The 243,793-nt window shown below is 47.2% G+C and overlaps 4 protein-coding genes across 7 annotated transcripts; 2 read left to right on the forward strand and 2 right to left on the reverse strand.

Moving 5' to 3' along the window:
- The first annotated feature begins 47,454 nt into the window (after positions 1-47,454).
- Positions 47,455-53,830, forward strand: LOC134358682 (inositol 1,4,5-trisphosphate receptor-interacting protein). The gene is made up of 2 exons (XM_063071140.1): positions 47,455-47,769; positions 51,415-53,830. The coding sequence occupies exon 2, from the start codon at positions 51,427-51,429 to the stop codon at positions 52,993-52,995; it is 1,569 nt and encodes a 522-aa protein (XP_062927210.1). The 5' UTR covers positions 47,455-47,769; positions 51,415-51,426; the 3' UTR covers positions 52,996-53,830.
- Positions 53,831-57,919: 4,089 nt separating this feature from the next.
- On the reverse strand, positions 57,920-79,169 carry LOC134358861 (glutathione S-transferase omega-1-like). Its single transcript, XM_063071431.1, has 6 exons — positions 78,836-79,169; positions 73,601-73,709; positions 72,159-72,381; positions 71,948-72,049; positions 60,787-60,893; positions 57,920-58,731 (listed from the first exon to the last, which is right to left on the reverse strand). The coding sequence occupies exons 1-6, from the start codon at positions 78,876-78,878 to the stop codon at positions 58,578-58,580; spliced, it is 738 nt and encodes a 245-aa protein (XP_062927501.1). The 5' UTR covers positions 78,879-79,169; the 3' UTR covers positions 57,920-58,577.
- An 11,244-nt stretch (positions 79,170-90,413) lies between these two features.
- cfap43 (cilia and flagella associated protein 43) lies at positions 90,414-220,020 on the forward strand. The gene is made up of 38 exons (XM_063071432.1): positions 90,414-90,757; positions 93,496-93,749; positions 96,808-96,904; positions 100,410-100,577; positions 110,672-110,822; positions 119,692-119,854; positions 124,070-124,191; positions 126,060-126,191; positions 127,371-127,487; positions 135,319-135,399; positions 136,743-136,891; positions 138,550-138,653; positions 140,744-140,896; positions 141,525-141,691; positions 143,034-143,186; positions 146,446-146,576; positions 152,713-152,842; positions 158,445-158,588; positions 160,597-160,674; positions 163,932-164,057; positions 164,731-164,835; positions 167,936-168,052; positions 172,970-173,173; positions 175,118-175,324; positions 176,687-176,776; positions 177,901-177,981; positions 185,616-185,741; positions 187,039-187,158; positions 187,858-187,965; positions 188,861-188,947; positions 189,328-189,416; positions 190,224-190,422; positions 200,146-200,258; positions 204,643-204,802; positions 206,733-206,897; positions 207,171-207,251; positions 216,740-216,893; positions 219,709-220,020. The coding sequence occupies exons 1-38, from the start codon at positions 90,729-90,731 to the stop codon at positions 219,885-219,887; spliced, it is 5,034 nt and encodes a 1,677-aa protein (XP_062927502.1). The 5' UTR covers positions 90,414-90,728; the 3' UTR covers positions 219,888-220,020.
- On the reverse strand, positions 164,121-235,716 carry sfr1 (SWI5-dependent homologous recombination repair protein 1). Of its 4 annotated transcripts, XM_063071433.1 has the most exons (5): positions 235,135-235,149; positions 233,674-234,273; positions 227,255-227,373; positions 225,840-226,280; positions 223,593-224,519 (listed from the first exon to the last, which is right to left on the reverse strand). In XM_063071433.1, the coding sequence occupies exons 2-5, from the start codon at positions 233,732-233,734 to the stop codon at positions 224,331-224,333; spliced, it is 810 nt and encodes a 269-aa protein (XP_062927503.1). In that variant the 5' UTR covers positions 233,735-234,273; positions 235,135-235,149; the 3' UTR covers positions 223,593-224,330. The 4 variants fall into 4 exon arrangements, with proteins under 4 accessions (XP_062927506.1, XP_062927503.1, XP_062927505.1 ...); XM_063071436.1 differs by lacking the exons at positions 223,593-224,519; positions 235,135-235,149 and adding an exon at positions 164,121-164,212 and having other exon boundaries at positions 233,674-234,772; XM_063071435.1 differs by lacking the exons at positions 233,674-234,273; positions 235,135-235,149 and adding an exon at positions 235,371-235,644 and having other exon boundaries at positions 223,942-224,519.
- Between the last annotated feature and the right edge of the window lie 8,077 nt (positions 235,717-243,793).

Below are 243,793 nucleotides of genomic sequence, written 5' to 3' on the forward strand. Positions count from 1 at the left end.
TGGAACGGGGAGGGGGGGGCGGATCTGGAAGTGGAGATGCATGCCTTCACTGAAGGTAGACAATTAGCATGCTGGCCTTCATCAGTCAGGGAACTAAGTTTAGGAATATTGTCAATCTGGAGAGGGTGGAGAAGAGATTTATGAGGATGCTGTCTGGACTGAGTTGTAGAGCGAGGTTGGCCACACTCCTCTGAGTGTAGGAGAATGAGGGGTGACCTCATTCATGAGGGGTATGGATAAGGTGGACAGCTATAGTCTTCTCCCCAGGGCTGGGGAGTCCTAAACTAGAAGGTAAGAGGGGAGAGACTGAAGAGACCTGAAAGGTAATTTCTTTACATAGAGGGCAGTGAGTACCTGGAATGAGCTGCCAGAGGAAGTGGTCGAGGTGGGTACAATTGCGCCACTAAAGAGCCATTTGGACAGGTACATGGAGGGGAGAGGTTTGGGGGATTATGAGCTGAATGCGAGTACTAGGACTAGCAGGGAGGATGCTGGGGTCAGCATGGACCAGTTGGGCTGAAGGGCCTGTTTCGCTGCTGTACGAATCCAAGAAACTGCAGAGGGTTGTGGATACATGTAAACCAGCTTCCCCTCCATGGACTCTGTCTACCCTTCTCGCTGCCTCAGTAAAGCAACAAGCACAATCAAAGACCCCTCCCATCCTGGACATTCCCTCTTCTCCCCTCTCCCAGAAGGTATAAAAGCCTGAAAGCATGTACCGCCAGGCTCAAGGACAGCTTCTGCTCTGTTGTTATGACTAGTGAATGGTTCCCTAGTATAAGACGGAAGCTTGACCTCTCAATCTACTCCTTCTGGCTCTGCACCTTATTGTTTGCCCACACTGCACCTGCTTGTTTCTGAATTCTGTTTTACCTCAGTGTTTTTCACTGTATCTTAGTACATGAGACAATAATAACCCAATAAACCAACTAAGTTCATGGTGAGAAGCTGGGAAATGTGGACCAAATTCCACATGGGATATCCCTTCAGTGAAAGAAGGCCAGCACCACCTTTGCTACGTCATCACAGTCTTTGGTTGGTGGAGGGAAAGGGTCAAGATCTCAGATATGGCACAGAACTTATGGTCCAGCACTCAACGTAAGCCCCATCGTTCTCCACGCTTCAGAGGTCTGGAATAACCACAGCAACATCTCTACCCTGGGGAGATACCACAAGGTCATGTCTGCAAAATATGGTAGAACATATGTTCTGATGTCAGTGTCCTCTCCAACACTGAAACCTTAGATACCTTCGATCGTCTCCTCACTGCTATGCCTACAATACCTGGTGGCCACCACAAGCTCTTGATGAGAAGAGATCACTGGGCAAAGGAAAAGAGTCAATGGGTATTGAGGCTCTGATTAAGAAGAAAGAGGAAATGCATAGCAGCTATGAGCAGCCAGAAACAAATGAGGTGCTTAATAAGTAAAGTAAGAAAACTCCTAAAAAGGAAATCAGGAGGGTGAGAGGTTGCTGTGGCAGACAAGGTGAAGGAGAATCCCAAGGGCTTCTACAGATATATTGAGAGCAAAAGGCTTGCAAGGGACAAAATTCATCCATTTGAAGATCAGGGTGGTCATCTATGCATGGGGCTGAAAGAGAAGGGAGAGATCTCAAATAGATTTTTTTTTTGCATCTGTACTTACACAGGAGATGGGTACAGAGTCTATAGAATTGAGGCAAAAGGGCAGTGAGGTCAAGGACCATACTTGGAACACAGAAGAAGTGATGCTTGCTGTCTTGAGACAAGTTAGTGTGGATAAATCCCCAGGGCTCGATAAGATGTCTGCTCGGTTTTTGTGGGAGGCTAGTGCAGAAATTGCATGGGTCCTGGCAGAGGTACTTAACATATCCTCAGCCTGGTGTGAGGTGCCCGAGGACTGGTGGATAGCTAACAAGTCATTGAGAATAAACTCGGAAAATGTAGGCTGGAGAGCTTGAGGTCAGTAGAGGGTAAGTAACTGGAAGGCACCGGATACATGAGTATTTGGATAGATGTGAATTGATTAGGGATAGTCAGCATGGCTTTGTGCATGGTAGGTAATGTCTAACCCATCTTATAGAGTTTTTTTTGAAGAAGTTAGCGGGAAAATTGATGAAAGAAATGCAGAGGATGCTATCTACATAGACTTTAGCAAGGGCTCTGACTAAGTCTCATATGGGAAGCTGAGCAGAAGATTCAGTCACTCGGCATTCAGGATGAGGTAGTAAATTGGATTTAACATTGGCTTAGTGGCAGAAGCCAGAGAGTGGTAGTTGGTGGTTGTCTCTCTCTGGCTGGGAGAGGACCCGGCCTGCCCTCTGTTCGCAGTTCCGGCATCTCTCCAGCACATCGTGGTTAGTTGCAAGACCAGCCTAACACAAGGCAGATACACCTGGCAACACAACCAAGTGCTGAGGTGTTTGGCAGCTGAACTTGAGTGTAAGAGAGTAACCACCAACTCCAGGCCTCTCAATGCCCAGACAATGATCCCACAACTACCATCCTTCATCCGGGGGCTAACCCCCTGCCTCACGACTCGTGCCCACTGAGTGCAGCCAGGGACCGGGAAATGCGTGTTGATTTAGGCCAGAAACTTACCTTCCCATCTGAAATTGCAACGACCAACCTGCGGCCTGGCCTGGTCCTTTGGTACAACTCCTGTCCGTACGTCTTTATGACTGAGCTGACGGTCCCCTGGGAGGATGCTGTGGATGAGGCTTACGAACGGAAAAGGCTGCGATATGCCAACCTTGCAGCTGAAGCAGAGGACCGAGGCTGGAATGTAAAAGTGCGCCCAGTTGAGGTTGTGTGCAGGGGATTTGTAGCCAGTTCCACCGTACGGCTGCTGAGGGAAGTAGGAGTCAGAGGGCAGGCCCATGGGAAGGCAATCAAAGCACTTGCTAATGCCGCCGAAATGAGCAGTCACTGACTGTGGTTGAAAAGAAGGGATGCTGTCTGGGCTGCCGAGTGACCATCTAGAGACTAACCATGTGACACACACCCAGGGCTGATCAGCCTGTGGTGGGCCTGCCTCAGCTGAGGGTGTCTTGTGATAAAAGGCTGAAACACCCAGCGATGTCGAGGTACACGACTGAAGATGTGTCGTAATGGTAGTAACATCATCTAGTGATCATCTTTGAGAACTACTTCCACTCAAGTCAAGTGCAGGGCAGAAACTTCAGGAATTGTAACATCCAGTCCTATTAATCAAACTGACTGGAGGCCTGTGATTTTTGGGTCTGTTCTTGTTTGTCATCTATATCAACGATCTGGATGATAATACGGTTAACTGGATCAACAAATTGACACCAAGATTGGGGGTGTAGTGGACAGCGAGGGAGACTATTAAAGCTTTCAGCAGTATCTGGACCAGCTGGAATAATAGGCGGAGAAATAGATGATGGAATTTAGTGCAGACAAGTTTTACACGTTGCACTTTGGTAGGACCAACCAGGGTTGGAATTACACAGTGAATGGGACAGCGCTGAGGAACGCGGTAGAACAGAAGGATCTGGGACTACAGATCTATAGTTCCTTGAATGCAGCATCACAGGCAGACAGGATCGTAAAGAGGGTTTTTGGCACATTGACCTTCATAAATTAAAGTATTTAATGCAGGAGTTAGGATGTTATGTTGAAGTTGTTTAAGATATTGGTGAGGGCTAACTTGGAGTGTTGGAAGCATTTCTGCTCACTTACCTACCAATAAGATTGAAAGAATAGAGAAAATTTACAATATGTTGCTGGGACTTGAGGACATGAGTTGTAGGAAAAGGTTGAATAGCTTCAAGTGCTATTCCCGGGATCCGAGGAGAATGGTGAGAGGTTTGATAGAGGTGTGCAAAATTGTGAGGGGTATAGATAGAGTAACTGCAAGCAGGCTTTTTCTGCTGTTGGGTGAGACTAGAACTAGACATCATAGGTTAAGAGTTAAAGGAAAAAAGTAGTTAGTGGGAACCTGAGAAGAATTTCTTCACTCAGACGATGGTGCAAGTGTGAAATGACCTGCCAACGGAAGTTCAGTTGCAACATTTAAGAGAAGTTTGGATAAGTATATGGAGGGGAGGGGTATGGAAAGTTATGGTCTGCGTGTGGCTAAATGGGACTATGTAGAATTACATGTCAGCATGGTGTAGATGGGCTGAAGGATCTGGTTTTGTTCTGTAATGCTCCCTGATTCCACAGCATACTGAAAGGCTTCATGCAGAAATGCATCTCAGGGAAATCTCTCATTCATGACCATCCAGTCTGGAGGAGGAGCATTTGAGCTGGTATTGAGAACCCGGGAGCCAAGGAGAGCAGAGGGACCACAGGGAACCGCTCATATACAATTATACAGAGCACATACAGTGAGCAGCACAAACAGACCATTCCCACGGTCATCATGGGATTGCACAAACCCTGAGATGGGAAGTGGGAGGATGTGGAACGAGTCGTCAGAGAACGAAATGTCAAAACAGAGTTTCCCAACATACTCAATACCATGCAACACAAGTAATTAACCCATAACAAGCAGGTTCATCTGCACAGCACTCCAACCTCACTGTGGTAAATGGCCCGAGACACAGCAGGGCACGGGTCCCACTCACACTGACCCTCACTGGGACACGGGTCTCACTCACACTGACCCTCACTGGGGGACAGGTCCCACAGACACACTGACCCTCACTGGGACACGGGTCCCACTCACACTGACCCTCACTTGGGGACGGGTCTCACTCACACTGACCCTCACTGGGCATGGGTCTCACTCGCACTGACCCTCACTGGGACACGGGTCCCACTCACACTGACCATCACAGGGAGCTGGGTCTCACTCACACTGACCCTCACTGGGCACAGGTCTCACTCACACTGACCATCACAGGGAGATGGGTCTCACTCACACTGACCCGCACTGGGCACAGGTCTTACTCACACTGACCCTCACTGGGCACGGGTCTCACTCACACTGACCCTCACTGGGGGACAGGTCCCACAGACACACTGACCCTCACTAGGACACGGGTCCCACTCACACTGACCATCACAGGGAGATGGGTCTCACTCACACTGACCATCACAGGCAGATGGGTCTCACTCACACTGACCCTCACTGGGCACAGGTCTCACTCACAATGACCCTCACTGGGCATGGGTCTCACTCACACAGACCCTCACTGTGACACGGTCCCACTCACACTGACCCTCACTGGGGGACGGGTCTCACTCACACTGACCCTTTCTGGGGGACAGGTCCCACAAACACACTGACACTCACTGGGACACGGGTCCCACTGACACTGACCATCACAGGGAGATGGGTCTCACTCACACTGACCCTCACTGGGGGACGGGTCCCACTCACACTGACGCTCACTGGGGGACGGGTCTCACTCACACTGACCATCACAGGGAGATGGGTCCCACAGACACACTGACCCTCACTGGGCACGGGTCTCAGTCACACTGACCCTCACTGGGCACGGATCTCACTCACACTGACCCTCACTGGGAGATGGGTCTCACTCACACTGACCCTCACTGGGGGACGGGTCCCACTCACACTGACCCTCACTGGGGGACAGGTCTCACTAACACTGACCCTCACTGGGCACAGGTCTCACTCACACTGACCATCACAGGGAGATGGGTCCCACTCACACTGACCCTCACTGGGACACGGGTCCCACTCACACTGACCATCACAGGGAGATGGGTCCCACAGACACACTGACCCTCACTGGGAACGGGTCTCACTCACACTGACCCTCACTGGGCAGGGATCTCACTCACACTGACCCTCAATGGGGCATGGGTCCCACACACTGACCCTCACTGGGGGATGGGTCCCACACACTGACCCTCACTGGGGGAACGGGTCTCACTCACACTGACCCTCACTGGGGGACGGGTCTCACTCACACTGACCCTCACTGGGAGATGGGTCTCACTCACACTGACCCTCACTGGGGGACGGGTCCCACTCACACTGACCCTCACTGGAGGACAGGTCTAACTCACACTGACCCTCACTGGGCATGGGTCTCACTCACACTGACCCTCACTGGGACACGGGTCCCACTCACACTGACCATCACAGGGAGATGGGTCTCACTCACACTGACCCTCACTGGACACAGGTCTCACTCACACTGACCATCACAGGGAGATGGGTCCCACTCACACTGACCCTCACTGGGACACGGGTCCCACTCACACTGACCATCACAGGGAGATGGGTCCCACAGACACATTGACCCTCACTGGGAACGGGTCTCACTCACACTGACCCTCACTGGGCACGGATCTCACTCACACTGACCCTCAATGGGGCATGGGTCCCACACACTGACCCTCACTGGGGGATGGGTCCCACACACTGACCCTCACTGGGGGAACGGGTCTCACTCACACTGACCCTCACTGGGGGACGGGTCTCACTCACACTGACCCTCACTGGGAGATGGGTCTCACTCACACTGACCCTCACTGGGCACAGGTCTCACTCACACTGACCCTCAAAGGGAGATGGGTCTCACTCACACTGACCCACACTGGGCACGGGTCCCACTCACAGTGACCCTCACTGGGGGACAGGTTCCACAGACACACTGACCCTCACTGGGCACGGGTCCCACTCACACTGACCCTCACTGGCCACAGGTCCCACAGACACACTGACCCTCACTGGGAGATGGGTCCCATTCACACTGACCCTCACTGGGCACGGGTCTCACTCACACTCACCCTCACTGAGGGACGGTCCCACTCACACTGGCTCTCACTGGGGGACGGGTCTCACACACTGACCCTCACTGGGAGATGTTCCACTCACACGGACACTCACTGGGAAACGGGGCCCACTCACACTGACCATCACTGGGCACGGGTCCCACAGACACACTGACCCTCACTGGGAGATGGGCCTCACTCACACTGACCCTCACTGGTCACAGGTCCCACTCACACTGACCCTCACAGGGACACGGGTCCCACTAACACTGACCATCACAGGGAGATGGGTCTCACTCACACTGACCCTCACTGGGCACAGGTCTCACTCACACTGACCCTCATTGGGCACGGATCTCACTCACACAGACCCTCACTGGGGGACGGGTCCCACTCACACTGACCCTCACTGGCCACAGGTCCCACAGACACACTGACCCTCACTGGGCACGGGTCTCACTCACACTGACCATCACAGGGAGATGGGTCTCACTTAGACTGAACCTCACTGGGCACAGGTCTCACTCACACTGACCATCACAGGGAGATGGGTCCCACTCACACTGACCCTCACTGGACACGGATCTCACTCACACTGACCCTCAATAGGGCATGTGTCCCACACACTGACCCTCACTGGGGGACGGGTCTCACTCACACTGACCCTCACTGGGGGAGGGGTCTCACTCACACTTACCCTCACTGGCAGATGGGTCTCACTCACACTGACCCGCACTGGGCACAGGTCTCACTCACACTGACCCTCACTGGGCATGGGTCTCACTCACACTAACCCACACTGGGACACGGGTCCCACTCACACTGACCCTCACTGGGACACGGGTCCCACTGACACTGACCATCACAGGGAGATGGGTCCCACAGACAAACTGACCCTCACTGGGCACGGATCTCACTCACACTGACCCTCAATGGGGCACGTGTCCCACACACTGACCCTCACTGGGGGACGGGTCTCACTCACACTGACCCTCACTGGGGGACGGGTCTCACGCACACTGACCCTCACTGGGAGATGGGTCTCACTCACACTGACCCTCACTGGGCACAGGTCTCACTCACACTGGCCCTCACTGGGAATGGGTCTCACTCACACTGACCCTCACTGGGCATGGGTCCCACTCACAGTGACCCTCACTGGGGGACAGGTCCCAGAGACACACTGACCCTCACTGGGCACAGGTCCCACTCACACTGACCTTCACTGGCCACAGGTCCCACAGACACAATGAACCTCACTGGGAGATGGGTCCCATTCACACTGACCCTCACTGGGCACGGGTCTCACTCACACTGACCCTCACTGGGGGATGGTCCCACTCACACTGTCTCTCACTGGGGGACGGGTCTCACACACTGACCCTCACTGGGAGATGTTCCACTCACAAGGACCCTCACTGGGCATGGGTCCTACAGACACACCGACCCTCACTGGGAGATGGGTCTCACTCACACTGACCCTCACTGGTCACAGGTCCCACTCACACTGAACATCACAGGGAGATGGGTCTCACTCACACTGACCCTCACTGGGCACTGATCTCACTCACACTGACCCTCACTGGGGGACGGGTCTCACTCACACTGACCCTCACTGGGCATGGGTCTCACTCACACTGACCCTCACTGGGACACGGGTCCCACTCGCACTGACCATCACAGGGAGATGGGTCTCACTCACACTGACCCTCCCTGGGCACAGGTCTCACTCACACTGACCATCACAGGGAGATGGGTCTCACTCACACTGGCCATTACTGGGAGATGGGTCCCACAGACACACTGACCCTCACTGGGGGATGGGTCCCACACACTGACCCTCACTGGGCACGGATCTCACTCACACTGACTCTCAATTGGGGATGGGTCCCACACACTGACCCTCACTGGGGGACGGGTCTCACTCACACTGACCCTCACTGGGCACGGGTCCCACTCACAGTGACCCTCACTGGGGGACAGGTCCCACAGACACACTGACCCTCACTGGGCACGGGTCCCACTCACACTGACCCTCACTGGCCACAGGTCCCACAGACACACTGACCCTCACTGGGAGATGGGTCCAATTCACACTGACCCTCACTGGGGGACGGTCCCAATCACACTGGCTCTCACTGGAGGACGGGTCTCACACACTGACCCTCACTGGGAGATGTTCCACTCCCACGGACCCTCACTGGGAAACGGGTCCCACTCACACTGACCCTCACTGGGACACGGGTCCCACTCACACTGACCATCACAGGGAGATGGGTCCCACAGACACACTGACCCTCACTGGGAACGGGTCTCACTCACACTGACCCTCACTGGGCAAGGATCTCACTCACACTGACCCTCAATGGGGCATGGGTCCCACACACTGACCCTCACTGGGGGATGGGTCCCACACACTGACCCTCACTGGGGGAACGGGTCTCACTCACACTGACCCTCACTGGGGGACGGGTCTCACTCACACTGACCCTCACTGGGAGATGGGTCTCACTCACACTGACCCTCACTGGGCACAGGTCTCACTCACACTGACCCTCAAAGGGAGATGGGTCTCACTCACACTGACCCACACTGGGCACGGGTCCCACTCACAGTGACCCTCACTGGGGGACAGGTCCCACAGACACACTGACCCTCACTGGGCACGGGTCCCACTCACACTGACCCTCACTGGCCACAGGTCCCACAGACACACTGACCCTCACTGGGGGATGGGTCCCACACACTGGCTCTCACTGGGGGACGGGTCTCACACAGTGACCCTCACTGGGAGATGTTCCACTCACACGGACACTCACTGGGAAACAGGTCCCACTCACACTGACCCTCACTGGGCACGGGTCCCACAGACACACTGACCCTCACTGGGAGATGGGCCTCACTCACACTGACCCTCACTGGTCACGGGTCCCACTCACACTGACCCTCACTGGGACACGGGTTCCACTCAGACTGACCATCACAGGGAGATGAGTCTCACTCACACTGACCCTCACTGGGGGACGGGTCTCACTCACACTGACCCTCACTGAGGGAGGGGTCTCACTCACACTTACCCTCACTGGCAGATGGGTCTCACTCACACTGACCCGCACTGGGCATGGGTCTCACTCACACTGACCCACACTGGGACACGGGTCCCACTCACACTGACCCTCACTGGGACACGGGTCCCACTGACACTGACCATCACAGGGAGATGGGTCCCACAGACAAACTGACCCTCACTGGGCACGGATCTCACTCACACTGACCCTCAATGGGGCACGTGTCCCACACACTGACCCTCACTGGGGGACGGGTCTCACTCACACTGACCCTCACTGGGGGACGGGTCTCACGCACACTGACCCTCACTGGGAGATGGGTCTCACTCACACTGACCCTCACTGGGCACAGGTCTCACTCACACTGGCCCTCACTGGGAGATGGGTCTCACTCACACTGACCCTCACTGGGTATGGGTCCCACTCACAGTGACCCTCACTGGGGGACAGGTCCCAGAGACACACTGACCCTCACTGGGCACGGGTCCCACTCACACTGACCTTCACTGGCCACAGGTCCCACAGACACAATGAACCTCACTGGCAGATGGGTCCCATTCACACTGACCCTCACTGGGCACGGGTCTCACTCACACTGACCCTCACTGGGGGATGGTCCCACTCACACTGTCTCTCACTGGGGGACGGGTCTCACACACTGACCCTCACTGGGAGATGTTCCACTCACAAGGACCCTCACTGGGCACGGGTCCTACAGACACACCGACCCTCACTGGGAGATGGGTCTCACTCACACTGACCCTCACTGGTCACAGGTCCCACTCACACTGAACATCACAGGGAGATGGGTCTCACTCACACTGACCCTCACTGGGCACTGATCTCACTCACACTGGCCCTCACTGGGGGACGGGTCTCACTCACACTGACCCTCACTGGGCATGGGTCTCACTCACACTGACCCTCACTGGGACACGGGTCCCACTCGCACTGACCATCACAGGGAGATGGGTCTCACTCACACTGACCCTCCCTGGGCACAGGTCTCACTCACACTGACCATCACAGGGAGATGGGTCTCACTCACACTGGCCATCACTGGGAGATGGGTCCCACAGACACACTGACCCTCACTGGGGGATGGGTCCCACACACTGACCCTCACTGGGCACGGATCTCACTCACACTGACTCTCAATTGGGGATGGGTCCCACACACTGACCCTCACTGGGGGACGGGTCTCACTCACACTGACCCTCACTGGGCACGGGTCCCACTCACAGTGACCCTCACTGGGGGACAGGTCCCACAGACACACTGACCCTCACTGGGCACGGGTCCCACTCACACTGACCCTCACTGGCCACAGGTCCCACAGACACACTGACCCTCACTGGGAGATGGGTCCAATTCACACTGACCCTCACTGGGGGACGGTCCCAATCACACTGGCTCTCACTGGAGGACGGGTCTCACACACTGACCCTCACTGGGAGATGTTCCACTCCCACGGACCCTCACTGGGAAACGGGTCCCACTCACACTGACCCTCACTGGGACACGGGTCCCACTCACACTGACCATCACAGGGAGATGGGTCCCACAGACACACTGACCCTCACTGGGAACGGGTCTCACTCACACTGACCCTCACTGGGCAAAGATCTCACTCACACTGACCCTCAATGGGGCATGGGTCCCACACACTGACCCTCACTGGGGGAACGGGTCTCACTCACACTGACCCTCACTGGGGGACGGGTCCCACTCACACTGACCTTCACTGGGAGATGGGTCTCACTCACACTGACCCTCACTGGGCACAGGTCTCACTCACACTGACCCTCAAAGGGAGATGGGTCTCACTCACACTGACCCACACTGGGCACGGGTCCCACTCACAGTGACCCTCACTGGGGGACAGGTCCCACAGACACACTGACCCTCACTGGGCACGGGTCCCACTCACACTGACCCTCACTGGGGGATGGGTCCCACACACTGGCTCTCACTGGGGGACGGGTCTCACACAGTGACCCTCACTGTGAGATGTTCCACTCACACAGACACTCACTGGGAAACAGGTCCCACTCACACTGACCCTCACTGGGCACGGGTCCCACAGACACACTGACCCTCACTGGGAGATGGGCCTCACTCACACTGACCCTCACTGGTCACGGGTCCCACTCACACTGACCCTCACTGGGACACGGGTTCCACTAATACTGACCATCACAGGGAGATGAGTCTCACTCACACTGACCCTCACTGGGCACAGGTCTCACTCACACTGACCCTCACTGGGCACGGACCTCAATCACACAGACCCTCACTGGGGGACGCGTCCCACTCACACTGACCCTCACTGGCCACAGGTCCCACAGAAACACTGACCCTCACTGGGCACGGGTCTCACTCACAAGGACCATCACAGGGAGATGGGTCTCACTCACACTGACCCTCACTGGGCACAGATCTCACTCACACTGACCCTCAATAGGGCATGTGTCCCACACACTGACCCTCACTGGGGGACGGGTCTCACTCACACTGACCCTCACTGAGGGAGGGGTCTCACTCACACTTACCCTCACTGGCAGATGGGTCTCACTCACACTGACCCTCACTGGGCACAGGTCTCACTCACACTGACCATCACAGGGAGATGGGTCCCACTCACACTGACCCTCACTGGGACACGGGTCCCACTGACACTGACCATCACAGCGAGATGGGTCCCACAGACAAACTGACCCTCACTGGGCACGGATCTCACTCACACTGACCCTCAATGGGGTACGTGTCCCACACACTGACCCTCACTGGGGGACGTGTCTCACTCACACTGACCCTCACTGGGGGACGTGTCTCACTCACACTGACCCTCACTGGGGGACGGGTCTCACTCACACTGATCCTCACTGGGAGATGGGTCTCACTCACACTGACCCTCACTGGGCATGGGTCCCACTCACAGTGACCCTCAGTGGTGGACAGGTCCCACAGACACACTGACCCTCACTGGGCACGGGTCCCACTCACACTGACCCTCACTGGCCACAGGTCCCACAGACACAATGAACCTCACTGGGAGATGGGTCCCATTCACACTGACCCTCACTGGGCACGGGTCTCACTCACACTGACACTCACTGGGGGATGGTCCCACTCACACTGTCTATCACTGGGGGACGGGTCTCACACACTGACCCTCACTGGGACACGGGTCCCACTCACACTGAACATCACAGGGAGATGGGTCTCACTCACACTGACCCTCACTGGGCACTGATCTCACTCACACTGACCCTCACTGGCGGACGGGTCTCACTCACACTGACCCTCACTGGGCATGGGTCTCACTCACACTGACCCTCACTGGGACACGGGTCCCACTCGCACTGACCATCACAGGGAGATGGGTCTCACTCACACTGACCCTCCCTGGGCACAGGTCTCACTCACACTGACCATCACAGGGGGAGGGTTCTCACTCACACTGGCCATCACAGGGAGATGGGTCCCACAGACACACTGACCCTCACTGGGGGATGGGTCCCACACACTGACCCTCACTGGGCATGGATCTCACTCAGACTGACCCTCAATGGGGGATGGGTCCCACACACTGACCCTAACTGGGGGACGGGTCTCACTCACACTGACCCTCTCTGGGCACGGGTCCCACTCACAGTGACCCTCACTGGGGGACAGGTCCGACAGACACACTGACCCTCACTGGGCACGGGTCCCACTCACACTGACCCTCACTGGGCACAGGTCCCACAGACACACTGACCCTCACTGGGAGATGGGTCCAATTCACACTGACCCTCACTGGGGGACGGTCCCAATCACACTGGCTGTCACTGGGGGACGGGTCTCACACACTGACCCTCACTGGGAGATGTTCCACTCCCACGGTCCCTCACTGGGAAACGGGTCCCACTCACACTGACCCTCACTGGGCACAGGTCTCACTCACACTGACCCTCACTGGGAGATGGGTCTCACTCACACTGACCCTCACTGGACACAGGTCTCACTCAAACTGACCCTCACTGGGCACGGGTCCCACTCACAGTGACCCCCACTGGGGAACAGGTCCCACAGACACACTGACCCTCACTGGGCACGGGTCCCACTCACAATGACTCTCACTGGCCACAGGTCCCACAGACACACTGACCCTCACTGGGCACGGGTCCCACTCACACTGGCCCTCACTGCGAGATGGGTCTCACTCACTGACCCTCACTGGGACACGGGTCCCACTCACACTGACCATCACAGGGAGATGGGTCTCACTCACACTGACCCTCACTGGGCACAGGTCTCACTCACACTGACCCTCACTGGGCACAGATCTCACTCACACTGACCCTCACTGGGGGACGGGTCTCACTCACACTGACCCTCACTGGGCACGGGTCTCACTCACACTGACCCTCACAGGGAGATGGGTCTCACTCACACTGACCCTCACTGGGCACAGGTCTCACTCACACTGACCCTCACTGGGCACGGACCTCACTCACACAGACCCTCACTGGGGGACGGGTCCCACTCACACTGACCCTCACTGGCCACAGGTCCCACAGACACACTGACCCTCACTGGGCACGGGTCTCACTCACAAGGACCATCACAGGGAGATGGGTCTCACTCACACTGACCCTCACTGGGCACAGGTCTCACTCACACTGACCATCACAGGGAGATGGGTCCCACTCACACTGACCCTCACTGGGCACAGATCTCACTCACACTGACCCTCAATAGGGCATGTGTCCCACACACTGACCCTCACTGGGGGACGGGTCTCACTCACACTGACCCTCACTGGGGGAGGGGTCTCACTCACACTTACCCTCACTGGCAGATGGGTCTCACTCACACTGACCCTCACTGGGCACAGGTCTCACTCACACTGACCCTCACTGGGCATGGGTCTCACTCACACTGACCCTCACTGGGACACGGGTCCCACTCACACTGACCATCACAGGGAGATGGGTCTCACTCACACTGACCCTCACTGGGCACAGGTCTCACTCACACTGACCATCACAGGGAGATGGGTCCCCTCACACTGACCCTCACTGGGACACGGGTCCCACTGACACTGACCATCACAGCGAGATGGGTCCCACAGACAAACTGACCCTCACTGGGCACGGATCTCACTCACACTGACCCTGAATGGGGCACGTGTCCCACACACTGACCCTCACTGGGGGACGGGTCTCACTCACACTGACCCTCACTGGGGGACGGGTCTCACTCACACTGATCCTCACTGGGAGATGGGTCTCACTCACACTGACCCTTACTGGGCACAGGTCTCACTCACACTGGCCCTCACTGGGAGATGGGTCTCACTCACACTGACCCTCACTGGGCATGGGTCCCACTCACAGTGACCCTCAGTGGTGGACAGGTCCCACAGACACACTGACCCTCACTGGGCACGGGTCCCACTCACACTGACCCTCACTGGCCACAGGTCCCACAGACACAATGAACCTCACTGGGAGATGGGTCCCATTCACACTGACCCTCACTGGGCACGGGTCTCACTCACACTGACACTCACTGGGGGATGGTCCCACTCACACTGTCTCTCACTGGGGGACGGGTCTCACACACTGACCCTCACTGGGACACGGGTCCCACTCACACTGAACATCACTGGGAGATGGGTCTCACTCACACTGACCCTCACTGGGCACTGATCTCACTCACACTGACCCTCACTGGCGGACGGGTCTCACTCACACTGACCCTCACTGGGGGATGGTCCCACTCACACTGTCTCTCACTGGGGGACGGGTCTCACACACTGACCCTCACTGGGAGATGTTCCACTCACAAGGAACCTCACTGGGCACGGGTCCTACAGACACACCGACCCTCACTGGGAGATGGGTCTCACTCACACTGACCCTCACTGGTCACAGGTCCCACTCACACTGAACATCACAGGGAGATGGGTCTCACTCACACTGACCCTCACTGGGCACTGATCTCACTCACACTGGCCCTCACTGGGGGACGGGTCTCACTCACACTGACCCTCACTGGTCACGGGTCCCACTCACACTGACCCTCACTGGGACACGGGTCCCACTAACACTGACCATCACAGGGAGATGGGTCTCACTCACACTGACCCTCACTGGGCACAGGTCTCACTCACACTGACCCTCATTGGGCACGGATCTCACTCACACAGACCCTCACTGGGGGACGGGTCCCACTCACACTGACCCTCACTGGCCACAGGTCCCACAGACACACTGACCCTCACTGGGCACGGGTCTCACTCACACTGACCATCACAGGGAGATGGGTCTCACTTAGACTGAACCTCACTGGGCACAGGTCTCACTCACACTGACCATCACAGGGAGATGGGTCCCACTCACACTGACCCTCACTGGACACGGATCTCACTCACACTGACCCTCAATAGGGCATGTGTCCCACACACTGACCCTCACTGGGGGACGGGTCTCACTCACACTGACCCTCACTGGGGGAGGGGTCTCACTCACACTGACCCTCACTGGCAGATGGGTCTCACTCACACTGACCCTCACTGGGCACAGGTCTCACTCACACTGACCCTCACTGGGCATGGGTCTCACTCACACTGACCCACACTGGGACACGGGTCCCACTCACACTGACCCTCACTGGGACACGGGTCCCACTGACACTGACCATCACAGGGAGATGGGTCCCACAGACAAACTGACCCTCACTGGGCACGGATCTCACTCACACTGACCCTCAATGGGGCACGTGTCCCACACACTGACCCTCACTGGGGGACGGGTCTCACTCACACTGACCCTCACTGGGGGACGGGTCTCACGCACACTGACCCTCACTGGGAGATGGGTCTCACTCACACTGACCCTCACTGGGCACAGGTCTCACTCACACTGGCCCTCACTGGGAGATGGGTCTCACTCACACTGACCCTCACTGGGCACGGGTCCCACTCACAGTGACCCTCACTGGGGGACAGGTCCCACAGACACACTGACCCTCACTGGGCACGGGTCCCACTCACACTGACCCTCACTGGCCACAGGTCCCACAGACACACTGACCCTCACTGGGAGATGGGTCCCATTCACACTGACCCTCACTGGGCACGGGTCTCACTCACACTCACCCTCACTGAGGGACGGTCCCACTCACACTGGCTCTCACCTGGGGACGGGTCTCACACACTGACCCTCACTGGGAGATGTTCCACTCACACGGACACTCACTGGGAAACGGGGCCCACTCACACTGACCATCACTGGGCACGGGTCCCACAGACACACTGACCCTCACTGGGAGATGGGCCTCACTCACACTGACCCTCACTGGTCACAGGTCCCACTCACACTGACCCTCACAGGGACACGGGTCCCACTCACACTGACCATCACAGGGAGATGGGTCTCACTCACACTGACCCTCACTGGGCACAGGTCTCACTCACACTGACCCTCACTGGGCACGGATCTCACTCACACAGACCCTCACTGGGGGACGGGTCCCACTCACACTGACCCTCACTGGCCACAGGTCCCACAGACACACTGACCCTCACTGGGCACGGGTCTCACTCACACTGACCATCACAGGGAGATGGGTCTCACTTAGACTGAACCTCACTGGGCACAGGTCTCACTCACACTGACCATCACAGGGAGATGGGTCCCACTCACACTGACCCTCACTGGGGGACGGGTCTCACTCACACTGACCCTCACTGGGGGAGGGGTCTCACTCACACTTACCCTCACTGGCAGATGGGTCTCACTCACACTGACCCGCACTGGGCACAGGTCTCACTCACACTGACCCTCACTGGGCATGGGTCTCACTCACACTAACCCACACTGGGACACGGGTCCCACTCACACTGACCCTCACTGGGACACGGGTCCCACTGACACTGACCATCACAGGGAGATGGGTCCCACAGACAAACTGACCCTCACTGGGCACGGATCTCACTCACACTGACCCTCACTGGAGGACGGGTCTCACGCACACTGACCCTCACTGGGAGATGGGTCTCACTCACACTGACCCTCACTGGGCACAGGTCTCACTCACACTGGCCCTCACTGGGAATGGGTCTCACTCACACTGACCCTCACTGGGCATGGGTCCCACTCACAGTGACCCTCACTGGGGGACAGGTCCCAGAGACACACTGACCCTCACTGGGCACAGGTCCCACTCACACTGACCTTCACTGGCCACAGGTCCCACAGACACAATGAACCTCACTGGGAGATGGGTCCCATTCACACTGACCCTCACTGGGCACGGGTCTCACTCACACTGACCCTCACTGGGGGATGGTCCCACTCACACTGTCTCTCACTGGGGGACGGGTCTCACACACTGACCCTCACTGGGAGATGTTCCACTCACAAGGACCCTCACTGGGCATGGGTCCTACAGACACACCGACCCTCACTGGGAGATGGGTCTCACTCACACTGACCCTCACTGGTCACAGGTCCCACTCACACTGAACATCACAGGGAGATGGGTCTCACTCACACTGACCCTCACTGGGCACTGATCTCACTCACACTGACCCTCACTGGGGGACGGGTCTCACTCACACTGACCCTCACTGGGCATGGGTCTCACTCACACTGACCCTCACTGGGACACGGGTCCCACTCGCACTGACCATCACAGGGAGATGGGTCTCACTCACACTGACCCTCCCTGGGCACAGGTCTCACTCACACTGACCATCACAGGGAGATGGGTCTCACTCACACTGGCCATCACTGGGAGATGGGTCCCACAGACACACTGACCCTCACTGGGGGATGGGTCCCACACACTGACCCTCACTGGGCACGGATCTCACTCACACTGACTCTCAATTGGGGATGGGTCCCACACACTGACCCTCACTGGGGGACGGGTCTCACTCACACTGACCCTCACTGGGCACGGGTCCCACTCACAGTGACCCTCACTGGGGGACAGGTCCCACAGACACACTGACCCTCACTGGGCACGGGTCCCACTCACACTGACCCTCACTGGGCACGGGTCTCACTCACACTGACCCTCACTGGGAGATGGGTCTCACTCACACTGACCCTCACTGGGGGACGGGTCCCACTCACACTGACCCTCACTGGGGGACGGGTCTCACTCACACTGACCCTCACTGGGCATGGGTCTCACTCACACTGACCCTCACTGGGACACGGGTCCCACTCACACTGACCATCACAGGGAGATGGGTCTCACTCACACTGACCCTCACTGGACACAGGTCTCACTCACACTGACCATCACAGGGAGATGGGTCCCACTCACACTGACCCTCACTGGGACACGGGTCCCACTCACACTGACCATCACAGGGAGATGGGTCCCACAGACACACTGACCCTCACTGGGACACGGGTCCCACTCACACTGACCATCACTGTGCACAGATCTCACTCACACTGTCCCTCAATGGGGCATGGGTCCCACACACTGACCCTCACTGGGGGATGGGTCCCACACACTGACCCTCACTGGGGGACGGGTCTCACTCACACTGACCCTCACTGGGGGATGGGTCTCACTCACACTGACCCTCACTGGGAGATGGGTCTCACTCACACTGACCCTCACTGGGCACAGGTCTCACTCACACTGACCCTCAAAGGGAGATGGGTCTCACTCACACTGACCCACACTGGGCACGGGTCCCACTCACAGTGACCCTCACTGGGGGACAGGTCCCACAGACACACTGACCCTCACTGGGCACGGGTCCCACTCACACTGACCCTCACTGGCCACAGGTCCCACAGACACACTGACCCTCACTGGGAGATGGGTCCCATTCACACTGACCCTCACTGGGGACGGGTCTCACTCACACTGACCCTCACTGTGGGACGGTCCCACTCACACTGGCTGTCACTGGGGGACGGGTCTCACACACTGACCCTCACTGGGAGATGTTCCACTCACACGGACCCTCACTGGGAAACGGGTCCCACTCACACTGACCCTCACTGGGCACGGGTCCCACAGACACACTGACCCTCACTGGGAGATGGGCCTCACTCACACTGACCCTCACTGGTCACGGGTCCCACTCACACTGACCCTCACTGGGACACGGGTCCCACTAACACTGACCATCACAGGGAGATGGGTCTCACTCACACTGACCCTCACTGGGCACAGGTCTCACTCACACTGACCCTCACTGGGCACGGATCTCACTCACACAGACCCTCACTGGGGGACAGGTCCCACTCACACTGACCCTCACTGGCCACAGGTCCCACAGACACACTGACCCTCACTGGGCACGGGTCTCACTCACACTGACCATCACAGGGAGATGGGTCTCACTCACACTGACCCTCACTGGGCACAGGTCTCACTCACACTGACCATCACAGGGAGATGGGTCCCACTCACACTGACCCTCACTGGACACGGATCTCACTCACACTGACCCTCAATAGGGCATGTGTCCCACACACTGACCCTCACTGGGGGACGGGTCTCACTCACACTGACCCTCACTGGGGGAGGGGTCTCACTCACACTTACCCTCACTGGCAGATGGGTCTCACTCACACTGACCCGCACTGGGCACAGGTCTCACTCACACTGACCCTCACTGGGCATGGGTCTCACTCACACTAACCCACACTGGGACACGGGTCCCACTCACACTGACCCTCACTGGGACACGGGTCCCACTGACACTGACCATCACAGGGAGATGGGTCCCACAGACAAACTGACCCTCACTGGGCACGGATCTCACTCACACTGACCCTCAATGGGGCACGTGTCCCACACACTGACCCTCACTGGGGGACGGGTCTCACTCACACTGACCCTCACTGGGGGACGGGTCTCACGCACACTGACCCTCACTGGGAGATGGGTCTCACTCACACTGACCCTCACTGGGCACAGGTCTCACTCACACTGGCCCTCACTGGGAATGGGTCTCACTCACACTGACCCTCACTGGGCATGGGTCCCACTCACAGTGACCCTCACTGGGGGACAGGTCCCAGAGACACACTGACCCTCACTGGGCACAGGTCCCACTCACACTGACCTTCACTGGCCACAGGTCCCACAGACACAATGAACCTCACTGGGAGATGGGTCCCATTCACACTGACCCTCACTGGGCACGGGTCTCACTCACACTGACCCTCACTGGGGGATGGTCCCACTCACACTGTCTCTCACTGGGGGACGGGTCTCACACACTGACCCTCACTGGGAGATGTTCCACTCACAAGGACCCTCACTGGGCATGGGTCCTACAGACACACCGACCCTCACTGGGAGATGGGTCTCACTCACACTGACCCTCACTGGTCACAGGTCCCACTCACACTGAACATCACAGGGAGATGGGTCTCACTCACACTGACCCTCACTGGGCACTGATCTCACTCACACTGACCCTCACTGGGGGACGGGTCTCACTCACACTGACCCTCACTGGGCATGGGTCTCACTCACACTGACCCTCACTGGGACACGGGTCCCACTCGCACTGACCATCACAGGGAGATGGGTCTCACTCACACTGACCCTCCCTGGGCACAGGTCTCACTCACACTGACCATCACAGGGAGATGGGTCTCACTCACACTGGCCATTACTGGGAGATGGGTCCCACAGACACACTGACCCTCACTGGGGGATGGGTCCCACACACTGACCCTCACTGGGCACGGATCTCACTCACACTGACTCTCAATTGGGGATGGGTCCCACACACTGACCCTCACTGGGGGACGGGTCTCACTCACACTGACCCTCACTGGGCACGGGTCCCACTCACAGTGACCCTCACTGGGGGACAGGTCCCACAGACACACTGACCCTCACTGGGCACGGGTCCCACTCACACTGACCCTCACTGGCCACAGGTCCCACAGACACACTGACCCTCACTGGGAGATGGGTCCAATTCACACTGACCCTCACTGGGGGACGGTCCCAATCACACTGGCTCTCACTGGAGGACGGGTCTCACACACTGACCCTCACTGGGAGATGTTCCACTCCCACGGACCCTCACTGGGAAACGGGTCCCACTCACACTGACCCTCACTGGGACACGGGTCCCACTCACACTGACCATCACAGGGAGATGGGTCCCACAGACACACTGACCCTCACTGGGAACGGGTCTCACTCACACTGACCCTCACTGGGCAAGGATCTCACTCACACTGACCCTCAATGGGGCATAGGTCCCACACACTGACCCTCACTGGGGGATGGGTCCCACACACTGACCCTCACTGGGGGAACGGGTCTCACTCACACTGACCCTCACTGGGGGACGGGTCTCACTCACACTGACCCTCACTGGGAGATGGGTCTCACTCACACTGACCCTCACTGGGCACAGGTCTCACTCACACTGACCCTCAAAGGGAGATGGGTCTCACTCACACTGACCCACACTGGGCACGGGTCCCACTCACAGTGACCCTCACTGGGGGACAGGTCCCACAGACACACTGACCCTCACTGGGCACGGGTCCCACTCACACTGACCCTCACTGGCCACAGGTCCCACAGACACACTGACCCTCACTGGGGGATGGGTCCCACACACTGGCTCTCACTGGGGGACGGGTCTCACACAGTGACCCTCACTGTGAGAAGTTCCACTCACACGGACACTCACTGGGAAACAGGTCCCACTCACACTGACCCTCACTGGGCACGGGTCCCACAGACACACTGACCCTCACTGGGAGATGGGCCTCACTCACACTGACCCTCACTGGTCACGGGTCCCACTCACACTGACCCTCACTGGGACACGGGTTCCACTAATACTGACCATCACAGGGAGATGAGTCTCACTCACACTGACCCTCACTGGGGGACGGGTCTCACTCACACTGACCCTCACTGAGGGAGGGGTCTCACTCACACTTACCCTCACTGGCAGATGGGTCTCACTCACACTGACCCGCACTGGGCATGGGTCTCACTCACACTGACCCACACTGGGACACGGGTCCCACTCACACTGACCCTCACTGGGACACGGGTCCCACTGACACTGACCATCACAGGGAGATGGGTCCCACAGACAAACTGACCCTCACTGGGCACGGATCTCACTCACACTGACCCTCAATGGGGCACGTGTCCCACACACTGACCCTCACTGGGGGACGGGTCTCACTCACACTGACCCTCACTGGGGGACGGGTCTCACTCACACTGACCCTCACTGGGAGATGGGTCTCACTCACACTGACCCTCACTGGGCACAGGTCTCACTCACACTGGCCCTCACTGGGAGATGGGTCTCACTCACACTGACCCTCACTGGGCATGGGTCCCACTCACAGTGACCCTCACTGGGGGACAGGTCCCAGAGACACACTGACCCTCACTGGGCACGGGTCCCACTCACACTGACCTTCACTGGCCACAGGTCCCACAGACACAATGAACCTCACTGGGAGATGGGTCCCATTCACACTGACCCTCACTGGGCACGGGTCTCACTCACACTGACCCTCACTGGGGGATGGTCCCACTCACACTGTCTCTCACTGGGGGACGGGTCTCACACACTGACCCTCACTGGGAGATGTTCCACTCACAAGGACCCTCACTGGGCACGGGTCCTACAGACACACCGACCCTCACTGGGAGATGGGTCTCACTCACACTGACCCTCACTGGTCACAGGTCCCACTCACACTGAACATCACAGGGAGATGGGTCTCACTCACACTGACCCTCACTGGGCACTGATCTCACTCACACTGGCCCTCACTGGGGGACGGGTCTCACTCACACTGACCCTCACTGGGCATGGGTCTCACTCACACTGACCCTCCCTGGGCACAGGTCTCACTCACACTGACCATCACAGGGAGATGGGTCTCACTCACACTGACCCTCCCTGGGCACAGGTCTCACTCACACTGACCATCACAGGGAGATGGGTCTCACTCACACTGGCCATCACTGGGAGATGGGTCCCACAGACACACTGACCCTCACTGGGGGATGGGTCCCACACACTGACCCTCACTGGGCACGGATCTCACTCACACTGACTCTCAATTGGGGATGGGTCCCACACACTGACCCTCACTGGGGGACGGGTCTCACTCACACTGACCCTCACTGGGCACGGGTCCCACTCACAGTGACCCTCACTGGGGGACAGGTCCCACAGACACACTGACCCTCACTGGGCACGGGTCCCACTCACACTGACCCTCACTGGCCACAGGTCCCACAGACACACTGACCCTCACTGGGAGATGGGTCCAATTCACACTGACCCTCACTGGGGGACGGTCCCAATCACACTGGCTGTCACTGGGGGACGGGTCTCACACACTGACCCTCACTGGGAGATGTTCCACTCCCACGGTCCCTCACTGGGAAACGGGTCCCACTCACACTGACCCTCACTGGGACACGGGTCCCACTCACACTGACCATCACAGGGAGATGGGTCCCACAGACACACTGACCCTCACTGGGAACGGGTCTCACTCACACTGACCCTCACTGGGCAAAGATCTCACTCACACTGACCCTCAATGGGGCATGGGTCCCACACACTGACCCTCACTGGGGGATGGGTCCCACACACTGACCCTCACTGGGGGAACGGGTCTCACTCACACTGACCCTCACTGGGGGACGGGTCTCACTCACACTGACCCTCACTGGGAGATGGGTCTCACTCACACTGACCCTCACTGGGCACAGGTCTCACTCACACTGACCCTCAAAGGGAGATGGGTCTCACTCACACTGACCCACACTGGGCACGGGTCCCACTCACAGTGACCCTCACTGGGGGACAGGTCCCACAGACACACTGACCCTCACTGGGCACGGGTCCCACTCACACTGACCCTCACTGGGGGATGGGTCCCACACACTGGCTCTCACTGGGGGACGGGTCTCACACAGTGACCCTCACTGTGAGATGTTCCACTCACACGGACACTCACTGGGAAACAGGTCCCACTCACACTGACCCTCACTGGGCACGGGTCCCACAGACACACTGACCCTCACTGGGAGATGGGCCTCACTCACACTGACCCTCACTGGTCACGGGTCCCACTCACACTGACCCTCACTGGGACACGGGTTCCACTAATACTGACCATCACAGGGAGATGAGTCTCACTCACACTGACCCTCACTGGGCGCAGGTCTCACTCACACTGACCCTCACTGGGCACGGACCTCAATCACACAGACCCTCACTGGGGGACGCGTCCCACTCACACTGACCCTCACTGGCCACAGGTCCCACAGACACACTGACCCTCACTGGGCACGGGTCTCACTCACAAGGACCATCACAGGGAGATGGGTCTCACTCACACTGACCCTCACTGGGCACAGGTCTCACTCACACTGACCCTCAATAGGGCATGTGTCCCACACACTGACCCTCACTGGGGGACGGGTCTCACTCACACTGACCCTCACTGAGGGAGGGGTCTCACTCACACTTACCCTCACTGGCAGATGGGTCTCACTCACACTGACCCTCACTGGGCACAGGTCTCACTCACACTGACCATCACAGGGAGATGGGTCCCACTCACACTGACCCTCACTGGGACACGGGTCCCACTGACACTGACCATCACAGCGAGATGGGTCCCACAGACAAACTGACCCTCACTGGGCACGGATCTCACTCACACTGACCCTCAATGGGGTACGTGTCCCACACACTGACCCTCACTGGGGGACGTGTCTCACTCACACTGACCCTCACTGGGGGACGGGTCTCACTCACACTGATCCTCACTGGGAGATGGGTCTCACTCACACTGACCCTTACTGGGCATGGGTCCCACTCACAGTGACCCTCAGTGGTGGACAGGTCCCACAGACACACTGACCCTCACTGGGCACGGGTCCCACTCACACTGACCCTCACTGGCCACAGGTCCCACAGACACAATGAACCTCACTGGGAGATGGGTCCCATTCACACTGACCCTCACTGGGCACGGGTCTCACTCACACTGACACTCACTGGGGGATGGTCCCACTCACACTGTCTATCACTGGGGGACGGGTCTCACACACTGACCCTCACTGGGACACGGGTCCCACTCACACTGAACATCACAGGGAGATGGGTCTCACTCACACTGACCCTCACTGGGCACTGATCTCACTCACACTGACCCTCACTGGCGGACGGGTCTCACTCACACTGACCCTCACTGGGCATGGGTCTCACTCACACTGACCCTCACTGGGACACGGGTCCCACTCGCACTGACCATCACAGGGAGATGGGTCTCACTCACACTGACCCTCCCTGGGCACAGGTCTCACTCACACTGACCATCACAGGGAGATGGGTCTCACTCACACTGGCCATCACAGGGAGATGGGTCCCACAGACACACTGACCCTCACTGGGGGATGGGTCCCACACACTGACCCTCACTGGGCATGGATCTCACTCACACTGACCCTCAATGGGGGATGGGTCCCACACACTGACCCTAACTGGGGGACGGGTCTCACTCACACTGACCCTCACTGGGCACGGGTCCCACTCACAGTGACCCTCACTGGGGGACAGGTCCGACAGACACACTGACCCTCACTGGGCACGGGTCCCACTCACACTGACCCTCACGGGCCACAGGTCCCACAGACACACTGACCGTCACTGGGAGATGGGTCCAATTCACACTGACCCTCACTGGGGGACGGTCCCAATCACACTGGCTCTCACTGGGGGACGGGTCTCACACACTGACCCTCACTGGGAGATGTTCCACTCCCACGGACCCTCACTGGGAAACAGGTCCCACTCACATTGACCCTCACTGGGCACAGGTCTCACTCACACTGACCCTCACTGGGAGATGGGTCTCACTCACACTGACCCTCACTGGACACAGGTCTCACTCAAACTGACCCTCACTGGGCACGGGTCCCACTCACAGTGACCCCTACTGGGGAACAGGTCCCACAGACACACTGACCCTCACTGGGCACGGGTCCCACTCACAATGACTCTCACTGGCCACAGGTCCCACAGACACACTGACCCTCACTGGGCACGGGTCCCACTCACACTGGCCCTCACTGGGAGATGGGTCTCACTCCCTGACCCTCACTGGGACACGGGTCCCACTCATACTGACCATCACAGGGAGATGGGTCTCACTCACACTGACCCTCACTGGGCACAGGTCTCACTCACACTGACCCTCACTGGGCACAGATCTCACTCACACTGACCCTCACTGGGGGAGGGGTCTCACTCACACTGACCCTCACTGGTCACGGGTCCCACTCACACTGACCCTCACAGGGAGATGGGTCTCACTTACACTGACCCTCACTGGGCACAGGTCTCACTCACACTGACCCTCACTGGGCACGGACCTCACTCACACAGACCCTCACTGGGGGACGGGTCCCACTCACACTGACCCTCACTGGCCACAGGTCCCACAGACACACTGACCCTCACTGGGCACGGGTCTCACTCACAAGGACCATCACAGGGAGATGGGTCTCACTCACACTGACCCTCACTGGGCACAGGTCTCACTCACACTGACCATCACAGGGAGATGGGTCCCACTCACACTGACCCTCACTGGGCACAGATCTCACTCACACTGACCCTCAATAGGGCATGTGTCCCACACACTGACCCTCACTGGGGGACGGGTCTCACTCACACTGACCCTCACTGGGGGAGGGGTCTCACTCACACTTACCCTCACTGGCAGATGGGTCTCACTCACACTGACCCTCACTGGGCACAGGTCTCACTCACACTGACCCTCACTGGGCATGGGTCTCACTCACACTGACCCACACTGGGACACGGGTGCCACTCACACTGACCATCACAGGGAGATGGGTCTCACTCACACTGACCCTCACTGGGCACAGGTCTCACTCACACTGACCATCACAGGGAGATGGGTCCCCTCACACTGACCCTCACTGGGACACGGGTCCCACTGACACTGACCATCACAGCGAGATGGGTCCCACAGACAAACTGACCCTCACTGGGCACGGATCTCACTCACACTGACCCTGAATGGGGCACGTGTCCCACACACTGACCCTCACTGGGGGACGGGTCTCACTCACACTGACCCTCACTGGGAGATGGGTCTCACTCACACTGACCCTTACTGGGCACAGGTCTCACACACACTGGCCCTCACTGGGAGATGGGTCTCACTCACACTGACCCTCACTGGGCATGGGTCCCACTCACAGTGACCCTCAGTGGTGGACAGGTCCCACAGACACACTGACCCTCACTGGGCACGGGTCCCACTCACACTGACCCTCACTGGCCACAGGTCCCACAGACACAATGAACCTCACTGGGAGATGGGTCCCATTCACACTGACCCTCACTGGGCACGGGTCTCACTCACACTGACCCTGACTGGGGGATGGTCCCACTCACACTGTCTCTCACTGGGGGACGGGTCTCACACACTGACCCTCACTGGGACACGGGTCCCACTCACACTGAACATCACAGGGAGATGGGTCTCACTCACACTGACCCTCACTGGGCACTGATCTCACTCACACTGACCCTCACTGGCGGACGGGTCTCACTCACACTGACCCTCACTGGGGGATGGTCCCACTCACACTGTCTCTCACTGGGGGACGGGTCTCACACACTGACCCTCACTGGGAGATGTTCCACTCACAAGGAACCTCACTGGGCACGGGTCCTACAGACACACCGACCCTCACTGGGAGATGGGTCTCACTCACACTGACCCTCACTGGTCACAGGTCCCACTCACACTGAACATCACAGGGAGATGGGTCTCACTCACACTGACCCTCACTGGGCACTGATCTCACTCACACTGGCCCTCACTGGGGGACGGGTCTCACTCACACTGACCCTCACTGGTCACGGGTCCCACTCACACTGACCCTCACTGGGACACGGGTCCCACTCACACTGACCATCACAGGGAGATGGGTCTCACTCACACTGACCCTCACTGGGCACAGCTCTCACTCACACTGACCCTCACTGGGCACGGATCTCACTCACACTGACCCTCACTGGGGGACGGGTCCCACTCACACTGACCCTCACTGGCCACAGGTCCCACAGACACACTGACCCTCACTGGGCACGGGTCTCACTCACACTGACCATCACAGGGAGATGGGTCTCACTCACACTGACCCTCACTGGGCACAGGTCTCACTCACACTGACCATCACAGGGAGATGGGTCCCACTCACACTGACCCTCACTGGACACGGATCTCACTCACACTGACCCTCAATAGGGCATGTGTCCCACACACTGACCCTCACTGGGGGACGGGTCTCACTCACACTGACCCTCACTGGGGGAGGGGTCTCACTCACACATACCCTCACTGGCAGATGGGTCTCACTCACACTGACCCGCACTGGGCACAGGTCTCACTCACACTGACCCTCACTGGGCATGGGTCTCACTCACACTGACCCACACTGGGACACGGGTCCCACTCACACTGACCCTCACTGGGACACGGGTCCCACTGACACTGACCATCACAGGGAGATGGGTCCCACAGACAAACTGACCCTCACTGGGCACGGATCTCACTCACACTGACCCTCAATGGGGCACGTGTCCCACACACTGACCCTCACTGGGGGACGGGTCTCACTCACACTGACCCTCACTGGGGGACGGGTCTCACGCACACTGACCCTCACTGGGAGATGGGTCTCACTCACACTGACCCTCACTGGGCACAGGTCTCACTCACACTGGCCCTCACTGGGAATGGGTCTCACTCACACTGACCCTCACTGGGCATGGGTCCCACTCACAGTGACCCTCACTGGGGGACAGGTCCCAGAGACACACTGACCCTCACTGGGCACGGGTCCCACTCACACTGACCCTCACTGGCCACAGGTCCCACAGACACACTGACCCTCACTGGGAGATGGGTCCCATTCACACTGACCCTCACTGGGCACGGGTCTCACTCACACTGACCCTCACTGGGGGACGGTCCCACTCACACTGGCTCTCACTGGGGGACGGGTCTCACACACTGACCCTCACTGGGAGATGTTCCACTCACACGGACACTCACTGGGAAACGGGGCCCACTCACACTGACCCTCACTGGGCACGGGTCCCACAGACACACTGACCCTCACTGGGAGATGGGCCTCACTCACACTGACCCTCACTGGTCACAGGTCCCACTCACACTGACCCTCACAGGGACACGGGTCCCACTAACACTGACCATCACAGGGAGATGGGTCTCACTCACACTGACCCTCACTGGGCACAGGTCTCACTCACACTGACCCTCACTGGGCACGGATCTCACTCACACTGACCCTCACTGGGGGACGGGTCCCACTCACACTGACCCTCACTGGCCACAGGTCCCACAGACACACTGACCCTCACTGGGCACGGGTCTCACTCACACTGACCATCACTGGGAGATGGGTCTCACTCACACTGACCCTCACTGGGCACAGGTCTCACTCACACTGACCATCACAGGGAGATGGGTCCCACTCACACTGACCCTCACTGGGCACGGATCTCACTCACACTGACCCTCAATAGGGCATGTGTCCCACACACTGACCCTCACTGGGGGACGGGTCTCACTCACACTGACCCTCACTGGGGGAGGGGTCTCACTCACACTTACCCTCACTGGCAGATGGGTCTCACTCACACTGACCCGCACTGGGCACAGGTCTCACTCACACTGACCCTCACTGGGCATGGGTCTCACTCACACTAACCCACACTGGGACACGGGTCCCACTCACACTGACCCTCACTGGGACACGGGTCCCACTCACACTGACCATCACAGGGAGATGGGTCCCACAGACAAACTGACCCTCACTGGGCACGGATCTCACTCACACTGACCCTCACTGGAGGACGGGTCTCACGCACACTGACCCTCACTGGGAGATGGGTCTCACTCACACTGACCCTCACTGGGCACTGATCTCACTCACACTGGCCCTCACTGGGGGACGGGTCTCACTCACACTGACCCTCACTGGGCACGGGTCCCACTCACACTGACCCTCACTGGGACACGGGTCCCACTCACACTGACCATCACAGGGAGATGGGTCTCACTCACACTGACCCTCACTGGGCACAGCTCTCACTCACACTGACCCTCACTGGGCACGGGTCCCACAGACACACTGACCCTCACTGGGGGACGGGTCCCACTCACACTGACCCTCACTGGCCACAGGTCCCACAGACACACTGACCCTCACTGGGCACGGGTCCCACTCACACTGACCATCACAGGGAGATGGGTCTCACTCACACTGACCCTCACTGGGCACAGGTCTCACTCACACTGACCATCACAGGGAGATGGGTCCCACTCACACTGACCCTCACTGGGCACGGATCTCACTCACACTGACCCTCAATGGGGCACGGGTCCCACACACTGACCCTCACTGGGGGACGGGTCTCACTCACACTGACCCTCACTGGGGGATGGATCTCACTCACACTGACCCTCACTGGCAGATGGGTCTCACTCACACTGACCCTCACTGGGCACAGGTCTCACTCACACTGACCCTCACTGGGCATGGGTCTCACTCACACTGACCCTCACTGGGACACGGGTCCCACTCACACTGACCCTCACTGGGACACGGGTCCCACTCACACTGACCATCACAGGGAGATGGGTCCCACAGACACACTGACCCTCACTGGGCACGGGTCTCACTCACACTGACCCTCACTGGGCATGGGTCCCACTCACACTGACCCTCACTGGGGGACGGGTCTCACTCACACTGACCCTCACTGGGGGACGGGTCTCACTCACACTGACCCTCACTGGGAGATGGGTCTCACTCACACTGACCCTCACTGGGCACAGGTCTCACTCACACTGACCCTCACTGGGAGATGGGTCTCACTCACACTGACCCTCACTGGGCACGGGTCCCACTCACAGTGACCCTCACTGGGGGACAGGTCCCACAGACACACTGACCCTCACTGGGCACGGGTCCCACTCACACTGACCCTCACTGGCCACAGGTCCCACAGACACACTGACCCTCACTGGGAGATGGGTCCCATTCACACTGACCCTCACTGGGCACGGGTCTCACTCACACTGACCCTCACTGGGGGACGGTCCCACTCACACTGGCTCTCACTGGGGGACGGGTCTCACACACTGACCCTCACTGGGAGATGTTCCACTCACACGGACCCTCACTGGGAAACGGGTCCCACTCACACTGACCCTCACTGGGGTATGGATCCCACTCACACTGACCCTCACTGGGAGATGGGTCTCACTCACACTGACCCTCACTGGGCACAGGTCTCACTCACACTGACCCTCACTGGGACACGGGTCCCACTCACACTGACCATCACAGGGAGATGGGTCTCACTCACACTGACCCTCACTGGGCACAGGTCTCACTCACACTGACCCTCACTGGGCACAGGTCCCACAGACACACTGACCCTCACTGGGCACGGGTCCCACTCACACTGACCCTCACTGGCCACAGGTCCCACAGACACACTGACCCTCACTGGGCACGGGACCCACTCACACTGACCCTCAATGGGAGGTGGGTCTCACTCACACTGACCTTCACTGGGCACTGGTCTCACTCACACTGACCATCACAGGGAGATGGGTCCCACTCACACTGACCCTCACTGGGGGACGGGTCTCACTCACACTGACCCTCACTGGGGGAGGGGTCTCACTCACACTGACCCTCACTGGGAGATGGGTCTCACTCACACTGACCCTCACTGGGCACAGGTCTCACTCACACTGACCCTCACTGGGCATGGGTCTCACTCACACTGACCCTCACTGGGACACGGGTCCCACTCACACTGACCCTCACTGGGACACGGGTCCCACTGACACTGACCATCACAGGGAGATGGGTCCCACAGACACACTGACCCTCACTGGGCACGGGTCTCACTCACACTGACCCTCACTGGGGGACGGGTCTCACTCACACTGACCCTCACTGGGAGATGGGTCTCACTCACACTGACCCTCACTGGGCACAGGTCTCACTCACACTGGCCCTCACTGGGAGATGGGTCTCACTCACACTGACCCTCACTGGGCATGGGTCCCACTCACAGTGACCCTCACTGGGGGACAGGTCCCACAGACACACTGACCCTCACTGGGCACGGGTCCCACTCACACTGACCCTCACTGGCCACAGGTCCCACAGACACACTGACCCTCACTGGGAGATGGGTCCCATTCACACTGACCCTCACTGGGCACGGGTCTCACTCACACTGACCCTCACTGGGGGATGGTCCCACTCACACTGTCTCTCACTGGGGGACGGGTCTCACACACTGACCCTCACTGGGAGATGTTCCACTCACAAGGACCCTCACTGGGCACGGGTCCTACAGACACACCGACCCTCACTGGGAGATGGGTCTCACTCACACTGACCCTCACTGGTCACAGGTCCCACTCACACTGAACATCACAGGGAGATGGGTCTCACTCACACTGACCCTCACTGGGCACTGGTCTCACTCACACTGACCCTCACTGGGGGACGGGTCTCACTCACACTGACCCTCACTGGGCATGGGTCTCACTCACACTGACCCTCACTGGGACACGGGTCCCACTCGCACTGACCATCACAGGGAGATGGGTCTCACTCACACTGACCCTCCCTGGGCACAGGTCTCACTCACACTGACCATCACAGGGAGATGGGTCTCACTCACACTGGCCATCACAGGGAGATGGGTCCCACAGACACACTGACCCTCACTGGGGGATGGGTCCCACACACTGACCCTCACTGGGCACGGATCTCACTCACACTGACCCTCAATGGGGGATGGGTCCCACACACTGACCCTCACTGGGGGACGGGTCTCACTCACACTGACCCTCACTGGGCACGGGTCCCACTCACAGTGACCCTCACTGGGGGACAGGTCCCACAGACACACTGACCCTCACTGGGCACGGGTCCCACTCACACTGACCCTCACTGGGCACAGGTCCCACAGACACACTGACCCTCACTGGGAGATGGGTCTCACTCACACTGACCCTCACTGGGGGACGGGTCCCACTCACACTGACCCTCACTGGGGGACGGGTCTCACTCACACTGACCCTCACTGGGCATGGGTCTCACTCACACTGACCCTCACTGGGACACGGGTCCCACTCACACTGACCATCACAGGGAGATGGGTCTCACTCACACTGACCCTCACTGGGCACAGGTCTCACTCACACTGACCCTCACTGGGAGATGGGTCTCACTCACACTGACCCTCACTGGGACACGGGTCCCACTCACACTGACCATCACAGGGAGATGGGTCCCACAGACACACTGACCCTCACTGGGACACGGGTCCCACTCACACTGACCCTCACTGGGCACGGATCTCACTCACACTGACCCTCAATGGGGCATGGGTCCCACACACTGACCCTCACTGGGGGATGGGTCCCACACACTGACCCTCACTGGGGGACGGGTCTCACTCACACTGACCCTCACTGGGGGACGGGTCTCACTCACACTGACCCTCACTGGGAGATGGGTCTCACTCACACTGACCCTCACTGGGCACAGGTCTCACTCACACTGACCCTCACTGGGAGATGGGTCTCACTCACACTGACCCTCACTGGGCACGGGTCCCACTCACAGTGACCCTCACTGGGGGACAGGTCCCACAGACACACTGACCCTCACTGGGCACGGGTCCCACTCACACTGACCCTCACTGGCCACAGGTCCCACAGACACACTGACCCTCACTGGGAGATGGGTCCAATTCACACTGACCCTCACTGGGCACGGGTCTCACTCACACTCACCCTCACTGAGGGACGGTCCCACTCACACTGGCTCTCACTGGGGGACGGGTCTCACACAGTGACCCTCACTGGGAGATGTTCCACTCACACGGACACTCACTGGGAAACAGGTCCCACTCACACTGACCCTCTCTGGGCACGGGTCCCACAGACACACTGACCCTCACTGGGAGATGGGCCTCACTCACACTGACCCTCACTGGTCACGGGTCCCACTCACACTGACCCTCACTGGGACACGGGTCCCACTCACACTGACCATCACAGGGAGATGGGTCTCACTCACACTGACCCTCACTGGGCACAGGTCTCACTCACACTGACCCTCACTGGGCACGGACCTCACTCACACAGACCCTCACTGGGGGACGGGTCCCACTCACACTGACCCTCACTGGCCACAGGTCCCACAGACACACTGACCCTCACTGGGCACGGGTCTCACTCACAAGGACCATCACAGGGAGATGGGTCTCACTCACACTGACCCTCACTGGGCACAGGTCTCACTCACACTGACCATCACAGGGAGATGGGTCCCACTCACACTGACCCTCACTGGGCACAGATCTCACTCACACTGACCCTCAATAGGGCATGTGTCCCACACACTGACCCTCACTGGGGGACGGGTCTCACTCACACTGACCCTCACTGGGGGAGGGGTCTCACTCACACTTACCCTCACTGGCAGATGGGTCTCACTCACACTGACCCTCACTGGGCACAGGTCTCACTCACACTGACCCTCACTGGGCATGGGTCTCACTCACACTGACCCTCACTGGGTCACGGGTCTCACTCACACTGACCCTCACTGGGACACGGGTCCCACTGACACTGACCATCACAGCGAGATGGGTCCCACAGACAAACTGACCCTCACTGGGCACGGATCTCACTCACACTGACCCTCACTGGCCACAGGTCCCACAGACACACTGACCCTCACTGGGGGACGGGTCTCACTCACACTGACCCTCACTGGGGGACGGGTCTCACTCACACTGACCCTCACTGGGAGATGGGTCTCACTCACACTGACCCTCACTGGGCACAGGTCTCACTCACACTGGCCCTCACTGGGAGATGGGTCTCACTCACACTGACCCTCACTGGGCATGGGTCCCACTCACAGTGACCCTCACTGGGGGACAGGTCCCACAGACACACTGACCCTCACTGGGCACAGGTCCCACTCACACTGACCCTCACTGGCCACAGGTCCCACAGACACAATGAACCTCACTGGGAGATGGGTCCCATTCACACTGACCCTCACTGGGCACGGGTCTCACTCACACTGACCCTCACTGGGGGATGGTCCCACTCACACTGTCTCTCACTGGGGGACGGGTCTCACACACTGACCCTCACTGGGAGATGTTCCACTCACAAGGACCCTCACTGGGCATGGGTCCTACAGACACACCGACCCTCACTGGGAGATGGGTCTCACTCACACTGACCCTCACTGGTCACAGGTCCCACTCACACTGAACATCACAGGGAGATGGGTCTCACTCACACTGACCCTCACTGGGCACAGATCTCACTCACACTGACCCTCACTGGGGGACGGGTCTCACTCACACTGACCCTCACTGGGCATGGGTCTCACTCACACTGACCCTCACTGGGACACGGGTCCCACTCGCACTGACCATCACAGGGAGATGGGTCTCACTCACACTGACCCTCCCTGGGCACAGGTCTCACTCACACTGACCATCACAGGGAGATGGGTCTCACTCACACTGGCCATCACTGGGAGATGGGTCCCACAGACACACTGACCCTCACTGGGGGATGGGTCCCACACACTGACCCTCACTGGGCACGGATCTCACTCACACTGACCCTCAATGGGGGATGGGTCCCACACACTGACCCTCACTGGGGGACGGGTCTCACTCACACTGACCCTCACTGGGCACGGGTCCCACTCACAGTGACCCTCACTGGGGGACAGGTCCCACAGACACACTGACCCTCACTGGGCACGGGTCCCACTCACACTGACCCTCACTGGCCACAGGTCCCACAGACACACTGACCCTCACTGGGAGATGGGTCCAATTCACACTGACCCTCACTGGGGGACGGTCCCAATCACACTGGCTGTCACTGGGGGACGGGTCTCACACACTGACCCTCACTGGGAGATGTTCCACTCCCACGGTCCCTCACTGGGAAACGGGTCCCACTCACACTGACCCTCACTGGGACACGGGTCCCACTCACACTGACCATCACAGGGAGATGGGTCCCACAGACACACTGACCCTCACTGGGAACGGGTCTCACTCACACTGACCCTCACTGGGCAAAGATCTCACTCACACTGACCCTCAATGGGGCATGGGTCCCACACACTGACCCTCACTGGGGGACGGGTCCCACTCACACTGACCCTCACTGGGGGAACGGGTCCCACTCACACTGACCCTCACTGGGCACAGGTCTCACTCACACTGACCCTCACTGGGAGATGGGTCTCACTCACACTGACCCTCACTGGACACAGGTCTCACTCACACTGACCTCACTGGGAGATGGGTCTCCCTCACTCTGACCCTCACTGGGCACGGGACCCACTCACAGTGACCCTCACTGGGGGACAGGTCCCACAGACACACTGACCCTCACTGGGCACGGGTCCCACTCACACTGACCCTCACTGGCCACAGGTCCCACAGACACACTGACCCTCACTGGGGGATGGGTCCCACACACTGGCTCTCACTGGGGGACGGGTCTCACACAGTGACCCTCACTGGGAGATGTTCCACTCACACGGACACTCACTGGGAAACAGGTCCCACTCACACTGACCCTCTCTGGGCACGGGTCCCACAGACACACTGACCCTCACTGGGAGATGGGTCTCACTCACACTGACCCTCACTGGGCACGGGTCCCACTCACACTGACCCTCACTGGGACACGGGTCCCACTCACACTGACCATCACAGGGAGATGGGTCTCACTCACACTGACCCTCACTGGCAGATGGGTCTCACTCACACTGACCCTCACTGGGGGAGGGGTCTCACTCACACTTACCCTCACTGGCAGATGGGTCTCACTCACACTGACCCTCACTGGGCACAGGTCTCACTCACACTGACCCACACTGGGACACGGGTGCCACTCACACTGACCATCACAGGGAGATGGGTCTCACTCACACTGACCCTCACTGGGCACAGGTCTCACTCACACTGACCATCACAGGGAGATGGGTCCCACTCACACTGACCCTCACTGGGACACGGGTCCCACTCACACTGACCATCACAGGGAGATGGGTCCCACAGACACACTGACCCTCACTGGGCACGGGTCTCACTCACACTGACCCTCACTGGGCACGAGTCTCACTCACACTGACCCTCACTGGGGGACGGGTCTCACTCACACTGACCCTCACTGGGGGACGGGTCTCACTCACACTGACCCTCACTGGGAGATGGGTCTCACTCACACTGACCCTCACTGGGCACAGGTCTCACTCACACTGACCCTCACTGGGAGATGGGTCTCACTCACACTGACCCTCACTGGGCATGGGTCCCACTCACAGTGACCCTCAGTGGTGGACAGGTCCCACAGACACACTGACCCTCACTGGGCACGGGTCCCACTCACACTGACCCTCACTGGCCACAGGTCCCACAGACACACTGACCCTCACTGGGAGATGGGTCCCATTCACACTGACCCTCACTGGGCACGGGTCTCACTCACACTGACCCTCACTGGGGGATGGTCCCACTCACACTGTCTCTCACTGGGGGACGGGTCTCACACACTGACCCTCACTGGGAGATGTTCCACTCACAAGGACCCTCACTGGGCACGGGTCCCACTCACACTGACCCTCACTGGGGGATGGGTCCCACAGACACACTGACCCTCACTGGGCACAGGTCCCACTCACACTGACCCTCACTGGGAGATGGGTCTCACTCACACTGACCCTCACTGGGGCACAGGTCTCACTCACCATGACCTTCACTGGGAGACAGGTCCCACAGACACACTGACCCTCACTGGGACATGGGTCTCACTCACACTGACCCTCACTGGGACACGGGTCCCACTCACACTGACCATCACTGGGAGATGGGTCTCACTCACACTGACCCTCACTGGAGCACAGGTCCCACACACTGACCCTCACTGGGGGACTGGTCTCACTCACACTGACCCTCACTGGGAGATGGGTCCCACACACTGATCCTCACTGGGGGATGGGTCCCACTCACACTGACCCTCACTGGGCACGGGTCTCACTCACACTGACCCTCACTGGGGGATGGGTCCCACTCACACTGACCCTCACTGGGGGATGGGTCTCACTCACACTGACCCTCACTGGGCACGGGTCTCACTCACACTGACCCTCACTGGGGGACTGGTCCCACAGACACACTGACCCTCACTGGGCACGGGTCCCACTCACACTGACCCTCACTGGGACACGGGTCCCACTCACACTGACCCTCACTGGGCACGGGTCTCACTCACACTGACCATCACTGGAGGACGGGTCTCACTCACACTGACCCACACTGGGAGATGGATTCCACACTTACTGACCCTCACTGAAGACGAGTCACAGACACATAATGACCCTCACTGGGGAGCAGGTCCCACACACACTGACCTTCACACCTACCTTTGTTGAGCGGCAGATCTCTCACACATACACACACACACACACACACACACACATACACACACACACACACACACACACACTCACTCACTGGAGACCAGGTCCCAAGGGACTTGCCTGTGTCAGGAACACTGAATCGAAATGCACTTTTAGTCGGCCACCCCTGAGGATCAGAGGGACACAAGGCCCAGAGTGGAGGGTATAATATAAACCATCCAATATTGATTCATGAGCGCTGGTACAAACACAAGAATGTCTGCAGATGCTGGAGATCCAAAGCAACACACACAAAATATTAGAGGAACCCAGCAGGCCAGGCAGCATCTATGGAAAAGAATAAACAGTTGATGTTTTCAACTGAAACCCTTTGTCGGGACTGGAAAGGAAGAGGAGGAGCCAGAGGAAGGAAGTGTGGGGAGGGGAGGAAGAAGTACAAGTGATCGGTGAAGCTGGGAGAGGGGGAGTGGCTGAAGTAAAGAGCTGGGAAGTTGATTGGTGAAAGAGAAGGGGGAATCTGATAAGAGAGGACAGAAAACCAAATGAGAAAGGGAGGGAAGAGGAGCACAGAGGGAGGTGATGGGCAGGTAAGGAGATAAGGAGAGAGAGGGAGATGGGAATGGGGAATGGTGAAGGAGGCGGGGGATGAAATTACTGAAAGTTTGAGAAATTGATGTTCCTGCCATTAGGTTGGAGGCTACCCAGACAGAATACAAGGTGTTGCTCCTCCAGCCTGAGTGTGGCCTCATTGTGGCGGTAAAAGAGGCCATGGACTGATATGTCAGAATGGGAATGAGAAGCAGAATTGAAATGGGTGGCCACTGGGAGATCCCACTTTTTCTAGCAGATAGAGTGGTCTCCCAATCCACATCATGTCTCGCTGATATACAGGAGGCACTGGATACAATAGATGACTCCAGCAGACTCACAGGTGAAGTGTCACCTCACCTGGAATGACTGTTTGGGGCCCTGAATGGTAATGAGGGAGGAGGTGCCATGGGCAAATGTGGAACTTGTTCCGCTTGCAAGGAGGGAGATCAGTGGGGAGGGAAGAGTGGACAAGGGAGTCACGTAGGGAGCAATCCCTGTGGGAAGTGGGATGGGGGGGCGGGGGAGATGTGTTTGGTTGTGGGAATCCTGTTGGAAATGGCAGGAAGGTACAGTGAATTATGTGCCGGTCATGGAGGCTAGTGGGGTGGTGGGTGAGGACAAGAGGAACCTTATCCCTAGTATGGCAGCGGGAGGATGGGGTGAGGGCAGACATGTATGAAATGGAAAGGATGTGGTTGAAGGCAGTGTTGATTGTGGAGAAGGGGAAGCCCCTTTATTTGAAAAGTGATATCTCAGCAGTTCTGGAATGAAATGCCTCATCCTGAGAGCAGATGCCAGCAGAGATGGAGGTACTGAGAGAAGGGGATGGCAGTTTTACAGTCAAGATAGCTGTGAGAGTTACTGGGTTTAGAAAAGATATCTGTAGAAGGACTATCTCCAGAGATAGAGACAGAGAAATTGAGAAAGTGGAGGTAGTTTTGGAAATGGATCAGGTAAAGTTGAGGGTAGGGTGGAAGTTGGAGGCAAAGTTGATCAAGCCAACAAGCTCAGCATGGGTGCAGAAAGCAGCACCAATGCAGCCTCCTGCACCTCCCTTGTCCACACCTTCTTGGTCCTCACTACTGGTGCTGCAAGAACCTATCACCTCAAATATACATGGTTGGGGGGTGGGAATCAAATTAAAGAGACTAGGAGAGAGGAGGTTAGTTCACAACAGGGGGATGGGAACCAGTGCAGAGAGACAGAGGGGTGTAAAATGAGGGTAGAAGCAAAAAGTAGTAAGATGAAAAGTAAAAGTGGCAGGCCGGCAAATCCAGGGCAAAAATCAAAAAGGGCCACTTTTCAACATAATTGTATAAGGGCTAAGAGTGTTGTAAAAGCAAGCCTGAAGGCTTTGTGTGTCAATGCAAGGAGCATTCATAACAAGGTGGATGAATTAAAGGTGTAGATGGTTATTAATGAATATGATATAGTTGGGATCACAGAGACATGGCTCCAGGGTGACCAAGGACGGGAGCTCAAAATTCAGGGATATTCAATATTCAGGAGGGATAGGCATGAAAGAAAAGGAGGTGGGGTAGCATTGCTGGTTAGAGAGGAGATTAACGCAATAGAAAGGAAGGACATTAGCCGGGAGGATGTGGAATCGATATGGGTAGAGCTGCATAACACTAAGGGGCAGAAAACGCTGGTGGGAGTTGTGTACAGGCCACCTAACAATAGTAGTGAGGTTGGGGATGGCATTAAACAGGAAATTAGAAATGCGTGCAATAAAGAAACAATAGTTATAATGGGTGACTTCAATCTACATATAGACTGGGTGAACCAAATTGGTAAGGGTGCTGAGGAAGAGGATTTCTTGGAATGTATGCGGGATGGTTTTTTGAACCAACATGTCGAGGAACCAACCAGAGAGCAGGCTATTCTAGACTGGGCAATGAGAAAGGGTTAATTAGCAATCTTGTCATGACAGGCCCCTTGGGTAAGAGTGACCATAATATGGTGGAATTCTTCATTAAGATGGAGAGTGACATAGTTAATTCAGAAACAAAGATTCTGAACTTAAAGAAGGGTAACTTTGAAGGTATGAGACGTGAATTAGCTGAGATAGACTGGCAAATGATACTTAAAGGGTTGACGGTGGATATGCAATGGCAAGCATTTAAAGATCGCATGGATGAACTACAAAAATTATTCATCCCAGTTTGGTAAAAGAATAAATCAGGGAAGGTATTGCACCCGTGGCTGACAAGGGAAATTAGGGATAGTATCAATTCCAAAGAAGAAGCATACAAATTAGCCAGAAAAAGTGGCTCACCTGAGGACTGGGAGAAATTCAGAGTCCAGCAGGGGAGGACAAAGGGCTTAATTAGGAAAGGGAAAAAAGATTATGAGAGAAAACTGGCAGGGAACATAAAAACTGACTGTAAAAGCTTTTATAGATATGTGAAAAGAAAAAGATTGGTTAAGGCAAATGCAGATCCCTTACAGACGGAAACAGGTGAATTGATTATGGGGAACAAGGACATGGCAGACCAATTGAATAACTACTTTGGTTCTGTCTTCACTAAGGAGGACATAAATAATCTTCCGGAAATAGTAGGGGACAGAGGGTCCAGTGAGATGGAGGAACTGAAGGAAATACATGTTAGTAGGGAAGTGGTGTTAGGTAAATTGAAGGGATTAAAGGCAGATAAATCCCCAGGGCCAGGTGGTCTGCATCCCAGAGTGCTTAAGGAAGTAGCCCAAGAAATAGTGGATGCATTAGTGATAATTTTTCAAAACTCTCTAGATTCTGGACTAGTTCCTGAGGATTGGAGGGTGGCTAATGTAATCCCGCTTTTTAAAAATGGAGGGAGAGAGAAACAGGGGAATTATAGACCGGTTAGCCTAACATCAGTGGTGGGGAAAATGCTAGAGTCAGTTATCAAAGATGTGATAACAGCACATTTGGAAAGCGGTGAAATCATCGGACAAAGTCAGCACGGATTTGTGAAAGGAAAATCATGTCTGATGAATCTCATAGAATTTTTTGAGGATGTAACTAGTAGAGTGGATAGGGGAGAACCAGTGGATGTGGTATATTTGAATTTTCAAAAGGCTTTTGACAAGGTCCCACACAGGAGATTAGTGAGCAAACTTAAAGCACATGGTATTGGGGGTAAGGTATTGATGTGGATAGAGAATTGGTTGGCAAACAGGAAGCAAAGAGTGGGAATAAACGGGATCTTTTCAGAATGGCAGGCAGTGACTAGTGGGGTACCGCAAGGCTCGGTGCTGGGACCTCAGTTGTTTACAATATATATTAATGACTTAGATGAGGGTATTAAATGCAGCATTTCCAAGTTTGTGGATGACACGAAGCTGGGCGGCAGTGTTTGCTGTGAGGACGATGCTAAGAGGATGCAGGGTGACTTGGATAGGTTAGGTGAGTGGGCAAATTCATGGCAGATGCAATTTAATGTGGATAAATGTGAGGTTATCCACTTTGGTGGCAAAAACAGGAAAACAGATTATTATCTGAATGGTGGCCGATTAGGAAAAGGGGAGGTGCAACGAGACCTGGGTGTCATTATACACCAGTCATTGAAAGTGGGCATGCAGGTACAGCAGGCGGTGAAAAAGGCGAATGGTATGCTGGCATTCATAGCAAGAGGATTCGAGTACAGGAGCAGGGAGGTACTACTGCATTTGTACAAGGCCTTGGTGAGACCACACCTGGAGTATTGTGTGCAGTTTTGGTCCCCTAATCTGAGGAAAGACATCCTTGCCATAGAGTGAGTACAGGGAAGGTTCACCAGATTGATTCCTGGGCTGGTAGGACTTTCATATGATGAAAGACTGGATGAACTAGACTTATACTCGTTGGAATTTAGAAGATTGAGGGGGGATCTTATTGAAACGTATAAAATCCTAAAGGGATTGGACAGGCTAGGTGCAGGAAGATTGTTCCCAATGTTGGGGAAGTCCAGAATGAGGGGTCACAGTTTGAGGATAAAGGGGAAGCTGTTTAGGACCGAGATTAGGAAAAACTTCTTCACACAGAGAATGGTGAATCTGTGGAATTCTCTGCCACAGGAAACAGTTAAGGCTAGTTCATTGGCTATATTTAAGAAGGAGTTAGATATGGCCCTTGTGGCTAAAGGGATCGGGGGTATGGTGAGAAGGCAGGTACAGGGTTCTGAGTTGGATGATCAGCCATGATCATACTGAATGGCGGTGCAGGCTCGAAGGGCCGAATGGCCTACTCCTGCACCTATTTTCTATGTTTCTATATTTCAATGGCCCCTTTTATTGCCCTGTCTCCTAATTTGTCGAAGACTACCCGCTTCCTCAATACTATCTGCCCCTCTCCCTACCTTGATATCATTCGCAAACCTGGCTGCAAACACATGAATTCTATCATCTAAATGATCGACAAAGAACGTGAGAAGAAGGGGTCCCACACCAACCCCTGTGGAGCACCTCTTGACCAGCAGCCAACCAGAAAAGGCCCCCTTTATTCCCACTCTATACTTTTTTAGATATTTACAAATAAGAAACTTTTTAAATACCACACTGCCTACCTTCCCAATTTCATACCCCACTGATATCATTGATAAAATTTTAGGTTTAAATCCCTTTCAGAAGGGATTAATAGCATCTTTTTATGATATAATTATGAAATTACAGCGAGGTAGATCTGATAAAATTAAAAATGAATGGGAAAGGGAACTTCAACTTTGCCTACCTATAGAGAAATGGGATAAGATTTTTCAATTAGTTAGTTCTTCCTCTATATGTGCCATACGCTAATACAATTTAAAGTAGTGCATATGTCTAAAGACAAATTAGCCCGTTTTTATTGCCATATAAACCCTATTTGTGACAGATGTCACTCTGAGGTGGCTTCCTTAACTCATATGTTTTGGTCCTGTCCTCTTTTGGAAAAATTTTGGATAGATATTTTTGATATTATCTCAACAGTTTTGTGTTTTGACTTACAACCCCATTGTATTACGGCAATTTTTGGTTTGCCAATGATAGAATATAGACTTTTATCCTCTTCAGCCGATTGGATGATCGCATTTGTTATTTTAATGGCCAGAAGATCCATTTTATTGAACTGGAAGGAGACCAACCCTCCTACCACATTTCAATGGTTTTCCCAAAGTATATCATGTTTAAATTTAGAAAAAATTAGAAGTGACATTTTTGATCCTTCAGTTAAATTTGAAGAGACTTGGAAAACCATTTATTCAACATTTTCATATGATGTAATTTGACCTTTTCCGAATCCTTCTTATTAACTTAAAATAGATGAATAGAGGAGCGGAGTTGACAACATTATTGAATGTATTCGATTTAAGATATTGGTCTAGCCTTGTTTTGTTCTGTTTGCTTTTTTGGGGGGTTAGTATTTAGTTTCTTTTTTTTGTTTTTTTTGGGGGGGGTTCTTTGTATTTTTTTCTTTTTATTTCATTTTTTCTCTATGATTAATTATATTAGGAGTTTGGAAGTCTATTACACCTGTATTATTTGAAATCTTGTTTGTACATGTTTATCAACAATAAGGTTATTCCAGTCTCTCTGTATCAATATTGTTATTCTGTTTATAATTTTGGAAAATTAATAAAAAGATTTGAAAAGGAGAAAGCACAGTACAGGCCTTTTGGCCCATGACGTTGGCCACCCCCTTTTTTCCACTCTGTTTATTGATTGATTGATTGAAATGCAGTGTAGAATAGGCTCCTCCAGCCCTTTGAGCTACACTGCCCAACAATCCCCTCTTTTAACGCTAGCCTAATCACAGGGCAATTTACAATGACCAATTAACCTACCAACTGGTACGTCTTTGGACTGTGGGAAGAAACTGGAGCATCCAGGGCAAACCCATGCAGTCACGGGCAGAAAGTACAAACTCCTTACAGGCAGCGGCAGTAATTGAACCCAGGTCGCCTGCACTGTAAATCGTTGTGCTAACCACTACGCTACCATGCAGCCTCTAAGATCAATCTACCCCTACCCTCCAACCTAGCCCCCCATTTTTCTATCATCCATGTGCCTATCTAAGAGTCTCTTAAACGTCCCTAATGTATCTGCCTCTACCACCATCCCTGGCTGGGCGTTCCACACACTCCCTACCTCTGACATCCCCCTGTACTTACCTCCAATCACCTTAAAATTGTGCCGTCTGGTGTAAGAGCTGGGAAAGAGAGAAAACAAGTTAGTTTTAAGTTGTAGGAAGGTTCGGGAGGGAAGATCTCAGATAGGGTGAGGACAAAGCTGCAGTGGGGATACATGGGGGGAGTTTCTTCAATTAAATAGGTTAAGGTGGGCAGTCACTGGGGGGCGGAGGGGGAAGTGAGGGGTATGTAGTGCTGGTGGACATGGAGGGCTTGGCCAGTTGGCCAGAGAAGTGATGAGTGATATTGCATCAAGAGAAGGGATTAGAGAGTTAAGGTGTGTTGGTAAACAGAGGCCTTGAAAGTAATTAAAGATAAATAGGGTTTAAAATGTACACAGAACAACTACCTCCATTAACTGAGACTCGGGACTTTTTCCCGGAAGCAGAAGTTACTGATAACGTTACTTCAGTGGAGACATGTCTTTTTCTACGTTCATTCCACCCATGGCACACATTCTCTGCAGGCCAGGCAGCATCTGTGGAGAGGAATAAAGAGTCGCTGTTTTGGGCCGAGACCCTTCATCAGAATACCGGCCCTGCTGAGTTCCTCCAGCATTTTGTGTGTGCTATTCTGGATTTCCAGCATCTATATAGAAACATAGAAACGTAGAAAACCTACAGCGCAATACAGGCCCTTCGGCCCACAAAGTTGTGCCGAACATTTCCCTACCTTAGAAATTACTAAGCTTACCTATAGCCCTCTATTTTACTAAGCTCCATGTACCTATCCAAATGTCTCTTAAAAGACCCGATCGCTTCCGCCTCCACCACCGCTGCCGGCAGCCCATTCCACGCACTAACCACTCTCTGAGTAAAAAATTTACCCCTGACATCTCCTCCGTACCTATTCCCCAGCACCTTAAACCTGTGTCCTCTTGTGGCAACCATTTCGGCCCTGGGAAAAAGCCTCTAACTATCCACACGATCAATGCCCCTCATCATCTCTTGTGTTCATTCTCCAACAATAATATGTGAACACCGCTCATGTTTTCTCCTTAGGCTTCCCTCCATGAAACTTTTTGGAGGCCATTACACAGGACCTGCCCCTTCGTGGAGGCACCGAATATCAGGGCGGGGAGGTTACGCTGGCACCGAACCCAGCTCTGCTGGGTGTGTGCAGGTCTGGTAAGCGGTGATGTACTGCAGAGGAGATTCACCCAGAGCAGAGAAATGTGGGGAATGTGTCTGTTTAACTTGGAACAGAAGAGGCAAGTTGTTCTCTTCTATATAACATAACATTCCAGGTTGGTTAGTTAGGAAGGGAGCGCTTCCCTTAACAGAGTTTACCCTGGGACGGGATACAGAGTTAAAGTAACGGGTGGAAGGGTTAGGATGGTGCCCGGTGTTAGTTCACCCAAGGCGCGCAGTTCTGGAACGACCCATCCACGGTTAAAACAGTCCTTGAAGAACTGGGCAGCCCTGCGTGGACCAGCGCCGACGCGATGGGCTGAATAAGTTCTGTCGGCGGAGATCAGCTCCGGCTCTGTGTCTTTAAGCAATGGTTCGCCGCCGAGGCTCCTCGGCTTATATGGGACGACAGGAAATGAGTAAGAGCCGAGGCAGAGGAAGGAACTTGCTGTTCGGCGGCGTCGGCCAGTTCCCCCGGAGCAGAGCGCGCCGGGACGCCCGGCAGCCCGACCAAGGTGAGTGGATTTGCAAGTCAGTCCCAGCCTGGATCCCGTCCCCTGTGGCACTCGGGCCACCGAGAGATCCCCCCACCACCACCCCCACCCCCGTTCGGAGCCCCGGGCACTCCGGATATCAGGAGGGGGGTCTTAGCAGAGCTGTGTCCAAGCAGCGACTGGAATAGGGCGCCAGTGGGAGAGGGAGAGGAACCGAGGGCGTGTCTGCGTGGACTGTGTTCATCAGTTTGCAAGTTAAAATGTCTGGCGATGTCCTACCACGCTGAAAGCGCTATGTAAATGTGGGGTCGGCTCTTTTTTTTCGCGATTTGGGATCTATTTATACTTCTGTTGTCCGAAAATAAACTTTTTCTTGGACTTCACCAACTACATCTCGTGCATACAGACCCGGGACCCGCTGCCGCTGCCCTGCCGAGCCTCCCCCGCGCTGGGGAGGCAGTGAAACCCTACCTGAGCGCTTCTACCCTGTGGATTCTGTTCCCCGACCATGTGCTCAGCCAGACGCACGTCTTTCCTGGGCGGTCTCCTCCACTTCCGCAGCCCTTTGTCACCCCCAGCAGTCATCTCCCAGCTTCCTACATAATTTCCACTCTTTACCCTCCCACCTCGCCTGCCCATCATAACCCCTCTCAGCTGGATCCACCAAACATCTCCCAGCGCTTGCTACCCACTCCAACCACCTTTTAGCACTGGCTCGTTCATTCCGGCCCTGACCAAGGGTCTCAAATCGGACTGTGCCCTGATCATCTCCCTCCATAGATGCTGCCTGACACGCCGAGTTCCTCCATGGTTTCCGCCTTGCTCAAGACCTGGGTCTTGTTCTGTGGGCGGTGAGCCAGCTCTCCTCTCACCTCCGGGTGGGCAGCGTGAGTCGTGACGAGGCGGAGGGGCGATTGTGTGTTGTCCCTACAGCAGTGGGAAGGTGCAGGATGCTGGTCACACTGTGGGGAACTGTGAACCCCAGCTGTTCGACGGGACCTGGGGACGAGTACAACAGTAACTGGCAGGCTGTGTTTGCAGTGGAATCCACACCGAAGCGAGTAGTCCCAGGTTCGAATCTAGCCGGCTCCTTGCATGCTTCCCATCCGTGCTGGGTTGATCGTCGGGCGAGCAACTCAGCCTCCAGGAAAAGCAGACAGAGGCTAAATAAACAGCAAGGTTGCCGCTCGATGCGCTCCAAGGCATAGAGAGGCACAACAATGTCAGTCTGTGTTGCCAAGGGAGCTTGGTTGCAGCTGTACAGGGTGCAGATGGGATCACACCAGAATCAGTGCTGGAGTCAGACTGTTCAAGGTGCTGATTCCTGGGCCTAAGGGGCTGCCTTGGGGAGGGGAGTGGGGGTGGGAAGATGAGGTTGGAATTAGAATTTATTATTATATGACGCAAGATACAGTGAAAAGCTTATCTTGCATAATGTTACACTGTGCACGGTAGTACAAGGTAAAACAATACCAGAATACAATTGTAGAGGAAGTGCAGACCTTCATAAGTCCTTAAGATATATGAGTTAAGTCATACAGATATGTACAAGCAAAAGGATTGCAAGGGACAAAATTGGCCCTCTGGAAGATCAGAATGGTAATTGAGGATGTAACTATGAAAATGGACAAGGGAGAGCCAGTGGATGTAGTGTACCTGGACTTTCAGAAAGCCTTTGATAAGGTCCCACATAGGAGGTTAGTGGGCAAAATTAGAGCACATGGTATTGGGGGTAGGGTACTGACATGGATAGAGAATTGGTTGGCAGACAGGAAACAAAGAGCAGGGATTAACGGGTCCTTTTCAGAATGGCAGGCAGTGACTAGTGGGGTACCGCAAGGCTCGGTGCTGGGACCGCAGCTATTTACAATATACATTAATAACTTAGATGAAGGGATTAAAAGTAACATTAGCAAATTTGCAGATGACGCAAAGCTGGGTGACAGAGTGAAATGTGAGGAGGATGTTATGAGAATGCAGGGTGACTTGGACAGGTTGGGTGAGTGGGCAGATGCAGTTTAATGTGGATAAAAGTGATGTTATCCACTTTGGTGGCAAGAACAGGAAGGCAGATTACTATCTGAATGGTGTCCAGTTAGGAAAAGGGGAAGTACAACGAGATCTGGGTGTCCTTGTTCATCAGTCACTGAAAGTAAACATACAGGTTCAGCAGGCAGTGAAGAAAGCTAATGGCATCTTGGCCTTCATAACAAGGGGAGTTGAGTATCGGAGCAGAGAGGTCCTTCTGCAGTTGTACAAGGCCCTGGTGAGACCCCACCTGGAGTATTGTGTGCAGTTTTGGTCTCCAAATTTGAGGAAGGACATTCTTGCTGTGGAGGGAATGCAGCATAGGTTCACTGGGTTAATTCCAGGGATGGCAGGAATGTCATATGTTGAAAGATTGGAGTGACTACTCGTCCCACTCGTCTTTGCTATGTTATACTTCTCTTTTATTTTTATACTGTCCATTACTTCCCTTGTCAGCCACGGCCTCCCCTTACACCCCTTAGGATCTTTCTTCCTCTTTGGAATGAACTGATTCTGCACCTTCCGCATTATTCCCAGAAACACTTGCCATTGCTGTTCCACTGTCATCCCCGCTAGGGTATTATTACATTGAACTTTGGCCAGCTCCTCCCTCATAGCACCATAGTTCCCTTTGTTCAACTGTAATACTGACACTTCCAAGTTTCCCTTCTCCCTCTCAAATTGTAGATTAAAACTTATCATATTATGGTCCTACAACCATCGCATTTTCTATTCTCCCTGCATTCTCATTAACCTTCCCAAATCCCACCTCTCAGCTGCACACCAGGGACAATCGACAACAGCGATTAACCGGCTGCCCTGGGATGTGGGAGGGAGGGATACTGAGTGCCGAGCTCACACAGTTACAGGGAGAATGTCTGTGTGGGGTTCGCACACAGGAGTAGAGCTGAGTCGCTGGAACTGTGAGGCGGGCGTTATATTTGTGCATCACCTGTTTACGGGTCGCGGGAGAAAAGGAATTCGGACTGGTAGTGAGAACATCGGCTGTGCATCAGGGGCACAACAGAGTTCCTGACCGAACTGCTGAAGGAATACAATTCCTCACAGACTACAGTTCCATCAGGTGCCTCCCGTGTGCCTGTGGATGAATCTGTGGTTCCCACATCAGCCTGCGTGGTCAGTACGGGCCAATACCCCCAGAATGAAAATAAGAGACCCTCGATCCTGAAGGGTGACTTAAGGAAGACTCGTGGTCCCTCCTGAACTTGCACTTGTCACAAAGTTCACCTCGGACATTTCCTCCCCATCCCCCACACCACTATACTTGCCTCCAGTCAGTTTAAAATTATGCATTTTTTTTGTATTGGCTGCTCCCACTCTGGATGGGGTTGGGGTTGGGGGGGTGGGGGGAAGTCGCTGGCTGTCTGCCCAATCTATATCTCTTATCATCTTGTCAAGTCACCTCATCCTTCCTTGTTCCAAAGAGAAAGTGCCCAGCTCAGTCCAACTATCCCCCATCTGGATTTTGACCCACGTCCTGATCTACTTGGTCTGCACAGAGGCCTATGTCCCAAGAATATCACCCAGTTACACCGTGCCTGTACCAGACACCCGGCCTTGTTTAGTCTCTCGCATTCTCTAGGCTGGCCCCTCACCTCCCTCTCCCTCTCTCCGCAGGTCTGGGCTGCCATGCCAGCCCCGATTATCACCGTGTGGCTGCTGGTGAGCGCCATCATGAGCAAACAGCCGCCGCCCCCGCGGGGGGAGGCCCTCAGCCGGATGGAGGAGCGGGCGGCGACGTTACAAGCTCAGAAGCTGCGGCTGGAGCAGGAGCTGGCTGAGGCGGAGGCGGCGGTTGCCGAGGAGCCGCAGGCCGAGAGTGACGACAGCTGGGGGTCGTGGGGAGCCTACCCCCTCGCCGGTTTACTCCTCCTCCTGCTGGCGCTGTGGGGCTGCGGGCTGGTCGGCTGCCCGCGTGCCCTGCGGCTGCTGGTGGGTGGGGAGGAGGACCCGGAGAGCGGGGAGCTGCCGCCTCTCGCCTCGCTGCCCGACCTTCAGGCCCTGGCCTGCTTCTATGAGCAGAGCGTGCGGCTGCCGGTGGACGAGGTGTCACGGACCAGGGAGATGGTGGAAGGTTTTGCCGACGACCTGCTGGAGGCCGTGCGGAGCGTGTGCGACCGCGAGCTTGACATGGAGCTGCAGGAGAGTGTCGGCGTCGGGAGTCTGTACGAGAACTGGCGTCTGGACAGGCCGCTAGCCTGTGACCTGCTGGTGCCCTTCAGCCCGCCTGAGCCCTACCGTTTCCAGGCCAAGTTGATGCTGGCGGCGGGGCCCGAGTTCCTGGCCCGTGGCGCCGTTCGCGTCTTGGGCCCGGAGCCCGGCGCCTGTCGCTGCGGTGACACCCAGCTGGCCCGCGACATGCTGTGCCTGGTGCATGGAGAGCAGGGCCCGGCCGCCAACCAAGAGCTGCTGTGGGCTCCCACTGCCCCCTATCTGTCCAGAGGCCCGGTGATGCGGTGGTTCCAGGCTGCCCTCACCAAGGCCTGGGCCAGGATCTCACACAAGTATGACTTTGAGCTGGGATTCCAGGAGCTGGAACGCCCCGGCTCCCTGCGGATCCGCTTCCGCTCTGGCAAAGTCGTGCTGTTCAACCTCTGCCCCGTGGTGCAGTACGACGGCTCCGACATGTACCTGACACTGGCCTGGGACCCACCCGGGGGGCAGGCAGGCCGCAGGCCCGACCGCGACACCGTCTGGGAGCTCAGCTCGGCCGTCTACGAGAAGAGGTTCCTGAACTGGGTGGCCAAGCGGCTGCCGCCCAGCCCCTGCCACCTGGCCTGCCTGCAGATCGCCGCCTTCCTGCACCAGAAGCAGATCCGGCTGAGCGGCCCAGGCGGCCTGTGCCGTTACCACCTGAAGACCGCTCTGCTCCACCTGCTGGCCCGCTTGCCACCCGCCGCCTGGCACCGCTCCTGCCTGCCCGCCCGGCTCCGGGACCTGCTGGAGCTGCTGCAGCAGGCACTGCGCCACGGCCGCCTCGACCACTTCATCCTGGGCAGCGGCTCCGCCCTGCCCGAGCTCAACATCCCAGCGGGCCTGCGCGCGGCCCAGCAGCCCAACCTGCTGGCCGGCCTGGTGGCACGGAGGCAGCTGCTGGCCCAGGCCAGGCACATGCTGGCCGAGATGCAGCGGAACGCCACAGTGCTGGTGCGGGAGTACGGCCCGCCCGAGCCACAGACCAGCCGCGCTTCCAGCTAGGCGGAGGGATGGTGAGCGGCTACCCCGAGGCCTCTGCCCAGCGCTGAGTCAGAGTGGCATCAGGCCCCGAGATGCTGGCCTCTCGGCCTCGTGTCCGGGCACCCTCCCACCTCTGCGGCGGGTGAACTCGGCAACTGAACCCCCAGACTTCCAGTGAGTGAAGACACTACTGGCCAAGGCTGCCCCCCTTGGGCATCACCATTCTCCAGCCCGCTTTGCCCTGCATGACAGGAGTGCCAAAGTTGGCATTGGTTAAGGGTCACTGCCACCGCTCCGTGCCCACTGCTCATCAGTGCAGCCGCTGACCAAGCCTTCCCCTTCTCCTGAGGGAGGCCAGCCCTGGCGGGAGCTGTAGCTACAGCAGATCCAATTGCTGAAACAGAATATACTTTGCAGTAAACACACACTTTATTATTCAGTGAGAATTAAAGGCACTACTGGAACAGGTTCAATGTTCGTGATGCAGAGCTCAATGGAACTGTGAGGGGCAATAGAGGGATTTTGATGGGGTGGGAAGGGGCAATGGACAAAGTGACTGAGTGGGCAACAGCGAGGACGATGGACAGCTCGTGGTGACCATAACCAGAAGGCAAAGACAAGTCTGTTTAACTGGGGAACTTAATTGTTGAAAGTGACTTTGTATGCACCTCACTGAAAACCAATCTAGTGATCAAGAAAGGCAAATATTGGTCATTATTACACAATATTTTAAGTACAAGAATAAAGACTATACATGGAGCATTTCTGTACTTTGGTGTATTTTTAAAATTTAAGGATGAGCACAATACAGGAGCAGGGATGTGATGTGGGGTCTCACTTGGAGTGTTGTGGGTGGTTTTGGCCCCCTTGTCTCGGGGGGAATGTGCTATCATTAGGGAGGGTTTGTCGGCGGGGGGTTGGTTTCATGAGAATTATTCTGGGATGAGGGAGGGGGTGCTTGATGACTCTTCACCTCTCTCCTCACTGGAACTCAGAGGAGTGAGGGGTGACCTCATTGAAATCTATTGAACCTTGAAAGGCCTTGACGATATTTCCTACGGTGGGAGTTCTGGGATGGGGGGGGGTTGTGTGGAGGGGCATCCTTTTCGGAACGCAGATGAGGAGAGATTTCTCTGGCTGGAGGTTGGTGGGTCCATGGAATTCGGTGCCACACGTGGCTGTGGGGGCCAGGTCATTGGGTGCACGAGGTAGAGGTTGATGGATTCTTAATTGGTCAGGGCATGGAGGGACATGGGGAGTGGGTGGGAGGGAGGGAGGATGAGATGCTGACTGGCCAAGTTCGTCTCCTGTATCTTATGGTCTAGTGACCCTTCCAGCCCAACAAGCCCACACCACCCAATTACACCAATATGACCAATTAACCTCCCAATCCATACATCTGTGGGAGGAAACCCACACGGCCACTGGGAGAGCGTACAAACTCCTTGGAGGCAGTGGCAGAAATTGAACCCCTGTTGCTGGTGTTGTAATAGAGTTATGCTAACCCCTGTGCATCCGTACAAGAGATTTACTCGAGTGAATATTTGAGTGAAAGAGTGAATATTCACCTGACTTAGTGTCTTGGATAATAGATTTTGCACTGGGAGCGATTGTGTAAGCTTGGCCTCCACATTTTTTTAGAAGAATGATTGGGGATCTCGCTGAAACAACCAACACTGACAGTAAATGTGGGGAGGATGCTTTTCCTGGCTGAGGCACCGAGATCCAGAAGGCACGGTCTCAAAGAAAGGAAGTGTGGAAATGTGATGTGTCTGTCCATGCTCTCCTCTGCTTCCTTGAAGGAGCAACATGTCATATTCTGTCTGGGTAGCCTCCAACCTGATCGTACAAATATCAATTTCTGAAACTTTTGATTGTTTCTCCCTACTCCCCCTTCTTCCTTTTTCTATTCTCCATTCTAGCTTCCCTCTTACCCCTTGGCTTCTCCTTATTTGCCCATCATCTCCTTTCAATGCCCCTCCTCCTTCCCTTTCTCCCATTGCCAGCTTTCCTCTCCTATCAGATTCCTTCTTTGTTAGTCCTTTAACCTTTTCCACCTACCACCTCCCAGCTTACTTCATCCCCCTCCCTCTCATCTATCACTTGCCACGTATTCCATTTCCTTCTGGTTTCCACCCCCTTCCTTTCCAGCCCTGATGAAGAGTCTCTGCCCACAACATTGGCTATTTATTCCTCTCCATAGCTGCTTCCTAACCTCCAGTGTTTTGTGTTTGTTGCCCCGGATTTCCAGCACCTTATGGTCCATATCCCTCTAATCACTGCCTGTTTATGGGCTGTTTAAATGCCTCTCAAATGTTCCTATCACATCTGCTTCCACCATGAACCCTGGCAAGCACATACCTGGCACCTACCATTCTGTGTAATTAAAAAAAACACTTGCTTCCCTCAAACTTTCCCTAAAGCCCTGCCCTCTAGTCAACCCTTTTCAGCCCTGAGCAACCTTGCTTTTTATTCTGAGAATATCCTCCATGTTCCTAACATCCTCAGCTGGGGAGCATCCATTGTCAAATCCTTTAAGAATTTTGTTAACTTTTGATAGATCTTTCATTTTCCTAAACTGGAGAATACAGGCCTCACTGAGGCTCAATTAAATTTTATTGATGATGATGATGATGTACATCAAGCCCTTTTGTGGCATGATTTACCTTCCTAATGAAGCTGCATGTTGGTTTTCAGGTACCTGTGTACAAGGACATCCACCTAGCCCTCTTTGAGTATGAATGTTACCCAATCTCTCTCTGTCTAAAGGTCCTTTCCCAGGACGACCTGGGATGTAGGCAGTCGGAACACCAGGGTCCCTGTTTGAAGCTGTGTGGATAACGGACGTACCAACAATCAATGAGAGTCCGTCCCTTTGGCCCACAATGTTGTACTGACCTTTTACTCTTAAGATCACTAACCCTTCCATCCCATATAGCCATTCATTTTTCTTACATCCATGCGCATATCTAAGAGTTTCTTAAATGCCCCTAGCACCACTCCAGGCAGTGCACCCACCATTCTCTGTTTTTAAAAGAAATCTATCCAAACTAAGGCATAGCATCACTTGAGAGAACCATTGTGACAAAGTGGGAGCTGATGTATCTTTTCACTTCAACAAAATGGCCCTCCTAGCTATCAATGTAACAAGTGCAATAACATGTCAGTCAGACACAGCAATACCATGAATATTCTGAGGAATTATTCCAAAAAGGACAGTTAATTTATTAGGTTGTAGATTAATTTTAAGTGCTTTAGAAACTTTTGAAAAAACCGACTTCCAGAACTGTTCCAATATAGAACAAGACCAAAACATATGTGTCAGTGTAGCTATCTCAGTTTTACATCTATCACAATGACTATCAACATTAGAAGTCAAACCTTTGAATCTTCATTTGATTTTGAGAAGAGATGGGGCTCATTTGCTCGTTATTATCATTTGAGCTAATTGATAGATTTCCTCCACGATCTAATTGTAAATTTTTTGGTATATTTTCTTTTCTTGCTGGCGGTTTGATGTTTATTTTTAGAAGCTTTTTGTATGACGCATGGCTCCGGGGTTGTACAACTAATGGGTTCTTTTTTTTCCCCCTCACTTTTCTGCTTAGTAGGTTTTTTTTGTTATCACAATTTTTTTTTCAATCTTTAAGATAATGTCTTTTTTGAGACATTGTAAGTGTTGTTACTTCAATGTACTCATGATATTTCTTTTGTATAACAATAAAAAGATTTGAAAAGAAAGAAATGTATCTTTGACATCCCTCCAAGGTAGGAGGAGATGAGTTACACCGCTCTCATTACATGCACGTGCAGTTCAACTCTTTGAGTGAAAATGCAGACAGTTTGAAGTTAATAACTCATCTCCTTCTACCTTAGACCACAAACCTAACAATCACCCCTGCTGTGGACCACTTTCTGGAGGTCCAAGACCCCGACTTCTACGAAGAAGGGATCCGTATGCTCCACGACTGCTGGACTAAGTGTGTAAATGTAGGAAAAATAAATGTGCTAGGTTTTCTAAAGTTGACTCCTTCTACCCTAGGCCACGAACTTATCAATCACCCCTCGTAGAGTGTGGGTGGCTCTGTTGAGGTGAGGACTAATTCCCTCCTCTGACGGCCACTGGCTGAGCCTCAGTGCCTGAGGTGAGGGCACTCCCGTCTGGGGATGGATGAGGAGTCGCAGCAACCCAGGAAGAATTCAACTTCATCGCTGTAGAGTCTAACCATCTGAATACTGCCACACAGCTCTGTGATCTATTTAGTGTCCAGCCCCTGGCATGCGTAGTGTCACAGATGGATCTCACCAGGGGATGGCCACAGGACATGGATAAATATTACAGCCAGTTTCAGCCCATTAGTCCAAATTATTTCATTGACCCTGAACTTTAAGTTCCCAGCCATTACAATGATTGCAGAACTCCCTGAAGCGAGTAAGTTTTTGGGTCTCACAAGTCTTGGAAGGGGACTGGAGGGCAAGCAAGGGGTTGTAGAGAAAATGGAAGGAAATTTTTACCTCAGCTAGATTCTGGCACTATGCTTTGGGAATGATGTTGAGGTGGAAGGGAAGACATATCAAAGACTTACTGGAGTAAGCCAAAGATAAAGGCTTCATTCAAGGAGGAAATGGAGTAGGGCTGGGCTCCTTTTCCGGACTATAGGAAAGGTTCAGAAGGAATTAAATAGAGGTTATGAAGAGTATGTTTCTACTCACATGACACTACAGGGGGCATTGGATAATTTGCAGAAGACCAGTAACATTTTTAGTTGAATTGACCAGGAACACATTGGTGGGAGTAGATCTGTGGAACTTTCAAGAGGTTTGGCTCAATATTTCTCAGAAGGAATAATTTAAAAGGTATTGTGGGGAAACTAGACAGGAATTGGACAGACTGGAGTGTTCTTTCAAAGAGCTGACACAGGGTCTATAGGTCTGTGTAGTGAGATCCTCTGAGTCTAATTAAAGGCTCCCGTTAATGGACTTAACCAGTTCAATGAAAGATTATTATGTTATAGTTTATAATCAGGATCATGGGTACAGACTTGACTCTCATTAGTTTTGGGGATGGGAGTGAGCACAGCGAACACCTGCCTTACAGAAAATCAATCAGTCACTGTGTTCCTAGTGTGTGGGACTCTGGTGACCAACACATATCGATTCAGTGGAGGACAGAAGTGTTGTTACATGAAGAGACAGAAATAAACACTGTGTAGCAGTGACAGAAGCAGCATGTAGTTATTTTCAAACACCAACAGGAAGGAGAGTAGATTAAACCCACCAAGGGACATGCTGAGTATATATATAAACCATATGATTATCAAATAGTGTTCAGGACCAGTATAACAGAGACAAAATAAATCCTTCAGAAATACAAATATACCTATCTAACAGCCTGGACAGAGAACTCTTTTTAAACTTAATGAGCTGAAATTCAATTATTCTTTACACAAATTTGCCTGAACAATTCCACCGCCAACCAGACACCAGAGCTTATCCACACAACCCAGTCAGTAGTTGCAGAAGTATGTCCCAAACAGTGTGATGACAGATGATATAACCACAGTGAGGATAAGCTACAGCAGCAACCCACAACTGTGTGCAGGTCAGGGAGTGTAATCACAAGCCTCCAGGCTCCGCTGGCTGTACAGCTTGTAGAAGCCTCTGTGGGCTGCAGCATCATTGGCTGTTGCCTTGACAGCAGGATCTTCCATCATGGCCTGTGTCCAGTTCCTGAGTGCTGGGGTGCGATCCAGAAACCTGTCCAATGGGAAGAGAGATTCAATGAAATTCCGTCACTAATGCTGGACCAGAACTAGGGCGGCTCACCCGAGACTGCAGGTGGATGAGGCCACACTCAGGTGAGGGAGCAATACCTGGCTGGGTAGCCTCCAGCCAGATGAAACAAATAACAATTTCTCCTTCTGGTTTAGATCAAATTCCCTCCCCTGTTCTTCTTCCTCCACTCCAGTCTCTTACTTCTTCTCATCTGCCTATCACCTCTCCCTGGGTTCCCTCCTCCTATGGTCCACTCTCCTCCCATATCAGATTCCTTCCTCTCCAGCCCTTAATCTTTTCTACCCACCTGGTTTCACCTATCACTTTCAAGCTAGCCTCCTTCCTTCTTTCTTCTCCCCCCCCCACCCCAACACAAACTTTTTAATCTAAGCATCTTTCCCCTTCCTTTGTAGTCTTGAAGAAGGGATTGGGCCAAAACACAAGACTGCTTATTTAATTCCATGGACCTGTAGAGTTCCTCCAGCATTTCTGTGTGTTGGTTTGGGTTTTCAGCATCTGCAGACTTCTGGGTTTTTGCGATGGAATCTGAAGCAACACACAAAGAAACTCTGCGGTCAGGCAGCATCTGTGGTGGGAAGATGATGGCTGGTGAAGGGACTCTGCCCATCAACAGAGGAACGGTTTTCTCTCCATCATCTGACAGCCAATAGGGAGGGTATTGCTTGTGTCTCAGCTGCCAATCAGTGAGTTAGAATTTCTCAAGTGATCACTTCCATGTGATTAGCACAACGTTTTACCGTATAGGCCACTATTGGGGGATTGCAGGCGGTGAGGCTCGAAGAGCCAGAAGGGCCTATTCTGTGCTGTATCTCAGTAAATAAATTAATTAATGACACACCAGCAAGACTGGCATTTAGATTAGACTGGCTTTATTTGTCACATGTACACAATGACTAGTTTCTTATTACGATACAACGTGGAGAATGTCCAGAAATCCCCCAATTTAATCCTAGCCTACTCACCAGACAATTTACAAAGACCAATTCACCTACCAACTGGTAGGTGTTTGGACCGTGGGAGGAAACCAGAGCACCTGGAGGAAACCCGCACAGTCACGGGGAGAATGTCAAAACTCCTTACAGACAGTGGCAGGAATTGAACCCGGGTCGCTGGTACTGTAAAGCGTTATGCTAACCACTAAGCTACCATGCTCCTGTACCTAATAAAGTGGCCACTGAGTGTATGTCTGCGGTCTTCTGCTGCTGTAACCCATCCACTTCAAGGTTCAACGTGTTGTGCATTCAGAGATGCTCCTCTGCACACCACTGTTGAAACGTGTGGTTATTTGATTTACTGTCACCTTCCTGTCAGCTTAAATTAGTCTGGCCATTCTCCCCTGACCCCTCTCATTAACAAGGCATCTTTTTCCCCCACAGAACTGCTGCTCAATGTATATTACTTTTCCGCTTTTTTACACCATTCTCTGTAAACTCTAGAGATGTGTGTGTGAAATTCCCAGGAGATCAATGGCTTCTTGAGATACTCAAAGCACCCCGTCCAGTGTCAATAATCACTCTATGGTCAAAGTCACTTAGATCATATTTCTTCCCCATTCTGATGATTGGTCTGAACAACTGAACTTCTAAACTTTGTCTGCATGCTTTTGAGTTGCTGCCACACGATTGGCTGATTACATATTTGCATGAATACGTAGGCCTATCTAATAAAAGTGGCCAATGACTGTATATCAAGACATCGAAACATACAGTGAAACCTCAAAGCATGAAGTGAAATGCAGCATTTACCAACCGTCCCAATTAACCTGTGGCTAGCAACTTGATGAGGCATTTCAGAAGTCAGATAAGAACCAACCACATCAATGGTTCTGGAGTTATATATAGGCCAATTCCCCTCCTGAAAGGGCATCAGTGAACCCACTGGATGTGACCAGAACCAACCCTTTTATGGGTACTGTCACAGACAGAGTTTTTCCCCAGATCTTTCTCAGCTGGTACAGATGATGAACCAAGTGGCCTCTTTGGGTATTGTACATTTTCTATGAGGCTAGATACTCACTCGCTCAAGGAGAAGGCTTCCAGTCGCTCGAACCAGGGCCACAGCATGTAGTCAACCATGGTCACATTGTCACCTCCAAAGAACAGGGTCTTCGACTCAGCCAAACGCTGTAAAGATCCAGAGATTAGCAGGGTATAAGGGACAGCATGCACATGAGCAACACCTGAGCAGGTACCGAGGGCCGCACACACGAGGAGAATGGAGAATGGAGCTCTCACACACCCCGACGCTCTAAGCCCCTGGCTCCTGACAGCAGCAAGGGAGAGTCACGGGCTGGGATCAGTAACAGAGGATTCAACAGGATGCAGACCAGTCGGAAATGGACAGTCGCCGAAGGGACCCAACCCAAAACGGCAGATGGAGTTTAATCCAGACAAGTGTTGCATGGTACACTTTGGGGGGTTATACAGATTACTTTATTTGTCACATGTATATTGAAACAGAAGACAGCGGAGCAGAATCAGGCCATTCGGCCCATTGAGTCTGTTCTGCCATTCCATCATGGCTGATTTGTTATCCCTCTCAACCCCATTCTCCTGCCTTCTCCCCATCTGAGGATGTGCTGGGGGCAGCCCGCAAGTGTTGCCATGCACCAACATAACATGCCCACAGTTTGCTAACCCTAACCTAGAAAGAAACCAGAGCACCCAGAAGGCACCCACAGAGTCACAGGGAGAACATAGAAACTCCTTATAGACCGCGGCAGGAAATGAACCCAGGACCTTTATTTCCTGCGGAGCATGAAGAAAGCTCACCTCTGTCCCAGAATACTGACGGACTTTTACCACTGTACCATTGAGAGCATACTCACCAACTGCATCTCAATGTGGTATGGCAATTGTCCCGTATTGGACCGCAAAGCACTCCAGCATGTGGTGAAAACTGCCCAGCAGATTATCGGCACCCAATTGCCCACCATTGACAACATCTACCATAAACGCTGCCTGGGCAGGGCGAAAAGCATTATCAAGGATGCATCTCACCCTAACCATGGACTTTTTACTCTCCTCCCATCCGGTAGGCGCTACAGGAGCCTCCGATCCCGCACCAGCAGGCACAGGAAGAGCTTCTTCCCTGAGGCTGTGACACTGCTGAACTTCTCATCACAGCGCTAAGCAGTATTGCATCTGTATTGTACTGTCTCAGTACTTTTATATTTGTGTGCTGTAGCACTTTTTTTATTCACAGTTATTTTGTAAATAACACTATTCTTTGCATTTCTGGTCAGATGCTACATGCTTTTCATTGGCTTTGTATCTGTACTCAGCACAATGACAATAAAGTTGAATCGAATCGAATAACTAACGCCATAAAGTGTTGTACTAACTGCTACATTACTGTGCCACAACAAGTACAACAAATGACTGGACCCTCAGCAGCAGTGATGTAGCAATGGATCCTGGGGTACAGCTCTCTGAAAGTGGTGGCAAAGGCGGGGTACAACATGCTTGCTTTCATTCACCAGGGTGCGGAGTGTCAAAAAAAGGAAGCTGTATTGCAGCTGTATAAAACTTTTGCAGTACTGCATACAGTTCTGGGCACCGCAATACAGGAAATTGTGGAGGCTTGGATTCAAGGTTTAAGGTACATTTATTTTTATCAAAATACGTATGCAGTATAAAACTCTGAGATTCTTCTTCTCCAGACAGCCATGAAATAAAGAAAACTATGCAAGTTGTTCAAAAGAAAAGCATCAACGCCACCTCGAACAACAAAAGAAACAAACTGCGCAACCAGCAACAACGACATCAAACCCCAGCCCGCATGTGCAAAAATACAAACAAATTGTGCAAACAAACAGGCACAAACACAATATAAAAACATAAAGGAAAATCAGCAGAAGCTGGAGATCCAAGCAACACACACAAAATGCTGGAGGACCTCAGCAGGCCTGGCAGCATCGATGGAAAAGAGCAAACAGTCAACATTTCGGGCCAAGATCCTTCATCAGGGCTGCACAGGGGCCAAAAACTGAAAGAGTCCAAGTGAACCACAGTCCAATCTATAAACTGCAGCCAGAACTTCAGTACCATCCTCCGACAATATTGAGGGAGAGAAAAGAGACCATTTCAAATGCCATGGCCTTCCCTCGGGAGCGGCGAGAGACAGTCAGACACAGAGAGATTCACCAGGCTGTTACTTGGTTTAGGGAATATTAACTACCGGAAGTTGGACAAACTTGAATTGTTTTCTCTGGAGCCGAGGGGCAGCCTGATGGAAGTATATAAAACTGGAGAGGAGCAGATAGGGTAGATAAAGTGTTTTTTATCAAGTGAAAATACCAAAGATTTTATGGGCATAGATTTAAGGTGAGAGAGGAATATTTAAAGGAGATTAGTGAGATAAGTTTGTTTTTTACTTAGAGAGTGGTAGATACCTGTAACGTGCTGTCAGGGTAGTATTGGAAGCACCTATGTAATATTTCAGGCATTTAGACAGACAAATGAACTGGCAATGCATTGAGGGATATAGACCACGTGCAGGGAAATAAGATTATTCTAAACATGCCATCATAGTTGGCTCGGAACACCTAGGCCAAAGAGCCTGTTCCCTGCACTTTGTTCAATTTTCTAATATTGATCCCTTCCACAACCACTGCGGACCCTGGGATCACCGCCCCCTCACGTTCTCCCGGAATTAAGCTCACTCTTCAGATGGCCTTACTCAATCTGGAAGCTGCTGTGGGAACCGAGACTGGAAACTAGTCTTAAAATTCACATGGGCTCGAGGGGTGGCAGGCACTGAGGGAGGGTCACACTATACCAGCTCTCTTTCCTGAGGTTGGAAAATTGCAGCAAAATCCTAAAAGAACAGGTTTCGAGACCGCCAGAAGGTTTTGGGAGAGTGGAGTGTCATCTTGACAGCGGACTAGAGCAGTTTCTCTTACAGAAAGGACTCTGCTTTATGAAGTTTTCAGTCCGTGTCTCTTAAACGCTGAGCAGTGGCTGCAGCCCACCAGTCGCAGACAGTACTCCAGGTGTGACCTCACCAGTACCCTGTATAATTGCAGCATGACCTCCCTGCTCTTGAATTCAATCCCTCTATCAATGAAGGCCAACATTCCGCTTGCCTTCTTAATAACCTGTTGTACCTGCCAGCCAACTTTTTGCGACTTATGCACAAGTACTCCCTCTGCACAACAGCATATTGCAATCTTTCACCATTTAGACAATAGACAATAGGTGCAGAAGTAGACCATTCAGCCCTTCGAGCCTGCACCGCCATTCTGAGATCATGGCTGATCACCTACTATCAATACCCGGTTCCTGCCTTGTCCCCATAACCCTTGATTCCCCTATCCATAAGATACCTATCTAGCTCCTTCTTGAAAGCATCCAGAGAATTGGCCTCCACTGACTTCTGAGGCAGCGCATTCCACACCTCCACAACTCTCTGGGAGAAGAAGTTCCTCCTCAACTCTGTCCTAAATGACCTACCCCTTATTCTTAAACCATGTCCTCTGATACTGGACTCTCCCAGCATCTGGAACATATATCCTACCTCTATCTTGTCCAATCCCTTAATAATCTTATATGTCTCAATCAGATCCCCCCTCAATCTCCTTAACTCCAGTGTGTACAAGCCCAGTCTCCCTAACCTCTCTGCGTAAGACAGTCCGAACATCCCAGGAATTAACCTAGTGAACCTACGCTGCACCTCCTCCACAGCCAGGATGTCCTTCCTTAACCCTGGAGACCAAAACTGTACACAATACTCCAGGTGTGGTCTCACCAGGGCCCTGTACAAATGCAAAAGGATTTCCTTGCTCTTGTACTCAATTCCCTTTGTAATAAAGGCCAATATTCCATTAGCCTTCTTCACTGCCTGCTGCACTTGCTCATTCACCTTCAGAGACTGATGAACAAGTACTCCTAGATCTCTTTGTATTTCTCCCTTACCTAACTCCACACCGTTCAGATAATAATCTGCCTTCCTGTTCTTGCTCCCAAAGTGAATAACCTCACACTTATTCACATTAAACACCATCTGCCAAGTTTCTGCCCACTCACCCAGCCTATCCAAGTCACCTTGAATTCTCCTAGCATCCTCATCACATGTCACACGGCCACCCAGCTTAGTATCATCAGCAAACTTGCTGATGTTATTCACAATGCCTTCCTCTAAATCATTGACATAAATCGTAAACAGCTGTGGTCCCAATACCGAGCCCTGTGGCACCCCACTAGTCACCACCTGCCATTCCGAGAAACACCCATTAACTGCTACCCTTTGCTTTCTACCTGCCAACCAGTTTTCTATCCATGTCAATATCCTCCCCCCAATGCCATGAGCTCTGATTTTACCCACCAATTTCCTATGTGGTACCTTATCAAATGCCTTCTGAAAGTCAAGGAACACCACATCCACTGGATCTCCCGCGTCTATCTTCCTGGTTACATCCTCAAAAAACTCCAATAGATTAGTCAAGCATGATTTGCCCTTGGTAAATCCATGCTGGCTCGGCCCAATCCTATCACTGCTATCAAGATATGCCGCTATTTCATCTTTAATAATGGACTCTAGCATCTTCCCCACTACTGATGTTAGGCTAACAGGGCAATAGTTCTCTGTTTTCTCCCTCCCTCCTTTCTTAAAAAGTGGGATAACATTAGCCATTCGCCAATCCTCAGGAACTGATCCTGAATCTAAGGAACATCGGAAAATGATCACCAATGCATCCGCAATTTCCAGAGCCACCTCCTTTAGTACCCTAGGATGCAGACCATCTGGACCTGGGGATTTTTTAGCCTTCAGCCCCATCAATCTACTCATCATCGTTTCCTTCCTAATGTCAATCTGTTTCAGTTCCTCTGTTACCCTATGTCCTTGGCCCATCCATACATCTGGGAGATTGCTTGTGTCTTCCCTAGTGAAGACAGATCCAAAGTACTTATTAAATTCGTCTGCCATTTCTCTGTTTCCCATAACAATTTCTCCCAATTCATTCTTCAAGGGCCCAACATTGTTCTTAACTATCTTCCTTCTCTTCACATACCTAAAAACTTTTGCTATCCTCCTTTGTATTCCTAGCTAGCTTGCATTCATACCTCATTTTTTCTCCCCGTATTGCCTTTTTAGTTAAGCTCTGTTGCTCCTTAAAAATTTCCCAATCATCCACCTTCCCACTCACCTTAGCTCTGTTATACTTCTTTTTTAATGCTATGCTAGCTCTGACTTACTTTGTCAACCACTGTGGCCACTTTCCCCCCTTTGATTCCTTCCTTCTCCGGGGGATGAACTGATTTTGCACCTTGTGCATTATTCCCAAGAATACCTGCCATTGCTGTTCCACTGTCTTTTCTGCTAGGATATCCGACCAGTCAACTTTGGCCAGCTCCTCCCTCATGGCTCCATAGTCTCCTTTGTTCAACTGCAATACTGACACTTCTGATCTGCCCTTATCCCTCTCAACTTGCAGATAAAAACTTACCATATTATGGTCACTACCTCCTAATGGCTCCTTTACTTCAAGATCACTTATCAAATCCTGTTCATTGCACAACACTAAATCCAGAATAGTTTTATCCCTGGTCGGCTCTCATACAAGCTGCTCCAAAAATGCATCCCGTAGGCACCCTACAAACTCCCTATCCTGGGGTCCAGTACCAACCTGATTTTCCCAGTTCACCTGCATATTGAAATCCCCCGTAACTACTGCGACATTTCCTTTGCCACATGTCATTGTTAACTCCCTATTCAATTTGCACCCAATATCCATGCTACTGTTTGGGGGCCTGTAGATAACACCTATTAGGGTCTTTTTGCCCTTACTGTTCCTCAGTTCTATCCACAGTGACTCTACTTCTGCTGATTCTATGTCCCCCCTTGCAAGGGACTGAATCTCACTCCTCACCAACAGGGCCACCCCACCCCCTCTGCCCACCTTTCTGTCCCTTCGATAGCATGTATACCCTTGTACATTCAATTCCCAGGTCTGATCCCCCTGCAGCCATGTCTCTGTTATCCCAACAACATCATAGTTACCCATTCGCACCTCAGCTTCAAGCTCATCCGCCTTATTTCTGACACTTCGTGCATTCAGATATAGAATTTTTAACCCATTTCTCCTCTCTCTGTTTAAATCGCTGCCTATTGTGCATAACCCAGCTCCCCGAACTCTCACTGGGCTATACGCCCTTTGTATTTTGTTGTCCTTCTTAAACTTACTTACTCTTTCTGCACATTTAACTCCATGCTCCGTCAGACCATCCCTCTGCACTCTTTTCACTCGTTCCACCTCACCTTTCTCTACTTCACACTTAATATTCCGGAACCGTGTAGTCTCCACCTGTCCTTTATACTTCATCTCGCTATCCTCTCTCACATTCTGGATCCCTGCCCCCTGCAAATTTAGTTTAAACCCCCCCAAGCAGCACTAGCAAACTTTCCTGCAAGAATGTTAGTACCCCTCCAGTTCAGGTGTAAACCCTCCCGTCGGAACAGATCCCACCTTCCCTGGAACAAAGCCCAATTATCTAAAAACCTGAAGCCCTCCCTCCTGCACCAACCTCTCAGCCACGTATTGATCTGTATAATCCTTCTGTTCCTCGCCTCACTCTCACATGGTGCAGGTAGCAATCTGCTCTTCTATTATTCCTTCCAAAGTGGCTGATATTGCATTTACCAACGCTGTATTCCATCTGCCAGACCTTGGCCCACTCACTTAACTGATCTGTATCCCTCTGCAGACTCTCCACATCCGCCGTACAACTTGCCCCCGGGGTAGGCAGTATGCTCAGATTATGTCTCCCCAAAGCTGGAGGACAGCCCCTCCGGGCTGCTGCCGCAGTATAGAGAAGACAGACTTGCCTTCGGTTAAGGCTGTGCACCCTGAGCACGTATCCTGTGGGAAGGTGGTGGGGGGGCGGGGGGAGTCCTGAAGAAGATTGTCTGTGGGTGTTGCTTCAGTTGAGGCCAAGTGCCCTTGCTGAGGAGCCTCTGACCCGGGAGCCCGAGGGAATCAGAGTACCCTCATATGGATTGTGTCATCCTTGAGGGCGTCTCAATTGCACCCTCGAGGAGAGGAAACGCTCTGGTCTCCACGGCAGTCAAGCATTGATGGGGAAGTTAAGGAAGCAGGTCGTGTCCTGTGGCTTGGCCGATGTCCGGCAGAGCCTTCACCCCGACTCTGTGCTTTCTCAAGGAGGTCTGGAGGGGGTGGAGGCTCGCCGATTGATCACCCGTGTATCTCCAGGGTGCACACCTCCCAAGTGTTGGCAGCCTTCATGCATCCGATTGCACGCTCGGACCAGCGCCTGGTGAGGGCAGAGCCCTGTGCGTTGCCTGCTAGGGTGGGGAGGGCATTCAACAACCGGCTGCTGGAGGATGGCCGTCTCTGGGATTCATTCTGTCACTTTGGAGGACCTGGCAGGAAGAACAGGCGAGCGTCACCTCCCTGAGACTCTGGTGGGACGTGGGCAATGTTCACGTCTGATTGCTTTGCCGGGAATGTGCACCTGGGTTGACCAAGGGGCGGACATCCGGGATCGATCGGCTTGAGCAGGGGCTCATCGACTTGGAGTCACGGCTGGGGCTGACGAATGGAGATCTGCTCCTCTGGGAGGAGTACCAGAGGAACAAGGAGGCAGGGAGGTACCTGCAGCTCAAGCGGTCCCCAGGTGCTTTTGTGAGGTTGCAGGACCAGATGCTACAGGATCAAGACTGTGACTAATCCTTCTTTTATTCCCTTGAGTAGGGGCTGGGTGTCTGCAGACAGCTTGTGGAGCTGGTTTGAGAACTGCCCTGACAGAGCTCCACTCCTTTAATGAGGCTGTATGCTTGCCAGACCTGTCTAGTGAGGATGCACACAGCACACAAGCGAGGGTTTACCAAGGGTTAGCCCTGAGCATGCTGAGCGGCTACACGCTCTCACCAGGAACTCTGCAGATGCTGGAAATTCAAGCAACACACATCAAAGTTGCTGGTGAACGCAGCAGGCCAGGCAGCATCTCTAGGAAGGGGTACAGTCGACGTTTCAGGCCGAGACCCTTCATCAGGACTAACTGAAGGAAGAGCTAGTAAGAGATTTGAAAGTGGGAGGGGGAAGGGAGGGGGAGATCCGAAATGATAGGAGAAGACAGGAGGGAGGGATGGAGCCAAGAGCTGGACAGTTGATTGGCAAAAGGGATATGAGAGGATCATGGGACAGGAGGTCCAGGGAGAAAGACAAGGGGGGGGAAGAACCCAGAGGGTGGGCAAGGGGTATAGTCAGAGGGTCAGAGGGAGAAAAAGGAGAGACAGAGAAAGAAAGTGTGTATAAAAATAAATAACAGAGGGGGTATGAGGGGAAGGTGGGGCATTAGTGGAACTTTGAGAAGTCAATGTTCATGCCATCAGGTTGGAGGCTACCCAGACGGAATATAAGGTGTTGTTCCTCCAACCTACCCAGATGGAACATAAGGTGTTGGTAGCAGGCTACATGCTCTGCTATCTTTGGAGCCCTCAACCAGCTACAGAGAGGCAAGCCTCAGGGGCCGTGATTATACCAGGGTACTGGGGAAATCCTGACAATAGGTGAGATGCTCCTCTCTAGACACAGTGCAGTTGTAGCCCTGCAGCCAAAAAAGGAGTACCTCCATTGTCTAAAGCATTGGCACCCAGTATCTCTCCTCATTGCCAAGTAGTACATTTGTAGATCTTTGACCATGCAATGGCCAATCGCTTGGGCTCCATGCTGGCTCAAGTCATCTGCCCTGATCAGTCCTACACGGTCCCAGGACGGTCCATCCAGGGCAAGACCAACTTTGTTCCAGATCTGATTCACCTGTCCTGTGAGACTGGTCTGTCAGTCGCCTTTCTCTCTCTTGACCAGGAGAAGGGATTTGACAGGGTGGACCACAAGTACCTATTTGGGACTCTGCACGCATTCAGGCTCGGGCCATATTTTGTTGTATCCTGCTGGGGAGTGCCTTGTTAAAGTCAATGGGACCTTGATAGCGCCCTTGTGCTTTGGGAAGTGGTTGTGTCAGGGGTGCCTCGTGTCAGGGCATCCATTAGTCTTGCAAGACCATGGATCTGCGCCTGGAAAGTCTTCACTCTCCAGGGCGCAGACCTGGACAAGGTTGTATGGAAGACCAGCAGTTGCCCATGCTGCAAGTCTCCCCTCTCCACGACACCAATGTTGTCCAAGGGAAGGGCATTAGGACCCATACAGCTTGGCACCAGTGTCGTCACAGAGCAATGTATGATTAAGTGCCTTGCTCAAGGACACAATACGTTCCCTCGGCTGGGGATCGAACTCATGACCTTCAGGTCGCTAGTCCAATGCCTTAACCACTTGGCCACGTGCCCACATGCCATGTCAGGGCAGTTGTACTCTATTTGCACAGAGCCATTCCTGTGCCTTCTCTGCAAGAGATTGATGGGTTTGGTTTTACAACTTTATAAGGAGGTCGTCCTTTCGACTGGCACCGATGTCGTTATCTTCCTCGTCACTGACCCTGTTGACTTGCAGAGGATGCGAAGACTGCCAGACCATCTTGGCAGCCTCCTCTTTAAGGGTCAACTGGGAAAAGTGTGCTGGCCTCTTGGTGAGCCAATGGCAGGTGGACTGCCCGCTGGAGGGGTTGAGTGGGGCAGCACGCACCTCCTCTACCTGAGCTCCAGTGAGGAGGCCCAGCTGGTGAACTGGTGGGACTTAAAGAGATAAAAGTCTCTGCCTGCCTGGGACACTAGTCAGGCTTACTTCGTGCACTAGTAATAAATCAGCTGTTTGCCTCCCAGATCTGGTACCGGTTGGTCGCTTTGGTCTTGCCCACTGCTTTTGCCTCCAGGACCCAGAGGAGGCAGGTGGACTTCTTCAGGGGCAACTGGAGACACTGGGTCTCTGCTGCGGTCCCGGGTCTTCCGATCGAGTAGGGCGGTCAGTCGCTGGTGCCCGTGCACACCCAGCTGGTGGCTCTCCACCTCAGCACTGTGCAGATCCTCGCGTACCAACGACCCTCCAAGAAAGCCTGCGTTGGCAACACACGTTCTCCGCCGGCGTCACTGCCTGCAGGAGGGCACGTGGCCCCCAGTGGCAAGCATCAGCCGCGTCGCTTTGCGGGAACTGCTCCAGTTTATCGAGAGCTGCTGCATGGATCAAACCCCGAGACACCTCCAGACAGGGTGTCCCAAGGCCAGCAGGGGGGTGGTGCTCTGGCTGTCAGAGGAACTAGTCCCCATCGCATGATGGTGGGTGTCGAGGAGGCTCGGGAGTGTGGAGCGGTCCCGGCTATGGTAACACCAGCTCATCAGAGCCAAGACCCGAGGTAAATCTCGGGAGAGGGTCTCACGTAACGTGAGCCGCATTGTGAATGGCCACCTCGCCTCTCTGTGACACACCACAGCAGTTCTTGTACAGGCTGTTCCCGCACACTTCCTTGCCTTCGTCTGCCAACCAGACTCACCCCGGCGGTCTGTTTTACCATCCGGTGATGGGGGAAGGTCCCCAGAGGAAATCCCTTTATGGAGGGGTCCTTTCCCTCTCCACTGTGAAGGGGGAATGGAAGGTGTTGCATAGGGTTGTACTGTGCCACAGGATTTTAAGCACCCTGCCCACCTGTCCGTTCTGTGACCGGGAGGAGTCAGTGTACCACGCATTTCTGGAGCGAGAGAGGTCGCAGCATCTAGTTGAATATCTGAAGGGACGGCCCCTCAGGTTTTGATTACACTTCAGCCCCGAGCTCCTTGTATATGGGCATCCATTGCCGAAGGGGGCAGGTCGCCCGGAGGATCTGCTGGTGGGCTTGCTCCCGGGCCTTCACGAATCCAGGCAGCGCACAGTCGAGGGCTTTGCCCAGGACAAGTGCCCGCCCCTTTTCTGGGGATATGTACGTGCCCAGGTGTTCTTGGAGAGGGCTTACGTAGTGACCATGGGTACAGTGGGGGATGTCCGTGAATGGTGGGCCTCCCAAGGGATTGGCTGTTTTATAGACAGTAATAATCACATCTTAATTTAAATCTATCCACTGTCTTGTAAATACAGTGTTTGTATTTTGTGCATTTTTGTGTGAATAAACGTCAGTAATTCTGTAGAGAGAAAGGGGAATGGGTACTATGAAAATCTGGCACCAATGAGAGATTAGGGAGGCAGGAGCCCCTGCCTCTCAGTGTCTAATATTTTTTCTCGTAATCAATATCCCACTTCCCACATTGCTGCGTGTTGTGTGATTGTCTTTACCTGTTCTAACTGGCTGAGTTGAGCCCGCAGTTCTTCCTCCAGTGCGGACGTATCTTCGGATTTTCCTTTAGCCGCAGTGATCTTGTAGATGCAACCTAGGAACTGGTCACAGAGTTTGAGAGAGGTATTAATGACCAGTGCCGCAGAGGATATCCACCCCTCTCTCTCTCGCCCCACCCGCCATCTATAAACGCGCCTCCCCGTGCAGTACCGTACGGAAGTGTTCCAACAGCATGCTCTGTTTGGCCTTCCCGTAGGGATCTGTGGGCAGCAGCTGTCTCCCGGGGTAACACTCATCCAGAAACACACAGGTGATTGCAGACTCGTAGATCAGCTGTTTCACATCGGTCTCCAACACTGGCACCAGGCCGAGAGGGTTCTTCTCGAAGAACCAGTCTGGCTTGTTCATCAGATTGATATTGATGGTTTCGTACCTTGAAGAAAATGGAGAAACAGCTGAGAGGCTGGATCGCATCAAGTGATGCACATGCAAAATACTGCAGACACCGGAAACCTAACTCAGAAATAGACAATGCCAGAAATACTCAGCAGGCCACCTGACTGAAGCTCTCTCCACAGGTACTGCTGAAACTGCTGAGGCGTTCCAGCACATTCCCTGCTATTATCCGCATCGTTTCAGATGCTAACATCCGCACAAGAAAAAAAGCAGAAAAATAACACAGTGCCAATGCCATCAATCAGCTTCAATTATTGTACATCGTTCCCCGATGTAAAATTATGAAGGAAAACTATGGCTAACAGAGGAAGTGTAAGGAAGGCTTGATGAGATTAGCTTTATTTATCACTTGTACATTGAAACGTACAGTGAACGCAAAAATGTGTCATAGTGTTTCCGCTGCCAACAGAGCATGCTCACAACCTGCAAATCCTAACCTGTAGCTCTTTGGAATGTGGGAGGAAACTGGGGCACCCAGCGGAAACCCATGTGGTCACGAAGAATACGTAAGGGCTCCTTACTGTGGCGGGAATTGATCCTCGATCTTTTGATCACTAGCGCTGTAAAGTCTAACAGTGACCACTGCGTAGCCCGTGCTGCTCATTTGATTGTCAGGCAAAGCAGCAAATCAGGAATGAGAACAGTTCAGATCACACCCAGTTGTCTACCCTGGGCAGGCCACGCCAACCCCTCAGCATTATGGTGCAGTGGCAGTCAAGCCTTTATGCCAAAGGTGCTGGGTGCAATGAGCTTTTAATCTGGAAGTTGAGGCCCGAGGGTCAAAGTCCTGTGATTGGCGAGTCCTAGGGTCATGGCCCAAAGGTCAAAGTCCCAAGATTAACGAGTCCCGGGGTCAAAGCCTGAAGGTCAAAGTCCTGTGATTGGTGAATCCTGGGGTAGTCAGAGGCTTGTTTTGCTGTTGTTATTCTGTTTTGGTGTTGTTGCTACCTCTGTTGTTTGGCCGAATGTGGCGTGAGCATGTCGCTGGAACGTGTGGCGACACTCGTGGGCTGCCTCCAGCACGGGAATTGGTGCTGGTCGTTAACAAAAATGACGCATTTCACAGTACGGATTCATGGACGTGTGATAAATAAATGTGATTCAGGGCCCCCTCCACCCCTGAGTCCTCCTCGCTGCATCCTGGCTGGGTCCTCCCCCAGGGGTTCAGGCGTGGCAGTGAGGCACATTCCACTTACTTGATTCCCTTGGCCTCCAGCACCAGGCGAGTGCGCTGTGAGAAAGGACAGTACTTCATGCTGTAGAGACGAATCATTCCCTCAGGCACAGGCCCAGGGGCGGGGGATCCTGCGATGGGGAGGTAAATAGTCAGCGTCATGAGAGCACGGACAGTGGTGCTATTTAAATATTCAGGGTTAGAGTGCAAACAAGTGGAAGCGATGGCGGGGGGGGGGGGACTTCAGAGCATTGGAATAACTTGCCTTTGATACAGAAGACCATCAGCCCATCAGGACATGGAGTTATAGAGCACTACCACACAGTAATAGGCCCTTTGGCCCATCTAGTCCATGCTGAACTGTTATTCTGCCTAGTCCCATTGACCTGCCATACAGCACCCATCCATATACCTATCCAACCTTCTCTTAAATGTCACCATTGAACTCGTATCCGCCATTTCCGCTGGCAGCTCGTTCTACACTCTCACCAGCCTCTGAGTGAAGAAGATCCCCCCATAAATATTTCACCGGTCACCCTAAATCTATGACCTCTAGTTCTAGTCATAATCGAGATCGATGCTGTCTCCCTACAGAGAAATCCCTCCGGTCCCATCACCCCTCTCCTTTTACTCCTCATCTTTGCAACAAATTCTCTCACACAAATACTCATCGACTGCCCAGTTGGCTACACTTAGTAAACCAGTAACGTGGTTTATTATTGTCTGATGTACAGTGAAAAACTTATTTAGCATGTTTTCCATACAGATCAGTTCATTACATCAGTGCATTGAGTGAGTACACAGGAAAACAGTAACAGAATGCAGCATAAGGTGTCACATTTACAGAGAAAGTGCAGGGCAGGTGCAGAATGAGGTAGACTGTGATTGGGAGCCCCACCCAGTCATACGAGAAGTAAATTACAGACAACACCCACCCAGCAAAACTGCCTTTTCCAAAAGCTCCTTTCAGGAAAGTGCTATCAGGCTATTTTAAAAAAATGCCATCTTAAAAGTTTCTTCCCCCAGGAAGAATCTGATCAATCATTCTAGTTAGCATTCCACCCCCGCCTTCTATCTATTCACTACACTACACTTTAAACCACATTGTAAGTACATGACATGTATTTATGCATATTTTATTCCATAACCGTACTTTAAACTTGAAGTTCATTTTTTAAAATCTAATTCCTTATATCTGCTGAATGTTGATTTTGTTGCATGACACATCCTTACCAACACACCACAGCAAATCCCTAACACACGTGAGTGTATATGGTGAATAAAGCTGCCCTTCGATCTACAGCAACCTCAGAGCACCCAGGGCAAACCCATGCAGGGTGTGGGCGAGCAACACACACAAAATGCTGGAGGAACTCGGCAAGAGAAGAGAAATGACCAGTCCACGTTTCGGCCTGCAGTGGATTGCAGAGCCAGTGATGATAGCTCGAGAGCCGATTTGTTAAAGGATGCTTATCCTAAAAGTGTAGAACAACAAAGTCCTTTGATGAAATGGGAGGGGTGGGGGCAGTGGTAGATGTGCATAGTGTGCTTATGGTTACTTACTTTGGACTTTCGGAAGGCATTGGACAAGCAATCTCATGATTGGCAAACAATGATTGGCCTGCACCTGGACCATACCTCTCCCAACCATGTACCAACCCAAATTTCCCCCTTAAATACTGCATCCACTGCCTCTGCTGGCAGCTCGTTCCACACTCTCACTACCCTCTAAGCAAAGAAGTTCCCCCTAAACACTTCATTTTTCATTCTTAACCTTTAGTCTCACTCAACCTCAGTGGGGGAAAAAACTGTTTGCATTTACCCTATCTATACCACTCGTAATTTTATTATATTGTGCATCTATCAAATCTCCTCTCATTCTCCTACGCTCCAGGGAATAAAGTTCTAATCTACTCCAACTTTCCCGATAACTCAGGTCCTCTAGTCCCAGCAGCATCTTTGTCAATTTTCTCTGTAGTCTTATACAACTTCAAAATAACATCGCAACTCCTGACAAAGGGTCTTGGCCCGAAACGTCATCTGTACCTTTTCCTATAGATGCTGCCTGGCCTGCTGCGTTCACCAGCAATTTTTATGTGTGTTGCTCCCAACTCCTGTACTCACTTACTTATGAAGGCCTATATGTCTAAAGCTCTCTTTACAACCCTATCCACCTGTGTTATCACCTTCAAGGAATTATGAATCTGTATTCCCAGATCCCTCTGTTCTACCACGCTCCTCAGTGCCCTTCCACTCACCGTGTGAGTCCTACCCTGTTTCATCCCCCCCAAAGTGCAACACCCCACACTTCTCTGCATTAAATTCCATCTTCCATTTTTCAACCCATTTTCCAGGTGGTCCCGTGGCAAACTTTAATGTCCTTCCTCGCTGTTCATTACGCCCCCAATTTTGGTGCCATCCGCAAATGAAATATGATGTTAATATAATTATGAAACACCTTGTAATTAATTATGTTAATGAATATAACATAACACTTTCTAAATAATAAACTTACCACATTCATGTTGAAACATTTCAGAGCTTCAACATTTTACATTGTCAATGTTTCAAGTTACAACACTGGTAACAAATTGTAACAATAAACATCTGTAAGGCTTGATGATACTGCTGATGGAAGTAACAAGGTAAAAGATTTGCTTGTATTTATGAGTTCTGACATTGACACAGGGTTCTGAAAGAGGTGGCTAAAGAGATTTTGGAGAATCATTAGATTCTGGAATGATTCCGAAAGACTGGAAAATTGCAAATGCCACTCCATGCTTCAAGAAGGGAGAAAGGAAACGACAGGCCAGTTAGTCCGACTTCAGTGATTGGGAAAATGTTGGAGTTGATTGTTAGGGATGAGATTTCTGGGTACTTGAAGGCAAGAGGCACATGATAAAACAGGTCATAGTCAGCATGGTTTCCTCAAAAGAAAATTCTGCCTGACAAGTCTTTTGGAATTCTGTGAAAAAATAAACAGAATAGACAAAGGAGAATCAGCTGACGTTCTGTTCTTGGATTTTCAGAAGGCCTTTGACAAGGTGCCGCACATGAGGCTGCTTAACAAGTTATGACCCTATGGTACGACAAGAAATATTCTAGAATGGATAAAGCAGTGGCTGATTGGCAGGAGACAAAGAGTGGGAATAAAGTGGGCCTTTTCTGGTTGGCTACCAATGACTAGTGGTGTTCCACAGGGGTCTGTGTTGGGACCAATTCTTTTTAGGTTGTATGTCAATGATTAGGATGACAGAATTGATGTCTTCGTGGCAAAGATTACAGACGATATGAAGATAGATGGAGGGGCAGGTACTTTTGAGGAAGTAGAGAGGCTCCAGGACTTAAGCCAATGAGGAGAATGGGCAAAAGTGGCAGATGGAATACAGTGTTGGAAATTGTATGGTCATGCATTTTGGTAAAAAGAAATTAAAGGGTAGACTTTTTCTAAATGGAGGGAAAATAGAAAAATCAGAGGCGCAAAGGGACTTTGGAATCCTTGTGCAGGATTCCCTGAAGGTCAATTTGCAGGTTGAGTCTGTGGTAAGGAAGGCAAATGCGATGTTAGCATTCATTTCAAGAGGACTAGAACATAAAAGGAAGGATGTAATATTGAGACTTTATAAAGTACTGGTGAGGCCTCACTTGGAGTATTGTGAGCAGTTTTGGGCCCCGTATCTTAGAAAGGCCATTTTGAAATTTAAGGGGGTTCAAAGGAGGTTCACAGAAATTATTCCAGAATTGAACAGCTTGTCATATGAAGAGCATTTGATGGCTCTGGGCCTGTATTCACTGGAATTCAGAAGAAAGAGCGGTGACCTCATTGAAACCCATTGAATGGTGAAAGGCCCTGATAGAGTGGATATGGAAAGGATGTTTCCTGTGGTGGGAGAGTCTAAGACCAGAGGACACAACCTCAGAATAGAGGGGCATCCTTTTAGAATGGAGATGAGGAGGAATTTCTTTAGACAGAGAGTGGTGGATCTGTGGAATTCACTGTCACAGGCAGCTGTGGAAGCCAAGACTTCATATATTTTTAAAGCAGAGGTTGATAACTTCTTGATTGGTCAGGGCATGAAAGGATTGGCGGGGGGGGGAGAGGAGGCAAGAGATTGGGACTGAGGGGGAAACGGATCAGACATAATGAAATGGCAAGCAGACTTGATGGGCCAAATGGCCTAATTCTGCTCCTAAATCTTATGGATACTGCACCTATTCCAATTCATGCAACATGCATATAATCACTTGGATAATAGATTTTCTGATTACGAGTTAAGAGAATGGCAAACTTTTCCTTTTGCAAATGAAACCAATTTTGAATTTGGAAAATAGAATGTCGTACCACTGCCAAAAAAACTCAGCTACTATTACTAACTACTTCAAAAGTGTACCTCAAAAATATAGCAATACTGTACTTTCAAATGTGTCACTTCCGAGAAAGTTAAGACTGGTTCAATTAAGACATTCACTGATATGTGGAACTACCTGCTTAGAAATGAAGAATTTTGAAGAATTGTCAATTCTTGTTGATTTCGTTGGAACGTTTCTATTCTATCTTCTAGTGCTAATTCCGAACATGGATTCAGTCTTATGAATTCAATCAATTGTAAATCCAGAAACAGACTAGAAGTGGAACATTTGGATGATCCAATGAGGATTCAGATGTACCTTTCATCTGGATGCGAGATTAATCTGGACAGTGTTTATAGACGCAAACGGGAGAAAATCTGCAGATGCTGGAGGAACACAGCAGGCCAGGCAGCATCTACAGGAAGAAGTACAGTCGACGTCTCGGCCCCAAACGTCGACTGTACTTCTTCCTATAGATGCTGCCTGGCCTGCTGCGTTCCCCCAGTGTTTATAGACAATAGATTCGTAAAAAAGACAGACGGGAACAAGTTTACGAAACGTGAAAGATTTGTTTTTTTTTGTTGTACTATGTTTTATTATACATTCAATTAGTAAATAAAATCAAAAGTATGTGATTTTTCAATTTTCAGTCTATTCATAGTATGCCTAGTACCAAAAAAAAGGCGCTGTGCAGTTTTCAGGCCGAGTAAAGTGTTTGCTGGTTGGTCCGCGCAGCTATCGAAAACAGGGAAGGTGAGTGAAGACCAGCAGGTCCGCTCATTACACCCTCGGACGGATTTCACTGCATTTTTATCCGTACATGCGACAAATAAAGCTAATTTTATCTTAAATCTCAATTCTAAAGCTACGACGGGGTTTTGAGGGAGATAGGCACCGAGACACTCACCTTTGGCCAGTGCTTTCGCGGACATGCTGCAGGCTGCTTTCATTCGGAGGGAGGGGAAGCGAGCGAGGGCACTTGGCTGTAGACGCAGCCAGCCAGGAATGTTGACTGTTCAGTCAGCTCCGACCCGCGGCCTCTCTCCGGAGCTGCGCCCGGACAGGCGGGGCCTGAAAAACTGCGCAAATATGCCCAGCAACGTGGCAAACTGACGGCCATTCTGCCCGTCGCCGCCCTGCACAGGCGCGAGGGGAGGTTCCAGGCGCTGGAACAGAGGGAGGGAACAAGCACCCAGTGGGCGGTGAGTGTCAGAAGCAAGGCGCCATCACACCCACGGAAGTCAGGAGGAGAGTTCAAAAGGTTGACATCTACCTCATTACAAGACTATTTAATAGTTCCGTACGACCATAAAATGAACTTTGATCTCAGGATCTACGTGCGCTGCGCTTTCTCTCTACCTGTATGAACCAAACTGCAAGACAGGTTTTTCCACTGTATACGTGCCAGTAATACACAAATCTAACAATCTACCAACTCTGTCCAAAGAATGCAAGCAAAACAAACACAGAAAATGCTGAACACCAGGAAATCTGCAGATGCTGGAAATTCAAGCAACACACATAAAAGTTGCTGGTGAACGCAGCAGGCCAGGCAGCATCTCTAGGAAGAGGTGCATTCAACGTTCCAGGCCGAGACTCTTCGTCAGGACTAATTGATCAATGCTGACATTGAGAAACAGAAACAGTGTTAGCGGAAGGCTCTATGGAAGAGTCATTGACTCTTTTCCCCCTCAGATACAGCCTGAAATTTAAAGTTTTTCTAACTTTTTTGAAGTTTTGTTTTATATTTCTGGCATGTATGCATTTTTAAAAAATTTCTTTCCAAGGATATTTCCAGTACAGTCACATCTGGCCTGGTAGTCTATCAGACCAGACCTGTGCTGTACCCAAGGGAAAACCCATTAGCCCTTCGGGATATTGTCACCTACAGTGACACTGGAGTGGTAGATACTTGTCTGATCAATTTGTCCAGCAGAAGGTCCTTTGACATGATATCACACACGTGCACCATGGATCTGCTCTCCAGAATGAGCGCTGGGGTGGGGATAGGGGACTGGATCTAAATTCTATGCAGAGACATCAGTCCATGTTAACCTGCTGGAAAGAGCACTCAATGCACATTAATTTTCTTGCAGATGTTCACAGTGGAACGAAGAATTACAATAGAGTCAAATGAAAAATTACACACAAAAACAGACTGGGAAATTGTGCAAATACAAAAAGAAAATGAATAATAAATAAACAAACAAATAAAAACCGGAGAACTTGGGGTCCTTGAAAGTGAGTCCAAAGTTTCTGTTCAGGTTGAGGCAAGTGAAGTTGAAAACTTCACTTTGTTGGAAGGTAATAACTGTTCCTGTTGGTGTGGGGACACAGGGCTCTGGTACCTCTTTCCTGGTGGCAGCAGCAAGAAGAGAGAGCCTGAATGGTGGGGGTCCTTGATGATGGATGCTTCTATCTTGTGGAAGCGCTCTTTGTAGATGTGCTCAATGGAGGTGAGTGCTTTCCCTATGATGAACTGGGCAGTATCCACCATCTGTTGGCATCCCACCTGTTCTTCATGGGAAAGTTCCTGCAGGAAAAAAAACACGTTTGACCAAACGTCCATCAGGCAGTGGTCTGCACGGAATATCCTGGAGGCCCAATGGAAGAAGGAATCAGTTGCTCCTGTGGGATGGTTCCACAAACGTCAAAGCCATTTGACAGAAAGCCTCATCATTAGAACTCCTTATCGAGCACCAGGATCTCTCTCAGTTTGGAGTGAGGAGGAATTCACTGTCAGATCCTTCATGCAGAGCTGGAACCTCAGTCCTACCACACCACCTTCAAGGTGTGTTTGCTGAAAAAAGGGCACTGAGGTCCTGGTTGAGGTTCACCTGCAGCAGCCGTAGGACAGGACTGTGTGCACTATGGAGCTGTTTCCAGGGACACACAATGAGACAAGAACAAACCCTCAACCCTCTTATCCCAGGAATTAGCCTAATGACTGCTTCCAATTCCAAGCAGGTGTGGCTTCAATAAAAGCCTGTACAATTGTAGCATTACTACTCTATTCGTAATCACCAACACTCCACAAATACCCATTGCCGCTGGAAGATCATCAACTCCGTGAAAGGTGTACTTTGATCCGACCAAAATGTTTAGGTTTTCCAGAGCAATGTGTTGCCTGTAACCGGGACATTCCAGGTTCCAGGAATACGTGCTGAGCATCATGTTGAAGTCCAATGCAAAGGCTCAGTGGGGCGTGGTTCTCTCCGCTACATACCACAGAAGGGCTGGCTCTCAAATTTATCACCAGTGCAATGTTCAGGAGGTGAACATCAATGATACATTGATATATTGTAAATTTTGTAATGAAATGTAAGGATATGCTTGGTACAGACCATCTTCAGGTTACAAACAACCAACGTATTCAATGTATGGACATCTCTTTATACAAAAAGGATCCTATAATACTAAATTCAAAAGTCCATCTCACATCCTTATGCTTGTTCCTAAGAGCAGCCAAACTAGGTTCCCCCCCACGCCTTGATAATTGTTCTTCCCTATCAGTCTTATGTACCCTTGAAACCATTTATCGCAATACCACAGAGGTACGATTACCATATTGAGTGATTTTTGTGTACATTTCAACTTATATACACAATGTCGTATTTAAACGTCAGCCCAGATAGCCTGGGAAGACATTGCTCGCTCTCCCGCAATGTTTACTCCTCTCTCTATGCCGATGAGGCGATGAAGACAGCCCTGGCTGCTGTGCTAATATGATAGACTGATACCAAGGCTTTGGGCCTGCTCCTGGCTGCTCCGGGGTTCGGATCTAAGGACTCATTTTGCTTCAGAGTGTTGTTGCTTCTGTTGTTTGCATGATTTGTGTTTTTTTCCTCTTTCTCTGCATGTCGGGTGTTGGGCCTTATTTTATTTTTTTAAATTGAGGTCTTTTGGGCTTCTTGCTTAGTGGCTGCCTGTGGACAAACAAATCTCAAGGTTGTATCATTTATAACTTATTTGATAGTAACTTTGAAACTTTGAATAAAGGAGCCCAGGGATTCCTCTGTAGTGCTAATAAAGATAATGTTCTGGTTCTGTAACTGTGTATTTTGTAAATTAAGTATTCTTTTGGAGGAAAGTTGCATTATAGAAGCACAGGCCAAGAAACTGGGTCCATTTTCAGGTGCTAAGTGGCTGTTTAAGTTCAATGGTATAAATAAGCTGGATACTAATACTCTTTACCCCAGGGTAGGCAAGTCCACAACTAGGGGTCATAGATTTCAGCTTTGAGGAAAAGATTTTAAAAGGACTTAGGGGTAACTTCTTCATACGGATGGTGGCAAGAATATGGAATGAGCTGCCAGAGGATGTGTGGTTGAGCCAGGTCCAATACTATCATTTCAGAAGCATTTGGATAAGTACATGGAGGGATGGGCCTTGGAGGGATATGGACTGAATACAGGATATTGGGACTAACTGGGGGGGGGCATGGACTCATTGGGCTGAAGACCTGGTGCTGTGTTGCTCTGTGACTCTATAATTAACATCTTTTTGCACTCTTGGTTTTCAAAACCATTCTTGACAGTGATCAAACTATCGGTGATGTGGATAATTAAAGTGTAAGAGCGGAGAAACGTCATTCTCTATGGAAACTGTATGAGTGATTAGTCAATCCAAAGTTTAACGGAAATCTATCAATGATCAACTAGTAAGCAGGCCACAACTTCAGTTTCAAAGGGAGATCGATGTGCAACTCTGTTTTCTAAGCAAGTTAATAGTTTATCATTGAAGAATTGCAATATATATTTTAACAGTTCAGGGACCCTTTGGCTGCTTCTAATTTTCCATCAAGTTTCCAAATTTATACAGCTTGTGAAAGACTTCAGAATACTTGAAGGGGTTGCCCCTAAAGTTTGAGCACATGGTGTAAGAACATTCATCATCAAAGATCCTGACCGTCTAGGTCATGCCATCTTTTCAGTTACCATCGGACAGGAGGTCCGACACCTCCAGATGCAAGAACAGCTAATTCCCTTCATCCATTGAGTTCCTGAACCAACTAGCAAAACCCTAATCACTACAGTGTAGGAATATTATGACCACTGTGATCACCTTGCACTAAAATTGACTATTTTTTGGTTCTAGTTACTGTATGTTTTCTTTCTTGGAAAGATGTTTATGTTTAATTTCTGTTTCGCTCATGAATTTTGCTTATCTGATGCTATGTCCCTGTGATGCTGCTGCAAATAAACTCTTCATTGCACGTGTGGACACATAAACTTGTGCAGATGAAAATAAACTCCACTTTGACTTTGACCTCCTGTTGGTCAGTTTCTGGGCTTGACCAAAATGGCCTTTTCTAATTTATTGTTGGGATCTGGACATTGTTGGCAAAGCCAGTGTTGATTGTTGCTAGGGTAGTAATCTCTGAATTGCTGCCTGTGCCATGTGTTAGTGAGGGAATGATTTGGCAAATGAATGCATGGTTGAGGAATTGTTGCAGAGGGTAGGATTTCAGATTTGTGGACCATTGGTATCTCCTACGGGTAAGGTCTGACCAACACGAAAAGAACAGGTTACACCTGAACCCGAAGGGGATTTGTGTGGGCAGGTTTGCTATGTTGTTGAGTGGGGTTTAGACTAGTCTGGCAGGGGGATGGGAACCAGGCATTTGGTATACAAGTAGATGCAGCGTGTAGTGAGCCTGAGGAAGATAGGACAGATGATAGGGCAACATTGCAGTAGGTGAGATGAGTTCATGGAGGCAAAACTGCAAGGGGTGATGAATACAGGACTAAAGGTGTTACATATGAATGTATGCAGTATAATGAATAAGGTAGATGATCTTGTAGTGCAGTTAGAGATTGGCAGGTATGATGTTGTGGGCATTACTGAGTCATGGCTGAAAGAAGATCATAGTTGGAGCTTAACATCCAAGGATACACCTTGTGTCAAAAGGACAAGCCGTTTGGCAGAGGAAGTGGGGTGGCTGTGTTGGTAAAAAAAAATGTAATCAAATCTTTAAAAAGAGGTGATATACTATAGGATCGGAAGATGTAGAATCCTTGTGAGTAGAGTTAAGAAACTGCTATGGTAAAAAGGCCCTATAGGAGTTAAATACAGGCCTCTGAACTGTAGCCAGGATGTGGGCTACAAATTACAAAGGGAGATAGAAAGTGCATGTCAAAAGGGTAATGTTACGATAGTCATGGGGAGAGTGGGAAAATCAGGTTGCTGCTGGATTACAAGAAAGAGAATTTGTAGAATGCCTATGAAATGGCTTTCTAGATCAGCTTGTGTTTGAGCCCACGAGGGGAAAGGCAATTCTAATTTGGCTGTTGAATATTGAACCAGATTTGATTAGGGAGCTTAAGGTAGAAGAACCCTTGGGGATAAGTGATCATAGTATGGTATGTTACATACCCCGTAACGGGTTAAAGAACCAGCAGGAATGGGAAACACCTGGAGTCTGGTATTGCTGTTAACTAAAGCTATTTTATTAGCAACTACGCAATACAGTAATATAAAATTAGATAAATCAAACAGGTTAGCAGAACTTTTGCGTATACAGGTGAGTTAAATATAGAACCCAAACTTCTTCAAGCTTGAGGGTAAATGGATACAGTCTTACAGCAGTAGGTAAGCGAAGTCAGATCAGTTCGTGATATTTGGTTGAGTAGAATGGAGGAGAGAGAGAGAGAGAGAGAGAGAGAGAGAGAGAGAGAGAGAGGAGAGAGAGAGATAGATAGATAGATAGATAGATAGATAGATGTTTAGTTCTCCAGGTAAGCCGATGCCATCAATCCTCGGTTGTCTCCGAAAACCTTTAAAGTCACCGAATGTGAACACAAAAAGGAGACCGTCTTCTGTGGTGAAGCTATCAACCCAGACAGGGTTGGACACAGTGATAACTTCCCACCAGTCACCCCTTTTCCACACTGCGAGAGCCACTGATCCATTCTCCCGATCGATCCTCCAAAACCCACCTTTCTGTGGGCACACAAAGCTCACCCAGTGTCCGGAGCTGTGTGTGTCTGGCTGACCAGCTGACCTCGTATTTATCCAAACATGCTGAACCCCAGCTGTCCATCAAATAACGCCGCCCTCGCTCACCACGGTGACCCACGAGCTACTCGTTGCTCTCTCTCACCAAATCAGTTGTACCCTCTCTCTCCTTTTAAAGGTACAGTCCATAAGGGATAATTCAAGATACCGTCACAGGTAGAATTCACCCTGCATTTTGAGAGGGGCAAGATAAAGATCAGTGTTACAGTGGACTAAAGGGAATTACAGAGACATGAGTAGGGAGCTAGCCAAAGCTGATTGGAAGGTGACACTAGCAGGGGTGATGGCAGAACAACAATGGCTGGAGCTTCTGGGGACAATTCAGAAAGCACAGGATAGATATGACCCAAAGGAGAAGAAATATTCTAAAGGGAGGATGAGGCAACTGTGGCTGACAAGGGAAGTCAAAGACAGCACAAAAGCAAAAGAGAGAGCATATGCTATAGCAGAAATTAGTGGGAAGTTAGAGGATTGGTAAGCTTTTAAAAACCAGCAGAAGATAACTGAAAAGGCCATAAGGAGAGAAAAGATTAAATATGAAGACAAGCTTGCCAATAAAATAAACGAAGATACCAAGATTTTCCAGAAATCTAATGAGTAAAAGAGGCATGAGTGGATATTGGACCGCTGGAAAATGACACTGGAGAGGTAGTAATGGGGGGGGGGGCGGAGGAAGAATAGCAGATGAGCTTAATAAGTATTTAGTATCAGTCATCACTGTGGAAGACATAAGCAGTATGCCAGAAATTCAAGAGTGTCAGGGGGCAGACATAATTGTCATTGCTGTTCCTGAGGAGAAGGTGTCAAGGAACCTGAAAGGTCTGAAGGTAAATAAGTCACCTGGACCTGGTGGAATATACAACAGGAAAGCAACATCCATCATCAGGGACCATACCACCCAGGTCACGTACTCTTCTCCCTGTTGCCATCCGGAAAAAGGTACAGGAGCTTCAGGACTCACATCACCAGGTTCAGGAACAGTTATTATTCCTCAACCATTAAGCTCTTGAACTTGAGGGGATAACTTCACTTGTCCCATCACTAAATTATTCCCACAACCTATGGACTCACTCTCAAGGACTCTTCATCTCATGTTCTCGATATTTATTGCTTGCTTGCGATAGATCTATCTATCTAGCTATGTATTTATTTATCTATCGATCAATCAAGTTATTTATTATTTCTCCTTTGTTGTTTGCACAGTTCCCTATTGATGCACTCTTTCACTGATTCTATTATGGTTATTAAATTTATTGAGTATGCCACAAGAAAATGAATCTGAGGGTTGTTCATGGTGACATATGTGTACTTTGATAATAAATTTTCTTTTACTTTTACTTTACTGAAAGATGTAGCTGGAAAGGTTGTGGAGGCATTAGTAATGACCTTTCAAGAATCACTCAATTCTGGAATGGTTCCAGAGGACTCGAACATTACAAATGTCACTTCATTCTTTGAGAAGGGAGGAAGGCAGAAGAAAGAAAATTACAAGCCAGTTAACCTGACTTCAGCGGTTGGGAAGACATTGAAGTCCATTATTATGGATGAGGTTTCAGGGTAATTGGAAGCACATGATAAATTAGGCCAAAGTCAGTATGATTTCCTAAAGGGAAAATCTTGCCTGACAAACATGGGTTGGAATTCTTTCAGGAAATAACAGGCAGAATAGACAAAGGAGATTCAGTGGATGTTGTTTACTTGTATATTCAAAAGGACTTTGGCATGGTGCTGTGCCTGAGGCTGCTTAACAAGATAAGAGTTCATGGTGTTACAGGAAAGATACTAGCATGGATAGAAGATTGGCAAATGGCAGGAGGCAAAGCTTGAGAATAAAATGGGAATAAAGAGGGCCGGTGGTTGGTGGTGTTCCGCAGGGGTCAGTTTTGGGAGTGTTTCTATTCACATTAGGTGTAAATGATTTGGATGATGCAATTGACGACTTTGTGGCCAAGTTTGCAGACGAGACGAAGGTAGGTGCAGAGGAAGGTAGTGTTGAAGGAGGAGGGGGTCTGCAGAAGGACTTAGATTGGGAGAATGGGTGAAGAGGTGGCAGATAGAATCTAGCGTCGGGAAGTGTATGGTCATGCACTCTGGTGAAAGGAATAAAAGCTACTTTCTAATTGGGGAGAAAATTCAAAAACCAGAGGAGCAAAGGGACTTTGGAGTCCTTGTGCAGGGTTCCTCTAAAGATTAATGTGCAGGTTGAGTTGGAAGTCATCATCATCGTTGTGTGCTGTGTCGTATGACATCAGCGATCATGGTCCCATGACCATGATTGTTCTTGGCAAATTTCTCTACAGAAGTGGTTTACCATTTCCTCCTTCTGGGTAGTATCTTTACAAGACAGGTAACCCGGTCATGATCAATATTCTTTCAGAGATTGTCAGCCTGGTTATCAGTGGTTGCACAACCAGGACTTGTGATATGCACCAGTTGCTCATATGACCATCCACCACCTGCCATGGCTACACATGATCGTGACAGGGGTGGTGGGGGGAGGGATGAAGTGGGTACCACACCTTGCCCAAGGGTGACCTGCAGGCTACTGGAGGGAAGGAGCACCTTATACCTCCTTTGGTAGAGATGTATCACTACTCCACCACCCAGCCGGAGGTAAGGAAGGCAAATGCAATGTTAGCATTCCTTTCTAGAGGACTAGAATATAAGAGCAGGGATGTGATGCTGAGGCTTTATAAGGCACTGGTCAGACCGCACTTGGAGTACTGTGAGCAGTTTTGGGCCCCTTATCAAAGAAAGCATGTGCTCACATTGGAGAGGGTCCAAAGGAGGTTCTTGAGAATGATTCCAGGAGTGAAAGGCATTGAATATATTTAAAGCAGAGCTTGATAGGTTCCTCTTTGGTCACAGGGAGAAGGCAGGAGAATGGGATTGAGAGGGATAATAAATCAGCATAATGGAATTGTGAGCAGACTCAATGGGGAAAATGACCAAATTCCGCTCCTTTGTCTTGTGGTCTTATTGTCCATTTCTAATTGCCCTGGAGAAGTTGAGAGTGAGCCATTTTCATGAAATATTGCAGTTCTTCTGTGTTTCCATGGATCTGAATGTATGTTTGTGAACCCCAAGGTCCCTTTGTTCCCCCACACCATTAAGAATCCTGCCACTAACCCTACACTGAAGTTTGAGCTTCCAAAATGAGTAACGGCACACCTTTCTCGAGGAATCCATCTCGATCTGAACTCCATCTTTAAACCTCGTTTCTCACACCTCAAACCTACGCCCTCTGGTTTTGGTCCTCTTACCGAGGAAATATATATTTATCCTATCTATTGCTCTCAGCATTTTATAAATCTATATCATGTCACCTCTCAGCCTCCTCTACTCTGAGGAAACAGACCCAGTCTCTCCTTATAACTAAGGTCCCCCTGTCCAAGCACCATTTTTGTGATTTTTTTTCTTCACTGACTCTTCCCCAATTTTTATCCATGAGCTCTACCAATCTCTGATTTGAATTTCCATTGCTCTTCCATCCACATCTGCTCAATATATCTCAACAATCTACTATGTTCTCATTCCATTTCAATGAATTACACTAATCTATATGAATACCCTTACATAACTACAACTATAACAAGGTGACCTTTTACCACTGCACCATAGAGAGCATCTTAACATACTGCATCTCTGTGTGGTATCTCAGTTGTACAGCAGCTGATAGGAAAGCATTTCAGCGGGTCGTCTTTAGCGCACAGAAGATTATCGGGACACAGCTCCCAGCCCTGGAGGACCTACAGCTCATGTTGCCTAAGGAAAGCTACAAGCATCTGTAAGGACAATACACACCCATGCAATCATCTGTTTGAACTTCTTTCATGTGGCAGACGTTATAAGATTTTCTATGCCCGCACTTCCAGAATGAAAAATAGCTTTTTCCCAAGAGCTATAATTGCCCTGAACAAATCGATCAAGCATCATCCATAAATTTGTCATATTGCTACTTTAATACTGGTTTTATGGCTGTCGTGCACCTGAGTTGTGCTTTTGCACTGCTGGACATCGCTTGTACTGGCTGGTTACTTGATTTTATTTATTGTTTATTTATTTTATTTGTTGTTTTATAGCCTTGAGTACGAGAGTTGCAAACTTATTTTTGCTGTATTGGTGCATGACAAATTGTACTTTGCAATGACAATAAAGATATTTACGATATTTACGAGAGGTGACATGATATAGATATTTCCGATATCTACGAGTCTGTGGTGACCAGTGCTATCATGTTTGCTGTTGTGTGCTGGGGCAGCAGACGCCAACAGCATCAACAAACTTATTCGTAAGGCCAGTGATGTTGTGGGGATGGAACTGGACTCTCTGACGGTGGTGTCTGAAAAGAGGATGCTGTCCAAGCTGCATGCCATCTTGGTCAATGTCTCCCATCCACTACATAATGTACTGGGTGGGCACAGGAGTACATTCAGCCAGAGACTCATTCCACCGAGTTACAACACAGAGCGTCATAGGAAGTCATTCCTGCCTGTGGCCATCAAACTTTACAACTCCTCCCTTGGAGGGTCAGACACCCTGAGCCAATATGCTGGTCCTGGACTTATTTCCTGGCATAAATTACATATTACTATTTAACTATTTATGGTTTTATTACTATTTATTATTTATGGTGCAACTGTAACGAAAGCCAATTTCCCCCAGGATCAATAAAGTATGACTATGACTATTCCATTTCTGCTTGATTATTTCCTTTTACTTATATTTCTGTTTTTTTTTCTCTTTATCGTCCTGTCCTTATTTCTTCCTCATTGTGTTTGTTTTTTTTCTCTCTTCTATTTTCCTCCCTGATTGGCGTGGTGGAGATACGTCTCTACCAAAGGAGATGTAAGGCGCTCCTTCCCTCCACTAGTCTACATGTCACCCTTGGGCAAGGTGTAGCATCTGCTTAGCCCCCAGATCAGGGTCACGTTATGCCATGGAGCAGTCTTGGGAGATGGCGAGTGAGCGGCTGGTGCATATCACAAGTCCTGGTTAGGCGACCACCGACGCCAGGCAGACAATCTCTGAAGAGTATTGATAAAGGCTGGGGACACCTGTTCGGTAAAGAGACTGCCCAGAAGGCAATGGCAAACCACCTCAAGAACAATCATGGTCACGGAAAGACTATGATCGCCCACGTCAATACGACACGGCACAGAATGAAGGAACGATTTCCCTCCATTTACATTTCTCTCCCTTTCATCCCCCCGCCTCACAGATCGGCCCTCCTTTCCGGTCCGCCCCTCTAGACGCGTTGCCATGGTGCTGTTTCCCTTCGACCAATAATAACAAGTGATAGATGGGCATGCTCGTAGAACTGGCCAATCGGATGAAAGAGTGTTGTCTCCTGGCAACAGCTTGGTTCTCGGTCTCGGAGTGAAACGGGCCCTGGTGTTTTTGAGGTTTGGCGAAGTGAAGCAGAAGAGAGGCGATGGAGGGCATGTGAATAGGAGAGAGGGAGAGAGGGGAGTATGGATGAAGGGCGAGGAGGGTAACGACAGCGGAGTACAGGTGAAAGGGGAGAGAGAGTAGAGAAATAATAGCGAGTGGGTTTGAGACGAGAGTGAGGCAGGGTGAGGGGAAGAGGAGAGGACGGAGTGACAGAGAAGGGACGGAGAGTGGGGTGAGAACTGAGAGGGGAGTGAGAAAGCCCAGCGTGGTGGTGGTGGTAGTGGAACAGGGACTGAGGCAGCTGTGATCATCCATTCGGGTCTGTCTCTGTCCCTCACCTCCTGTTGTGGCCAGTCTGTGAACAACATTGTCAGGTGTGAAAGCAGACGATGGAGAACCCAGAGGTCCTGTCGCTCAGGTGAGACCCTCAGCTTCAGGGGCTTCTTGTGTTTACAGTCTGCATGGGCTGAGGAAGAATTTCTGTAAAATGCGGGAGAGGCTGCAGATGAGAAATCTAGCTCATATAGTTCAACACAATTATTCTGTCCTGACTCCTTATCTAGAAATATCCAGTTCTCTGTGTTGCCATTTTTCTCTCTTTTTTTAATACACTGCAAAGTATTTCCAGATCTCTTGAACCTGCTTCCAACACAACACCTGATTGGTCATTTCTGCATCCTAACCAATTGCTGTAGCCAGTGACCTATTTCAGAGCTGCCTGTGGTGCTGAATTTCTTTACATCCATTCATGGGATGTGGATGTCACCTTGAGTTTAGCTCTTAGAAACATGGAAACTGTAGAAGTAGCCCATCTTAGCCCTTCATCCAGGATTTAACAAGATCGTGGCTGATCTTCTATCTTATCTCCATTTCTTGGCATTGTCTTCAAGTACCTTCAATCCTTCAATATCCAGAAAGGTAGCAATTTGTCCCTCAAACCTTTGATGGTTTGTTTGTTGAGAATGAAAATCCTGGTTTCAAATTGATCTACATCACTTTAAAACTCGTATAAAATTACATCATACTGTGGCCATGCTTTCTGAGAGAGCCTGTACAAAAAAAAACTTATTTATTTACTCTTTCATGTTGCAGTTTTCTAGACTGAAGACAACCTGTTCTCTAGACATTTCCTCAAGATACCGATCTACATATTCAGTTTGTACGCAATCCAATAGGTACATTTCATGTCAGAGAAATGTTTACAATATACGTCCTGAAATTCTTTTTCTTCAGAAACATCCACGAAAACAGAGGAGTACCCCAAAGAATGACAGTTAAATGTTAGAACCCCGAAGTTCCCCTCCCCAAGAAATTCTTTCTCAACATTGTCTCATAACTCAATTTGCCCAGTCTATATGTGTTTTAAAGTCGTCTTTGATAATTGCTTCTGATACATGCCCCTTTAATTTTCTCATTTATACCATGCCTTGCATTACTTTTGGGAGGCCCATGAAGAACTCACAACGATGTGATCTGCCTGTAGCTGCTCCTTAGCTAGACTCAAACTGATTTGAGTTCCAAGTGACACAATTTATCAGGCCAGGATCCCATCTAATATGTGCTGAGGTCATCACATGGTGTGAGCAGAATTATCTGCAGCTTAATGTGAAAAAGACTAAGGGGCTGCTGTTAGACGTGAGGAGAGCTAAGGTACCGGTGACCCCTGTTTCCATCCAGGGGGTCAGTGTGGACATGGTGGAGGATTACAAATACCTGGGGATATGAATTGATAATAAACTGGACTGGTCTAAGAACACTGAGGCTGTCTACAAGAAGGGTCAGAGCCGTCTCTATTTCCTGAGGAGACTGAGGTCCTTTAACATCTGCCGGACGATGCTGAGGATGTTCTACGAGTCTGTGGTGGCCAGTGCGATCATGTTTGCTGTTGTGTGCTGGGGCAGCAGGCTGAGGGTAGCAGACACCAACAGAATCAACAAACTTATTCGTAAGGCCAGTGATGTTGTGGGGATGGAACTGGACTCTCTCACGGTGGTGTCTGAAAAGAGGATGCTGTCTAAGTTGCATGCCATCTTGGACAATGTCTCCCATCCACTACATAATGTACTGGTTGGGCATAGGAGTACATTCAGCCAGAGACTCATTCCTCCGAGATGCAGCACAGAGCGTCATAGGAAGTCATTCCTGCCTGTGGCCATCAAACTTTACAACTCCTCCCTTGGAGGGTCAGACACACTGAGCCAATAGGCTGGTCCTGGACTTATTTCATAATTTACTGGCATAATTTACATATTACTATTTAACTATTTATGGTTCTATTACTAGTTATTATTTATGGTGCAACTGTAACGAAAACCAATTTCCCCCAGGATCAATAAAGTATGACTCTGACTATTGTTGTAACAGTACCAGCACATCTTCTTTTCCTCTTTGTGGATCCCTAACTGGGCTCTGAGGTAGGCAGTTGGTGGGCTATTTTCAGAGATTTTAAGCGGTTTCTAGAATCATACGTAGACCGATGAGGTAAGGCTGGAGGATTTTCTTTGCTGAATGGCACTATTGATGGGCTTCAGTGACTAGTTTAAGAAAACAGTTTCAGATTTATTTAATTTCTTGACTTTACATTTCCTAGATACTGTAGTGGGATTTGAACTCCTATCTCTAGATTAATAAATCTCTGGATTCTAGTTGGATAATTTAAACATCAAAATCTTTGTAATTCCTTCTGGGCTCTACCCATCACTATTTACACCTTCTACACCTTTCCTTATCTCTGTAATACCCTGCCTCCCCCCTCACACCTCTCCCTATCACTGTAATCCTCCAGCAGCTACACCCCTCCCTAAGTCTGTAGCCCCTCCAACTTATATACTTCTTATCTCTGTAACCCCTCCAAGCTCTATACCCCTCCCTACCTCTGTAACCTTCACTAGCTTTTACCTCCAGGGAACTGATTGTTCCACCATGGAGATGGCTCCTTAATCGTCCCCACTTCTTTCTTTCTCTCCTCCTTTAAGGCACTTTTTAGTACCTTCCTTTCAGACCAAGCATTTGGCCTTTTATCTTCATGTGACCCAGTGTTGCATTTTGTTAACCACGTTGAGGGTGCTTTAGGTGTGGGTGGGCAGAGCGTTAGACACCAGGGGGATTTAGTGAGACAGGGCAGCCGCAATCACCTTTACTGTTTATCTTTTTCAGATGGGTGAAAGGTTACACGTCGCAGAGCGTGCTGTTTGTCAACAACAACACGATATGCTACCCCTGTGGGAACTTCATTATTTTCATAAACATGGAAACAAAGGAGGAGAGGGTGCTGAAGTGTGAGACTGGGAGCATCGGGGCCTTCACTACCAACAGCAACAGTCAGGTCATAGCCTTTGCAGAGCAGAAGTTAAAGCCATCCATCTACCTGTACAGCTTCCCCGAACTGACCAAGACTGCTGTCCTCACTGGTGAGTGCTGCTGGAGAGTGGGCGGTAGTTATCCTCACAATACAGCTCGCAGAGGAGCTTCTTCAAATGAGTATCCAGTATCAGCTGCTTTTTAACATTTATCATTACAATTACAATAAGGTCAATTGAAAACAAGTAAATGTTCTTGACTTTGAGCAGTCACAGGGCACTCATAGTTCTCCCTCATACTCTATCCACCATCCCTCCTCCACCTTATTATTCTTATTCTGGCTTTATCCCCCTTCCTTTCCAGTCCTGATGAAGGGTCTAGGCCAAAAATATCAATTCCTTATTCCACTTCATCGATGCTGCCTGACTTCTTGAGTTCCTACACAGTCTGTGTGTGTTGCTCAAGATTTCCAGCATCTGCAGAATGTTTTGTGTTTATGTTCTGCTAACTGTTTTGTTTTTATCCATGTCATTGTTCAGCAGTCTCCATCCTGGAGCTCACTCTATATCTAGCCCTGTCTAGGAGTGTTTTACAGGGTTCTGAGAGAGCCTTTAACAAGCATCTAATCTAAAAACCTTGCTAAAAGCCCAGGACACTGCCTTTAAGTATGGTGACAGAACAGCTCTCAGAGCAGCCAAGAGAAACCTCATCTTAGGCATCAACAGGACAAAGACTGCCTATGCACAAAAAATTCATGAACACCTATCCAACAATGAACCCTGGCATATGTGGCTGGGCATCAAGGGTGTTACTGACCATGTAATGCATTGACTGTACCAGTGACACCTCCCTCCCTGAACAGCTTTTACACATGCTTCAGGACATGTAACACAACGCCGGCCATTAAAGCTACCCCACCCCCCCCAGGTGAGCAGCCACTGTCTGCACAAGAGCAGATGTGAGAAGGATTCTGCAGAGAGTCAATCCCTGTAAGGCAGCTAGGCCAGGCAACATCCCAGGCCGGGTACCTAGGGAATGTGCACATCAGCTCACTGCCATCTCCACAGACATCTTCAACACTTCACTCATCTAGGCTGCTGTCTCCACATGTTTCAAATCACCACAATCATCTGGTAGCACTAATACCAATCATCGTGTGGTGCTTTCAATGGCTGATGTGGGCACATATCAAAAATTTCATTCATGCCACATTGGATACCCACCAATGTGTTTACCGACAGAACTGCTCTCGGGCAGATGCCGTAGCAGTTGTAATGCACCTGGCCCTGGCACACCTAGGAAACAAGGACACTTGTGCCAGAACGCTGTTTCTGGATTTCAGTTCAGCATTCAATACTGTTGTTCCACAGGCCTTGGTTAATAAACTCCTTCTCCTTGGTGTAAGTACACCACCACTGTGCAACAGGGTGTTCGACTCCCTAACGAACTCCCCCCCACCCCCCCCACTTAACATGGGCAGCACAGCAGTGGAACCTGCAAGCAGTTTCAAATTCCTGGGAGTGCACATCACACACAACCTCTCATGGTCCCAGGACACATCCCACACAGTCAGGAAAGCTTACCAGTGCTTCTGCTTTCTGAGGAGACTGGACTATGTACATCCATACTCATGTCCTGCTACAGAGGCGCAGCAGAGAACATCCTAATGACCTGCATCACTGCTTGGTGCGGAAACTGCACTGTAATGGACAGGAAGGCTTTGCAGCAGGTAGTCCAAACTGACTGGCACCAGTCTACCCGCTATCAAGGACATGTATACAGAAGGATACTGGGAAAGGGCCGGTAACATCATGATGGATCTCACCTACTCTGCTCATGGACTGTTTGTCCCACTCCCATCATGAAAGAGGCTACATCGCATCCACACCAGGGCCGCTGGACTCAAAAACAGTGACTTTCCCCAAGCAGTAAGCTCCACCCACTAACCCACCCCTCCACACCCCCAACTACCACTACTTTATTATTTCCTGTCAGTCACTCTTGTACCCATGTCACTTTATGGATATACAATCAATTTATGTATATAAGCCATCTTATGTATTTATATTAATTGATTTATTATTATTGTTATTGTGTTCTTTATCTTTTTGTGCTGAATCAGATCTGAGTAATGATTATTTTGTTCTCCATTGCACTGTGTACAGGAAGTGACATGAAACAATCTTGAACTTTGAATCCTTTTTAGGATTTTATATCCAGGTTTTCTTTTCTGTCTTTTTAAAAATATTTTTGTTTCAGAAATAATATTATTAAAAGTAAAATGACAAATTAAAATGGTGTCTTCCTTGTCAAGGACAAAGAACATAGAACAGTCCGAGCCCTTCGTTGTTCCAACCTTTTAACCTACTTCAAGTTCAATCTAACCTTTCCCTCCCACACAGCCCTTCATTTCTCTTTCATACGTGTACCAATCTAAAATGCCCTAGTGGTCTACCTCTACCATCACACCTGGCAGTGCATTCCATGCACTTGCCTTTCTCTGTGTTAAAAGATACTACCTCTAACATCCCACCTATACTTCCCCCCAATCATTTTAAAATTATGTTCTCTTGTATTAGCCATTTCCACCCTGGGAAAAAAGTGCTAGTTGTCCATTCTATCAATGTCTTTTATCATCTTGTACACCTCTATCGTCATCTCCCATCGAACCTGCAAGGTGCCCATCACCTACAGAAGGTCCCCCCAGTGGTTATTGCGTTCACCCTCAGTGATGATCTTTGTAGACATTTGAATGGCTGTCTTGGCCAGCCCAGGTGCAAACAGACAAGGAGATTGTTATTCCTGCTTTGGAGTGTTTAATAAATATACTCTAAGTGTCATATAGGGGCCTCATACCCTTCAGATTTTCCGCATGCCTCACCTGACCCAATGCTCAGTGCACCACTCCCATCCCTTCACCCTGAGTCCAATCTATCCAAGGGTTCCACTTGTCCCCAGGATCTGCAGCTCTACTGGCTTATTGTACTCCTTGACAAAGACCTTGTGTGTCTGTGTCTATTCTATCACAGAGTATTTGTTGGTTCTGGGCTGCAATTGGATATCATTGTGAAGGGGCCTTGTGCAAATCTGGTGCAGGCCCCGCATTTTCTGGGAATATACTATTTCTAGTGTCAGTAATTTTTAGTCTTGTCTGATTGTGTTTTTCAGATGGAGCAGAGCTTGAGTACACACTGCTGGATTTCTGCTATTTGGGTTCCTACTTTGCCAGTTTCTCCTCAATCCCTGACTTCCTTTTAACCATCTGGTAGTTTTTTATTGATAAGTACTTCTGCTTTATAGTGGTATGGGTATGTTGAATCACTCCCATGGTGGGCAGCAGTTGAGGAAATCAGCATAGATATGTCTAAGGGAAAACTAAATAAATGCACACAGGAGAAGGAAATGAGAGGCAATGTTTGCAGACTGGGAGAAGGATTGAGTATAATCACCAGGAATGACCAATGGGTTGAACGACGTGTTTATTATTCTACACATTTGCACAGTTGTAGGATGCACCGGCCCAGGAAGTGTTGTGATGAGAAACTGTCCCTACCTGGAAGCATGTGATGGGCAGTGTAGAGACACTTTTCTTTCACTCAAGTGGTCCTGGCATAGATGCTGTGTACCCTCTTCCCTGAGGGGAGTGAGACAAACAGTCCATAAGCAGGGTGGGTGAGATTTTTCATGATATCGCTGGATAATTTCAGGCACCTTTCTGTATATATGTCCTTAACAGCAGGTAGGCTGGTACTGGTGATGTATTGGACAGTTTTAACCACCCATAGTAGAACCTGTCTGCAGCAGTGCAGTTCCCATACTACATAAAGATGCAGCATGTTAGAATGCTCTCACCGCACAGCTGTAGAACGATCTTTACTATTGATGTGCAATGACCTGCTCTCTTCAGCATGTCCCTACCTGGAAGTGTGTTATGGGACAGTGTAGAAGGCACTTTTCTCAATCTTTCCCATGCTGGAACTCTGTGATAGGACCACATAGATGTAGCTTTACTCTGTAGTCCTCTGGTACTGTTTCTGCCCAGAGACTTTGTAATAAAAGTTTGGAGTCGTAGGGCACTATAGCATAGAAACAATTCCTTAGGCCCATTTAGACCATGCTGAACTCTTATTCTGCCTAGTCCCATCAACCTGTACCTGGACCATAACCCTCCATAACTCTCCCATCCATGAACTTATCCAAACATCTCTGAAATGTTGAAATTGAACCCAGATCCACCATATCTGCTGGTAGCTCGTTCCACACTCATACCACTCTCTGAGTGAAGAAGTTCCCCCTCAGGTTCTCCTTAGACATTTCACTTTTCACCCTTAACCAGAACGAGGGGTTTGAGGATAAAGGGGAAGCCTTTTAAGACCGAGATTAGGAAAAACTTCTTCACACAGAGAGTGGTGAATCTGTGGAATTCTCTGCCACAGGAAACAGTTGAGGCCAGTTCATTGGCTATATTTAAGAGGGAGTTAGATATGGCCCTTGTGGCTAAAGGGATCAGGGGGTATGGAGGGAAGGCTGGTACAGGGTTCTGTGTTGGATGATCAGCCATGATCATACTGAATGGCTGTGCAGGCTCGAAGGGCCGAATGGCCTACTCCTGCACCTATTTTCCATGTTTCTATGTTTAACCCATGACCTCTAGTTCTAGTTTCACCCCCTTGATTTTGTATACCTCTATCTAAAGCCCACCACAATTTTGAAGGGTTTTATCAAATCTCCCCTTATTCTCCTATGCTCCAGAGAATAAAGTCCTAACTATTTAACCTTTCCCTATAACTTAAGTCCTCAAAAATCCTGGGAGCATCCTTGTAAACTTCCTCTGTGCTCTTTCAAACTTATTGATATCTTTCCTGTAGGTAAGTGATCAGAACTGCACACAATACTCTAAACATCTTTCAACATTATTTCAACATCAATTGGGCAAATTCCTTCAGGGCCAAATATTCCATAGTAAATCAGTGGTAGTTTGTTCATAGAAATCTTGTTAAATTATCTAATTACATTTATAATATTCCATACTAAACTGAATACAGTGTAATATTGTTTACTCTATTTGCATGTTGTACGGCTGGTGCACTGTTCCATTAGTACTCTGTGGCTTTACTTAAAAATGTCATCCACTGGAATTAGAAGAGTGAGAGGGGACAATTGAAACATATGACATCCTGAGGGGTCATGACTGAGTGGGTGTTTATTCTCATAGGAGAATCCAGAAATTAGGATCATTGTTTAAAAATAAAGAACCATCTCTTTAAGATTAAGATGAGATAGAAGTTTTTCCATTGATTGGCAAAGAAGGCTCAAGGGTCTGAGTACCCTTTGCCCCCTAATACATTTGTTTAGGATTTGAATTTTCATTTCCAAAATCAGAGGCTCAAAGACGAGCTCCATGGGATGAATTTGCTGTGCAAGGTGCAGGGTCTAAAGTTTACAACTGAAGTGACAGCACCTCCAACAGTTTGGTTCGTGCTGAAAGAGCTGAGGGTGGCATGGTAGCGTGGCAGCAGCAGTTCTTACAATGGCGGCAATTCAGTTCTCACCTCTGTCTGTAAGGAGTTTGTATGTTCTTCTCATGACTGCGTAGGTTTCCTCCAGATGCTCCGGTTTCCACATCCAAAAGAGGTATGGGTTAGTAGGTTAATTGGTCACATGGGTATAATTGGGCAGCACAGGCTCATTGGGCCAGAAGGGCCTGTCACTCTGCTGCATCTCTAACGAGAAGACTGATGAGCAGTGGGGCACTAAGGAGTGCGGAAGAACAGAGGAATCGGGGAACATTCACAACACGCTGGAGGAACTCAGCAGATCGGGCAGCATCTGTGGAAATACAGATCCATAGTTCGTCAAAGATAGATAGGGTCATAAAGAGAACTTTTGGCACATTAGCCTTCATAAGTGAAAGTATTGAGTACAGGAGTTAGGATGTTATGTTGAGGCCTAATTTGGAGTATTGTGTGTAGATCTGGTCACCTACAGTATGTATCGGAAAGAAATCAGTAAGATTGAAAGAGCGCAGTGAAAATTTACAAGGATGTTGCCAGGACTTGAGGACCTGGGTTAGAGGGAGTCACTTTCAAGGGCCCTTCATCTCATGTTCTCAATATTTATTGCTTACTTATTATTATTATTGTATTTGCACATGGGTTGTTTATCCATCTGTTGGGCGTTTCATTGATTCTATTGTGTTTCTTAGATTTACTGTGCATGCCTGCAAAAAAACGAATATCAGGGTTGTACACGGTGACATGTATGTACTTTGATAATACATTTATTTTGAATTTTGAACTTTGAAAGGTTGAATAGGTTACGATTTTATTTCCTAGAATGCAGGAGAATAGAGAGAGATTTGATAGACATATACAAAATTATGAGAGCTATCAATAGGGTAAATGCAAGTAGGCTTTTTCCACTGAGGTTGGATGAGACTAGAACCAGGGGTCATGGGTTAAAAGTGAAAGGTGAAATGTTTAAGGGGAACATGATGGGCAACATATTCGCCCAGAGGGTGGTGAGAGTGTGGAATGAGCTGTCAGGGGAAGTGGGGGATGTGGGTTCAATTTGAACATTTAAGAGAAACTTGAATAGGTACATGGATTGGAGGGGTATGGAGGGCTTTGGGCCAGGTGCGGATCGATGGCACAAGGCAGATTAATAGTTTGGCACATAATAGATGGGCCGAAGGACTGTTTCTATGAGTCTATGGTGCAAGTACTGTTGACATACTCAGTTAATCTTTTATTGTTCTCAACTGTCTGGAGGAACTGGAGAACGGGCAGTCGTCTCTGCAGCGAGTCGGTGATGCGGATGAAGGCTGATATCCTGTGCTTCAACCCCATGAACCAGCTGCAGCTGTGCCTGGCCAGCAGCAACTGTCTGCTGCTGTGGAACATTGAACGATGCAATGACCTTCACATCTTAAAGCAAGTGTAAGTGCTACAGACTGAGGAGAGATAGCTAAGTTAATCATTTGTCACAAGAACTTTTTAACCAGGAGCATCTCATCATCTTAAACATAACAGATTCTGCAGATGCTGGAAATTTTGAGCAACACACGCAGAATGCTTGAGAAACGTAGCAGGTCAGGAAGTATTGGTGTGCAATAAGTAATTGATATTTCAGCCTAAGATCCTTCATGAGGGCCAGAAAGGAAGAGTAAAAAAGTCTCAGCCCTCTCCCTCCTTTTTTCTTTTTCCATTCTCAAATCTGGTTACCCTCTTCTTCTCACCTGCCATCACCTCCCTCTGATGTCCCTCCTCCCCCTTTTCGCATGTCCACTGTTCTCTCCTATCAGATCCTTCTTCAGCCCTTGACCTCTAATGCCTATCACCTCCCACCTTCTTACTTCATCCCTCCTCACCCACTCACCCTCACCTAATCTCACCTATCACCTGCTGGCTTGTACTCTTCCCCCCCCGCCCCACCTTCTTATTCTGGCGTATGTCCTCTTCCTTTTCAGTCCCGATGAAGGGGCTTAGCCCAAAAGTTGACTGTTTACTTTCTTGCATAGATGCTGCCTGACCTTCTGAGTTCCTCTAATAATTTGTGTATTTTGCACCTGGGTATCTATGTAGATCCATTTTTATTATACACTTCACAGACGATTAAGAAAGACTTGCATTCCATGGTTCTTTCTACAAACTAAGAGCATCCTAAAGTGATTTACAGACAACGAAGCTTATAAAACGTCATTTAGGCTGCATCTGAAGTATTGCATTTAGTTTTGGTCATCCCATTTTTAGGAAGAATGTCAAGGCTTTGGAGAGGGTGCAGAGGGGATTCAGTAGGATACTGCCTGGATTAGAGGGTACGTGCTGCAGGTGAGTTTGGATAAACTTGCCTTGTTTTCTCTAGAGTGGCAGAGGGGAGATCTGATATGCTCACGAGTGGCATAGATAGAGTAGACAGCTGATATCTTTCCCCCAGTTTTGAAACACCTCATACCAGAGCGCATGCATTTAAGCTGAAAGGAGAAGCTTCAAAGGAGATGTGCAGGGCAAGCTTTTTATACTGAGAGTGGTAGTTCCTTCTGTGCTTTAACTTTTTGTGAGTGAGAGGCTCTTTATCGATTACAACTCTGCAATTAATACCATCATCTCCTCAAAACTAATCAGTAAGCTAGTCATTCACTGATTCAAATTAAAATTGTATGTCATTACCATTTGACGAAGGAGAGACTGTCTAAAATATTTCCTAATGTTGATAGTTATTGTGATAGATGTAAAACTGAGACAGCTACACTGACACACATATTTTGGTCTTGTTCTATACTGGAACAGTTCTGGAAGTCAGTTTTTTCGACAATTTCTAAAGCACTTAAAATTAATTTACAACCTAACAAATTAACTGTGTTTTTTGGAATAATTCCTCAAAATATCCGTGGTATGTCTGTGTCTGACCAACATGTTATTGCATTTGTTACATTGATAGCTAGGAGGGCCATTTTGTTGAAGTGGAAGGATACATCAGCTCCCACTTTGTCACAATGGTTCTCTCAAGTGATGCTATGTCTTAGAAAATTAGAAGTCGAACCTTTGAATCTTTATTTAATTTTGAGAAAAGATGGGGTTCATTTGCTCGTTATTATCATTTGAGTTAATTGATAGATTTCCTCCACGATCTAATTGTAAATTTTTTGGGTTTTTTTTTCTTTCTGGCCGTTTGATGTTTATCTTTAGAAGCTTTTTGTATGATGCGTGGCTCTGGGTTGTACACCTAATGGGTTTTTTCCCCCCACTTTTTCTGCTTAGTAGGGGTTATTTTTTATTATCACCAAAATTCTTCAATCCTTAAAATAATGTTTTTTTTTCCCTTGAGACATTTTAAGTGTTGTTTACTTCGATGTACTTGTGTTATTTTTGAATAATATAATAATAACAAAAAGATTTTGAAAAAAAACCTAATCAGTAGACTAAGAGACTTGGGTCTCAATACCCCCTTGTGCAATAGGATCCTGGATTTCCTGACTTGCAGACCCCAGTCAGTTTGGATTAGCAAATCATCTCCTCCACAGTCTCCATCAGCACAGGTGTGCCATAAGGCTGCTCTGCTCGCCTCGCTTTACACCTATGACTGTGTGGCTAAGTACAACCCCTACACCATATACACATTTGCTGATGACACCACTGCTGTGGGCCGTATCAAAGGTGGGGAAACAAACAGATGGGAGTTTGAAAATTTGGCTGAGTGGTGTCATCACAACAACCTCTTACTCAATGTCAGCAAGACCAAGGAACTGATTGTAGACTTCAGGAGAGGGAAACCAGAGGTCCATAAGTCAGTACTCATCAAAGGATCCTAGGTGGAGAGGGTCAGTAATTTTAAATTCTCGGTGTCACTATCTCAGAGGACCGCTCCTAGACAAATCACATAAATATAATTGCGAAGAAAACACAACAGCATCTCTACTTCCTTAGGAGTCTGCAGAGATTCCACATCTCATCAGAAAAACTCTGAAAAACATATATAGGTGTGTGCTGGAAAGTGTATTGACTGGCTGCATTATAGCCTGTTACGGGGACACCAACGCCTTTAAGTGGAAAATCCTATAAAAGGTGGGCCCAGTACATTACGGGTAAAGGCCTCCCAACTATTGAGCTCTACATGAAACGTTGCCGTAGAAAAGCAGCATCATCAATAAAGATCCTCATCACCCAGGCCATGCTCTTTTCTCACTGCTGACATCAGGTAGAAGGTACCGGTGCCTCAGGACTTGCACCACCAGGTTCAATAATGGTTACTACCCCCCAGCAATCAGGCTCTTGAACAAAAGGAGATAACTACACCCATTCTATTTCTGTTGTTCCCGCAACCAATGGTCTCACTTGAATGATTCTTTATCGTGTTATTTCATACTGGTTATTTATTGCTATTTATTTTTATTTGCATTTGCAGAGTTTGTTGTTCATTGATCCTGTTTACAGTTACTGTTCTATAGATTTACTGAGTATGCCCTCAGGAAAAAGAATCTCAGGGTTGTATGTGGCAACATGATTGTACTCTAATAATAAATTATACTTTGAACTTGGTGGGTGACTGGAATGTGCTACCTGAATGATGGTGGACACTCTTATTTAGGCTCATGGATGAGTGGGAAATGGAAGGATATGGACATAGAGTAGGCAGAAGGGAGTGGTTTAGTTGGGCATTTGATTACTAATTTAATCGGTTCGGTACAACATGGTGGGCCGAAGGGCCCATTCCTGTGTTGCACAGATCTATGTTCTATTGTGAGTTTTCGAAGTATAGTCAATGCTGTCACGTATGAGAAGCAGTCAGAGGGCACATAGCACAAATGGTGAAGTGACGATTTGTCACCAGCATTGGCTAAGGAACACATATTGGTTAGGGCATTGGGAAAAGTGCTCTGCTCATCAAGTGGTGCAGCATTGTTCCAATACACTTCCTGTAACGATGCGGCGTTCTCTCCGTACTACCCCTCTGACACAGTAGAAGCGCTCCTTCAGTACCTGACAGGGTGGATGTGGAGAGGAGTTTGTTCTTGTAGGAGAATCGAGATCTTAGGTTACTGTTATTAAAATAAGGGATTGCCCAGAAGAGAGTCATGAGCCAATTTTTTTCTCATGGGTTCAGAGGAAAGGAGGGCTGAGAATGGATGCAGAGGTATATAGAACAGCCTCTGTGATAGTTTGAAGTAGAAACGGGAGCCACTCACTCACAGAAAATTAAAACACAGAAAGAATTAGTCAACCTCTCAAGCCCGATACTGCCTGAGTTAGTTTTGGCATTGACAAGAGGAAGAGTGTGTAACTCACTGGAGCACAGCGTCTGGTTCAAAGTCAGAGTAATATAGCACAGAAAGAGACCTTTCAGCCCAATTGGCCCATGCTGGCCACACCATCCTCCCTGCAAGTCCCTGTAGCCTGTGTTCAGCCCATAGCATCAAGCCCTTCCAAATTCTGCAGTTGTACCCTCCTAGACACTTCCTCTGGCAAATCATTCCAAACACTACCCTCTCAAGTTTCTTTTAAATTTCTCTCCTTGAATCTTGTATCCATGCCCTTTGGCTTTGGACTCTCCAACCCTGGGAAAAAAGACAATGTCCGTCCACTTTATCCATAACCCTCATGATTTTATAAACTTCTAAGAGGCCACCCCTCATTCTCTTGTGCTCCAGGGAATAAAGATCCATCATGGCCAACCTCTCCTCATAGGTCAGCCCTCTACGACTAGTCAACCATGTTGGATTACTCCTGGATACATCCGTACATTTTTGTGTGTGGTTCACACACAAGTTATAGAAAGAACCATAGAAACTCGATGGTCAGGGAATAAAAAAGCTAAAGAGGAACAGAATTAAGCATTGATCTGAAACATTAACTCAGCTTCCTTCTCTCTGCTGGGTATTTCCTGTATTTTTTATTGTTATTGCCAAAGAGGAACTAAATTAAGGAGCAACGTACAATCTGCTGGAGGAATTCAGCAAGTCAAGCTGCATTTGTGGTGGGGAAGGAATTGTTGACATTTCAGATCAAAACCCTGCATTAGGACTAAGAGTGGAGTGGGCAGAAGGAGTGTTGGGGGAGGAGCTGGTGGGCGAAATATGTGGATGGACACAAAATTTGAACATTGAATTTCAGGTAGCTATCACCTCTTGTGTTCCCACATCCTCCTTTGAGACTCATCTTGTTCTCTATTTTTGTCTTCTTTCATATCCCCTGCCATCACCACCTATTTTTATCCAGCCCCCTCCCCCAGATTCATTGCTTTCCCACACACGCATTTTACCCACTGGTTTCAGTTCCATCTACCCTTCACTTCTCTCCCCTTCAGTTCCCATATCACTTTCCATACATCAGATTCCAGCACTTCTCGTTCGTCTTTATCTCCCTGCAGCCTCTGTCTCCTCCTACATCCTCCCCTCCTCCTTTTAGCTCCATCTTCCTTTCTTCTTTGTGTGCCTTATCTATTGCCCACTAGCCTCTCTCTCCCCACTCCACTCCTCTCCTTCCCCTTCCTTCTGCATCTGTCTGTCATCCTACACACCACTTGCCCTACCCCACCACCACCACACTCTGATCCACCAATCGCCTCTGGTTCCTTTTCACCCCCTCATCTCCTCTTTATCCTGTCTTTCTTCCCTCTACGTTCCAAGTCCTGATGCAAGATTTTGACCTAAAACATCGCCAGTTCATTCTTGTGCCCCTCCCCCCAGATGTTGCTTGACGTGTTGAGTTCTTCCAGCATATTGTTCATGGCTCCAGCAACTTTTGTTCCTTAGACAAAGATGCCTGTTGGACAATTCTAAGTATGTAATCAGATGACAAACAAGCATAATGGACAATATAAAAACAAAACTAACAATTGCTTGCATCTTGACTTTGTACAATGCTGTCAGATGGATGACTGTGAGGAAATGGGAAAGAATGTAAAATGGGCAATAGACATGTTGCCACCTGGTTACACTATCAAACGTCAGCAATGACCACAGAGAAAGGGACAGAGATCAACCAGCAAGGGGTATACTGTTCTGTACCCCTACATCCAATGAATAGCAGCCAGCCTAGGGGCCCCTCACAGTCCCTGATTTGCTCCAGGGAATAAAATGTTGAACTGAGACCATTTGTGTAACCTGATACTAACTACATCCCACCCACAGACCCGCCCCTGAGTCTGACTGCTACAGATTATACACCTGATTTACCCCAGGAGAGTGGTAAACCAGATTGTTATCCTAATGCAGGGTTTTGATGCAAAAACTCAACAATTCCTTTCCCACCACAGATGCCGCTCAACACACAGAGTTCCTTGAACAGACTGTGTTTTATTTTGAAGACCAGTTGTCTTTTGAATTAACTAAACTAGCCACCACCTCTATTCTGTAACTCCTGGAGATATTTGCATTTCAGCAACTATTTTCTCTTGAAAAACTTCTAAATGTTTTATGAGAGGATTTGTGTAGTTTAGGTTTTCAATAACCTGGGGGTGGGAGCAATGGTCCAAATGGCCGCCTCTCTGTTGTATATTTCAGTGGTGATTCACAATGAGATCAATGTAACAGTGCAACAAAATATCAAACACAGGAGATTCTGGCGATGCTGGAAATCCTGACTAACACAAAATGCTGGAAGAGCTCAGCAGCTCAGGCAGCATCTGTGGAGGGGAGTAAACAGTTGACATTTCAGGCTGAGTTCCTTCATCAGGACAGAAAAGGAAGAGGGAAGAAGCCAGATTAAGAGTCGGGGGAGGGGGAGGAGTACAAGTTGGTAGATGACAGGTGAGACCAGCTGAGGAGGAGGGTGGGTGGGTGAGGTGGGGCAATGAAGTAAGTAGCTGGGATGTGATAGGTCAAAGAGGTAAAGGGCTGAAGAAGAAGGAATCTGATAGGAGAGGAGAGGGGACCATGGAGGAAATGGAAGGAGGAGAGGCACTAGAGGGAAGTTATGGGCAGCTGTGAAGAGAAGGAGTAAGAGGGGAGCCAGAATGGGGAATGGAAAGAGAGAGAAGTTGGAGAGGAGAGGAGAAATTACCAGAATAGACACTATTTAGGATTAAAGAGAATCAGATTCAGATTTATTTATCACATGTACTTTAAAACATACCATGAAATGCATTGTTTGCATTAACAGCCAAAACAACCTAAGAATGTGATGAGGACAACCCACAAGTATCATCGTGCATTCCAGGACCAGCATAGTATGTCCATAATGTTCAGCAAAACAACAGAACAGTGGAACAGCAACAAAACAATAGTAGCAAATTTTCCAGACATCTACAAATTCGAGGGCAAAGGATGAGGATAGCAAAACTGCAAATGTTTCATCTTTGCTTCAAAAAGGGTGTAGGAATAAATCCAGTAACTATAGACCAGTCAGTTTAATCTCAGAATTAGAATTTGAATCAGGTTTAACATTACAGACATATGTTGTGAAATTTGTTGTTTTGCGGCAACATTACAATGCAATACATAATAAAAACTATACATTACTGTACTTGTATGTATAAGTAAGTAGTGCAAAAAGAAACAAAATAGTGAGGTGCTGTTCATAGGTTCACTTTCCATTCAGAAGTCTGATGGTGGAGAGGAAGAAACTGTACCTGAAACATCGAATATGTGACTTAAAGGTCCTGTAACTCCTCCTTGATGGTAGCAATGAGCAGAGGGCATGTCCTGGGTGAAGGGGAAACTCAATGATGGCCACCTTTCTGAGGCATCACCTTTTGAGTTTCCGATCTGGTGCAGTGGCCCCTCCAACCCAGATGATGATGCACCTAGTTGGAATACTCTCCACGGTACATCTGTAGAGACTTGTGAGTTTCATTGGTGACATATCAAGTCTCCTCAAACTTCTAATGAAATATAGCTGCCATTGTGTATTTTTTGTAATCGTATTAATATGTTTGGCCCAGGGTAGATCTCCAGAGCTGTTAACACACAGGAACTTGAAACTGCTCACCCTTTCCACTGCTGATCCTTCGATGAGGACTGATGTATGTTCGTTCAACTTCGCCTTCCTGAAATCCACAATCAATTCCTTCATCTTATGTTGAGTGCAAGATTGTTGTTGTGACACCACTCAACCAGCTGATTCATCTTGCTCCTGTACACCTCCTCATCACCATCTGAAATTCTGCCAAGAATAGTTGTGTTGTTGGGAAATTTATAGATGCCATTTGAACTGTGCTTAGCCATATATTTGTAGGTGTAGAGAGATTACAGTAGTGCAATAAGCATGCATCCTTAAGGTGCAAATGCTGGGGGATCTTCTAGAGACAGAATTAGCAGTCACTTGAACAAGTGTGGATGTATTAGAGAGAGCCAGCATAGGTCTGTTGAAGACAGTGTTTCAGTAAGTTAACATACAAACCCAATGGGAGAATTGTGGCTTATGAAAATTCATTTATTTATTTAGAGATACAGAGATACAGGCCTTTCCAGCCCAATGAGCAGCATCACCCAGTAACCCACCTCTTTTTACACTAGTTTAATCATAGGACAATTTACAATGACCAACTAACCTACTAATTGGTACATCTTAGGACTGTAGGAGGAAACAGGAGCACCCGGAGAAAACCCATGTAGTTCTCAGGAAAAATGTACAAGCTCCTTACATTTGGTATCAGAACTGAGGTCTGAACTCTGGAACACCACAAGCTATAATAGCAGTAATGTATGGACTTCCAAAAGTAGTTTGATACAGTTATCTTCAAGATTGAAGGTCTTGGAACATCACAGAAACTTGGTTTGCTGACAGGAGATATAATAGTGGTGGAAGTTTTGTCTTCAGGTTAGGTGGGGCATGTGTACACTGGAGTTTTCCTGATGTCAGGTGCAGGCCCACTGATTAGCTTAATAGATAGTACTGACTGGGACTTAGGTTTACAGTGAACAATTTCCAAATTTTCAGATGACACAGAACTTGAAAGTATAGTGAATGGCATATGTGATGAATCAGCATATAGGAGGGAGATTGAAGTTCTGGCTGACTGGTGCCACAACAACAACCTCTTACACAATGTCAGCAAGACCAAGGAGCTGATTATTGACTTCAGGAGGAGGAAACCAGAAGTCCATGAGCCGATCCTCATCAGAGGTGGAGAGGGTCAGCAACTTTAAATTCCTTGATGTTATTATTTTGGAGGATCTGTCCTGGGCCTGGCACTTAAGTGCAATTATGAAGAAAAGATAGCACTACCTCTACTTCCTTGGAATTTTGCACAGATTCAGCATGACATCTAAAACTTTGCCAAACTTCGATAGATGTGTAGTGGAGAGTATATTGACTGGCTGCATCACAATGCCCTTGAATGGAAAATCCTACAACAGTGGTGAATATGGTCCAGTCCATCACAGGTAGAGCCATTGAGCACATCTACGTTAAACATTGTCACTGTAAAGCAGCATCCATCATCAGGAACCCCCAGGTCCCAGGACATTCTCTCTTCTCACTGCTGCCATCAGGAAGAAGGTACAGGAGCCTCAGGACTCACACCACCAGGTTCAGGAACAGTTACTACCCCTCAACCATTAGGCTCTTGAACCAAAGGAAATAACTTCACTCAGCTTCATTTGCCCCATCATTGAAATGTTCCCACAACCCATGGACTCATTTTCAAGCACTCTCATCTCACATTCTTGAAATTTATTGCTTATTTATTTATTTTTACTTCTTCCTTTTTGCATTTGCACAATTAGTTGTCTTTTGCGGTCTTCAGGTGATTCTGTTATGGTTCTTATTCTATTATGGATTTATTCAGTATGCCTATAAGGGAATGAATCTCAGGATTGTATACGGTGACAAATACTGTATGTACTGTGGTAATAAATTTACCTTGAACTTTGGTTAAATGCATACGGAATTGTGGGCTTTATAAATAGGAACCTAGATAATAAGAGTGAGGAAGTCACAATGAGTCCTTACTATAAAACTTTGATTTGGACACTTTTGGAATACTGTATGCAGTTGCGGGTGCTGCTCTTTAGGAAAGATGAAAAGTTTTAGAAGGACTACTACAATGATTGCAGAGATGAGCGCCTTCTTTTATGTTGATAGAGTGGAGACGCTGGGATTCTTCTTTGAATAGAGAAGGTTGTAAGAGGTACATATTAAAATCCTGATGGATGTACTGTAGATGGAAAATGGAGATAAACTGTTTGTAGTGGTGGAGGTTCCAAATTTGGAGGGGCATAGAATGAACCAAAACTAACATAAGGAATTTTTTTTTATTCCTTCCTGGTCTTGAATGAACTGCTGGGGTAAAAGCAGAGGCAGATTTAATTGTAGTGCTTACAAGAGCCCTGGATTTATATCTAAAAGAAAGAAAACATTTCAGGACCAAAGAGAAAAACTTTGGTGATTCAGACTAGTTGGTTTATTGTTGTGTATAACCAGTATGGACTTGATGGGCTGAATTACCTCTTTCCTTACTGCTGTAATTTCCTTGTCAAGCAATTATTTGGGTATTTTAATGTAGTTGTCAATGTGTAAGGGCTTTCACTATTTTTACACAGTGTTGCTCTAACTGAAAAATGTTAATAAAACATTTTCATTTTAAACTTCAGAAATATAAAGCTTCCTGCAGAAGATGGATCAGCGACATTTTCTGAGGACTTCAGCATCAGTCCAGACTGCAGTGCCTTAACTTATTATGGTCCAAAGATGTTAATATCAGCAGAGGCTGGACTTGTGGGAGACATGGCCAAGACATTTGTGGTAAGTTGAGTTGGGATTTTGTTCAACTGTGTGAGCGTCAGAGCACATTTTGACTATAAGATGCAGGAGCAGAATTAGGACTTTTGGCCCATTGAGACTGCTCTACCGTTGCATCATAGCTGATTAGCTATCCCTTTGAATCCCATTCTCCTGCCTTCTCCCCATAACCTTTGACATCCTTACTGATCAAGAACCTATCAACCTCTACTTTAAATATACCCAATGACTGCTTAATTTTAATCAATGCATCCTCTCATTCCTTCTCAAAAATTTTATTTTGATTTACTTATTTATTTTAGAGATACGATGTGGAACAGACCCTGTCAGCCCAACCCAGCAACACACCTATTACCACTAGCCTTATCATGGGACAGTTTACAATGACCGTTTAACCAACTAACCGGTATGTCTTTGCACTGTGGGAGGAAACCAGAGCACCCAGAGGAAACCCACATGGTTCTTAAAGACGACACCGGAATTGAACCCCACGCTCTAAGATGCCCCCAGCTGTAATAGCGTTGCCCTAGCTGCTACACTACCATATTGCTCACAAGATCTTTTCAAAGGTTCAGTTTCTGCCAGGGTCTCTGCTCAGCTAATCTTCACTCTGTAGTTAATGGATGTCTAGGGCAGTTGCTGCAGTCCCTATCCTGCCTCTAATAGGCTTGAAGAAGTCTGGTGCTGCAGCTGTGACTCCTTACTTAATGCACATGAGACACTGAAATCAAAGCTTGCTGAGTAATGCTGAAGGATTCAGATAGTGAGTAATTCAAGCTGATGGCTAACACCAGAACTAAATAACCCAAGAGATTTTAGAAGAACTGTCAAAAAGGAAGTGAAGCCCAACTGTGGCTAACAAGTGATTGTAAAAGTTTTTCATGTTGTCATAAAGAATAATCAGACTGGTAAAATGAGAGCATTCAGACCCAGCAGAGAAAAAAACAAAGTTCAGGTAAGGATAGAGAAAGTATCCAAGGAACAAACCTGAGAGTAATGAGAAACATCAAAACAGGCTAAAAATTTCTACGGTTATGTATAAAAGGAAAAGATTACATAAGGTCAATATGTGCATGCCCTTTATACACTGAATGAGGAGATAATATGTTTTTATTTTATTTAGAGATACAGCATGGAACAGGTCCTTCTGGCCCAAGGAGCCGTGCCCACCAGCAACCCACCTATTCAACAGGTTCAATGGGTACATTTAATGTCAGAGAAATGTTTACAATATACACACTGAAATTCTTTTTCTTCTCAACCATCCACGAAAACAGGAGTGCCCCAAAGAATGAATGACAATTAAATGTCAGAATCCCAAAGCACCCTCCCAGCTTGTCCCTCCCACGCACAAGCAGCAGCAAGACAATGACCCCCCCCCCACCAGCAAAAAACAAACATCAGGGCCCTCCACCAAGCACTGGAGCATGCAGCAAAGCATCAATAGACACAGACTTGCAGTAGGGCAAAGAATACTCGTTCACCTGGTAATTTGACATACCACAGGCTCTCTCTCTCTCTCTCTCTCTCTCTAATAAGGAAAAAAGAAGTGTCCCCATTTCACAGCTAGAGGAGAGACACAACAAACAACTCACTGACTTATGATGTTAAAAGTCTGTTGTATCGCCTTTTCTGAGATCTGCGCCCAGAGAGCTCAGATCTCTGGACACCCAGGCAGCAGTCACACCACTGCTCCTGATGTTCAGTGTTCTACCCTGATGCCTCATCAGCGGCACTGGCTTTGAATCAGCCCGTCTCAAGAGCCACGAATATCCAGCACCCTGAAGGCGTGTTAGTATTCCAGGGCGCGTCCTTGGGATATCAAAAAGCAGCCGGTCGTGAGGCCCTGAGAGCGGGTCCTATTCCTGCAAAGAACCGAAGTTAGAGTGTAACTCTGGGTTAGAGTCTTCAAAAGAACCTGGAAAAGGAAAAAAAAGAGATATCAAAGGTAGAAATAGAGCTGCTTCCAAAGATGCAAGCAAGGAGTCGCTGTTTTGTGCCATCTTGACTTTACTCCTCCTTCTGCTATTTCACGCTAGCCTAATCACTGGACAATTTAACCTACTAACTGGTACATATTTGGCCAGTGGAAGAAAACTGGAGCATCTTGTGGAAATCCACGTGGTCTTGTGAAGAATGTAAAAACTCCTTACAAACAGTGCCGGAATTAAACTCCAAATTTTGATGCCCTTAGCTATAATAGTATCATGCTACCTACCTATCAAATGTTGAAGGACCTTGACAGAGTGGATGTTTAATACGGTGAGGGAGTTTAGGACCACAGAACACAGCGTCAGAATGGAGGTTTGTCCTTTTAGAACTGAGATGTGGAGGAATTTCTTATCCAGAGAGTGGTGAATCTGTGGAATTTGTTGCCACAGATAGTGAAGCAAATGTAGAAGTGATAGGTGAAGCTAGGCGGGTGGCGAAGAGGAATGAAGTGTGGAGAGTCATCGGGGGAAGTGATAGACAGGTGAGGAGAAGAGGTAAGAAAGGAGCCAGAGTGGGGAAATGAAGAAGAAGGGGAGGTGTTATAAATTACTGGAAGCTGGGAGAAATTGATGTACATGCCATCAGGTTGGAGGGTACCTAGATGGAATATAAGGTGTTGCTCCTCCACCTGAGAGTGAACTTTTCATGGCAGAGGAGGAGGGCATGGACTGACATGTTGGAACGGGAATAGGGAATGGAATTGAAATGGTTGGCCAATGGGAAATCTTGCTTTTTACAGTTTGGGTTGCTTTGGATTTCCAGCATCTACAGAATTTTTTCTGATAAAGTTTTATAGGAGAAGTTGTATATGATGTTGGTAAGGCCTAATTTGGAGTATTGCATGCAGTTTTGGTCAATTAACTACATAGAGATGCCAATAAGATTCAAGGACTGTAGAGAAAGTTTACAAAGATGTTGCCAGGAGTTGAGGAAATAGGGAAATGTTGAATAGGTTAGGAATTTATTCCATAGAGTATAGAAGAATGAAGGGAGATTTGATCCAAGTTTACAAATTGTTGAGGGGATAGATAAAGTAAATGCAAGGTGGTTTTTTCCACCAAGGGTGGGTGAAGCTAGAACTAGAGGTCTTGTGTGAAGGGTGAAAAGTGAAATGTTAAGGGGAACATGAGGGGGAGTTTCTTCAGTCAGAGGTTGGGGAGATTGTGAAATGAGTTGCCAGTGAATGTGGTGAATGTGGGTTTGATTTCAACACTTAAAACAAATCTGGGTAAGTATATGGATGGGGGAGGGGTATGGAGGACTATCGTCCAGGTGTGGGTCGATGGTACTAGGCAGATAAATAGATCAGCATGAACTTGATGGGCCAAAGGGCCTGATTCTGTGCTGTAGATTTTTATGATTCTATGAGACCTTTACTCTGTGAGAGGCATAGCTAGGGTGGATAGTCATTGGCTCATTTTCCCTGGGGTGGACATATCAAATACCAGAGGGCAGAGCTTTAAGAAGAGGGGTAAAACTTTAAAGAAGATTTGGGGCAAATGTCGCATAAAAAAGAAAGTGGTAGGTCCCTGGAACACAGTGCTGGGTATGTTGTGGAAACAGATGCAATAGCAATGTTTAGAGCTATTTAGACAGACACTTGTACAGGCAGAGAATGGAGGGATATAAATTATACGCAGACAGATTCGTTTGGATTGGCATCATGGTCAGGAGAGACAATGTGGGCTGGAGGCTGCTCTATGGTCTATCTTCTGAAGTGCTGCTATGCCCATCAATTACAGAGTTTGTCCATTTCCATTCTTTACTAGACAACATCCTGTAACAAAAAATGAAAAGGTCAAAAGAAAACAAAGAGGTAAAAGGAAGAAGACTGGTTCTGATAGGTAGTGCCTTGGCTTATCTTCTGTTTAAGTACACTGAAGATAGTTTAAATATTAATCAGCAAATAAATAAATAAATAAATCCTATCTCAAAAAAACCTAACAAAATGTTGAACTCAACGTCCCCCAGGACATGCCCTCTTCTCATTGTTACCATCTGGAAGGAGGTACAAAAGCCTGAAGGCACACACTCAGTGATTCAGGAACAGCTTTTTTCCCCTCTGCCATCCGATTTCTGAATGGACATTGAACCTATGGACACTACCTCACTACATTTATATTTATGATTTTGCATTACTTATTTAATTTAATTGTTTGATATACATATATATTTACGGTAATTCAGTTTTTTCCCATATTATCATGTATTGCATGGTACTACTGCCGCAAAGTTAACAAACTTCATGACATATGCCATTAGATGTCTATCTCAAAGAGACCCATTGTGTTTGGCCCAGATCCATCTAGGCCTTTCTATCCATGTACCTGTCCAAATGTCTTAAATATAGTTACTGAAACCCAACTCCATGGCTTCCTCTGGCAGCTTGTTCCACATGGAATAAAGTTGCCCCTCATTCCTCTTAAACCTTTACTCTTGCTGTCAAGCCATGCCTTCTCATTTTCAGTTCCCCAAGCCTGAGAAAAAGGCTATCCATCAAACTTATCTATGTCCCTCGTGATTTCCTGAAAGTTTAAAATCTCACCTTCCTATACTCAAGGGAAAAGAATCTGAGCCTATCCAGCCTCTTCTGATAATTCAAGATTTTCAGTCTTAGTAACATTCTTATGAATGTTTTCTGCATCTCTTCAAGTTGAATTGCATTCTTCCTGTAGCTGGGAACCAGAACTGCACATAACACTCCATATGGTCTGACCAAAAACTTGTACAGTTGTAACATGACAGCCCAGTTCCTGTATTGAATGCCCTGACTTTTCAAAGGTTTCAAAGGTATATTTAATGTCAGAGAAATGTATACAATATACATCCTGAAATGCTTTTTAAGAACAAGGGTCCAAAAGCCTTCTCTACCTGTGTCCTTTGGCCCAATTAGTTCATGCCAACCAGTTGCCCACCCAAGTTATTCCAATAGGCCCATGTCCTTTCTAAACAGTCTCAACCCTTTTTAAACGTATACCTATCCAAATGTTATTATTGTACTTGCCTCAAATACCTTCACTGGCAGCTTGTTCTATATATGCATTACCTTCCCCATGAAGTTGCCCGCCCTCAGGTCCCCTTTAAATCTTTCCCTTATCACTCTTAAATCTATGCCCTCTAGTCTTTAGTTCCCCTGGAAATAGATTATGTATGCATCTTTAAGCCGGTGAAAGTTCAACGCCATGGCCAGAAGCGAGTAAGAAGGGGTTGACACAAAGCCAAGCTGAAACACAGTGGGATGAGGCTCTCTCTACCCAGCATCTTATAGTCATAGTCATACTTTATTGATCCCGGGGGAAATTGGTTAGCAAGTGTGCAGTCACTGGAGAACAACATTGAAGACCTCAAGGCAAGATTGCTGTATCAGAGGGAAATGAGGGACTGTTTTATTCTATGTCTAAGCAAGACTTGGATTTTTCTCAGTAAGCTAGATACAGTGATCAAACTAGAAGTCTTCTCAATTTTCCATATGGACCAAACTGCTTATTTGGAAAAGATAAAAAGGGGAGTTCTGTGTTTCATGGTAAACTCATGGTGGTGCTCCAATGTGGAGGTTTTGTTAAACTCGTGTTCCCCCAACCTTGTACACCTAACAATCAAATCTGACCATTCTATTTACCGAGGGATTTCTCCTCCGTATTCCTGACCACAGTTTACATACCACCAGCAGCCGACTATCATCAAGCACTTGATATACTGCATAATGGCAGTGATGCTTCACCACCAGATGAGCTACTTCCACTTTGAAAGGGAGAAAATAGCTACAGCTGTGAAGATCCCTGCTGCACCTGGTGACCCTGTGTCTCTGTCTTGGAGGCTGATGAGAACCTAAGACCAGAGGACACAATCTCAGAATAGAGGGGCATCCTTTTAGAACGGAGATAAGAAGGAATTTCTTTAGACTGCAAGTGGTGAATCTGTGGAATTCTTTGCCACAGGTAACTGTGGAGGCCAAGTCTTTACATATATTTAAAGCAGAAGTTCATAAATTCTTGACTGATCAGGGCATGAAGGGATACTGGGAGAAGTTGGGAGATTGGAGCTGAGAGGAAAATTGAATCAGCCATGATGAAATGGCAGAACAGACAATGGGTCAAATGGACTAATTTTGCTCCTATATCTTATGGTCTTATGGCTAACCGCTATGCTACCATGGTACTCCATATTGGATAACAAGGAACCAGGAGAGAAATTAAGTCCTGATGAATCATCTCGGCTTGAAATGTCAGCTGTTTATTCCTCTACATAGATGCTGTCTGACCTGCTGAATTCCTCCAGCATTTTGTGTGTGTTACTAGAGAAATTGAGCATGTACAGTATTGTGGATAAACAAGAGAGAATATGCAGATTTTGGAAATCTGAGCAATAGACACAAAATGCTGGAGGAACTCAGTAGGCCAGGCAGAATCTATGGAAAAAAGTACAGTTGACGTTTTGGGCTGAAACCCTTTGGAAGGACTGGAGGTAAAAAGCTGAGGAGTAGATTTTAGAGGTGTGGGGAGGGAGGAGTGAAACATCAGGTGACAGGTGAAACCTGGAGGGGGGAAGGATGAAGTAAAGAGCTTAGAAATTGATAGGTGAGAGAGACAAAACGCCATAGAAGGAAGAAAAAGGGGGAGGAGTACCAGAGGGAGGTGATGGGCAACAAGCAGATAAAATGAGGGAGGGAAAAGGGGATGGGAAGTGGTGAAGCGGGAGGCATTACCAGAAGTTTGAGAAATCAATGTTCATGCCATCAGGTTGGAAGGCTACCCAAGTGGAATATAAGGTGTTGTTCCTCCAACCTAAGTGTGGCCTTATCCCAACAGTGGAGGAGGCCATGGATGGACATATCAGAATGGGAATGGGAAGTGGAATTAAAATGGGTGGCCACTGGGAGATCCCACTTGTTCTGACGGTCAGAGCATAGATACTTGGCGAAATGGTCTCCCAATCTACATCAGGAGGCTACCCTGGGAGCATCGAACACAGTAAGGGACCCCAACAGACTCGTAGGGAAGTGTCGCCTCACCTGGAAGGACTGTCTGGGGCCCTGAATAGTAGTAAGGGAGGAGGTGTAGGGGCAAGTGTAGCACTTGTTCCTCTTACAAGGATAGGTGACAGGAGGGAGGTCAGTGGGGAGGGACAAATGGACAAGGGAGTCACAAAGGGAGCAATCCCTGCATAAAGCAGAAAGTGGGGGGGGGGTGGGGGAGGCAAAGATGTGCTTGGAGCTGGGATCTTATTGGAGGTGGCGAAAGTTTCGGAGAATTAAGTGCTGGACATGGAGGTTGGTGGGGTGGTAGATGAGGACAAGAAGAACCCTATCCCTGGTAGGGTGGTGGGAGGATGGGAGAGAGCAGACATGCGTGAAATGGAAGAGATGCAGTTGAGGGTAGCGTTGATGGTAGAGGAAGGGAAGTCTCATTCTTTGAAAAAGAAGGACATCTCCTTCATTCTAAAATGAAAAGCCTCATCCTGAGAGCAGATGCGGCAGAGACAGAGGAACTGAGAGAAGGCGATGAACATACATTTCTCAAACTTCTGGTAATGCCCCCCCCTTCACCATTTTCCATCCTCACTTAATCTCCTTGCCCGCACATCACTCCTTCTGGTGTTCCTCCCCCCTTTTTCTTTCTTCCATGGCCTTCTGTCTCTTTCACCTATCAACTTCTAAGCTCTTGACTTCATCCTTCCCTGTCTAGGTTTCACCTGCCACCTGGTGCTTCTCTCTCCCCTCCTCCCACCTTTTAAATCTGCTCCTCAGCAATTTTTCTCCAGTCCTGCCAAAGGGTTTTGGCCGGAAACGTCACCTGTACTGAGTTCCTCCAGCATTTTGTATGACATACAATATTGTGTCTTTGGAAGAAAATATGGAAAATCCTCCACAAATAATAAAAATTTACAGATCTGGACTGAGTGAGAAGCTGACAGAAGTCACTATTAGTAAAGAATCAGAATCAGATTTGCTATCACTGGCTTGCTTGTTGTGAAAATTGTAGTAAAACATGAAAAGAAATAGTACAGAAGAAATGACTGAATGGTGATGAAACCCTGGACCTGGTGGCCTACTTCATAAGGTTTTGAAAGGTTTGCCTTTGGAGATAGTCAATGAACTAGTTAGAATTTTGCAAAGTTCTGTTGAATCTCCAATAGTTTCCACTGACTGGTAAGTTGCAACGTCTCTATTAAATATTAGAGAGAAAACACAGGAACTATAGACTAGTTAGTAGTAGGAAAAGGAGGAGCATCATTTATTAAGGAATTGGTAACAGAGCCATTATAAAATAATAATTAGATTGGGAAAATTAAATATGGAATTATAACAGAAATTACATTTGACATTTTTTCTGTGTTTCTTTGAAGTTGCATTTAACAGAACAGATGAGAGGGAACCGCAACATCTGCTGTATTTGGTCTGCAAGATGTCATATAGAGGTTACAAAACAAACGAGTTATTGGATACTAAATACCTGTGTGGGTTGAAGATGGGTTAAATAATAGAAATAAAAAGGTGGGGATAAATGGGTTATGAATAGCGGGATTTTGCAGGATACACAGTGCAGGAAGTTAGGAGTTTCCATTATTTATGCTGTGGTGGCAAGTCTAGACTCAACTCCTTTAAAGATCACTACATCATAAACTAAACCAGTTCCTAACCCAATCTTGTCCCCAACCACAAACACCTCCTAATCCCATTTCTAACTTAAATCCTCAGTATGTTCCCAGTCCTCTCCAGAATGAAGCCAAGGTTTATTATTAGCCTTCAACATAATACCATCAATCAGGGTACAGTAATCTATCGTATTTCTGAGTGCCCAGAGGAAGCCAGAAAGGAGATGTGTAATGGCTGATGGTAACCAGGGATGCTTTCATTTTTAATTCCCTCTCTCATCTCAAGCCACAAGAACTCCAGAAGGCAGTGGTCCAACCCGTATCTATTTGCTGGACTCCAACCTCCGATTTATATGTCGGCTGTGAAAAGGGGCATCTTTTACAGGTGGATGCCGAAATGCATAACGTTGTTTTACTGGGAATTCCATCCCTTGAACAGTTGTCCGATGGTAAGATAATATGCCTAATTATTTTTGGAAATGGACATTATGCTCATCCTATCCATAAAATCTAACCTGGGCTGGGGCTTAATGTTTGAAGAATATTTATTTGATCGCACTCTCATCTCTGTCTCTAAGCATTCATACTCCTTTTTACCTATTTGTCTTTAGTTATCAGTATTACTGTGCTATCTCTGAAACTTTAACTCTTGCTTTTACATTAAGCTCTTACTATGTAACCCTGCACTCGCTCTGTCCTCCCTGGAAAATAAAACACAATGGTACAGCTCAGGAACAGGCCCTTCAGCCCACGGTGTTGCTCCTAATTCAGATAATGGCACCTAATCCCTGTGCCCACACAATGCATATATTCTTCCATTCTCTGCAATATCCATATGTCATATTAAGAGCCTCTTCAATGCCTCTATTATATCAGCTTTCACCATGCTTGGCAGTACATTCCAGGCACTCACCATTCTCTGTGAAAACAAAACTTAGACCATAAGACATAGGAGCAGAATTAGGCTATTTAGCCCATTGAATTCTGTCATGGCTGATTTATCATTCCTCTCAACCTCATTATCCTTCTCCCTATAACCTTTGACATCCTTACTAATCTAGAACCTATCAAACTCTGCTTTAAATATACCCAAATGACTTGATCGCCATAGCTGTCTGTGGCAATCCACATGCTCACCACTCTCTAGCTGAAGAAATTCCCCCTTATCTCTGTTCTAAAGGAATATCCATCTATTGTGAGGCTGTGCCCTCTGATCCTGGACTCCCCCACCATAGTGAACATCCTCTCTACATCCATTCAATCTAGGCCTTTGAATTTTCCATAGTTTTCAATGAGATTCTCCCCTCATTCCTCTAAACTCCAGCGAGTACAGGCCCAGAGCCATCAAATATTCCTCATACATTAACCCTTTCATTCCTGAATCATTCTTGTGAACCTCCTCTGGACCCTCTCCAATGCCAGTACATCTTTTCTTAGCTATGGGTTCCAAACATGCTCACAGTATTCCAAGTGCAGTCTGACCAATGCCTTATAAAGCCTCAGCTTGCCCCAAATATATTTCCTTTGAACTTTCCCCACTGATCTTAAATGCATGCCCTCTGGTATTAGCCATTTTAGCCCTGAGCAAAAGATACTGGCTGTTTTATAATCTTATAAACTTCTAGCCACTGCTCAGTCAGAATAAGACCTATCAACTACTACCCTGTGTCTTCAATAGGTAAGCCAATTCTGAATCCAAATGGCCAAGTCACTGGGGATACTATGCATCTAAATCTTCTGGATGTGCCTCCCGTGTGTGACCTTGTTACATACCTTAATAATGTCCATGTTGACAACTTCCATTGTTGTACCATCATCGATCACCTTTATCATCTTCCTCAAGAAACTAAACCAAGTTAGTAAGATGTGACCTACCCACACAAAGCCTTGCTGAGTGACTTTAATTAGACCATGATTTTTAAATGCTTATAAATCCCTAAAAATCCCCTCCAGACTGAATCTGAGTATGCTTAGAATTCCCCCAAACACTAAGTTGTAAAGTGTTTTTTTTTGTGTTTTTTACTTAATTAGTCACACAAGCTTCCCGGCATGAGAAAGCAATCTGGGAAAACAATACTGAAGCTAACACAAGAGTTTTGAGGAGCAGCAAGTGACCCTCATCTATCTTTGAGCAAATAGCTTTGCATTCAAAGCAGAGTGAGAGAGATATTTTTAAGGTGTCCACTAACTTGAGGCATAAAGCAGTATGTTTTGTAGTTGACAATGCTTCATTTTTGTGGGGATCTTGCAAAAAGGGGAGGTTGATTGAGTGAAATATTGACCAGAACATCAGGAGAAGTTCTTCAATTAATACTGCCAGCTCCTACACTGATATATTAAACCTCCATTTAAGTCTCACCTGCAATCCAGATGCACCGTTTACCTACATTGCATTTTCCACACTGTTGTTTTCAGGGTTCATGATTGTTTATTGTCATTTTTCAGAACATAAGGGTAAAGGAGAACAAAATGACTGTTACTCTGGATCCGATGCAGAATAAAAGAACATGTGGTCGATGTTTAGGGATCTCTTACGGGATGTTAGGGATAAATTTGTCCTGGTGAGGAAGATAAAGAATGGTAGGGTGAAGGAACCATGGGTGACAAGCGAGGTGGAAAATCTAGTCAGGTGGAAGAAGGCAGCATACATGAGGTTTAGGAAGCAAGGATCAGATGGGTCTATTGAGGAATATGGGGAAGCAAGAAAGGAGCTTAAGAAGGGGGCATGAGAAGGCCTTGGTGAGTCGGGTAAAGGAAAACCCCAAGACATTCTTCAATTACGTGAAGAAAAAAAGGACGACAGGAGTGAAGGTAGGACCGATTAGAAATAAAGGTGGGAAGATGTGCTTGGAGGCTGTGGAAGTGAGCGAGGTCCTCAATGAATACTTCTCTTCGGTATTCACCAATGAGAGGGAACTTGATGATGGTGAGGACAATATGAGTGGGGTTGATGTTCTGGAGCATGTTGATATTAAGGGAGAGGAGATGTTGGAGTTGTTAAAATACGTTAGGACAGATAAGTCCCCGGGACCTGACAGAATATTCCCCAGGCTGCTCCACGAGGCGAGAGAAGATATTGCTGAGCCTCTGGCTAGGATCTTTATGTCCTCATTGTCCACGGGAATGGTACCAGAGGATTGGAGGGAGGCGAATGTTGTCCGCTTGTTCAAAAATGGTAGTAGGGATAGTCCGGGTAATTATAGACCAGTGAGCCTTATGTCTGTGGTGGGAAAGCTGTTTGGAAAAGATTCTTAGAGATAGGATCTATAGGCATTTAGAGAATCATGGTCTGATCAGGGACAGTTAGCATGGCTTTGTGAAGGGCAGATCATGTCTAACAAGCCCGATAGAGTTCTTTGAGGAGGTGACCAGGCATATAGATGAGGGTAGTGCAGTGGATGTGATCTATATGGATTTTAGTAAGGCATTTGACAAGGTTCCACACGGTAGGCTCATCCAGAAAGTTAGAAGGCATGGGATCCAGGGAAGTTTGGCTGGGTGGATACAGAATTGGCTTGCCTGCAGAAGGCAGAGGGTGGTGGTGGAGGGAGTACATTCAGATTGGAGGATTGTGACTAGTGATGTCCCACAAGGATCTGTTCTGGGACCTCTACTTTTCGTGATTTTTATTAATGACCTGAATGTGGGGGTAGAAGGGTGGGTTGGCAAGTTTGCAGACGACACAAAGGTTGGTGGTGTTGTAGATAGTGTAGAGGATTGTCAAAGATTGCAGAGAGACATTGATAGGATGCAAAAGTGGGCTGAGAGGTGGCAGATGGAGTTCAACCCAGAGAAGTATGAGGTGGTACACTTTGGAAGGACAAACTCCAAGGCAGAGTACAAAGTAAATGGCAGGATACTTGGTAGTGTGGAGGAGCAGAGGGATCTCGGGGTACATGTCCACAGATCCCTGAAAGTTGCCTCACAGGTGGATAGGGTAGTTAAGAAAGCTTATGGGGTGTTAGCTTTCATAAGTCGAGGGATAGAGTTGAAGAGTCGCGATGTAATGATGCAGCTCAATAAAATTCTGGTTAGGCCACACTTGGAGTACTGTGTCCAGTTCTGGTCACCTCACTATAGGAAGGATGTGGAAGCATTGGAAAAGGTACAGAGGAGACTTACCAGGATGCTGCCTGGTTTAGAAAGTATGCATTGTGATCAGAGATTAAAGGAGCTGGGCTTTACTGATGAGAGGTGACATGATAGAGGTGTACAAGATAATAAGAGGAATAGATTGAGTGGATAGCCAGCGCCTCTTCCCCAGGGCACCACTGCTCAATACAAGAGGACACGGCTTTAAGGTAAGGGGTGGGAAGTTCAAGGGGGATATTAGAGGAAGGGTTTTTACTCAGAGAGTGGTTGGTGCATGGAATGCACTGCCTGAGTCATTGGTGGAGGCAAATACACTAGTGAAGTTTAAGAGACTACTAGACAGGTATATGGAGGAATTTAAGGTGGGGGCTTATATGGGAGGCAGGGTTTGAGGGTCGGCACAACATTTGTGGGCCAAAGGGCATGTACTGTGCTGTACTATTCTATATTCTATGTTCTAACACAATAAGCATTTAAAAACACAATAAATATGAATATAAAAGCAATCCTATAAAGCACAAATTTTCTTACCCTGTCTAATAAAGAAACCTTTTGTTCTCTCCCTCGTTTAGGTAGGATGGAAAAGGCAGAAAAGTTGGTGTCAACAGTCAAGCTGATCACGTATTCTAAGTTGCAGCCACACACCGTGAATACCTTGGCACTTAACACAAGGGGATTGTTTACAGCAGGAAAGGTACATGTTTCAGATGGTGACAACCACTTGCCCTAGGGCCACTACTCCTGTACCAATTGTACCTCAGCACCAGTGAGGTTGGAAGTACTGGGGTAGTCAGAAGTTGCAGTTAAGAGGGGGACACTTCAGGAAGATAGTCTGTCTTTACAGGACAGGAATAATTAGGCTTGAACGTGATCATGTATCCCAAAAAGTAACGTATTTGATTAGTTGTTCCTAAATCATGTTCCAAAACTCCCTGAAGAATCTGACTTCCGATAACCTAGTTAATGCTTGGATTATCCCTGATTAGCCCCCAATTCCAACATAGGTAAAACATTAGGATCTACTGCCAGACTAAAAGTGCTTTGTCGTTATACTGTGAGACTGAGAATGCAGATGTGAATGTGAGCAGCACTGACAGTATCAGTTTGCCTGAATGTGTGTTTGAGAGACACTGAGAACATTTCAGTGAGCGAGAACAGGTTTAGAATTGGGTACTGGGCTAAATAATCAAAAGTTATCGGGGAACGAACTCAGAACTGTCCAACTCGAATGTCTATATGGTGTATAGGGGAACGAAACCTCAGAGGAGAGGAAGTTTTCTCTGTTTCAGTCTTATATCAACCCATGAGTCATGAGGAAGTTTTGGCTTTATCTGAGTATCTGAGTTTTCCTGGAACTTGTCTGTTTCAACAGGACACCCGGGTTCACACATAACTTGTAGTGAGAGGTCACAGTAAAGGTCAGAAACAAGTCTGGAATGAAGTTATAGTCAGAAAGATGCGGGATGGAATAGGTCTTTTGGCCATCAAGTCCATGCTGACCATCGACATCCACTTACACTAATCTTTCTCCCTACGTTCTATTAACATGTCCCACCCCTCACCAATTCTAAGTTAGAAAACTCTGCAGGTCAGCTCCAAACTTTGAGGGTGACTGTGTGAGCCCCACTTTACATCAGTTAACCTGTGCTTTTGTACTTCAGAACATGAGAGAGATGACAGGCAAAAACCTTCCTGTCACTCACCAGCCACATCACGTCAATGGAAAGATCAGGAAACCAACCTGCATCGTAAGGTTTATAAATCAGGGAGATGTTCCCCAGTATGTCCAACATAATTAGGGGAATCACGGAATAGGGGATTGACACAGAAGCCTGCTGCAGAGGTGAAAGTTCAGCTACGAGCATACTGAAGAGTATACAAGCCCGAGGGGCTACATGACTGAATCTTGCTTCTATTTCTTGAGTCAGTTAACACTGCCTTCAGCATCTTGTTTCAACAGGACTAGCTGCCTCTTGGCACTGCCAGCCCTACTGTACATGTTGCATGTATTATATTCAGCCTGATAAAGAAATCTAGTGTGTAAGGGTGTCATGTTAAGGGTGAATTTGGGATGGATACTTCAGGATCTCTCACTTGGTATCAGACCACATACCCCTGATCCCCAATATTCCCCTTCCCCTTGCTTTTATTTGCTCCCCACTCCCGATATGTTGGGGTTAACATCAGTCCTCTGTGTGTACGTGTTAATAACTAAATGTGAACATCAATTTCTCTAACTTCCAGTAATTTCATCCCCCTCCCCTTCTCTCTTTTTCCATTCCCCATTCTGGTTCCTCTCTCTTCTCCTCGCTCGTTTATCACCTCCCTCTGGTGTCCTTCCTCCTTCCATTTCTTCCATGATCCATTAGATTCTTTTCTTCTTCTGCCAGTTAGCTCTAACATTTGTCACAACCCAGCTTTTCAATTTATCCCCCCCTCCCCTACCCACCCACCTTCTCCCTCACCTGGTCTCACCTGTCACCTGCCAGCTTGTACTCTTCCCCCCTCCCCTCATCTTATTTTGGTTTCTGTGCTTATAACTAAATGTGATGCATTTTTCAGGATGGAAAACTCTACTGCATCAAAGTCAAATCACAAACTCTGGAGGTTGAAGAATGCTGGTCTACGAATACACCAATCAGAAATATCACATTTTCAGCGGACTACAAATCCCTGCTCATTGCTACAGAGGAGGTGGGTGGCAGCCATCTTCTGGTTTCTCCTGTCACATGTGGTCTGAGCTCAAGCACCATCAGTCATTCCTGAACTACAGCCAGAACCCTTTGTTACTTCCGTTCTGTTCGGCTGGAGAACACTGTAACTTCCCAGCTTTCCATGTCAATCTCACTCACTCATGCAAAAGAGTGACTCCAGTTTAAATTCTACTTGTCTTCCCCCTGTGAAGTCATTCCACATCTCCTTCACTCCTTCCCTTTCTTTCATAAAATGCACCACAGTAGCTTAGCGGCTAGCACAATGATATTACAGCTTGGGGTGTTACAAAGTTCAGAGTTCAGTATTGGGGCTGTCTTTAGGCAGTTTGTACGTTCTCCCCGTGAACCACTTTAGTTCTTCTGCTTGCTCCAGTTTCCTCCTGCAGTCCAAAGACGTACCATTTAGTAGATTAACTGGTCATTATCAATTGTCCTATGATTAGGTTAGCATTCAATAGGTCAGTTGCTGGATGGTGCAGCTTATTGGGCCAGAAGGGCCTGTTTTGCATTGTATTTCAAAATTAAAAATAAATAAGGTAACCTCATCCAGCACCTCCATCCTCAAGTGGAACAGAGGTGTAGTGGTTAGCACAATGCTATTACAGCGCTGGGAATCAGGTTTTAATTCTCACTGCTGTCTGTAAGGAGTTTGTACATTCTCCCCATGACTGCATGGGTTTCCTCTGAGTTCTCTGGTATCCTCTTTCCATGTTGCAAGGACATACAAGGTAGTAGTTTAACTGGTCACAAGGCAAAGGCTCATTGGACCGTATTGTGCTGCATCTCTAAGTAAATAAATATATATGTTGGCTAGGCCCCAATCACTGCAGTTCTCCCCCTAAAAACTCCTTTTACAGTCCTGATGAAGGGTCTCAGCTCAAAATATCAACTCTTTATTCCTGCTGCTTCACCTGCTGAGTTCCTCCAGCATCCTTTGTGGAGGAACTTACAGAGTGTTTCTTTGACTGTTCCTTGGTTGCCAGCCTCAATGCCTCTCTTTATTTTAAATGACTCCTGGGAAGTGTTCCAGGTCATTTTAGCTCACAAACAGTTTGTCAGCTGCAGATGGGGTGCTTATTTATTGTGCAGTGTTGGGATGATGATCCTGGGGTAACTGTGTAAACTGAGATGAGAGAATTGTTCATTATTTTTCCCTCAGGGTTCAGCATACCTATATAACCCATCTCAGCAAACTGATGTGAGCACAGTCCTGAATATACACAGTGGGGACTTTGTATCAGCGGCTTTTCTGGGGAGCGGAATGGAATACTGTGTGGTAAGAGAAAGATGAGTGCTATTGGTTCCCTAAATATATCAGATATTTTTGGCTGTTGATTCTGGGACAAGAATATTTTCTCTGGGCACTGTTATCTTCAAGCCACTTGGTTGTAGTGCAAACCTGTTCCAGAGACTAATGTACTTGATCCACACTGACAGTGTGACTGAGGGAGTGCTGCATTGTCAAAACATTTTCTTTCAGAGAAATCATTCAACCGAGGTCCCACCTACCTTCCTGGCTAGTCTCCAAATATCTCACAATCAATTTTAAATTTGCCCTGGTTCCTCGTCAATATTTATCTCCCTGCCAACATCATCACAGCTAATTGTTAGTAGATGAACAGTGGCAGATATTTAAGAAGACATTTCATAATTCCCAATAAGGAAAAGACTCTGTAACTAACTAGCAAAATTAAGAATGGCATCAAATTACAAGCGACGGTACTCAATGTCAGTCGGAGTGCAGAAGATCGGAAAAAATTTTAGAAATACCCAAAGATTACTTAAACAAGGAAATAGGTTATATACACTAACAAGAAATGCAAAAACATTGAGTGCTTTTACAGAATATAAAAAGTAAGAAAATGGCTAACGGTGAGAATAGGAATGGGAAATGGGCAGGAAGTTTGAATAAGTACATTGAATTTGTTTTCATATCTCCTGGGTACGAGGATAAACTACATCCGGCTGTGGAGCATTTGCTTCGGGTAATGAGGTTACCATTAACTACAGCTACCTCCAGGTCACCCTTGGGCAAGGTGTACCATTTGTTAGCCTCCCTACTTGGGTTACAGTGAAGCCACGGAATGCAGGTGGTGGATGAAGCAGAAGGCAAGTTGTGGGTAACACAATCGATGTTTTCTGCTTTTCGGATGCTGAGCAGTAGATCCTTTTAATAGGACTATGTTCAGGGTCACCCATCTTGTAAGGACATTGCATCAGAAGCAAGCAAGGGGAAGCTACTTCTTGTATTGTATCCCAAGTACAACCATGGTTAATACATACACAAATGTAAAAGACAACAGCGTAAATGGCAGCCCACTACCAAATAGTGTGAACACCTCGCTCGGTACGGGATATCATGTAAACAGACAGGTGAGCCCGGATCGTCATACTGTCTGCAAGAACAAGAGACTGCGAATTGCCACTTGGAATGTTCGAACCCTGCACCAAGCTGGTAAGCTAGAAAACATAAAATTAGAAATGAAGAGGCTAGAAGTCAGCATCCCAGTGAAATAAGATGGAAAGGCACTGGAGTATTCCAATCAGACGACTACAGGATGATATACTCTGGTGGATATAAACATGAAAAGGGTGTTGCAATCATCTTAGACAAAGAAACATCCAAAAGCCTGCTAGGATACTGGCATATCTCAGACAGAATGATGCTAAGCAAACTAAAAGGACAACAAAACAACATCTCTATCACCCACAATGGCAAGCTCAGGGGAAGAAATTGATGCCTCTACCACTCCCGAGACAAAGCACTAGAAGAATGCAAATCACAAGAAGCCATCGTAGTCATGGGCGACTTCAATGCAAAAGCTGGTGAGGGAAGAGAAGACCATATTGTTGGAGACCAAGGATTGGGAGAAAGAAATGAAAGAGGAGAAAGCTTGTATCATGGTGTAAAACAAACAATCAGATAATCACCAACACCTGGTTTAAACAACATCCAAGAAGGAAATGGACATGGAGCTGTCCAGATGGGAACAACAAAAATCAAATCGACTACATAACAATCAATAACAGATTCAAAAACTCGATAACTCAATCTAAAAGCTACCCTGGACCAGACTGTGGAAGCGACCACATACCAGTCATTTGCAAAATGGAAATAAAGATGAGAAAATTAAAGAAACCAAAAAGATCAGAACCACTGGATTATCAACAACTACAAAACAACCCTCGTCTGAAAGCAGAATACACAATCAAGGTGAAAACCTTTTTTCAATTGCTACAGGATGAAGGAGGCAAATCTTCCTGGGACATAATGAAGGAATCCATGGTTGTAGCTGCAAAAGAAACCATCTCACTAAAAGAATGGAAAAGTAAGAAGAAATGGATACTGAAGATATAATACAATTGATGCAACAAAAACAGACCATCAAACTAAGAGACAGCGAAGATTACAAACAACTTGATAAGACAATAAAAAGAAAATGCAGAGAAGCTAAAGACAGATGGCTAAATGAGAAATGCTCAGAGATAGAAATGCTACAAATCCATAACAAAGTTGATACACAAGAAGATTAAAGAACTAACGGAGAAATTACCTTGCTCAGCAAGTGGATGCATCAAGGCAAAAGATGGCAGCTTAATTATGAACAAAGAGGAAATCCTAAACAGTTGGACAGAATATATAAAAGAACTTTTTGAAGACCAAAGAGGAGAAATGATACTGGCCTTAGAAGATTTTGGAATAGAGAAAATAATAGAAATAGCAAATGAAATCTATGATCATGGGGAGATACCTGATGATTTAAGTAAATCAGTGTTCATCACACTTCCAAAGAAAGAGGGAGCAACAGAATGTGAGTTACATCGTACAATAAGCCTGATGAGCCACATGGCAAAAATTATTCTCAGAGTAATCATGATGAGAGCAAGATGCTGTATAAAATCAGAAATCAATAAAGAACAATGTGGCTTTGTGGAAAACACTGGAACCAGAAATGCAATTTTCATGCTCGGATGATCTGTGAATGAGCCATCCAGGTACAAAAAGACATCTACCTATGTTTCATTGACTATACAAGAGCTTTTGACACTATCAGACAGCAAGATCTTCTGGAAATGCTTCAAGATCTTGACATAGATGGGAAAGATATACGTTTCTTAAGAAACTTGTACTGGGACTAGACAACATCCATCAGAATAGAAGGAGAAGTGAGTGAGTATGTGAATATCATGAGAGGAGTCAGGCAAGGTTGTGTCTTTTCGCCAGACGTATTCAACCTGTATTGTGAAAATATCTTGAGAAGTATCAAAGAACTGATAATTGGAGGTGTTACGTACCCCGTAACTGGGTTGCCAAACCAGCAGAAATGGATTACTCAGTTGGAGTCTGGATTACTAGAACTAAGAAAGTTTTATTAAAGAAACAAGCAACACAGCAATCGAAAGGATAATAAATGCAACAGTTCAGCAATGATAAACACACATGTGCACAGAATTAAGATAACAGGATCAATCAAGCTCTAACGTTGTCTAGGGGTAAATGACCAATTTCAAAGTGACACAAAGTTCAGTCCAATTTAGTTCAGTTCGCAGTAATCGTTGCCATGGCGATGGACAACGTGGGGGGGGGAGGGAGAGAGAGAACGAGAACGACTGATCATTCAGAACGGCTTCCACTCACAGACCGGCGATATTGCTCACAAACAGCTTTCGGGCGGGTCCTTTGTGATGTCACCTGAGGTCACCGACTGTGACCCCTCCTCCAGATGCGGTCGATCCTCTGCAGTGAACCCGGCACCCAAGCGAGGGTGGACACACACCAGGTTCCCGCTGATCGTACCTTTCCACCCTGTGCGTTTAAGGCTGATCCCCCGATCAGCCGTCCAAGAGCTTCCCACCGACTTGTGAGAGGCGCACCGCTTCCAGGGTCTCGTTACCTCGGGGTGTCGTGTGTGTCCTGCCTTAGCGAACCTGTCCCTTTTTATCCCCCTGCTGGGGTATCGCCTGTCCATCACTTCAAACAGTTCAGGGTTCAAAGAGGGAGCCGCTCTTGACAATAACCAGACTGATGGCTCTTTCATTAACACCTTCAAATGCTGCTTCATTGTGAGCCTTATCTCTCCCTCCCCTGAGGGCAGGTGGCAGACTAACTGCTGATGCCACTGGTGCTAGCCCAGGCCAGCAAACATCTTAATTTATGTGTATTCTCGTCACAGAGGCTATAATATAAATAACATCAGATATGCTGATGACATCATACTAATAGCTGACTTAGAAACAAAACTTCAAGAACTTCTCATGATAGTGGCAGCAGAAAGTAATCGCAGAGGCCTCTCAACCAACACCAAGAGGACAGAAAGCATGATCATCTCCAGAAAGGCAAACATCCCAAAATGTGTGATCAAGATCGGAAATACAAACATCAAACAAGTCAACAAATTAAAATATCTTGGCAGCCTAATAACAAGTAATGGCAGGTGCGACACAGATATCAAATACAGAATAGCAATGGCGAAAGAAGCTTTCCAAAAAATGAGACCATATTAACAGACAGAAAGATGAGCACGTATACTAAAAACAGAATACTGCAGTGCTACATTTATTCTATCCTGAGTCATGGAAGTGAATGCTGGACCATTTCTCCAGCAATGGAAAAGAGACTAGAAGCAGCTGAATTATGGTTCTACAGGAGAATGTTGAAAATACCATGGACCACACACACACATCAAATGGAGAAGTTCTCAGAGGAGCCCAAGCAGTTCCTTGTTTAAGTAATCTTTGGGTATTTCTAAAAATTTTTCCAATCTTCTGCACTTCGACTGACATTGAGTACCGTCGCTTGTAATTTGATGCCATTGTTAATTTTGCTAGTTAGTTACAGAGTCTTTTCCTTATTGGGAATTATGAAATGTCTTCTTAAATATCTGCCACTGTTCATCTACTAACAATTAGCTGTGATGATGTTGGCAGGGAGATAAATATTGACAAGGAACCAGGGCAAATTTAAAATTGATTGTGAGAAATTTGGAGACTAGCCAGGAAGGTAGGTGGGGCCTCGGTTGAATGATTTCTCTGAAAGAAAATGTTTTGACAATGCAGCACTCCCTCAACAATAAGAGAAAGACAACTCAGATTCCTAGGACACATCATGTGGAAAGATGAACTAGAAAAACTCATACTCTCTGGAAAGATTGAGGGGAGCAAACCTAGAGGAAGACCTCGGCTTATGTACATCAAAAGCATAGCCAGGTGGCTACACATCGAGGAAATGGAAGTCATTCAAAAAACAAAGGATAGATCTACATGGAAAACCATGGTCACCAAAGTTCACATTGGATATGGTACCTAGACAGACAGACATTTGTTTTCATAGTAGAAAGCGCCAAAAGCTTCTCAATAATAGTAGAAAATGGAGTCGGAAAAAAAAGAAGGAATAAAATAATTATTACTCCCCGCCACCAACCCCCAAGACAGACAGTACTAGCGGTGATAGCAGACTACAGTGTCTATTGTACTGTCTGTTTCCATTAAAACCATTTCACCTCACTACACATCTTGTAAGACTGGGGACAGATTGGCCTTTCATCACAATTTTACTAGGAAGTCGATCATTGAGTGTGGATCTTCAGGCTCCTGTATTTCCTCCCTAATAGTGGTAACAAAAAAAGAGGGCATCGTCAAGATCCTTAATGATGGATATCACTTCCTCCTCTCTGACACCAGTAGTGCGTAATAGCAAGCATAACACATCAAGCTGTGGGGGTGTTTCTGTCGCCTGTCCCAGTGAGCACAAGGTATTGAAGTCTACCTCTCCACTTACCCAGAACGTTGGGCAACTGTAACTTCTCCACACTTGGCTCCTGATGGGTCATGCCTTGTACTGATTGTGAGTGCTCCACACCCCCATCACCCACCCCATCACATCATCCCTTAACCCACACCCCCCCATCATGCCACCCCTCTCCCCTCCCACCCTGTCATATCTATGTGAAGCCCTGCAGCATCTGGTGACTCTGTGATCTCTGTCTTGGAGGCCAATGCCAGTTTCCTCCCAGTCCAAAGACGTACCAATGGATAGGTTAAATGGTCATTGTAAATCGTCCGTGATTAAGCTAGGATCAAATTGGTGGGTTGATGGTTCGTGTGGCGTGAAGGGTGACAAGGGCCTGTTCCACGTTGTATCTCAATTTTTTTAAAAAACGGACATCTTCAATTTCTCACTGCTGCATTCAGAGTTTCCCAGCTGCTTCTTACCAGTGCCTAAGATGGTCAGGGTGAGATGCCTGCATGAATATCGCCCAGTGGAGCTCACATCAACTGTGATGAGGTGATTTGAGAGGATGGTCGTTGCTAGAATCAATTCCTGCGGAAGCAAGGATCTGGACCTGCTATAACATGCCTATCACCACAATAGGTCTACAGCAGATGACAATCTTACTAACTCTCCACTCGGCCTTGGATCACCTGGACAAAAGCAATACTTACCCTATGTCACACTACTGTTTATTGATTACAGCTCAGTGTTCAACACTATCATACCCTCAGTTCTAATAAAAAAGCTCCAAACCTGGGTCTCTGTACCTTCCTGTGCAAGTGGATCCTTGACTTCCTTACCAGAAGACCACAGTCTGTAAGGATCGGAAATAACATCTCTCCCTTACTGACAGTCAACTCGGGTGCACCTCGAGGATACGTGCTTAACCCACCGCTCCATTTTCTCTACATCCACAGATGTGTGGAGTGGCACATCTCAGATGCCATCTCTAAATTCGCTGATGACACAACTATTGTTGGTGGAATTTCAGATGGTGATGAGGGGGCATGCAGGAGGAAGATAGATTAGCTGGTATGGCAGCACTCAGTATCGCTTAGACCAAGGAATTGATTGTGAACTTCAGGAAGGGTAGGATGAGGGAACACATACCAGTCTTCATCAAGGCATCAGAAGTGGAAAGGCTGAGCATTTCTGAGGATCTATCCTGGGCCCAACATATCGATGTAGTTACAAAGAAGGCACCACAGTGGCTATATTTCATTAGGGATTTGAGGAGAATTGGTATGTCACCAAAGATACTTTTAAACTTCTACAGATGTACTGTGGAGAGCACTCTAACTAGTTGCATTACTGTCTGTTATGGAGGAGTCACTGCACAGGATTGGAAAAAGCTGCAACAAGTTGTAAGCTCAGCCAGCTCCACCATGGGTACTAACCTCCCCAGCATCCAGGATATTTTCGAAAGGCAATGCCTCAAAAAGGTGGCATTCATCATTAAGGAACCCCATCACCCAGGACCTGTCCTCTTCTTATTGCTACCATTGAGGACCCTGAAGACACACTCAACATTTCAGGAATAGCTTCTTCCCCTCTACCATCAGATTTTTGAATGGATAGTAAACCCATGAACACTTCCTCAGTAAATTTTCCCCTCTCTTTTTACGCTACATATTTAATTTATTTTTTATACGTACATCTTATTGTAATTTATAGTTTTTGTTGCTATGTACTGCTGCCACAAAACAACAAATTTAACAACATATGCCAGTGATTAAACCTGATTCTGAAATAACTTTGTTCATCTAAATACATCACACTAACGAGTCAATAAACTTAAATTAACATAGAAGACAAATGGACCGCAGGTGCTGGAAACAGGAACAAAAAGTAACAGTTTCAGGTATTTCCTTTAGGAAATTAGCAGGTCAAGCAGCATCTGTGAAGGTAGAAGGTGCATGAGTTTCTTTTTTGCCATTACGGCTGCTACTTGATCCGCTGAGTTCTCGTTTCAAATTTCATTAAGGGAATACCTGAAGCCCAGTGCTCCCTCACAGCTCATTTTGAACAAGGTTGGTTAATCTGTTAACCCTGTGCAAGTTCATCAGGCAGATTTCACAGCCGTAACCACGGTAAGCTGCCGCTCCACCACTGGACTGAAATCCAGTCTCTTAGTATGTAAATTGTTCTCAGAAACGATTCTCATGGCAAACACCCTCCAAGAAAATGATGCCTCATCAAAATATTTGCACGGTAGTTGAGAACTGAGAAGAAATTGAGTGGAAGTGTTGCAGAAGCAGTGATTTTATTACCCTAGAGACTGTATATATGTTTGAACTTGTTAATGTATGTCTAAATGTCCTCTGTTTCATTGTAGTCAGCACGAAAGTTGGGCACCATGCAGGTGTGGTCACTCATGGATGGAAAAAACATCAGCACCCTTGTCCTTTCAGAAATGGTATGTGATGCTAAACCTGCTCTGTTGCTTATCTTTCAATGTGTGACTGGGCTTTGGTTAAAGGGCAAGGAGTGGGATTCATAGAGGAGCTGGCATAAGCATGATGGGCCAAATGGCAGAGGTGCGTACAATTACTCTTAAAAGATATTTGAACAGATACATATGGAAATGGGTATGCTGTGGCTGAAGGAGTTGCTCCATTGATATGCATCACCTTCTGATTTATCATCTGATTGCATGGTCATGTGGTGTGTATGACAGAATGTGTGTGGGAAAGTAGGTGGCTCTTACAGCAGAACTCAGCAAAAAAGGCCACTCAGTGTTCACACATTGACATCTCCCCCAGAAACACTGAGAGCATTTGGGGGCTCTACGCCATGCTGATTCACCCTTTCTTAACCCAAGGATATCAAAATGACTCCTTATTAGTTAGCTCATTAGGACGCAGCTGGCCAGGCCTCTCTTGTGGCCAAAACTTTTGGGAAGATACCTTTGTACATTCTTCAGACAGAGAATGACCCCCAAATCTTTAGAATTGTAGACTCTGAAGTAAACATCTTTATTGTGCATGTTTAAAAGTGACAACATGGGATATGCAATCTTGATAACCAAGAGGGTAAATCACCTGGTCTATTTTAATCATCCCACCTTTAGTTGTGTACAAGAGGATAGACATGCAGTCTCCATGCAGTGTATATGATGAAAGACATAGGTAGGCTAGACAGAATTTTTTACCCAAGGAAGGAATGTCAAATTCTAAGGATGTGACTTTAAGGTAAGATGTGTGGGACAAGGTGTTTTTTTTTACAGAGAGTGGTTAGTGCCTGGAACAGCACATCCAAGGATGTGCTGGGGGCAGCCCACAAGTGTCACCACACATTCCTGCACCAACATAGTATGCCTACAAATTCTACAGAACAATACAAACAGCAACAACAAAACAAATCAAAACAAAAACAGCAAAACAAGCCCCTTTTCCATCCATCCCATCCACTCACATTCCCAGGTAGGCCTCCAACCCCAGGATAGACTACTTCTGGGCCTCCAGTCCTTATCCACATATTCCCAGATTTGCAGATATCCACCTCCAACTTTGGGTTTCACCCCAGGATGCTGATCACGGGTTTGACCTTTGGGCCTTGACTCTGGAATTGCACTGACCCCTAACTCTTCTAATGCATGTACATGCAAATGTGAATACTTTTATTTGGCATCATGATAGACATAGGCATCCTGGGCTGAAGAGTGATTTCCCATGCTGTACTATCCTATGTTCTATTAGATGGTACTTTGGTGGATGAAACATTATACCGTTTTTAGTATTTCGTTGTTCCCATTTTCAGATCAGTGCCATGGCATGTTGTCCATCCTCAAGTCATGTTGCTCTGGGCACTGAAACTGGTCACATCTATTATGCAAACCTGGTGACAGTGGAAAGGCCTCATGTTGTCTACCAAGTCCATCTCCATAGGAAGCCAATACAGATTCTGCAGTAAGTAGTAAATTATAAACACTCCAGATTCTGCAGTTATTGGAAATCCAGAACAATACACACAAAATCCTGGAGGAACTCATCCTTTATTTTCCACTTATCACCTCTCAGATTCTTACTTCATCTTCCCTCCCCTAGTCAGCCTCACCTGGTATCACCTCTCATCTGCAAACGTACTCCTCCCCCCTCCCCAACTTTCTTATTCCTGCTTCTGCCCCCTTCCTTTCCAGTTGTGATGAAAGGATTCAGCCCAAAATAGTGACTGTTTATTCCCTCCATAATTGCCACCTAACCTGCTGAGTTCCTCCAGCATCTTGTGCGTGCTGCTCTGCAGGAAGTAGACGTGGTACATCAGCTTTTTGCGCACACCAGTTGGTTATAGTCACGGAGCTGGAGAAGAGATTTCTCCAAATACCTCTGTTCAAAACTCAGAGCAAATCATTTAGGGCTAAAGTAGGTGCCGATGGATTACAGCCAGTCTCAGTAAAACTGATGTAAGTCTGAAAATGTGGAAACACATAGCAGCCCAGGCAGCATCTGTATAGGAAGAAAGAGAGTTAACGTTTCACATCAATGACCTGATATCAGAATTCACCAGTACATGTGGTGCTTGCAAACCCGAAACATTGCAGACTTTAGATAATTTCTAGTGTTGGTACATATTATGTGAGATTTGTTTTGCCAAATCTTGCAAAAGTTGTAGACGAAAAGTTAAAACATGGATCAGCAAAAGTCACTTGATGGCCGCTTAATTATGTACTTCCTATACCTAATAAAGTGGCCACTGAATGTGTACTATATGTTTATGGTCTTCTGCTCCTGTAGTCCGTCCACATCAAAGTGCGATCTGTTGTACGTTCAGAGATTGTCTTCTGCATACCACTGTTGTAACGCATGGTTATTTGAGTTACTGTCACCTTCCTATCAGTTTGAACCAGTCTGACCATTCTCCTTTGGCCCCTCTCATTAACAAGATGTCCTCACCCACAGAACTACTGCTCATTGGATGTTTCTTGTTTCTCGCACTATCCTCTGTAAACTCTAGAGACTGTTGTGTGTGAGAATCCCAGGAGATCAGTAGTTTCTGAGATACTCAAAACACCCCATCTGCCACCAACAATCATTCCACAGTCAAAGTCACTTAGATCACATTTCTTCCCCATTTCACTATTTGGTCTGAACAACAGCTGAACCTCTTCACTATGTCTGCATGTTTTTATACATTGAGTTGCTGCCACATGATTGGCTGATTAGATATTTATGTTCATGAGCAGGTATACAGGTGTACCTGATGAAGTGGCCAGTGAATGTATATTAAAGCAGTTAATATACCGAGGAGATTGAAGTGTAGATGCTGCTGTACCTTCTTGACTAATGAGGAAGTGTTATAGGTCCAGGTTAGATTGTCTATTATGTGCTCACCAAGATGATCTTCAGTGATATCATGATTGGATATACTCACTCTACAGCGATATAGCTCCTTTAATGTGCAATAGGCTTCTAGGGATATTGTTCCCCAAATGTATAATGAATTTGTAGTGATACTTCTGTGTAGTGTACCATAGGTCATCAGGGGTATCATTCCCCTAATGTGCAATGAATCTGTTGGGATATTACTCCCCCATTGTGAAACATTCCATGCTCTGCTGATCTTTCAGATATGACCAGGAGGGACAGATCCTTGTGGCTGGATGCACTGATGGATTGATATTTGTCATGAATGCCAAACCCTCCAAATCATTTAAAATATTTGGATACACGGGTAACTATTGAATAAATTGTCTGTTTCACAATTAAATTGCATGCTTCAGACTGACCGTTATTTCTTCCTCTACCACCCCACCATAGGATGTAATGTAAAGAACAGGAGCTGGGATTGCATTATATCCCATCACGCTTTCTTCGGATTTAATCTTTGGCCTTGGTCTATACCCTGCCTGTTTGCAATGACCTTTCCTTTCTCTATAGTCCAAAAAGCTACCTATCTCAACCCTGAAATATATTTACTGATTACCTCAGCAGTCCTGAAAACACTGCTGTGGATTGTAGAGGCTGATTCATTAGGGGCATTTAAGAAACTCTTAGATCCCATTTGCAAAAATGGCCAAGTTTCCATTTTCTTCTTTAATTCATCCCAACTTGCTCTGGTTCTATAATGGGAACACTCAAGCCTTTCTGACACAGGATTTAATAAACTTAGACTACCACAATAATATTCAGCTTTGATATACTTACTCCCAAAACTGATACAAAGGTTCAAAGGTTCATTTATTATCAAAGTATACAACTCTGAAATTCTACTTCTCCAGATAGCCACAAAACCAAGATAGAAAATAATGGCAGCACGATCATCAGCCCCCAAATCCCTTCTCCCTGCACAAAAAAAAACAAAAACACAACAGGCACATCAACACTCAAAATCCCCTACCACCGCACACAAAAAAAATACGAGAAAGATAGGGTGAAAAACACAGAACACAAAAAGACCACAAGACTGAAAAAAATGTCCACATCCAAAACACAGAAAACCCAGGCAATACCCTCCTGGCACAGCAGCAAGACTTACCCTCTCTTGCAGTGAGCAATCCCTCAGCAATCAAAAGGCAACCTCCCCTCCATGGTAGCAGAGAAAACCCTTTGTGATAAAAAGGCAGTTGCCCCTCTCCACGGAAGAGCAATCCCCTAGCGATAAAAAGGCAGTACCTCCTCTCCAGCAGCAGAGTGATCCTCCAGAAACAAAAAGGCAGGCAGCCAATATACTTACATTCTCCCACATTATAGTCCATCTGCCATCTTTATGCACGTTCATTCAACCTGCCTAAGTCCCTTTCCAACTTTTTAGTGTTCTCCTCAAGCCTTGCTACCCTTCCACGCATCAGCGTGCAGTCCCTTCATTAACCCTTCCTTGCATCATCAGCGTGCAGTCCCTTCATTAACTCTTCCTTGCATCATCAGCACACAGTCCCTTCATTAACCCTTGCATTATCAGCGTGCAGTCCCTTCATTAACCCTTCCTTGCATCATCAGCATGCAGTCCCTTCATTAACCCTTCCTTGCATCATCAGCACACAGTCCCTTCATTAACCCTTCCTTGCATCATCAGCGTGCAGTCCCTTCATTAACCCTTCCTTGCATCATCAGCACACAGTCTGTTCATTAACCCTTCCTTGCATCATCAGTACACAGTCCCTTCATTAACCCTTCCTTGCATCATCAGCGTGCAGTCCCTTCATTAACCCTTCCACGCATCATCAGCACAGTCCCTTCATTAACCCTTCCTTGCATCATCAGCGTGCAGTCCTTCATTAACTCTTCCTTGCATCATCAGCACAGTCCCTTCATTAACCCTTCCTTGCATCATCAGCGTGCAGTCCCTTCATTAACCCTCCCTTGCATCATCAGCAGTCTCTTCATTAACCCTTCCTTGCATCTTCAGCACACAGTCCCTTCATTAACCCTTGCATTATCAGCGTGCAGTCCCTTCATTAACCCTTCCTTGCATCATCAGCATGCAGTCCCTTCATCAACCCTTCCTTGCATCATCAGCATACAGTCCCTTCATTGATATAATTAATAAAGATTCTAAGTGGTTACGGCACCTCATCAGTTTACAGAATGGTATTGGCCAGGTACTAATTAAGACTCTTATATACTGTCCTGTTAAACACTCTCGTGAAACAGATGTTATGGGCTGGGTACAGACTAAGCACTAAGCTGTTCTAAAACTTTTCCGCAGTGAAATTGTGGACCTTTTGCTGTCACTGTGGTCTTGATCGTGAGTGAGTTGTGCTTCATGTTTTGTGCCTGTTCTCACAGCTTTTAACTTCTTGCTTCTTTTTAATCTCTAAACAGAGATAAGAGGTGAGATTCTGGGACTGTCTCTTGCATTTAACAAGCTGACGAAGAACATGGATTGTCTGACACTATTGTGTCAGTCCGGAGAGGACAGAGTTCATGGAGGGACGCAACTCATTAAGTTCCATCTGCTTGGAGAGGCTACTGCAGGTAGGAGAAATCCCAGGTTCTGGCTCTGCTGAAGATTAGGTGATGATTCTTTTGCAGCTTCCAAATTGTTTCAGTGTAGTCTGAGCCCTGGGCTAACTGTCACAGTCTGCCCCAAGATCCAGCAACAACACTGGATTCAGAGTAATTTATTTATTTGTTAGTCATCTGGCAATATTCCTGACTTCCCTTGCGCAGGTGCTGATAACCTACTTCTTAAACCATTCCTTCTAGTGAAGGTGCAATTGAAGAAGGGTTTCCACAGGTAGAAAGGACCAGTCATATATTTCCAAATAAGAATGGTATGCAAAAGAAGTCTGCGGATGGTGGTTCCCCTCTACCTAAAGCCCTTGTCCCCCTTGTGGGCAAAGGCAGTATTGTTAGTCCAGGCCTCTGTGTTACTCTAGCGATTTAACTGACGCACCAACCTTACCTGTTGATTGGAGCCCAGCCAATTTGGAATTTACTCAGTGGTTATGGTTTCTCTGGTGAGTGGTGTGTGCACAGGGACCGGGCTGTGTGCGAGTGTGCATATACAGCTAGAGAGGTAAGTAGGTGAACGCTCGGGCATTGGGCCCTTTGATGTTGCTGCTCCCATGCTGACCGATCCACCTTGTTAATTATTCCTCAGCTTCCCCTACGTCTGTCAACAACCGTGGAAAGATGACTGATGCTGCTATTGGGAAATTATACGGTCAGACAGAGTTGCCGCTGACGTCTGTGGTACATGACTCTGAGCAGTATGTGTACGGATACTCCAGTGTGACCCGAAGCATTCACAAATACAAGATTGTTAAGGTGCCCTAGAAGGAACTCTTCACATTCTCAAACTGACTGCAACATCCACTATTCTCACACTAACTTTCGCACTCACACTTATCCTCACACTAACTTTCACATTCACACCCTTCCTCACAATAACCTTCACACCCACACTCACATTCACAGCCATACTCATTCTCACACTCACCTTCACACCTACACCCTTCCTCACACTCACATTCATACACACATCCTTGCACTCACATTCACACCTACACTCATCCTCACTCTGACCTTCACACCCACATTCATCCTCACACTCACCTTCACACTGACTCATTCTCACACTCACCTTCGCACCCACTCTCATCCTCACACTGACCCTCACACCCACACTGATCCTCACACTCACATTCACACCCACATTCATCCTCACACTCACCTTCACACTGACTCATTCTCACACTCACACCCACACATTCTCACATTCACACCCGCTCTCATCCTCACAGTGACCCTCACACCCACACTGATCCTCACACTCACATTCACACCCGCACCAATCCTCACACTCACCTTCACTCTGACCTTCACATGCACACTCATCCTCATACTCACCTTCATGCCCATACCAGTCCTCACACTCGTCTTCACACCCACACCAATCCTCACACTCACATTCACACACACTCATCCTCACTCTGACGTTCACAGATACATATCCTGGTCCTTCTTCCCATTTCTTTCGTATTTCTTTTGTATTTGCACTCCCAGTCACTGCTACTGGTTCCTGCTTTGTAGGTTGCTCACTCGCTTCCTACCTTACTCCCTCCCTTTTCTCCAATCTTGACCCAGCTGCTCACCCTGCCCTGCTATTGCCCTGTTACCCTCCCTCTCTCATATTTCTCATCTTGCCCTCCTTTTCTCCTGTAGTTGCTCACTTTGCATCATCTCACTCTCCCATTTGCCTCCACACTATTGCCCTCGCAGACCCTCCCCACTTGCCGTCATGCTGTGTCACTTCACTGGTCATGGTTCGGTAACAATGCTCCCTATCCTTCTTTCTCACCCTTGCACTCATCGTCCCACTGTCTGCTGCTTCAACCCCACCCTCATCTCCTTCTCTCACTATTCCCATATGTGACCCAGTGCCATTCTCTAGCACACGTTTTACCTCTCTCCATCTTTCTTTCTCTTTCCTTCCCACCCCTTCCACATTTATCCTCTCACTTGGCTGCTCTGCCAAATCTGACATGGTTTTCAATTGGCTCGTTCATTCTCTCCATCTTATCCTCAGTTTCCGTCTACTCCACCGTCCCCCAGTCTGTCTGCTCCCCTCATTAACAGTATGTTTCATTTGTCTCCTCCCTCTGCTCAGGGTGAGAATGAAGGAACTTTTAGCCTGAATCTTCAGGTCAAAGTTCTGGGCCATGAGCTGGGACCAGGATTCCTCTACCTCTCTCCAGATCAGCAATATTTGGCTTCAGTGGCCAGAGATGGATTCATTCAATTAAGATATGCTAAAAACATGGTAAGCAGCACTAGTGGGCAGGTGCTTGGATTCTGTTATAAACTTTACTGCTCTCTGTGGTCTGAGGCAGAGCACAAAACACACTGGCATATTTGCTTATTTCATTCATTTAGAGGCATAGAGTCTTGCAGCATAGAAGTATGCCCTTTGTCCAAGCAAGCTAGACCCATCTGACCCTGTTTGGCCCATAGCCCTCTAAACCTTCCCTATTTGTGTATTTATCTAGATGGCTTTTAAATGTTACTAATGTGTCCAACAACCACTATTTCTGGTAGCTCATTCCAGATACACACCACCCTTTGTGTGAAGAAGTTGCCCATGGTGTCCCTTATAAATCTGTCACCTCTGATCTTGAACCCTTGGTTTTAGCATCCCTGCCCTGGGAAAAGACTCTGTGGTTTCACCCTGTCTATGCCCCTCATTTCTTATATACTGTACCTTTGTCAGGTCACCCCTCAGTCTCTTATCTTCCAGAGAATAAAGCCCTAGTCTACACAACCTCTTGTAATTCAGTCTCCCAAGTCCACTAGAATGTGTTCACGTATCTGTTTTGAGCTGATAGTGGCATCGAGGTCTGTATGCCCTGTCTGGGCACCACCAGATGGAATAAAAAGTGAAGAACAGGATTTCTAAAATACCACAATGAATGTTACATTAAGCTAGATCCATTGTCCTTACGGAGGCAGAACAATAGTGGGTAAAGGGGCAGGCCAGGAACAGAATAATTAGAAACGGGAGGTTCGTGGTGTTTCAATGCAGACAGGCTCAGGTACCAGGAGCTGTACTGTGGGCTGTGTACGCAACTCTCAAGGGAGAGATACGAGAGAGTAGGAGGAGATTTCCAGATTTTTTGTTGGTTCAAGTCCACTCGATATTGAGATACATTGTAGTATGTGCTGGAAAACATTATCAGTTATGCAACCTAGGGTCATCAGGTGTTTTGGGTCTTTCAACAACAGACACCATCGCCCAGTCAATCTAGCTGGGTTGATCAGGCCCTGGCTTGTGTCCCAGCAACATGGGTCCACGGGTCACACCTCTTGATCCATAGCCATCTGGAGCCTCACTTGGCAGCCCCTGGGACAGTCCTGATGACTCTTTCTTTTGCAGTCCCCATAATGCCAAGTAAACAGCAGGTTCTGCAGAGCAAGCAGCCAGTAAAACCTCTACATCCCACCTCTATAGGCTCACATCATGCCCTCCACACTTATCTCTGGCGTGGCTCTACCAGCTCCTGGTATTTGGCTTTCTTCTGCTTGAAGGCCTCCTCAATCCATTCTTCCCAAGGCACTGTCAGTTCGACCATGACCACCTGCTTTGAGGTTTCTGAATGAATGTGCATGTCAAGCCTCAATGAGGATGATGCGATGAAGTCAGGGAACTTTAATTGCTTGCCAGGATCAGTAGTCAGATACCGGAGCAAGCAAGTCTGCTGGTGATCTGGGCTGAGGTTGTGGTTGGTCTCTAGTTTTGACAAAGGCTGTGGACTCTCTGGGTTGGCGGAGATGCCTACTGTTGTTAATGGCCGTAGAGATACTTTCTGCCACTGCCTTCAACACCTGGTCATGGTGCTAGCGGTAGCATCCTTCTCCCAAGAATTTTGGGCAGAGAAGACATGACGGTGCCTCACTTTTGCCCCAAGCAAAGAGGTTCACTAGACTAGGCAGGACATTGTAACACAGCCTGCATCATGAACTTGATACACTGGGGTTCAGCCTGCCAGATGTTGGACCAGGTGATGTGCTTCAGTGCACCCTCCCACTTTGCCCAAGTTATCTGTTGCCCCATTCCTACCATCCTGGTGATGTGCGCTTCGTCGACAGCTTCTGACACCTCTTCCTGGACCAGTTAAGTCACAGAGTATGGAATGTGTGTGGGCAAAGCAGCAATACTGAGCAGGCAGCTGAGTTCATGAGACTGAAAGGAGCAGATCCATAGATTACTCGGTTCCCCAAGCCTGCTCCACTGCTGATCCTTATCCTAGAGTCATAGATTCAAAGAGCATTACAGCACAAAAAAAACAAGCCTTCAGTCCATCTAGTCCATGCCAAATTGTTATTCTGCCTTGTCCTGTCGACCTGCACCTGAACCAATAGCCCTTCATATCCTTGGTATCCACGTACTTATCCAAACTTCTCTTAAATATTGTAATAAAACCCGTTTCCAACACCCTCTGAGTGAAGAAGTTCCTCCTCAGGTTCCCCTTAAACATTTTACCTTTCACTCTTAACCTATGACCTCTAGGTTTAGTTTCACCCAACCTCAGTGGAAAAATCATGCTTGCATTGACCCCATCTATACACCTCATAAATTTGTATACCGCTATCAAATCTCCCCTCATTTACCCACACTCCAAGGAATAAAGTCCTAATCTGTGCAGCCTTTCCCTATAACTCAGGTCCTCAAGTTCGACCTCCTGCATTACCTTGCATGCCATAATTCCCTTGGAGTTAATCTCCTTTCCATTCAATTAATTGTCATCACTCATCACCATGTCTCCCTCCAAAACACATGTCTCCTTCTGAACTCGGCCCTTGCCATCCCTGAGTTTAACTGTGGATAATTACACCGACTTATGGGAAACAGGCTGAAGGTTGTTGACACCTTCCCCGAAGTCAATAGTCATCTCCTCTAACTGTTGCTCCATTAGACTGGTGATGTGTCAAATCAGCCCATAACCAAACCCCAAGTTCCCCAGCTACTTCCTCCTTTCAGCATCTCATCTTCTTCCATAACTTCACATCATTTAAAAATGTTAGATATAGAGATTAACTATATTTTTAACATCTACATCAAAACATTGAAGCATACAGTGAAATACATTGTTTTGCATCAACAACCAGTTCAGTCCAAAGATGTAATGAATGGGGGGTAGGGGGAGCCTAGCAAGTACCTCCATACTTCTGGCACTAACATAGCATGCCTATAACTTACCCTAATCCACATGTCTTTGAACTGTGGAAGGAAACTGGAGCACCCAGAAGAAATCCGTGTGGTCATGGGAGAAAGTACAAACTCCTTACAGAATTGAACTCCCATCACTGGCTTTGTAAACACATTACATTAACTGCTAGGCTACTGTGCCTGTTTCAGAATGTTGCTTTTGTCTGGCTACCTAATTGCCATGAAAGATTCTCACCAATATCTCTTCACTCAGCCCCAAAACAAGGTGGCACAGTATTGTTGCAGGTACAGCTGGTTCAGGAATAGCTGGAATTTAACTGTTTGCAAATGACTGCCAAATGTTTCTCCTCTCCAGGAGATGTACTTCACAACACAGTGTCACTCCTACCATTCAGAAGGACTGAAGTCGATTATGTTTTCATTGGATCGTCAAACAGTTCTAACCACTGGCATCCATGATGGCACCCTGATTTGCTTTACAGCAAGGTAAGTTACTTGACATAGGAATTAGGCAAAGGCCAATCATCCCTTCCAGCCTCTTCCATCCATTAGGTCATGGCTGATCTGGACAGCTCCATCCACTTATCTTGGTTCCACTTAACACCTTTTCCCAAGAAAAAAATGCATCATTCTTGGTTTAGAATTTACAATGAGTGGCCAGCTTCAAGATCTGTTTAGAGATTTCCATTCCTACTTGTATTAAGGAGCACCTCCCCACTGTCTCACATTTGACACTGTCAATATTTTCAATGATCTATTTGCAATCTGGTTGTCGGTCAGCATTTATTCCCCATCCCCCCACTATAGTAATTCTTCCAGAGATGATTCTCCCATGGTGCAGCCACAAAGGGGAGGGAGTGTCAGGGTTCAGGGGAATCTGCTGGACATGAACTTTTCCTGTATTCCTGATACTCCTGGAGATTTCAGGTCTGGCAAGTGCTGTTAGAGCATCTGGAATGTGTGAAAGAGTGTGCTGTGAAGGGAATGAGGGAATGGAATGAGTATTTAGGATGGTGGATGGAGGCCCTATTTTGTCTTGGATAGTGTAGTTTCATCCAGGCAAGAGGAAATATTGCATCACATATGGCTTTCACCTTCTACCTAATTAACTCTCATCTCTCACCCTCACCTTTGGATAATCACAGGCATTTGCCAAAAGATCAAGTTTTCTCAATAGAATCTAGCTATGATGAGGTGGGTTAGAGTTACAGGCCTTTCTTTGTTCACAGCTATCCTCTGCCATTCTGATATTTACTTCCTTTAAACTAAGCAGGAGGGGGCACATCTCTAACAAAAGGAAATTGATAAGCAATGTGTGGAATTTACATATTACTATTTAATTATTTATGGTTTTATTACTATTTAGTTATTTATGGTGCAACTGTAACAAAAACCAATTTCCCCCGGGATCAATAAAGTATGACTATGACTATGACTATGAAAAGCTGCAGCAGAAAATGTAATCAAAAGTAGGCAGCTCAATGCACATCCAGAGTTGGTAAACTAAAAAAAATCTAAGTTTAATTGTCTATTTGAATGCATTTACCATCAGAAGTAACACACATCAAATTTGCTGGTGAACACAGCAGGCCAGGCAGCATCTCTAGGAAGAGGTACAGTCGACGTTTCGGGCCGAGACACTTCGTCAGGACTAACTGAAGGAAGAGCTAGTAAGAGATTTGAAAGTGGGAGGGGGAGGGGGAGATCCAAAATGATAGGAGAAGACAGGAGGGAGAGGGATGGAGCCAAGAGCTGGACAGGTGATTGGCAAAGGGGATATGAGAGGATCATGAGACAGGAGGCCCAGGGAGAAGGAAAAGGGGGAGGGGGGAAAAACCCAGAGGATTGTCTAGGGGTATAGTGAGAGGGACAGAGAGAGAAAAAGGAGAGAGAGAGAGAGAAAAAAAATGTGTGTATATAAATAAATAACGGATGGGGCACGAGGGGGAGGTGGGGCATTAGTGGAAGTTAGAGAAGTCAATGTTCATGCCATCAGGTTGGAGGCTGCAGTAGATAGATGAGCTAGCAGTATTCTGGTACTGAGATGTGGTTGCAGGGTGACTTGTACTCAATATTCTGGGTTCCTGATAATGGTTCCCGATGAAGGGCCTCGGCTCGTAACATTGACTCTTTATTCCTTTCCATAGATGTTGCATGACCTGCTGGGTTCCTCCAGCACTTTGTTGTGTTACTCTGGATTTCCAGCATCTGCAGACTCTCTAATGTTTAGGTACAAGAGAAGAGTTGAGTCATGATGTAGAGGCAGAGAATAGTGGTGTACTCTCAATTTTTGATGAAATAATAAACAGCAGGGGAAAGAAGGGAAGGGAAGGAATGGTCTACAGGCCCCAAAATGTGACTTCTCAATAGGGCAGTGCGTAAATGGGTAAATGTCTGGACGTGTTAGAAGGGAAATGCAATTGTCATGGGAGATTTTAGCCCACGGAACCAAACTGGCAAGGGCATTGAAGAGCAAGAATGTGTGACGTGCGTCATGGACCGTTCCTCGGAGCAATAATTGCAGAGCCTATCTGGTAACAGAATGGTTTAGATTTGCTCATGAGTAATGAGGAAGAGTTAATAAAAGAGCTTGTGAGTAAAGATCCCCTAGTGACCACAATATTATCTATCCAGATGCAGCATTTGAAGGTGAACAACACAGGTTCAATGGCAAAATAAGTGCAGTTGTATGAAAGGTGGAGTTATCTAAAGTGAACTTGAAAACGAAGCTACTAGGTTAACGGGGTTAGATGAGCAGGTTTGGATGAACAGCATTATTGAGCAGGGTTAGATGAACAAGGTTATGTGGACGGGGTTAGATGAGCAGAGTTACTGAGTAAGGTTAGGAGAGCAGGGTTAGATGTGCAGGGGTAAGATGGACGGGGTTAGATGAGCAGTGTTCTGTTTAAGCAACTGGTCCATAATTCTCATCAGGAATTTATCCCAGGTAAAGGGTTGCACGAGAAAGAGACACAGTTTGGTTAACAAAGGAGATCAGGATAATGTTAAATTGAAAAGTCGAGCATACAGCATGGCAGCAACTGGTAGTGGTTTTGGGGTTTCAGTAGCAATAGACTAATAACTCATAGGAAGGGAGAACGTCTCGAGTGTGGAACATCTCGAGAACAACTGTGGTAAGTTACTGACAGAATACCCTAACCCTAATTACAGAAAACAAAGGCATGGAAGGTATATCAAATCAATAGTTTTGCGTCTCTTTACCATGGAGGAGGTAGCAAATATGCCCAAGATGAGAGGTGGGCTAATTTCAAGTAACATGGAAGAACTTGTAAAAATCCCAATTACAAGAAATAAAGTGTCAGAGAAACGCATAGAGCTAATGGCAGACACATTGCCAGGACCAGATGACCTACTCCTGAAGGATTCAAATGAAATGGCTGCAGAGGTAATTGTATCATTGGTTGAAATTTCTCTTGAACCAGAGTGAAAAACTTCATTCACCCCAACACTGAACTGTTCCACAATCTATGGACCCACTCTTAAGGACTCTATAACTCGTGTTTTTGATATTTATCACTTTTTCATTATTATTATTTTCTGTTCCTTTGTGCTTGCATAGTCTGTTGTCTTTTGCACATTTGTTGCTTGTCCATCATTATTGTGTACGCTATTTCAATGATTCTATTGTGTTTCTTTGTATCTACTGTGAGTGCCCACAAGAAAATGAATCTCAGGATAGTATATGGTGATACATAAATTTACCTTGAACTTTGAAAATTTTCAAACCTCACTAAATTCTGGAAGGCACCATAAAATTAGAAACAGCTAATATGGCATCCTTGTTCAAAGAGAAAGGAAGACAAAAGGTGAATAACTACAGGCCAGTTAGTTTAACAGCTGTTGTTGGCAAGGCACAAGAGTCAATAATCAGAGGAAACAGCTACAAACAAGAGAAAATCTGCAGATGCTGGACCCAAGCAGGCTAATCTGCATCTATAGAAAAAAGTACAGTCAACATTTCGAGCGGAAACCTTTCAGCAGGACTGAGGAAACAGCTAATCATTTTGCAAAGTTGATTAGAAACATAGAAAATAGATGCAGGAGTAGGCCATTTGGCCCTTCGAGCCTGCACCGCCATTCAGTACGATCATGGCTGATCATCCAACTCAGAACCCTGTACCTGCCTTCTCTCCATACCCCTTGATCCCTTTAGCCACAAGGGCCATATCTAACTCCCTCTTAAATATAGCCAATGAACTGGCCTCAACTGTTTCCTGTGGCAGAGAATTCCACAGATTCACCACTCTCTGTGTGAAGAAGTTTTTCCTCATCTCAGTCCTGAAAGGCTTCCCCTTTATCCTCAAACTGTGACTCCTCATTTTGGACTTCCCCAACATCGGGAACAATCTTCCTGCATCTAGCCTGTCCAATCCCTTTAGAATTTTATACGTTTTAATAAGATCCCCCCTCGATCTTCTAAATTCCAGAGAGTACAAGCCTAGTTGATCCAGTCTTTCATCATATGAAAGTCCTGCCATCCCAGGAATCAATCTGGTGAACCTTCTTTGTACTCCCTCTATGGCAAGAATGTCTTTCCTCAGATTAGGGGACCAAAACTGCACACAATACTCCAGGTGTGGTCTCACCAAGGCCTTGTACAACTGCAGTAGTACCTCCCTGCTCCTGTACTCGAATCCTCTTGCTATGAATGCCAGCATACCATTTGCCTTTTTCACCGCCTGCTGTACCTGCATGCCCGCTTTCAATAACTGCTGTACAATGACACCCAGGTCTCGTTGCACCTCCCCTTTTCCTAATCGACCACCATGCAGATAATAATCTGTTTTCCTGTTCTTGCCACCAAAGTGGATAACCTCACATTTATCCACATTAAGTTGCATCTGCCATGAATTTGCCCACTCACCCAACCTATCCGAGTCACCCTGCATCCTCTTAGCATCCTCCTCACAGCTAACACTTCCGCTCAGCTTCGTGTCATCCGCAAACTTGGAGATGCTGCATTTAATTCCCTTGTCTAAGTCATTAATATATATTGTAAACAACTGGGGTCCCAGCACTGAGCCTTGTGGTACCCCACTAGTCACTGCCTACCATTCTGAAAAGGTCCCGTTTATTCCCACTCTTTGCTTCCTGTTTGCCAACCAATTCTCTATCCACATCAATACCTTACCCCCAATACCGTGTGCTTTAAGTTTGCACACTAATCTCCTGTGTGGGACCTTGTCAAAAGCCTTCTGAAAATCCAAATATACCACATCCACTGGTTCTCCCCTATCCACTCTACTAGTTACATCCTCAAAAATTTCTATGAGATTCATCAGACATGATTTTCCTTTCACAAATCCAAGCTGACTTTGTCCGATGATTTCACCGCTTTCCAAATGTGCTATTATCACATCTTTGATAACTGACTCCAGCATTTTCCCCACCACCGATGTCAGGCTTACCGGTCTATAATTCCCCGGTTTCTCTCTCCCTCCTTTTTTAAGTAGCGGGGTTACATTAGCCACCCTCCAATCCTCAGGAACTAATCCAGAATCTAAAGAGTTTTGAAATATTATTGAATGTAATCAAACTTAATCAACAAAAATTTTTTGAAAGACAAATCAGGTGTGACAAATTTGCTCGTGTTTGAGAATGTGACAGTGAGAGTTGATAGAGGGGAACTGTAGACTTAGATTTCCAAAAGGTATTCAGTAGAATGTTACATAAGAGCAGGGTCTTAGCCCAATTTGTTGGAGGAAGTATGTTAGCATGAATTGAAAATATTTTGTAAAGTATAAAACAGAATTGGAATAAATAGGCTTCTTTCAAGGATGGAACTGATGGGGTAGCTCGGAGATAGGTTTTTGTCCCTCAGATGTTGTTGACCTGGAGGATGGTAACTGATGTAAGATTTGTAGGTATATCGATGAAATGAATGTCAGTGGAAGGGCATATTGTGATGCAGCCTCTATGTTTCCGTCACAGCATATAGACAGACTGAATGACTGGGCAAAAACCTTTCAAAAGGAGTGAAAAAGTAGGAGGTTATGGACTTCAGTAAGAAAGATAAAGATTAGCTTTATTTATCACACGTATATCGAAACATACAGTGGAATACGTCATTTGCGTCAATGACCATCACAGTCCTAAAACGTGCCAAGGGCAGCTTGCAAGTGTCACCATGCTTCCATTGCCAACATAGCATGCCCATAACTCACTTACCCTTAACCATACGTCTCTGGAATGTGGGAGAAAACTTGTGTGGTCATGGGGACAACAGACAGCAGCAGGAATTGAACTTCGATTAATGATCACTGGCTCTGTAATTGTATTAACCCAACAACCATGCTGACGTGCCACCCCCTACTATGCTGGCAGTCAATCTGAAGATTACTGCCTAAGCAGCGTGACACTACAAGTGAATGACAGTGAAAGGGATCGCATGTTGTAGTGCGCAAGTTACACCTGGTTAACAGGCAGATCCAATAAGTAGTTGAGACAAACAGCATAAGGATCTCCCTCAATGTCACCCGTCAGCTTTCTCTTTTTCAGAATGAGTTCCCTGGGCTGTCCAGCTTTTCCCGTCAGTCAGACCTCTCGTTTAGGGTTTGACTATCTTCTTCTCTGCTCCGCTAATGATGGTTCATTTTTGTAGCTTTGACATGACAAATGCAGCGCAGATCAAGGCAGCGATGGAATACAGTAACTCCACAATTTCGTTACTGGACCAGACCTCCAAAGTAGAGAACAAAGTCCTAAACCTGATGGAAGAGAAGCAGCATCTGGTGAGGAATCATTTAGATTTCAATGAGGCAAAATAAAATCAGTATTATCTTTTATTTATGCAGTGACTCTCCACAGCACCATAAGGCACAGGAGCGGAATTAAGTCATTTGACCTATTGAGTTTGCTCTACTATTCCATCACAGCTTATTTAGTTTTCCCTCTCAACCCCATTCTCCTGCCTCTTCCCCATAACCTTTGAAACCCTGACTAATCAAAAACCTATCAAGTTTCGCTTTCAATATACCCAGTGACTTGGCTTCCACAGTGATCTGTGGCAACGAATTCCACAGATTCACCAACCTTTGGCTAAAGAAATTCCTTTGGTCCTAGACTTTCCTAACCTCCTACTGCTGGAAACATCCTCTTCACCTCCAATCTATCCAGGCCTTCTAATGTTCTATTGCCCTTGGTTTAGTCCCTTCCCACTGACATCCACAACACTTCTCATGCTCTTGATCTCCTCAACAACTTTCAATTCCCTGGCCCTGACCACTTAATTTTCTCCATGAGTGTCCAGTTCCTACACACTTCTATCCCCCATCAAGAAGACCTTCAAGTTCTCTTCTTCCTCAGCAAAAGACCCAACCAACCAGTTCCCCTCCACCATCACCTTCCTCTGTCTGGCAGATCTGCTCTTCACCCTTAACAATTTCTCCTTCATTTCTTCCTACTTCCTCCAAACTGCATTGGTGCTGCTTCATACACCCATGCTAAGCTTGTCAGTTTCATCAACTTTGCCTCCATATTCCATTTTGCCCCTAAATTCACTTGGTCCATTTCAGACACCTCTCCCCGCTTTTCTTGATCTCTCTGTCTCTATTTCTGGAGACAAGCTGTCTACTGACATCTTTTATAAACTTACCAATTCCTAGGGCTAACTTGACTATACTTTTCCCCTCTCTGTCCCATGCTGTTCCCTTTTCTCAGTTCCTTCATCTCCACTACATCTGTTTCCAGGATGAAGCTTTCCTTTTCAGGACATCAGAGGTATCCTCCTTCTTCAAAAGATTGGGTTTCCCTTCCCCATCATAGATGATACTCTCACCCGCATCTCCTCCCTTTCCCGGGTGTCCGCACTCACCCCTTTTTCCCTCCACCTTAACATGGATAGAGTTCCTCTTGTCCTCTCCTATCACCCCATAAGCCTTTGGATCTTCTCCGCAACTTCTGCCATCTTCTACACGATCTTACCACCAAACACTCTCCCACTCTCTGATTTCCATTATTCACTTGTCTATACATCCCTCTCCACTAATCTCCTTTCTGGCACATATCCCTGCAAGTGAGAGAAGTGCTATGCCTGTGATGAGAGGCCTAGGTGAGGATGGTTAGCACCCAAGTGCTGGAGTATCCAAGACTAAAATCGAGACTTGCTACGAGACTGAAATGAGGACGGGGTTCTAAACTAGACACTATATAAGAATCCAAAGTAGAGCTGATGATTGGGCACCGAACCTCAATTCAGGTGCCCGTTAAATATTAAAATCCTGATGCCAAAACATGCGGCAAATTAGCGGGCGGGCCTGAGTTCTTAAAGTGACTGCGGCCGCTATCCATATTCTGGAGAGTCAGAGCATCTAAACCCCGAAAACTGGCACAGCCAGGTGCATATCATAACACCAAAAACTTGACTCAAATTGTGGACCCTGATCTGACAACATCCACCAGAAATCCGTGGATCCTGAAGACTTAACGCAGGACAATCTCAATCATGTCTGCTGCTGATGGTACTTTGTCCAACACAATGTATTTGCAGGCCTTTGTAAATCGATCTACAATTACCATGATGACAGTTTTCCCCTTGGAAGGCGGAAGACCTGTGATAAAGTACATGGAGATAATTCACCCCGGTCGGTAGGTCAGAACAAAATTGAACCAGTTAAAAGAGAAGAGACCATCTGGCCTGCCTGGAATTGAGATGTTTGGCCCCCTGAATATAAGCTAGGTTCTTGTGATCTGTCCATACAATAAAAGGGTTCTTGGTCCCCTCAAGCCAGAGATGATGTTCCTCCAAAGCCAACTTGACGGTGAGCAGCTCTCAATTTCTGAAGTCATAGTTCACCTCTATTAGGGAAAGCCTCCTGGAGAAGAAAGGACACAGGTGCAGTTTATTGTCCGAAGGTGTCATTGAGGCAACAATGGAGGGAAGTCCGGGTTAGGTGAAACCAAAATGGGAGCTGTTGTGAACCACTGTTTGAGTTCGGCAAAAGCAGCGTCCACTTCGGTTGTCCAAACAAATGGGCCCATGGATCTCAAAGTGTTGTCAACAGGGCCACCACTAAGCTGAAGTTCCTGATGAACGTTCTGTAAAAGTTGGCAAATCCCAGGAATCATTGGACTTGTTTCACATTGTAGCCTATCTCTGACTGCCTTTTTCTTAGTAGGGCCCATCTTGGGAATGCCATTAGAGATGATAAGCCTCAAAAATGAAACAGAGGTTACGTGAAATTCAGATTTCTCCAGCTTGGCATAAAGTCCATGGCCTAGAAGCCTCTTTAAGATATCTCTGATGTGAGCAACGTGCTCGTCCATGGACTTCTAGAAAATTAGGGTAACATCCAAGTAGATGAAGATGTACTTATGGAGAGCATCCCAGAGCACGTCATTTGTTATGACCTGGAAAACTGCTGGCACATTCGCAGGGCTGAAGGGAATAACCAGCTACTCATAGTGCCCTGTCAATGTGTTGAATGCAGTCTCCCACTTGTCACCCTACTTTATGCTGTTTGTACGCACTGCACAAGTCTAGCTTTGAAAATACTCTTGTCCTTTGAGAATTGAAGGCAGTATTCATGAGTGGAATGGGGTAATGATTCTTCACTGTTATAAGAATCTGCCCTCTATAATCAATGCACGACCACGGGCTCCTGTCCTTTTTCTGTATGAATTAGAAGCCTGCGCCAGCTGGTAAGGTGGAGGGCCGAATGAATCCCATGGGATGAGCCTCCTTTATTTACTCTTACGTAGTGCTTCTCTCCGGGTCTGAGAGTGTATAATCGACCCCCGTGGGGGACAAGTACCAGGCAGTAGATCTATTCTACAATCGTAGGGCTGGTACAGTGGAAAAGTTGAGGCTTTTCCCTTGCTGAAGACTTTTTCCAAATCCTTATAGATGGAAGGGATTTCAATCAGCTTGAATGTTGCAACTACCCCTACCATCCCTCCAAAGACGACTCCTGAGGCTCCTCAGGCCACGGGGATGATTCAGCAGCCCTCAGAGTCTCTTCCATAGGTTCATTTAGAGTATTTTGTTGAAACAGAGACCAAATCAGAGTCCAAATCCTCATCCATATCCTCAGACGATGGCAATGAGGCGCTATGAATGGTCCTTGTACTCCTGTGACTAGGCTCCAAGGGACTACGTTTAGGAACCTTTCCCACGGACAGAACCTGTTTACTGGCTCCCTTAGGCTTGGCTGCTAGGGCTCCAGACTGCTTGGGCACATCCTTGGTGGGCCTCTTGGCTTGCTCCTAAACTAGAGACCCTCTCTCTCTCTCCAGTTCCTGCGCTCCCCCGACTAGACAGGGTCAGGACTTGCACAGCCCTGTTGACTGGAGCCAGCTTGTCCATCCTTGGAGGCAGGACTGGCTCTCCCGAAAGCTCCAAGATACTCCAAGCGAAAGTCTTCTTCCTTGTCAGCTACTGGCCTTGGTAGAGTCTGAGGGTTGGAATACCAAACTGAAAACATTCCCTCTTGCAACTTGACCATGCAATGATTCTCCCTTCCTTCCAGTTCATGGAAGGGTTATGTTTAGACAGCCAAGGGTGCCCGAGGATCAGGGGTATGTGAAGAAAATTGATGGTATGGAAACAAATGTCCTTTGCATGTTCTCCTATCCTCATTCAGAAAACCAATGTCTGCTGCAGGATCTGCCCAGATCCAGGAGGATGATAATCCAGGGCAGCTGTGGGCACGAGCTGGCTCAACTCCTGTTGAACTGACCAATGGTCCCCAAGTCCAGGGAATCACCAGCCGTCCCAGAGTCCACAGAGACATTCACCTTTCACCAGGAGATCTCCACTTCAGTGTGACACCAGAATCAGTACAATCGGGAGAACTGGCGGCAACCATCACCGTCCTCCGGGTGCTTGTACAGTCTTAGCAGTTCTCCTGACAGCTGCTGCTTCAGACATTTGGCTGCAGGTGACCTGACTCCCCACAGCAGAGCTGCAGCCTTGACTCTGACGCCGGGGCCTCTCATTGGGGAGGAATCTTGTGCAGCTGATTTGCACAGGCTCAAAAAGGTCTGGTGCAGGACACGGCTGGTCATTGTCCGATGTCAGGAAGTGGAACTATAATACATTGAGGCTGAGCTTGGGCTAGCCCTCTTCAACCTCTTGAGATAGACCCAGTTTCGCTCCGCCAGGTGCTTATCATGCCAGAAGAACTGATCAATCAGTGCCCTCAAGTCCTCAATTGGCTCTCCCAAGACAAGCACATCCTTTAATTCACCTCAGAGTCTGTGGTGGTATAGAGTGGCTAAGGCCGCCCTGTTCCAGCCACACGCCTCAGTGGAAGTCCGACACTCCACTCACCAGCTGCTGACTGACTATCCTGATGCACCTTCATCAGACAGTCTGAGGCTCTGCTTGCTCCTATGGGATGATGGAACACCCTCTTCATAGTGTTCATGAATTCCTCCAAATCCTAGCAAATCTCCGACCTCCTAGGCCAGGGCTCTCCTGGTAGGAGGGAGATCATGAAGGCCACCTTTCCACACTCCGTAGGGAACCGGGATGGCTGGAACTCAAACACCAGCGAACGCTGAGTGAGGGGTCCCCGGCAAGAAACCCAGGTCACTACCTGGGGTTGGAAGATGCACTGACTCTGCAGAGCGACCGACAACCCTCACCTGAGCAGCTCTGGCTTCCTCCTTGCAATAGTTGGTGCATGATGACCTAGGTCGTGTATCTCCAGGCCCTGTCTAGAAACTTTCTCACTGTGGCTGGCCACCTCTGACAAGAGACTCCAATACTCTGCTGGGTCCATGTTCGGCTCAATCAAACTGTGACCGAGGCGAGGATGGTAAGGACCCAAGTGCTGGAGAATCCAAGACTAGAATCAAGACATGAAATGAGGACAGGGTTCTAAACAAGAAACTAGACAAGAACCCAAAGCAGAGCTGATGATCGAGCACCAAACCGTGGTTCAGGTGCTCTTTAAATATTAAAATCCTGGCACCAAACCATGGCTGCCAATTAACGAGGTGGGTCTGAGACTTTAACGGGGCCGCACCAGCTATCCATATTCTGGAGTGTCAGAGCATCTAAACCCCAGAAGCTGGAGCAGTCGGGTGCATGCCACAACAATACCTGCCCATTCTCCTCCTCCCTCACCTCCATTCAGGGACCCAAACTTCTTCCAGGTGAGGCAACACTTCACCTGCGAATCTGTTGGGCTCATCTATTGATAAACCTCTTTGTTGAGCACCTTTGCTCCATCAATTTAGACTGAGATACATATTTTCCAAGGTCTTTATTGCTGAAGGGCAGTGTTTTACCAGGGAGAACATGAAGGACAGGCCTGTACATAAACGCATTTGTGTTACTAGAAACGACCAAGTAATTTCTAACACTTCACCCTTTCATTGGAGTTACAGGACATCAAAGCGGATGATCCTCACCGCAGGTCCAAAAGCCCAACACTGGATACGGTCTCCAACCTCTCCCACAGCTCCGCTGACGATGCTGAAACATCAGTTAAATTGAAAACAGAAACGTGGCTGGAAATGAAAGCAGCTGAAGTGAGTCCTTGGCAGAGAAGAGTGACTGAGGGACTCCTGAGAGTGACTGAGGGACACGTGAGAGTGACTGAGGGACACTTGAGGACAGTGACTGAGGGGCACATGAGAGTGACTGAGAGGCACGTGAGGAGAATCACTGAGGGACACCTGAGAAAAGTGACTGAGGGACACATGAGAGTGACTGAGAGACACATGAGAGTGACTGAGGGACACGTGAGAGTGACTGAGAGACACCTGAGAGTGACTGAGGGACGCCTGAGGAGAGTGACTGAGGGACACGTGAGAGTGACTGAGGGACACCTGAGAGTGACTGAGGGACACCTGAGGAGAGTGACTGAGAGGCATCTGGGAATGACTGAGGGACGCGTGAGGAGAGTGACTGAGGGACACATGAGGAGAGTGACTGAGAGGCATCTGGGAATGACTGAGGGACGCATGAGGAGAGTGACTGAGGGACACATGAGAGTGACTGAGGGACACGTGAGGAGAGTGACTGAGGGACACGTGAGGAGTATGACTGAGGGTCACGTGAGGAGAGTGACTGAGGGACACCTGCGAGTGACTGAGAGACACCTGAGGAGAGTGACTGAGAAATACATGGGAAAAGTGACTGAGGGACACCTGCGAGTGACTAGAGACACCTGCAAGTGACTGAGGGACACCTGAGGAGAGTGATTGAGGGACACCTGAGGAGAGTGACTGAGAAACACCTGAGGAGAGTGACTGAGGGACATGTGAGAAAAGTGACTGAGGGACACCTGAGGAGAGTGATTGAGAGACACCTGAGAGTGACTGAGGGACACCTGAGAGTGACTGTGAGACACTTGAGGAGAGGGACTGAGGGATAGCTGCTGCTTAGGTTAAGTGAGGTAACAGTGTTGATCTTCAGAGAGATGCAATCAAATGGGTCCATATTATGTGACTGAGGGACAGTTCAAAGTTTCCAGTTGAGTGTGAGTGGGACAAAACTCTGGAGCATTCACACTGCTGTCTCGTACAGCAGGAGTCTCGGTGTAGTATGCGTTCGGTCTAGTCTGGGCAATGTACCACCCCTATGGGAACATGTCCATATGTAGGCAAGCAGGTACTGCTCAAGACTGCAATGGGCCACAACTCCTCCTTAGGACGAACACCCCCTGCCATTCATGGTACAGGCATGTGACATGTCCGTTCTCTATTGGGGGGCGCGGGGTATTGTCCAGCACTTCCTTTGCAGGAGATGAGGGCAGATATTATAAAAGCAGAATACAGTTTACAGACATGAAGATATCAAGCTGTTCACAAGGAACACAATGCTGAATCAGCTGGGTGGTGGGGGGATGGGAGGGTGTGGTGGCAGATCTAATCCCTGGTGCGGGTTGTATGAGGAATCACTATTTCAGGTCTCAGTTCTCATTTAGTTGGGAAGGAGACCAGGGTAACATCTCATGATCCAGATGCCCTTAAACGGACAGCTCTACTATGATGCCTGCTGTAGTCAAGCAGTCTGCCAGTAAAGCCCAGCTCAGTTGTCGGATACCAGGTGACTCTTCATAAACTTACTACCCCTGATAGAATTGCGTTTGTGAGAGACGTGAGGCAGAAGTAGCAAAAATGTATGGGTGGGGTGGGGGTGGTGGGCAGGAATACTAATACATCATTGGGCTCATTCATCCCTACACAGTCAATTGATGGCTTCAGATAATTACATGGTTGTGCTATGGTGAGGTGGGGGGCCTAGGCAATTCTGAGCTGAAAGGATGCTGGGGTTCCCTCTTCAATGGATTAATCTGAAATGACATTGTTTTATAAACTTCCAGTAATTTCTCCATTCAACTGAATAGAGACCAGATTTTTCTTCCAAACTACCCAGAGGTTTGATTATATTTAGCCCAGAGAGAATTGAACTCAAGTTCTGAAGTATTAGTCGTTAATGAGGGCAGAAAATCCTCAGGTGTTAATTTCCCCAAGTGGGGCTATGTGGTTGATGGAGGTTGAGCAGCTGACTGTGACTTATCTATCTTCCCAGGCAATCAAGAAAGACAACATCCACAATGCAGAGATCAAAGCTCATCTCAGAGAAGGAATCCAAAAACTTCGTCAAACAGTGAGCACCCCGGCAATTCGCCTCTCTTTGTTATAGCCACGAAACGTGCCCTGGGTGGCCCCACCTGGCTGAAGTCCTGAGGCTTCCAGACGTGAGGGTGACTAGAGGACACCAAGGGTAACTTCTCCACTGCACACATTCAGGACACTTAGCCCATATGTCAGAGGAGGACATGTAGTTCGTTGGCCCTTCTCAGCGTCAAAAGTCCTGCATTCCCCATGCTCCTCAGGTCCTCTTGAACTTCATTGTTGCACAACCACAACCACAGAGTTCAACTGAATCCACCCACAAACCACTGGGTACCATTGCCACCTGTGTCAGCTTAGGGTATCTTACTGCACTCAACTCTCATGGCATCTGATCTGTTCAGGACAAAAGAGGCCAGCTAGAAACCCCTAGGAAATCCCCCAGGGGAAAGCATGCTTCAGATTGTTGGATTCTGATGTACTTAATCGAAGGTTCTTTCAGAAGTCAGGAAAGAGGCACAAAACCTGTTGCTTCATGATTGTTTTATTAAGCGTTAATAGAATAAGGAAAATCTAAAATGAACAGTGATAAAGTAAGTGAAGAGAGGGAGAGGCAAAAGAGAAAAAAAAAGATGTTGCTGCTGCACGGTTAGCTCTTTTTACAGTATATCCATAGATAAGAAACATTCTATTCAGATTTGCACACGAAGGGCAGACTGTCAGAAATCCCTGTTGAAATAATGCAGGATCAGTGAAGCTTACTGAGGTTTCCAGAATTATACAAATGTAACCAGTAGGGGGCACATTAAACAATTGCATTTACATACGGTGGACACTAGGAAACATTGGTACATGTGTCTAAGTAATGATATAATATACAAGCAGATAATCAATTGCTAAGCTGCAAAAATAACAATTAAAAAGTGTAATTCAACAAGGTCTACCATGACCACCCCTCTACCACCCAATCTGGGACAACCCTGTACAGACCTCATAGAGACATTTCGAATGTTAAAAGGCATGGACAGAGTGGATGTGGCAAAGTTGTTTCCCATGATGGGGGAGTCTAGTACGAGAGGGCATGACTTAAGGATTGAAGGGCGCCCATTCAGAACAGAAATGCGAAGAAATTTTTTTAGTCAGAGTGTGGTGAATCTATGGAATTTGTTGCCACGGGCAGCAGTGGAGGCAAAGTCATTGGGTATATTTAAGGCAGAGATTGATAGGTATCTGAGTAGCCAGGGCATCAAAGGTTATGGTGAGAAGGCGGGGGAGTGGGACTAAATGGGAGAATGGATCAGCTCATGATAAAATGGCGGAGCAGACTCGATGGGCTGAATGGCCTACTTCTGCTCCTTTGTCTTATGGTCTTATGGTCTTCCTCCACAGTACAGGATCTTGTACTGAATGTGTTCATACTCAACAGTGGTCCAGTGAGACCATCCCAATTTTTCAGAATAAATAATAGCAAGAATGGAAACGGGAGCAAGAGAAGGACTCGGCTCCTGGAGCCTGCTCCACCAGTCTCTGAGATCATGGCTGGCCTCTCTCTATACCACTTTGTAGCTCAAATACCTGCCACTCTCCACCCAGAATATATTCAGTGTCTCTGCATCCACACCTTCCTCTGGGAGAAAGGATTTCAAATATTCACCATCCACTGAGACAAGAAATTGCTCCTCATGTCCTAAGTGGCAATTCCTGATTCTGAATTCCAGATCCTAGTTCCAGATCCCCCCAATAGGAGAAACCTTTTCACCATCCATCATTCAGCCCATCAAGGCCATGCTCTTTCTCTCCATGGACCCTCAGTTTCTCTCTCTAATCCCCTCACTCTCTTCCTGCCCCCTTCACTTTCTTTGAACTTCTCACAGTCTGCTGACCCACCTGTCTGTGTATCATCAACAAACTTAGCTACAGTCCACTCAAAGTCAAAGTCAGGTTTATTGTCATACTGTATGAAAGTACATGTATGCAGAGGTACCATGAAAAACACACAACAGCATCACAGGCACATAGCATCATGTAAGCAGCAATAAACAATAATTATATACACATTCTATAAGAAAAAACATAATTAGGACAAAAATGTGTATCTTAGTACAAAGTGATTAAAATGGTCATATTATTGCTAAACTGTAGTGATTAGGGTTTTACCGGTTGGTTCTCAAACAGAATGGTTGAAGGGAGGTCGCTGTTCTTGAACCTGTTGCTGTGGGACTTCTGTCATCAACACAGAGAGTAGGCAGTTGTAGCCCCAGCACCGATCCTTATGGTGCTCCACTAGTTACTGACTGTCAGTGTGGGCATGACTCTTTTACCCTCACTGAATTCTCTTAGCTCTTTGCAGATCCCTGCTCTTGTTCATCATGTGGCATCATATCTAATGCTTCTGACATGAGGATGAATTTGTTTTCAGAGGGTGTGAGTGTTTGCAATTCTCTCCCTCAGAGAGCAGGAGATTTACAGTCATCAAGGCTGAAACTAATGGATTCTTGTGCAGTATGAGAATCAGAATAAGTACCTCTCAACTCAGAAATTAACCCAAGGAGCAGAACCTGAGAATAAGCCAATCAATGAACTGAATCAGACGGGGCAGGGAAGTGAGTTCATGTCTGCTGTTGATCAGGGTCCAGACGAGGGGTGAATGGTCTTCACGTTGTGACCCCCCCCCCCCCCCGGTTGATGCTGTCTCACATCAAAGAGTGCAAAGATCTATGAGGACATCACCAGGACTCATGGGTCTGAGTTATAAGGTGGGGTTGGGCAGGCTAAGTCTGTATTTTTTGGAGTGTAGGAGTCTGAGGGATAACCACACAGAGGCAGCACGAAAGACCTAGATAGGGTGAATGCACACAGTCTTTATCTGAGGGTTGTGGAATCAAGAGCTAGAGAGAATAGGTTTAACTAGAGAGGGAAAAGACTTAAAAGGAGTCCAAGGGCCAACTTTATGTGGAGGGTAGTGTATATAATGGAACACTCTCAGACGAAGTAAGTGGTTAAGGCAGGTACACTAATAGCATTTGAAAGACAAGTGGACAAGTGCCTTTACTGAAGAGCCTGCTTCTATGCTGAATTACTCTATGACTTTAACACTCCACTTTGAACAACCACGTTGTAACAAGATCCAAGGTAATTCTTTTCAGACATCAAGACTGAGCTCTTTCTAACTGGTTGACCATTGAAATTGAGTGACTGGACACTATCAGGAACAAGCTTGGGATAGTTGGCTGGGTGGGAAAACTGTACCAAAACTGTGCATGGTTTGCACCACCTTCTGATTTTGTCCAGGTCCACCTGATGATGATTGAAAATGAGAGAGTACCTGAGAACGAGCGCTTGGATCAGCACGAGTTTAACCTCGATCTGAAGGAGCAACAACGTCTGCATGCCGAGGGAGAGGAAAAGGTGGCCAAGGTGATGTCAAAGACCGTTCTGACGCATGTACTTTCTCTGTAACAGTGAAACGAGGCTTGTTTTTGCTGTTGTTGTTTTGTTGCTTATGTTCTGCTGAACATTGTGGACATGCTATGTTGGCACCAGAATGTGTGGTGATTCTTCTGGGCTGCTCCCTGTTAACACAAACAAAGTAATTCTCTACATGCTTCGATGTACATGTGACAAATAAACTCGAATCTTGTACAGCACCAGCTGCCTTTGAATGGGCTACTTGTCTGCATTCAGTTACTGATTAGAAATCTTTACCAGTAAAATCAATGTAAGTTTGGTTCACACAGAAAGCTTCTTGAAATCTAGGCTACCCCTGATTGTTATTGCAGGACTCTTTCCAATCCTTCATTCTCCTGATCACTTCCAACTATCCCATTCTAATGAAAGTTTCAGATTTGAAACAATCTGTTTCTCCCTTTGCATACGCTGATTGATGTACATGAGGGTGTCCAGCATTTCCTGTTTCTATTGCTCTTCTAACTTCTATTGTTGGTCACCTCATGTTGCTTTTTGGTGGGCCATGTGTCTATGTGGGCAGTGCTTCTGTGTGGACTGTGCATCTGTGTGTTCTGTGCTAGCATGAGCCAGGCATTTGCAGTGTAAGGACCTGCTCACTGTGCAGAGTTTCACTCATCAATAGGTCCGTGAGTCCATTGAGATGAAGAACCTGGCAAACCAGTACCTGTGTGAGGTGATTAAGGAAGAATGCTGGGACAAGATGGCTGTGAAGGGCCGGACGCTGAAGGTAATGGAATGAAGTTCAGGTGGCAGGTTCTGAGCGTTTGGGTGTGGCGTTGCCTGTATGTCTTTTCAGCTGCAAGGCCAGGGTCAGATGGGGCAAGGCTGCAACTCTCCCTGGGTCCCCAGGGCAGGGGATGCAAAGATATTATGGCAGGGCAATTCATGGAAGATTAGCACTCAGAAGGGGGAGGCCTCAGTAGAAGTGTACCCAACAGAGGGTGTTTGGAAAGTTGCTGTACCTGCAGACGAGCAACATAATGTACCGGAGGGAGGTGTGATGGAGGGTGACTGTGCCTGCTGAAGAGGCAATGCAGAGAAAGCGTGCCCAATGGGGAAACAATGCACAACAAATACACTAAAGGAAGTGTCAGTGAAGAACTGGGATGGAGAGAGCAGAGAGGGTGCCCACAGTGTTAGTGTCCCACAGGGGCATATGATGGAGATCCTGTGTACACAAGGCAGGGGGATATGATGGAGATCCTGTGTACACAAAGCAGGGGGATATGATGGAGATTCTGTATACAGAAGGTAGGGGGATATGATGGAGATCCTGCGTACACAAGCCAGGGGGATATGATGGAGATCCTGTGTACACAAGGCAGGGGGATATGATGGAGATTCTGTGTACACAAGGCAGGGGGATATGATGGAGATTCTGTATACAGAAGGTAGGGAGATATGATGGAGATCCTGTGTACACAAAGCAGGGGGATATGATGGAGATTCTGTATACAGAAGGTAGGGGGATATGATGGAGATCCTGTGTACACAAGCCAGGGGGATATGATGGAGATCCTGTGTACACAAGGCAGGGGGATATGATGGAGATTCTGTGTTCAGAAGGTAGAGGGATATGATGGAGATCCTGTGTACACAAAGCAGGGGGATATGATGGAGATTCTGTATACAGAAGGTAGGGGGATATGATGGAGATCCTGTGTACACAAGCCAGGGGGATATGATGGAGATCCTGTGTACACAAGGCAGGGGGATATGATGGAGATTCTGTGTTCAGAAGGTAGAGGGATATGATGGAGATCCTGTGTACACAAGCCAGGGGGATATGATGGAGATTCTGTGTTCAGAAGGTAGGGGGATATGATGGAGATCCTGTGTACACAAGCCAGGGGGATATGATGGAGATTCTGTATACAGAAGGTAGGGGGAATACGATGGAGATCCTGTGTACACAAGGCAGGGGGATATGATGGAGATCCTGTGTACACAAGGTAGGGGGATACGATGGAGATCCTGTGTACACAAAGCAGGGGGATATGATGGAGATTCTGTATACAGAAGGTAGGGGGATATGATGGAGATCCTGTGTACACAAGCCAGGGGGATATGATGGAGATCCTGTGTACACAAGGCAGGGGGATATGATAGAGATTCTGTGTTCAGAAGGTAGAGGGATATGATGGAGATCCTGTGTACACAAGCCAGGGGGATATGATGGAGATTCTGTGTTCAGAAGGTAGGGGGATATGATGGAGATCCTGTGTACACAAGCCAGGGGGATATGATGGAGATTCTGTATACAGAAGGTAGGGGGATATGATGGAGATCCTGTGTACACAAGGCAGGGGGATATGATGGAGATTCTGTGTACACAAGGCAGGGGGATATGATGGAGATTCTGTATACAGAAGGTAGGGAGATATGATGGAGATCCTGTGTACACAAAGCAGGGGGATATGATGGAGATTCTGTATACAGAAGGTAGGGGGATATGATGGAGATCCTGTGTACACAAGCCAGGGGGATATGATGGAGATCCCGTGTACACAAGGCAGGGGGATATGATGGAGATTCTGTGTTCAGAAGGTAGAGGGATATGATGGAGATCCTGTGTACACAAGCCAGGGGGATATGATGGAGATTCTGTGTTCAGAAGGTAGGGGGATATGATGGAGATCCTGTGTACACAAGCCAGGGGGATATGATGGAGATTCTGTATACAGAAGGTAGGGGGATATGATGGAGATCCTCTGTACACAAGGCAGGGGGATATGATGGAGATCCTGCGTACACAAGGCAGGGGGATATGATGGAGATTCTGTGTTCAGAAGGTAGGGGGATATGATGGAGAGCTAGTGTACACAAAGCAGGGGGATATGATGGAGATTCTGTATACAGAAGGTAGGGGGAATACGATGGAGATCCTGTGTACACAAGGCAGGGGGATATGATAGAGATCCTGTGTACACAAGGTAGGGGGATACGATGGAGATCCTGTGTACACAAAGCAGGGGGATATGATGGAGATTCTGTATACAGAAGGTAGGGGGATATGATGGAGATCCTGTGTACACAAGCCAGGGGGATATGATGGAGATTCTGTGTACACAAGGCAGGGGGATATGATGGAGATCCTGTGTACACAAGGCAGGGGGATATGATGGAGATTCTGTGTTCAGAAGGTAGAGGGATATGATGGAGATCCTGTGTACACAAGCCAGGGGGTTATGATGGAGATTCTGTGTTCAGAAGGTAGGGGGATATGATGGAGATCCTGTGTACACAAGCCAGGGGGATATGATGGAGATTCTGTATACAGAAGGTAGGGGGATATGATGGAGATCCTGTGTACACAAGGCAGGGGGATATGATGGAGATCCTGTGTACACAAGGCAGGGGGATATGATGGAGATTCTGTGTTCAGAAGGTAGGGGGATATGATGGAGAGCTAGTGTACACAAAGCAGGGGGATATGATGGAGATTCTGTATACAGAAGGTAGGGGGAATACGATGGAGATCCTGTGTACACAAGGCAGGGGGATATGATGGAGATCCTGTGTACACAAGGCAGGGGGATATGATGGAGATCCTGCGTACACAAGGCAGGGGGATATGATGGAGATTCTGTGTACACAAGGCAGGGGGATATGATGGAGATCCTGTGTACACAAGGCAGGGGGATATGATGGAGATCCTGCGTACACAAGGCAGGGGGATATGATGGAGATTCTGTGTTCAGAAGGTAGGGGGATATGATGGAGAGCTAGTGTACACAGGATGGGGATTGGTGTTCTTTGGATGGGTGTGATGCAGTCAGTGTACACAAGGGAGCAGACAATGACTTGATATACCTTGTATTTTGCAGGCTTTTTATTCGGGATTATCTGTGAGGAATTATCCAATGAGAGAGCGCAGCAAGGAGGAGCTAGAGCTCCTCAGACAGATTGAATGGCAGAGGACAATCGAATTGATGGATATGAAGGTACCTGTCTCCCACAGATCCCCTCACTGATAGTGTTCTGGTGCGGAATAGTACTGCACTGTAGTGCTCTATGTTCTATGAAACTGTGTCAGAGTGAGTGCAGACAAATTCCCTTAAATTATGTTGTAATCCCTGTAATTACTTCCCTAATTTGGGTGTAGCCTGGGGAAAAGTACACACTCAGGACAACAAAGACTTTTTCGGGTTTTAATTCCTTTATCGGTTTTCGATGTTTAAGTGACAGTAGAGGGTCGCGAAACAAAACAAACGAATTCACAACTAGTTCTTGCCATTACAATCTCAGTTTAACTTTCGATCCACACCCTTGTGTATGAACAGAATTGCGTATGCAGTATAAAAATACCAGAACTAATACGGTACAAATATGGTAGTGGCAATCCGGAAGGAATACAATACAAACAACATTAGAACCCCACCCACCCTGTATCTTATACATAACAGCGAAAAACGTAAGTGAATACCTCTCATCTAAGACATACACACGTGCTGAACTTCCGAACAGAGACTAAACATTCATGTTACGCGGTTACATGCACAATCAGTCCCAATACAATAAAGTTAGACAAAAGGTACACTTTGACACAACTTTTACAAGGTATTGCTTGGTAGTTAAATTACAGGAAGACTAACCTACTTGGCTGGTGAGGAACTTGGTATAAGCCACACTACCCAGCGTTGATTCCTTCACGCATGGAAATCTAAAGCATCCACATGTAAAACATGTCAAATTACCGATATTCTCGATCCACCAGCAAGAATAAATGAATTCACATGGATATTGTCAATTAATGCTCACCTTTCCTCACCATGCCCAGAACACTCTGGGAGAGACCAGATTCCAACGCCCCACCAGTGTCTTCAGCAGAAAGCAAAATGGTCTCCCCACTATCCCACGCGTGCGTAATGACATCACCGTCTCCCTTAAAGGCACTGACAACTATTCTAGCATTACCCGGATGGCTCCTAAGTACACTTTTAACGATACTGAATAAGATACAATGGTCACCCAGTTACATTCTCCCCTGCATTCAAGTGACCGTCCTCGATTACTCGCTCACTACAAGGGTACTTTTAACCTCCTTAACTGCTTCTCGAAAGAGGACTGAACTGAGTCTAGCCAGTGTCTCAGACACTGCTGCCGGATTTATGGAGACCTCATCAAGGACTGACCTTGGTTCGCGATGGGGGTTAGGGTGCTGTCCAGCATTTACTCGTTTACTACTGCGGGGTGCTGCTACAAGAGGGCTACCGACCTCTGCCCCTGCATTAGCTGTCGTTGGCTCCCCTGTCTCAGTTCCAGAAGGTGTCATATTTTTGGAAGATATGCTGTCTAGGCTAGGGTCAAGACCCTGTACCCCCTATTCTGACATGTCTTCTACCACTATCACACCATTCTCTGAATCCTCAGAATCTGATTCATGCCCCAGGGGTGAGCTGGCCTGAGTTACTGGAGTTTGCAGTCTCCTTCGGGTAGCTGGAGTGGGATGGTTCTCACAGGGCCTGATGTCTACGCTGTTCACCCTCTTGCTAGGCCCACCCTCCCAAGGTTCCACCGTGTAGGTGTTGCCCAGTGCCTCCACCACCCTGTAGACCACTGAGTTCCAAGCATCCTGGATCTTATTACAGCCTAATAGTCTGTTCCTCAAGTAAACCAGTGCATTCACATCAACTTTGGGACAGTACACTTTGTCCCTGCCAGGCAATGCGTTCTGCCGTCATCTGTTCAGAGTATTCTTTTGCTCTGGCATGCGCATCCCTCAGTTGGCTCTGGTGTACAGCTCTGGTCCACCGCCTGTTCTTGCCCCAGCAGGGCATCCACGGGCAAGTGGGGATCCACCCCAAACAACAGATAGTAAGATGAATATCCAGTGGTTGCGTGAGGTGTCGCATTATATCCACACACCACCTCGGGTAGATGTTCCGGCCGCCTGCGCTTCTTTTCTGGAGGCAACGTACGCAACAGATCATGCATCGTCCTGTTGAAACGCTCACACTGTGCGTTTCCAGTAGGATGATGAGGTGTGGTACGGCTTTTCTTTACCTCGTATAGTTTGCAAAGCTCCGCTATGACCTCACTTTCGAAGTTACAGCTCTGGTCAGAATGCAATCTCTCAGGGACACCGTACTTCATGAACCATTCCCTCAAGAGCACCCTTGCTGTGGTATCTGCCTTTTAACCCCGAGTCGGAAATGCTTGGGTAAATTTAGTGAAAACGTCCGTGACCACTAAGACATTCTCACACCCAACACTTGCCAGCCCAACACAGTGAAATCTACAGCTACAACTTCAAGCGGCCTGGAAGCCAGAAATGACTTCATGGGGGGGGGGGGCGGGGGTGGATCCTAGGCTGTGGCATCTTAGTTAGTACACAACGTGGACAATTCTTGATCCACCGTGCCACATCCTTGTGTATACCCACCCAAAAACATAAGCTTCTCAACAACTGCAGAGTACGTTCTATGCCTTGATGGCCCATAGAGTCATGTACATACTCTACACTTTGCTCCTCAAGCTGTTAGGTATCAGAAGCTGGTAACACTCCCCAAGCTTCTCATCCTCAACCACCTTATACAGTAACCCTTTGCGCTCCCTGATACTGTCTCAGTGTCTTAACAGAGACAAAACGGGTTTAGGCAGGGTTTTACACTCCTGGCCGCTCAGCTTTCTTTTCTGATCCCATAAGTCTTTTAGGACACCTAACACAGGGTCTTGCTGCTGAAAAGTATGCAAGTCCCCATTAGAATAACCTGGGAGGGTTGGAGTGTTCCCTTGCGTTGGACCACTTACATCACTAGTACCGGCTTCCCAGGCTCGAATTTGCTTAACCCTATAGCTGTTAAGACCAGCGGTAACCAGTGCCGGGTCAAGGGCAGTGCCGTGATTGATCAAACTACAGATCGCCACAGCCCCATCGAACTCCGCATCCTCTGAGGCAGGCTCAGGCTCCCCTGCAAATGGCTGCCTAGAGAGTGCATCAGCCACAGTATTGCTCCGACCCGGACGATACTGAATAAGATCCAATGGTCACCCAGTTACATAGGTTATACGTAGTGGGATTGCAATTCAGTCAAAAGTGTGCAGCATGTCCTCAAAGATCAACCATCTTAATGGTCCATCCTGGGTATAAGACATCTAGCTCAATCTAAAGTCAGTGGTGGGGAAATAATGAGGGATGTAATAACAGAACAACTTGAAAACAATAATAGGACACAATAGAGTCAGAGTGGATTTGAGAGAGTGAAATTGTGTTTGAATAACCCATTGAAATTCTCTGAGGTTGTCACTGGTAGAATAGAATAGATATGGAGTTATCAGTGGATGCAGTTAGACTTTCAGAGGACACTTGATAACATTCCACACAAGAGGCTGATCAACAAGGTGTGAGCAATTTACTGGCATGGACTGAGAAATGGTTGACAATCAGAGGGGAATAAACAGGTTGGCAGGCTATGAACCATAGGGTATTGCAGAGTTCTGTGTTTGGATTCAAGCTATTCACAATCTGTTATAAGAGGCATAGATAGACGGGGTAGGCAGTCTTTTTTCCCAGGGCGGAAACCCCAAACACCAGAAAGAACAACTTTAATGTGAGAAGACGAGTGTCTAAAGGAGAGAGGCAAGGCAAGTTTTTTTTTAAGAGTGGTTGGTGCCTGGATCATGTTGCCAAGGTAGAAGCAGATACGTTAGCAACATTGAAGGGGCTCTTAAACAAACACATGAGTAGCCAGGTAATTGAACAACATAGACAGTGCACAGACAGATATGTAGCTCAATGCTAGCACAGACTTGATGTGCTGAAGGGCCTGCACTGTCCAATAACTTGGCTGAGGGGATCCAATCTCCCCAAGTTTGCTGATGATATGAACCTACCTGGTTCTATAAGGAAGAGGTAAAGGGATATAGACAAACTAACTGAATAGATGAGAATATCTTAGATGGTGTATAATGTGAGAGGAAAGATATTTTAATGCAATTGTATTGCACCTTAGTGAGACCACAGCTGAAGTAGTGCGTACTGTTTAGTTCCTTACCTTAAAAACGGGTTTCCTGCATAGAAGTAGGGTAAAAGTGATTCACCAGTCAGGTCATGAGATGGTAGGTGTGCTATATGAAGAAAGATTGAGTTAAACAAGGTCTGTTTAACCTGGAAGAAGGCAGAGAATCGGGTTGAAAGGGAAAATAAATCAGCTATGATGGAATGGCAGAGCAGACTTGATGGACAGAAAGGCCTTGTCTTATGGTCATAATTAGTCACCATTAATTATTCCTAAAGTGGGTAGGTGGTATGACATGGAATGGGGGGTGGTATGGACATGAGGCATTGGTGTTAATGGGTATGACTCTAAGATTAGACAACAAGGAAACGATTGTGGGAGTGGGATAACTCAGAACCAGTATAGACTTAATGGGACAAATGGCCTATTCATTGGGAAAATGAGACAAGGGATCTTAGAAGGATTTAAAATAAAAATTCAGGATTTTAAAATGGGAAGGTTGCTAAAACATGCATTTCTACAAGGAACTGTTGAAGATCAGTCAGTGCATGGAGTGAGTCAAAAGGGAAAAGATATTGAACAGTGCACAGGAAGTGTCAGGGAAAGACACCATTCTCTGTGTGGGGTCTCGTAGATGATACTCAGAAAATACTGCAATCTTGGACCCCGTCAAAGTCACTGCAGGTAGTATGTCATGGCACCAGGTAATCGGGTGCAGAGTCACACATGTCTCAGGACAGAGGGCAGAAGCTTTCAACAGTCTAGGTACTGCTTCACACTGCCTCCCTATCAGTGATGTGAGATGAGACTATGTTGCTTAGAATCAGGAACGGCATGAAATAGCTAACAGCTTGAGGGTCCAGTAGTAGTGATGGGGCTTTATCCTCATTCTGCCTGAAGGCTCGAAAAGATATTGTAGAGACACAGCTGAAGAAGGAGGAGAAGGAAGAAGAGGAAACAGAGGAAGAAGACTCAAAGGAGGAAGAGAGCGTGGCATTGAAAGGCAGTCTGACATCTCAGTACGGAGTGGTGAACCCATACCTATACAAGCAGGTAGATCTGCACACAAGGGATGAGAAGATTAATCAGATCATCTTCTTGCAGGTAAGGAAAGCAAGTAGAACATATCCCAGCACCATATCTAAGAAAGGATGTGCTGGTCTTGGAGAGGGTCCAAAGAATGTCCATCAGAATGATCCCAGGAATGAAAGGGCTAACATATGAGGAGCATTTGATGGCTCTCGACCTGTACTCACTGGGGTTTAGAAGGATGGGCGGGGGGATCTTATTGAAACCTACTGAATATAGGAGCAGAGGGCATAGAATAGAAGGATGTCCCCTTAGATGAGGGGAAATTCACAGATGTCAGTCGAAGCCAAGTCATGTCTACTGGGTGTGTTAGACATTGAACTGAGGGTGGGTAAGGCAGGAACCAGCACCCAAGTGCACTTGAACTCCAGCCCTTTCCAACCCCCACAGTTCAGCAGATGTCCTGTGTGCCTGGCCTCTCTAAAATACTGCAGCATCCAGTCATTAAGTCCCATGGAGTCAGCAATAAACACAAAGCAATGGCCCATTCAGACACTGTCAGCAGATTGCAGTCTCGGATCCTCTAGTGTCTGTGTACACCAGCAATGTGATCAGTTCTTAATGTCTTAATTCTCAACTACCCCAATATGTTTCCTGGTCCATGGGCAGTAGGGTGGGCCCCAAGCACCACCTTTGTCAGCTAATAGGAGGATTTCACACCTAGACTAATCTAGAAGTGTGCAATTCTCCTTTACATGATGCCACAGGCAGTACTCTGCATACCTTTAGCAAGCTTGGCCTGAAGCGAAGGACCTTAACTAGCAACTGTGGGGAAAGCTATGATATTCCTCTCTCACCGTAGGCTCATAATGAGTTAGCTATTACTGTGAATTCAAACTATTAACAACATAACTCTACAATGCATAGGAATAATGATGAAAAAGCCATCATAAATAAACAGGCAACATACATCAAAGTTGCTGGTGAACGCAGCAGGCGTAAACAGGTTTAGGATGGATATGATTTGGGTAAACACAAAATATAAAAGTTTGAATGTTTCTCCCAATGAAAAATAAAATAATTACTTGTATGACCACTGGTCAAACAAATGTATGTTTGCCAGGAACCAGTAAGTCAGCTCACACCAGTATGAACTTAGATTTAAATTGTATTAACAAAATGCTTCAAGCTATAACAAACAAAATAAGTAAAGGGCGCATCATATATATTAGTCTATAGTGTGCATGTAATCATTGGAACTCATTGTCATGTAATCAATCCAATTTGCTTCACTTTGTTTACTCATGGTACTGGAACAGTTCTACACTGTAGAACCAGTCCCAGCAAAAAAATATCCATGCCACATCCAAGGAAAAAGGCATCAACCTTTATCCAATATTGTGTGCTCGCTGCTAACTGAGAGTTATCTGCATATTCTATGTGAACCCATAGTCTGCATGAGGATTTTCTGACATCTGTATCTGTCCTTCCAAATCTGGTTAAATGCACATTTCACCATGTTCTTCCACTATATTTGTTGTCCAGTTGCATTCTCCATCTTGCTCCTTCTTTCTTCCCACGCTTTCCCTAGAAAATGGCTCCCCTTCTCTTCCCGTGCTCTCTCTAGAATGGCTACCGTTGTCATTCATTTCTTTCTCCGGGGCATCTTACTGGCCAAAACGTTAGCAAGATAAATCCTATTGGCTAACTATGACGTGCCTAACTTAAGTCAACTGAATTTTTATTTTAAACAGCAAAAATGAAATACTCAATTATATAATGTAATTAAAAGAACACTTTTTAAAGATTTGCTTTTTGAGGGCATCTGCAGAAAAGAAAATGCCCCAGAGAATAACTGTATTAATAAATTAACACATGGTCTTAAACCAGGGTATTACATACGAGTCAACAATCCCTGGCTCCCGCACCACGTTTCTATCACTGGTCCAATCCTTACCCTCTGCCAAGCTCAATTACTGGTCACTTCCCATATTTTATCACTGCCTCCTGTGATTCAAGGACGTGATTTACAACATCAAGGCTCAGTTCAACAAGGATTTTGACGCAACCTACAAGCAAAAAGAGACAGAGATCTCCCGAGTGAACGATAGGAACATCCGTATCAGGGAGATAATGATGCAGCTGGATATGAACGAGGACATCTGGGTGCCCGCAATGAGCAACGACGAGAAGCCAGAGCGAGATTTTGTGGTACAGGACTCAGAGGTAATGCAAGGACTGTGAGACTGTCTGCTGTGTCTGAGCTCCCTGCATGCTGCACGATGTGGATGGGACAGGGCAGGTGGGTGTGGGGACTTTATTATTGCTTGAGATAACACCAGAACCATCATCACTAACCCTTCACCAAGGTCGTTCTCCCCCCTGCACACTGACCCCTTTGCAAACACTGCTCTCATCCCCTGCACACTGACCCTTCCCAGACAATGCCTAACTCTTCCCCTAGACCGAGGTTTTCCCTAACAACTCCCCTCCGTGCATGCACTGACCACTAAACATACCATTCCTACGCTGTGCACCAACCCTGGTGCACACCTGCTCCATGCACTCCGTCTGCACTGCCCACGCCCCATGCAATGCCCCTGCCCTGTGCACTATCTCTGCATTCTTCCCCTCTCACTCACACACAGATCCTTCCTATGAATACTGTCCTCTGCCCTGCACGTTCTTGATATGGAGAGAAACTATTTCTTCCAGGATGGGGAATCCAGAACAGCATGACAGAACATAAAATTAGAATCATGCCAGGTTGGTGGGCTGAGAGACTACAGGCCTTTCCATGTCTGCCATAAATTTTGACAGGCTTGGCTTAAAGCGAGGGTCCTCAGGGGCAATGTGAGGGGACATTCCGCACTAGTGGTGGAGAGGAAATCGGGACATCTCCTTGGGAAACAAGGCAGTTGATGGGGATCTATTGATGATTTCACATCTGGGATTACTGGATTTAGTTATGGATGCTATGTCCCTGTGATGCTGCTGCCTGTAGGATTTTCATTGCACCTATTTTATGTTTACGTGTACTTGTGTATATGACAATAAACTTCACTCTAACTTTGGCATTAAGGGCTATAGATCTGAGGTGCACAGTAAAATTGAGGCAGAGATCTCCTGTGGTCTCAGTTAATGCTGACCAGAGTCATTGCTTCCTCCTCTGTCCCTGAGAATACTGTGTGCCGTGGGCTTTCTGCCTCTCCACACGCAGTGACCTGCTCCTCTTGCAGCTTCAGTGAACCAACACTGTAACCCTCTACGACCATAGGATGTGGCACTGCAGGTCAGTCAGTTCATTCTGAACTGGGACAGGTGCAACAATGATCTTTTATCTAATACATAAAAATAGCAGAAATATTCAACAGATCTGTAAACACCAAAACAATTAATATTTCAGTTCAATGTACTATCAGACCATTCAGATGAAGGGTCATTGTACTGAGACATTAACTTTTATTTCTCTGTCCACGGCTGCTGCCTGACAAACTAAGTATTTCCACCATTTACAATTTTTTTTAACTTTTGGATTTCCAATTCTTGCAGTTTTTATGCTTTCCCTTATGTTTATCTCTTTGGCAGATCACCGCTGAAAGGTACCTCACAGCAGAACAGAAGCTGAAGCTTGAAGAGGAGATCAGGGAAGAGCAGCTGCGGTTAATGGCTGCAAAGGTACCCAACCACTGAGCTCCACTGATCAAACGCATAGTCAGAAACCCACTTAGTATCCATTACTGTCTACATAAAGCAACAGAACCCATCACTACCCCCTGTAAAATTTATAAACCCATCACTGGCCACTGTAAAACATTATAAACCCCATCACTGACCACTGTAAAACATTATAAACCCTGTCACTGTCCACTGTAAAACATTATAACCCCATCACTGTCCACTGTAAAACATTTATAAACCCCGTCACTGTCCACTGTAAAACATTATAAACCCATCACTGTCCACTGTAAAACATTATAAACCCATCACTGCCCACTGTAAAACTTCAGAACCCCACCACTGTTCACTGTTAACCAAATTAACCCATCACTACCCACTGTAAAACAACACAAACCCATCACTGCTCTGTTGTTCTGTAAAACAACAGAACCTATCTCTTTTAGCTGTCATTCATTCTAGATGTACAGAAGTTCACACATATGTACTTGCACAGAAGAACCAAACAGACAGATCACACACAGGAGTCAATGGTTCCATTTTACCTGCTCCATATGGTACAGGAACAGGGCAGACAACACATTGGCTGACATCGAAACAAACGTGCACATATCCTATGGTACCAACAATGAAATGCTGGAACTGGGTGTAGACAAGGTGTTGTAGAAAACCCAGAGCGTGTAGAAGAGCTGACACTGATGCACACACAGGCTGCACTGCACCAGTGAAACCCTATGCCTTGGTCTATAACTGACTGTAGGAATATGACAATGAAAATGGCCTTTTCCTGTGCTGTAGCATCCTGTAACTCTGGTGGTCCACTCTGAGAACACCCAGTAAAAAACTGGAAATGCAGAGTGCCCATATAAAGATAAACAGATTATGGTTCTGAGCGTGTGCAGCTCAGAACTTTGAGGAGTCCGGACACATGATACCCCTCTTGTTCCCTGCCTGTATGCAGTGCTAATCAGGACTGTGTCAGTGCCGTGGGCTTAATCTCAATCTTGTAACCCAGGTGTGCTGACAGCTCCCATGTTTCCAGCTGAACAATCGGAAGAAGGTTCTTGCCTGTTTAACTGAATGTTTCCCATTGTAACTGTAATCTTTCTTCACTCTTTTCCCAGGCTAGCGACTGGCGTGAGCGAGCTCTGAACGATATGATGGGGGGAGTCCTTGAGGCAAAGAAATCAGACATTCTGAAACTGGTGCGAAACATCAACAGCTTTATCATCCTGTGTGCTCAGTTACCTGAAACTAGCCGCGGTAGAACTCATGACATAAAGATTCTTATATAGGACAGAAGAAAGATTATAGGTTCAAAGGAAAAGGCCGAGGCCATTGATCAAAATGGCAATGTGGGAAGGGGTTCATCAGTAATGGTGTAAACATAGTAAAATTGAGGAGATATGCTATAAAAGGTAAAGCTGAAGATACAATACCTGATCATAAAAAGCCAACGATGTATACAAGCAAATGGATTTAATCCAATAGTCAGAGAGAAATAGTTGCATGGCAATTGGTTATTAAATATTCCAAGCTAATTTACATTTAGAAAGGTTAGACAAATGAAAAAGGAAGGCAAAAGTTCCAATGATAAAAACGTGACTTTAGTGAGAAAGGGTCTCAACCCAGACCATTGCAGAGGTAACAAGGCAGTAAAACACAGGCCTCTAATAGCAGCAGTCAAAGAGAGTGAATCAAGAAATGAAATTGGACTGCAAAAGAGGTGCATTGATAATGGCTACAGTCAAGCTGGTAAAAATCATCTGCAGTTTGAGTTCATGAAATTTAAACGTATTTCTAGTCTCAATCATAAAACTGGCACAGGGCGGGAATTCTGCCTGCTTGCTCAGTCTGGCCTGTGTGTGACTCCAGAGACACCCATGTGGTCAGCTCCCCTGTTCAATGATAGTAACCACTGGCATTGCCAACAAAATTCACAATCCATTATTGATAGGAAACCACTTCCACTTGTGATAGTTTTTCCTCTGTAGCATGGGAGGGAGGGAGGGAGACCAGGTCTGTACGTGAGCTCTCTGTAGTGGAAGGGAAAGAGACTAGATCTGTACATGATGTCTCTGTAGTGTGGCAGGGGGTGAGACCGGATCTGTTCATGATGTCTCCATAGAACAGGAGGGAGACCGGATCTGTACGTGATGAATCTGTAGTATGGAGGGGGTGAGACTGGATCTATACATGATGTCTCCATAGCGTGAGAGGGAGGGAGACCGGATCTGTACATGATGGCTCTATAGTATGGGAGGGGGTGAGACTGGATCTGTACATGATGTCTCCATAGTGTGAGAGGGAGGGAGATCAGATCTGTACATGATGTCTCTGTAGTGTGAGAGGGGGTGAGACTGGATCTGTACATGATGTTCTGTAGTGTGGGAGGAAAAGAGACTAGATCTGTACATCATGTCTCTGTAGAATGGGAGGGAGACCGGATCTGTATGTGATGTCTCCGTAGTATGGAAGGGAAAGAGACTAGATCTGTACATGATGTCTCTGTAGAATGGGAGGGGTGAGACTGGATCTGTACATGATGTCTCTGTAGTGTGGGAGGGAGGGAGACCAGATCTGTATATGACATCTCCATATTGTGGGAGGGTGACCGGATCTGTGTATGATGTCTCCATACTGTGAGAGGGAAGGAGACTGGATCTGTATATGATGTCTCCGTAGTGTGGGAGGCAGGAAGTCATAACTGCATGATGTCTCTGTAGTGTAGGCTCTGAAAACCTATGGCAACCAACTGACAGGTGTGTTCAAAGACTTTTTCAATCTCTCATTTCTACAGTTGTAAGTACCTACCTGCTTCAAAAGGGCAACAATCATACAGTGCTCAAGAAGAGCAGAGTGACATGCCTTAATGACTATCATCCAGTAGCACTCACATCTACAGTGATGAAGTGCTTTGCAGGTTGGTTATAGCTCAGCAAGGACCTGGACCCACTGCAATTTGCCTAACACCACAATAAGTCCACGGCAGATGCAATCTCACTGGCTCTTCAAGCAGCCTTAGATCATCTGAACAATACTAATAACTATGTCAGGATGCAGTTTATTGACTACAGCTCAGCGTTAGGATCTGTCCTGGGCCCAACTTATCGAGCAGCTACAAAGAAGGCATGACAACGACTGTATTTCATTAGGAAATACTCAAAAAAAGTTCTACAGATTTACCATGTAGAGCATTATAACTGACTTCATTGCCGTCTGGTATGATGGGACCACTGCAATTATTCCTACAGTTCTGAACAAAAAGCTCCAAAACCTGGGCCTCTGTATCTCTCTCTGCCACTGGATACTCAACTTCCTAACTGAAAGATCACAATCTGTGCAGATCAGAAATAACATCTCCACCTCACTAACATTTAACATTGGCCCACCTCAGGGATGTGTGCTTAGCCCACTGCTCTACTCTCTCCACATCCATGACTGTGTGGCTAGAAACAGCTCAAATGCCATTCCTAAATTTGCTCCTGACACAACTATTGTTGGTAGAATTTCAGATGGTGACAAGAGGGCATATAGGAACAAGATATATCAGCTGGTTGAGTGCAACAACTTTGCACTCAATGTCAGTAAGACCAAAGAATTCATTGTGGACTTCAGAAAGGGTAAGATGAAGGAACACATTCCTGTCCTCATAGTGTGATCAGGAGTGGAAAGAGTAGGCAACTTCAAGTTTCTGGGTGTCAACATCTCTGAGGATCTGTCCTGGGCCCAACATATCGAGCAGCTACAAAGAAGGCACGACAATGACTGTACTTCATTAGGAAATACTCAAAAAAAATTCTACAGATGTACCATGTAGAGCATTATAACTGACTTCATTACCGTCTGGTATGATGGGACCACTGCACAGGATCAAAATAAGCTGCAGAGAGCTGTGAACTTAGCTCCATCATGGGAAGTAACCTCCAAGGAGCAATGCCTCAAAAAGGCAGCATCCACCATTAAGGACCCCCATCACCCAAGACATGCCCTCTTCTCATTCTACCGTCAGGAAGGAGGAACAGGAGCCTGAAGGCACACACTCAAAGATTCCGGAACAGCTTCTTCTCCTCTGCCAACCGTTTTCTGAATGGATATTGAACCCATGAACACTACCTCTCCATTTAAAAAATTATTTATTTTTGCACTACTTAGTTCACGTAACCATTTAATAGATATATATTGACTGTGATTCCGCTATTTTCTCTCTGTTGCTATGTATTGCTAAATACTGCTGCCATAAAGACAACAAATTTAACAACATATGCCAGTGATATTAAACCTGATTCTGATTGAGAGATAGAGGTTCCAGATTTGTACCTATCTCCATAGTGTGAGAGGGAGAGAGACTTGATCTGTACGTGATGTCTCCATAGTGTGGGGTAGGAGGGAGAGCGGATCTGTACGTGATGTCTCCATAGTGTGGGGTAGGAGGGAGAGCGGATCTGTACATGATGTCTCTGTAGTGTGGGATGGGGGAGAGACTTGATCTGTACGTGATGTCTCCATAGTGCGGGGTAGGAGGGAGAGCGGATCTGTACATGATGTCTCTGTAGTGTGGGATGGGGGAGGACCAGATTATAATCAGAATGAGGTCTATAACTGGACATCCGCTTTGAGCTTTTTTTGTTTTGCAGCAGCAGTACAGTGCTATACATAAAAACAGTGTAAACTACTGTAAGAAATAAATATACATAAAGTAAACTAGTACTGCAAAAAGAGAGCAAGAAGAGTTGTGCTGCACCCAATCTGTGAGTGGGAGCACAATAGGTAACAGTGATATCAGTTAGCTCTGTTGCTGAAGTTGTAAAAAGGCAGCACTCTTGGTGTTTTTGAAGTTGGACTGAGCCCAATCAGTAAACGGGATTCATTAGAAAGGATGAATAAAAATAAGGCAGCTGCAAGAAGAGCAGCCATTCTGTGAGTGGTTAAGTGTTGGAGTGGCTTTGCCTCGTCGGGTTTGGGCAAGGTAAGTTTCTCCTTCCTCTTTATTATTTCTTTTCTTGTCTGTTAAGGCACAGTTAGTGCAGTGAGAATGGCTTCAGGGTCTGTGTTTTGTTCTGTGGGTGAGCTGTGGGAATTCTGAGAGACCTCCAGCCTCCCGGATAAACACATCTGCACCAGCTGCACCGAGCTGCAGCTCCTCAGAGAACATATTAAGGAACTGGAGCTGCAGCTCGATGACCTTCTGCTCATATGGGAGAATGAGGAGGCGATCAATAGGAGCTACAGGCAGATAATCACCCTTAGGTTGCAGGAGGCAGGTAACTGGGTGACTGTTAGGAGAAGGAAGGGAAATAGGCAGTCAGTGCAGTGTACGCCTGTAGCCGTTTCCCTCAATAATATGTATACCACGTGGGAAACTATTGATGGGTCTCTGGCACTGAGTGTGGGGCTGTGGTTCAAAACAGAACAAAGGACTGCAGTGGTGATAGGAGAATCCTTAGTCCAAGGAAGAGAGATGATATTTTGTGGGAGCAGTAGAGACACCCAGATGGTATGTTGGCTCATAGGGTTTGGGATGTCTTAGATCGGTCTACAGCATTCAAGGGGGGAGAGTGAGCAGCCAGAAGTCTGAGTGTATGTTGGCACCAATGACATAGGTGAGGAGGTCCTAAAGAGAGTTTTCAGGGAGCTAGGTAGAAAGCTGAAAAATCTTTGGATTGCTGCCCATATCATGTGCCAGTGAGGGCAGGAATAGGATAATTTGGCAGATGAATGTGTGGCTGATGAACTGGTGCAGGGGGCAGGGTTTCAGATTTATGGATCATTGGGATCTCTTCAGGGGACAGTACGACCTGTACAAAAAGGACAGGTTACAGCTGAAGCCGAGAGGGACCAATATCCTTGCGCGCAGGTTTGCTAGAACTGTTCAGGAGGGTTTAAACTAATTTGGCTGGGGGGGGGGTGGTGGGAATTGGATGATAGTGCTGAGGATCGGGTAGTTGGTTTACAGAGGCATTGTGTAATGAGACTGCTAGCAAGGAGAGTTGATGATATAAGTCAGCAAAATAGTTGCAGTGTAAAAGGGGGACAAAATCAAAAAGGGTGAATACAGGATTGAAGGTGTTATATTTGAATGCACAGTATATGAAATAAGGTAGATGAACTTGTAGCAGAGTTAGGATTGGCATGTATGACTTTGGGGACATCACTGAATCATGGCTGAAAGAAGATTATAGTTGGGAGCTTAACGTCCAAGGATACACATTGTATCAAAAGGGAAGGCAGGTGGGCAGAGGGGGTGGGTGGCTTTGTTGGTTAAAATAAAAATTGAATGAAATCATGAGAAAAAGGTGACATAGGATTGGAAGGTATAGAATCGTCGCAGGTAGAGTTAAGGAACTGCAAGGGTAAAAAGACCCTGTTTGGAGTTATATATTGTCCTCCAAACAGTGACAAAGATGTGGTCTACAAATTACAATAGGAGATAGAAAATGCAGTTAAAAGGGCAATGTTATTGGGGGATTTCAATATGCAAGTGGATTGGGAAAATCAGGTTGGTGCGAGATCCCAAGAGGAGGAATTTCTTGAATGCCTACGAGATGGCTTTTTAGAGCAGATTGTGATTGAGCCACCAGGGGATCAGCTATTCTGGATTGGGTGTTGTGTAATGAATCAAAATTGATTTGAGAGCTTAAGGTAAAGGTACCATTAGGGGCCAGTAATCATAATATAATAGAATTCACCCTGCATTTTGAGAAGGAAAAACTAAAGTTCAATGTAACAGTGTTAGATGTAACAGGACTGGAAAATTGCAAATGTCACTCCACTCTTCAAGAACGGAGAGAGGCAGAAGAAAGGAAATTATAGGCCAGTTAGTCTGACCTCTGTGGTTGGGAAGACATTGGAGGGAAATGTTAAGCCCATAGCCAGCGTGGTTTCCTTAAGGGAAAATCTTGTCTAACAAATCTGTTGGAATTCTGTGAAGAAATAACAAGCAAGATATACAAAGGAGAATTGATTGATGTTATGTACTTGGATTTTCAGAAAGCCTTTGACAAAGTGCCGCACATGAGCCTGCTTAACAAGGGAAGAGCCCATGCTGTTATAGGAAAGATACTAGCATGGATAAAGGATTGGCTGATTGGTAGGAGGCAAAGTGTGGGAATAAAGGGAGCCTTTTCTGGTTGTTGTCAGTGACTAGTGGTGTTCCACAGGGGTCTGTGTTGGGACCACTACTTTTTACATTATATGTCAATGATTTGGCTTTGTGGGTGATACAAAGAAAGGTGGAGGGGTAGGTAGCTTTGAGGAAGCAGAGTGGCTACAGAAGGACTTAGGCAGATTAGGAAAATGGGCAAAGAAGTGGCAGATGGAATACAGTGTTGGGAAATGTATGGTCCTGTACTTTGGTAGAAGAAATTAAAGTGCAGATATTTTTTTAAATGGAGAGAAAATTAAAAAATCTGAGGTGCAAAGGGAATCGGGAGTCCCTGTGCAGGATTCCCTAAAGGTTAATTTGCAGGTTGAGTTTGTGATGAGGAAGGCAAATGTGATGTTAGGATTTATTTCCAAGGGGTCTAGAATATAAAAGCAAGGATGTAATGTTGAGATTTATAAATCGCTGGTGAAGCCTCACCTAGAGTATTGTGAGCAATTTGGGCCCCTTTATGTAAGAAAGGATATGCTAATATTGGAGAGGGTTTAAAAGAGGTTCACGGGATTGAAGGGCTTGTCATATGAATAGCGTTAGATGGCTCTGGGCTTTTACTCACTGGAATTCAGAAGAATGAGGGGGGCCTCATTGAAACCTATCAAATGGTGAAACGCTTCAACAGAGTGGGTGTGGAGAGCTTGTTTCCTACGGTAGTGGAGTCCAAGACCAGAGGACAGTTTCAGAATAGAGGGGCGTTCATTTAGAATGGAGATAAGGAGGAATTTCCTCAGGCAGGGAGTGTTGAATCTGTGGCATTCATTGCCAATGGGGACTGTGGAGTTTTTTTTTAAACCAGGCCCTTTGGTAAAGTCTGGCCTACATCAATTTACAAGTTACAACATGTAGCTTTTAAATTGGTAGGATCATAAACTACCTAATCTGGGGCAATCACACATGCGGTTAATCCAAGAAGCATTAGTGCTGATGATGCAATTGGGTTGTTATTCTGAGAAAAGGATTTAAGGAGATAGTCATTGGGTATATTTAAGGCAGAGGTTGATAGATTCTTGTTAGTCAGGGCATGAAGGGATATGGGGAGAAGGCAGGAGATTGGGGCTGAGAGACAAAATGAATCAGCCATGGTGAAATGGTGGAGCAGATTCAATGGGCCAAATGGTCTAATTCTGCTCCTATACCTTATGGTCAAAAATAGTGAGGTAGTGTTAATGGGTTTATTCTACATTTAGAGTTCTGTGTGAAGGAGAAGAAGCTGTTTGTAAAGTATTGAGTGTGTGTCTTCAGACTCCTGTACCTTCTCACTGATGGTAGTAATAGGACAATGCATGTACTGGGTGCTAAGGGTCTTTAATGATGGATGTCACATTTTTGAGACATCTCCTATTGAAGATTTTTTTCGATGGAGGGGAGGTTAGTGCCAATGACAGAGATGGCAGAGTATGCAACTCTCTAAAGCATTTTCTGATCTTGTGGATTGGAGCATCCATATCAGATGGTGTTGCAACCTGACAGAATGCTTTCCACAGTACCATTGTAGAAATTACCCAGCATTTTTTAAGAAATACCATTGTCTTCAAATATGTACATGATACCTCTGTAGTGCAGGGAATTTAAAATAAACCTTGTAGAAATCCAGGAAGTTGAGGAGGAGGAACAGGAGACTGGGATCCAATAAGATACGCTACTGGTTGCTCGTAACCTCTTATGCTTTTTGTTTTTTAGGAAGTTCCTGTCCCATACTTCATGAACTTGCCAGAATATGAATGGAACGAAGAACAAGTCAAACAGGCCAAAGAATACAACATCAAAGAGCGGGCTCTGAGAGAGGAGAAAGACAAGTACAGGAAGGTAACCAAAGTACGGGTGGGAGGGGGTCCAAAAGAGAAGTCTGCCCACTCCACTGCCACGGAGAACAGTTTAGGGTAGAACTGTCCTTTAAACAGCCAATTCATCACAGAATGTTGCCCTGCACTACATTAACAACACCTTTCAACTTCAATGGCAAAACAATGCCCAATGGTGCTTCACAGCAATATTATCAAATAAAATATAACATCCAAGTCATATATCTAGTGGGATGTTATATTGTTGAAGTTGTATAAGATATTGGAGAGGCTTAATTTGGAGCACTGTGTGCAGTTCCAGTCAACTACCCGCAGGAAAGATATCAATAAGATTGGAAGAGTGCAGAGAACATTTACAAAGATGGTACCAGGACTTGAGCTCCTGAGTTACACGTAAGGTTAAGTAGGTTAGGTTTTAATCCCTAGAGCGCAGCAGAATGAGGGGAGATTTGATAGAGGCATACAAAATTTATGAGAGGGTATAAATAGGGTAAATGCAAGCAGGCTTTTTCCACTCAGGTTAGGTGAGACTAAAACTGGAGGTTATGGTTTAAGGGTGAAAAGTAAAATGTTTAAGAGGAGCACGAAAAGAAACGTCTTCACTTAGAGGTTGGTGAAAGTGTGGAATTGATGGATTCCAGTTAGATTTCAACATCTCAAGGAAATTTGGATAGGTACATGGATGGGAGGGGTATGGAGTACTATGGTCTAGGTTCAGATTAATGATTTGGTATGGAGTAGATGGGTTGAAGGGCCTGATTCAGTGCTTTACTCTAACTTTACAGTGCTCTGACCCTATCACTCTATACCAGGAGATGAATAGCTGGTGATGAAAGGTCAGTTCTGATGCTGCAGGAGTTTGCAGAGATGGGAGTTTAAAGTTGAGGTATTGCAAAGGAAGCCAGCGTAGAGTAACTGGGCAGAACCTCTGGGTGGACAGGACATGGTCCACGAATGGGGCCAAGAGAATGGAGGCAGCGACAAAAGCAGATGTTCCAAATGGTATGGAATTGTACTGAAATCCAGCCTTTCGGACCAGCTGCCATTACCCTCGTATTTCAGGCGATGGGCTCAGCGCCTCAGGAAGATGCATGAACTTTGATTAGACTAGGATCTAAATCTGCAGAGGTGCGTGTGTGTGCGTGTTTTCACATGTATTTGGGAAACAGGTGTATGATTTTATGTAATAGTGTATGGTTGGACAACATATGAAGCATACATGTTGGGTTGTGTGTGTGCGTGTGCGCGTGTATATATGTTGGTGTTGTGAGGCTGAGCTGATTTTCTTGGCTATTTTACAGACCCTGGAATCTGAACTAAGGAAACTGCAGGCTTCCATCACAGAAACAACAAATGCCTTCGATGACCTTATTAATAAACTGTTTGAAAAAAAAGTGAGAACAGAAATGATCATCTACCAGGTAATTCCTCTAATCCTTACACCTCTCCGTGACCTGATTCCCCAGCTCTGTATCCAGGGCACTTCTGCCAAGCAATGTCACACCCAGACAGGCCACCATGTACTAGCAGGTGAAGGCAAATTGACAAACATGTACATAAAAGACAGAAACTATGGCAATGTACCTGTTCTACCTTTCAGTGAGAAGTGAGATCACAGTTGTTCGTCAACTTTAGCATCATCTTCACTCAATTCCTTAAATCTGAAAATTGGCCAATATTGTTTTTGAATGTACTCAACCACTGAGCATACTAATTCCACAGATTTACCACCCTCCGGTTTCAGAAATTCCTCATTCAGTCCCGAGGGGCCAAACCTTTGATTAGATATTCTGGTTCTTGGTTCCAGACCCCATCAAGAGGGTGCATCAGCTCCATATCTACCCTGTCAAGTCTTAAAATGGATGGAGCTTTCTGCCTGACCCATTGGGCCCTACCCTGCCCTGATGGTGTGGTGTAAAGGGAGCGGTTTCTCCTGGTCAGCCCCTGTAGAGAGATCAAGAGCTGCACGGAGTGGAATGGGCCTCAGAGAGCTGTACGTACCTGTGGGGCCGATGCCCGAGTTGCAGCTGTGTGGTGGAGATGAGCCTGCCTGCCTGACAGGCCTTACAGGTGTGGAGGAGGTTATGTGTGTTGCTGAGTAACTGGTACTTCACTTACAGGAGGAGCTCAAGATCTGCAATCTGGTCTTCTCACTGCAAATCGAGGAGGAGATACAGAACCGCAATGCCCAACTACAGCACCTGCTGGCTGAACAGAAGGCCTCTGTGGTATGACAGGAATAGACTCAGATAAGTACAGGTCCCAATGACACAAGAGCAGTGTTTCAGTGCTCAACCGTGCTCACTCCATGCCCGGCCAACATAATACACATCACTCTCCATTGCCTACCCTTACAGTGTACGCCCTGTCCCCACCGTTACGTAAAAAATAGAACGTTGCAGCACATTACAATACAAGCTCTTCAGCCCATGACGATGTGCCAACTTTTTAACCTATTCAAAGATCAATCTAGCAGTTCCCTCCGATAGCCCTCCAGTTTTCTGACATCCGTGTACCAAGTCAGTTACAAGCCCAGTCGTCACTCTCCTTCATGTCCTCCACCACTCAACCTGACCACTCATTCCCTTCCCCCTGCCAACTTTGCCATTCGCTGCCACTGGAAACTCTAATCTATCATCTTGTCTGGTCCACAGGAGTCTGTGGCAATGTTCTCACTCACGTTGTGTTCATTCCCCTCACATATGGTATTGGCCTAACTAGGGCAACAGATGACCTCCCGGTGGGTTAGATTTCTAAATATAGAACACTGATATCTAACAGCCTAACCCTGCAGGTGGTCATATTTAATCTGAATCATCCTACCCCCAGCCCATTTCAGCCACATGCTCAAGACCCAATCCCTTTCTTCCAAACTGATTTGTGACTCTCCCGAACGTGTTCACTATCTCCTGGAGGTGCTCCCTCATGCCCATGCTCAGGGTGAATTCAGGAGTTCCCCTGGGCCCTGAAAAGCAGCAATAGGCATCCCCTGTGGCCTGGGACACCTCTCACTGGGGCAGTTCCCACCCAATAACCAAGTACTGTGCGAGAGGCTGGATTATTGGGGAGTGCCAAATAATCACCTTTTCCACCAATAAACCAGTTCCCTTCTCTCAATGGCAGGGAGTGAAGTCGAGGCTTGTGCAGGAGACCAGGATGATGGTGGAGACATTCCGAGAGGCCTATGATGACCTGGTGGCTGAGGACAGGGTAAGTGGCTTGGATATGCAGTAAATGGTCAGTGGGTACACAGCATTGGGACCAGGGAATGAGAATGCAGAACTGGGACCAGGATCGGGGAATGGGGACATGGCAGTAGAATGGGAAGGTGCCCAGCTTCTGATTCTGGAATACCTAGGACCAGCTGCACTGAGTGGGGCCAAGCCTTGTCCCAATCTTGCCTCAGTAGGTCAGCCCACACTGAGTGAAACACCGGCTCCAGGGACAGTGGCTCCCACCAGGGCAAGGTGCAGATTACAAGAATGCAGATCTTATGAACGCTGAACTGTCTCAACCCTGCCTTCCAGTCCCATCCCCTCTCTCTCTTCCCTCAGCTTCTAACACAGTCTCCTTCATCTGCTTCTGTCCAGCTCCTGGATCGTGGATTCAGGAAGGAGTTTTTTGATGTCAACGCCGCAATGGTTGACCAGCTCTACAAACTGTACAAGCGCAGACCCAAGTGAGTGCATATGGCAGCACATGGAAACACCAGCATGCACAACTACCACATCTCTGAACCACTGCTGTACATGGAAACACCAGCATGCACAACTACCACATCTCTGAACCACTGCTGTACATGGAAACACCAGCCTGCACAACCACCACATCTCTGAACCACTGCAGCATATGGAAACACCAGAATGCACGTCTGCCACATCTCTGAACCACCACTGTACATGGAAACACCAGCCTGCACGTCTGCCACATCACTGAAACACGCAGCAGCACCACGCTGTCACACTGTGCCCCCACATTGACACACCACAACATTGATGATAATGCTTTCCATACCATTTCCAGTAAAGCCTGTCACAGTGGAACAGCCCCAACCCTCCCTTACTGACACACGTGTCCCATGGATTGAAATCATTGGTGCACCCAGTTTATGAGCCATGGGGCCCATGCTTCCTAAGTGTTCACGCATCACACACAAACACACCGCAGGCTGCTGGGTCCAGTGTCCCATTTGTGGATCCCAGACATCCTTGGGTATGCGTGTGTGTGAGAGAGGGTGGGGCAAGGGGCATCTGGGTGTGTGTGTGTGTGTATGTGTATGCATGCGTGAGTGTGTGTGTGTGTGTGTGTGTGTGTGTGAGAGAGAGAGGGAGAGAGAAAGAGTGAGAGACAGAGATATATAGATGGATGCAGTCCTGGGCTCCACATGTACAAGTCCATTCTGTGTGTCAGACTGGGTTCTGGATGGGGCCACCTGTTTGCATCTGTTGGCTGAGGACCCATTGTGTGTTTTTCCTGTTCTGGGCAGGGTGCAGATGAAGAGAACCCAGGTGGCGACAGCCAACCCTTTTGGTGACCAGTCTGAGTCTTTCAGTGAAGGGTATGCCCATCTACTGGCTGCCATGGATGATTTGGATTCGACTCGCTTCAAGCCTGAACACCTGGACCCGTTGGTATGGAAGCGATTCTGTGACGTCAGGCGGATGAAGGTGGAGAGCGAACAACAGGTGAGAAGTGGGCCACTGCCCCTAGCACCATCTTCATGTCTCTCAGCAAGTGGAACTAGGTCTCACTGACTGAACCTCACCACTTCAGACTAGAACATTCCAAAGATTCACCACCTCAGTGCCCTTCACCCCGAGACCATAAGCCCTGGTTCTAGACAGCTCAGCTTCCAGGATACAAGCTAACTGTACCCACTCTGTCATTTAGCAGATCCATGTTATAAAATCACATCCTGTTCTTCTGAACACGAGAAAATAATGCCATTCTGTATAACCTGTCATGTACAATAAACCCAATCCTATGAATAAACCCATTTGAATCTAACAGTTCAGCACAGGAACAGGCCCTTTGACTCACAATGTTGTGCTGAACTTGGATTGATTCAGCACAACATTGTGATATAGATTAACAAATTAATAATCAAATAGCCAACTAAACTATTCTGTCTACACAATATCCATATCCTTCCATTTTCTTCACATTCATGTGCTATCAAAGCATCTCTTCAAAGTCCTGAATGTATCTGCCTCTACTACCACAACTGGGTCTTCTAATTCTTGTTGAATTCCCTCTGTAGCAACAAGGGAGGAAGACCAGATCTGTACACAATGCCCTCAACAAGGCTTTTAACAAGGTCCTGCATGGTAGGCTGGTCCAGAGAGTAAAGGCATGTGAGATCCAAGGTGGGTTGGCTAACTGGATCCAAACTTGATTTGGTGACAGCAGGCAGAGGCTCATGGTGAAATGATTCTCTTCTGATGGGAAGTCTATGATCAATGGTACACTGCAGTGATTTGTACTAGAACCCTTTCTGTGATACAGATTAACAACTTGGATTGAATGCAGGGAATACAATTACCATATCTGTGGATCATATATGGAAGTTGGTGGTATAGTGGATAACAAGGAAGGTTGTCCGAAGTCACAGCCCGGTACAGACTAGATGGGAAGTTGGACAGAGTATCAGCATTAGGATTTAATCCCAGCAAGTGAGACGTAATGCACATTTGGGGGTAAAATAAGGGTAGGACATAAACAGTAAATGGTAGCACACCAAGGAATATTGATGAACCAAGGAACCCTAGTTAAATGAAAGCAACAATGTCAAATGTCTAATACCAGAGGGCATGCATTTAAGGTGAGAGGAGGTAGTTTCAAAGGAGATGTGAGGGAAACTCTTTTACACAGAGAGTGGTGGGCACTTGGAATGCACAGCCAGGTGATGGTAGAGGCAGATACTTTTAAGAGATGTTTAGATGGGTGCATAAATATAAGGAAAATGGAAGAATATGAACTCATGTGGACAGAAATTAGTTTAGATGGCAGCACACACAAAATTCTGGTGGAATTCAGTGGATCAGGCAGCATCTATGGAAATGAATAAATAGTCAACGTTTTGGGCCGAGATCCTTCATCAGGACTGAGTCTGACTGTTCTATGTTCTATGGTTAGCTAGGTTTGTGAAGAAGGCATATGGTATGCTTACCTCCCTATTTCAGGGCATAAAATACAAGTGTTAGGAGGTAATGTTGCCATTTTACAAAACACCCCTTCGAACTGCACCACCCAGCATTTCCCCAATTTAATCCTAGCCTAATTATGAGTCAATTTACAATGACAAATTAAGCTACCGACAGGTACGTCTTTGGATTGTGGAAAGAAACCAGAGCACCCCAAGGAAACCTATGCTGTCACAGGGAGAACATACAAACTCCTTACAGGCAGTGGCAGGAAATAGAGTGGGGCAGACATCAACTAATGAACCATGTGCTGAGGGACAGCAGATTATTGGAGTGTAACTGGAGCAGAACTTCTCTACTCCTCTTGCAATAAAGACCGATGTTCTATTTGTCTTTCTAATTACTGTTCCTACATGTAAACTTTCAGTGATTTACTCTCTCTGAACAGCAGCACGTTTGTCCCTCAATACTTTGTTTTTCTAATTTGTTACCCAAGTGGTCTCCCCGATTTGTCTGGGGCTGGAATTCCCTTGTGCCAGGTATCTGCTCTCAGGAAGGGACCTAGTCTAGGCCAGCAGCCCATGGAGTTCACAGCTGAGTGAAAGCATCACACCGTCCACATCGCAAACAGGTAATGTCCCTTACCCCAGTCCTCCTCATCGAGCCAGGAGGACAGTGGATATCACTAGCATTTTAATGGGTTCATTCATAACCGGAATTGCATTACAGAAAACCTGCAGTGTGTTGTTGCACATACACATCAAAGGGACTCAGTTATGAATCAGGCTCCATAAACTTTAAGCGTGAAAGATTACAGGGTGATGTAATTACTTTTGAAAGAATGAATAGGCTCAACAGAAAGGAATGATATCCTCTGTCTGGACAAGGAGGAAGGAAAATACATCATACTTGGGAATCGAAGGTGATATCACAAATTTTCCTTCCTTACTGTGACACAGGAGGCTATTCAGCCTATCAAATCTTTGCTGATCCTTAAAACAATCCCATCAATCCCACTCCCCATCTCCTTGTATCCTGAAGCTTATAACAGTAGGAGATTTTAATTTTCTATGTATTAACTGCGAATCCCATACTGTAAAAGGACTTGTTGGGATGGTTTGTCAAATATGTTCAGGAAAGTTCCCTTCATCAGTACCTAGAAGTCCCAATTAGAGCGTACGATACTTTTTCTATTAGGGAATGAGACAGGGCAGGTGACAGAAGTTTGTGTAAGGGAACACTTTGCATCAAAGTGAAAACAATACCATTAGTTGCAAAGTAAATATGCAAAGAGGTAGGCCCCACAGGTTGAGATTCTAAATTGGAGAAAGGCCAATTTTGATGGTATCAGAAATGACCTGGCAAGTGTAGATTGGGACAGGCTGTTTTCTGGCAAAGGTGTACTTGGTTTTCAAGGAATATTGAGGCATTGGTTAAGAGCAAAGAGGTGAATAGCAAGTACAGGTAAGTAGAAACAAATAAGGTTCTTACGGTGTATCAGAAATGACAGAGAACATATGTACACAGCTTACACCCTGAGTTAGTCAGTGACAACCAGGAAAAGAGTGGTGACGACTGGAGAGTCAGTGACAGCCCGGAGAGATGGCAACCAGGGCAGAACGGGCTGGCAACCCAATCTGCGTCCTCTGATAGGAGGACCCCCACAAAGCCACAAAGAATCGAAGGAAAAGATACCCCCAGGGGTGCCCGAGAGTGGGGGAGGATGAGCACCCCAGTCGGATGGACACAACGACATCAGACCCAGGCAATAAACAAATGACTATGAGGAAGCAGTGTGCATGTGGCAAAATCTGCAAGAACGATCGCGGCTTGAAGATCCACCAAGCGAGGATGAAGTGTTCGGCGGGAGGAAAAGCAGCACAACGCGCAGGTGTCCAACCTGGTGAGACGAAGGAGGGGCCAGGCCTGGAGTCACCCCATAGTGCCCGGAACCTCCAAGTGTTGCAAACTGATCCCTCGAACATGAAGTCTAACAGGAGGCGGATCAAATGGCCTGCAGCTAACATAACTTCACTGTGGAAGCAGTTTGATGACGATGTTAACCAAATTCTGGAGGCAACGGCAAAGGGAGGGGTTGATAGGAAGCTGCAAACCATGACAACAATTATTGTTAGTATCGCAGCTGAACGGTTCGGAGAAGAGGAGAAGGAAGGCTCCAAAACATCTTACTCGAAGAACCAAAGAGCATTGAGGATCCACAACATCAGGCAGGAGATGAAAGCGCTGAAGTCCCAATACAAGGAGGCAGGAGAAGAGGAGCGCATTGGCTTGGCCCAGCTGATGTGCATACTACGAAAGAAGATCAGGGTCCTCCACTGGGCAGAGTGGCATTGGAGGCGGCGTCGTGAAAGGGCCCGAAAACGTGCTGCCTTTATCGCCAACCTCTTCAAGTTCACCAAGGAGTTGCTGGGGGAGAAGCGCAGTGGGAAACTGGCCTGTTCGCAGGAAGACAGAGACCAACATTTCAAAACTCGTTAGATTCTGGACTAGTTCCTGAGGATTGGAGGGTGGCTAATGTAACCCCACTTTTTAAAAAAGGAGGGAGAGAGAAACCGGGGAATTATAGGCTGGTTAGCCTAACGTCGGTGGTGGGGAAACTGCTGGAGTGAGTTATCAAAGATGTGATAACAGCACATTTGGAAAGCGGTGAAATGATCGGACAAAGTCAGCATGGATTTGTGAAAGGAAAATCATGTCTGACGAATCTCATAGAATTTTTTGAGGATGTAACTAGTAGAGTGGATAGGGGAGAACCAGTGGATGTGGTATATTTGGATTTTCAAAAGGCTTTTGACAAGGTCCCACACAGGAGATTAGTGTGCAAACTTAAAGCACATGGTATTGGGGGTAAGGTATTGGTGTGGGTGGAGAATTGGTTAGCAGACAGGAAGCAAAGAGTGGGAATAAACGGGACCTTTTCAGAATGGCAGGCGGTGACTAGTGGGGTACCGCAAGGCTCAGTGCTGGGACCCCAGTTGAGGGGGGATCTGATTGAAACGTATAAGATCCTAAAGGGATTGGACAGGCTAGATGCGGGAAGATTGTTCCCGATGTTGGGGAGGTCTAGAACGAGGGGTCACAGTTTGAGGATAGAGGGGAAGCCTTTTAGGACCGAGGTTAGGAAAAACTTCTTCACACAGAGAGTGGTGAATCTGTGGAATTCTCTGCCACAGCAAACTGTTGAGGCCAGTTCATTAGCTATGTTTAAAAGGAAGTTAGATATGGCCCTTGTGGCTACAGGGGTCACGGGGTATGGAGGGAAGGCTGGGTTCTGAGTTGGATGATCAGCCATGATCATAATAAATGGCGGTGCAGGCTCGAAGGGCCGAATGGCCTACTCCTGCACCTATTTTCTATGTTTCTATGTTTCTATGTTTCTAACATCTGAAGAAGATATATAATGACCCCTAAAGAGAGCAGGAGCTGGGAGAGTGCGACATCCTAATAGACCCACCTGAACCGGATGTGCAGTTCGACGTGTCAGAGCTGCAGCTAAAGGAAGTCAGAGAGGTCATCCGCAAAGCAAGGGCAAGCTGGGCTCCAGGACCAAACAACACCTCGTACAAAGTGTACACGAACTGCCCCAAACTCCTGAGGCATCTGTGGAAGATCCTGAGAACCTTCTGGAGAAGGGGGAAGATCCCAGCACAGTGGAGAGTGGCTGAAGGGGTGTGGATCCCGAAGGAAGAAAGTGCCACCCAGATAGATCAGTTTCGCATCATCTCCCTGCTGTGTGTCGAGGTGAAGATCTTCAGTGCAGTTTCCAACCGGTTGTGCACCTACCTAGCAAAGAACACCTATATTGATACATCAGTCCAGAAGGGTGGCATTTCAGGGATGCTGGGCTGTCTGGAGCACATTGGTGTGGTGACACAGCTCATCAGGGAGGCCAGAGAGAACAAGGGCAACCTGTCAGTGTTGTGGCTGGACCTGGCAAATGCATATGGCTCCATTCTGCACAAGTTGGTGCAGCTCACACTGACCAAATATCACGTCCCCAGCAGAATCAGAGACCTTATCGCTGATTATTACAGCAACTTCAGGATGAGGGTCTCTTCAGCAGCAATTACATCAACCTGGCACAAGGTGGAGGTTGGCATCATCACAGGGTGCTCAATCTCAGTGACACTGTTCTCCCTAGCCATGAACATGCTGACTAAGTCTGCTGAACCAGAGTGCAGAGGGCCCAGAATGAATTCCGCTTGACGGCAACCACCTATCAGGGCATTCATGGATGACCTCACAGTCACCACAGAATCAGTCCCAGGTTGCCAGAGGATTCTGCAAGGGCTTGAAAAGCTGGTGGAGTGGGCCCGGATGCATTTCAAACCTGCCAAATCAAGATCGATGGTGCTGAGGAAAGGGAAGGTGGAGGACAAGTTCTGGTTCAGCATCGCAGGCACAGCCATCCCAACCATCACAGAAAAGCCAGTCAAGAGCTTAGGCAAAGTTTTTGACAGCTCTTTAAGGGACACAACATCCATTCAGGCAACTTGCACCAAGTTGGATGGCTGGCTGAAATCTGTAGACAAGTCTGGCCTACCTGGGAAGTTTAAAGCCTGGGTGTATCAGCATGGCATTCTTCCCAGAATCCTGTGGCCCCTCCTCATCTATGCAGTTCCGATCTCGACAGTTGAAACCTTAGAGAGGAGGGTTAGCAACCACCTCAGGAGATGGCTGGGGCTGCCAAAGAGCCTGAGCAGCATCGCACTCTATGGACACCACAACAAACTGCAACTGCCCGTCAAATCCTTGGAGGAAGAATTCAAGGTAACAAGAGCCAGAGAAGTGCTACAGTATAGGGAACTCAAGTGACCCGAAGGTGGCTAGAGCAGGGATCCAAGTAAGTACTGGCAGGAAGTGGAGGGCAGAGGAAGCTGTTCAGGAGGCAGAGGCGAGGCTGCGTCACAGGAGGCTGGTGGGAGTGGTCACACGAGGTCGAGCTGGGCTAGGACCCTTTCCAACTCCCCAAATGGACACCAGAGGGAAGGAAAGGCGGCGTCTAGTTCAGGAGGAGGTGAGAGCAGTAGTGGAGGAGATGAGAGCCTGCAAGGCGGTGGGAATGAAGCCACAGGGAGCTTGGACAAGATGGGAGAATGCAGTTGAGAGGAAAGTGACCTGGGCTGATCTTTGGAAAGCCGAACCACACCGCATCCAATTTCTCATCCAGGCAGTGTACGACGTGCTTCCAAGCCCATCAAACCTGCACACATGGGGCAAGGCAGAGTCATCTGCGTGCCCACTGTGCTCCAAGCAAGGAACTCTGGAGCACATCCTCAGTGGCTGCGCAAGGGCACTTGGTGAGGGACAGTACAGGTGGAGGCATGATCAGGTCCTGAAGACCATCGCTGAAGCCGTCAGCGCAGGATTTGAGTGGGCAAAGCGGTCCCGACCCTCCAAGCAGACCATTGCCTTTGTCAGAGCTGGGGAGCAGCCAATACCTGCCAAAAGAACATCTGCAGGCATTCTGACCTCTGCAAGGGACTGGCAGCTGTTGGTGGACCTCGAAGGACAGCTGAAGTTCCCCAACCATATCGCAGCCACCACCCTGCGACCAGACATTGTCCTAGTGTCTGAGTCTACTAAGCAAGTGGTGCTGCTGGAGCTGACAGTCCCATGGGAAGATCGCTTGGAAGAGGCCTTTGAAAGGAAGCTGTCCAAGTACGCAGGACTGGTCAGCAACTGTCAGCAGGCTGGATGGAGAGTGAGGTGTCTCCCAGTGGAGGTTGGTTGTAGGGGATTCATAGCCCGTTCTTTAGTTAGAGCCTTCAGCATTTTGGGCATCGAGGGAGAGAGGAAGAGGAGAGCCATCCGCAGTACCACCGATGCGGCAGAGAGGGCCTCAAGATGGCTGTGGCTCAAAAGAGGGGAGCCATGGAGTCATAAGTAGCTAGCCATCTGGTCACAAGCTGGGGTCTGATCAGCCCCAGCTGGGTCACCTGGAGGAGGTTGTATGATGTTGAAAGACCCGAAACACCCGATGATTCCAGGAACATCACTGAAGATGTGTCCAGAAGCATCAATAGATGTATGTACACAGAAGGGCTAAAAGAAGGCATGAAGTTGCTCTAGCAGACAATGTAAAGGAGAATTCTAAGGCATTCTACAGATACGTTAAGAGCAAAAGGGTTGAAATAGGGACAATACTGGTCCTCCACAGGAATGGTAATCCATGTGTGGAGCCAAAACAGATGGAAGAGATTTTAGATGAATTCTTTGCATCTGTATTTACTCTGGAGACAGACACAGAGTCTATAAAAGTGAGGCAAAGCAGCATCAACTTCATGGACCCTGTACAGATTACAGAGGAGGTGTTTGCTACTCTGGGGCAATTCAGGATGGATAAATCCCCAGGGCCTGACAAGGTATTTCCTTGAACCCTATGGGAGGCAAGTGCAGAAATTGCTGGGGCCCTAGCAGAGATAATTTAAATCATCCTTAGCGACAGGAAAGGCACCAGAGTATTGGAGTATAGCTGTGTTGTTCTGCTGTTTAAAAAAGGCTCAAGACATAAACCAGGAAATTATAGGCCAGTGAGTCTGACATCAGTTGTAGGTAGTTATTGCAAAGTATGCTAAGGGACTGGAGATATAAGTATTTGGATAGACATAGACTGATTAAGGATAGTCATCATGGCTTTGTGCGTGGTTGGTCATGCCTAACCAATGTTATAGAGTTTTTCGAGGAAGTTACCAGGAAAGTGGATGAAGGCAAGGCAGTGAATGTTGTTTAAATGGAATTTAGTAAGACATTTGACAAGGTCCACATGGGATGTCAGTCAAGAAGGTTCAGTCGCTCGGCATTCAGGGTGAGGTAGTAAATTGGATTAGATATTGGCTGTGTGGGAGAAGCCAGAGAGTGGTAGTAGAGGGTTGCCTGTCTGACTGGAGGCCTGTGACTAGTGGTGTGTCAATGGGATCAGTGCTGGGTCCTTTGTTGTTTGTCATCTATATCATGATCTGGATAATAATGTGGTTAACTGGATCAGCAAATATGTTGGTGACACCAAGATTGGGGGTGTAGTGGACAGGAGGGCTATCATGGCTTGCTGAGAGATCTATATCAGCTGGAAAAATGGCAGATGGAATTTAATGCAGACAAGTGCGAGGTTTTGCACTTCGTTAGGACCTGACAAGGTAGGTCTTACACAGTGAGGGCACTGAGGAGTGTGGAAGATCAAAGGGATCTGGGAATACAGGTCCATAATTCATTGAAAGTGGCAACACAGGTAGTTAGGGACGTAAAGAAAGCTTTTGGCACATTGACCTTCATAAATCAATGTATTGATTAGAAGAGATGTAATGTTATGTTGAAGTTGTACAAGATATTGGCGAAGCCTAATTTGGAGTTTGCTAGTGTGCGGTTTTGGTCATCTACCTCCAGGAAAGATGTAAACAAGGTTGAAAGAGTACAGAGAAAATCTACAAGGATGTTGCCAGGTCTGAGTTATAAGGAAAGATTGAATAGTTTAGGACTGTATTCTTCAGAACATAGAAGATTGAGAGGAGATTTGATATAATATTATGAGGGGTACAGATATTACCCCTCATAATACAATGTTATAGGGTAAAAGCAAGCAGGCTTTTTCCACTGAGTTTGGGTGGGACTACAACCAGAGTTCATGGCTTAAGGGTGAAAGGTGAGAGGTCTAAGGGAAACATGAGGGGAAACTTCTTCCCTCGGGGGGCTGTGAGAGTGTGAAATGAGCTGCCAGCACAAGTGGTGCATGTGAGCTTGACTTCAATGTTTAAGAGAAGTTTGGATAGGTTCATGGATAGGGGTACGGAGGGCTATGGTCCTGGTGCCTGTCAATGGGAGTAGGCAGTCTAAATGGTTTTGGCATGGACTAGATGGGCCAAAGGGCCTGTTTCTGTGCTGCACTTCTCCGTGACTCTATAACTTATGAGCTGGAACTGTCTGTATTCTTAATAGTTGACTGAATTCTTCTTGGATAAAGATTTTAAGGACCATGGGGTCAGTGTAAGTAGGAGGAGGACACACACCAGGTACATCAGATTCTCAGTGGGGTTGGCCTTGGCTGCTATTCTGTGATATTGATGGTTTAGAATCTTGTCCGTAACCCTGACCTGCTGCTGATACCACTCCCTGACCGGCCGCACTGTGTGCTCCGACCAGACTGAAGCCACTGCATTGGTAGCTGTTCTTTCACAAGGCCAGGTTTCCTCATATTCTGTGTCAAACTGGCCTATCTATTGATGCGTGTTCTCTCTGCTTCCTGCCCAGGTGAAGCTGAAGGCCGTGACCCTGGCTGAGATGCAGAGTTTCTTGCAGAAGAGGATTAATGATGATGAGCACTGCAACCAGATGATCAGCAATTATACACAAGACATCAAGAAGTCAGTGTCACTGCACTCCATTCTAGGGGAAGTGTGATCGTGAACACTGCCTGTGGTGGGAAGGGGGCAGGGCAATGATCAGAAGTTAGCCATAGTTATACAGCACAGAACAGGCCTTTCAGCCCACCACATCCATGCTAACCCGTGAACCTATCCACACCAATCCCATATGCCTGCATTAGGACCGTGTGCCTTGCCAATTTGGTGTCTATCAGTGCCAAACATATCGATTGCATCTGATTTCATCATCTCTTCTATCAGCAGGTTCCAGGTGGTAACCACTCTCTTTGTGTAAATACTTTCCCCTCAGATCAAACCCAACCCTCTTATTCTTGATACCCCCACCGCAGAGGAAAAGATATTCTGACAAATTACACTATCCATGCCTCTCATTTTATATTCCTCCACCTTCGCCTCCTACGCACTGGAAAAACAGACCCAATCTATCCAATCTCTCCCCATAACTAAAAGCCCTCTAATCGAGAGGTCTTACTGATGAATCTCCTCTGCACCGTTTTCAGAGCCATCACCTCTTTCCCATAGAGTGGTGGTCAGACCTGCATACAGTGCTCCAAGTGTCTTTTTTAAAGTTGCTAGTTTGACACTCAACGCAGCATGGATGGAAAACATGCAAGCAGCCAGCCGGATTCGAACCTGGGACCATTTGCCTCGAAGTCTGGTGTTGATTCCACTACACCACCAGCCAGCTTATGTGAACTCTATATGTATGCCTTATTCACTGCCCTGCATTTTCACTTTCAAAGAATATGGCCTTAAACCTCTGGCTCCCTCTGTTCGTCAGTGAAAGTGCAAGGGAATGAGATTTATGGCATTGTTCTAGATACAGGCAGTACTCATTTGGGCCAAATACCTTCCTCTATTTCTTTAGCAATTCTACGTCTAACACAGGAGGCCAGTCAGGCTTGGCGAGAAAGATGGCACTGGTGAAAAACAGCGATGCTTTGTGGACAGCATACAAACTTCATGAATTATCTTCTGAACCACTCTCACTGCAATCTGCAGACTGTAATTTCCCTTTAAGTAACATACTTTTGAACCATCTTAACAAACTAGCAATTTCACAATCTTCTGACTGACTCAACAGACCTAACTCTCAAAAACGCAAGTTCAGCACGTTTAAGTAGACAAAGGTGCATCACTATGGCAGTAAGAGAAGAAAGAATGGGGGACTCCAAACCTGACTAAAAACAGCAGGGTATGAAATTTCCTCTATCCAATATCTTGTTAGTAAATGTGCAGTCACTGGAGAACAAAATTGAGGACTGCTGTATTGGAGGGAAATGAGAGATTGCTGCGTTCTGTGTTCCATGGAGATATGGTTAACTGAATACAAACTGGGTTCAGTGAACAGACCTCAGGGCTTCTCAATGCACAGATTGGACCGGACAACTGATTCAGAGAAGGCAAAAGGTGGGGATCTGTGTTTCATGGTAAGCCTTCTGTGGTGCTCAGATGGAACAGTCTTATCACACTTGTTTCCCCATCTGAAACATCTAATGATTAAGTGCTGACATTTTTACTTACCAAGAAAGTTCTCCTCCATGATCCTGACCTCAGTTTAAATACTGCGAAAGGCAGGTGCTAATGAGGCACTCAAGGTATTGAGTGATACTGTCAGCAAACAAAAAACAGCTTACTCCAATGCCTTTCAAATAAGAGACTTCAATGAGGCTTGTTTGCAGAAATCTCTGCCCAATTATCATCACTATATCACCTACAGCACCAGGGTCCCAACACAGTCGACCACTGCTATACTACCATAAGGAATACCTACCATTCCATTCCTAGTCTGCATTGCAGGAAGTCTGATTACTTGGCTGTCTTCCTCCTGCCTGCATACAGGCAGAGGCTAAAGAGGCAAGGCTCCGGTAGTAAGGACAATGAAGAGGGGGTTGTGCAAGATAGAGGAGCAACTACGGGCATTGCTTTGAGTTGGTGGACTGAGGCATGTTCAAGAGCTCCTCAAAGGTTCTGAACAAGTACTCCACGGTTGTCACGGACTTCATAAAAACAGTCGTAGATGAATGTGTCCCCACAAAATTGTTTAGGGTCTTCCAAACCAGAAGCCCTGGATGAACCATGAGATCCACAATCTGCTGAGGGCCAGATCAGTGATTTTCAGATCTGGTGACCAAGTAAAGTACAAGAGATCCAAATATGATCTCCGGAAGCCACCTGACATGCGAAGTGGCAATTCTGGACCAAAGCTGAATCACGAAAGAATGCTCAACAGCAGGTGGCAGGGCTGGTGTGCTATCAGTTCTTACAGAGTGAAACCGTGAAACCAAGCGACACAGATGACCACGGGGTTTCGCTCCCAGATGAACACAATGCCTTTCATGTTTGCTTTGACTGTCAAGAAAAGGAGGCACCTTCACGAACTTTCATAGCCCCTGATGAACCTGTGAGTTCAGTCTCTGAGGCTGACATGCGAGCATCTTCATGAGGGTAAGTCTGCAGAAAGCATTTGGCCCAGATGGATACTTGGCCAAGTACTAAAGACCTGTGTCAATCAATTGGCTGGAGTGTTCACTGATATCCTTACTCCCTCGCTTCGACAGTTTGAGGTACCCACCTGCTTCAAGTAGGCTTGAATTATACAGGTAGTAACCTGCCTCAGTGACTGTCATCCAGTAGCACTTACATCCACTGTAATGAAGAGCTTTGAGAAGTTGGTGATGAAACATATCAATTCCTGCCTGAGAAACAACTTGGATCCGCTCCATTTTGCCTGCCATAACAATGCCATTTCATTGGTTCTTCACTTAACTATGGAATATCTGTACATTGAAAGTACATACATCAGGATGCTCTTCATTGACTACAGCACAGCATTCAATGCTATCATCCCCTCAAAACTAATCAATAAGCTTCAATACCTTGCAGAGCCAATACTTCCTCACTTGCAGATTCCAGTCAGTTCGGATTGGCAGCAATCTCTCCTCCACAATCACCATCAGCACAGATGGACCATAAGGCTGTGTGCTTAGCCTCTGCTCTACTCACTTTATACTTATGACTGTGAGTCTGAGCATAGCCACAATGCCATATTTAAGTTTGTTGATGACAACACTGCAAGAGCAGGGAGCTAAGTATTGACTTCAGGAGGAGGAAACCAGAAGTCCATGAGCCGATCCTCATTAGAGGTGGAGAGGGTCAGCAACCTTAAATTCTTTAGTGTTATTATTTCAGAAGATCTGTCCTTGGTCCAGCATGTAAATGCAATTTCAAAGAAAGCATGGTGGTACCTCTACCTTCTTTGAAGTTTGCAAAGATTCAGCATGTCATCTAAAACTTTGACAAACTTCTATAGATATGTGGTGGAGAGTATATTGATTGGTTGTATCACGGCCTGGTATGGAAACATCAATAGTCTTGAGTAGACAAGCCTACAAAAAGCAGTGGATACAGCCCAGTTCATCACAGGTAAAGCCCTCCCCACCATTAAGCACATCTACATGGAGTGCTGTCACAAGAAAGCAGTATCCATCCTCAAGGACCCCAACCATCCAGGCCATGCTCTCTCCTCGCTGCTGCCATCAGGAAGGAGTTATAGGACCCACACCACCACATTCAGAAACAATTATTACCCCTCAACTGTCAGGCTCCAGAATCAGAGGAGACAACTTCACTCCCTCCATCCCTGAACTGTTCCCACATCTATGGACTCACTTTGAAGGACTCTTCATCTCGTGTTCTCAATATTTATCACTTATTTATTTACATATATTTTTCCTTTTGTATTTGCACGGTTGTCTTTTGCAATTTGGTTGTTTGTCCGTCCCATAGGGTGCAGTCTTTCGTGTCTTTTGTATACTTGCTGTGAATTCCTACAAGAAGGTGAATCTCAGGATTGCATATAGTGACAAATATGTATTTTGATAATAAAGTTACTTTGAACTTTTGAACTGGAGAGCAACCCATCAGTCCCATTCCCCCTCTTCTTTTTCCTCCCTGCTAATTATTCCCTCCGATATATTCTGGTCAATTCCCTTATTGATTCTTTTTGCCATCAACTTAACAGCCAAATAACCCTTCATCACTTCTTTGGAATTTAGAAGGAAACCAGAGCACCCAGGGGAAAGTAACACAGTCACATGGAGAAATGTAAACTCTTGCCAGGTCTGGATCCAATTTGGGCTGCAGGATCGAAGTGAGGCCACTACACCACTGTATAGCCCAGAATCTCAGATAATCAAACAGTGCAGAAACTGGTTTTGTGTTTCTGGAATTTAGGTTGGGGTGGGAATTAAGTTTCTTAAAGTATTAAGGGACATTAATAGGGTAGAAACTGTTGCTAGCTGTTGTAGACTTGAGGTCTTAGTTACCAGATAAACCTCTGTCCACACCTCTCTCTGAGCAGTCTGCGGGAGATCAAGTCACAGTTCCAGCTGAATCTGATGATACAACTGGTGTTGAAGCAAGGACAGGTGGAGGTGCTAGAAGATGACTTCATCTTGGACTACTCGAGCTTCCTCCTCCTGAACAAGAGCGTTGTGGAGGACCTGAACAATACCATTCAGGTAAGCCCACAGACCCACTGCAGGCTGTCCACCCTTTCAGAGAGACAGAAGATAGAAGAGAGAAGGTTTAAACAGAACCCTAGAATGCATGCTATCTGGGTAGCCAATGCAGCCAGCGAGCAGGGTGGCAGGGTGGAGTGGTACAGCTGCTCTCCACTGCCTCCTGCTGGTTGGCCATTAGTAGAGCCATGAACAGCATCCCTATTCCTGACTGATCAACTGAAGACCCTTTTGAGGCTTCCGTGAGAACCATTCAGCTCCCTCTCCTTGTTCCACCTGTCAAATTATTCCCAAAACATCACCAGTTCTTTTACCCCTCCACAGATACTGCTTGACCCATTGAGTTTCTCCAGCAGACTGTTTGTTGCTCCAGGTTCCAACACCTGCAGTTTCTGGTGTCTCTTTCAGATCAAGCTGATCTTTTCCAAGCTTCACATACTGACCCCAACCCAGTTCCATTCTTATAATCCTCTTTCCATAAATCTCAGTTATGATTTGGAATTATTGGACTGATCCTCAGCTCCAAGAAGTCCCTGTTTATACTCAATGGTCAGTCTGCCTGTCCTGCTGAGTAGCTCCAACATTATCTGGCTTTATTATAGATTTCCAGCATCTGCAATTTATTTGACTTTTAGCTGCCCCACTTTTCCAGTGCCCTTTGTGTCAGGATGCCATGTCTCAACAGCTGGGCAATTTCCAGGAAGTGTCCCCTTTGCTCTGGACTTGCTCACCCAAGGAAAGTTTCTTTTTCTCCTACCAAATCTTTTTAATGCTTTGATCAAATAAAGATCAAGCATTCCAAAAATACAAAGTAAAACTATGTGCAGGAAATATGAAGAGGAAACACTCAGCAGGTCTGGCAGCATTGTTGGAGGTTTTCATTTGTTTCCGGTGTTTAGGTTTCCAACACCAACAACTGAAAGGTTCACTATGGAAAGGTCACCTGATGCATCCTAGCTTGTCGAGGAAGGGGAGATGAAATTTGCAGAGACATTAGCTTTAATCTTGTAGATGTCTGTAGGTGGTGCCAGGGCTGGAGATTTGCAAATGATGCACCTTGAGTAAGTATTCAGGGATAAACCTGGCAACTATAGTCCCACCTGATTAACTTTGGCAATAGAGATGATAATCAAGTTTAAATTAGCAGCCACTTTGACAAGTGAGGTTAATTAAAGAATACTAGCATAAATTTACTAAACATACATTGTGTGCAGCTAACTTGATAAGATTTCTTCTGAAGTAATAGGGTCAATGAGTGAAAACTTGATAAATAATAGGTTCATCTCCAAGATCAATGTCCATGCAAGGATGTTATGATGGATCATTATAAACACAGTTTTGGCCATGATTGGAGTGTTGTGCTCAGTCCTGGAAAAGAGTAAAGAACAGACGAACTAAATGTAAGGATGTGGGACCTTGGTTATGTACATAAGCTGTAGAAACTAGGGCTGTCCTCTGTAGAACACAGGAGATTACTAGGGGATTCCATAGGGTAAGTATAATCACATATGAAGACACAATTTTTTTCAAAATACAAAACAGGTCAGGTAGCATCTACCTGTAGGTCATTGATCTGAAATGTTAACCGTGTTTCCCTCTGCACAGATGCTGCCTGATCAGACAAGTGTTCCCAACATTTTCAGTTTATATTTCATATTTCTAGCACCTGCAGTTGTTTTCAGTAAATGAAGAGAAATTGTTCCCATTGGCAGAGGTGTTAATTATTACAGACACTGGCTAGGCAAAAGAACCAAAGTGACATGAAGTATGGATCCACAGATGAGGTGACAATAGTTAAGTGAGGACCAGTTCAAACAGAGGAACAGAAAGCCAGAAGCACAATCTCTACCCAGCAGAGGGTAGGGTGAGTGATGAGCAAATAGGCCATGTGCTTGGAATTCAATTGTGACCCATGTTTGTTGGTGTCCAGCTACTAGGAGAAAAGAAAGTGGCGATTATGGTGGAATGCAAGGACTTCAAGAAAGGAATTGCCCAGCTGGAGTGGGAGTACAAGAAGATGCTGATGCAGGTGGATGACTTGAACAACAAGATCCGCGACACCCTCAAGTTCAGGATCACCAAACAGGCACAAATGGTAATGTGTGGCTCAGCACTGAGAAGATCTTGGGAAGTGGGTCCTTCATCTGATGGGGAACACAGGGGATGGGGTGATGTGGATATAGGGAAACTCAGCTAACTGGGACCAGAATCCTCAGACCTGATGTTGAAATCTCAGGTACCAGGCTCTAGGACCAATGTATTTGGCTTTCAACATTGTTAAGACATTGATGTTATGTCTACTGTGGGTTATGTGAATGTTCAACAAACAGCTCATCTATGTAACATCATCTACCTTACTGTCTCCTAGTATCTGAGAGAGGATAATTATGAGGCTCAAGTCAATCAACACATAATGATAATGGAACGATCAGTGGAAGGACAGGAGAAGGTAAGTGAAACAATACCTTTATATTAAATCTGCTGTCAGCCTCTTGGGTAGAGATCACCTAAGGCAATTTTCAGAATGGGGTGTGAAGGAGAGGGGATGATACTAAAACTTCCTGCATTGGGGAGTTGCTGAACAATGTCAATCACTCAAGGGATCTGAGGGGCTAAAAAAAAACAGTGGTTTATATCTAAAACATTGCCAGCTGGTGAAATCAGATACAATCACTGTGTTTAAGAGGCATTTAAACAGACACTTAAAAAGGCAAGGCATAGGATACATTCCTTATGTGGGAAAATGGGATGTGTAGATTGGCAAATGGTCAACCCCAGGGGCCTGTTGTGTGCTGTACAACTTCAAGAGAAAGGCTCCTCAGCTCTTTACACAGAAGCTGATCAAAGTGACACATTATATAACCAGTACAGATGGACAGGGTGAGCCTATTCCAGAAAGAGTACCCTGAGATTTAAGAGATGCTGACACAGGTGCAGGGATGATGGTGGGCTGGCGGTTATGTTACACTACCAGTAAAACCCAGTACGTGAACTATTGATCCACAGATCAGATCTCAGTACGGAACTGTGCAAGGTCAATTCAGTAGAAACTATTAATTCATGATAGGGAGCCCCAAAGCTAGCGGATTGTTGTGAAAACCAATCAGATTCAATAATGTCTTGCAGCGGAAGAGATCTGCCATCCTTGCCTGGTCTGGTCTACCCACCTTCAGGCCCTTCAGTGTGGTCAACTCCAAAATGCCCCAGTAAACCAGTCAAGGCAATTAGGCTTGCCAGAGATGCCCAAACCTCAAATTAGAAAAAAATTTTACCTCTAGGAGGGAGAGACAAAAACTAGGGTCATGAAAATAAACTAGCAGACCCTAAGAAATCGGAAAAGAATTCGGCCATTCGGGCCATCAGGTCTGCTCCACCATTCCATCATAGCTTATTTATTATCTCTTTCAACCCCATTCTCTGCTTTATGTCATAGTCCTCTGAGTAAAGAAGTTTCCCCTCATGTTCCCCTTAAACTTTTCACCTATCATCCTTAATCCATGACCTCTGGTTCTAGTCCTACCCAATCTCCGTGGAAAAAGCCTGCTTGCATTTGCCGTATCTATAGCCCTCATAATTTTGTATACCTCTATCAAACCTCCTCTCAGTCTTCTATGTTCCAAGGAATAAAATCCTAACTTATTCAATCTTTCCTTGTATCTCAGGTCCTCCGGTCCCTGCAACATCGTTGTAAATTTTCTATGTACTATTTCAAATTTATTTACAACTTTTCTGTAGCTAGGTGACCAAAACTGTGCGCAATACCCCAAATTAACCCTCACCAACATCTTATACAACTTCAACATAACAGCTCATCTTCTGTACTCAATACTTTGATTTATAAAGGCCAATGTGCCAAAATTTTCTTTACGAACCTATCTACTTCTGCCACCACTTTCAATGAATGATGGAACTGTATCCCTAGATCCCTTTGCTCTACCACACTCCTCAGTGTCCTACTGCTCATCGTGAAAGGCTTACCCTGGTTGGTTCTACCAAAGTGCAACACCTCGAACTTGAATGCATTAAATTCCATCTGCTGCTCTTCAACCCATGTCTCCAGCTGGTCCAGATCACACTACGAGCTCTGACAGTTGTTCTTGCTGCCCACCACACCCTCAATTTGGTGTCTGGTTTGCTGATCCAGTTAACCACATTATAATCAAGATCATTGAAATAGGTGACAACAAGGGACCCAGCACCAATACTTGCGGCACTGCACTAGTCACAAGCCTCCTGTCAGAGAGGCAACCATCTATTACCACTCTATGGCTTCTTCCACAAAGCCAATGTTTGATTCAATTTACTGCCTCATCTTGAAACCTTGTCAAGTGCCTTGCTGAAGTCCATGTAGGTAACATTCACTGCCTCGTCTCCATCATCTTTCCCGGTAACTTCTTCGAAAAACTCCATATGATTGGTTAGACACGACCTACCATGCACAAAGCCATCCTTATCTGACTATCCCTAATCAGCCTATCTCTTTCCAAATACTCATGTATCCAGTCCCTTAGAATAACTTCCAATAACTTGACTCCTGCCGAAGGGTCTCGGCCCAAAATGTTGACCATACTCTTTTCCATTGATGCTGCCTGCCCTGCTGAGTTCCTCTGTAATCTGACCTTGTTGCTGCTTTGCCTCACTTCTATGCATCTGTCTGATTCCTGAGTAAATACAGATGCAAAAAATATTTAAGATCTCCTCCATCTCTGTTAGCTCAATGTATAATTACCATTCTGATCTTACAGAGGACCAGTTTTGTTCCTGCAATCTTTTTGCTCTTTACGTATGTGTAGATTCCTTATGATTCTCCTTCACCTTGACTGCAAGGGCAACCTCATGTCATGGAGGAATCTAAGGTGGGGGCTTATATGGGAGGCAGGGTTTGAGGGTCGGCACAACATTGTGGGCCGAAGGGCCTGTACTGTGCTGTACTATTCTATGTTCTTCCTTTAGCCCTCCTGATTTATTTCTTAAGTGTTCTCTTGCATTTCTTATACTCTATAAGTACCTCATTTGTTCCTCCCTGCCTATATATGCTATTCACCTCCTTTTTTTCTTAACTAGGTCCTCAATACCTCTTGAAAACTAAAGTTCCCTAAACCTGTTATCTTTACCTTTTATTCTCACAGGCTTTGTACTCACAAAAATTTCACTTTTGTAGGCTTCCCACTTACGAAGTACACTTTTGCCAGAAAACAGGCTGTCCCAATCCACACTTGCCAAATAATTTCTGACACCATCAAAATTGGCCTTTCTCCAATTTAGAATCTCAAACTGTGGACCAGACATATATTTTTCCATACTTACTTTGAAACTAGTAGCATTAGCATCACTGGATACAAAATGTTTCCTGACACAAACTTCTTTCACCTGCCCTGCCTCAATCCCTAATTGCGGATCAAGTATTGCACTCTGTCATTGGGATTTCTGCATCCTGATTAAGGAAACTCCCCTGAATACATTTGACAAACCCTGTCCTATCTAGGCCTTTTACAGTATGGGATCCCAGTCCATATGTGGAAAGTTAAAATCAACTTGGTCTGGTCAGGGAGAGTGAGGAGCTATAGGCAGGTAGTCACACCGGGGCCTGGGGAGACAGATAAGTGGCTAAAAGTCAGGAGGGGGAAGGGCAAGAAGCAGATGCTAGAGACTACCCCAGTGGCTGTCCCCCTTAACAATAAGCACTCCTGTTTGAGTACTGTTGGGGGAGACGGCCTACCTGGGGGAAGCAACAGTGGCTGCGCTTCTGGCACAGAGTCTGGCCCTGTGGCTCAGAAGGGTAGGAAAAGGAAGAGGATGGCAGCAGTGATAGGGAACTCTAGTTAGGGGGTCAGACAGGCGATTCTGTGGATGCAGAAAAGAAACGCGGATGGTAGTTTGCCTCCCAGGTGCCAGGGTCCGGGATGTTTCTGATCGCGTCCACGATATCTTGAAGTGAGAAGGAGAACAGCCAGAGGCCGTGATACATATTGGTACCAACGACATAGGTAGGAAAAGGGAGGAGGTCCTGAAAGCAGACTACAGGGAGTTAGGAAGGAAGTTGAGAAGCAGGACCACAAAGGTAGTAATCTCGGGATTACTGCCTGTGCCGCGTGACAGTGAGTATAGGAATAGAATGAGATGGAGGATAAATGTGTGGCTGAGGGATTGGAGCAGGGGGCAGGGATTCAGATTTCTGGATCATTGGGACCTCTTCTGGGGCAGGTGTGACCTGTACAAAAAGGACGGGTTGCACTTGAATCTGAGGGGGACCAATATCCTGGCGGGGAGGTTTGCAAAGGCTATTGCGGAGAGCTTAAACTAGAATTGCTCTAGGGTGGGAACTGAACTGAAGTGACGGAGGAAAGGGAGTTTGGCTCACAAATAGAGAAAGCTTGGAAACAGCGCAAAAGGGTGGGTAGGCAGGTGATAGAGAAGGGACGTACTCCGACCGATGGTTTGAGGTGTGTCTATTTTAATGCAAGGAGTATTATGAGTAAAGCGAATGAGCTTAGAGCATGGATCAGCACTTGGAGCTATGATGTTGTGGCCATTACAGAGACTTGGGTGGTGCAGGTACAGGAATGGCTACTTCAAGTGCCAGGCTTTAGATGTTTCAGGAAGGACAGGGAGGGAGGCAAAAGAGGTGGGGGCATGGCACTGTTGATCAGAGATAGTGTCACAGCTGCAGAAAAGGAGAAAGTCATGGAGGGGTTGTCTACGGAGGCTCTGTGGGTAGAAGTTAGGAATAGGAAGGGGTCAATAACTCTACTGGGTGTTTTTTATAGACCACCCAATAGTAACAGGGACATCGAGGAGCAGATAGGGAGACAGATTCTGGAAAGGAGTAACAATAACAGGGTCGTTGTGGTGGGAGATTTTGATTTCCCAAATATTGGTTGGCATCTCCCTAGAGTGAGGGGTTTAGATGGGGTGGAGTTTGCTATGTGTGTTCAGGAAGGTTTCTTGACGCAATATGTAGATAAGCCTACAAGAGGAGAGGCTGTACTTGATCTGGTATTAGGAAATGAACCTGGTCAGGTGTCAGGTCTGTCAGTGGGAAAGCATTTTGGAGATCGTAATCACAATTCTGTCTCCTTTACCATAGCATTGGAGAGGGATAGGAACAGACAAGTTAGAGCAATGCTTAATTGGAGTAAGGGGAAATATGAGGCTATCAGGCAAGAACTTGGAAGCACTACTCTGGGGTAGTGGAGGTATAATTTGTCCATCAGTGCTGATCACCCCATCCTTGACCAAGCTGTTCCACCATGAACACAATCTGTTATGAGTCAACATGATGCTTTCAGATCAGGTCATGCATAGCACATACCTCCGCCGCACCACTCAGGTGTGTTTCTGGGGTACAGGGGCTAGCGACCCTTGTGCCTGTTTTGTGTTCTATCGCGGAGCAGCAGTGAACCGTCTGATTGACCTATCAGAGTTCTCTTTGAGAACTAGTTGACTTGATCAGCATTTCTGATCTGGCCATTGTTCACAATTGCACTCAATAATAAATAAATAAATTGGAAACAGATGTTCTCAGGGAAACATACAGAAGCAATGCAGCAAATGTTTAGGGGATATTTGCGTGGGGTTCTGCATAGGTACGTTTTAATGAGACAGGGAAAGGATGGTATGGTACAGGAACCGTGGTATACAAAGGCTGTTGTAAATCTAGTCAAGAAGAAAAGAAGAGCTTACAAAAGGTTCAAAAAACTAGGAAATGATAGAGATCTAGAAGATTATAAGGCTAGCAGGAAGGAGTTTAAGAATGAAATTAGGAGAGCCAGAAGGGGCCATGAGAAGGCCTTGGCGGACAGGATTAAGGAAAACCCCAAGGCATTCTATAAGTATGTGAAGAGCAAGAGGATTAGACGTGAGAGAATAGGACCAATCAAGTGTGACAGTGGAAAAGTGTGTATGGAATCGGAGGAGGCTGCAGAGATACTTAATGAATACTTTGCTTCAGTATTCACTATGGAAAAGGATCTTGCCGATTGTAGGGATGACTTGCAGCGGACTGAAAAGCTTGAGCATGTAGATATTAAGGAAGAAGATGTGCTGGAGCTTTTGGAAAGCATCAAGTTGGATAAGTCACCGGGACTGGACAGGATGTAACCCAGGCTACTGTGGGAAGCGAGGGAGGAGACTGCTGAGCCTCTGGCAAAGATCTTTGCGTCATCAATGGGGACGGGAGAGGTTCCAGAGGATTGGAAGGTTGTGGATGTTGTTTCCTTATTAAAGAAAGGGAGTAGGGATAGCCCAGGAAATTATAGACCAGTGAGTCTTACTTCAGTGGTTGGTAAATTGATGGAGAAGATCCTGAGAGGCAGGATTTATGAACATTTGGAGAAGCATAATATGATTAGGAATAGCCAACATGGCTTTGTCAAAGGCGGCTCGTGCCTTACGAGCCTGATTGAATTTTTTGAGGATGTGACTGAACACATTGATGAAGGTAGAGCTGTAGATGTAGTGTATATGGATTTCAGCAAGGCATTTGATAATGTACCCCATGCAAAGCTTATTGAGAAAGTAAGGAGGCATGAGATCCAAGGGGACATTGCTTTGTGGATCCAGAACTGACTTGCCCACAGAAGGCAAAGAGTGGTTGTAGACGGGTCATATCCTGCATGGAGGCCGGTGACCAGTGATGTGCTTCAGGGATCTGTTCTGGGACCCCTACTCTTTGTGATTATTATAAATGACCTGGATGAGGAAGTGGAGGGATGGTTTGTAAATTTGCTAATGACACAAAGGCTGGGGGTGTTATGGATAGTGTGGAGGGCTGTCAGAGGTTACAGCGGGACATTGATAGGATGCAAAACTGGGCTGAGAAGTTGCAGATGGAGTTCAACCCAGATAAGTGTGAGCTAGTTCATTTTGGCAGGTCAAATATGATGGCAGAATATAGCATTAATGGCAAGACTCTTGGCAGTGTGGAGGATCAGAGGGACTTGGGGTCTGAGTCCATAAGACACTCAAAGCTGCTATGCAGGTTGACTCTGTGGTTAAGAAGGCATACATCAATCGTGGGATTGAGTTTAAGAACCGAGAGGTAATGTTGCAGCTATATAGGACCCTGGTCAGACCCCACTTGGAGTGCAGTGCTCATTTCTGGTCACCTCACTACAGGAAGGACGTGAAAACCATAGAAAGGGTGCAGAGGAGATTTACAAGGATGTTGCCTGGATTGGGGAGCATGCCTTATGAGAATAGGTTGAGTGAACTCGGCCTTTTCTCCTTGGAGCGATGGAGGATGAGAGGTGACGATGGAGGTGTACAAGGTAATAAGAGGCATTGATCATGTGGATAGTCAGAGGCCTTTTCCCAGGGCTGAAATGGCTAGCAGGAGAGGGTGTAGTTTTAAGATGCTTGGAAGCAGGTACAGAGGAGATGTCAGGGGTAAGTTTTTTATGCAGAGAGTGGTGTGTGTGTGGAATGGGCTACCGACGGCAGAGGTGGAGGTGGATACAATAGGGTCTTTTCAGAGACTCCTGGATGGATACATGGAGCTTAGAAAAATAGAGGGCTATGGTTAAGCTTAGGTAGTTCTAAGGTAAGGACATGTTCGGCACAGCTTTGTGGGCCAAAGGGCCTGTATTGTGCTGTAGGTTTTCTATGTTTCTATGTCTCTAACAATCTTATGTTTCTTGCAACAACCTGTGATCTCTTCAGAAATCCCATTGACTGTTGGGGGGGGGTCTATAATATGACCCTATTAATGTGGTCATACTTTTTTACTTCCTCAGTTCTACCCAAAGCCTCATTAGACGAGTTCTTCAGTCTGTCCTGACTGAGCACTGCTGTGACATTCTACCTGATGAGTAACACCATCCCTCCCCCTTTAATCCCTCCCACTCTGTTTTGTCTAAAACAGCGGAACCCCGGAATACTGAGCTGCCAATCCCGCTCCTCTTGCAACCAAGTCTCACTAACGGCAACAATATCATATTTCCATGTATTGATCCATGTCCTGAGCTCATCTGCCTTTCCTACAATATTTCTTGCATTGAAATATATGCTGTTCAGAACATTAGTCGCACCATGATTAACCATTTTATTCCTGACTTTGTTTAAGGTTTTTGTCTTGACAACATCTCCACAACCTTTCCACTATCTGTTCTGGCACTTTGGTTCCCATTCCCCTGCAACTCTAAATCTAATCCCACCCCCCCCCCCCAGCTGTCCAACACTAGTAAACCTTCCTGCTAGGGTATTATTCTTCCTCCAGTTCAAGTGCAAACTGCCTCCTACCTTCCCTGGAAGAGAGCCCAATAATCCAAAACTCTGATGTCCTTCCTCCTACACCAACTCCTCAGCCACGTGTTAAACTGTATGTATGATCTTCCCATTTCTGGTCTCACTAGCATTTGGCACGGGTAGCAATCCTGATATCACAATCCTGGAGATCCTGTCCTTTCAGTTAGCACCTGACTCGCGGAACTCACTTTGCAGAACCTCGTCACTCTTCCTACCTATGCCATTGGTACCCCCATGGACCACAACCTCTGGCTGCTCATCCTCCCACTTAAGAATGCTGAGGAAGCAATCTGAAATGTTCCAGACCCTGGCACCTGGAAGGCAACATACATCTGGAATTTGTCAGGCAAGATCTCCCCTTAAAGAAACATTGCTGACTTTAGCCTTTTTTTACCATGTGCCTCCAAGTACCCCGAAACCTCATTCTTAATAATGGACTCTAATATATTACCAACCACTAAGGGAATATATTGGAGTCCAAATTGGCCTATAATTTATTTTTTTCTGCCTTCCTCCCTTAAAGAGTGGAGTGACATTTGCAATTTTCCAGTCCTCCAGGACCATTCCAGTATCAAATGATTCTTGAAAAAACATTACTAATGCCTCCAGGATCTCTTGGGCTACCTCATTCAGAACCCTGGGTGTATTCCATCTGGTGCAGATTACTTATCTACTTTCAGACATTTCGAGCATTTTTGCCTTAGTAATAGCAATGACACTCAGTTCTGCCCTCATGCCACTCTTGAACAGGGTTCAATGGCAAATTTTGAGAGAATTCAGACTGTCATTTTTGTTTGGTTCTTTAAAAGACTCTAGTTGAAACGATTCCATATTTGTCCAAAGTAAATCAAAAGCTTACCCCAAAGCAGCTTGATGCTAACAGAAACCTAAAGTGAAGTATTTTCAATACTAAGTATCTTTTGGAACTTGCAAAAAACAGTTGATAAATAGTGTCATCCAACCAAGTTGTCTACCTAAGCCAGTCCCATTTATCTGCATTTGCCCCATATCCCTCTTAAGCCCTTCCGATCCATGTACCAGTCAAAATGTCTTTTAAATATTGTAGTTGTACCCACCTCTACCAATATACCCACTATCGCCTCTATGAAAAAGTTGTTTTTTTAGGTCTCTTTTTTATCTTTCCATTCTCATTTTAAATCTAAACCCTCCAGTTTTGAATTATTCTACCTTAGTGAAAAAACTGTAATCATTCATCTTATCTATGCGCCTCATGACTGTATACCTCAAGGTTACCCTCAGTCTCCAGGGGAATAAAAAAAACAGCCTATCCAGTCTCTCCTCAATTCAGTTTGGCATTGTTTGGCACAAACATTGTGGGCCAAAGGGCCAATCCCTATGCTGTTTTGTTTTATGTTCTTGTAATCTATGCATGGTGTTTGCAAGTTCTCCCTGTTGCCAAAGGGTTTCTGGTCTCATCCCACATCCTTAGAGTGTTGGGTTGGCTGGTTAACTAGTTGCTCTAAATTGTCCTGAGTACGTAGGTGGGTAGTAGAATCTGATGTGAAGGAGGGAAGAATAAAAATGATGTTAATGATATAGGTCACTTGATGGTTGGCACAGTCTGTTTCATGCTGTGTGACTCTGAAGTTGTTTCCAAAGAAATAAACACACTCAGCTGGATTCCTAGTTTCCCTAGGGATTATCAGTGTTTGACTATGTTATTTCCTGCAGTTTCATGGCAAAGTTATTCTCCAGAAAGGAGATGACATCAAAAAACTGAAGAAGCAAATTTCACAGCTAAAGCGGGATATGAAGGTGATGGATCAGCTGTTGAAAGAACAGCACATCTCTGTCAGCGAGAGGCAACATGTCCAGGAAATGACCAGTGAGTAGAAACAGGTGTTGTTGCAGCAAAGCGTTTAAAAGATCCCACCCCTTCTGAATCACCATAGATCCTGCACAAACATCCACTAATCCTGCACAGGCAGAACACACACTTCCCTTCAGAGAGATCACAGAAATACTTTGAACAGAAACTTAGACATTAAGACATGGGAGCAGAGTTAGGCCATTCAGCCCATTGAGTCCCTTTTGCTATCCCTATCATGGCTGATTTATCATCCTCTCAATCCCATTCTCCTGCCTTCTCCTTGTAACCTTTGATGCCCTGACTAGTTAAGAACTTATTAAATTATGCTTTAAATATACTGAATGGCTTGGTCCCCACTGCCATCTGTGGCAATGAATTCCAGTGATTCACCATTCTCTGACGAAAGAAATTCCTCCTCATCTCTGTTCTAAATGGATGCCCCTGTCTGGGGCTGTGCCCTCTAGTTCTAGTCTCACCCATTATGGGAAACATCCTCTCCACATTGACTCTACCTAGGCCTTTCAATATTTGATAGGTTTCAATGAGATCCCCCCTCATTCTCCTAAACTCCAATTTTGTACATGCAAGGAGAGAGTGGACCTGACGTGGCTAGAATAGAAAGGGAAAATTGCATTTATAAAACATCTTACCACATTATCCAGAAATAGAACATCACATGTGCAGCTAAAATAACCAATGTTCCCTATCAGATCTGCCCCCTCCCTTGACTCTTTTAAGTCCAGGCTCAAAACTTACCTTTATTCACTAGTGTTTGAATCTTCCTGATGTGGCTGATTTTTGGCTCGTGCCTAGGCTCATGCGTTGTTTATTTTTTGCCTATAAACTGTGTGCCTTGTTGTTTATATCTGTGTTTTTTGTATTTGTGATTTTAGCTACCTGTTATGGTTTGTACAGCACTTTGGTCAACTAGGGTTGTTTTTAAATGTGCTTTATAAATAAATTTGACTTGACTTGACAATAATCAAAAACAGGCAGAAAAATAGTGACAGAGAAGGGTAGACAGGGCAGAAATAAAACAGTAGGAAGGTTTGTAGTGTCTACAGTGGGGGTGAGTTGGTGGGCATGTACCATGGGCTATTACCGTGCTGTAGGCTGTAATTGGACAGTTGCTGAGATTGAGGAGGGAGAGAATAAAAGAAAATGCACTTAGCTATTCTTCTTCAATTCAAAGTGGACAATCTTATCTGTGCTGCCTTATTAAAATCCATTTACCACATTTGGTGGTCAGTGGTGAAATAATGGCTATTTGAGCTGACTTCAAAGAAAAACTTCCAAATCCCTGTGTCAGGAGTTTTTGCCTTTATACTAATGTTTGTTTTTTCATTACTCCATTGCTCTCAGACTTTGGTTCTAAGAAAAATGAACATTTGATCAAAGTAGCACAAGGCAAATACAGTGCCGACAAACCCTTACATTTACAGCCATTTGGGTTATGGAAATTCAGTTTAACAAATCACTTCCCAAACATTCAACAAAACACAGTAAAGTTCACCCTCATGGATTTTTGGGGGAGAAAAATTAAATAAATGCACATTTTTTCCAACTTACATTCCTTGACTGGAGCAGATGATGCAAATTCATATTATGGAAAACTGCATTTCAGCTCATTTTCTTGAAATACAACCCCTTACCCACCAAGGGGAATCACTTGCAGTTTTGAGTATTTGGTGCCTTCAGCATGCTGTGTTTTTCATTAACGTAACGGCTGATCCTCTACCTCATCTACTTTCTCACCCAATTTCCATATCCTTTTACATCCTTAGTGTACTTTAATATATTCAATTCTCAGCTCTCCAGGACAGACAGGTCCAAAGATTTTTGCAGTAATGAAGTTTCTCATGTTTACTGTCGTAAAGAAATAACTCCTTAACCTATGAACAGCCTCTTGGTTCTAGATTCTGATTATTAGATATGCCTGTACATATGGAGGAGTGTTTGGGAGACCAGCAGGATGGATTTGCTGTTTTGCTGCAGGGATCTTCTGCCATTTGGCAACACGGCTCACATTCATATTTCTGGCCCATGAACTGTTAAGTAGTAAACAGTTCTAAGGAACAGAACCCTGCCGTGACTTGAGGAGATCTTGCAATGAACATTGATAATTTTGCCTCCATTACAGTCACAAACCTTTGTTCCTTTTATGTTTATTCTAAGTTTCTGTATATTTTAATGACATTGATAAGTTTGTTTACTTTGCTCTATAATGGTGAATAGTTGTAGCCCCCGTTCAAATCCCCAAGGGACAGTAAAACTCAGCTGGCAGACTAGTACAGCCCTACTGTATTTCCTAATATTTAACCAAATTCCAAAACAGGCTAGTAATCTGCTGTACATTTCCACTTTACCTAACAATCCCTTCAGAGGAACATAAATAACTTCTGCATTTCCATACAAGAAATATTTACAAATGTTCCCATCTGAGAAAAGGTGAAATAAGATTCAACAAGCATGACTCTCATCTGAAAACATTCAAATATTTCGTCACCATGACTAATTATAGATTCTGATATTTCCCAATGACATTAGGCTGGCTGGTCTGTAGGTTACCTAGTGTTAACCTTCTGATCTAAGGAAAAGGATCCCACATTAAGGGAAATTTGGAAGATTACAATTAAGGTATCAGCAATTATCAGTTCTGTCCTGGGAGTCAAACTTGGCACCAAAGGTCACAGGCTTCTCTTGGCCTGTCCCTGGTTTTGGTAGGCATCTACATATGATCAGTCAGAGATAGAGTTGTGTTACCTGAGCAGTAAACACATTTATCCACAGGGCACATGCAACTAGTGATTGAATCTTCCCTCTCTGTTAGCTGTGGTCAAACCTGAGGATGCCCTTGCTCGTTTCAAGGAACTGATGCAGCACAGGAGGCTGGTAGAACTGACCAGGGCCCAAGCTGAAGACATTACTATCCTGAGGAATGAGCTAGAGAAACAACGCATGAGAACCTTCCCAGTGCTGACAGAGAAACAAGAACAAATCTACAATTAAACAGCTTCTGTTGCTGATCTACAAAATAATGTTTGGCTTTATCAGAAAATTAATGCACCTCTAGATAATCCAGCCAGTTGTTCTACTTTAAATTGTTTTGATAAAAAAATAAAGATGTTTGTTTTTCTCAGTTTGTACAGTCGTGTATGAGGCACTCCACCTGTTGTGTCACCTGAGGAACTGAGTTAGCACACCCATAGTAAACATTTATATTAGCTTAGGCAGTTGTTTATGGATTAGGGAGAAGAAATGTTAAAGCCCGGTTTCTTTCTCTCAGACATTGATATTTCCAGCATCCATAATGTTAGTTTTCTAAGCAGTTGTATACAGCTCCTGTGGTGAAAACACTGCCAGTTTGGCATGAAGCAGGGCAGTGTTAAAACACAAGCTACATATTTAATCATGATGTGTAGTCAGCTTGAGAGGGACACAGAATCAGAATCAGAATCAGAATCAGGTTTAATATCACTGGCATACGTCGTGAAATTTGTTAACTTTGCAGTAGCAGCACAATGCAATTCATGATAATATATAGAGAAAAAGAAAATTGAATTAAAGTAACTACATATTAAATAGTTAAACTAAATAAATAGTTCAAAAATAGGAAATAAAGAAGTGAGATACTGTTCATGGGTTCAAGGTCCATTCAGAAATCTAATCTGGAATTTAACACCTAGTTATAAGGGAGAATTGTCCAAGGTTGATTGGGGAATTAGAGTAAGAGATTTGTCACAAAATAAACAATAGCAAGCATTTAAAGAAATATTTAAAAATTCTCAACAAATGTACGTACATTCCATCGAGAAATAAAACTCCAAAGCAATTCATTTTTCTGTGACTAACTAAAAGCTCATTCTTGAGGGAATGAAAGTAGACCATCCCTTTGAGGTTGCTGTGGCACTGTGATTATGATTGATCATCCCAATTCAATTCCTTGACTCAGCTCTCCCCCACATCTCTTGGTCCCTATAGCACTTGAAGTCCTATTCACCTTCTCGAATACATTCCATGATTTGGTTTCAACTGTGTTCCATGATGGAGAATTTCACTGGGTCACCACTCTCATCTTAGTCCTACATAGTATACCCCTCAGCCTTAGACTGACCCCCCATCATCAGGAACATCACATCAAATCTCTCCAGTCCTGATAACATAAGATCCCCTTTCATTCATCCAAAGTTTAATGAATATGACTCTAATTGATCTAGTTTCTCTTTATAAGTCAGTTCTACCATCCCAGAAATTAGTCTGGTAACCATCTCTCCCTAGCAGGCACTTCCTTCCTCAGCAATACCATAAAATACTCAATACCAATCTATCACCATTCAGATAACATACCTCTACCAGATAGGTGGATACTTTCACATTCCTCCACATTATATTGCATGTTCATACACTATGCCCAGTCCCTCAGTCTCCCGATCATTCTGGAGCCTCTTTGCATTCTCCTCTCCACTCACACCCACCCACTTTGCAGCATTGCAAACCTGGAAATAATTATATTTGGTTTTCTCGTCTAAATCACTAATGTATATTGTGAATAGCTGGGACCAAACCTTATGGCAAATGCCTGGAACATGGAAAAAGATACCCATTTATTTCTGGTCTTTGCTGTCTGCCAACATTTACTCCATCTGTGTCAGTACTTTACTACTAATATGTGTTTTAATTTTGCATGCTAACCTCTATCCAGTTCTCTCTCATGGGCAGTGTTAATGGCATCTTCAAAAAGTTTCTAATTGATTGGTCAGGTGTGATTTGCTTTTCAATGATCCATGTTGATTTAGTTTAACCTGTCTTGCTATCCACATGTTTGATATTACAACCCCAGCAATTTTCTCCACCACCAATGTCGAGCTAACTGGCTGTAATACCCTGCTTTTTCTCTTTTTCTTAAAAAACGTAGTGGGGGGCGGGTCACATTAATTATCCTCCAGTCCACTGTAGTTGTTCTGGAGGCTACAGAACTTTGGTAAAGCATCAGCATTGCATCTTGTGGCCACCTCTAAGTATTCTAGGAGGTGGATTATCAGTGCTTGGGGATTTATTGGCCCTCAATTCCATTAATTTTTCCAAACCCATTTCCCTACTAAATACCTATTTCATTCAGTCTCTCTGCATTACTACATCCTGTGTTCCCCAACATTTCTGGGAGGGTACTTGATGATAGAGGTCAGGTCGACATTTGTCCCCCCAGGGCCGAAATGACCAACAGAAAGCAGCAGACTTTTTAGTTGATTGGTGGGAAGTCTAGAGGGGATGTCTGAGGTAGGTTTTTACACAAGGTATAGTGGGTGTGGGTGATGCCCTGCCAGGAATGGTGGTAGATGCAGGTACATTAAATATATTTAAGAAAATCTTTGATGGGCACATGAATAATAGAAAAATGGAGGGCTATGTAGGAGGGAAGGGTTAGATTGATCTTAGAGTAGGTTAAAGCGTTAGCACAATATCATGGGCTGAAGTCTGTCCTGTTCTATATTTGTATCCTCTTTTGACTCAAGATTGTTTAATGTCATTTGTAGTGCATAAGTGTACAGCAGAATGAAATGTTACTCCCAATCCAATGCAGCACAAGTAAAACATAATACATAATTTATATACATAGATTGATTTTATGTCCTCTAAGTAACAGTAGGCACAGGAGTATTTGCTCATAAGGTGACTGACAGGAATTAATAAAGTAGTGGTATTTGAGGCATGGAGGGGTGAGTTAGTGGGTGGAGGTGTTAATCAGCCTTACTGCTTGGGGAAAGTAACCACTTTTGAGTCTGGTGGACCTGTCGTGAATCTGCTTGGCCTCCACCCGATGGGAGTGGGACAAATAGCCCATGAGTAGGGTGAGTGAGATCCTTCATGATGTTACTTGCACATTTCTGTATACATGTCCTGGATAGCAGGTAGGCTGGTGCAGATGATGCACTGGGCAGTTCTGACTACCATTGTAGAGCCCTCCTGTCCGTTGCAGTGCAGTTTCCGTATCAAGCAGTGATGCAATTTGTTAGGATGCTCTCTACTGCACATCTGCAGAATAACGCAAGTTTGGATGTGCACAGTCCAGCTATCTTCAGCCTCCTCAGAAAATAGAGGTATTGGTGAGCCTTCCTGACTGTGTAGGACGTGTTCTGGGACCATGAGAGGTTGTGTGAGGTGTGCATTCCCAGGAGTTTGAAACTGCTTGCAGTTTCCACTGCTGTGCTGCAGTTAGAGGGTGCAAGTTCTTCTGAAACTGATAACCATTTCCTTTATCTTGTGATGTTAATGAAGAGGTTATTTGCCTCCTCCTCCTCTCTGTGCAGACAGAACCAAAGTCTGTGGCAATTGCTCTGCCATTTCATTGTTCCGTGTTATAAATTGCCCCCTGTCTGACTGTGAGGAACCAACATTTCTTTCATCATTTTTTTCCTTTTGCATAATTATAGAAGTATTTACCATCAGTTTTTATATGCCCTACAAGCTCACTTGATTTTACCCCTACCTATCAATGCCTTTATCCTTTTAAACTCTCCCAATTGTCAAGCTACCTGCTTTGACTTGCCATTTTATATTTTCCCTCCTTAGATCTAATTTTATCCCTAATTTCTTTTGTAAGCCACCTCATTTTATTTTTGCATTCACAAGAATGATGTACTCCATCCATGCTGTCTTTAAAAGCTAACCATTGCAGATACATCATCAACCCTTTAATGTTTCCCAATCCATCACAGCCAACTCCTGCATTGCACCTTCATAGTGCCCTTTATTTAAATGAAGGCTTGTCTCAAAGTTAATTCCCACTATTCATCTTAAAAGATTTTTAATAGAAGTGGAGGTTCCATTTCATGACCAGCAGTGCGCTGTTAAACGGATTGCACTTGGTCATATTTTATTGAGTTTAACGGTGACCTATAACAAAAAGTCCTCACTGAGCTAATGGCATTGCATTGTATCCAGTGATCTTCCCCAATTCCTCCCCCTTGAGAGAAGCCTTGAGCTCAATCATCATGCTGACTTCCCATTCTTTGCCTCTGCATACTTGCCCTGTCTACTCCTCAGCCATTAAAGTCGCCTATGAAATGTGTAATGTTGCATTGTTATTCTCTGCTGTAACATCTCCATGGGTCATTGCTGAGAAACACTGCACCGTGTAAAAACCTGTTCAAGTGATCTTGGACCACCGCAGGACAGGGCAAGTGCCAATCCACCGTAAATATCATCTGGATAATGCCAACAGTGTCAATAATGGCTAGAAAAGAGTCCATGACACATAGCACTGTATTTTTCTCAAAACAGAAAGCACAACATACTTTAGAAAATAAAAACAGGACACACTTAGAACCCAGTGGAGCAGTCTTTATAATAAGGCATGTCTCGTCGTGGCAAAAAAATGTTGAGTTCACAGGGTCACTAAAGGCTTACATCACAGTTCTGGGTGTTGTATTGTTGTGACAAGGCTGCTGATCCTCATGTATCTATGAAGTCCTCCTCAGACCTGTTGTAGTGTAGCAGCCTATCTTCCACAGCCAAGCTGTCTATGAGTTGAGTGAGAGTGGGCTTGTTATCAGTAGAAAGGGCCCTTTGAAGTTCGTAAAGCAAATTTTGGCTGCTCTTCCTCCATTTCTCTATCAGCAACCCCAGTTCTGTCAAATTATTCTTCAAGAAACAAGAATCATAATGTTGGTATATTATTGAGAAAAGTACAATGTTCCTGCCTATGGTGCAAAATATCAGTAACTGATAATTATCCAAAGTACACATCTGAATATACATTGAACCCAGAAAATATAAAAGCAATCTAGTGAGATTGATGAAAGAAACACCACTGTTCAAGTCTACAACGAAGGATAAGCGGGTACAATGGATAGTGTTTAGTGTTGGTTAAATTACATCCAATGTTACTGTCAAAAATCACTAAATCTTCCTCAACCCAAAGACAGTCTTTGACACAGTCGGTCACACATGACTCTCCACAGGACCCCACCTAATGCCTTCTATCCTTAGCCATCAGTGGTGACCAGAAAATCACGTCATCTTTTTAATTCATTCCATACCTCTGGACTCCCCAGGATCTGTTCTTTACCCCTCCTGCTTATGTTCCACCTCTTTGCATCATCCACAAACAGTTTCAGTTTTAAAGAAGCTCCACATTTCCATAGCAAATATGACATCCGGGAGTGAATGAACAGAAATTCACTCCAAAACATCGGAATGACTACTGCCTTCCGTTCATGTAACAAACCACATACAGTACTCCAACCTCTCACAGTAGGTGTCTGATGTTGTACCAGACTGTCACAACCTGGGCATCATATCTGATCCTAGGTTAAATTTCAAATCCCTTATTTATGCCTTCATTTATGCCCATCTCTACAACCCAAATTCACTCCTAGCTGTCTTCCCTACTTGACTCTGTAAACCTGTGATCTAACTCACAACAAATCTGACTCATCAGTAATCCCTGTACTCAATGACCCACAATGGCCCGGTTAAAGCTCTCATCCTGCCCAAATATATCCCAATCTTTTGAGATCTCTATAATGTTCCCATTAACAGCCTTCTTCATCCCAGAATTAATCAACTCATCACTGGCAGCTTTACCTCCAGCTGCCTGGGTCCAGTGCTTTGGAATTCCCTCTGTAGATCTCCTTCTTTGACACTTATTAAAACATAATCTCTGAGACACTGGCCAAAGTTTTGATCACATTTAGAACTTAATGTGGCTCTGTCTTTATTTTTAAATTTGCCAATGCTCTCATGCTGCAGCTTGGCTCGTCTTTGCTATAATCAGGATGCCATTGCAGTAACAGTTGGTGTAGTTGGGTGGGGCCACATGAAATTGTGCCCTGGTTTTAATAAATCTCAGTCTAACAAAACATTAATAGAACTGGTGGGTTTCCAACAGGTGGGGTGGGGGGGGGGGGAAGAGTGTGGTAAAGGCCAACAGCAATCCAGTCTTCTGGGTCGATTACCTACCTTTGTCCTATACATCTGAACCATTTTCAACCTGCGAAGAAGCTCTTCTTTCTTTTGCACTTCCCCTTGCAGTCGATTCCTTTCCTCAAGTAGTGCCTGATATTCGACGCTCACAGTCCCGGGATAACGTCTTGGTGACTTGGCTAGAGTCCAGGCGTTTCGTAAGGTTGTTCGGGAGGGTCCAGAACGCAGCCCTTCCCCTTCTGTGTCTACTTCATGCCATTCAAGTGTCTTTTTGCAAGGGCTTTCTGTCTTCGTGCACACAACACTCCCAGCAGCAGAAGTTTCACCAATCTGTCTGATACCCAGGTCCATACCAGTCTCTGAACAGTTCTTACCCTCGCCATCACAGTCTACCTTTAATCGCTTTGGCACAATGAAGGGAGAATTAAAGGAACGCCGTGTTTTCTTCAGCCGCTCCCGGAGACTAGCACTCATTGGCTAACAGAGGGAGACATTAAAATTAATAGTATTGTGTTTGTAATTAAATTTACATTGCGCCACTGCTATTAATTACTTTCAGACTGGTCCCCATCCTTCATAAAGTCAGTTATGCATTCGTGGGCTCTCAGCTCCAAGTGAGTAGCTTACTGTCCCACTACTGAAATCTGAATGTAAGCTCCACTCCAGTACAGCACCGAGGGAACTGCACTGTTTGAGGATGCTGCTGGGGGAAGTACTATTGCGTAAGTACATTCAGAGCAAGTTTTGGCAAATAGTTCCAAAGGAGAGCCTCACTGTCATAGAAGCATAGAGATGTTCACCCTATCATAAAAGATCCAATGGAATCATTTTACAGCAAAGTCTTGTGTCCAATACTTTCCTAACGCAATGTACCCAACAGACTGCACAAGTGGCGAAAGAAACACAGCTGACCGTTCATCTGGTGAAGGGTCTTAGACCTGAAATACAATGTTTCTCTTTTCACTTGTGCTGTGCTTAGTGCTTCCAACATCTTCTAGTTTTGTTTCAGACCTGCAGTTTGCTCATCCGATTATCCATGGATTATTTGGTTATTGCCATGCTGCTTTTGCGGGACTTCACTATCTACAAATAGGCTACCATTTCCAATGGTGTCCAAATTTCAAAAGACCTTAACTGGCTGAAAAGTGCTATGGGACATCAAGTTCATGAAATCCACAAGATTTTACAACAATGGGGATTGCAAATTCCTATTCAAATTTTCCCTTTTCAGGAATGTTAATGCAAGGATTAATACACGGGAGCAGGAAAATTGATGCTATCTCACAATGCTGGCTCCACCCAAGAGTGAGAAGAGCACTGGGCAGAAGCGGCAGGTCAATCACACTGACCACAGCACCTACGTACATTCATTCCCTGCGCAAGGAGTAGTGCGTCAGAACTGCAGAAGGGAGCTGCTTACTTGCAGAGATTTCACAGCGTTTGACACTCACCGTTTTCACCACTGTGTTGGAATGAACTGGAGTTTGAACACTTGTGCTCAATTGGTCCGCAGACAAGGACTCGCACGGGGAACCAAATGTTACATTCTCCATTCTTGCACTCTGTTTCTCTACAATATAACAACACAGGTTCACATAGCAGTCCTCCACAATAGAGTACAATCCATACAGTGATGGGGGCTGAAACACTGACCTCTGCTAGGTCAGGTACTACCCCGTAGGTAAGCACAGAGCACATGCTCCTCCCTTACCTTAGAGGAGGGCTCAGGAAATTCACCTGCTTTGCAGTGACAGGACTAAACTAATAGTAAAGTAAACAACTCACATACCTTCACTTCAGATTCAACATCAGATAGTAGGTTTCAGACTGCAGAATGAATTTGCACATATTCAAAAGCTACTTCCAAATTACAACTGATTCACTCAGTTTATCAGATTTACAGTCTCTACTGCGAGGACCTCAGACCTGATATCGACGAATCAAATGTCTTCTACCCAACTGGCCCCTCTGTACAATATTGTACTCTGACAGTAAAGAACCACAAAAAATGTAATCCACATTCAATAACTCAGTATCTACCTCTCAGTAAACCTGACATCAATGATGAATTCCACAATGTTTTCAGTGTACCTGCACATCTTTTGTCTGAATGCAATAAAAAGGGTACTATAGATGAAGATCTGAAACTCTACACAAGGTTCCTGATTTATTGAGCAGCAATGATCCCTGGCTAGAAAGAGTGTCAAAGGATACAGCAGAATATAGATTAATTGGAAATTTGTTTAATCTGAACAAACGTAAAATGTAAATGGCAGGATCCTTCACAGCATTAATATTATGAGGGCTCTTGGGATACAAGTCCAAAGCACCCTGAAAATAGCAACAGAAGTGGATGTGGTATTAAAAATGGTATATGGCATGCTTGTCTTCATCGTTCAGCCATCATGTATAAAAACTGACAAGTCACATGGCAACATTCAGCCACATTTGAAGTATTGTGTGCAGTTCTGTCACATTTACAGGAAGATGTGGAGGCTGTAGAAAGAATGCAGAAGAGATTCACCAGGATGTTGCCTAGATTGAGTGTATTAGATTTAAGGGAAGGTTGGACCAACTTAAATTGTTTTATCTGGGGCTTCAAAGGCTGAGGGGCCACCTGATAGACATAATTTTGAATAAAATTCTTTGAGACCTTTGTAGGATAAATGCTCAGTCTATTACCAGGGTGGAAATGTCAAATGCCAGAGGGCATAGGTTTAAAGTGAGAAAATGGAAGGTTTAAACATTTGGATGGCAAGTTTAAAAAAAATATATATATACACACACACATTGGGAATGATGATAGGTGCCCAGAATGCACTATCAGGGCAGGTAATAGAAAGAGCTATTACAGCAATGTTCAAATGGCCTTTAGATGGACACATGAACAAGATGGGTACAGATATTGACCAATCAGAGGCAGATGGGATTAGTTTAAATTGATATTATGGTCACTGTTCTTACGGTGTACTGTTCAGTGTTACACACCTGGATCATTTGCAACTGATAGCTCAAAAGGACTGGAGAAATATCACTAGTGCCCTTTCTGCAGAATTCTACAATCAACATCTACTTCAAGGCAAAGCTCCCTGGCCTTAATGTCAGTTACAATGGGATGACTCCCGAGGGTTAAGATACATTGCCCATCGCCCCCCCACCTGTCTCCACCTGCCCATTGCCCCATCACGCTTCTCCATTTCCCCATCACCCATCTCCATATCGCCCCAACACCCATCTCCATCTCCCCATTGCCCCAACACCCATCTCCATCTCCCCATTGCCCCAACACCCATCTCCATCTCCCCATCACCCCCCTCACCCATCCCCATCTCCCCCCTCAACCATCCCCATCTGCCCATCACCCCCTCACCCATCCCCATCTGCCCATCACCCCCTCACCCATCCCCCATCTCCATCTGCCCATCGCCCCCTCACCCATCCCCATCGCCCCATCACCCGTCTCCATTTCCCCATCGCCCCCTCACCCATCTCCATCTCCCCATCGCCTCCTCACCCATCTCCATCTCCCCATCACACATCCCCATCTGCCCATCACCCTCTCACCCATCCCCATCTGCCCATCATCCCCCTCTCCCATCCCCATCTGCCCATCACTCCCCTCACCCATCCCCATCTGCCCATCACCCATCTCCATTTCCCCATCACCCGTTTCCATCTCCCCAACACCCGTCTCCATCTGCCCATCGCCCGACTCCATCTGCCCATCGCCCATCTCCATCTGCCCATCACCCGTCTCCATCTGCAATCGCCCCAACACCCATCTCCATCTCCCTATCCCCCATCTCCATCTCCCCATCACCCGTCTCCATCTCCCCGTCGCCCGTCTCCATCTCCCCATCACCCGTCTCCATCTCCCCATCACCCGTCTCCATCTCCCCATCACCCGTCTCCATCTGCAATCGCCCCAACACCCGTCTCCATTTCCCCGTCACCCCCTCACCCATCCTCATCTGCCCATCACCCGTCTCCATTTCCCCATCACCCATCTCCAGCTCCCCGTCACCCCCTCACCCATCTCCATTTGCCCATCACCCGTCTCCATTTCCCCATTGCCCCATCACCCATCTCCATTTCCCCATCGCCCATCCCGCCCCACCCATCTCCATTTGCCCATCACCCATCTCCATTTCCCCATTGCCCCATCACCCATCTCCATTTCCCTATCGCCCATCCCCATCTGCCCATCACCCCATCACCCATCTCCATTTCCCCATCGCCCCATCACTTGTCTCCATTTCCCCATCGCCCATCCCCGTCTGCCCATCGCCCCATCACCCGTCTCCATCTGCCCGTCACCCATCTCCAGCTCCCCGTCGTTAGTGGTGGACCAATCAATTCAAAGACAGAGAAAGAGTTTCACACACATCAGGGAGAAGAGTTTAAAGAACAAGCATTTTGCGGGGATCGGCACATTAGCGGTGGACCAATCGATTCATGATTCATTAGCAGGAGAAAATAAAAGTAAGGCAGGGTCAAAGCAGAGCAGCTATTGGGTGAGTGGACTAGTATAGGAGTGGGAACTTGAGGCTTTGGGGAGGAGGCACAGGTAAATAGCAGGTAAGGCATTTGTAACGGTTGAATAAAAAGTCACTAAATTACAGCTAATTAAAGTAGGGACGATGCAGGATCAGGTTGTGTACTGCAGCTGTGTGACATGGGCGCTGATGGACCCCATTGTGGTCCCTGGTAACCACATCTGTAGCAAGTGTTGGCTGCTTGAGGAACTCAGGCTCAAAGGTGATGACCTGGAATCTGAGCTTCAAACACTGCGGCACATCAGGGAGGGGGAGAGTTACCTGGATTCTCTGTTTCAGGAGGGAGTCACACCCATTAGATTAGCTGCTTCAAATTTGGTCTGTGGTCAGGGACAAGAAGGTGTGACTGCGAGTGAGGTGGATAGTGGAATCCAAGAGACAGTGTTGGAGCAGCCTCAGCCCTTGAGCTTGTCCAACAGGTCTGAGATTCTTGCTCTCTGTGTGGATGAGAGTGGAGGCTACAGGAAGGATGAGCAACCTAACTGTACCACTGTAGTTCAGGGAGCCATTCAGAGGGGAGAGAGAAGAGAATTGTAGAGGTAATTGGGGATAGTATAGTCAGGGGAAGAAACAGAGTTCTCTGTCACGAGGTTAGAGTGCTGCGAAGGCTGTGATGCCTCCTTGTGCCTGGGTTCAGGACATCTTATCTGACCTGCAGGGGAATTTGCAGTGGGAGGAGAAAGATCCAGTTGTCATGGTCCATGTGGGTACCAACAACATAGGTAGAATGAGGAAAGAGGTTCTGCTGAGGGAATTTGAGCAGTTAGGGACTAAATTAAAAAGCAGAACCAAAAATCCGCGTGCAAAATGGCATAGGGTCAAGAAGATTAGAGAGTTAAATGTGTGGCTCGAGGATTGGTGTGGGAGAAATGGGTTTGAATTCATGGGAAATTGGCACCAGTATTGGGGAAGGAGGGAGCTGTACCAATGGGATGGGCTCCACCAGAACCGTGATGGGACCTGGATCCTAGCAAATCGCATAACTAGGGCTGTGGATAGAGCTTTAAAATAAATAGTATGGGGGTGGGTTCAACAGATTGGAGAAGTATGGATAAAGTAAAAAAGTGTGGATAAAGATAAAGAAAAAGATTTTTAAAAAAGAGAAAATTAAGAGTGGAGTGAAGCAAAGTCAAGTGCAAAAGAGTAAGATTACAAGATTTCAAAAGCACAATGTGTGTAAGGGCACTTTATTTGTATGCCTACAGAATTCAAAACAAGGTCAGTGAATTCGTGGCACAAAACAGTACAAAGAGGTTTGATGTAGTAGCCATTACAGATATGTGGTTGCAGGATGGAGAGGATTGGGAATTAAATATCCAAGGATATCAGGTAATACAAAAGGATAGGCAGGAAGGTAAGGGAGGTGGGGTAGCACTCTTAACTAAGGATGAGATCAGGGCGATAGTGAGAGATGATACAAGATCTAAGGAGCAGAATGTTGAATCCATCTGGGTAGAGATTAGGAATAGTAAAGGGAAAAAAAATCACTGGTGGGAGTTGTCTAACGGCCATCGAATAACATTACACTGCCACAAGTAATAAACAGAGAAATATCTAAGGCATGCAAGAATGGAACAGCAGTTATCATGGGGGACTTAAACTTGCACATAGATTGGGTGAATCAAGTTGATCGAGGCAGTCTTGAGGAGGAATTCATAGAATGCATCTGTGATGGCTTTCCTGAATAGCATGTTACTGAACCTACAAGGGAACGTGCTATCTTAGATCTTGTCCTGTGCAATGAGACAGGTGAAATTGTAGTTAGGGATCTTCTTGGAAAGACTGAGTGCAATAGTTCGATTGAAAACCGGTGTATTATGCCTAAACAATGGAGACTACAATAGGATGAGGGAGGATTTGGCTAGTGTGGACTGGGAACACAGGCTGTATGGTGGGACAGCTGAGGAACAATGGAAAACATTCAAGGAGATTTTTCACGGTGCTCAACAGAAGTATATTCCAGTTAAAATCAAGGACAGTAAGGGTGGGGAGAACCAGCCTTGGTTAACTAAGGAAATAAAAGAAGGCATCAAACTAAAAGCAGGCCAGGCAGCGTCTCTCAAACTTCCGCTAATGCCCCACCTCCCCCTGTACCCCATCCGTTATTTATTTATACACACATTCTTTTTCTCTCTCTCCCTTTTCTCCCTCTGTCCCTCTCACTATACTCCTTGCCCATCCTCTGAGCATCCCCCCCCCTTTTCTTTCTCCATAGGCCTCCTGTCCCATGATCCTCTCATATCCGTTTTGCCAATCACCTGTCCAGCTCTTGGCTCCATCCCTCCCCCCCACCCCCCGTCTTCTCCTATCATTTTGGATCTCCCCTTCCCCCTCCCACTTTCAAATCTCTGACTAGCTCTTCTTTCAGTTAGCCCTGACGAAGGGTCTCGGCCCGAAACGTCCACTGTACCTCTTCCTAGAGATGCTGCCTGACCTACTGCATTCATCAACAACTTTTAAGTGTGTTGCTTGAAATTTCAGCATCTGCAGATTTCCTTGTGTTTGCACATCAAACTAAAAGCTTGTGCATACAAAGCCACCAAGAGTAGCAGGAAACTGGAAGTTTGGGAAAACTTTAAAAAGCGACAAAGAATCACTAAGTGAGCAATAAAGAAAGGGAAGCTAGATTATGAAAATAAATTAGCACAAACTATAAAAACAGATAGTAAAAGTTTTTATAATTATATAAAGTGGGAAAGGGTGATTCAAGTGAATGCAGGTCCCTTGGGGGACGAAATGGGGGAATTGATATTGGGTAATGAGGAAATGACCAAGGCATTGAATGATTATTTTGTGTTGGTCTTCACAGTGGAAGACGCATCTAACATGCCACGAAGAGACATTATGAATGTGATGGGAGGTGAGGACTTCGATACAACAGCTATCACTAAAAAGGTAGTGCTGAGAAAACTTGTGGGCCTGAAGATAGCTAAGTCCCCTGGTCCTGATGGAATACATCCCAGGGTACTGAAAGAAATGGCACGTTATAGTCGAGGCTTTGTTGATGATTTACTAAAATTCTCTGGACACTGGGCAGGTCCCGGCGGATTGGAAGATGGTGAATGTCACGCCACTGTTCAAAAAAGGATATAGGCAAAAGACGGGAAGCTATAGGCCAGTTAGTTTAACATCTGCAGTTGGGAAGATGCTTAATGATTAAAGAAGAAATAGCGAGGCATCTGGAAAGAAATGGATCCATCAGGCAGATGCAGTATGGATTCAGCAAAGGCAGGTCCTGTTTGACAAACTTACTGGAGTTCTTTGAGGATATAACAAGCACAGTGGATAGAGGGGAACAGATGGACGTTACTTACTTGGATTTCCAGGTGTTCGATAAGGTGCCGCATAAAAGACATCCATAAGATAAGGATACATAGAGTTGGGGGTGATGTATTAGCATGAATAGAGGATTGGCTAACTAATAGAAAGTAGAGAGTTGAGATACATGAGCATTACTCTGGTTGGCAATCAGTGGTGAGTGGTGTGCCATAGTGGTCAGTGCTGGGCCCGCAAATGTTCACGATATACATTAATGATCTGGGAAAGGGGACCAAGCGTAGTGTATCTAAGTTTGCTGATGATACTAAATTGAGTGGAAAAGCAAATTGTGCAGAAGATACAAAGAGTCTACAGAGGGATATAGATAGGCTAAGTGAGTGGGCAAGGGTCTGGCAGATGGAATACGTTGGTAAATGTGAGGTCATCCACTTTGGAAGGAAAAATGAAAGAGCACATTATTATTTAAATGGTAAAAAAAATTGCAGCATGCAGCTATGCAGAGGGACTTGGGAGTGCTTGTGCATAAATCACTAAAGGTTGGTTTGCAGGTGCAGAAGGCTATCAAGAAAACAAATGGAATGTTGCCCTTCATTGCTAGAGGGATTGAATTTAAAAGTAGGGAGGTTATGCTGCACCTGGAGTACCGTGCACAGTTCTGGTTTCCTTACTTGAAGAAGGATATACCAGCTTTGGAGGCAGTGCAGAGGAGGTTCACCAGATTGATTCTGAAGATGAGAGGGTTAGACTATGAGGAGAGATTGAGTTGCCTGGGACTGTAATCACTGAAATTCAGAAGAATGAGAGGAGATCTTATAGAAACATATAAAATTATGAAACGCATAGATAAGATAGAGGCAGTAAAGTTGTTTCCTCTGGTGGGCGAGACTGGAACTAAGGGACATAGCCTCAAGATTCAGGGGAGTAGATTTTGGACAGAAACGAGGAGGAACTGCTTTTCCCAGAGAGTGGTGAATCTGTGGAATTCTCTGCCCAATGAAGCAGTGGAGGCTACTTTGGTAAATATATTTAAGACAAGGTTGGATAGGTTTTTGCATAGTAGGGGAATTAAGAGTTATGGGGAAAAGGCAGGTAGGTGGAGATGCATCCATGGCCAGATCAGCCCCCCTCCCACCTATCTCCATCTGCCTGTCACCCCCCCTCACTTGTCTCCAACTGTCTGCCTCTCCATACCCTTCTCCATCTTTCCATCTGTATCCCCACCCGTCTCCATCTACCCATCAACCCCCACCTGTCTCCCTCCTCACCTGTCGCCCCCCCCACACCCGTCTCCATCTGCCCGTCACCCCCAAACCTGTCTCCATCTTTGTCCGACCCCCCACCCGTCTCCCTCCTCATCTGTCACCCCCCCACACACCTATCTCCATCTCTCCGTCTGCCCCCCTACACCCATCTCCTGCCCTCCGTCTGTCCCCATACCCATCTCCATCGCTCCGTCGGTCCCCACACCCGTCTCCATCTGCCGTTTACTCCCACACCTGTCTCCACCTGCCCGTCAACCCCCTCACACACGTCTCCATCTATCACTTGACAGCTCCTCCCTCAACCACCCATTTCACTCCTCCATAATGTCTCCCTTCCCCTCTATGACCATCCCTCTGCCTCTATAGAGGCCGCTCGGCCCCGAGGGGCCCAGGAGTTTAGTTTTTGCTTCATGCACTCTGAGCTTTGCCGGGGAGGGAATTCCGAGGATGGTCTTAAAGCCTAACCGTACCGATTTCAAAGAATCTCAAGACCGGGGGGGGGGGCGGAGGCGGACAGAGCCTGGAGAGCACAGGAGAACCCCGGGGTGGAGTTCAGCGTAAACCCCCTGACGGGGCCAGAGTCCTCAGAGGAGCTCCGGGGATGGGGCCGGTGGTCGCCGGCGGCCAGTAGGTGAGGAAAGGGAGTGGAAAGAGAGGGAGGAATGGGGCGAGCGGCCGGGACCGAACCTCCACCCTGGGGAGCCGCCGCGAGGGGAAAGCGAACACCCGTTACCACGGCTCCTGCATTCGTACCCACCGTTTCCCGCTCAGCGACACCAACGCCTGCGCCTGCGCAGAACCCCCGCTAAGCTCTCTGGGACTTGTAGTCTAATTCTCTCATGTTTGCGTCAGTTCCGTAGTGCCGGCCGCCGGTTTCGGACTTCGGGCGGCAACGTTACACAGATAGAGGAGATCGGTGGTTAACTAAGAGGGTGTTAGTGCCCAGTTTCACAGCTGTGGCAGGGCGCTGTGCCTCAGTACCACCGGCCTGCGGGGCAGAGTCCCCTCTGCCCTTCCCTCAGTACCACCGGCCTGCGGGGCAGAGCTCCCTCTGCCCTTCCCTCAGTGCCACCGGCCTGCGGGGCAGAGTCCCCTCTGCCCTTCCCTCAGTGCCACCCGCCTGCGGGGCAGAGTCCCCTCTGCCCTTCCCTCAGTACCACCGGCCTGCGGGGCAGAGCTCCCTCTGCCCTTCCCTCAGTACCACCGGCCTGCGGGGCAGAGCTCCCTCTGCCCTTCCCTCAGTACCACCGGCCTGCCGGGCAGAGTCCCCTGTGCCCTTCCCTCAGTACCACCAGCCTGCGGGGCAGAGCTCCCTCTGCCCTTCCCTCAGTACCACTGGCCTGCGGGGCAGAGTCCCCTGTGCCCTTCCCTCAGTACCACCGGCCTGCGGGGCAGAGTCCCCTGTGCCCTTCCCTCAGTGCCACCGGCCTGCGGGGCCGAGTTCCCTCTGTGCTGCCCCTCAGCGATTCACGATTCATCGTCCTCTACGCGCTGACGTTATTGGCTGAATACTACAACCGTGGCTCTCCTGTCTGATGGTAGCAGCCCGACGAGAACTACACACCACCAGGTTCAGGCACAGTTCAAAATTCAAAGTAAATCTACTATCAAAGACTAGCCTGAGATTTTTTTTGGCAGGTATTCAGAATAAAACAAAGAAATAAAATAGAATAAATGAACAACCACACCCAAGACACCACTACGATCTGAAGTTCCCACCTGCTTCAAGAGGGCAACAATTATACCAGTGTCCAAGAAGAGTAGTGTGAACTGCCTTGACAACTATCATCCAGTAGCACTTACATCTGTGGTGATGAAATACTTTGAGAGGTTGACCATGGCTATCGTCGTCGTGGCTATCCCTCGAGGTCGAGGATGGTCTTTATTCTGTTGATCTACTTATTGGCTCTCAAGTGGCTTATGAGTCCAATCTTGGCTTTGAAAGTTCTTCCGCATTCAGGACAGGTAGTTCCAGATGGCAGATCGGGCTTTGGTTGTTGCTGCCTCTCTTTCCATCTTCTCTCTTCTAATTCTGCACATCTGTTGGCTTTGAAAGTTGCTGTTCCTTCTCTGATGATAGCTTGCCAGAGTTTCCTGTCCTTGGCATTGGTTTCCCAATTGTTGATGTCGATGTTACATTTCTTCATGTTGGCTTTTAAGACGTCTTTGAATCTCTTCTGTTGTCCGCCTCTTTTACGTTTGCCTTCTTTAAGCTGGGAGTAGAAGATTTGTTTCGGCAGACGTTTGTCTTTCATCCCAACAACATGTCCGCTCCATCTTAGTGGGTTCTTGATGACGTAGGCTTCAATGCTTCTTGTTTTTGCTTCATTTAGCACACTGACATTGGTTCTTCTATCTTCCCAGCTGATATTTAAGATGTTTTGAAGACAGCATTGATGGAACTTTTCAGGTGCCTTCAGATGTTGTCAGTATGTTGTCCAGGTTTCCAATGCATACAGGAGCATTGGGATTACCACTGCTTTGTACACTAACATTTTGGTGTCTGTTCGGATGTCACGATCATGAAAGACTCTTGTTCGGAGATGTCCAGAAGCTGTTCCAGTGCATTTAAGACGATGTTGGATCTCGTCATTAAGGTGGACATCGGAGGCTATTGACATTGACATGGCTATAATCAACGCCTGTCTCAGGAAGAACCTGGATGCACTGCAATTTGCCTATCGAACACAACAGGTCTACAGCAGACACAATCTCAATGGTTCTTCATGTGGCCTTAGATCACCTGGGCAATACAAACATCAGTGTCGTTCATCGACTATAGCTCAGTGTTTAACACAGTCCTGATCGAAAAGCTATAAAACCTAGGCCTCTGTACCTCCCTCTGCAAATAGATCCACAACTTCCTAACCGGAAGACCTCAATCTGTGCGAGTTGGTAATTACATCTCCTCCTCGCTGACGTCAACACTGGCGCACTTCTGGGATGTGTGCTTAGCCCACTGCTCTACACTCTCTGTACCCAGGACTGTGTGGCTAGGCAAAGCTCAAATGCCATCTTTAAATTTGCTGATAATGTTACCATTGTTGACAGAATTTCAGATGGAGACGAGGGGGCGTACAGAAGCAAGATATAACGGCTAGTTGAGTGGTGTCACAGCAACAATCTTGCAGTCAATGTCAGTAAGACCAAAGAGCTGATTGTGGACTTCAGGAAGTGTAAGACAAGGGAGCACGAACCCTTGTCGTAAAGGGATCAGTGGTAGAGAGAGTGAGCAATTTCAAGTTCCTCTGCCAATATCTCTGAGAATCTAACCTGGTCCCAACATAGCTATAGAGAAGGCAAGACAGCGGCTATATTTCATTAGGAATTTGAGGAGATTTGGTTTGTCATCTAAAACACTGCAAAACATCTACAGATGTACAGTGGAGAGCATTCTGAATGGGTACATCACCCCGTCAGGTATCAGGGGTGGGGAGGGGATCAAAAGAAGCTGCAGAAAGTTGTAAAATTAGTCAGCTCCCTTATGGGCGCTCGTTTCCGTTGTATCGAAGACATCTTCAAGGAGAAGTACCTCAGAAAGGTGGTGTTCATTATTAAGGACCCCCACCACCAAGGACATGCCCTCTTCCCATTTAACCATCAGGAAGGAGGTACAGAAACCCGAAGGCACACACTCAGTCATTCAGAAACAGCTTCTTCCCTTCTGCCATTCGATTTCTTAATGGATATTGAACCCATGAACACTACCTCACTTATTTAAAAATTCTGTTTTTGCACTATTTTTAATTTAACTATTTAATACAAATATATATACTTACTACAATTCATTTATTCATCTTTTCTGTGTTTATCATGCATTGCATTGAACTGCTGCTGCTAAATTAACAAATTTCACAACATATTCAGGTGATACTAAACCTGTTTCTGACAAGCAAAGACTGGCAAGCAACCAAAATGCAGAAGGCAATCTGCAAAACAAGACAGAAGCTGATAATAATTAAATAAATTAATTAATAATACTGACAATATAAGTTGTAGCGTCCTTGATAGTGAGCCTACACGTTGTGGAATCATTTCAGAGCTGAGGTAAGTTAAGTTATCCGCTCTGGTTCGGAAGCTTGATGGTTGAGAGGTAATAATTGTTACTGAACTTGGTGGTGTGGAACCTGAGGCTCCTGTACCTCCTTCTTGATAACAACAGTGAAGGGAAAGGATGGGCTGGATGTTGGAGGTCCTTAATGATAGATGCTGCTTTCTTGTGACAGCACTCCTTGTAGATGTGTTCAATGGTGGGGAGGGCTTTTTCTGCAATGGACTGGGCCGTGTCCACCACTTTTTGTAGATTTTCCGCTTTGGGGCTTTACTGTTTCCATACCGGACAATAATGCAGCCTGACAGGATACTCTCCGATATGCATCTATAGATGGTTTGTCAAAATTTTAAATGACATGCCAAATCTAGGCAAAATTTTAAGAAAGAGGTGTCGCTGTGCCTTCTCTATAATGACACTTACGTGGTGGTCCCAGGACAGATCCTCTAATGCCAAGTAATTTCAAATTACTGACCCACTCCACCTTTGATCCCCAGAAGAGGAATGGCTCATGGACTTCCAGTTTCTTTCTCCAGTGGTCAATAATGAGATCTTTATTTTTACTGATGTTGAGTGAAAGGTTGTTGTTGTGGCACCATCCAACCAGTCTCCCTCCTATATACTGATTCATCACCACCTTTGATTCAGCTAACAACAGTGATGTCTTCAGCAACCTTAAATATGGCATTGAAACCGTACCGAGCCTCAGCGTCATAAGCAAGTAGAGCAGTGACCACAACTCTGAACTGATTGTACGACCTACTCCCAAGGACTCCTTGCAGCTTATAGTCTTGGTGGCTTCTTTTGGGGTGAACAGGAGAAGATCCAAAGGAGATGTGAGGGACAAGTTTTTCACACAAAGTGCGGTGGGTGCCTGGAACGGGCAGCTACCACAGTGGCTTCTGAGAGACTGAGACGCATGAAGAGGCATGGAACAGCGGGATATGGATCACAGTACTGGGTGGCGCAGTAATGTAGCAGTTATCATAACGCTGTACAGCTCAAGCAACCCACCTATGTCTGCAAAGAGTTTGTACGTTCTCCCTGTGACCGTGTGGGTTTCCCCTAACATTCCAAAGATGTACGGTTAGGGTTAGTAAGATGTGGGTATGCTGTGTGGGCACCGGAAGCTGGGCTGCCCCCAGCGTGTCCTCAGACCGTGTTGCTCTTGACGCAGATGACGCATTTCATAGCTCCTTGAAAGTGGCTACCCAGATGAAAAGGGTGGTTAAGAAAGCTTGCTTTTATCAGTTGAGGCACTGAGTTCAAAAGTCTAGAGGTTCGGTTGCAACTTTATAAAACCCTGGTGAGGCCACATCTGGAGTACTGCACACATTTCTGGCCACCCCACAATAGGAAGGATGCTGAGGCTTTGGAGAGGGTGCAGAAGAGGTTCACCAGGACGTTGCCTGGTCTAGAGAGCATGTGCTATCATAATAATAATAAGTACTTTATTGATCCTGAGTGGGAAATTCTTTTGTAACAGCAACAACGTTTAAAAACAAACTTAGCAAGGTGCAAAGACTTAACTAATAATAAAGTACAGAATAATAATATACACAGTACTAATTGACCTGTCTGGATAAACTTGGGTTGTTTTCTCTGAAGCAGCAGAGGCTGGGGGGAGAGCTGATGGAGGTTCACATGATTATGAGAGGCATGGATAGAGTATCTGTTCCCCAAGGTTGAAACGATTAACATCAGAGGGCAGGCATTGAAGGTGAGAGGGAGCCGGTTCAAAGGGGCTGTGAGGGGTGAGCTTTTTACTCAGTGGTGGATACCTGGAATGTGCTCCCTGGTAAGGGTGGTGGAAGCAACTACATTAGAGGCTTTGAAGAGACGTTTAGATAGGCAATTGAATGGGAGGCAGGTGGAGGGATATGGACATTGTGTAGGTAGGATGGATTAGTGTTTGAGGATTTCTTGATTAATTTTTTAGCTGGTTTGGCACAACATTCTGGGATGAACAGCCTGTTCCTGTGCTGTACTGTTCTATGTTCACTGTATGTTTTAATATTTCAATGTACATATGACAAATAAAGCTAATCTTTATCTTATGGACATGGACCATGCGCAGGCAGAAGGAATTTATTTTAATTTTCCATCGTGCTCAGCGCAGGCATCTTGGGCTGGGGGACTTAAACACTAGTGGACCCTGCCCAAAGGATCCTGGGGACAGTTGGATCTCAGACTGGTACAGAGTCTTTCCTGATGAGCTGAGGCCAGAGACCTGTACGCACTCTCTGTTCTCAATGTTTTCCCCTGTTTTGGCAGTATAGGATTAATGGGATGAATTTACTCCTTTGCTGCCCTGAATGGCGACTTGCTGCTCCTGTGTCTGATGTTGAACTTTCCGCAACCAAGGTTCAGTGAAGAAGTGCTGTGTAAGTGAGCATTGCATTGCTCTGGCAAGGTAGAGCTGTTGCCAGCAGCCACACCCGGAACTGGGTGCAATATGCAGAACCTGGGGAGCTGACGCTGATGTATTGCTGAAGGCAATGAGGATTGCTTACACTTGCTCTTTAAGCTAAATGCTGTGCCCAAGGAGCTGTGTGCATGTTTGTGTGTGTGTCTTAGCCTGTTGCCACTTGCTGCAAATTACTTCGATTTATCCACAAGACGAGAAATGGGTTTGAGCCAAGCAGAGCTCTCTGTTCGCTACAACTGGTCTTGCCCCTGACAACCTCACCTTCTCCCCAGTTACCCTCACAGTGACACAGACACAAGCTCCTCATGTCCTGCATCTCTCGCTCTCTGTCTCCATTTCTTTCTCTTTCTCCCTCTGTCTGTCTCTCTCTCTCTCTTACACTCTGCTTCTCTCATTCTCTCCCACCACCCTTCCGCTCCACCATCATCTCTGGTCACTATCTGTCTCTACATTTCTTCCTCTCCCTCTCCCTCCTACCCATTCTGTTAATTGTCTACCTCTTCCTCCTCATTTTCTCTCTCTCTCTCTTTATATTGGTAAATTGAAGAACAGTGCAAACTTTGTTTTGCATGCCATCCATACAGATCATTTCATTTCATCAATGTAATGAGGTAGAGTAAGGGAAAACAATAACAGAGCACAGAATAAAGTGGTGCGGTTACAAAGAAAAGTTCAACGTAGGCAAACAATAGTGTCTAAAGGTCATAGTGAGCTACATTGTGAAGTTAAGATTTCTTCTTACCACACACACTCTTCTCAGAGCTGCATTGAATGGGGTAAGATGCCTTAGCTCCACACTCCAATCCTCCTACAACAAAAGCTAACATAGCATTCGTCTCCCTATTCACTTGTGCCTGCATGTTAACCTTCAGTGACTCCTATACAAGGGTGTTCTGATCTCTCTGAATACCAACACCTTTCAATTAGTATTTACCTTTCCTACCTTTTCCACCGTAAAGATCGATCAGAAGTTGAAGCACAATGGCCAGAGCCCTCTGAGTCCACTGGTGAAGACAGGACCCAGTGTCTGCGAATCCACGAGTCCGCTGGAAGCTAGTGGCTGAAGAAAACAGCTTATACTGGGGTTAGAGGACTCTGCTTGTGCATGAGTGGGTGAGAAGTGGGGTAGGGAGGAACAGGGCTCGTTTCACTATTGTAGTTTTGGTCTAGAGTCATAGAACTCTACAGCACAGATAAACAGGCCCTTTGGCAAATCTAGTCCATGCCGAGCCATTAATCTGCCTAGTCCCATTAACCTACACCCAGACCATAACCCTCCATATTCCTCCCATCCATGTACCTATCCAAATTTCTCTCTTTCTCAGTGGAAAAGCCTGCTTGCATATAACCTTCATAATTTAGTATATCTCTATCAAATCTCCCCTCAATCTTCTATGTTCTAGGGAATAAAGTCCGAACATCTTCAACCTTTGCCCGTCGCTCAGGTCCCATCAAAATCCTTATAACTTTTCTCTGCACTCTTTCAATCTTATTTATATCTTTCCTGTAGGTAGGTGACCAAAACTGGACACATTACTGCAAATTAGGCTTCACCAGCCTCTTGTACAATTGCAACATAACATCCCAATTCCTGTACTCCATGCATTGATTTACGAAGGCAAGTATACCAAAAGCTTTCTTTATGACCCTATGACTCTACTTTCAAGGAAGTAGTAACTTTTAAGGAAGGAGTGCAGTTGAACAGAGGGATCTGTAAGCTCAGATCCCTCTGTTCAACTGCACTCCTCAGTGCCATACTGCTCACTGTGTATGACCTACCCTGGTTGGTCCTCCCCACGTTGTCTGCTTTAAAATCCATCTGCCATTTTTCAGCCCATTTTTCCATCTGGTCCAGGTCCCACTGCAAGCTTTGATAGTCTTCCTCGTAAGTTCACTACACCCCCAATCTTAATGTCATCCTCAAATATGCTGATCCAGTTGACCACATTATCATCCAGATCATTGATATATATGACAAACAACAATGGACCCAGCCCCAACCCTGTGGCACACCCAGTCTGAGAAGCAACCATCTGCAACCACTATCTGGCCTGTTCTGCAATGCCACCCAATTTACTCCCTCATCCTGAATGCCAAGCAACTGAACTTTCTTGACCAGCCTCCCATGCGGGACCTTGTCAAAGGCTTTGATAAAGTCCATATAGACAATATCCACTCCCCTTGCCTTCATCAACCTTCCTGGTAACTTCCTCGAAAAGCTATAAGATTGATTAGACATGGCTTATTACACACAAAACCATGTTGATGAGCCCTCATCAGTCCCTGTCTATCCAAATACTTTATATCCTGCCTTTTATAGGGTCACTGGCCTATAATTTCCTGGTTTATTTTTAAAGCCTTTCTTAAACTACAGAACAACATTATCCTCCAATCCTCCAGCCCCTCAACAGTGC

This window comes from Mobula hypostoma, chromosome 19 (assembly GCF_963921235.1).
Source record: "Mobula hypostoma chromosome 19, sMobHyp1.1, whole genome shotgun sequence".
NCBI lineage: Eukaryota > Metazoa > Chordata > Chondrichthyes > Myliobatiformes > Myliobatidae > Mobula > Mobula hypostoma.

Coding starts and splice junctions, on each gene's coding strand:
- sfr1 (XM_063071433.1), bottom strand. CDS start 233,734: ATGTATCCTTATCTTATGGATGTCTTTTATGCGGCACCTTATCGAACA. Junction 227,374..233,673: donor TCGAACACCTGGAAATCCAA/GTAAGTAACGTC, acceptor GTTATATTGTAG/AGAAACAGAGTGCAAGAATG. Junction 226,281..227,254: donor CCAACACAGTGGTGAAAACG/GTGAGTGTCAAA, acceptor TCCCTCTGTTAG/CCAATGAGTGCTAGTCTCCG.
- LOC134358861 (XM_063071431.1), bottom strand. CDS start 78,878: ATGAAAGCAGCCTGCAGCATGTCCGCGAAAGCACTGGCCAAAG. Junction 73,710..78,835: donor CGCGAAAGCACTGGCCAAAG/GTGAGTGTCTCG, acceptor TCCCCATCGCAG/GATCCCCCGCCCCTGGGCCT. Junction 72,050..72,158: donor TGTTGGAACACTTCCGTACG/GTACTGCACGGG, acceptor CTCTGTGACCAG/TTCCTAGGTTGCATCTACAA.
- cfap43 (XM_063071432.1), top strand. CDS start 90,729: ATGGAGAACCCAGAGGTCCTGTCGCTCAG. Junction 96,905..100,409: donor GACTTCCTTTTAACCATCTG/GTAGTTTTTTAT, acceptor AACTGTCTGGAG/GAACTGGAGAACGGGCAGTC. Junction 185,742..187,038: donor AGAAAGACAAGTACAGGAAG/GTAACCAAAGTA, acceptor GCTATTTTACAG/ACCCTGGAATCTGAACTAAG.
- LOC134358682 (XM_063071140.1), top strand. CDS start 51,427: ATGCCAGCCCCGATTATCACCGTGTGGCTGCTGGTGAGCGCCATCATG.